At 40.2% G+C, this 274,927-nt stretch overlaps 3 protein-coding genes across 9 annotated transcripts; 1 reads left to right on the forward strand and 2 right to left on the reverse strand.

Annotated features, from left to right (window-relative positions):
* Positions 1–8,001: 8,001 nt before the first annotated feature.
* CCDC190 (coiled-coil domain containing 190) lies at positions 8,002–18,213 on the forward strand. Its single transcript, XM_055364734.2, has 4 exons — positions 8,002–8,169; positions 9,520–9,718; positions 13,422–13,545; positions 13,818–18,213. The coding sequence occupies exons 1-4, from the start codon at positions 8,146–8,148 to the stop codon at positions 14,410–14,412; spliced, it is 942 nt and encodes a 313-aa protein (XP_055220709.1). The 5' UTR covers positions 8,002–8,145; the 3' UTR covers positions 14,413–18,213.
* Positions 18,214–56,299: 38,086 nt separating this feature from the next.
* HSD17B7 (hydroxysteroid 17-beta dehydrogenase 7) lies at positions 56,300–79,926 on the reverse strand. 2 transcript variants are annotated; one of them, XM_004027796.4, is made up of 9 exons: positions 78,343–79,926; positions 76,316–76,519; positions 72,495–72,587; positions 71,242–71,356; positions 69,224–69,418; positions 65,593–65,697; positions 64,807–64,863; positions 63,637–63,735; positions 56,300–56,820 (listed from the first exon to the last, which is right to left on the reverse strand). In XM_004027796.4, the coding sequence occupies exons 1-9, from the start codon at positions 78,375–78,377 to the stop codon at positions 56,698–56,700; spliced, it is 1,026 nt and encodes a 341-aa protein (XP_004027845.3). In that variant the 5' UTR covers positions 78,378–79,926; the 3' UTR covers positions 56,300–56,697. The 2 variants fall into 2 exon arrangements, with proteins under 2 accessions (XP_004027845.3, XP_018881542.3); XM_019025997.3 differs by lacking the exons at positions 56,300–56,820; positions 63,637–63,735; positions 64,807–64,863; positions 65,593–65,697; positions 69,224–69,418 and having other exon boundaries at positions 71,242–71,330; positions 78,343–78,477.
* Positions 79,927–82,599: 2,673 nt separating this feature from the next.
* On the reverse strand, positions 82,600–237,600 carry DDR2 (discoidin domain receptor tyrosine kinase 2). Of its 6 annotated transcripts, XM_055364697.2 has the most exons (19): positions 237,129–237,332; positions 214,463–214,626; positions 161,440–161,519; positions 147,390–147,498; positions 115,896–115,998; positions 114,239–114,470; positions 113,792–113,939; positions 113,327–113,432; positions 109,116–109,299; positions 107,657–107,900; positions 103,123–103,185; positions 101,825–101,955; positions 98,659–98,869; positions 96,935–97,158; positions 95,575–95,702; positions 93,325–93,516; positions 92,798–93,032; positions 90,438–90,587; positions 82,600–89,056 (listed from the first exon to the last, which is right to left on the reverse strand). In XM_055364697.2, the coding sequence occupies exons 4-19, from the start codon at positions 147,469–147,471 to the stop codon at positions 88,922–88,924; spliced, it is 2,568 nt and encodes an 855-aa protein (XP_055220672.1). In that variant the 5' UTR covers positions 147,472–147,498; positions 161,440–161,519; positions 214,463–214,626; positions 237,129–237,332; the 3' UTR covers positions 82,600–88,921. The 6 variants fall into 6 exon arrangements, with proteins under 6 accessions (XP_055220672.1, XP_004027843.1, XP_063549410.1 ...); XM_004027794.5 differs by lacking the exon at positions 161,440–161,519 and having other exon boundaries at positions 237,129–237,600; XM_063693340.1 differs by lacking the exons at positions 147,390–147,498; positions 161,440–161,519 and having other exon boundaries at positions 237,129–237,293.
* Between the last annotated feature and the right edge of the window lie 37,327 nt (positions 237,601–274,927).

Consider the following 274,927-nt stretch of genomic DNA (forward strand, 5'->3'; position numbering starts at 1 on the left):
AATAGAGTTGTGTACCCAGGATTATGGCTGCCTCTGCTGAGTCACGCAGGTTGTCAGGGAAGTGGGGGAAACCCAGCAGCCACAGGCCTCACCCAGCTCCCACACAAAATGAAGGGCTGGTCTCCCTCCCACCATGCCCCTCCGCAACAACCTCAAGTCTGTTTCCAGGTGGAGGCTGTAACAGGGTTGAAAACTTGCCCCAGGCTACCGGCTGCTAAAGAAAAGGGCTTGGTTCGTCCCCCACCTGTGGAGTCTGCACACCAGATTTGCGCCCTCCCCTGAGTTCTGACCAGGAGGCGTCTCGCCCCATCCAAATTGTTAAAAAGCTCAGCTGGACATTTCCCTCTCCCCATGGAGTTCTACCCCCTGCTCCTCTGGTCACCCTCCTGATGGATCCCCATGGTGCCAGGCAGGAATGGCCTGCTAGGAGATGCAGTGAGCCCCCAGGACCTCTCCACTGCCTCCTCCACCCCTGTATTTCACTTGGCTCTCCAAATTGACTCAACTCCAGGTAACTTCTCCCACAAAGAGGCCTTCAGTTTTTCCAGTGGGGGTGTGCGTTTGGGAGAGGAGGGTCTCCCTTTCCCACTTCCACAGTTGGGACACACAGCATTTGGGGTGTTCTCCCGAGTCCTGCAGGAGCAGTCCACTTCCTCCAGAGGGTCTGTGGGTCCTTTTGGGATTGTTGATTTGTTCTTGCAGTTGATCTGGAGCTAAAATTCACAATTGACAACATGAATCTTAATCTATGAAAGTATAATGTTAATGTCTTTACCTTTCTCAGGGCAAAAAAAGAACCTCAGAACAATTAACTGTTCTTTTTTGAAAGCTCTGTGCTGTGTTACTTTGAATTATCATTTTCCAAGTCCCAGTTTTATACATTCAATCTTCATTTAGATGTACCCACATGTTTACCACTTTCTTTGCCCTTCATTCCTTCTTGTATCTTAGTCCTACATCTAGAAACATTTCTTTCTGCTTCAAATACATCCTGCAGAATTTTATTTAGTGGAGACAAACTCTATTTTTTGTTTACTTGTCTGAAAATTACTTTCTTTTACTATGAAATTAAGTTTTTTTAAAAATCAACTTTACTGAGATAAAATTTATATCCACTAAAATTCACAGTTTAAGTCCTTAGGTTGTTGGCTTCGACAAATGTATGCAGCAAGTAATTATCACCTCTGTCTCCCAGGAAAGTTCCTTCATTCCTTTTTGTAATCAGTCTTTATCTATACCTCTCAACCCAGGCAACCACTGATCTGATCTCTGTCATCATAGATTAATTGTGCATGTTATAATATTTCAAATATATGGAATCCACTTCTCTTTTCTATCCAGCCTCTTTTTACCAGCATGTTATCTGTAAGATTCATTCATGCTTTTGCCTATATTAATGTATTGTGATTTTTATTGCTGAGTGGTATTCCATTGTATGGATGAACCACAATTTGTTTATCAGTTCACTTGTTGATGGTCATTTGGGTTGTTTCCAGTTTGAGACTATTATGAATAAGGCTGCTATACAATATTTCTATACAAATCTTTTTATGAGCACATGCTTTCATTTCTCTTGGTTAAGTATCCAGCAGTGGAAGTGCTGGGTCACATGTAAGTATATGTTGAATTTTGTAAGAAATTCCCAAACTGTTTTCCAAAATGGTCGTACCATTTTATGTTCACAAAACCAATGAATAAAATCCAGTTGCTCCATATTCTCACCAATACTTGCTTTTACCACTTTTTTTAAATTTAAATTGTGCTAACGAGTAAAAAGGGTTACCTCGTTGTTGTTTTAAACTTCTAATGACTAATTAAATTAAACGTATATTCATTTGTTTATTGGCCATTTTTATATTCTTTTGGATTGTCTATTCAAGTATTTTTTGCATTTTTAAATAGAGTTATTTGTGTCCTTAATGTTAAGTTGTTGGTGTTATTTAGATATAGATAGAGTTTTTTGGTTAGGTTTTTTCGCATTGTCAATATATTCCAACAGCTTCTTGCTTGCCTTTTGTTTTCCCTCATAGTGTTTTTTTAAGAACAGAAGGTTTTAATTTTTATTAAGTCAATTTTATCAAATTTTTTCTTTTATAGTTTGGTCTTTTTGTCTGCTATATAAGAAATCTTTGCCAAACTCAAGTTTACAAAAATTTTCTTTTCTTATTTTTCTTCTAGAAGTTTTGTAGTTTTTGCCGGCATGTTAAGGTATATAATCAATTTTAAAATAATTTTTGTGTAGGGGGTAACATAAAAATTGAAATTTGATTTCTTTTCCACATAGATACCCAATTGTTCCAATACTACTTGTAAAAAGAATATTCTTTCCCCCCCCATTAAATTATATTGGTGTTTCTTTCTAAAATAAACTGACTAAATGTGTGGGTTTACTTCTAAAGTCTCTTCTCTGTGGTAGTGATCCTACATGTTCACCTTTATACCAACACTACACAATCTTATTGACTATAGCATTAGAATAAGTCTTGAAATCAGATAATATTAAGTCCTATATAATTTGTTCATTCTTTTCAAAATTATTTTGACTACTGTAAGTCATTTGTATTACCACTTGAATTTTAGAGTCACCTTTATTTGCCAGAAAAGAAAAAGTCTGCTGGGTTTTGATCATGATTAAATCTACAGATAATTTTTAGAAGAATTGGCAGTCTAAAATACTTAGGATTCTAGCCCATAAACATGATATATCTCCTCATTTATTTAGGGTTTTTTGTTTTTTGTTTTTTGAGACGGAGTCTCACTCTTGTCGCCTAGGCTGGAGTGCAGTGGCACCGTCTTGGCTCACTGCAACCTCTGCCTCCCAGGTTCAAGCGATTCTTCTGCCTTGCCCACCACATCCAGCTAATTTTTGTATTTTTAGTAGAGACTGGGTTTCACCATGTTGGCCAGGCTGGTCTCAAACTCTTAACCTCAGGTGATCCACCTGCCTCAGCTTCCCAAAGTGGTGGGATTACAGGCGTGAGCCACCATGCCTGGCCTATTTAGGTCTTCTTTAATCTCCCTGTAAAACATTTTGTAGTTCTATATTTTATTAAATGTATTTCTAAATGTTTTGTGATTCATTATGGTATTTTTAATTTACAATATTTTTATGTTAATATATCTAAACATATTTTGTATATTGATATATTATCATGTAATCTTGCTAAAATCACACAAGATATAAGTGCCTTACTATTTTCTCCACAGAAAATTATGTCATCTGTGAATAAAGACAGTTGTGCTTTCCTTTCCAGTCTGTATATCTTTTTCTTGCCTCACTGAAGTAGCTAAGTCCTCTAGTACAATAGTAGAAGTGGTAAGAGCAAATATCTATGCCTTGTTCTAACTCTTTGGGGGTATTTTCCCATTAAGTATAATGTTTACTATGGGTTTATTATAGATGCTAATTATCAGGTTGAAGATATTTCCTTCTATTCCTAGTTTGATGAAATTGATATTGGATCTGGTGAAATGATTTTTAATTCAAATGATTTTATGGTTCTTGCCTATATTGTGTTAATATGGTTAAATCATGTTGGTTTTTAAACATCAAATCAACCCTGTGTTACGAGAAAATACATTTCTGTTCTTATAAATTACTTAGCCTTAGGGATTTCATTATAGCAACATGAAACAGAATACAATGTTATTTTAATTTTTCACATGTATTAAAACTTGTTCCATGGCCCACCTGTGGTCTATCTTGATAAATGTTCCTTGTGCACTGGAAAAGAATGGGTATTTGTGGTTGGGTATAATTAGCATTCTATAAATGTTAATTAGGTCAAGTTGGTTGATAGTGTTGTTTCAATTTCCTTTAGCAGTACTAATTTGCTCTACACTTTTTCAATAACTTATTGAGAAAAGGATGTTGGAGCCACTGACAATAGCTGTGGGTTTGTTCATTCCTCCGTGTAATTCTATTCGTTTTTGCTTCCCATATTAGGTGCAAAATATTGTGGATTTTATTATGGATGAATTAATCCCTTTATTATTAAGAAATTACCCTCTTTATTCCTATTAATATTATTGGCTCTGAATACTATTTTATTTGGGATAAATATAGCTTTCTCTAATTTCTTTTATTTAGTGTTAGCATGGTATATCTTTTTCTATTCATTTACTCTTAAACTATTCATTTGTTCATACTTCACAAAAGTGTTTTTGGTTTATTTCTTTGTCAGCATGATACAGTGTGGCCTTGTTACTTTATTTGATCTGAAAATCTCTGCCTTTTAATGGGGTACTGAGACCATTTACATTTATTATGGTTCTTAATATATTTGGGTTTAAAATCTATCATCTTGCCATTTATTTCTTGTTTATCCAAATTGTTCTTTTATTTCCTCTTTCCTATTTTTCTGCTTTATTTCAAATTTAGTATTTTTTATAATTCAATTTTATCTTACTTGTTGATTTCTTATAATTCTTTGTTATATTATTTTAGTGGTTGCTTTAGAGTGTAAAGTATACAGCTTTAACTCATTACATTCTACCTTCAAGTCATATTATAATGCTGCAAATATATTATAAGAACCTTATAACAGTAAACTTCCATTTATTCTCACTCGAATTTTGTATTACTGTTCCCATGCTGTTTACATGTTTACATGCTGTAAATCTCACACTAGATTTTTCTGTTTTGCTTTGAACAGTTAATTACATTTTAAAGAGATTTATATAACAAGAAAAATAGTCTTTATACTTGCTCATGTAGTTACTATTTCTGGTGCTCTTTCTTTCTTTTTGTAGCTTTGGATTTCCATCTGGTATAATTTTCTTTTGCTTGAAGAATTACCTTTAATGTTTCTTGAACTGTAGGTCTGTTGTTGAAGGATTATTTAAGCTTCTGTGTGACTGAAACATTATTCAATTTTCCTTAGCTCTTGAAGATATTTTTGTTGAGTATAGAATTCTAGGTTGATTTTTTTCTTTCAGAACTTTAAAAGTTTTGCTCCACTATCTTCTGGTTTTCATCATTTTTGGTAGGAAGTCTGTGTAATTCTTATTGTGTTCCTCTGTATGTAATGTATCTTTTTAAATTTGGCTGTTTTTAAGATTATCTCTTTATTACTTTTTTAAATAATTTTATTTTGTATACCTGGGAGAAGTTTAATTCATATATCTTTTGCTTGAGATTCATTGATTTTTTTTTTTTTTTTTTTGAGATGGAGTCTCATTCTGTCCCCCAGGAGTGCAATGGCATGATCTCAACTCACTGCAACCTCCACCTCCCGGGTTCAAATGATTCTCCTGCCTCAGCCTCCCGAGTAGCTGGGATTACAGGTGCCCACCACCACACCCAGCTAATTTTTGTATTTTTAGTAGAGAAGGGGTTTCACCATGTTGGCCAGGCTGGTCTCGAACTCCTGACCTTGTGATCTGCCTGTCTTGGCCTCCCAAAGTGCTGGGATTACAGGCATGAGCCACTGCGCCCGGCCTCATTGAGTTTCTTAGATCTGCTACTGTACCCTGCTAATTCTGGATACCTTGGTCTTTCTGAACTTACACCTTTGTCTCCTCAAGTCAGGAACCCCTGCCTCGTTGCTCAATTGTGCTGTAGTCTGGAAACCCTTTCCAGTCAGTAAGCTGTAGCAATAATAATGATTCCCTGGTTTGTTTCCACTCTCTCAGGGATCACCATCCTATCTGACTGATGTCCAGTTTTTTTTAAGTTCATGAATTTTTTCTGCTTTTTTAAATTGTTTCGTGTAGAAAAGTAAATCTAGTTCCTATTACTCCATCTTTGCTGAAAATCAGGAGCTAACTTTTATTGGACATCTACTATACACGAATTACTTTAAATTCATCATTTCATTCAATTCTATCAGAAAACCTATGATAAAGATACTTTTAACCTATTTTACAAATAAGGACACCAAGGGATAGGACAGTCACATAGTCTATAAATGACAGATTCTTTGATTCCAGATGTGTTTTGACTACAAAAGGGTGTGACTCCATGTAAAACAGAGAGAATTATAGAAAACTACACGGATGTGCATTAAAAATCTATTCTGTAAAATTGTATTTTAATCAAAACCACTTTACTGAACAGTTTGAACTATTTCTTTCTCTGGTGGTGGAAGCAAGAACATAATCTGAGAATGATAGCTTTATACTTTCAATCACTATCTTCGCTGATTTTCTTTCTTGTTCCTTAATGATATCCTGGGCAAATTCTACACATTTCTTGCCATTTTGTTTATTAAAAAAAAAAAAAAGGTCCATTCCACTTTGAAGCTCCAGTTTCACATATAATTTAAACTCCTCACTGGACTCCAGGAGGTTTGGAGATGGGAAAGGAGGATTATCTGCTCTATCATTCTTCCTTCTCCAACCCTTGGAGTGGAAAAGGCGTGATCTTTTTATATACCTCCTCTCCCTTGTCTTTTCAACACTAACCATTTTAAGGTCATGGGCTAGGAGAGAATAGAGGAGGCAGAGATCTTCCTATATAACTGCCACAATTGTGATGCTAAGGCATGACTGGTATTTTCCTATCTATTCTTGTGTTCCTATGTTCCCATAGATAGATATTCCTGTCTATTCTTTGTGTTCTCATGTCCTCTGCTTTCGAGATGTGTGGTTTTATGAGGGAGTTCATCTGCACTCACATCCCTTCTGTCTCTGCCTCCTTCTGGCCCTGCCTGTGATTCTATTTCCCCTCCAGATGAAGCACTGTCTTCCAAGAAGAGCAATGTGATGACTATGCCATGGTTTCCGCCACCTCATATAACCCCTCTGCTCCCTCCCATGGAGACAGGTCCTCTCTGGCATTCTCAGAGGGCTGAGAGTAACTAGTATGGCTTTGGCCACCATTCTTTTCCTAGGCACTCCACACTAAGGCTCCTTCTTGCCCTTTAGCCATAGATTATTTCTGCAAGCTTTTCCTCTTCAGTTCCCTCTCAAAATGCCATGCAGGAACCAAGCTTTTCTAAGAAATTCCTCACTATCATCAGCTATAGTGGCAACAAAGGGATGGAATGGGGGCTGCTCTATTGTTCTGCAGTCAACAAACCTCTAGCTGGGGGTACAATCCCGATCCCAGTCTCTCCTTGTGTGGCATCTCATTCTCCCAGATAATTTTCTTGGAATCCCACCTCATTCATTTAAATTCTGGAGGTGAGGGAATTACCTCATGAGAAAGGATGGGAAAGGAACTACCTCCCACTGAGAAAATAGTATGCTCTTCCTCCCTGCCACCCCTCGTAATCTCTTTAAAATTATTTATTTGCTGGGCAATGATTGTGGTTAGTAGGGCCTGTTTAGCTGCCTGCCTCTCAGTAAACTCTGGGGGGATTATCAGGCCCCAGTGTTGGCAGCTCTATTTAGACTGTGGCATATCAGTGCATCTTATTTTCAGATGAAGCTCCAAGGCAACAGTAAAAATCCCACTCAGTATCTTGTTATATAAACAATAGCTCTGCTCAACCTTCTACTGTAGCTGTTCAAAATATGGGCAAAAAAGTTGATTTTAATTTTACTTTGCTTAGTGCTGTTTTCACCACTTTGAAAATCTTGATGAGCACCGAAGTGCTCTGAGCATGTGGAAAGGCCTGGGGAAGGTCAGTACGGTGTGCAATAACACATAATAAACAAATTAACTTCTCTCCTGCACGAAGTGTGAACAGTCATGACAGAAAAAAACGGTGCTTTCTTTTGAGGCTGACCTGGTTTTCAAGAAGTAGGAATGAAGGTTAGGGAAGGGAGGTATGACAAAGAGAGAAAAAAAAAAATGGAGAGAAAGGAGGAAAGGGTGGGAGAGAGAGAGATTGAGAACACAGTTACACACTCCTTGCTTTCATTCCTGGCTCCCATGGACACAGCCGAGAAGGAGCACTGTGGGCCCCTCTAGGGACAGGCTAGAAGCTGGCAGGCTTCTTTCACCCACAGAGCTATTTAGAGCTCTGGCCTCTCCAGCAGGGATTGGTGCCATGGCCCAAGGAGCTAGCATTCCTGACCAGGGGAGGTAGGGAGGGATGAAGAGAGCTTTCAAGTGTATTTAACATTCTCCTCGCAGCCCTCTCCAACGGTCTCCCTCTATCCTTTCTCCAAACACCAGACTCCTAAGTTTACTGAAGAAAAATAAGCTCATTAATCAAGACTCAGTCTGACATAGCAAAAGAAACAAGACATAGTCTCATGGTGAAAACTCTGGATTTGGAGGTAAGTTCTACTGGCCCTGTTCTTTAATAAAAGTTTAGTTATACTTTAGACTCTAAAACAAGTGCCTTAAAATGTATTTCTTTCCCATGTCCTGACCTTATCTTCCTTTTTAATGTTAAGCTTTTTTTCTGTATTATAATCACCAAACCTCGGCCGAGTGCGGTGGCTCATGCCTGTAATCCCAGCACTTTGGGAGGCTGAGGCGGGCAGATCACAAGGTCAGGAGTTTGAGACTAGCCTGGCCAATATGGGGAAACCCCACCTCAACTAAAAATATAAAAAGTTAGCCAGGCGTGGTGGTGCAGGCCTGTAGTTCCAGCTACAAGGGAGGTTGAGGCAGGAGAATCGGTTGAACCCAGGAGGTAGAGGTTGCAGTGAGCTGAGATCGCGCCACTGCACTCCAGCCTGGGCAACAGAGTGAGACTCTGTCTCAAAAAAAAAAAAAATCACCAAACCTTTTATTGACAGCAATCTGTTTATATCCTGAGCACATGTTGTGCTCTTAGCTCTGAGAAAAGTATTATAGAGACTCAAAGGAGAGAAAAATGTGTCCCTACTTAATGCTATTTAGAGGAGAAAGAAGTAGGTGTGGGCTTAGACATCAGGGTACATGGAGGGAGGAGAGCATCTAAAGTCTGAGAAGATGGGTGAGGACGAGAAGAGGAGCTTTCGCCCAATCTAAGCAGCTTCCCCGGTGTTGCCCAGACTACTCATCGTGGATGCTGTTCTACTTTATAATCAGGATACCCCAATCTTCCACTTTTCGAGAAAGCCCCTTGAGAGTAGGAACTGGGCCTCATTCACCATTACTCTTAGCTTTTAGCATAGCACCTGGCATACAGTAGGATTACAGGCTGAATGAACCTACGCATATGTGAATTAACGAACTGGCAGGGTGTGGGAAGGAATGGCCGTGTCCTAAGTTCCTAAATCCTCTCCAGACCTCTGAGCAGTCTCTTTGGGAGCCTTTAAGAAACAGTAAAAGAGGCTTTTCTTATTGGGTGAATAATGCCTTATATATGTAGACTGCCTTTTTTTTTTTTTTCCAAAGAGTTGTTCTTACACTTCGCACTTGATCTTCATGGAAATCTGACTGGGATCTGTGTTGGGGGAGCCTATTGTATTGTATCACTATTTTATTGACAGGGAGGCTGAGGCTCAGAGGAATGACTACCCTCAATCCTTCTGTGTTACTCTGGAAACTCATTTAACAACAGTGTGATTTCATCTGACTAGGCACCTGTGGTTTCAGAAATACACAGGTTCAACCACCGATCTCTGATTAAAAGCCGGGGTCAGTATCCCAGTCTTCCATTTATCAGGTTATTTGTGATACCTTATTGTCTCTAGACCATAAAGAAGATGGAGAGGCACATGGTCAGGGGACAATTGTATAAGCATTTTGATTTGGAGAGGAAGAATGCCAAGCAGGCTGAAGCCAGACTGGACCGAAGGCTGCAGAGACTAAAGGATATTTGCCTCTACCATGTGAAATTGCTGACCTGGGAGCAGAGGCAGCTCCAAAAAGAACTGCAGAGGTTGCAGCAAGGTAAGACTTTCAGGACTGGGGAGGAGGATGCCCCAGAGGCACAGCAGGGCAGCAGGCCCATCACTCCGCTGTGGCCCTTTCAGAGCTCTGAGTGCCAAGACAGCAAGAGCTTTTGATCACAGCCAGAACTTTAGGCTGCCTAACCTTCCTTGTCCCTCCCCTGTCAATTACATAGCTCCCCGCAGCAGCCTACTTATAAGCCTTCTTGAGCTAACATTTCTCAGGCTTCCAGTCACTACCATCTTTCAAGTTAGCTCTTTCTTGCTTAAATCCTTCGTTTTCTACTTTTAAATTTTATTTTTCCTTTTGCTTTTCTTTCATTATCTGGGCTGATTTGGTTTCACCCCTTTTTAAATATCTGATCTTTCTCTTTTGGATCTAACAACAATTTATTGAGCAGTTACTCATGTGCAAGCCACTGTCCTGGTCCACTTTATGAAAGTTAAAAAAGAAAAAGAAAAGAAAGAAAAAATTTCTCTGGAATTAGTACCTCAGCTTCCTCCAATGTAAAATAAAAGTATTTCCTATCTTATGAAGTTATTTGAGGATTCAGTGAGCACTTGGAATAGTACCAAAACATAAAGTAAGTGCTATATAAGTGCCCACTCTTATCAATTAAAAATTGTTACACAATTGAAACCCTTCTACTGTCTTTGTTGAAAATTGTCACAGTTGTACAGTCTGTAGAAACTAGTTCTCCTTTGTTCATCATTAAAATAATTAGATTTTAATATTACTTAAAAATTCAGCACAGGAAAGAAATATTTCGGCTCTTGAAGACTACATCCTTTCTTACTGAAGGCGAGTGCCAGAACTCAGGAGTCTGAAATGGACAGAGCATGTTCAAGAGGAAGGCCAGGTGCTGTAAATGAACGTAAAATATTTCAGGTCAACACAGCTTATACATGACATAAAGGCCAAGAGTAACAGCCAAATGTCTAGGCTGGGAATTCTTTCTAACCTCCAGCTTTGGGTTTGAAAGATACTCTGAGTAACTAACTGAAGTCCTCTGCTTTCAATTTCCCTGTCTGCAATAAATGGTTAAACCAACCTAGAATGAGAGCTCACATACTGGAAAAGGGTCTTAGAAGCCATTTAGTTGATTCCCACTCTTATTCAAAAAGGACACTGAAGATCAGATGCCTACTCTCAGGAGGGTGTACAAAAGGCCAGGCCCTAGTAAGTGGCTGTCCTGGCTGAGTAAAGAGTTGGGTTGGAAAGAGTATGAATCAGGAGGCAGAAAACTTTGATTCAGGTGCTTCTGCCTCCATGTCCTTTGGGAAGTCATATTCTCTCTAAGCCTCAGACTTCTTGACAGTAAAATCAGGGATACAGGAAGGAAGCAATATGTATTAAGTCTCAATATTTCTTAGGCACCGTGCTAGGCAATAGTTTTCCATGATTCATTTAAATGGAATTGTTATTGAGATTCAATGATATGCCAGTGAGTGGATTATTTAAGATGCATGTTGCCAGTCCTTTGAGTCAGCAGGTTAGAAATTAGGCTTAAAAATCCACATTTTTAACTGAGATGATACTAAGGTAGATTATTCTGGGACAGCTGTATTTCAGACCAGACTTTGCAAAACAGCTACTTGGGTAGAGTCTGGAATGCAAATATGAAACACCATGGTCTCTGCCCTCAAGGTGCTCATATTTAAATTGGACAGTAGTTCCGCTTATAAAAAATGATGATCAAAACTGCTAATTGAGTTCTTCACAAAGTAGGGCAGGAACATAAAAAGGTTCCTGTGTCTATCAAAGGAATTTAGCTAAGATTTCCCAAAAGACACAGTATGTGAGCAGAATCTTAGAGGAGGAGGAAAATGGGGGAAAGGGTGGGAAGTTTGTCAGGAGGATGTATGGAATGGGGCCACTCCCAGCAGAAGGAATAGTATGTATAAAGGCGCATACATGAGCACTACTTGCCTCAGATAGCTCAATACTGCAGGCATGTGACATGGAAGTGGGGAAGAGGAGGTGTAGGTGCAGTTTTCAGAGACAACACAAAATAGCCAATGTCTCCAATCCAATCCAATCATGAATGGCTTCACAGGTCTTGCAAAAGAGTTGAGAGTTCACCCTGTAGGGTTTGAGACTGGTAAAAATTACTTGCTCAAATGTTAAAAAGATCATTCTGGATGCAAAGTTTAAGGTAAAATAGACCTCAGGCTATAGTCAGAGTAGACCTGATAGAATTACAAAATTCAGGCCATGGTTTCAAGGCCTAAACTAGGGCATTGGTCAGGTGAAGAAAATGAAAAGACGAGCATCTCAAGATATTTAGAAAGTAGAATTGTCGGAGCTTTAAGACTAATATATATCCAAGGGTAAAGAAAACCAGAATCAAAAGTATATTACCTGGCACAAAGTAGGCACTCAAATGAGCTTGTCAAATCTGGTAACTGGGTGGGCAGAAGTACCATACCTTCACAGAGAGAACACTGGAGAAACATCAAGTTTCAGAGAAAAGATATGTTCATTTTTGAACCTATTGGCCCCATAGGTCTAAACTTCAGAAAACAGACCTTGCTGGGAGAAGTAGCTCAAAATCCCTCAATTTATATGGAATAGGTGAAGTTCTTACATGGAAGAAACCCCCACAAAAGACCCCAAGGAGACAACAAAGGAAGAAAGGCTCACAAAGAACACTTCCTTGGTCTGATCACTTCACAAAGAAGTGATCATATGAAAGAGTATTAGGAGTCAATGTGAATTCTGGGTTCCCTATCTGGTCATATTCCCTCTGCTTAGTGTCTACTAACTGAACTGTAGATTTAAAGAGTTCTCTCCCATTGGAGCAAAACTAGTCCAAGACTTTCAACTCTAAATGACCAATTCATGAGATGTCGTAAAAACTAATTGAGTTCTCCATAGCAGCTATGACTGCAAGATGCTAAAACATCAACTCAACAATTGAAAAGTCCACTTAGTCACGGCTGGCAGTTGCAAACTCACAGGTGGGTAGGAAGTCACATAATTGTGGTGAAGGAGACAATCCACTCACACCCAGTCATTTTGTTTTTGAAAACATTGTGCTTGCCAAGTAAAATGTTCAAAGGAAACCTCCAGGGGCTTAGCTGCTTTAAACCTCTGATCTTAGTGTTTCTAAATCCTCTTTAACATATACTACGCAAACACTGGAAAACTGCTTTAAATTTTCCATTTCCATCTATCACACCAGATCAACCTAATGTGTAATATACACCAAGGTTTATACACATTGGGTCTCTGAAAGCCCAGTTTGCAGAATTATTTTTCTTCTTCTTATATTAGTTTTCTAGGGCTGCCATAACAAAGAACTATAAACCAGGTGCCTTAAACAACAAAAATTTATTGCCTTACAATTCTAGAGTCTAGAAGTTCAAAATCAATATGTCAGACATGTTGGTTCCTTCTGAAAATTGTGAGGGCAGGCTCTGTTTCAGGCCTCTCTCCTTGGCTTACAGATGGCTGTCTTCTCCCTGCGTCTCTTAGTGCTCTCCCTGTGTGTGTCTGTGTGTTCTAAGTTCCTTTCCTTATAAGGACACCGGTAATATAGGATTAGTACCCACCCTAATGACCTTATTTTAATTTGATTTTCTCTGTAAAGACCTTATCTCCAAATAAGGTCCCACCCTAAGGTACTGGGGGTTAGGACTTGAACATAAAAAATTTGAGGACACAATCCAACTCATAACACTTCTTAATTAACTCAAAGCAGAAACCATGAAGAAAAAGTTCTCCTCTTATTTGGGGAATGGATTTCAGAAGAGACCAGAAGATGTTCTCATGTTCTCACCACAGGGAAGGCAGAAGCACAGAGCCCCACAGGCTAAGAAAATGAGGTAAGAAATGGATTACTAAACCCATGGGTATGACATTAAGTCCCTCTTCCCAACTGACCTCTTTAAACTGTTTTCCTGAAGAAATGCTCCGTTCCACTTCTTAAGTGAGACATTTTCCCTGCATTGTTACCACTCAGTTTCACCCTCCACCCCATTCCCACCTATATTACCTTGGCTGATACTGAAGGGGGCCACATTCTAATAAGTGGAAAGGTCTAAAGAAGAGCCTTTTTATTGGTTTTCAGAGATCTTTCTTTTATCTCCTTTCTCAGAGCATTGGCAACCCGTATGGCCCAAGACACATGCAAAAGCAAGTCCCAGGTGCCTCCTTCACATGATGCTGGCCTCAAAGACCCCATGAAGGGCAAAAAGCAGCCACTCTCTCAAAATAACAGGACTGCCTGCTTCATAAAAGAGCAACCACAAGCCCAAGAGAAAGATTCTGTGAATCCATCTAAGGACGTAGACTCCAGCAAGGGCATCTCTGTTCCATGCCAAAATCAAGAGGTTTCCACCAACACCATAGAACAAGGTCCTAGTTCCAGCCCAGCTAGTGATAGTGGAATGGCACGTGCTGATGAGACCAGATCAAAAGATGTTGCTCTAAAGCCAGATGGGAACACTGGAAAACAAATTCCCCCAAAACACATGGAATGTGCAGGAAGCTTTGAAGGCGAGTTCACAAAGCCAACCTTCTTAGAGTTGCTTTCAAAGGCCAGAAATGCCCATTATCTCCGGCACAGGGTCCCCCCTGAGTCTGAGAGGTTGCTTAGCATTGGAGAGATATTTGGGCATGGGGAATCCTCATCATCCAGGGCACGAAAGGAGTGTGAAAACAGGGTGCCTTCTAAGTTTCTTCCTCTCTAACCGTTTAACATAGCCTGACAATAACATATGCCGTTATTGCTAAGGAAATGTGTTCCTCAAATGACTATATTAAGCAATACAGAGAAAAACAAACAAACATAATTGAATTACTATTTTATTTTAAACTCCCTATTATTTTCCGGGAATATAATATTTCTTGAATGAACAATGCTAATATATGAAAAAGGAGAGGAGGAATGAATCTTCTGAAAATATTTTAAGTGATATGTTTATGACGTCATCAAAAATATGAATATATATTGATGACTGGACTTGGGAAAACAGTAAGAGTCTTGCTTTCAGGGACTTCCTGTTTCCTCTAGGAGATTCTCATGGTGCCACCTGCTGGCAAAACGGCATAGCTAGTCTCTCTGTTTTAGTTTGATATATAGTAGTGGTAGGAATAGGAATGTGATTGTAAATATGTACTGTAACATGGTCTATAAAGAAAATCTGCTCTTTAACCACACCCACGTGCTCTCTTTGGAAGCCCTTTCCTTCTTTCCTTTATTTACAGATAGCTCCATTTTAGTTTTCACCTTCCCACTTTCAACCTGCTCATATCAAATTTTTTGAATCCTATTGAAAGAATAATGGACAATCTTTTCCCTCTCGTATCTTCTAGAATCAAAGGATTTAAAAAACTTTTAATCATCTCCCAACATGCTGTCAAATGCATAGCAGACTCTATCAAAATGATTTCACTGTAAAATGAGAGGTACTAACATTGTTAACAAGCCCTTGTTTCAAGTAGGCCTCTATGCCTTGGGCTACACTGTAAAAGAATCGATTAGATTTTGTTTCCCATCCAACAGATCCAAATATCACTCTAAAAATAAGTAGTATCATAAGTCATTAGAAAATAATAGCTTTTTGTTAATGCATTTTAAACTTACTGTCTACCTAATAAAGTGTAGAATAAAATCATCACCACTTTTTATCTATACTGACTCTATCAGGAAAACCATCTTGCCCCGTAGGTCTCAAAGAAGTCATGCCTCTATGGTGGGTAAATTCAAATCTTCAGCCCAATAACAAACTTTAATTCCAGAAGAATAAACTTGAGGGCCTATTTCATATCTGGCATCAATAGTTGATGTAACCCAGCCTGGGATATTTTGATGAAACAAGATTATTTAGCTCAGAAATGATAAAGGACCCCAACCTACTAATATTACAAAGGGCCTGAAATGAAGATTAATTCATATTTAATTTAGAGTTCATTAAATATAAATTTGAAGTATATTTAATTTGAAAACATTTCATTTAATTCAGATTTAGAATTCCTTGTGTTTAAAAATAGTAATTCCTAATAGCTCCTATTTTTCAGTACCTCCCCCTATCCTGACACATTCCACACAGCATGCCAACTAATCCTCAAAACAATGCTGCAAAATAGTTTTCTTTGCAAAATAGTTTTCTTAATCCCCATTTTACAGATAAGGAAATTGAGGGAAGAGTGGTGGCAACTTGCTAATAGATGGCAGACTAGCATTTGATCTCTCTTCTACACAATTTCCTTGCTCATGCTCTTTCATTACACCACACTACCACCTATCTGAAGACAAAAACTTAGATCACACATGTGAGAGTCAGTTTCATCAGCCCAGCCTCTGGCCTTCAATGGGGAGACAATACTTTATAGTGAAAGGAACACAAGAAATCTGCTTCCTCCAACATTTTCTTCCATGAAGCAAAGCAACAGAGGAAGGCAGGCCAGAGGTGACAGAACTGATTGATTCACGAAAACTTAATTTATTTGCACCAGCCATGCCTGGGCCAACAGGAATAGGCATACAACAATTAGAGAACCCCTTTGTAAACTGCGCAAGCTCTTTCCTAAAAGTTCTTTCTTCTTGTCTTCTACGCAAGGCTTGCCTATCGTCATCACAATTCTCCCTCAAGGCTGAGTCCTGAGTGAATGGTTTGTCACTGCTAAGTGGGTCTTTTCACTGTACTAGCTCTCACAGCGGGAAGGGGCCATCACAAGGCAGGAGGGAGCCAACTTCAGCCCAGGCCTCTGTTCCAGGTCCACCTCAATCCTGCCATCTACAGAAGTGAACATTCTGCATGTTCCTCCTTGCTGTCTTGCTTGTGTCTTCATATACATCTGACAGACCCAGATCTGTCTGCACTTCTAAAATCAATATTTTAGTACATCCTGTTTTAAATAGTATTCCATGCATCGCCAAAAAATTATACATTTAAAAATCTTCTAACCACCTAGATTTTATCTTCTTATCATTTAGTCTAATACATTTGCCTTCTTCGATACAATGGATGTAATACTCTGATTAGTACAACTTAACTCAATCAAAGAGAACGCTGCTGCATGGAATCTTTCTTGTGTAACTCATCAAATTCTAAAGAACAGTTTAAATCCTTAATCCTCACGTGGCACACGGTGCTCTAGGATGGCTTGCTCTCGACCAGTCCATGGCCACTTTACTTATACCAGTGGTTCTCAGCTAGGAGCAAATGTGCCCCCTGCCCCCAGAAAACATCTAGCACTGTCCAGAGATATTTCTGGTTGTCATAATTGAGGTGAGGGGGCTGCCACTGGAGTCTAGTAGGTAGGGACCATAAATTCTATAATACATGGCGCAGCCCTCTAAAACAAAGAATTAACAAGCCCGAAACATCAATAGCGCCAAGATTGGAAACTCCACCCTGTGCCATTACATTAAATATTCACAGAACCTTCTGAGACAGAAAATCAGGGAGATACTTGCTGCCATTTTACAGATAAAGAAATTGAGGCTCATGATAAGTAAAATAGCTTTCTGCATACCAGAATGTGGATGAGGAACAAAGACCAGGATACTCTTTTCCCATACTCTCCTCTCAAAGAAGATGGGGAATGGCATGTGTCCGATGGCTCCTGCCCTCGTTTTCAGTTAAGAAATGCTTTCAACCCTACAAATACAAATCTTTAACATTCAAATTAGTAACACATGGTTAAAACGGATAATTAATACTTCAATTTTGAGGAAATATTTTTTATTACATTCATTCATTCATTCACTCATTCATTCATTCATTCAGAGATGTACTGGGGACAGATGATCCCTTCCCCATTTCCTCCCCCATGAGGAAGAAGGGGCTTTTGACTTGTTGCCTTAACTCATTCAATGGGAAAAGATTCCATTTCTCACCTAGAGGCAGAGGCAGCTGGAAACTCCCAGAAGTAGAGGCTCAGTCTCTCACCCAGGGTCCCCAGGTTCTGGAGGCTACTGAAGAGCACCCTGAAGGGTGTCACAATCCTCAGTGCTGGGGGAAAGTTGGGTAAGTTTTTACCAGGAACACTGGAGGGACCAGCTCCTCTCAGGGTGAAATGAGCCTTGAAGGAAGGACAGAGGGAATCACTCTTGGGCAAGTGTTTTGCCCTCACACCAAGAGTACCAGGGAAGCAGAGGGTACCAGTCTAAACAGATGTCAGCAGCTCTACCTCACCAATGACAGCCAGAATAGCAAGCAACCACTGCAAAAAAAAAAAAAAAAAAAAAAAAAAAAAAAAAAAAAAAAAAAAATGGAGAGGAGCCAGAGGTGTGTGGACCATTGCGTGAACCAACTCATTCCCTCACCTCCATCCACACCTACTGGGTCAGGCATTCAGGCACTGAAGACAGAATAAGGGAGAGCGGGCAGCCAGGTCCTCCTTTTCTGCCTGAGGCCACTGCAGTAGAACAGAAGTTCCACGGGTGGAGAAGAAAGACTTTAAACTGGACGAGAACCATAAATAATAATAACCTAAATGCAGTTAAATGAATATCTACCAGAAATAAAACTTTTAAAACAGAAGTGCATGGAAGTTATCAGATCAGACTGAAATAATATTAAGCAAAGTTGGTTATAGTTACTAGGGGTAAGAAAAGATAACCATTCCATGTTTACACCTCACCAAACTGAGATTTCTCAACCTAACCTATATAAAGATGCATTGCACTGAATTACACTGACTATAAGAAATACAGGTCTTTGGCCGGGCGCGGTGGCTCACGCCTGTAATCCCAGCACTTTGGGAGGCCGAGGCGGGCGGATCATGAGGTCAGGAGATCCAGACCACGGTGAAACCCCGTCTCTACTAAAAATACAAAAAATTAGCCAGGCGCGGTGGCGGGCACCTGTAGTCCCAGCTACTCGGGAGGCTGAGGCAGGAGAATGCCGTGAACCCGGGAGGCTTAGCTTGCAGTGAGCCGAGATTGCGCCACTGCACTCCAGCCTGGGTAACAGAGGGAGATATCATCTCAAAAAAAAAAAAAAAAAAAAAAACAGGTCTTTATTATATGGTCCTCATCTCAAATGTGGCTTGGGGCATGTGTGGCCCCCTTAAGATTTATAGGAAAAAAAATGTTTTACATAATTAGGCATAACGCAAACTATACCCTAACTTTTCCACCTTCCCACCACTATTTTGAATATGTTGCTGCTATATGTCCTAAGAGTAGGCATCATTAAAAATTGTAAATGAAATTTAATGTAATTAGTTAAATTATTTTGAACTACTCAAGTTTAATCCCATTGAACTGGTTGCATGAAACTGGGCAATGAGGAAACCTTCCTGGTAAAAGGAAAACACATATAAATACACATACAAAGACCCCAAATACACATAGCACATTTTGGTTAGAATCAAACTGAATACTCGCATGGACCCTCTCAACTCAAAATTATTAATAAAAATAAATCTTAGTTTAAAAATGAGTGATAAAATGTACACATGCTGTATATAAAGATGTTTATGCAATTCACTACTGGAAAAATTTTTGAACACTTTTGCTGAGGACTATTTGTTCATAGTGAGGTGGAAGAAATGAGACAAACAGCATAGACCAAGTGTTCAAAACTAAAGGACAAGAGCTAGGACTGCCAAACCAAGTGACCGATCCAGCTGTGGAGAGAGAAACAGAAAGTGAGCAAGCATCTGCCTGCATCACTGAGACCTCAGCCTACTTCCCTCCTGGCTTCCCCTGGAGCTCCAGCAAGTAGGATAGTATGAGCAGAATAATAGTGATGCTAGTAATTATTTTGATATTATTAAATGAAAGAGCAGATATAATTTTACAGAAGAGGTATAAGAATTCATATTTGAATGATATTTTTTCTTAGAGGATTTTCCCCTCATTTTCCTTAGGGAGTACACACTCACACAGACACTCAGACCCACACACTCTTTTTAAAAATGGCCATAAAAAGAAGGTGCCCCCCGAGGACTCAGATGGTAGTTCACTACAAGCGCTCATACCCGCAGTATGCTAGCTATCAGTATGCCGGTGGGAGGTGATCATGTTTCAGGGAACTAAGGGTGAATGGCAGCCCTAATACACTTTTTTAAGTCGCAGCAAATTTTGCTAAAAACATTTGGCAGTGTCTTTATCCAGGTCCATCTGAAAAATACAAGCAAAATGAAGTAGAAGTTGGTGTGATGGTTAATATTAAGCATCAACTTGACTGGATTAAAGGATTCGAAGTATCAATCCTGGGTGTGTCTGGGAGGGTGTTGCCAAAGGAGATTAACATTTGAGTCAGTGGGCTGGGAAGGCAGACCAACCCTTCATCGGGGTGGGCACCATCTATTCAGCTGCCAGCACAGCTAGAGTATAAAGCAGTCAGAAAAATGTGAAAAGACATAGCACATTTTGGTTAGAATCAAACTGAATAGACTGGCCCAGCCTCCCAGCCTACATCTTTCTCCCGTGCTGGAGGCTTCCAGTCCTCAAACATCCGACTCCAAGTTGTTCAGGTTTGGGACTCAGACTGGCTCTCCTTGCTCCTCAGCTTGCAGATGACCTATTGTGGGATTTTGTGATCGTGTAAGTTAATACTTAATAAACTCCCCTATATACATATATTATGGGGATATATACATATACACATAAACACATATATGTATATCCTATTAGTTCTGTCCCTCTAGATAATCCTGACTAATACAGTTGGGTCCCAAAATAAAGAAAAATAAAATTAATTAAGTTTGGACTAAAAATGACATTTGGCATAGTCTATAGGAAGAGAATTAAAAATCTAGACAGAAAGAGATCAGCAAGATAAGGCAATTCTAGGAATCACAGTGAACTTAAGAACATGTTATCACGTGGTTCTAACTCCATCCCTTACCAAACCAAGTGGGACTTCTCTTAAACAGAAAAGCTGGCAGGTCTGAGCTTTGCTGTCCCCGAATATCTTTGTTTCTGTAGCAGAAGCACTAACAGCTGGTGTCATGACCAAATAGAAAAAAAAAAAGTCCCTAATACAGGTTTTAATACCAAGCCTTGACAGGGACCTCAATTCTAAAATCAAGACTTTTCCTTAATTGTCCCAGCAGCAATAAGGTGAGAAGATTTTTCTCATAACAACTGATTCCCAAGGGTCCTTCTTTCATTATTGAAAACCTATACAGACTTTCCTTTTGCTTCATAGCTAACTCTCCAGGGATGGAAAATAATTCACACTCAGGAGAATGTACTTTGGCTAAGGGTAATCAGAATCCCTAGGTGGAAAGTTCTACAGCTTACCCATACTTTGCCATTTAATCCTAAATATCACTAAAAAAATTAACAAAACTTTACTTAGTAACAGAAATAACTATCTTATTTATACTAGTCGTTTTGGGGTTTTTCCATAGGATATTGGAACTGGTGGAATTTTGGGGGTTAACCAGCTTAACCCCAGTTCAAAGCTATGAAGTGACTTCTTCAAAATAAACCAAAATGAACACACTTTCCCACCAAAGAATATTAGAATATTAGTTTAGAATTGAACGTTTGTTCACCCTGTGTAAACCAATGCTGCCCCCTAGTGGCGAAGGTGGCAAGTTCAAGCAAGTCACCTTGAGGGCCAGGAAATTAGTAATTAGGCTAATATAATTTCCCAAAGAGTATTGCAAAAGATCTTGTTAGGTGCTGTGAGAAAAAAAGGACTCTGGGTTAAAATAAATTTGGAGAAACCTGGGTTAAACAATGAAAACAAATTTCCTTATGAGACTTCTCTAAGCCTTTAATATGCTAATGTCACTGTGACTGTCAAGGGGGAAATCACACCACACTGAATTTCCCCAAATAATATGACCATGAAAACTTTGTCCATAAATCATCTCCAGGGACTATTACAATCCACAAAGCACACGTTAGAAACACTTTCCTGGAATGAAAAATAGGTTAAGAGAGGCTTTTTATCTTTTACAGGTCAAATAGTCAGCAAAGACCTCATAAATTCCAGAGGGCAATAGCAGGAATGACATTTTCCTTAGAAGATATTTTCCTCCATTTTTCTTACAGGTATTCCCACATATACATGACATACACCTGTTCACAAGTGCACACATACACACACAAACATTGCCACACCCTCACTCAAAAATATTGTTAGAATTAAATGGAAATGTTAAGAAACTGGAGAAATATCTGTGGCTGTTTTGGCTGGTTCATCTGTGTTACATGTGTTCTCGGGGGTAGTCTTTGCTTCATTTTACAGGTAAGAAATCTGAAGCTTAAAGATTTTGAACTTCAGAAGTCCAGCAAGATCCTAAACAGGCAGCAAGTACTGAGCTGGGGACCAAGCCTATTTCTATCTAGCTCCAAGGACCCTGTTCTCCCCACTACATTATACCACCTAGCTTGCATCCATCCAAAAGTTCAACAATGGCAACAAAAGTGCCCGCTGATGCACGCACTGTGCTTGGGGCTAAGGGTGAACACATATCCCACACAGTGATCTTGTTTGCCATCTAGTGGAATCAACAGGCCCCAAAGCAAATTAAACAAAAATTGGTGTTACAGTCACGGTCGTTACCTATTTCCTCACGTCTACCGCAAATGATAAACATCGGTCATGGTTATTCTTTCTTTCTTGCCAGAGGCTTGTTTGGAAAAGAGCAAATGACTCAATCCTTCTCAGTTAGACATGAAGGGAAGTCTCCTGAAGACTTCTGGGAAAGACATTCCCATTCCTAAGAAATAGACACAGAGAAAACAGTTGTTTCCATCCTTTAGACCTATCTGGATGTGACTTCCTAGATGTTGCGTCTGGAACATCTGCTACAGCCATCCTGCTCCAGGGGGAGGAGGAAGCCCAGGGAGAGATGAGCAGGAGATAAGCTCCTGAGTGGACGTGCTGAAGAGCTGGAAAAGTGGGAGATTCAGATAATGAAAAACTTGATATTGAGGGGACTACAAAACTGACCGTCTAAACCAGAACACTTCCAAGAGTGAAAAGGGATGCTACTAATAAATAAACTGAGGCCGGGCATGGTGGCTCACAGCTGTAATCCTAGCACTTTCGGAGGCCAAGGCAGGCAGATTGCCTGAGCTCAGGAGTTCAAGACCAGCCTGGGCAACACGGTGAAACCCTGTCTCTACTAAAATACAAAAAATTAGCCGGGCATGGCTGCGTGCGCCTGTAATCCCAGCTACTTAGGAGGCTGAGACAGGACCCCAGCGGCGGAGGCTGCAGTGAGCAGAGATCGGGCCACTGCACTCCAGCCTGGGTGGCAGAGCAAGACCCCATCTTCAAAAAAAATAAATAAATAAAATAAATAAATAAACTGGGACAAGAGGCATACAGTGGAATAACCTACTTACATACCATGCTGATCAGTCTGGACTTTGTCTGGGCCTGGCTACTTCAGAACTTTTAAAAGGTTAGAGCCACTTCTGGATTTTATATATATCTTTCTGGCTGCTATAGAGAGAAGGGCTTCCAGGGTAGGCCAAGAATCAGGGGATAAAACTGTAGGTCTGGCTAACATGAGAGAGGTTGAGGGACCCAATCAGGTCAGAGTGGTGTAGATCAAGAAGAGGGGAAGATTAGAAAAATGTTCAAAAGGAAGAACGTGGTGGCTGCCTAGGTCTGAAGAAGGAAGGTGAGGTGGGATTCCGGTCCCTGGCTTGGGCATCTTCATGAAAGATGAAGCCATTTCCAAGAACTTGGAAAACCCAAGGAGTAATGGCCCTCCCCTCTTGCTGGGAAGACCCTGGCAACCAAACTTGGAAGGCTGCGGGATGCTAAGCTCACTGGACCTGCTGCATGGACTTGTACATAAGATGCTATCTTGATGTAGAAAGTAACTTGGGGGTTGGGAGAGCTGTGTTAGCACTCTCAATCCTTCTGAAAGAGATCAACGATTAGAAAAAAAATTTGAAGAAAGAGAATTAGACAGTGGCTAGGAGTCCAGTAGAAACTGTCAACAAGAGGAGATACAGGGCAATATATTGCAATGTGTCTGAGGCACAGGACACATCAGGGAGACAAAATGTTGCCCTTGGCAGGAGCTACTTCATGCCTGGATTTCTAGGCATTCCTATGTTTTGGCTATAGTCAAATCATTCTCTTTCTTCCAAGAATCAATCTCTCTCTCTCCCTTTTTTCTCTCCTTGTTATTTCATCAGTTTTAATACAACTAGGGGGAAGGCTGAATTTTATTAAGCATTCCGGTACACAATTAAGATAATATATGCAACATGTTGGTTGCTGGCCAGGGGCTAAAACACCCACTGCTGTATTGCTTGAGAATCATTCATTCAACAAATATCTGTATTGAACACCATTCTGTGATTGGTGCTGTTCTTTCATTACAGAAAATAGAACACAAGGTATGATTGTTGCAACCATGGCCAACTTCCAGGCTGTTTGTTCATGCTTGTGAAGCTAATTTAATAACGATGTCTGATAGATGGATATTTGGCAAACACACACACACACACACACACACACACACACCCCACTCTGTTTCCTCCCAACCTCCAAGTAAATCACCACATCATATTTCTCTACAAGAGCCAAAAGTGCTCTTGGGGATATTCAACTGAAAGAAACCTTGAATGTGATCAAGATAAAAGACAGTTTTTGTAAATTAATAATAAATTTTCTCTTTTCTTATTGTAGAACTTTTTTTTGCAAAAGACTGGTCTGAATCTAAGAAGACTTTTTCTGTACTTCATCTTCAGTGCTTTCAAAACAGCATTTCTTATATCAAACTACTATAGCTGCTAATGGTCAAAGTGACAGTGGTCTTTAGGATGAATTAAGAAGTAGAGAATCTCTTAAGGGAATACTCCTTTCGGTTAATACCATGCTCTCCTTTATTTGGCAGTTCATGCAATGCGTATTTCTTGTCTGCTCTGTATAAAGGCCCTGTTCCAGGGGTGGAGACACAGAAAACCCTCCTCCTGGAGCATCTACTCTGGCAGGAGAGCCAAACAATAAGAAAGTAAAATTCAAGTAATTATTTAATTACAATTATGATGAGTGAAAAGTATATGTGCAAAGAAAACCAAAAACAGAGGCCTGAATTAGTCTGGAGAGACAAGAAAGGCTTCAATGAGGGCCTGAAATTTCAGCTGAGATTTGAGGGGTAAGGAGAAACTGGCAAGTTAAAAGGGAAGGAGGGAGGAGCCGAGAGTTTCCAGAGGGAAGGTGAACCTGAGCAAAGGCCCTTAGGGAGCAGAAGCAGGATTGGAGAGGGGGAAGCAAGGGGGTGGGCGTGGTCCTGAGAGAAAAGCCCTGTGGCTGGAGCTTAGGGAGTTAGGAAGAGGAGGAGCGTGGCAGGGAATGGGCAGCAAGGATTTGCAGAGAAGGTGGGGTCTCCCTACTAAAAGTCTTCATTTAAACAATGTTAAAATAACTTATATTGGGGTATTGATACAATTGTTCCCAAGGCCTGATAGCACTCTGTTATTTGGTCAGTGGATTGAGAGACTAAAGGCTGTTATTGAACCAGCCATAACTAGGAAGGAGGTGGGAATGTCAGTGATTCACACCTACCTGAGCTAAGGGAGGCTCTGGTGCTGTCCACCTAGTACCTTACACTGAACAAAACTTACAAATTCCATGTTCTTCATTTGTGATTCTTTTCAGTGATTTATACTCTCAAAAGTAAGCCATAGGAAGGTAGTGGGACAAACTGATTAACAATGTCCTTGCAAATTATGTAAAGGGAGAAAATCCCATTACAATTGTTTCCTTCCCTAAAGCTCTATAATTTTGCACAGGCTATGTCACAGTAACATATGAATCCCTGATCTCCCAGGACCTTGAAAATGGAATGGTAACACATGGATCTAAATAGACCCCTCAGCCAAAACTAATGCAACACATTATATAGACATCATTTGGCATAAAATTATGGTGAGTCCACTTTTCCAAATGGAACTGGAGAGCAAGTACATCCAAACCCAGGTCTGACCGGCAACAAAGGGCTAAGCCTGATGGCTTCTATGGCAGCCCATTTTATTCAAATGACTGAATGGAACAGCAAACTGCATTTGTAATACAAGCTCACACATTGATGTGAGTATAGAGATACATACAAACAAGTATACTTATACATATGTAAATAGACATAAATATTTAATACTGTATTTCATCTGATCCTGGATGCCAATTTTATGAGATGCACCCTTGTTTTATGTACTAGTAAGAAAGAAAAAGAATGCTGCCAATTAAACTATGGCATGCTCTTGATTGTAAAATGTATCACAATTTCAAAGAAGTTAAAATATGAAAATGTAAATCTCACAATTAACGAAACAAAGACTATCTGTGTGTGTATATTGTGTGTGAGACACATACATACGCATACTTTTTTAATGCCCTTCACCTATGAAAAACTAAGCATTATGTTAGAACTAAAATGAAGCCTTGGATGATAGTCTCCTAGTGCCCACATTATAAGATATCCAAACAGGATCACCATCAACTAAAAATTAGATTATGTTGAAAATTCTTTATGTTTCAGGGCTCAGCACAAGTGCTACTTAATGCATGATTTCGCAGGGGAATCTCTCCCTTCCTGTCTGCTGGAGCAGCAGCAATTCAAAACTTGAGTTCAGAAGGTCTTGGGTTTTTTTTTATTTTATTTTTCCATAAGTTATTGGGGTACAGTTGGTATTTGGTTACATGAGTAAGTTCTTTAGTGGAGTTCTGTGAGAACCTGGTGCACCCATCACCTGAGCAGTATACACTGCACCATATTTGCTGTCTTTTATCCTTCACCCCCCCTCCCACCCTTCCTCCCAAGTCCCCAAAATCCATTGTACCATTCTTATGCCTCATAGCTTAGCTCCCACATATCAGTGAGAACATGGAATGTTTGGTTTTTCCATTCCCAAGTTACTTCACTTAGAGTAATAGTCTCTAATCTCATCCAGGTCATTGCAAATGCTGTTAATTCATTCCTTTTTATGGCTGAGTAGTATTCCATTGTGTGTGTGTGTGTGTGTGTGTGTATCATATATATCTGATATATCTGATATATCAGATATATATTAGATATATCTAATATATATATTCTCTATATATATTCTATGTATATATATAGATATGTATATATATATGTATGTATGTGTATGTGTGTGTGTACATATATATATACATATATATATATCAGAGTTTCTGTATCAACTCTTTGATTGATGGGCATTTGGGTTGGTTCCACAATTTTGCTAATCAAACTAAAGAGGTTTTGCACGGCAAAAAGAGCAGTCAGCAGAGTGAACAGACAACCTGAGTGGGAGAAAATCTTCACAATCTATATATCTGATGAAGGACTAATATCCAGAATCTACAACGAACTCAAATGAATCAATAAGAAGAAAACAATCAATTCTCATCAAAAAGTGGGCTAAGGACATGAACAGACAATTCTCAAAAGAAGATATACAAATGGTCCAGGTGCGGTGGCTCACGCCTGTAATCCCAGCACTTTGGGAGGCCAAGGTGGGCAGATCATGAGGTCAGAAGATTGAGACCATCCTGGCTAACACAGTGAAACCGTGTCTCTATTAAAAATACAAAAAAATTAGCTGGGCGTGGTGGCGGGTGCCTGTAGTCCCAGCTACTCGGGAGGCTGAGGCAGGAGAATGGCGTGAACCCGGGAGGCAGAGCTTGCGGTGAGTCGAGATCGCGCCACTGCACTCCAGCCTGGGCGACAGAGCGAGACTCCATCTCAAAATATATATATATATATACACAAATGGGCAATAAACATAAGAAAAAATGCTCAGCATCACTAATGATCAGGGAAATGCAAATCAAAACCACAATGCGATACCACCTTATTCCTGTAAGAATGGCCATAATCAAAGAATCAAAAAACTGTAGACGTTGGCATGGATGTGGTGATCAGGGAACACTTCTAGACTGCTGGTGGGAATGTAAACTAGTACAGCCACTATGAAAAACAGTGTGGAGATTCCTTAAATAAGTAAAAGTAGAACTACCACTTGATCCAGCAATTCCACTACTGGGTATCTACCCAGAGGAAAAGAAGTCATTATTCGAAAAAGATACTTGCACACGCATGTTTATAGCAGCACATTTAGGAGGTCTTGTTTTTGACTTCTGTTTGTCTCTGTACTTAAATTTTGTATCCTCATCAAGATTTAAGTTCCCTGCATTGTGCATGTGAGGGGGGACAGATTACCAGTGACTGTTTTTTCTCTGTCCCTTGGGCTCTTAGCAGAAGCCTGAGAATAAATACCCATGCCCTTGACTTATATCCCAATGCTGTAAATGTATAGATGTATTGAAAGTAAGAGCCCTCAATAGGTTGCTTATTAATGTTCCTGGTGGTTTTCAAAAGGAGAGAAAACTTTATAAGAAAATCAGTTGAAGATTTCTCACTCTGAACACAAATTCCTTTTACCGAATCTTTTACTTAATTTTAATCAGCTAACATTTATGAAGCACCTACTAGGAGTAGGCACTTCCGGGCTAGCCACTACTGGGCTAGGCACTGTAGAATCACAGAGAAGGGCTGCTGCTCACTGAGCACTCATTCCCATGCTGGGTGAGGGTCTGGAGCTGCTCACAGAGAGGCCGTGGGAGACAGGCACACCAGCATGCAAGTACAGGGCACTGGGATCTCTCTCACTAGATACAAGGAAGGTTTGGCAAATAAGTTTGTTTCTCATGGGCCATGATTGTTAGCAGCTACTCTTGGATCACTGTGTTAAGAAGGATTCTGATGTCCTAGCACTTACTAACACTTCTGCTCCATTGTAAGGTGTTGCTGTGAAAGAATTCACCAGGAAAAGTACAGCTGAGCAAAGGAAGAAAGATAAGTTACCCATTAAGAACTAGCAATATTTTTGCTAGTGTAACCAGGGTCATAAAAACATAATTTTTATTTAATTATTTTAGGATGTAATAAGCAATGCATGTTAATTGTAGATATTTGGAAAGTACAAAAAATGTTACAGGAACCTAAAAATGTATACAAGGTCCCAGCATTAGGAGGCAATGCTATTGACTTGTCAGCATATTCCTTTCTAATCTTTTGTCTAAGCTTTGTTGAAAAGAAGGAATATTACAACAACAGTAAAGATATACAGAAGCCTAAATTTACCTTTTAGGAACAGTTCCCCCAGTGTTTTCATAGAGCATTCTTGCCACAAGATGTCCTCAAAAAAGGAGTCTGTGTTTGAATGCGTTTGGGATATACTGTATCTTCTATCCCCATCTTAGGGATTCACACATGGTAACATGATACTAGCATAGTAAAGATCTTGGCAAGTTCCACAGTTAAAGAAAAATTCCTATGGAAATTTTCCTCCTTTCCTGCTTGCCTGCCTGCCTGCCTGCCTTCTTTCCTTTCTTCCTTCCTTCCTTCCTTCCTTCCCTCCCTCCCCCCTTCCTTCCTTCTTTCCTTCCTTTTTTTTTTTTTTTTTTTTTTTTTTTGAGACAGAGTCTCCCTCTGTCACCCAGGCTGGAGTGCAGTGGTGCGATCTCCACTCACTGCAAGCTCCGCCTCCCAGGTTCACGCCATTCTCCTGCCTCAGCCTCCCAAGTAGCTGGGACTACAGGTGCCCGCCACCACGCCCAGCTAATTTTTTGTATTTTTAGTAGAGACAGGGTTTCACCATGTTAGCCAGGATGGTCTCGATCTCCTGACCTCGTGATCCGCCCGCCTCGGCCTCCCAAAGTGCTGGGATTACAGGCGTGAGTCACCGCGCCCGGCCCCTTCCTTCTTTCTTTCTTTTTCTTTCTTTCTTCTTTCTTTTCTTTCTTTCTCTGTTTCTCTTTCTTTCTCTTTCTCTCTCTCTCTCTTTTTTCTTTCTTTCCTTGCTCCCCTTTCTACTTCTCCACTATGCCTATTTCTTTCCCTTCCCCTTCCTTCGTCTTTCTTTCTTTATTCCCTGCTTGCTTGCTTTTTTTATTACCTACTAACATCTTGCAGAATAACTACTTTCCTGAAGAACCCATGTTGGAAAATAATTTCTAAAAGAAAGGCAGTTCCTGATGTTCCCAAGGTCTCACATTTCTGTGTTTCTCAAAGTTAGGCAGCCAACATGAGGGAAGCAAGTCTAGCTGATGGAAGACAGTAAGTGCAAAGATAATTGCATTACACCTGGTGGCACCTGCTGAGGTATATTGCCTCAGAGAACACTGTGTGGTACAAACAAGAGTGCAAAATAAATTCCCACATGCTGTACCCTCTGGATTGGTAGGATAAAGTAAAGATAAAGAATTAATGAACTTGAAAACTGCTAAAACTTGTAATTTACATAAACATCTGCTTTCTTTGCTCCCCAAACCTAAAATTAATCTTATATGTACCCAAAGTAAATGCATTTTTATAGTGAAGTCATATTTCTTACTCATCAATAATATGATGGGCACCAGAAGCATCCAGATTAAAGGAGGCAGAATTTCGTATGTAAGGTTGGCCACCATGTGCCTGAGCACCCTGTAATCATCCAACTGGGTTCATCTTGCCTGCTGCCCAGAAGTGCCAAACACTGAGAACAGCAGGATTTGCAGTAGAGAAAGAGTTTAATAATCACAGTGCCAGCCAAGCTGAAGGGTGGGAGATGTTTTGCAAATCTACCTCTCTGAGAATTCAGAGGCTAAGGTTTTTCAAGGATAGTTTGGTGGGCAGGTGGCTAGGGAATAAGGGATGCTGACTGGTTGGGTCAGAGATAAAATTATAGGCGGTTGAAGTTCTCTTGTCATGTTGAGTTGGTTCTTGGGTAGGAGTCACAAGACCAGTTGAGCCAATTTATTGGTATGGCTACCAGTCCAGGTAGCACCATGGTCCATCAAAATGCAAGGTCTGAAAAACACCTCAAACACCAGTTTTAGTTTTTACAATAGTGATGCTATCTATAGGAGCAATTGAGGAGGTTAATTCTTGTTACCTCTGGCTACATAACTCCTGAAGCATAATTCTAACCTTGTGGAGTTCTACAAAGGCAGTTTAAGTCCCTGAGCAAGGAGGAGGTTAGTTTCAGGTAACGACTTTGTTTTAAAGTTAAACTGTAAACTAAATTCCTCCCATAGCCTACACCCAGGAATAAGCAAGAATAGTTTGTGAGATTACAAGTCAGATGGAATTAGTTATGTTAGATTTCTCTCACTGTCACAGTTTTTGCAAAGGTGGTTTCAACTGTGCACTGGAATACAGGCCCTGGGGACACAGAGAGGGGCACTATGAGGTTCTTGATTCATCAGATAATTACCATGTCATCTTCATATGCAAGATATTGGCCTAAGCACACTCTGTCAATTTTCCTTGAAATAGAAGATCTCTTCAGTTCAACAACTATTATGTGTCTATCATGTAAAAAGAACCTGGGATATAAAAGAAAGCCTCTATTCCTAGAAACTTGTAGTATAAAAAATTAGACAGCTATACCACACCTTTACCTAAGAACTGATTGGGGAAGAAGAAGTGGTCCCAGAGATACAATATCCTTTGCCTCTAGCTTGAGGTAGATGCTCTAGTCATTAGAAAAAGACTGGAGCTGGAAAGCTCAAAATGAGATGTTTAGCCCAGGGTCACATCCCTCTAGTAAGTTCTGCCAGAATGAAAATCTCAGTCTACACAAAACTTCTGTTGGTGGCTTGTAGCTATTTTATTCCATTTAAAAGCACTGCTTAATCTTTAGTGATTTGTTAACCACAGCAGAATTGCTTTAGTATTTTATAATGGCTTAATTTTCAACTATTTATTTTAATTATTGATAATTTATCCTAAGAACACATTTATTATTTGTCATCTTAATTTTAGTTTATTTTAAATAATAATTATTATAAGCATAATCATAATATATGTCATATATAATCATATATACATTATACTTAATTATATATGAATTAGTACTTTTATACCAATTCATTTTAATCTTAATCTTTATTTTATTTTAATTCTCATTTTATTCATTTAAGTGAAGACTAGAAAATACCAGTGTAAATGAGACAGCCCCTGTTTTGCCTGTGCCCCAAATAAAAGAAGCCTATTGCTTTCTTCCTCCAGGCAGCAGTAGGGAAGTCTGTTGGCCCTTAAAGCAGATCTCCTCTCATGCTACTTATGTAGTTAAATAAGAAGTTCATAACATCCCCAGAAAAGGTCAGGTGAATAGCCTTAGGCTCAATATCACAGCTCTTGGCAACTCATTGTTTATTTATTTTTATTTTAATAAACAAATATAGCTATAGCTACTATATAGCAGATACTGTGGTAAGCATTTCATAAATATCCATCCAGGCTCCCCTCTCAAAGAGGGGAATGTGTCTTATCTCAAGGAGTGCTCAGAAAAGCTGAGAAGCTGCATTTCTGTCTTATTTTAGCACCACTCAGTTTCCAGCTGAGAAAATCTATGAGCTAAAACTCAGTCTCCAACACATATAATCAATATTCGACAAAAAACTAACTAGGTAGGAAGTCAGCCCAGTGGGCCCTTCATTGTAATCACACCATGAGTTTAATTCAAGGAAAAATGCAGGTAATCCTGAAACTCTCTATAAGAGGTATGTGAACTATTTAAATCTATTGTTCTACTTCTATGAAACCGGACCACCACCAGTAACATAAACTTTCTAGAGGAATAGTCCTGTTTAGTTCTTTCCCAGGTCCTTTCTCATCAAGAAAGCCAATAGACCCTTCAGAAAGAAATATTCTATCATTACCCTATTCCCCATTTATAGAGAAAGAGCTCAAACCTCTCATGACAATTGTGGCTTAAGTAATATCCCAGATGCCCTCAAGAATGGGTAATGCACTCCAACCTTGCCTAGCTCCAGCTCAGTGTTTACAGGATAAGCAAGAGTGACCAGATTCCAACAATCTGAACGGAAGCAGAAAGGCAAACTGAAATGACTCCTCCCTACCCTTCAAGCTACAGAGAGATGATTACACACACATTTACAACTACTCCTTAAAGACTGCAGAACAGCTGTGCTAGATGATTATATAAGATGGAACCAGATGTGAAAGGAACTCAGCATGTAAAAATTAAAGCATTGGCCGGGCATGGTGGCTCATGACTGTAATTCAAGCACTTTGGGAGGCCGAGGCGGGTGGATTACTTGAGGTCAGGCATTCAGGACCAGCCTGACCAATATGGTGAAACCTTGTCTCTGCTAAAAAAAAAATTTAAAAATACAAAATACAAAATTAGCCAGGCATGGTGGCACACACCTGTAATCCCAGCTACTTGGGAGGCTGAGACAGGAGAATCACTTGAACCCAGGAGGCGGAGGTTGCAGTGAGCTGAGATTGCACCCCTGCACTCCAGCCTGGGCAACAAGAGTAAAACTCCATCTCAAAAAAAAAAAAAAAATTAAAGCATTAAATAGGAAAGTGTTAAGGTGACAGTAACTGGAAGTGGGAAAGTTACTGCAGCACATATCTTGAAGGAACATGCTTAGGAAAGTACCAGGAGGATGAAACAGACTAAAGAAAAGGCATGGAAGCCAAAAGACTGGTCCAGGACTTGACACTACTAGCACAAATTATTTAAAGCTTCTAACATGCAAACATACAGAAAGGGTAAAGTTGGGGAAGCACATAGCACTACAAGTATTGGTCTTCACTGGGTCCCTTGCAGCCAGACTCTGGAATTACTAACAGCAGTTTCAGTTCAGGTATATGCTGAAGATGATTCTCTAGCTGATGTAAATCTGTGACAAGGGAGAGACTGTCCCTAAAATCAAGTTTTTATAGGCCTAAAGAAATTTCAGAGCAGGGGGACAATGGCAAAGGCCATAGCCACATCAAGTTCAAAAATGTCTTGAACTTTGTTGGAATGAAGAAATCCAAAGGAAGAGTAAGAGATCAGGACTTGGAGAAGGAGAGGCTACAAGGTGAGTCCTTGGGGCATCAGCCACAAATGTGTCACTAGACAGTCCAGTGTAGCAGTGAGATTCTGGGGACACAAGGCTTAAGAGGAAAAAGAAGTGAAAGGTTTTAAATAGGCATAAAAGGGAAAAGGGGAATTTCAAGCAAAGACATAGTGGCTGGCCACTACATAAACTTTTTAAATTTGCTAGAAGAAATGTCTCATATGCTATTCTCTGACAGAAAATATGCTTAGGTGCATTTTCTTGCAAATATGGCAAAGTGCCTTAGTAAACCTCATGATGGGTGATTTCTTCCATATGTTAAACTCTAGATAGCTGCACAGGAAGCCAAGCATACAAGTGAAACTGAAAAACCACACAATGTTCTCTTTTCTCTTGTTTTTCACACTCTACCACAAAGTCTCTGCTATGGTCTTTGGCAAATAATAGCAATGTGGGTTCTGAAGTTTGCTTAGGATGACTGCTATAGGGGCTCAAGATTTGTTTGTAGTTTCTAGGAGCCTGGGGTGTGAGGCTAATGCTAGGAAAATCTTATGTGTCCTATTCATACTATAGATTCTTTAAGGAGAGGGTGATGAGAGAATGGGCTTTGATTAATCCGGTCACAGAGTTCTAAGGGAATAATGGCTATTCCAGTAATAGGCAGCTCAGGTTACTCAGGTTACAGATGCTGGAGACAGCCCTATTCACCCTAAACATCTGAGCATGATGGCTATAGTGGACAAAGCAATGAAGAAGGACGATTTGAGGACATAATGAAACATTAACTTACATGGGAGAGGGATTTTCATCTTCAGACATTAATTTTTCCCAGAAAATTTTAAAATGAGATCATACCCATGGTGTTCAAATGGAGGGATTTTGTATATTGCTGGTGTATGGCAGATGCACTTGATAGCAATAACTCAAGCATACCCTGAGAATACCCTGGGTCTAAGAAGCATATATGTTCAGGGTTCCAAGTTAAAGAATCTGGAAGTACCAACCAAGAGATGTACTCTTTATCTATGAAGAACATCGAATTCCCTGACCCATCCTTTGGGACACAGCCTATACAGGGGATTGAGGCCCTTTGTTTTGGGCTAAATGCAGGTTACTAGGTGGAGGCTGCTAAGTGGAAATGCTATACAACTGTATGCTTTTTGTGAACCGTAGCATTTTTCTAGTCCAGCCTGCCACTCCTGGACCTCCCTGTATGTGAGTCCTCAATAAACTCTTTGTCTCATTCACTGGCTCCAGACCTTTTCTTTGGCCTCCTGGACACAGTGGCCACCACTACTGGAGTCAATAGGGGTCTAGCACAATAACTGGTACTGGGTACCAGTTGTCATTGAAGCTCACTGCTTCATCTCTGGAGAGCTATATCGAACAACAGAGCACACAATTGAGAATTCGAAGAGAGAACTGAGAGCAAATTTGAATTCTGGGTAGAATGTGACCTTAGAGTTCATTTCATTCATGAACTGTTCTAACCCAATCCAGAACATTCTGGGAGCAAAAGTTCACCCAGTGAGCCCGGAGAAAACATGAAGGAACAATAGTTGGTATCAGAACATCCGTCCTTAAACTGATCAGGGGGCCTATCAGGTCAAAACTACTTTCATAATTACACTGTACTGCTTTTTTCACTCTTCTGTCTCACATGTATATAGCTGGAGTCTCCACAGGCTCCATAACATGTGGCTCCATGACATTGCTCAGATGCTCCCACACCCCCTGCCACCTCCTGCTTACCCTCTCTATGAAAGTGATTTATCTTATAGGCGAGATTAAGCAAAGGGGATGAGCCTGTGTGGTTCAGCTCTTCCAGAGCTGGCTTGCCCACAAGCAGCTCATGTTCTTCTTCTCTTCCCTGCCTTCTCCATTCAGTGAGGTAGGCTCCACCACCGGTGGGAAGGTAGTCATCATCTAGCCTGTAGCTGAAGGGCAATGTTAATTCATAGGAAATGGACTAAAAAAAATCCAATTTTAACATCAGGTCCAGCTTTGCCAGAAACAAAACAATCTGGTAATCCTTATATGTATGTGTGAACCCAGAAAATCTGAGACAGGTCTGAGTTTATTTATTTAATTTAGAAAGTTTATTTTTGCCAAGGTTGAGGACGTGAGACAGCCTCAGGAAGTCCTGACGACATGCGCCCAATGTGGTCGGGGCACAGCTTGGTTTTATACATTTTAGGAAGACATGAGACATCAATCAATATATGTAAGAAGTACATTGGTTGGGTCTGGAAAGGTGGGACATCTTGAAGCAAAGGCAGGAAGACTCAGAGCAAAGCGGGAGGGAGCTTCCAGGTCACAGGTAGGTTAGAGACAAACGGTTGCATTCTTTGAGTTTTCAATTAGCCTTTCCAAAGGAGACAATCAGATATGCATCTATCTCAGTGAGCAGAGGGGATAATGCTGAATAGAATGGGAGGCAGGTTTGTCTTATCAGTTTCCACCTTGAGTTTTCCTTAGTGATTTTGGGGTCCCAAGATACTTTCTTTTCACATATGTTACTCAAATAGTGCATACGCTGAAAAGGAAAGTGTTGTAATTAATTTATACCTCAGATCCCAACCTGTGATCTTAGGTGAGTATTGTCCTTCCTGTACCTTAGTTTTCTCCACTGGAAGATAGAAGATGGAGATATTACAGCTACCTCAGAAGCTTATAATACACATAAAGAGCCCAGGACAGTTCCATAGCAGGTAGCCATGGCTTTATTATCATTCGTTAGATAAATCAGATGTCCCAGAGAGTTTCAGAATGCAAGAGAATGGGCTACATATAAGTAGAGAGCCATAAGGACATATTCACTACTCTAAAATGTTCTTTTATACCAACTAGCAACACTTGTGTCCTATCTTATCCTCACAGCAATCCAGCTCAAGTGACTACACTGAACTTTCTGAAACGATGGCAATTCTTCTGGTAGTCAGCCTCATAATCAGGAATTCAACAGTAACAAAGAAGCTCCTGCTCTGCTATTTCCATATCACTGAGACAGGCCTCACTTGCTGGTTGAAGTTTCTGTTCAAAGCCACACTCAGGGCAGTGGTGATCTGGGAGAGCTGTCTGGCTCCTGGCCTTTGCTGTGCTGGATGTTTTCAAGCCTGATAATAACAATGGGATTTCCAGGCACTGTAAGTTGTATCCAAGATAATCAAGATGACAGAGGAGAGGTTGTAGTTCTTGAAGCTGAGGTCAAGCAACAACAACAAAAAACTGCATCTTAAAATGTGATGTGGGAGTTTGCAGAAATATTTGACGTCTGCATAAATAAATGAGCAAACGCAACCAAGCCCACAAACACTAGAATAAAGACAACCAAAACAATTCCTCAGCTATAATAATAAAAATAATCTTCATATGGCATTATAACTTACTGAGGACCTCCTAGGTTCCAGGAACAGTGCTGGATACTTTAAAGGCATTATCTTTGATCCTTAGAAACAAGCTGCCAGGTTGTGTTATCAGCCTCATTCCACATGTAGTAACAACAGCTAACTATTCACCAAACCTATGTTCATTTCTTCTTGTGTACTCAGCTAGAATCTATTCTCCAATTTCCCTTCCAGTTAGGTATGTCATATAAATTACTTTTGCTGATAGAATGTGAACTGAAATCATATGTACGTTTTGAGATCAGGCTCATATAAACCTCCCACATGTAATGTTCTCTCTTCCCTAAATGCTAAATGGATATTGACAGAGTAATCTCAAAATCCATGGACAAAAAGAGGCAGAGCCTCAATCTGTCTGGATCCTTGAATGACTATATGAAGCAGAGCAACGACTCCTACTGTTACAGGAAAGGGGTCCCAATCCAGACCCCAAGAGAGGCTTCTTGGATCTCGCACAAGAAAGAATTCAGGGCGAGTCCATAGAGGAAAGTGAAAGCAAGTTGATTAGGAAAGTACAGGAATAAAAGAATGGCTACTCCATAGACAGAGCAGCCCCAAGGGCTACTGGTTGCACATTTTTATGGTTATTTCTTGATGATACGTTAAACAAGGGGTGGATTATTCATGCCTCCCCTTTTTATACCATATAGGGTAACTTTCTGTCGTTGCCATGGCATTTGTAAACTGTCATGGCACTGGTGGAAGTGTAGCAGTGAGGACCACCAGAGGTCACTCTCATGGCCATCTTGGTTTTGGTGGGTTAGAGCTGGCTTCTTTACTGCATCCTGTTTTAACAGCAAGGACTTTATGACCCGTATCTTTTCCCATCCTCCTATCTCATCCTGTGACTTAGAATGCCTTAACCATCTGGGAATGCAGCCCAGTAGGTCTCAGCCTCATTTTACCCAGTTCCTATTCAAGATGGTGTTGTTCTCATTCACATATCTCTAACACTACCCGTCTAACCACTAAATAGACTTTATGTAAGTAAGAACCAAGTATTGCATTAAATCCATTGAGATTTGGGGGTTATATCAATTCACTTTACCTTAAATAATTCATTGAATATTAGAAACTGGGGAAGAGCCATCTTAGAAAACTGAAGATGTCTCAGCTTATAAAAACATACACATTAACTTTATAGCAAGATTTGTTTCCAAAGTGCTGTAAGATTCCAAATCTCTATTCACACATCCACCATATTCATAAAGAAAATCCACACCATGTAGGAGCAAAAATAAAAACTTGTAGCCCCATTCTGCCTCTGTTTTTATTCCATTCATCCAAATAAGGAAATTTATATTGTTTAATTAAAAGCATTCTATGAGAAACTTAATATATGCATATGCAATTGTATGTGTGTATATATATATATATTCATTCATTTAATATTCAATACTTCTATGAGGTAATGACTATTAACTCTTATTTTACAAATGAGGAAACTTAAACTTAATCCAGAAAGATCAGTAACTTGTTGAAAGTCCTTCAGCTAATAAGTGATGGAGCTGAAATGTGAAAGCAGACAGTTTGGCTTTGGAACTTGGACATGGAACCTCTACACTGTAGAGGGACGAAAAGAAATAGACTGAGTTAAAGAGCTAAATCATAAAATGTTTAGCAATAGAATTATGATTCAAATATTTATCCAGTACAACTGTATTGGTTTTTAAGTTCTGGACTACTTTCACACCAGTGGGTAAATATAATAACAAAGCCTGAGCCTGCTGGTGCCGCTTCCCTCTCCTCTTCCCCTGCCCTACACCAAACCTCATTGACTAAAGAGTTGGTTTCCTCTTCCTCTAGGAAGCTCCAAGATTCTGTTCTAATTCTATGGCTTACATTTCTTCTGACTACTTGACTCCCATATGCCATCTGATTGTTGCCTATCTTGAATATTGCCCCTGGGTATAATGAGATGCAAATTCTGTGACATGCAATTCTAGATGCAAAAGTACTTTATCCAACATCAACAAATTATATCTGACCCCTACCAGAGTCAGGAATTACTTGATTCAGATATTAAAGTAGTACTATGTATGACATACGTGACTCAGGAAAGAGCACAGAAGAAAATTTCACTGAAGCCAGAAAATCTCTACATTTGGAAAGAGATAAAACTAATTTTTTTGAACACTGGTCTAACCTGTGTTTAATGTTCTTCATCAGTACCTGACACTGACATTGGACAAATTTGACTAATCTAAGACAGTTGTTAGTACATGACACATCTAACAAATGGGCATGAAAAAGTGCCTTCCATTTAACTTGCCTGCTGTCCTCTTCTAAATGGAGATATGCTTAGCAGAAAACAACGTTCTTTATGGGACCAGTCTACATGTCTCAGAGCATTCTATATGCAATTTCTCTTTGGTTTGCACTTTCTCCCTCAAAATTTACCCTTTAGATTTGAAGTAAAAGAAGAAATAGGGGCCAGGCGCGGTGGCTCACACCTGTAATCCTAACACTTTGGGAGGCCGAGGTGGGCAGATCACCTGAGGTCAGGAGTTCGAGACCAGCCTGGCCAACATGGTGAAACCCCATCTCTACTAAAAATATAAAAATTAGACAGGCGTGGTGGCATGCACCTGTAATCCCAGCTACCCAGGAGGCTGAGGTGGGAGAATCGCTGAAACCCGGGAGGCGGAGGCTGCAGTGAGCCAAGATCATGCCACTGCACTCCAGCCAGCCTCGGTGAGAGAGTGAGACTCTTTCAAAAAAAAAAAGAAGAAGAAAGAAGGAAGAAGAGAAGGAAGAAGAAGAAAGAAAGAAAGAAGAAAGAGGGAAGAAAGAGGAAAGAAAGAAAGAAGAAGGAAGAAGGAAGGAAAGAAGGAAGAAAGAAAGAAGGAAGAAAGAAGGAAGAAAGAAAGAAGGAAGGAAGAAGGAAAGGAAGGAAGAAAGAAAGGAAGGAAGGAAGGAGGGAAGGAAGGAAGGAAGGAAGAAGAAATAGGCCTATGGATAGAGTATTAGCCAAAAACTATTAGTTTAATAGAACAGCACTGCCGTTAGAATTGTAACACTGAGTAGATGAGTCTATAAAGCTCAAAGCCCTTTTACCAGGATAAAGTGGTCAAAGACGTTGGTTTCAAACACCTTCTAGAGCCCATCAGTAGTAATCTTGCCATTCTGGGTCAGCGGTTCTTCAGCTATGGAGAATACATGAATCACCTTTCTGAAACAGACGATTTTTTAAAAGAAGAAAATAAAAGAAAAAGAAATTTTACTCAATGTGCTATTTAGTTAAAAATCAAAAAGTTGTTCCTTTCTGAGAGAATAGCTGTCTTTGTCTGTTTTCTGTTGCTTATAGTAAAATACTTGAATCTGGGTAATTTACAAAGAAATGTATTTCTTACGATTATGGAGGCTGAGAAGTCCAACATCCAAGGGCACATCTGTGAGGGTATTCTTGCAGGTAGAGACTCTCAAGAGTCCCGGGTGGTGCAGGACATCACATAGTGATGGGGCTGAGCATGCGAATGTGCTAGCTTAGGTCTCTTTTCTTCTTCTCACAAAGGCACCGTTCCTACTTTCATAATAACCCATTAATCCATTAGCCCATTAATCTATTCATCCATGAATGGGTTGGCTATTCATCTATTGATAAACAGATGAATAGCTACTATTAGGTAGCCTCCAATCATTGTACCTGCCTCCTTGTGCACAAGTAGGAAAGTTTCTCTAGGAAGGACACCCAAAAAATCATCAGTGCTGGTTCATAAGTTACACTTAAAGTTTCATTAGACTTTACATTCCAAAGGTGACTATCACAATTTATGTACACTAGCCACACAATTTTATGCTTGTTTATTATTACCAATCTGATGGGTGTGAAATGTCTTGCCTTATAATTTTAACTTACATGTGTCTGAGAAATAATGAGGTTGAGCATTTTTCTTCATTGCCATTGAGTCTCCTCTTCTGAGAATTGCCAATTTTTATACTATGCCCATTTGTCTATAGAGTTGTCATTTTCTTAATGGTTTGTAGTATAATTTTATTTTCTAGATTTTAATATTTTATTTATTATATATGTTGTGAATATTCTTCTTCCAGCTTCACCCTTGTTTTTTAACTTTATTTCTAGTATCTCTTATTAAACAGTAATTTGGTCTTTTATAGTCAATTTCACCCATTTTTTTCATGGTTTTTGATTTGGGGGTATTGTTTAAAAATCCTGTCTTAATTCCAAATTCATGATCACATTCTTCTGTTTTCTAATATGTTTATGGATTTTTATTCATTCATTTGTTCATCTATTTATTTGCATTTAGCCTTTAACTGATGTAGCATTTAATTTTGTGACTTTGATGAGGAAGATAACTAACTTTATCTTTCCACATGATATAGTCAATTGTCCCACTACTTGTCCCTGAATTTTAATGACATCCATTTATAGAACTAGTGCTGGATTTTGTTTTCTTCAATTTATTATTTTCTGCATCAGTTCCACACTACTGTAACTGCTATAGCTTTACAATATAGTTTAATATATATAGAATATATTCCCTACTTATTTTTCTATTTAAAAATTGCGTGGGGCCAGGTGTGGTGGCTCACACCTGTAATCCTAGCACTTTGGGAGGCTGAGGCAGGCAGATAACTTGAGGCCAGGAGTTTGAGACCAGCCTGGTCAACATAGCGAAACCCCATTTATTTTCTTTTTTCTTTTTTGAGATGGAGTCTTGCTCTGTCACCCAGGCTGGGGTGCAGTGGCGTGATCTCAGCTCACTGCTACCTCTGCATCCCTTTCATTAGACCTTACCTTCTAAAGGTGACTATCCCGAGTAGCTGGGGTTACTAACATGTGCCACTATGCCTGGCTAATTTTTGTATTTTTAGTAGAGATGGGGTTTTACCATGTGGCCCAGGCTGGTCTTGAACTCCTGACCTCAAGTGATCCACCCACCTCTGCCTCCCAAAATGTTGGGATTACAGGTGTGAACCACCACACCTGGCTGGCAAAACCCCATCTCCATTAAAAAATACATAAATTACCCAGGTGTGGTGGCATGCGCCTGTGATCCCAGCTACTAGGGAGGCTAAGGCATGAGAATCAATCATTTGAACCTGGCAGAGGATAGTGCCACTGCACTCCAGCCTGGGCGACAGAGTGAGACTGTCTAAAAAAAAATTGTTTAGCTAGTCTCACATCTTTATACATCCATATTACTCTTATAAACTGTTTGTCAAGTTTCTAAATACTCCCATTGGTAACAGCCAAAGAAACCTTGAAAAAGAACAAAGTTGGAGATCTCATTTCACATTTCCTGATTTCAAAATTTACTACAAAGCTATTGTAATTAAAACAGTGTGGTGTGCTACATAAAGACAGATAGACCAAAAGAATAGAATATAGACAGCATAGAAGTAAATCCTTGCACATTTGGTCGAACGATTTGACAAATGTGCCAAGACCATTTAGTGGGAAAAAAGGACAGTCTTTTCAACAAATGGCATTGAGAAAACTGGATATCCACAAGCTAAAGAAAGAAGTTGACCTTTATCTTATACCATAGGCAAAAAAGTAACTGAAATTAGTCAAAAGCCTAAACATAAATGCTGGATTTGGCAATGATTTCTTGGATATGACACCAAAAGCACAGGCAGCAAAAGAAAAAATAGTTAAGTTGGACTCTATCAAAATTAAAAACTTTTGTGCATCAAAGGACACTATTAATACAGTGAAAAGGCAACCCACCAACTGGTAAAAATTTTTGCAAATCACTTACCAGATAAGGGGTTAATATCCAGAATACATAAAGAACTACTACATCTCTACAACAAAGAAACAAGCAACCCATTCCAAAAATGGGCAAACAACTTGAATAGACATTTCTTCAGAGAAGGTATACAGATGACCAATCAGTACAGGAAAGGATGCTCAATGTCACTAGTCATTAGAGAAATACAAATTAAAACCACAATGAGATACCACTTCATACCCACTAGAAGGTATTATCAAAAAACAAACAAACAAAAAATAAAAAGTATTGATGAGGATGTGGAGAAATGGGAACACTTTTACATTGCTGATGTGAATGTAAAATGGTGCAGCCACTATGGAAAACTGTATGGCAACTCTTCAATATATTAAACAGAATTACTATAAGATCCAGCAACTCCACTTCGGGATACATATCCAAAAGATGCAAAAGCAAGGATTCAAAGAGATATTTGTATACTCGGTCTCATAGCTGCATTATTCACAATAGCCAACAGGTAGAAGCAACTCAAGTGTCTATAGAGAGATGACTGGATAAACAAAATATGCTATATACATATAATAGAATATTATTCAGCCCTTAAGAAGAAATATTTTTAACCATGGCAAAATACATCTAACATAAAACATATCATCTAGCTCGACCAACATGGAGAAACCCCGTCTCTACTAAAAATACAAAAATTAGCCAGGCAAGGTGGCGGGCACCTATAATCCCTGCTGCTTAGGAGACTGAGGCAGAAGAATTGCTTGAACCCGGGAGACGGAGGTTGCAGTGAGCCAAGATCACACCATTGCACTCCAGCCTGGGCGGCAAGAGCGAGACTCCATCTCAAAAAAAAAAAAATTTTAAGGGTATAGTCTGTGATATTAAGTACATTTGCACTGTTGTGCAACCATCACCACCATCCATCCACAGAACATATTTCATTGTGAAAAACTGAAACTCTGCACCCATTAAACAATCATCTCCCCATTCCTCTCTCCCTCCACCCTCTGGCAACGACCTTTCTACTTTCTGTGTCTATGAATTTGACTATCTTAGGTACCTCACATAAGAAGAATCATACAGCATTTGTCCTTTTGTGGCTGGTCTATTTCACTCAACGTAACATCCTCAAGGTTCAGTCGTATGTCAGAAAGGAGCAGTAAATATGAGAGTTTGGATTGGAGAGAGAGAAAAGTATCTTTGAATCACAGGAAAAATAAGGAGCATACACAGCCAGAAGATTAAAGGATCAAGAACTTGAAATCTGCTCTAAGAAAGGACAAGGGGATGTTTACAGGGGCCTACCTACCTACCTGCTATTTCCATTGTATCCCAACCAATCACCATTTTTTATTTCCTTTGTTCTCTTCTAGTTCCTAGAATCTTCTACCTCCACAGCGGATCCCCTGATGCCACTCCAAACTTCTGTAATTGCACTCACATATGTGTATTCCAGATTTGATGTGGAAGGAAAAGGCAGTTACTGAGTGCTCAGTCTGCCATCTTGAAATAGAAATCAGAGATACCATTTCATGAGGACTGTCCGGGCATACTTTTGCTTGAGTTCCTTAGAGGCCTGGAGCACTGACTGCAGGTTGCCATCCACCTGCATCGTGGTGACCTTGACCGTATGGTGAGAGGCCAGCAGAGTTGCATGGACAGCTTCTGTATTGCTCATGTTCCTGCATGGCAAACACAGGTGAAGCTCATCATCTTCCACCAGCAGCTGCTGCAGAATCGGTCAATGCCACCGGGAGGGCAGTTCAGACACAGAATGTGCATTATCTGGATGGCATCAGGTAGAGGCATTTCTCTCTGGTTCAGAAAACTGATTTTGACTGTTTTGGTTCCAAGCAGGAGCCCAAGGAAAGATTTTTTAAAGACTTAAAAATCTTTTAAGGAAAGAGGGAACTCACACTCTAATAGCCGCTTACTTAGTATACTGTCAACAATGAGAGCTGTACTTTTCCATTGCTCGTTGCTCTATTGAGATTATTCTGAGGCACGTTATCATCCTGAATTTACTGTGCAACTGATATCTAAGGGTGATTACAAACCATCCATAGCAAGTGTTAAAGACAGCATCTTTATCAACCATTTTAATACAATTTTTATTTTCTCAAGCAGTTTGCAAGTTCCTCAGGGGCATATACAATGCCATGAGTAAGTTTAATCATCACAGCTAGGGGCAAACAGCAAACGTTTTCTGCATGAATAAATGAATGAATTCATTGTTCATTAGCCAGTCAGTCTGAGAACGTAACTAATGTAAAAAGGAGCATTCAGTGTAATTAAGTGTTTACTTGGCTTTGCGATTTTTTTTCCTTGAACAAATTAGGATTTTTAGAAAGAAGAATGGAGGACATACAAATAGGGGCCAGGAAGGAGAAAGTAGGAAACGTAGGATGCCTGAGGATACAGGAGTTCAGAGGAAGACAGGTCTTCAGAGGAAAGCCTTCAAAGGAAGCAAACAGGACTGTGTATTAAAAAGATGATAACCATGACCTGCCACTGAATATATCCTCTCTGTCTCCCTGTAATTGTCACAAGGTGACAAATGGCTCAAGAATGCTCTAAAGCTCACTCTGAAACATGTCCTTAAGCAGCTGTGCCTGTAAGCACAGAGCCAAACACCTTCACTGTGTATCTTCCTTCACTGAGAAAAAATAAGCCTTACCTTATTTTTATGTACATTCAGAGAGAGAGAGAGAGAGAATGCCCATGTTGTGAACTGTACAATTTGGTAGTTATGAGTACAGAAGCTAGAGCTAGACTGGGTACATTTGAATCCTGACTCTATCGCTCACTAGCTCTGTACCTTGGGCAAGATACCTAATCCCTTTATCTTATCTGTAAAATGAGGATAATAATGGTGCCTAGCCCACAGCATGAAAATTACATGAAAAAAATATATAATGCACTTAGAACAGTGCCTGGAAATTGGTTAGTACTATTTAGTTGTTTAACATAGTTTTATAACAAGAATCTATCTCGATCGTGTGCACTGTTTCGGCACTGGTGGGTGGAAGACAGTCTAGGGGTTGTTTAGGAGGGTGAGAAGGGAAGTGGTGATTCACTGGATGTGGCAGAGGTGTCCTCAAGCACCTAAACATCAATTTTGATTAACAGGAAATGTAAGTAAATATGCTAAACACTGAGTCATTTTAATTGAGACTTTTAATCTAGTACTAGCATCTACCATAAATTCAGATTTCAAAAGCAGCAAAATGGATTGGTTAATGTCTATAGCCACTTTTTTTTTATGCCCTGCACTGGCAATGCAAATAAGTAAAACAGCCAGAAGCAGAAAGGGCCTACAAGATGAGCCACTGAAGGGTCTGTATGTTCTTTCCATATTCAACAGGTAAATGATTCTTCCCTCCAATGCTTAGTCATTGGAGGGAAGCTGTAAGGGGTGCAACATCCACTGAAGCTCTGCCAGTCCTTGTTCTACTTGTTAATTAAACCTAATTGAGAGAAGCTCTACAGCAGGAAACAACTGGAAACCAATACATGACCACGTGAGTTAGGACCCCAGGCTCTGAGCCGAGTTGGGGATGGTCGGCTGCTCTCTCCCGCCGCACCTGGAGGATTACTAGGATCCATCTGAAGGCAGAGCTCAGGTCCCCGGAGCCACGCCTGATTCAACTGCAAATTCCCTGAGCTCCCCGAGCTGGGCGCTGTTGGGAGGTGGCTGGTGGCGAGCCAAATGCGTCTCTGCCCAGCTAGGGGATGCAGTCACGGGGCGTCAGAGCTGTGAGTTCCCCACCCAGTCCGGTGGGGTCCACGGGGAGGCGTTCACCTGCTCACTCCGTAACCAAAACCACCTTCCTCATCATCAGCGTGATAAGCACGAAAACCGAGCACGCAAGCGACAGAGACCACAGCAGTTTCCTAGTTTATGTCTATCCGAGACTGACCCAGCGGCTCCACCCACGGCTCAGCCGTCGCCCCCTAGTCCCGCACCAGAGCACCCGGGGATGCCAGCCTCCCGGGCCCAGCCCAGCGCCGCCCGCGCCAGTCCCGCCCGGCGGCCGCAGTGAGGGGGTCTCTGCTGGCCGCGAGGTGCGTGGGGACAGAGCCCACCACCTGTCGTCCTAGACTCCACACCGGTCCACAGCGTTCCCCCATCCCTTTGGCACATCTTCCACCACAGGCTGGAGCTGCTCCACAGTGTTTTGCTAGAGGCTAAAATTTTCTATAATTATTCCATTTGTTCTTTCGCCTCATTTTAAATGCAAAAATCGAGGCACTGGCGACAAGAGCAAGGCTCCGTTTCAAAAAAAAAAAAAAAAAAAGAATCGAGGCACTGTGTCATTTTTTATGTTCACATTCCAGTCATTCATCTCCTTTTCTTTCCTTCCCTTGCCATTACATTCCTAATTGCAGTCACCTATTAAAAGCAAAACAAAAAATTCTTCATGTCTTAGTTTCTTTGTTTACAGGCTGAAGCAGAAAATAACCTGGATTTTGATAAGGAATTGTATGTACTATCACAATACGTATTTTTATGGTGTAGAAAAGGTCATCCACTTCAACTGCCTCTACTTAAAACCGAACCCTCTATAAAAGATTTCAGTCGATTTCTCTCTCCCTTTTTTTCTACTTCTCAGAACCATCTTTCCAAACACCCCCCATGGAGGAGGTGGCAGCTTCCAAGGAGGAGGCCTGGAGACAGAACTAAATCTAAATCAACCACTTACTACCTAGAGACTTTTTTTTCTTTCTGAATAATAATTGAAAATAAAATATGTAAACTAAAAATTCAGTACAAGAAAAATGCAGTGAAAAGCCCATGTAGTATTCCTCTTGGCTACTTTGTCTTCACAGCGCAACTGTCACTGTCACAAAGCCCAAGTCTCTGATAGGGTCTTTCAGAGATTCTATGTGTATGTATGTATATGTGTTGTGTGTATGTGTGTATAATACAAATGAAAACAAAAATCTATAAAGTTTACAGCATCTTGTTTTTATGCACTTAATCCACAATCCATATATACCACTTCATTTTTAAAACTTCACTCTTTTTAGTAATTGTATTTCTTTTAATATTTTTTATTACATTTTATGAATGACATAATTCTTTATCCAGTACCCCAGAGGCTAGAGGAAGATGTTTCAGTTCTTTCTACTCTTTTGCTGTTACAGGAAAAAAAAAATACTGCAATGAATTGTTCTTGTACAGATCTAAAATCCTTTACCCACAATTCTAAAGTCAGCTAAGAAAATTTAGTCTTTTCAAATTTTTGGCACACTCATTTGGCAGCTGAACTATAGCTGTACTGATGTGAGGCTATTTATCATCTTTACTTCTACTACTTAATGTGAATTCATGTCTCTTTTTTGCTAACATATAGCTAGGTTTGATTGCAGGTTGTTATCCCAGGTCCCAGTAGAATTATTGCAAAACATACTGTATTGTATGCACCAACTTACCTTTCTAAACTCCAAGCAATTTTAAATTCTAAAGCACGGTTAGTACACATTTTGCATAAGTGATGGCAGTCCTGTATAAATATCATTAGGTATATTAATGAGTTGTATCTTTAGGATAAATTTCAAAATGTAGAATTATTGAAGGTATGTGCATTTAAAATTTTGGTATTGTCAAATTGCTTTTCAAAGGAATTAACAATTTACATCACAAACAATATGAAATGTAAGTGCCTGTTCTTTCGCACCCTGAACAAAACTTTTTGGTGTTTGATAATATGATAAGCAAAAAGGTGATAACTCATGTGCTTTTAATTTGATTTCATTTTACTATGGGTGAGATTAAAATTTACTATTGATTTGTGCACATTATTTAAATAGTGGGTTAATTATCCAATTGGCTTCTATGTTACAAATATTTTCCCAGCTTATTTGAATTTTGATTTTTATTTGTGATAATTTATTGTACAGGAAATTTTAATTATTTTGTAATCATATTTATTCATCATTGATACATATGGAATTTATTTGGGTGTAAGGAATTGTATTAGTCTTCTATTGCTGCTGTAACAAATTGTCACAAATTTAGCAGCTTAAAACAATACACATTTATTATCTGAGTTCTGTAGGTCAGAAGCCTGGCATAGCCTGACTGATTTCTGTGCTCAGGGTCCCACTAGGCTAAATAAAAGCCAGGCAGGCTCTGGGTCGAATCGGCTTCCAAGTTCACTTAGGCCCTTTGCAGAAACCAGTTTCTTGCTTGGTAGATCCACAGTCCCACTTTCTTGCAGTTTATAAACTTTGCGGGGATGGAAGACAGAGGGGGGGGATCCTCAGCTTTTAGAGGTCACCCACTATCCCGTCAGGTAGCCCTTTCTGCAGAAGGTAGTTTGCTCTTTCAGGGTCCACAGGAGAGCACTACTATAGCTGCAGATCTGACTTAACTTCTGCTCCTTCTCTACAGCTTTTAAGGGCTCATGTGGCCCACCTGAATAATCCAGGATAATCTCCCTATTTTAATAACAACTGTGCCACATAACAATGCAATCATGAGAGAAACTGGGCAAAGGTCATGGGGGACATTTTAAATTCTGCCTACTACAGCAGTGATAGAAGGCTCCAACTTTTTTTTTCCCCGGTTACTAGCCACTTGTCCCAAAATTATTTGGAATAAATCACTGATACTACCAATTTGTTTGGTTGTTTGACATTCAGATTTCTGGATAATTCAGAAGTGTTCATGATTTGAGAGGAACTCAGCCCCTACCCTTCTCCCACTCCAACTCCTTCCAAGACAAGAGATCAGTATTTGACAACTCTAACTCTGAAAATAAGAATAGTCTTATTCCAGGGCCAGACCCAAAGGCTCAATGTGAAAGTTCCTGGACTCAGAGGTGTCACGTAAGGAAAGAAAGTGAGGGTAAACTTGGGTGTGTGGCTGTCCCATGAAGAGCTCACCCTCTGGAAAACAGAAAAGGGTCCTAATCTTGGAGGTTTGACACTCATCATAATGTGGGAATGACAGCTAGAAAAAAACTGTGAACTCCAGGAAGGCTTGAAGGCATTGGAGCAAGGCCAGCAGCCTCTCCCTCCCACCATCACTTCCATCAGAACCACGTAAGAAAGACCTAGTTTCTTGTTATCTCTAGAGACCTGGCACCTTTCACTAAAGAATTTGCATTCAAGCTGCTGCAAACTTTGAACAATTGTCTGACCTACTAAAAGTAACAGAGAAAGACAGAACTCTAGATGACTGAAGAAATCATGTATTTAAGTTATTAAAATGTATTATGTATAGGACAGTTATCATGATACTATCATTTTGTTGATGTCTCTTTGTGTACTTTTGATACCAGCCAGGTTCACTCTACGTGCACAACAAATAAATTACTGGGACAATGGGTTTTTGCAAAAGAAAAGATTAATTAGGCATCCCAGCAAGGAGGTGGACAACAGCTCTCAAATCTGCCTCCCCAGAGATAGGAAATGTTTATGGATTAGAGAAGCAGGTAGTCTAAGGCATGGGGAAAGGTGATTGGCAGTGGGTTAAAATGAGGTAATCAGTGATCTATGCCAGCATTATCAGGGTTAATGGCATTTCACAGGATATATGTCTCAGATCAGCATTAGCATGATCTGAGAATGGAGTTTTTGCCTCTGACATCAAAAGTTTCCCTCTCAGGTATCTGCACATGCCTAGTTGAAGGGTATGTGGTCTCAACTGGTTTGAACTGGACAGGAGCTGCCCTAAGTTCCTAAAAAACAACTGAAGTGACCACTACCATGTGACTTATGTTATCTGTAAAGTAGCCAGTGAAGGTTAAGTTACAGCATTCAGTGGTGCAGACTTCAGCTACCATGCCTTCAGCTTCAGGGAAAAACAAAAACAAAAGCAACAAGCAAACAACCCAAAGCAAGCAGGGCAGGATAAGTTTGGTGGATCTAATCAAATTAAGCCCTTGGTTTTACTTCCAATAACTCCTACATTTTCTTCTTGATTTTTGTCATGTTGATGTAGATATTTTAGTTTCTGGACATGGAGAAGCATCTCCTGGTCATGATAACCCTATTCCTGGACAACCATTCATCCATTCTCTCAATAAGAATCTGGCAGCTCTATCTGTGGCTGATTATTTGCTATTTTTTTCATCCACTTCTACCCTGAACTTTAAAATCTAGCTCTAATTCCTATCATGTGCCAGAACTAAGTCCTTGATGGCCAAGAATAAAATGATTTTTAGCCCCTTATAACAGAGAGCTTGTACTTCTCTGTAGATCTCTCTGGAATGAAGTTGCCTCCAGTTTCAAGCAGGGGGAAAGTACTGCCTTAACTCAAACACTCTCCCTTCATTTCCTTTCCCTCCTATCATCCATATCTCTTCTTTTCAAATTCCCATACCTCCAGCCTGGCTCATAACTAATGTGTGGGATAGGATTTTTTACATTGTTATAAATGATAAGTAATTAATTCTTACTCATATGGCATATATAATAAATCATTTTTTCCTGGGTGCTTGTGAATATATTTCTTTCAAATGTAGAATATAAATGATAGTTATAAATAGAGATCACTTTGCAATCAAAGATATAGAGAATATAGAATCATTTTGACTCTTAAATACAGCAGGGTGGGATAGTTACTTCCTAGCCTAAGAAAGAAAATAAATCCATGCATAGCCTATATCTAAAGCATCATCTATGTCATCTACCCACATTTAAACCTATTTATGAGTCATTAACAAAAAATGTGTTTCTTGAACATCCAGAGTCTCTGAAATTTCTCTTTTCCACTATAAACTGCTATAAAACCTCCCATAATTCCCTTCTTTGAAACAGGAGTCAAATGAGACAGTAAGGAATAACCTCCAGCAATGGTGAGATGAGCTCACTTTAACCCAGTGGATTACTATCCACTTTCAACAGTCCTTTATGTATATTGTCATAGTTATTAAAAATAATAAGTAAATGAGACTTGTTGGATAATGAAATTTGTTCACATTTTCAGGTGGCAGACAAGAAACATGGATTATTGCGTGGAGTTCCATTAGTAGGAATAAGACTCATTCTACATTCTTGTTGTTCTTAGTGTTTTTTGTTTTTCATGAGAAGGAATTGTATCAGCACAAGGCAATATTCTAACATGACAATGACAGCAGACAGAACCTCAATAAACTCTGACTTGGTACTGCAAACACCATTTCATGATACCTTAATTCGAATAAACCTTTGTTTAATCAATTGTTCATATATTTATTTATACAACAAGCAGTAATCGAGTGCCTACTATGTGCCTTGCATTAATAGAGGCGAAACAATTTTTTTAAAAGTCCCAATCATCTTGGAGCTTATACTTCGGTAGGTTGAAAGGCAATAGACAAGATACGTAAAATACATATGTTAGATAGTAATAAGCAGCAAAAAGGAAAAAAAAAGGTAGATAAGAAAGATTAGAAGACATGAGGGGCATGATGAAATTTTAGACTGGGTGACCAGAAGACTTTGCTGAGAAGTGAAGCAAACAAAATGAGGGAAAAAAAATGTTTGAGCTGACAACCACAATAACCACCATCTCCCATGCCCAAGAAAACAACTACAAGGGAGAAGAAAATACTAACCCAATGAAACAGAATTAAATATCCTTATACAAGCATTTGGAGATATTAAAAAATACTATGGATCAAAAATTTTAAAAACAGAAATGGACAAAGGACAGGAAGAAATAAAACAAAAACTGATTATACTCAGGAAAGAAACAGAAGAAAGTAAAATCATACAGAAATAAAGATGGAACTAAAAAGTGCGGAGAAGTCTTGCTTTTAATTATAGCAATGTACCCCACCTACAGACCATCCTTCCTGAAGAACAACTATTAACTGTGGAAAAAAGGCAAAAAAAAAAAACAAAAAAAAACAATTACCTTAGAATTCCGAAGAAGAAACAACAGCAGGCACAGTGTGGAGGACAGCCCATGAGACATTCACCAAAGCAGGCCTTATCCTAGGCCATATAACAAACCTCAACAAATTTAACGGTATAGAAATCAGAGAATGTGTTCTCTGACTGTAATAGAATAAAACTGGAAATCAATAACAAAAAAAGTCAGAAATCAATAACAACTTTTTAAAAATCTCTAAAAATATGTACATTAAACAATATTTCTAAATAATTCATGAGTAAAGAGAAAGTATCAAAGGAAGTTAATAAAAATATATACAACTTAATAAAAAAGAATGTGTCAAAAAATCTGGCATGCAGCTAGAATAGTGCTAAGAAGAAAATTTATAGTACTAAATGCTTATGATAAAAAAGAGGAAAAATTTCAAGTTAATAATTAAGTTTTTACAGCAAGAAAGTAGAGAAAGAAGAGCAAAATAAATCCAAAGCAAGCAGAAGGAAGGAAATAGAAAAGATCTGAGCCGAAATCAGTGAAATTGGTAATAGGAAAACAATTGGGAAAATTTACCAAACAAAAAGTTGGTTCTTAGGAAAATACCATTAAAATTGAGAAACTCCTAGCAAGACTGACAAAAACTAAAAAAGAGAAGACATTAACATCAAGAACGAAATACAGAACATCATTACAGATCTCGTAGCCATTAAAAAGAAAATAATAATACAAGCAACTTTTATGCTAATAAATTTGAAAACTTAGAAATAATTGACCAATTCCTTAAAAAGTACAAATGACAAAAACACAACATAAAACAGAAAATCTGGATACTTTTATCATCATTAACAATTACATGCATAATTTTAAAGATTCATAAAATAAATCTCCAGGCCCAGATGGTTTCACTGGTGAATTCTACCAAATATTTAAAGAAGAATTAACACCAATGTTATATAATATCTTCCAGAATATAGAAGGTGACAGAACACTTCAACTCATTTTATGAGGTTGCTATTGCCAAATAACCAAACCAGTCAAAACCAAAAAAAAGTACAGGCCAATATCTTTCATGAACTTAGACACATAAATTCTCCATAAAATATTAGCAAAGCAAATCCAACAATGTTAAAAAGAAATGATTTATTTTTGGTAAAGACAGCATCTCGTTATGTTGCCCAGGCTGGTCTCTAACTCCTGGCCTTAAGCGATCCTTCCAGTTTGGCCTCCCAAAGTGCTGAGATTACAGGCATTAGCTAATCCACCCAGTGATTTTTGTCAATAATCTATTGTCTCCAATTGTTTTTGCAAGTTAGTTTCTTTGGTTCTCTGCAGTTTCACTATGTCTAGGTTTTTCTTTATCTGTGTCTATCTTGTGTGGAACTTGCCATTTTTCTTGAATCTGATGATCATGGCTTCCATCAATTCTAAAAAAAAAAGAAAAAAAAAACTCAGCCTTCATCTCCTCAGAGTTGCCTCTTTCCCATGTTCTCAATTCTTTTTAGAATGCCTAGAAGCATTTGAGATGTCTCACTCTATCATTCATATGTTAACTTCTATATCCTCAAAACCCAACAGTGCCTGGCATGTGGTCGGTGCTCAACTGTGGAACGAATGAATTATACTGAACCCATTGGAAATCAAAATAAATGTACCAGATCAAGGCAGAAAGCAGGCATCTGCTGAAATCCAACTTCCTAGCAGTTGAATCTTTAACTTACTAATCCAGTCAGATACAAAAACAGTGAAACCTAGGATTGTTTAATGAAAGGAACCAATTGTACAGGTACATCATTTGGGAGCCCGGGAAGGGAGTGTTCCCTATTTTGAGGAAATTGGATAAAATGGCTCAGAAGATACGTACAGCACCAACCTAGTGACACATCATCAATGACGTGAAATCAAGATTGGTTCGTGTTTAAAGCTTCCTTTTGGGTACTTAACGTAGAACAGAATTCAGTACCAATTTGCATTGACTGTGCACCTACTAGGATATTATCACAATTCTGCAAGGTAGGCACTGGCGTCAATACTTTATGTAATTAAACTGAGGTACAAATTGAAGTAACTTGCCCAAAGTTATACAATTGGTCTCGAACTCCATACAGATAGTTAACTGGCTAAATCCAAATCTGATCCAAGGTCTGCCCAGCCCTAAAGCCCATACTCCTCCCACCACGCCCTCCCACTTGATCAGATGCTGCCTTCCGGGTCAAACTTGGAAAATTAACCAACTCTACCAGATAGGAAGTGATCACGCAGTGCCTTACACCATAGCATTTGAACCATGATATTCTGGCATATTCAATCTCCAGTAAAAATTATTACAATGTGCCAAAAAAAGCTCTTTATTCATTCACATATATTATTGCATTAAAGCTTCACTCCATACCCATGAATAGAAGCAGCAAAAAGATAACCACTCCACTTTACATATGAGGAACCTGAGATTCACAATAGATAATGTGCTTCTTCCAAATTTACAATGTGAGTGAATGGAAGAGTGAAAAACAGCTCTGATTTCAGGTCAACTTCACCCTTCTCTCCCAAAGACGGTGGACACAGTGGTGTGCAGCTCTCATTTTCACTTATAGAATGTTTATAGAAAAACTTTAACAACAAAATTAGAGAAACTAGAACCAAAAGCTTCATACTTTAAACTGTGAGGAAATTATATATCATTTTTTACTTTTGTCAAGTCATTCAAAATTTTACTGACTTTAGATTTCAGGCATTACATTGGTTATATTTAAAGTAAAAATATATGGCATTTTATCATTTTTCTTCATATCAAATGAGGCCTGGGGTGTGGTTCTTTGAAAATTTATAAAGTTTGCATAATTATCTGATACATGTAAACTAAATCCTCACTATAGTGTACCTTACACCAGCAGTTACCCAGTTAGAAAATTTTATTGAAACTTAATGTGAGTGAATAATTTCTTGCTGCAAGTTTACAACTATTAAGATACGATCATGAAAATGGGTTGGTCACTAATAAATTTGAAAATAGTGTTAAGGGTCAGGCCCAATATTAGCATGAACTCCCTCAGAATCAATAAAAGATATTTTTTAAACAAGAAATAATTCAAGTGACCCAAACATCTATCTATTTGGTTTTTGTTATTAACCACATGGGCACCCACATGAGGATTGTTAGGATTCTAACAATCTCAAGATTGTCAGAAGCAACATATGGAGGAAGAAATAAGGCAAAAGAGCTAAAAAAATTGCTCATAAAGCAACGAAGTTCCGACTGCCACTCAGATAGTGGGCAGTACTTCCTTTTGCTGGGGGCAGGCCAAAGAAAGGAGCACTGTGTGCCTGTGTCACAATTATTCAAGTCCACTTCTTGTCCCATGGAGCACAGCTTAGGCCCCAGTTGGCAGAATAATATAAACAGATACTCTGTTGGGTGACTCGAATAATTTTTATTTTTACATAAAATCTTCCAGAAAAGAACTCTAATAATTTTGATGTGATACCACTCTAGAGAATAACTAATTAATATTTTTACTTAATCAATTTTTTATTTTTGAGATGGAGTCTTGCTCTGTCACCCAGGCTGCAGTGCAGTGCCGCGATCTCGGCCTACTGCAACCTCTGCTTCCTGAGTTCAAGTGATTCTCCTGTCTCAGCCTCCCAAGTAGCTGAGATTACAGGTGCATGCCACCACACCTGGCTAAGTTTTGTATTTTTAGTAGAGATGGGTTTTTGCCATGTTGGCCAGGCTGGTCTCAAACTCCTGACCTCATGATCCGCCCACCTCAGGCTCCCAAAGTGCTGGGATTACAGGCTTGAGCCACCGTGCCCGGCCCAATCTTTTTCTCATATGCATACACATACACAGTCTTGGAGATAATTCCAAAAGGAAGGAAAAGAGACAGTCATAGTTCATAGTTTATTACAAATGCATATTATCCAACTCAGTAGAAATCCATGTACCCCAGAATGTACAGAAGGTATGCAATGTTCCAGAGTGTCATTGTCAGCTCTGGTTTTATATATATATTAAATATATACATATTTTGAGACAGGGTCTCGCTGTCACCCAGGCTGGAGTGCAGTGGCACAATCTCAGCTCACTGCAACCTCTGCCTCCCAGCCTCAAGAGATCCTCCCACCTCATCCTCCTGAGTAGTTGGGACTACATGCGCATGCCACCACACCCAGCTATTATTTTTATTTCTTTTTGTAGAGAAAAGGGCTCACTATGTTTCTCAGGCTGGTCTCGAACTCCTGGTCTCAAGTGATCCTTCTGCCTTGGCCTCCCAAAGTGCTGGAATTATAGGCATGAGCCACTGAGCCTGGCCTGATTATCTGTTCTTTGAATAGTGACCCTAATGTGCTTTTCCAGTTCCAGTAACTTTTGATAAAATTTTTCAGCAGTGTCTTCATCTAGGTCCATCTGGAAAAGAAGCAAAAATAGAGATGTCTAGAAAGGAAAAATAAGATGAATAGTATTTGTATAAAAAAAAAGGCATTCAATATATGAAATAAAAAGAAAGGAGGCAGCAGGAAAGGGCCATGGTGGCAGACACGTGGAAGAAGCTGAGAGCCTGAAGACATACTAAATCTCAGTCTCAGTTCCAAAACTCACCAAACCCACTGATGCTTCCCTTAAACAGCAGGACTGAAAGATCTGAGTTTTCCTATCTCCCCCAACTTTTATATGCCCAGTAACAGAAGACACCAACCAACTGTGTTATCAAAGGACAAAACAGAAAAATCAAGAGTTTTGTGAATTTTTAACGGCTACTCACTTCCTAATATCAATCTGGCTTAGTAAAAGAGCCCTGGTTTTAGCTGGGCTCACTGCCCTCTGGATATAAGACGATACTTCAGCCTCCATTGAAACAATGGGTGCCAGAGCCATGAGACTATGTTCTGGCTACTGAGATGTAAATAATACCTGGAGTCTCTTCAAGAGAAATAAAGCATCCCTTTTTTCTTCCCTTCTTCCATACCACTCTCCAGCCACAAGCCTGAGGGCCACGCCCTAAAGATGGCCAGGTGGTGATTGCAAGGAACTTGAGTACCTGACAATTTGTGGACTTGCCATGGCAGCCTGAGACTGCCTCTCTCCTAAATGCTTTTACATGCAAGAAATCTAAGATTCTATCTAGTTTAATCTATAGTTATTTTACATTCTTGTGTTTCATGCAGAAAATCTCAACAGTATGTACAGGCTAACTTTCAGCCCTTTTAAAATAGTGATATCCTTTTATCAAGCCAACACAGAGCCTAAACTTCAAGAACAGCCTCTTTGTTCACAAAATTGAAAGGCTAAAAATTAAATAAACTTTTGAACATTTTGAAAATAACATTTTTAAGGGCAGCCAGAGAGAAAGGTCAGGTTACCCACAAAGGGAAGCCCATCAGACTAACAGCGGATCTCTTGGCAGAAACTTTACAAGCCAGAAGAGAGTGGGGGCCGATATTCAACATTCTTAAAGAAAAGAATTTTCAATCCAGAATTTCATATCCAGCCAAACTTAGCTTCATAAGTGAAGGAGAAATAAAATCCTTTACAGACAAGCAAATGCTGAGAGATTTTGTCACCACCAGGCCTGCCCTACAAGAACTCCTGAAGGAAGCACTAAACATGGAAAGGAACAACCGGTACCAGCCACTGCAAAAACATGCCAAATTGTAAAGACCAGCGATGCTAGGAAGAAACTGCATCAACTAACAAACAAAATAACCAGCTACCATCATAATGACAGGATCAAATTCACACATAACAATATTAACCTTAAATGTAAATGGGCTAAATGATCCAACTAAAAGACACAGACTGGCAAATTGGATAAAGAGTCAAGACCCATCAGTGTGCTGTATTCAGGAGACCCATTTCATGTGCAGACACACACATAGGCTCAAAATAAAGGGATGGAGGGAGATCTACCAAGCAAATGGAAAACAAAAAAAGGCAGGGGTTGCAATCCTAGCCTCTGATAAAACAGACTTTAAACCAACAAAGATCAAAAGAGACAAAGAAGGCCATTACATAATGGTAAAGGGATCAATTCAACAAGAAGAACTAACTATCCTAAATATATATGCACCCACTACAGGAGCACCCAGATTCATAAAGCAAGTCCTTAGAGACCTACAAAGAGGCTTAGACTCCCATACAATAATAATGGGAGACTTTAACACCCCACTGTCAACATTAGACAGATCAACGAGACAGAAAGTTAACAAGGATATCCAGGAATTGAACTCAGCTCTGCACCAAGCAGACCTAATAGACATCTACAGAACTCTCCACCCCAAATCAACAGAATATACATTCTTCTCAGCACCACGCAGCACTTATTCCAAAATTGACCACATAGTTGGAAGTAAAGCATTCCTCAGCAAATGTGGAAGAACAGAAATTATAACAAACTGTCTCTCAGACCACAGTGCAATCAAACTAGAACTCAGGATTAAGAAACTCACTCGAAACCACTCAACTACATGGAAACTGAACAACCTGCTCCTGAATGACTACTGGGTACAAACGAAATGAAGGCAGACATAAAGATGTTCTTTGAAACCAATAAGAACAAAGACACAACACACCAGAATCTCTGGGACACATTTAAAGCAGTGTGTAGAGGGAAATTTACAGCACTAAAAGCCCACAAGAGAAAGCAGGAAAGATCTAAAATTGACACTCTAACATCACAATTAAAAGAACTAGAGAAGCAAAAGCAAACACATTCAAAAGCTAGCAGAAGGCAAGAAATAACTAAGATCAGAGCAGAACTGAAGGAGATAGAGACACAAAAAAACCCTTCAAAAAATCATTGAATCCAGGAGCTGGTTTTTTGAAAAGATCAACAAAATTGATAGACTTACTAGCAAGACTAATAAAGAAGAAGAGAGAGAAGAATCAAATAGACGCAATAAAAAATGATAAAAGGGATATCACCACCGATCCCATCTGAGAATACTATAAACACCTCTACGCAAATAAACTAGAAAATCTAGAAGAAATGGATAAATTCCTGGACACTTACACCCTCCCAAGACTAAACCAGGAAGGGGTCAAATCCCTGAATAGACCAATAACAGGATCTGAAATTGAGGCAATAATTAATAGCCTACCAACGAAAAAAAGCCCAGGACCAGACGGATTCACAGCCGAATTCTACCAGAGGTACAAGGAGGAGCTGTTACCATTCCTTCTGAAACTATTCCAATCAATAGAAAAAGAGGGAATCCTCCCTAACTCATTTTATGAGGCCAGCATCATCCTGATACCAAAGCCTGACAGAGACACAACAAAAAAAGAGAATTTTAGACCAATATCCCTGATGAACACTGATGCAAAAATCCTCAATAAAATACTGGCAAACCGAATCCAGCAGCACATCAAAAAGCTTATCCACCATGATCAAGTGAGCTTCATCCCTGGGATGCAAGGCTGATTCAACATACGCAAATCAATAAACGTAATCCAGCATATAAACAGAAACAAAGACAAAAACCAAATGATTATCTCAATAGATGCAGAAAAGGCCTTTGATAAAATTCAACAGCACTTCGTGCTAGAAACTCTCAATAAATTAGGTATTGATCGGACATATCTCAAAATAATAAGAGCTATTTATGACAAACTCACAGCCAATATCATATTGAATGGGCAAAAACTAGAAGCATTCCCTTTGAAAAGTGGCACAAGACAGGGATGCCCTCTCTCTCCACTTCTATTCAACATAGTGTTGGAAGTTCTGGCCAGGGCAATCAGGCAGGAGAAAGAAATAAAGGGTATTCAATTAGGAAAAGGGGAGGTCAAATTGTCCCTGTTTGCAAATTACATGATTGTATATTTAGAAAACCCCACTGTCTCAGCCCAAAATCTCCTTAAGCTGATAAGCAACTTCAGCAAAGTCTCAGGATACAAAATCAATGTGCAAAAATCACAAGCATTCTTATACACCAATAAGAGACAAACAGAGAGCCAAATCATGAGTGAACTCCCATTCACAATTGCTTCAAAGAGAATAAAATATCTAGGAATTCAACTTACAAGAGATGTGAAGGACCTCTTCAAGGAGAACTACAAACCACTGCTCAATGAAATAAAAGAGGACACAAACAAATGGAAGAACATTCCATGCTCATGGATAGGAAGAATCAATATCATGAAAATGGCCATACTGGCCAAGGTAATTTATAGATTCAATGCCATCCCCATCAAGCTACCAATGACTTTCTTCACAGAATTGGAAAAAACTACTTTCAAGTTCATATGGAACCAAATAAGGGCCTGCATTGCCAAGACAATCCTAAGCCAAAAGAACAAAGCTGGAGGCATCATACTACTTGACTTCAAACTATACTACAAGGCTACAGTAACCAAAACAGCATGGTACTGGTACCAAAACAGAGATATAGACCAATGGAACAGAACACAGCCCTCAGAAATAATGCCGCATATCTACAACCATCTGATCTTTGACAAACCTGATAAAAACAAGAAATGGGGAAAGGATTCCCTATTTAATAAATGGTGCTGGGAAAACTGGCTAGCCATATGTAGAAAGCTGAAACTCGATCCCTTTCTTACACCTTATACAAAAATTAATTTGAGATGGATTAAAGACTTAAATGTTAGACCTAAAACCATAAAAACCCTAGAAGAAAACCTAGGCAATACCATTCAGGACATAGGCATGGACAAGGACTTCATGTCTAAAACACCAAAAGCAATGGCAACAAAAGCAAAAATTGACAAATGGGATCTAATTAAACTAAAGAGCTTCTGCAAAGCAAAAGAAACTACCATCAGAGGAAGGCAACCTACAGAATGGGAGGAAATTTTTGCAATCTACCCATCTGACAAAGGGCTAATATCCAGAATCTACAATGAACTCAAATTTACAAGAAAAAAACAAACAACCCCATCAACAAGTGGGCAAAGGATATGAGCAGACACTTCTCAAAAGAAGACATTTATGCAAGCAAAAGACACATGAAAAAATGCTCATCATCACTGGCCATCAGAGAAATGCAAATCAAAACCACAATGAGATACCATCTCACACCAGTTAGAATGGCGATCATTAAAAAGTCAGGAAACAACAGGTGCTGGAGAGGATGTGGAGAAATAGGAACACTTTTACACTGCTGGTGGGACTGTAAACTAGTTCAACCATTGTGGAAGACAGTGTGGCGATTCCTCAAGGATCTAGAACTAGAAATACCATTTGACCCAGCCATCCCATTACTGGGTATATACCCAAAGGATTATAAATCATGCTGCTATAAAGACAGATGCACATGTATGTTTACTGTGGCACTATTCACAATAGCAAAGACTTGGAATCAACCCAAATGTCCATCAATGATAGACTGGATTAAGAAAATGTGGCACATATACAGCATAGAATACTATGCAGCCATAAAAAAGGATGAGTTCATATCCTTTGTAGGGACATGGATGAAGCTGGAAACCATCATTCTCAGCAAACTATCACAAGGACAAAAAACCAAACACCGCACGTTCTCACTCATAGGTGGGAACTGAACAACGATAACACTTGGACACAGGAAGGGGAACCTCACACACTGGGGCCTGTTGTAGGGTGGGGGGAGGGGGGAGGGATAGCATTAGGAGATATACCTAATGTAAATAATGAGTTAATGGATGCAGCACACCAACATGGCACATATATACATATATAACAAACCTGCACGTGTGCACATGTACTCTAGAACTTAAAGTATAATAATAATTTTAAAAAAAAGAAAGAAAATAACATTTATCTTCAATCAAGTTAGAGTTTTTCCATAATGGAACTGGAAGAAGCATTACAGAACTCTTCTAGTTCAACCCCATCTTTTAACAGAAGAGAAAGCTGACTTCCCCAAATTAATCAAAGGTTAAAATACTTTCTTCAATGCATTTCCATAAAATGCTAATGAGTATGTCAGTTTGTAGAACTAAACATTTTCCCCTTGATAAACAAACCATTCCTTCTAAGTTAATAGATAGTAAGTTCAAATACAACCTGCTAGCCTAAAGTAAGCTATTAGTTTACAACAGAATTCCCCAAAGGGATGTATGTTACAGGTTATGTAAAATTTGCTTTAAAAAAAAATTCATGGTGAAGTACTGAAAACAGCAGGATAAAATATTTCACACACATTTCTTAACTGTTTCAACTTCTCTCAGCCTTTACTTTGCTGATGTATGCTGTACAAGTCTCTGAAAGAGGGGAATGTAATATGAAGCATGGTTCAATTTTACTTGCTAGAGGAACTGATTCTTGCAAATCTTCTCAGGAAACTAGTATCCCACAGGACATATTTTGAAAAACCTGGAAGGTTCACTTTTAGTGAACAGATAGCACAGGAAGCCAAGTGCATGGCTCCCCTTTTAACTCATGCTACTAACAGAGGCCAAGATCAATGCCAGTTACTTGACTTACCTGCAATAACCGTCACCTCAATCTCATTTTATCTTATGCTAATGCCTCCTCACAACAGGCTGGACAGTGGAAAATCGGGGGCTGAAATAAACCTTACGCATGACAAAAGTACAACAAAGTAGTTCTCTTAGTTTAAAATAAATTTTCTTATTCCCCAGTATGTAACTCTATGTTTGATTTCATTTTAGATTATACCAAGTCTAAAAAACACAGTACTGACTTTTTTTTCTGCACATTATTCTGTTCCTCTTCAAAACACCAATCTATTAAAGCTGACAATTGTCACAAGCAGAATTGAATACTCAAAGGGAAGTTAACTTCACACAGAAAAACACTTCATATTTCATTCAACTTGCAACGTATTTACTGAGCGTCTACCATGTGTAAGGCAGCCTGCTAGGAAATGGGGTATGACCCTCCTCCTCACAAAGCTTACATTCTGACAGGGGAACCCGAAGGTGAACAAGCATGATCTGCAACAGGTACGAGATGTCAAGAAAGCCTATTACAGAGGCACCCAGGCCCGGTCTACAGGGTCACTAAAGGCTATGGGATAAACTGATCTGAAGGATGAGCACAAATCAATCATCGAGAGGCTGAGAGCAGCTCAAGTCAGGGGAATAAGATGTGCGAGAAGCAGGAGAGAGCAGGATGAAATAAAATCAGGCCAGTGTGATGCTGGTGAACAGTGAGTACCCAGAGAAGCGAAGCTGGGGGGCTGAGGGGCTGGTCAGGAACACAGGCTTAATTCATCAACCCAACAGCAAACATCAGTGCAACAATGTAAGCACATTTACCTTCTGGGTCATAATGTAATTTCTTCCAAAGCCAGTGGTGGCACTCAGATATTTGATCAGAGGATTGAGAGATTCAGGCTTTTGGTGGAAAAGCCATACCTGGAAAGGAAGGATGTGTCAATGATTTGTTTCTTCTGCCCAAGTGAGTGAGGCTGGTGGAGATTCACAATCTGCACTTTATATAGAGCTCCCCAGACAAATTATAAACATCCTCTCAAATATCATCAGTGAATGGTTTGGCAAATATATTGAGAACCAATTAAAATATAGTTTAAAAGCACTTGCTTCTACAACCAATTTGTATTCCTACAATAAATGCATTTATTTCTGTAACACTTACCAAAACAAGAGCATCAAAGCCAATTCCATTTATGTTTTCCTTAGCTAATCTCAATTAAGTCAAGATTTAAGAATCTACTAAGTACTACAATGCTAGGTCCTCAGGTTTCCAAAGTGAATAGCAAAAATCCTGAAGGAGTTCAATGGAATGAGGGAGACAAATGTAAAGAACTGACTCAGATACAATGGGCTTTTTATGTAGGACAATTCTGAACCATTAGTAGAGGCTGCCTCTGGAGCTCTGGGTTGAAGAATATTCAGAGACATCACGTGTGTGTAGCAGAAAGGAGTATTATAGCCCATCAGTAATGTCTGCCATTGATGAGGAAACACATGCAACCCATTTGCCACGTGTGATTTAACTCCACTGGCTTCCTAATAAAATAACAACTTGATCTTCTAAGAGAGGGAAGAAAATCTTCATAGAGGGGAATGGTGTTGAACCTTGTTGTCCTGGCTCTTGACCCACAAAATGCTCTTTCTCCACGGGAAATCACAGACTGATTGTGCAGTCACCGTCCTGCTCTGCCTGTCCCTCCAGCTTCCCATTGCTCTGTCTCTCCTCTAGCTGCTGGTGTATCTTGCCTCTAAAGAAGTGCTTTCCCTACAGTCATGGTGCCCAGTGCCATGGTACATGTTAAACTTGCAAACTTCACTCCTAATGTTCTGTGCTTAGCCTTATAGTCCGCTTCAGTTCCAAACGGGACCTCAATTATTCACAGAGCTTATTCTCTTATTATCTTTTCTGTTGAAATTATTTCTACTACGAGTGAACCTATAATTCACATCTGCTAAGTCATCATACAAGTTATAAAAACTTCAGTAACATACCAGAGCTTCTGTTCCATTATATGGTGTCAAAGTGAATGCATTTGCAAAAAAGCGAAGCTGCAGAAAAGAAAACAACAGTTATTTTTTGGTGGTTTAGAATAGAGTCATGAAAGAATTATTCATTTAAATATTTTTAAAAACCCTGCCTTTCTGATTATAGAACACTTTTTAAGTAACAAAAAATAAAGAAGTCAAAAAAGAAACATCACTTAATCTCCATTATTCCAAATCCACTACTTTTAACATGAAGGCCTATTTACTTCTGATCTTTACTTTATGCCTGCCCTAAGGAAGAGACACTTCTTCCTGAGCCCTAAAGAGAGAATCATTTCCTAAAAGTAGCATTTTTCAAGATGTGCCACAGAAACAATGGTCCTGCAAGACGTTCAAATCACAAAACAAAAATATGGTTGTATAGTTACATAGTACACAATTATCCCCTTCTTGGGAACTTTTGATGCACAGGATCAGTTTGAAAACTTAGAGAAGTCCAGTTTAACAATGTTCAACATGGGTTTTCTAAAATTATATGATTACAGAGCTCTTGGGATCTGTGGTGCATGAGCAATGAAACATTCCTTTAAAGAGAAGTGGACACTCAAATGGTGGTGTGGCAGTAACACTTAGAAATATTAAGCAGAGGTTTCACATTAAGTAAGTTCAAAAACCTCAAGTTAAATGGCATTCAGGTTCAATTCCTTAAATCATTTCCCAACCCTTCAACATATCTTCTAGGTCCCAAAAAGAGACTTTTATGAGTTAAGAAAAGAAGTATTCATCACTTACCAGCAATATTGCCGGCATCAACAGTGTCCATATAAACGGAGGCAGAATTCCATATGTCAAATTGGTCAATGCTGTACCTGGACAGGCCACATTGGAATAGAGACCCTAGGAACAGAGAGGTGTAGCAATGAGACTTTAACTCAGTGTATATTGACTCAGTCCAGCTACATGCTAGTTAATAAAAGAGGTATGTACATGAGCCAGAAGTCAGGTAATAAAGAGTTTATGTTCTGAGTTGTCTCTGAAGTTGGGTAAAACGTTTATGTTGAAGAATCATGTATTAAGAGAACCCACTGTGAGAGGCACCCAGGATGCAAAAATTAGTGGGACAAAGTGTCTATTCTCATGAACCTTGCAGTATAAAAAATAACCAATCTTAAAGCTGGGGGAGAAAAGCAGGGCCTGGTTATCTGAGTTTTCCCTATTATTGGCTTAACTGAAGATCAGCTTTTTAATCATAATGAGCATTTAAGATTAAAAGATGTACGGAGTACAGTCCTTGCCTTCAAGAAGTTTCTGGCCTAATAAATAGACAGCTAAACCTAAAGTATGTGTCTGTTTCCCTGCAAGTACATAAGACCCATACCTCTAGCTTGAGGTGGGTGCTCCCGGCATTAGGCTGTATGTGCTATCACAAAACTTTCTCCAACTGAAGATCTCTAAATCAGGTCCTTAGCCTAGAACTCATTTTAGAAAGTTCCACCCTACAAAGAGAGCCCCAATTAACACAGAGCTTATGTTAATACAAAGGGTCCTATGTGATCTATAGTTAAGTCCTGGAGCCCTGGGATCATGCCTCTTATTGGGATTTGTTTTACTATTTTATTTAGTTTAATTTATACTATACGTTTTACTTTATTTTGATATTGACTATTTTAACTCATTTTTATCATTTTTAAACTCATTTTTTCTTTTAAATAAAAAAATAGGAAGTGCCAGTTTAACAGACAGTTCAATGGACAGACAGCATCCTAAACAACAGAACCTGGAGGCTTTTCATCCTTTATTTGGTACTGCAGAGGCTTGGCACTGCCTGACATGGATCAACCATCCCTGAGAATCCCCTTGATTTACCAACAATCCTCTAGAAAAGAGTCAAGAGCTAAGACCTATCCTCATGATAGTCCAAAAGTTTTTCCTAAGAAAACAATGTACTCTGCCCCTAAAACAGCTAAGGAAAAGTTCTTATTCTAGGAGCTTCCTAGGATCACTTGGGGACTATTCTGTCCTAAACGAAGAAATCTTCAAACTAAAATCCAGCATTTCCAACATATACAATTTTCTGATGTTGAGAGATAAACAAAAAAGAAAGAAGAAAACAATCTTAACCAAGACTGTATCCTTCCATTTGTTTAATTATACGGATTAAATTGTGATGATCCTGAGTATTTCTATACAGCTTGAGTGGGGGAGCATGCATGGATAATTAAAGTCTATCAGGCAGTCTATATAGAACCTGACAACATTTCCAGTGACACAGGGCTTCAAAAGGAATCCTGTAATGTTATTCTTTCTCAGCTGCTTCTTTCCTCATAAAGGCCAAGAAGAAAAAGTCATTGGCTGAGAACCAATCTCAACAGATTTTACAAGCAATAGCTAAATCTCCCTCCTTCATAAAAGATAAAATCCTAAAGCTTACTTGATAATTGAGACTTAAATAGAATCCCAGACCTTTTTATGAAAGGAAAAGCTAATCCCTCTAAAAGGGAGTTCTCAGAGTATCAGGAAGCAGTTGTGACAAGTTTTTAAACATCTCAAGAAACTTCAGAAGGAGGTGCACAATTGGGCCAACATGCTGAGTCCAACCTGCAATATTAACAGCCAATACAAGAACATGTACACGCATGTGCAGACCACATGCACTGACACCTACACACATGCACACACCCAAAAAATACATTCACAAACACATGTGCACACACCCACAAAACCCGTACATGTACATATGAACCCGCTACACATGGGTAGGCACACAAATACATACCCACACTCATGCATATCCACATGTACATATTTGTACAGACACATGCACACACAAACTCACATTCTGAATACAAAACACTGCTGTGAGTGCTTCATACAGATCCCCCTCAGTCAATCTTCCCAACAAATCTGTGAGGCAGGCACTATTACTATCCCTATTTTTCAGATGAGGAAACTGAGGCATAGGGAGATTAAATAATATGCCTAGGGTTACAAAGAGTCAGGATTCAAATTCAGTTCCAGAAAGTATGCTCTTAGCTTCAACTTTATAAGAGGCATGATTCAGGCTGGGCGCAAGCGCTGTAATCCCAGCATTTTGGGAGGCTGAGGCAGGCGGACACCTGAGGTCAGGAGTTCGAGACCAGCTTGGCCAACATAGTAAAACCCTGTCTCTACTAAAAACACAAAAATTGGGTGTGGTGGCACATCCCTGTAATCCCAGCTACTCGAGAAGCTGAGGCACAAGAATCACTTGAATTCAGAAGATAGAGGTTTCAGTGAGCCAAGATTGTGCCACCACACTCCAGCCTGGGCAACAGAATGAGACTCTGTCTCAAAAAAAAAGGGGGGCATCATTCTAAGAGCCAGAACACAGAATACCACCTGATCAAGGTAGCAATTCCAGAATAAGCCAGGTCTAGACCATCACATAAGAGTTATATTTCTATGTCTAATTCATGATCCAAGAAACTCCGTTGAGGTAAAACATAATTCTTGATCATCTTCTTATTTCACTTTCCTCCTCAACCCTAAACCTGGCCCAGTGCCCTAAACATGATAGGTCTTTTGTAAATGTTAGTGAAATTAAACTTCTCCATAGCCCCATACTCATACAACACTGTTAATCAAAGCAAAAAAAAGAAAATGTCCAAGGGGAAGACTGGAGATTTTCAGGTAAGAATTTAGACCTGGGCAACAGAGACATACAAAAAAGCAGTAAGCTGCAGACCACAGTGGCAACAAGGACTCAGTATGACCAACAAGTCTCACCATCCCCTGAAAAACATCCCATAAACTGAGATCCTCATAGAGACAGAGCTCTGGAGTCTTACCTAAAACCACCACTATCCAGAAGGTTTTATAACTACTTGACTGTCCTATAAACGTCTGCTATGACAAACACTAGGAGGCAGCATGGTACAGTGGGAAAAGTCCAAGCTATAAAGTCAGACAGCCTCGGGCTCAATTCTGAGCTCTACCGTTTACAAGTTGTGTGACCATCAGGTAAATGACTTAAGTTCTCCGAGATTTAGTGTCCTCATCTGAAAATGGTAATACTGAGACCCACCTCCATGTAATGAGGCAGGTATTTAATGACATACACAGACGAATACAGCACCTGAAACACAGCAAGTACCAAAACAGTAGCTATGATCACTTTTAGTAGTGTTAACGTAAGTTATCACATAAGTGTTATCACTCTGTTAACATAAGTTAGAATTCCTGAAGAACCACAGAATGATGAATGAACTACCTATAACTATAATGTCAGGAGCCAATTATCTCTGCCCTAACACTTTCATATATACCAAATATCAATCTAAACTACAAGAGTTAGTGGAAAGCCAGCTACCTTATTAGGAAATCAACAGCAGGTAATTAAGAGAACCCTCCTCCGCCATTTCCGTATCACTGAGACAGGCCTTACCTGCTGGTTGAAGTTCCTGTTCAAAGCCACACTCAAAAGGTCAGTGGCATATTTGGAAGAGCTGTAGGGTTCCTTGCCTTTGCTGTGCTGGAAGTCCTCGAGGCTGAAATTAGATTTCCTTGCATTGCGAGATGATGTCCAGATGAGCTGAGATGGATTGTCACTGTGACAGAGGAGAGGCTCCAGTTCCCGAATCTGGGTGAAAGAAAAAAAAAGAGTATTAAAATATACTGACAGAATACAGATAAAAATTTTGAAACCGCTGTACTGTATGGTAAGAGATTAGGGTCAGAGACATCAGTATTAACTAGTTATCTAAAAGAGACATGAATTAGTTACACAGAAAAATATTTATAGATATGTATACACACATGAGTTAGTATGTACATATATATCTCTTAGTGTATCAGCAGAGAGGGTTTAGAAGACACTGATATCTCAGTAGCAATAAGCACCCAGATCTTGGTTTCTAATAACCATTCTCTGATAAAAGAAAACATATGTCTTTAGAAAAGTAGCTGATTCTAGGACTGAACAAGGAAATACACAAGATGAGTCTGAAGGATCTTGTAGTGCCAGATAGTAAGAAACTGCTCAAAATGAAAGCTAAAACAAAAAGAGAAAACCATAACAATGGGGGTGTGCCAAAGAGATACAGGAGCCAACTGAAAGCATTCCCAGTGGCCAAAACTGAAAAAATTTGAGCAGGAAAATAAAATAGTATTTATAATTTCAAAGCAGAAAATACATAAACATGAGTCCATATGGATATAATAAACGATTGAATAAAGACATAAATAAAGGAGAACTGACAATCTCCCTTGTGGAAAAAATCCAAATAATTTCTGTAGATAACCCACTCTCTTAAGGAGGTAGAGCACTAGCCAGTATGCATTGGCTGCACATAGTAACTTTCTTTCTTTTTCTCTTGTTTTTTTTTGAGACGGAGTTTCACTGTTGTTGCCCAGGCTAGAGTCCAATGGCATGACCTCGGCTCACCACAACTTCCGCCTCCCAGGTTCAAGCGATTCTTCTGCCTCAGCCTCCCAAGCAGCTGGGATTACAGGCATGCGTCACCACACCCGGCTAATTTTGTTTTTTGATAGAGATGGGGTTTCTCCGTGTTGGTCAGGCTGATCTCAAACTCCCGACCTCAGGTAATCTGCCCGCCTTGGCCTCCCAAAGTACTGGGATTACAGGCAGGAGCCACCGTGCCCGGCCCAACTTTCTTTCAAAAAGTAGAGTATGAAAAGGGAGAAAGAAAAAGTAACTTAACAATGGAGAAACCTGACAAACATGACCTCAAGCCAGGTGATCAAGGTTAATATCAACACTGAGAAGTCATACTGATAGAATACACCCTTGATATGATGTCATGAGAATGTCACTTTACCTCTGTGGCCTTCCTCCCAAAAACCACATTCTTCAGTCTCACCATGAGAAAAACATCAGACAAATCCCAACTGAGAGAGTCTACAAAACACCTAAGCAGTACTCCTCAAAACTGTCAAGGTCATCAAAAGCAAGGAAAGTCTGAGAAGCTGTCACAACCAAGAAGAGCCTAAGGAGACATGACTGCTAAATGTAATGTAGTATCTTGAATGGGATCCTAGAACTGAAAAAAGACATTAGGCAAAAACAGAACCTGAATAAAGTGTGTACTTTAGTTAATAATAATGTAGCAGAATTGATTCATCTATTTTGACAAATGCATCATACCAATGCGAAATGTTAATAATGGGGAAACTGGGTGTAGGGCATACAGAAAGTCTCTGTACTATCTTTGCAGTAATTCTGTAAATCAAAAACTATTAGTACATTTATTAAAGAAAAATCTACTAGGAAAGCTTCCAGAAGTATTCCATGCTCACAATAAACAAGACAAATGCAATCAAGAAAACTCAAACATGAGATTAAATCAGTTAACTGGCTGCTCAACTATAATAATGCCCTGTGCCCAGAGCTTTACAGAAACTATCACACCAAATATTAGCTTATTAAGCCCACAGCTTCTTTACCAGGATAAAATGGCCAAAGACATTGGTCTCAAACACCTCCTGAAGTCCATCAGCAGTGATCTTATCACCCTGGGTCAGCAGGCCTTCAGCTGTGGAGAACATATGAATCACTTTTCTGAAACAGCAGAAGATAATTGCATGACTTTTTAAAGCTTCTTTAACTGGAAATACTGAAAACACTTTCCAACCCATCCCCCCGACCCATAAACTACACCTCCCTTGATTCTGTAATGACAGGAATAAAAATACCTATTTCTCAGACTGGGTTATTGTATTAAATGAAATGCCAAAGACCCTCCTTCCCCCCACTAATTCACAGAAATACTTACATACTTATAGCTCACGCTACCAATAGGAACTTGAGTCTCTCAAAAACCTGCTGCTAAAATTCTCTTCACCTCTTTCCCAATCAGGTTACAGGTAAACTGTTCTAAAGGAATAATAAGCTATGCCAAAGGGAAAAAAGTTTTCCTGTGCACGAAGTATGTTTAACTGTCAAAAAAAAGAGTTAAACAGATTGTTTTTTTAACTGGGAATTCTTCAAACATATTAATATAGTGTTCTGCTGGGAGGTCAATTAGTAGGTCAAGATCAATGCGGGGAGAGAGAGGGAGAGAGAGACAGAGAGAGTGTGAGAGTGTGAGTGTGTGTGTGTGTCTGTCTTTTAATGGAAAAGAAGTAAAGCAAAAGCATTGGTATAGTAAGCAGCACATAGTAAGAATGCCTATTTATGAATAAGTGTATTGGGTCACAAAGTAAGATTTATTCCTATAAATAAGAATTCTCCTGGTTGTGTTTCAACATTTTTGAAAGCCACTACACTAATGAGTAACGAGAATCTCCCAGGAAGCATTAGTTGTCTGCATTTCCCCAACCTACTGGTCAGAGCACCTGACATACAGCTGGGAAATAGTTCAAAGTAACTTTCCTGGAAATTGGAGTCTCTCTGAGAACTCTGCCTAATTTCAAAATGTTCTTCCTAATAGGCATATCCAGGCAGACCAAAAAATGACCTTCTAAACCATTTAGAATGTCCTGGAGACTTAGAATACCATGAAAAACGGGACTTTCGGCACTCCCCACAAAAGAGGATTGCTTTTCTTAAATGATATGGTTGCAACATCTCCTTTTTCTGTCTTCAACCTTTTCAACAACCCCTTACCTTTCCTCCCCCCAACTTAACACGCCATCAAAACTAGGCAGAAAAATGAACACATTCCTTCCAAACAGTTCATCCATAAAACGAAAATTACCTTGAAAAGAGGCCAAAGAAAAGTGCTTTGATATTTAGTTGTGGATTAGGCATGATCCCAGCATTTAGATATATACAGTCTAATCTCTGAAACCTGCAAGTAAACCACCAAACAAGATTGTGAGTTGCAAGTAAAAACATCAGGACAAGATTGTGTATTCTATCTCTAGAGGGACTAGAATCAAGGAGGCCTAAGAAAGACAAAAAATACTTTTTAAATTAGTAAATTAGCCACAGCAAGCTCAGAAGAATTTATAGCACATTAGAGTTACAGCATTTCTTTCTCAACAGTTTTTCTTTAGCTACAGTAAACATTTGAGAATTCTTTCTTTGGTAGTGGCTTCAAACAGAATCTGTGGAGTCATTGTGGACTTTAAGTAAAACCTCTGATCAATAATTCCTTCCAGCTCGGTCCTCTCAATAAAGAATTGCAGCAACCCTCTACCTCTTAAACCCACTCTCCTCATCTTACAAAGTGTCTTGCTTTTAAAAGAAAAAAATCCACATCTCCTCTGGTTGACAAGTAAAATTTATATACTATTGACATTCACCTGACCTGATCTATTAATGCTGAAATCTGAATGCCAAAATATATAATAAAACAGAAGATCCATGTGGAAACCTTTCAGTGTTCATGGACAAGTCCTATGTATCCTAAAATGATGAAAGTTCATAAGAATACAATGAGATTATAAAAGATGAATGGGGGTAAGGTAATCTTGTTGGGCTCCCCCCTGAATATTTGTCATGGAAGGGATATGAAATGCTGAGTTGAAAAAGCATTTTCAGTTTTAAACCTATGTAAGTCTTCATCTAAGACTCTTCATCTAAGACTTACATAGGTGTAAATGTACTCATTTTGAACTAGGTTCAAGGCAGGTAAAGCCTGCTCTCATGATACTCACAGACACCATAAATATTCAGAATATCTCCTAGAGTTCTATGTACCAAACTGTCTCTGAATAACCCAAGATATTAAGAGTCATAGCTTCTAAAGTTAGGACCCTGAAATACATACATGGTCTTCGACACAGATCACATACAACCATTTCTTGATCATCCTATAAATAATTGACAAATGACTCAAATTATTAAATTGACCATTTAAAATGCTGATATTATTACCATCAGTTCATCATGTAAGTGCCACAAAGACAGTGTGAGTTCATCCATTGTTGCTTGTTCTATTACCTTATTTGCCGACTTATATCTACGAATATTAACATACTTGGCTAGGAACGGAGAGGAAATGTTTAGTAAAGACATCAAATTAAGCTCTGGCTTCAGTACAACGACATACCACTCATCAATAAAATAATTGATACATTGCTCTAATATGGATAAAACAGCATCACTATTTCTTACTAGTTTTCATCTGCACTATCTAATAGAAGAGAATGCTACAGATGGAAAGACCAGGTGTCAGGGATGGTGCTACTTGAGCCATTAGAAGGGACTCTCGAGCTCCCTTTAGCTCTAGTTTATTTCAGACTTAGAACTGAAGAGATCCATTTGAGCCACTGGATGCAGTTTCTTGACATAAGTAAGAATCTATCTGGACACTTTCATATATTCCAAACTTGTGAATATCACTACAACCATCATTTCCTAAACTTGAATAACACCAACCATCTCAAAAAAAAGGCTGTTTTGTGGACTAAATAAATACCTCAAAACTTCACTAAAACGCTGATGACAGGTACCTGGGACAACTCACTTATTACCTGAAGTGCTCCCTTCTGCCCCACAGCCTCACTGCCTTGAATCTGTGCTAAGTTGCTAAATACCTCACGAAATACTAAATTACTAAACTTGCGATAAAGCACCGAATATCTTGAACCTTTGAAGGCATTTGGGAATAGTCAGTGCTATAAATGTTAAAACTTTGGGTCTCAAAAGTAAACTGCATCGGAATGGGATATTATTAACTGGGAAATGAAGGTTCTTTTCTTCCAAATAAGAAAATATAACAAAATCTAAACAAAGCAGGTAAGAAGCCAGCTGGCTAAGAAAGTTTGGGAAAAAAATGCCTGTAAACATGATTTAAAACTCTTAACTTCTCTCAACTTCATGGTTTTTATCTCCATAAGGACATTCAGTATACAGTTTCACAGCCCTGGAGATGCTTAAGTTATGGAGGAGTAGGGGATATGGAATATATCAAAGTTTATGTGAAAACAGAACCTAGAAAATCTCCTCAGGTTTTTTTTTTTTTTTTCTTTAAGATGCGGTAGAAAACTCTAATAGCTCAGCAGTACTGGAGAGAGAAACCACATTTACAAAGGACTAAGGCCACACTGAGAAGAGCTGGAGTGAAGAAAGCTAGCTTTCACTTTGTAACTTGTGCATTTGGAACAGGCAAATGCAAATGATTATCAATTCACATAAAATGCGAAGTATTTTTATTCAGCAAACGTCTTCATCAAGAAGACCTTCCTTGTTTCTACCCATTTCATTTTACTGTCCAAGGAAACAAGGTAGTTCTTTGTCTCTTAAGTGCCTCAATATTTGAAATAATTATTCCAGATAGCCCTAGGGCAGCATAGACTAGTGCAGGGTTCTTCAACTTTTTTCATCATAAATTCCTCTTACAATTTAAAAACAAATAAATAAATAAAAAGCCCTCTCTGCCCAGAAAATGCATTGTGCACCTACATGCAATTTTGTGTTCACTTTCAGGGGAGTTATACATCTGAGGACTCTATTCCTTCATATACCAACTATTGGTCAAATGTCTATTACATGCCAATTACCGTGAAGGTGTGAACAAATCTTTACTGGCCTAGGGAAAAAAAATACCCCTTAGGAAGCAGGGAGAAGCCCTGGGGTCTTGGACCCACCCAGCTAATATAAGATTGGATGACCTTCCCAGGCATATTACCCTTATTTCTGTGTCTCAGTTTCTTCACTTGTTAAATGTCACTCACTACTTGCCTTATCTACTTAATGAATTCATTATGTGAAGAAAGATGTAAAAAATGAATTCAAATGTCAAAGGAGTTACCTTAACGTAAGGCAGTGCAACTGATCACACATCAGGATGTACTTACAAATTAGTCTCCATGAAATAATTATGATCATGATTGAGATTGAAAATGTGGTACTGGCCAAGTGCAATGGCTCACACCTGTAATCCCAGCACCAACTGATCGATCACACATCAGGATGTACTCATAACTTAGTCTCCATGAAATAATTATGATCATGATTGAGACTGAAAATGTGGTACTGGCTGGGCGCAACGGCTCACGCCTGTAATCCCAGCACCAACTGATCACACATCAGGATGTACTCATAAATTAGTCTCCATGAAATAATTATGATCATGATTGAGATTGAAAATGTGGTACTGGCCAGGCGCAATGGCTCACGCCTGTAATCCCAGCACTTTGGGAGGCCAAGGCGGGTGGATCACGAGGTCAGGGGTTCGAAACCAGCCTGACCAACATGGTAAAACCCCGTCTCTACTAAAAATACAAAAATTAACCAGGCATGGTGGCGCATGTCTGTAATCCCAGCTACTCAGGAGGTGGAGGCAGGAGAATCACTTGAACCCAGGAGGCGGAGGTTGAAGTGAGCCGAGATCACGCCATTGCACCCCAGCCTGGTCAACAGAGCAAGACTCTATCTCTTTAAAAAAAAAAAAAAAGAAAGAAAGAAAACGTGGTACTGAGACACAATGGGTCACCCTATACAGACTTCCTCAACATAACTGCTTACACCGCACCTGTTTCTTTTTAGGTTTTTCTTTCCTTTCTTATTTTATTAAGTGTTATGCTGCACAATCACATGAGAAAAAAAATCCATCAGCAAGAGATATACCTTTGCTTAAGTTCCTTGGAGGCCTGGAAGACCGACTGCAGGTTGCTGACATCCACCTGGACAATGGTGACCTCGGCAGTGGGGTGAGAGGCCAGCAGAGCAGCACAGACAGCTTCTGCCTTGCTCATGTTCCTGCACGCCAAACACAGATGAAGCTCATCATCTTCCGCCAGCAGCCGCTTGCAGAGGGCCAGGCCAATGCCACTGGGAGGACAATTCAGACATAAGATGTGGGTTATCTGGGATGGCATCAGGTAGAGGCATCTCTCTCTGGTTCAGAAAACTGTGTCAACTTGACCTCCAATGAGAAGCCCAGATAGAAAGAAAAGACTCAACAATTATTTAAGAAGGGAGGAATCCTACACTCCAATAGTCGCTTGCTTGAGACACAGCCTAGTTTGTGTTTTTCTCATTTTGAAAAACTTCAATGACAAAATAACTGGACTGAAAACAAGAATTGTTCTTTAGTTTTTCTACTACTGGGCTTTATCCTGCCAGTGGTTTTCATTTTGTACCTATTATGCCACTCATGAAAATGACTTAATATATCACCAGTAAGGGCTCAAAAGAGCATCTTATTAGCTGTTTCCTATGTGCATTTTGACTTTGCTGTCTAGGCTCCTCAGGGGCAAGGGCTCTACCACCTATTGGTATCGTAAACACCATAAGGAGCACCAGAAATCTCTGATAAAGGAACAGATGAATCTTTCAGGATGAGGCATCAGTAACACGGCAGGATGTACAAATCCCTCTCAACAGCTATGATTAAATAATAGAAAAAGAAAGAACTCAACATGATTAAGTAGAAGGTAGGAATACACTAAATATTAGATGAGTACACCACTTGGAAACAAAGAACTTCAAAACCAGCATTGTAAAACTGCATAGGAGTGGTGACAGCAGTCAGACCAGCCTGGCTGATAGCAATGAAAAGCTGGGTAATAAGTTCTCTTTCAAGACTTAAGCTGATTCCAGGCAAATATGTTAATAGTTAAAACCCAAAAAGAGCCTGGAACCATCAGTAATCTATTAGCACCAACAACAAAGCATCAAAAATATTTATTTGTCCTCACATGAGAACAGTAGGCATTTAATATACAATTGCACATATCACAATATATGTAAAAGAAACAGACAAAATCAATTCTGACTTACTCAGTACCTTCCACATAAGAAGCACCAATCAACGGTTAAAGTCACTTGAGAGGGTATGCTAAAAAGTTGCCAAATGCAGACACCTACCAAGCTGGCTTAGTTAATATGCATGTGGTTAAATAATTGAAAGTGGATCAATCTTAAATGTTTAACATGTCCTCTGTCTTAATCATTTAAAAATGCAAAATGCAACTAGTAGAAAAATGGTTTGATTGGCTTCATCCTCCACACATTTTTCACAGAAGTGCAAATGACAGGTAAAACAAGCAACAGAAGAGGCTGAGAGACTAAACGAGCAACCCTGGAATTATTATGAGCTGGTTATTCTGCACCCCAACCATGCCTTCATAGGAAAAGATTAATTTTCTCTGGGTTTCTGAAGAGTATGTTAGCTCTCTAGCACGGAGCTAAATGAAACGGGATTGTTTTCTCTCCACCGTCCTAATGTTCATGGGTGTTCAAATTTGTAGGCAAAAGGCTTGTACAGACAAAACACCTGGAGTATAAGACATGATCACGTGGTCAGGAGCAAAATATTGGGCACTGACGATAAATACGAACAGTAGGCAAAGATGGAAAAGGGGCGGAGCCCGCCTGAGTACCCCATTGCCTTGATAACCTCAGGATCATCACTGCGACACTTATCACTTACTGATGCTCTAGTTTTCCTTTTCACTGTCATGTTTAATACAAAGCACCAGTTACTGAGCACCTCAAGAGGCCGACATGCCCCACACCTGCTGCAGACTCCGGGGAACCTAGGCAAAGCCAGGGGCGGGTGCTTCCGGGGTCCGTTCGTGGAGGGTCGCAGACCCCTGCTCTCTCGGACCCCTGATCCGCTGCCGCCTCTGCCAACCCAAAGGAGGCCTCACCTGCTAGCCCCGGTGATCAAAACCACCTTTCGCATCTTCGCGCACTCACACTTCCAGGCAGTGAAGCAAACGCCGCCGCTGCTTTCGGAAGTCCTACGATTTCGGGCCGCCTCACCCGTCACCAATCAGAGTACGGCCACGCCCCGCCTCCCGTGGCGTCATCGAGTCTGAGCTGATCCCTCCAATCTGAGTCCGCCAACCGTTCCCTGCCCTCGGAGACGGCGTCGGGTGAGATAGGCCGAGAGGCGGAGCTGCGTGACGCAAAGCCCGGAGCCATTCCAGGCTTTTCTCGCTCCGCCTCGGCGCAGGTGTCTGTCACTGATTCCTAGGGCTCAGCGGGCGCCTGATCTTTAATCCTGGTGGGGGCGTCACCCGGCCTGGCACTCAGGACAGGATCTGTGACACGCACTGGGTCTGTGCCCTGGCGCCTGAGATTGGCACTTCATTGCAGGAAGGCCTCACGGTATTTGCACCAGTGCCCATTTTAGAGAAAAGGTTTGGGTCTAGGAGCCAAAGTTGGGCGATTATTATCTAATTTTCCACTCCTTTTTGGATGTACAGATCCAGGCATTGTGCCACTTCACAGCCCAACTTTTGATCCCAGACCTCCTCTTCTAAAGAAACTTATCTGAGAAAATGAGCACTGGTTTTATTAAGAACTTTATGTAGAATCAGACGTAACTTACCAGTATGCAAAACTTGGAATGTGGCGTGGAATCAGAATCTCAGAACTTCATTTCCCGAAGTACTGAGAATGTGCTGTAACCTTCTGTATCAGTGCATCTCAAACTGTGCTAAAGGACCTGTTTTTGTCTCCAAGCCATCCCAGATGGGTGCTTTTAGAAAATACAAAAAAAAATAAAGTGCTAGAAAAAGAAAAGCAAAAGGCATACAAAACACAAGCCCCGATATTTTATTATTAGATCCAAGACATATAAAAGTACTCTGCCAAAATGAGGCAGAGTAGGGTTTGGAGGCAGGGTACTTAAGGCCACTTCGCGCTGACTTCCTAAAGCTCAATCAAGGAAAAACAGCAAGGGCTGGAAGTAGGGAATCTGAGACCAACTGGTGCTGGCTTCCCAAAGCTGGATCAAAAGGAAAACACCTGGGTCTGGGGGCCGAGAGCCTAGGGCCAATTAACACCAACTTCCTAAAGCTAAACCAGAAGGAAAAACCCCATCTCCCCACTCCCCAGTAGCAAAGGATCAAAGGCTACTCTCCCTACAACCGTCTGTTCCCAGACCAAACTGAGGGTTGGGCTGCTATTTTTCAAGGCCCAATAACGAGATGCAGATGAGCTGGGGAGGAAGAGAGTTTTTATTTCTGTAACCGGTTGCAGGGAGAAGGCCTGGAAATTATCGCCAGACCAACTCAAAATTACAGTTTTTCAGAGCTTATCTACCTTCTAAGCGAACTGTCTACGTGTAAGTGTGCATTTATCTAAAGACATAAGTGATTAACTTCTTTTAATCTGTAACTAAGGTCTGAGTCCTGAAAACCTTCCTCTGGAGCCTCAGTAAATCTACTTAACCTAAATGGGTCCAGGTGCTGGGGTGATTGCCCTTGTATTCTCTCCTGCTAAGTGGTGGAGGTTTGAGGAGTTCTCTTAGACCCCCCAATAAACTTGTTTGTGGAGGCCTGAGGAGTTTCTTCAGACCACAGTAAAACTTGTTTAATCCTAAAGGGGTCCTGTTAAGAATTCTTTCTTTATTTTGTATGCTTTAAGAGGCCCAGGAAAGGCCTAGGCAAAATTCTTGATGGGCTTTTGTTACATCCCAGCCTTTGTATAAGGGCACTGGCTTTTAATATTTAACCACTTAGTCAGTACTGAAACAGTTGTTAGTGAGACCTGGCCTGCCACACTTCCACCATGTCTCAGATGGAAAGGGAAAGTGCCTTGGATTGGCTGTGGGCCAAGCACTAAGCATGGGCCATGCCATCATCTGCATAGGGCACAAATCCACCTCAGCCTTTACTTAGCCATAAACCAAATCCTTCATCCAGATAAGGGGTAGCCCATAGGGACCTCAAAAGAACTACTTAAAACCCAGAAAACTTTGTAACTGGGCCCTTGAGCCGCTTGCTCAGGCCCACTCCCACCCTGTGGAGTGCTTTCTCAGTTTAATAAATCCTGCTTTTGCTTTCGCAGCTTCATTCCTTTGTTACTTTGTGCATTTTGTCCAACTTTTCGTTCCAAATGGCCAAAAACCTGGACGACTCACACTCAAGGCCCTCCTTCCAGTGACAATACTGCTATAAAGGTTTCTAATGCTTACTCTAGGTTTCTGTATTTGTAGTAGACTGGTAATGGGACCATCACTAGCCCCAGCTCATGCAGAATAAAACTGTGTATCATACATCAAACGCTACTGAACATACTTTATTTAATGGCCTCTTTCAGTGTTTTAATTATTTATGAACAGCAATGATCCGTAAAACACTGAGATAATTTATATTGGCTTTTGATTCTAGAGGTTTTGATTAATGATACCAACTTACTTAGTAATCATTTATCCTATATCAAGAAAATTAGATTGAAAGAACAAATCTGGTTATTAGAACATTAGATTCCTAAATAAAACTTTTTTTTTTTTTTTTTTTTTTTTTAGACAGAGTCTCACTCTGTCAGCAGGCTGCAGTGCAGTGGCGCAATCTCGGCTCACTGTAATCTCCGCCTCCCGGGTTCAAGCAATTCTCCTGCCTCAGCCTCCCGAGTAGCTGGGACTACAGGCACACACCACCACACTCAGCTAATTTTTGTGTGTGTATATATGTATATATATATATATATATATATTTTTTTTTAGTAGAGGTGGGGTTTCATTGTGTTGGCCAGGCTGGTCTTGAACTCCTGACCTCAAGTGATCTGCCTGCCTCGGCCTCCCAAAGTGTTGGGATTACAGGCGTGAGCCACCGCGCCCGGTCAATAAAATTTCTTTATCATGGGGGTGGAACTCAGCTCCTACGCTTATTCCACTTTCAACTGTTCTAAAGAGACCACAATTTAACAACATTTTCTGAAAGTCATGGAGTAAAATTAAGCCTAATTGTGAGAGTCTAGACCCAAAGACTCATTTTAAAATGTCCTAGAGCTCAGAGGTGATGAGGAATAAGAAGAAGACCAGGTTGTGTGGCTGTCCCATAAAAAAATCATTTCTATAAAGAAGGGAGAAGGCCTGGGCTGTGGAGGCTCAGCATTACCGCAGTCTCGGGATGACTGCCAGCCTAAGACAGACTGAATTAAGTGTGAAGTCCAGACAGCTTCAGACCAAGACCGTCTGTCTCTCCTTTCCCCAAGATTTTCATTCAAGCCACGTGATGAAACTGCTCTCTTCTTCCTTTTTCTCCACTAAAGTTGCTGCTTTCAAGGTGTTGTGACTTTTGAAAGATGGGCTGAACTGCTAGAGGTGCTCGGAGAGTCTAGAATAGAGTTCACAATAGATGCCATTTAATTTTATATTTTACAAATATTTTATCACTCATAGGACACAGCTTGATAACCATCATAATATGTTTTTATTGATGAGTGAACGGATAGGTGTGTTTTTTTTAATCATCATAAGTTTATGTTTTGCATGGGCTCATTCTGTTCTCCTGGAAATCAGAAGAACAATAGGGTACACAATGATCCCACCTATCCCTGCCAAACCTTGGCCCTGTGATTTATCTACCATGCCCCATGCTGAAAAATGTGCTCAGAAAACTCACATATTCTGAGAAATATTCTCAGAAAACTAAAGGTATAAACTTATTCTCAGAGACCAGGTAAGAAATGGGTTGTTTGGGGTCGTTTCATTCTAATCTCTAGTATAATGACTGAGTCTAAATTCTGGTTTTCATAGTTTTTTTTTGGTTTGTGCATGTGCGGGTAGTCTGAGACAGACTATATTTGGATTTAAAAAGGATTTCTGTGTATTAAATAAGTCTGTAACCATAACGATAAGGGATCACCAGTTAATTCTAGACTGGATTCCCCAGAACTGGACTAATTAATGTGAGGACGTAAAATCCCAGTGTCTCGTATGTTTGGATATGTCAGAGACCAAGATGCTTTCTTCCCAATAAACAGTCAACTCATATGTTAGAGGTCTATTTAAATAATCCTTTGTTGGAAAGCCCCACAAACAGGTGTCCACACCACATACACCCCAGCTCTGGGCCCATGCCCCATCACTTCCCCAGGAATGAGGTAAGACTATAAAGAGCAAAGGTTACAAAGCCCAGAACTGGCACTGTTTATACAGAAAGGGAGATCCATCAGTAGCATGTCTCTTTAATCATTGTTATTTACAATTTATCATCTGACAGACTTACAGAGAATAAATAAAGAAAAGAAAATATACAATTGGTATCACGTTTCTTTTTCTAATACAGAGAAATTTTACATATTCTATTTGGAACGTCTATGATAGTTTTAAGCAGAAATTAAATCCATTTGCCCTTTACCCCTTGACAAGACACATCATCTTCCAAAGCCTGCAGAAGGGGGCCCAGATGTTTCCTAATCACAGGAAGAGTGCACCACATCGCTGCAGAAACTCAGTCCTCAGAAAAAGTTACCAGGCAACAAGGTAGAAGAATAGGATATCATGAATAATAAAGGACATATAATGGATAGGCTAGATTACAGACTCTTGGTGTGTTTGCAGGAAGCCAGCTTTCAATTGTGTCCAAGCCTGTTTTCAAGAAAACAGTTTTTCACTGAAAGTGATTACCTTATCCCATTGTGCTTCCCTTGAGTCTCTGCAAATTCTTCCTTGACATGTTCATTGTGATTGTGGGTGAGCACAGGCTAGCTTGGGACTCAGATTATTTTCCTGCAAGGCACCTGACACTGTTGCATGTTGTTGACAAGGTGTCTGCAGGAGAAACTAGATAGCTTGTTTCAAATAGGCTGGGTATGAGGCCAGAGTCTGGTCTCTCCTTTTGATTCGGTGTCCTGTGGAGAACTACCTTTCATTGCTGTCTAAATGCCTCAAAAAATTAAGCAGCTCTATAGATCAATTTCTCCATCAAAAAGTATACAAACAGAGAATGCACTTCACCAGGAACAAGTCTGAGTAATTTTTTTCTCTTTCCTCATTTGAAAATAAACTCTCCATGTTACAGCAAAACAATTCTCCCTATATTCACTCTAGTTAACTGGATGAGAAGTTTTTGTTTCTATCTTATGTTCATTCAAAAAAAACAACATTCAGCAAATATTTATCAAGTGCTCACAATGACCTAGAAACTTAATAAGACACACATTGTTATAATCTTGACCCCTTAAATAGGGGACTTAAAAATGTCAATCATAAAACTCAAAACTGTAATCCACAAAACTGGAGTTTCAACTTCTCCCCAGGTTGCCGCTGTGTTTGCAATTAATTTGGTCTAATGTGGTTGTTATTCCATTTAATAACAGCTATTTAGGCAAATAAAACCTCTCTACCACTCTGAAAATAGTATTTTATCAAACATTAGGAGTCTATACCATTGTATTCTATTCTCTCCACAAGCTATTTCCAGTGCCATTAACTAAGTGCCAACTAACTCTTGACTGAAATACTGGTTTACTCTAAACTCCTTATTTTGTCCCCAGTGCTAATCCTACTCACGTAGAAGCAGCAGGAAGCATCTAGAATATCCTGCTACCTGGTTTTCTAGGCAACAAGCTATGAACAGGTCTTACTGTCTTTTGTGTTGCCTAATCTTTCTAAGTTTGTCTTGGATTGTTTCAGATGCCAAACAGCCAAACAAATCAGAAAATTTAGAAGCAGTGTAGGCAGGGTATTGCTCATGACAAAGGAACACATTAATGTGTTAATAGCCTCTCTAAAACTGTAGAACTTTATCCAGATAGTATCTTTCCTGTTGTATCCAAGCAAGGCCAGATTACAAATCAGCAAGAATTAAAAGTATCCAGCAACTAAATGAATATGTGTGGAAAAACTGGCGAAATTGAAGAAAGGTCTGTAGTTTAGTTAATAGCATTATGCCAATGTTAATTTTCTGGTTCCGAAAATGGGCTAAGTGAAATGTTATAAATGGGGAAAACTGGATCTAGGGTAAGGCCACTCTACTATTTTTCTAACATCTTGTGAGCCTTAAGTTCTTTCAAAATAACAAGTTTTTTGTTCTTTTTTTTAAAGGATACAGCAACTCAACAATTCCCCACTGATCTTTGGCACCAAGTAATGCAGCTAATTGTAGCAGAAAACTCAAAATGCCAGAAATCAAATCACCATTAACCACTCCAGTCTCTTTCCTTCTCAATTCAGCTCTTGAAAACATTTACTAAGTGAAAAACACATTCATCTGTTTTTATAAAAATGTTACATTTCTATTTAGAAGGATTTCCCAGCAAAAATAAGGATCTGCATCTTCCTGGAAATGCAGAAACATTAGAGACCTACCATATGCACAGCCAGAGGACAGAAGTCTTACTAAAAAGGAAAGACTAGGATGGCAAATTCCAGGTCTGTGAATTCGACTTACGATCAAAGACTTAGTAGCCATGTATTGCAATTTTCTTTTTTTCTTTTATTTTTGTAGTTTTGGGCAAAACATTCACTGTTCTGTTTCAGCATACTTCCTTGGAACATCTTCATCTCTTTCCATTTTGTGGACACTCCCCTTCTTCTATTCTCCTTTACTCAAAACATATGGTTTAGACCCACATCATGGCTTTCTTGTGGGAAGCCTGGATGGGACTAGAAAAACACATGTTTCCAACATGGTGCATATCTGTTTGTGCAGATATCAGACAAGATTTAATCTTGTCTAACTTATGCGTATTGTTTTGATGTTTGCCTGTGGTTATTCTGGGCACAGCAATGGTGGGCATTATTGAAAATGAACTTTATTGGCAGATGAAAGATAATAGAACATGAAGATTTATGAACTACCATAAGCTCTGCATCTCTGGGTCTTCATTTCCAAAGCAGCACTTGGAAAACCAAGCCCAGTTCAGGCAAAGAGTTCCTTTCTTCTCACCAGCACTTGAAATGGTCCAGAAAATACCTGATGCTCACACCACCTTCTTCACCCACTTCTTCTGAAATGAAAAGGTCATTCCCTGATGGTTGCTTTATCTTTTCCAAGAGGAACTTCCCCTTTCTTAAAATTCTGAAAAATTCCTTTCCATTTCATACACTGAACCTGACTTCATTTCTTAATAAATATTTTTATCATCTCTATCATCCAGAATTTCTTCTTTCTCCATCCATATTTATCTTTTACTTCAAGACACTTACTTTCCTATTCCCTTTCAAAACTCCTTCTTGTTTCAAAATGGATTCCCAATGGCTCTAGCTACTCCTGTTTCTACCTTGCTCGACTTGACCTTCCCCTGTGTCTTTCCTGTGCACTCTCCATTGCCTCTTTTTATGTAGCCTCCTTTCTAGCCCTGACCTTCCTCCCTATTCAGTCATATGCACATTCGCGTATCCTTTTTTTTCACCCCACTTGCATACAGTCCTCTTCTTTATACAGTCTTATATACTTGCAAGTGATCTTTCCACAACATTAAAACCACATTTTGCTCCTCAGGCACCTCTTTGCACTCTAGATCTTTTCTGATCATATGTGTCTGGATAGCACATCAAGTTTCAGACCTGGCTATCAGCACATTAGCCAGCAAGAATATAAGTTTAGATCTGACAATCCCAAAACACAATCTGCACATAAAATAATTCACATATATCATGAAGAAGATAACTTACTGCAAAGGTAATAAGGCCCCACAGTTTCTGATCATTTTTTTTCTATCTCCTTTTCCAAATAAGTCCTAGCTTCATTCTTCTAATTCAAATTTGAACTACTTTCAAATTCTACATACTAGGCCCCCACCATGTATTCTGTTGGGTTGCATGGATTTGTGCTACTAAACTCTAAAGGCATGACTAAGCTAGAAACTAAACCTGTGTCTGTAATACAAAGTTCTCAGTGCCAGAAGTTGAAGTCTTCCTCATCCCAGAAAAGGATACAGATATGTATCACATGATAATACATATTGGGCAGCCATCTGAAACATATTACTTCTGTGACTCAAGGCTGGGAAAATTCAGACATTGTAAGTTCATTTTAAATATGATTTTTTAAAAAAAATATGGAATCATAGAATAACCCAGTGAACTGGTGCAGAATCATAAAAAAGAATAAGTGGAGAGATTTTAGGCAAAGGAAGATAAAATAATATTATTTTCTCTTGCTCTATAAGAAGTCATGGTGTGGTCTGGATGTAGCCCTACCAGAGGCATGTGGATAAAGAAGAATAGGCTGCAGGTCCTGAGTTCAAGTCCCTTTAATTCTAATGAAGCTAATACATAACTTGAAAGTGGAGTGTGGCAGGTCCCAAGGTATCTAGTCCTGCACATATCAAATATGCTAATGTATTTGGAAACACCTGGTAAACCTAAGGCACAATACAAATGGCATGTGTTACGATTACTACCATTACAGTGATTTCTTCCATGATCTCTTTTGCTGACTACAATTTTCAGAGCAAGAAATGACCAGATTACTAAATCCATCAGTTATAGATCCAATTTTCCAGTGGGTACTGGACATATCAGAACCAGAAAGGACCTCAAAACCATTTAATCTAATTTCCTTATCCTATAAATAAGAAAACAAAATGCAGAAAGACCAAGTGATTTAGCCAAGATGACACACTTAGTGTGAAGCAGAAAGAGGATTAAAGCTCCCAAACCAATGCTCTCTTGACTCTCAAACCAATGATTTCTCCACAGTTAGTCCTGGGATAGACTAAAGCCCAAAGGCATAGGACAGCTATGGGGAAAGGACATTTGCTAGGATCAGAAGATGACCTGCAAAATGGAGCCTGTGGACTTGGGATCTATGCTTATGCTGGGGCGTGGAGCAATGCTGAAAGCTGAATGGGGAAATACACATGTTCCTGAGAAACTGTTGTAGAAGGTAAACTGGTGAGGGCAACAGAGGCAGACCCAAGGGGTCAAGGCTATTCCTTCTCAGCTTGGGAAACTGATTTGTAATGTTTTCTTGTTTCTCCTCAATTGGAATTAAGAGTTCCTTTTTCCAGCTTCCCACTAAATCTGAGGATTTGTGGAGTGTGAAAACTCAGAATCTGCTCTGAGCAGATTCCTTCTTGACAGTGGCTCTGTTTCCATGAATTCTGAAGCCACAGCCCTGAGCTTTCTTTTCTGCTGGTCACGCCATCTCAGAGGCAAGAGTGTGTATACTCAGCAGTAGCAACAGATGTTCATCCTGTGCCTCTCCAGAATCAAGGACTCTCGGAGTTAGAAGGACATTAAACATTGTCTCATACCACCATCCACTTTGTGTTTGAAAACCTCCATTTTCCTTGCATTGTTCTTGAGCCTCTATCTTAACCTCTCCAGTGACAAGAGACTCCTCACCTCTGGTGGCAGCCCATTTGTCCTTGTATGTTCTGAGTGCTTCGTTTTCCCCAATAAGGAATGGAAATCAGTCTCCCTGTAATTTCTCCACATCAGTTCCTAGGACAACTTTTTGGGGACACTCAGAACAGATCTATTCCCTCTTAGACAAGGCCATTAGGTATTTATGCCTGAGAAATTCAGCCCCAAGCCCAAAGATCCCACAGAGGCTTCATCCTTGAAAATGCTAGAAGATTTGGACAAGATGAACTCAAGAGTCTACCATCAAGACATCAAAACATCAGACTTTACTGATTAAAAACTCAGATTCTCACTAAAACACACACATGAAAATATCTGAACAAGACAAAGAGAACCCTCTTACAAAATCACAAATAAATGGGGATAGCATGTCTGTTATGTGTCCTCCATTGACCTCCTTTCCTATGTCCATTATCTATTCATGAATCCTTCCATCCATGAGGTACTTTTTTTTTTTTGTAAATGACAATCCCCCTTCATACACTCTTGCAGCAGACATTCTTTCCTATCTACATCCCCAGTTGTTTCATATATGAACTTCAATCCTGACCCCTGCCCATGAATGAACAGAACACCCATTTCAAGAAATTGGGGGTTTTCAAGAATATATCATTCACTTTGACAGGAGAGAGAAATACAAACAGTGAGACATGTCCAGAGGCCAAATTAGAAAACCACCTGTGATTAGTTGCTGAATTCTGAGTCCTCAGATTCTCCACATCTATCAAGTGTTTTCCCTAAACTTAATCTCATGTTTCCCAAGACATTAGTATTCTTCAAGTTTTTCTTTCTGAAGATTCTTTTAGAATGACATGGAAAAATATTGTAGAATCTGCACATTTATAAGCACAAGCATAGTTAACCTTTATAAGTTATCTGAATTTTCTAGCCTTTGTTATCCAACACTTTGGTATATCAAAGATTTTCTTTTACTAGATTGTATCTGCCTTAGGCTTTTTTTTTTCCTTTTTTAGTTCTTTAATGTAAAAAAAAAAAAAAAAGTATATATGAGTCAGGGGTAGGGAGTGGGGGTGACCAGGAAAAGAGAGCAAAGCAAACAAGCCTCTGTCTCTCAGGTTCATTAAATGTCCAGATGGAGTGGCATAGGCATGGGTGAGTGGTAGGTCTTGTAGGGAGGACCTGAGCCGTAGGAACATGGCCAGGCACTGACAGCATCACTCGTCGCCTTGTTGAAGGAGCAGAAGGTGGATTTCTTGGAATGAGGGACGGTTCTTCGTATCTCTTCTCCAGCAGCTGAGCATCAGCTTATACACAGAGTCAGGGCAAATAGCTGGTTGAGGGAGGTAAGTCTTTGGGAACAAAAATAAAGGAAAACAAAAGAGAGAGAGAGAGAATATTACAAAGATGGGGAAAGGGAAGTATCTTTGCTTCATGGTTTGATTTGCCCCCTGCCCACTTTCTGGAACTTGATAACTGAAATGGGTGTGGTGTCCATTTTTCCTACTCGTGAAAGTTCTGAATCATATCAGCCCCTTTCTAAGCTGTTGTTCCATTTGTCTTCTGCAGTTCTCTGCAGCAGAATTTTTTGATGGGCCATTATGTGGTCCCTACCTTCATGCAAAAGATGAAACAACCAAAAAGAGACCAAATCTTCCATTTATGGGCAACCCATATTGAAGTTCATCTTGGCTGAGCCAATCATGGCAGAGGCAGAAAACAACATTTTTCTTTGGCCCACTCACTTATCTCATGTACTCGGGAGTAAATTTTCCTTTGACTATAGTAAGAAGGCAAATTGCCTCGTAACCAAGATAGCTGATTTGGACTCCCTGCTGCCAAAATATTTACAGAGTATCAAGATGCAATTAAATTCTGAGACCCCTCTCTTATTTTTAATATGCATAATGTATTATCTCTTGTCAATCCCTTATCTATATTTGGCTTGCTTGGATCTGTTCAAGCCACAGAAGATCCACTTTTTATTGTCTGCAAGATCCTTCCCCAGCTATTATCCTTTTCCTGGTAAAGATACCATAATCCAAGGGTATGCTGTTGCCAGGCCCCTTTGGGGAAGTGCGGTGCTGTAGTTACTGGCAAGCTTTAAATTCCAGATCTCACAGGAATTTTAAATCTAAGCCACCCAAAAAAAAGCTTGGAGTATCTTGGCTAGGAATTGAGACTCCTGGGGAGCTTGGGAACTCATCTTTCCCTGAGTCCTGAGATGTCACAATACTGGGCCCAGAGATGCCTTCCAAGAGCAACAAGTTTAGGATATATCTGCCCATTTTCAGACATCCAAGTCTAGAAACATTGCTAGATAGTCAAAACCAACCCCATTTCTTATACTAAGCTATATTTTTAATGAATGCTAATACATCCCTTTTACACTTTTATTTTTTGACCCAGAAGAAAAACCACATGGTCTAGATCAAGAAATAGATAAATCATGAGAGATAGGACTTTGTTTCCTGCTACCTTTGAGTTGGGGAGAAACCTGACATGACCCTTTATGCTCTCCAAGAGTCAATGAGTTGACACATAGATAAAGCAAAGTGTATGGATGCCTGGGGAGGATACTGGTCTTTCACATCATCTGGATAGTTAGTGACAAAGACTAACATCTGGATAGTCTGTCTTCCATCTCGGCCCACTCCCGCTAAGTCAGGACTTGCCATTCTCCATCCTTCAAGGTACACAGGTCCACATCCATTCATCCCCAACAGTTCTTACCTGCCTCCCTTGGTCTCGAAAGAACTCTCCAGTATTCTCAATAACCTGTTCATCTGACAGCTGGGAATAGGGCTGTTCTTGACAAAAGGTGAAAGTCTCCCACAAAGTAACCCCAAAGGCCCACACATCACTTGCTGTAGTGAACTTGCCCTATTTAAGTAGAGAAAAGAATGGGAAATCAGAATAACCTGTGCACAACAACACCCTGTTAAATTTCATAATCTGCAGCTATACCCCTTCCCCCACCACAGGCAAGGAATTCTGAAAATGCCAAGATGTGCATGGAGTATTTAGAAACAGCCCATTCTTTCATTCTCATGATCTCAGCTTGATTCTGTTTCTATGGGGATGAGATCCAAGAGCTGAAAAAAATGGAACCATAAGCTATTTGACTCTGCAACTGAGTGTTAGGTCAACCTTTCAACTCTAGGGTAGCCTTGGGAAAATGCTCCTGAGAAAGGCAAAATCTGAATGGGAAGTCAATGGTTTTTATGTTAGAGATAGAGGAATCTAGTTTAAGTGCCTGCAGTGAATCCAGGACTCTCATTTACCAGTTCAGTGATAATCCCAGTGTTGAAAGATAGACTTTAACAAGTGACAGCAATGAGATTCGGGTGTAAATAGCATGCATTGACTACTCACATTTTCTACTCAATACAGACAACCACACTGTGAAGTGGATGATATTATTTATTATTAAATATTTTTTCCTTTGAGAAATGGGGTCTTATTATGTTGCCCAGCCTGCAGTGCAATGGCCAGTCACACGTTTGATCTCATTACTGATCAACACGGGAGTTTTGACCTCCTCTGTTTCTGACCTGGGCTGGCTCATCCCTCTTTAGGCAACCTGGTGGTCCACTGCTCCTAGGGGTGACCATATTAATGCCAAACTTAGTGAGGACACCCAATAGTCATAGCGCAGCACAGCCCAGATTTTCATCCTCCTGCCTCAGCCTCCTGAGTAGCTGGGACTACAGGTACATACCACCATGCCAGTTATCCTTATTTTTTAGATCAGTAAAATGAAACAGGAGAGGTTTCCCAGATTCTTCTGGTTAATAAGACCATTAGTAGTGGAAAAACTGGATTTGAACCAAGGTCCTCTGAATGTCAGTCTAATATATTGTTTTGAACACCATATAATACCTTTAGGGAGAGTAATGCCTAACTATCCCATTAGAAATGGGTAAAATATAGCAATTCACATATATAGGTGAAAAGATCTTTATAAGGATTTATGTAAACTGGTGTACATCACAGCATCATTCATAATAGCAGGAAATTGGAAAGTACTTAAATATCAAATTATAGAGGCATTATTAAGTTATAGTATATATCTACACATGGAATATTATGCAGATAATAAAATGTTAAGTTAAAAATAGAGATAGAGAATTGTATGGCATAGTGTCATCCCAATTATGTAATATAAATTACATATATGTACATATGTATATAAATGCATGCACAGAAAAAAAATTGCATGCATAGAAAAAATATATGTATAGAAAAAAATCCTCAAAGAAAATATACCAAAGTATTGATAGTGGTTATCTTGGTGAGTGGAAGGGAATAACTATACATTTTTTATTTCAAAATTAATTTACAAATCCTATAAGAATATTAGCAGGAAATAAGCAGATTAATCATAAATGAACAAAACCAAATTGGTCTCAGACTTTTCTCTGCAATGTCACACAAGAAAAAAGATAAAATAACATGTACATGGCATTGTAGGAAGTAAAAGTGTATAGTCTAATGAGTCTATAAATCAGCTGTGTGGTTATAAAATCAACAATAAAAAGTCTCAGGTATGCATGGACAGAAAATATACCTCTAAGAGAGATATTTGGAAAAAATTACTCACTTATGGTATGGAATATCAAGAATCAAATAAAAATTATAAAGCAAAGAATGATGAACTTAAAAAGAACATGTTGAAAAGTATTGAAATACAATTATAGGAATTAGTCTATATAATTATGAGAAACATGCTTATGAAACTAATGGAGAAGAAAATATTTTGTATAGGTAACATTTCTTTAAATGATAAGGTTTTTAATATCTTAAATTAAGAACAATCACTAGGTAGAAATGATAAAGAGAAACAAAGATAATAAATCTCTTATACTTTTTAACTTGTCTCCCTAAATTTTTATAAGTGTGTTAATTTTTTAGCAGAAATAGGCAAGCATTAAATAATAAGAATTAGTACACAAAGAAAATAATTTCAAACCAGAGAAAATACTACAGTCTATTGAGTTTGCCTCCTGCTGTCTCAGGTTTGTCTCCACGTGTCATGCATGCGAGCCCACAAGCCAGTTGTTAGACAGGGCTTTAAAATGCTGAGCACTTACCAGCAAGATACTCTCCCAAGACATCCAGCGGATAGGGAGCACTGCCCGGCCCTGGATCCGGTAATAGTCACCACTGTACAGGTTCCTGCTCATTCCAAAGTCAGCTATCTTGATTGTGTAGTTCTTACCCACTAAACAGTTTCGTGTGGCCAGATCTCGGTGAACAAAATTAAGAGAGGAAAGGTACTTCATGCCAGAGGCAATTTGGGTAGCCATAAACTTCAGATTGGTGTAACTGAGGAAATAGACAAGAAGACAGAAGGTAGCCTATGGAAACAGGAAGATGTGAAAGGTACACATTCTAAAATGGTATCAACAAACTAGGGTTGAAAGCTCAACATTCTTTCTCTACTCTTGATGAATCCCTTGCGTTTCCCCAAAGGGCAGCTGCTCCATTATTCCCTGCACACTGACTTCCCCCACCATCCCAGAACAGTGATGCTCTTTAAGGCTCACTGCTCCCTATTTTCAGATCCCAGGTTACTCTCATGACCACAGGGAGGAGAAGGAAGACCTGGCTTGTTTACCTGACAGTGCGTACATCGCTGGAGGAAGAATTAGGGGGCTCGTGGCGGGAAAGAAACTGATTGAGATCTCCATTCTCCATGTATTCAGTGATCATACAGAGAGGGTCATCAGTGATACACACAGCTAATAGATGGATGATGTTTGGGTCCTTGAGCCGAGACATGATCTTTATCTCCTTAAGAAAATCATTCCTTGGGAGGATACAGACATAGATAAACTCAGAAGTTGCCAGAGTCAGAATCAAGAGAGAGAAGAATGCACACCAAGGCCTATTCCTGGACATTATGCCAAATCTTGTTTCCCTTTGGATAACTTTTGAGAGGACAGAGAAATTGACACCTGGATCTGTCTCATTCTATTCCTCCTGAAATATCATGGGCCCTTATTCAATTGTAACGTTTTTGAGAACAAGATCCATGACTTATTCACATTTCTATCCCTCACATCTAACAAAATCCCTGCCACACAGAAAGTGATTAATATTTGCTGAATCAAAAATAGGCTGCTAAAAACCACTCTACAGAGTAAAATGTTTCACTGAAAATCATATCTTAAGTGCACGAGGATATTTACCTTTTTTTTTTTTTAAAGCCATGGAGTCACTCTATTACTAGTGAAGAAACTTTGTATGATGCGAACAACCATCTTTGGCTTATCTGATTACTCTTTATTTTCTCATACTGACTTTTCTTAATGCAGTACGAACCATCAGTCAGTTGCAACATGTATTTAGTAGCCTGTCCAAAACAGAGCTCTTTAAAGGCTGTGGTGGTAATCATGTCAAAAGAAGTACTCATTTGACCAAGACTAATAATTGTTTGAGTACATGGTGACAGACACCCTTGGGTCATAAAGTAGCAAGATTTTGTTAGTGAGGCCTCTAGCCCACATTCCCAAAACTGTTGGAGCAGATGAGTTATAAGCCCTCCAAGAGTTTGCTAGGAATCCTGGACTGGAAGTCATACTACGTCAATATAAACCACTGGAATCAATGCCGTCCTGATGCAACACCTCCCCTCTTTCATTCCCCCTTCCGTCTCAAACCAGGGGTTTCCATGGCTTGGGAGGGTTCGCAGTCATGGCCATCCATCATTGCTAAGGACACAGGTGGAGGAATGGCAAACTTCACCGATCGGAACAACGGAGAAAGGCTTTGTCATATCCTATGTCCTGTGGTTTGGTTTGGTTTTGTTTCCCCTCATGCCACTTTCTCCAATCATGTGCTAAGATTAATATAAGAAATAATTCATCTCTCTATAAGACCCAGAGAATGTCACTTTTAATTCTTACCAGTATCTTAAAGATTGAAATTATCAGTTAAATTTCTAAAGCCTCCAGTTTCATTTCCTCACCTTTCTCTCTTCTTTATCTTACATCTTGTCCATTGCAAGACTTTTAATGAAGTCTATCACCATTCTTGGAATTTATGATAATTTGGAAAATAAGAATAATAAACTTTTTTTCACTATGAATATCAGTGAGACAAATCAAGACAACACAAATGGGAAAATGCATATGTTATCCAGGTGTGGAGATTTCTCTGGGACACATACAGCCAGCTTTCAACCAGCTTGTCTCTCTGGGTGAGGATTAACTCACCATTATTGTAATGGAAAGGCTGTCAGACAATGAAGTGTGGCTGGAAACTGCAATTTATGTAGAAAAAGATCCAAGAGATTATTAGCCAGTTTGGAAAACTGCTAGAGAGCTGTGGATCCTTTTGCTTTGAGGTTCATAGATAATTTTCCAAATAGAGGTAGCTTCTCATTTTATGGGTTGCTGGAGATAGAAGAAAAGGAGCATAAAAGAGAAAAAAGGGATGAGAAAATAAATAGAAATGTGAAAAAAGGAGACTGGAAGAGACTTAGCAAGAAAGTCATGTGTGATTCTGAAGACTTTGTCAAGAGGAGGTAATGACATGCAGGAGTATGTCTGTGTATAAAGACCAAAGAAGTACACATCTAGACAGTTGTATATGTTGGGAACAAGTACAGTGCTTGTGCACAGGGGGTTAGGAAGTAAATATGTGGCAAGTACAATGGAAAATGTACCTTTGTGTTTGAGAGAGGTGGAGAAAAAGATGAGGACTGCCGACCCCATCGGAATAAGAAAAAGGATAACAGTGGAAATGGGAGGCAGCTCACTGACCTTCCCATCTCAAAAGAAAAAATTGCTCAGAAGTATCCAGGAGTATTCCTGGTCCTAAAGATGAAATACATAAAGGAAAATTCAAAATGTAGACCACAGACCTGGCATTCTTGTTGGCATCTGCTCGGAGCATTTTCACAGCCACCAGGACAGGCTGGTTGGCACTGACATCTAGGGCAAAATCTTTGTCTTTGAATTTTTCCATTCCCTCCACTTCACAGAGATGAACCTAGACAAAAGTCATCTAGTCTCAGCATCATCATTTCTCCTGAAGATGTCTCAGTACTCTTGCTGGGCATTTCCTGGAGATAAACTAACTCTTACAACTCAGGCAAAATGATCAAAAGACCAATAAGAAGATATGTGTAACATATCTATGATTCAAATAATTGATAAGATTTAAAACAATGGTAAAGTACCCAGCTAATGTGCTACTCTCCTGCCTTAGAAATACACATTGCTTGGAACACTAAGTGAATGAATGAATCAATAACAATATTATATTACAGCATAGCCCAATATAAAATGTCTTTTATTACAAATGCTTGAACTTCGATTCATTAGTCACTGGATCATGTAAAACGTAAGGCAATTTCCTAAAATAATCCCTTAGTATAGGGTTTAGCATTATAAGAAACTCCTGTGTATTAGTAACAGTATAACAGATGTGGGTTTTCAACCCAGGGGACAGAATGAGTACATGTCACACCATGAACAGATAACATGGGTCCCTCCACCTCTTGCAACACCAGACCTATCTAAGGAGAGAACATGAGATCCACACTGAAAACCAATAACATGTCTTAGGAAACCAAATGTTTTGTTTGGAGTTTAGACGGCAGTGGTGAAGAGTTCCTATTAGAATTCAAAACATTGCTTTGAGCTCCCAGAAGGTTCATGTGACTGATGCAAGAATGAAAAGTTTAATAATGCATGCATCACTCTGAGGGCAAATGAAAAGAGTACTCCTCCTTATCTTAGTTGGTGATTCATTCCCTAGTGGCTGATTCTGGGACCAAAGGCAGGGGCGAGGTTGTTTTTGACCATTTTACATATAACTCCCATTAAAGGGGAAAAAAACAAAGTGGCTATTGAGTAGCAGAATGTTCCTGGACAGTTCATAAAAGATGATCACATCTTCTGGATCCCACCCTCCATAATCTATTGTAAACATTTTTGAAAATATTGAATGTTTTTCAAGATATCTGAAGTCTAGTGACTTGCCTGCCTTAAAAACTCCTGTATAGAAATCAGAAGTCCCAGGAACTCCACAGCTATTTGACAAAGATAAGGTTGACCCAATACTGGAATCCAGAGGACAATGCAAGGAGAGACAAATGGAAGAGACATTCTGTTGTGAATCCACCTCTGGAAGGGACTCTTTGTTCTACTGATCATTTTTATCCAACCACCTCCTTCGAGCTATAAGGGACTGGAGGCCCAATCAAAGAATCAACTCACCTCCCCAAACTGTCCTTCTCCCAGCTTCTCTTTGAAAGTTAGGAGTTTCCTGGGGAACTCCTCCACAGCCACATCTTTTCCTGAGAGCAGGTCCATGGTGACGGCAGGCACTGAGTATGTGTTGCCTCCTGTCACTCCTTGGAGGTTCACTATGTCAGCCTCTGCATAGTGGGGCACCCCCTCAGGGCCACTGGGCTGGACTGGCTTGACAACACCGCTGCAGCCTGGGAAGACAAGGGCAACAAGCCTCATTCCGTGGAGTGTCTTTGGAGATCTCTTCAGGAAGGAACTCTGAGAGGAGGGCTAAAACATGCCCCTGTGAAAGCCTAACCTGCTTCATGACATTCTTACTTGGAAAATGGTTTTGCTTCCTCTAGAGATTTTCTTGTGGCCTTCAGAATGTAGAACATCATTTTATTTCTCATTCTTTTCCTCATAATACATGATCATTAACAAATTCTGTGGCTAAACTTGTGGAATTGTGTGGTGAAGCTATAGGAAGGCTCATGGTATATCAGGGTGGGAATATTAAAGGTTGAAGGTTTAATAACTTATTTCCTTAATTTTAAGACACTTAAAAACTGATTTTAGGTATAAAAATCTTTCAGATTAAAGACATATGATCTAGCTTAAGACATATTCTAACTTAAAAAAACCTTAAAATATGAAGTGGGGGATGTTTTAGACTTAGGAAATAGGTAAATTACTTCCATTCACCCCAAGAAATAAATTAGTTTATATCCTTTATTCTTGCTGTCTCTGTGAAATTACTTGAATTTAGCATGCTCTTTCATGTCTTCTATCCATTGAATAATAAAATAGATGCAAGTTTCCTTTTATCCTTTGAAAGGACCCCTTCAGGCTCCTTCCTATAAAATCCTATGCTCTTGAATTTAGTCCTGTCTGCTTCTACATCCAGCTCAGGCCTAGCTCCTCTCTCCTGAACACTACAAGTTCTTTTCTACTGACTCGGGTCCCTCAGGTTGATGATCTTATAGAAAAGTTGCTCTGAGCTAAAGAGGTGACTCCAGCTTCCCTTCTGATATGACTCTGCATCATTTTTTGAAAGACATCGAAATTTGAATCAACTGACACTACTTACTGTTTTACCTGTTTTATTGTTTTATTTCAATGCTTTTATTGAGAAAAGGTGAGAAATGTTTTACTCTCATAATAAAATCTCATATTACTCTAATAAATGTTTACCAAAGAGAAATTAACAAAAAATAGATAACTCAAGTAGTTATTTATTTTAGTTATTTAAATGGCTACACCACTGGGAATTTCGGAATGTCTTTAGCTTCATTTATTTATTTATTTCTCCAGGTGAAAATCTAGTCCTGCCTTTACCCACTCATGAAATTTGGTGTTGGGTGAGTACTCTATCTGGACTTTCTCACTTTCCCGACATGTAAAATGAGGTTAGACTGGTTGGACTGTTTAGGTTCTTCTGGTGTTAACACCTAATTCACATGTTTTATTATTTTTTTCTTTCTTTTCTGGTATGTGGGTCCCTCCACACAACTTATATTCAGTAGCAAAGGAGAGTTGCTCAAATTAGGCCAGGAGCGGCGGCAGACCAAATCTAGAAAGAGAATGTGGACTTCTCAGGAGGTTAGCAGAGACTAAAAATAGATGCAATGAACTGGGAGCAGGCGTGTCATACCTACCTGATGCTTGCTGAGGTTTCTCCCTTGACGCCCTGCCCACCACATCATCCTCACCTGACTCCTCCTCCCCTGGAGCAAATTCTGGGAGTTTTCGTATCAGCCTGGATGGCTCCTGGTAGTCAGGGCGAAGGGGAAAGATGCGATCGTAAGTCGAGTTGGACTCTTGTTCACTAGGTGATGAGGAGCGGTTATTGTTGAACATGCTAGAATCACTTGGCAGGGAAAGGCTGACTGTCATTTCATCATCCAGCATCCTCCGAGAAGCCTGGAAGAGAAGAGCAAGGAGAAAGGCACGTTGGCACAAAAGAGATAGTCAATTCCTCCTCTTCTTAAACTCAGCTCTTCCACTCAAATGAAATAACTCTTTACTACTGTCTAACCCCAGCAACACTGCACGTGCTAGGAATGCAGTCTGATTCCACAAATGCCTGTGTTGTAGGAACTTAGAATAATCCTTCATTTCTTCAAGGTAGAATTTGATCTTCTAATTTCTATGATGTGCTTTCTGAAACACTTAAAAAAAAAAAGATTATCTCCCTGTTGCTATAAGAACCTATCAGTAGCCAAAGATCTCAATCTTATAGAGTTTTCTATGTTTTATTAAATGATGGGTTTTCCTGGCTTACCCTTTAACTACTTGGTTTTGGAATAGACATAAATTGTTTATTAACTTAATACATGTGCTATAACATGATGAATCAATAGTTCTACTTGATCATTCTGACACCCTAGATTAGGATAATACCTACCACTGACCCATATTTTCACTAACCAAAAATAAAATGGCTACAACATGGGACAGGAAAGCCCTGGGTGTCCAGAGATAACAATGTGACTTACACCTAATAAGAGAGGGAGAACAACAAAGCAACTACTTCTGTGGTATCTTATCTAATATAACCTGCCTGCTCCATCAAAAGGCAAACGCCAGCATTTGCATGTATGTGACTATTTGGGTTTAAACATGTAAAATGCTCCACTCCAACAAACACAGCTTTGGTGCTCAATGGCAAAACTTAGATGTGCACTTTTCCACTAGACTAAAGGTCTTTTGTTGCAGTAATATCCCCAGTACTAAGCATGAAGCTCAGAACAAAGTAGGTACTCAATATATGTGGGTTAAATCTCTCCAAGAAGGAATGTTGAGGACACCACCAAAATTATCCTACAAATAATGCTACATACAGTCTACAGCTATGTTAAGTAATGTTCTTAGAATGTATGTGTGTACTTAATGATTTTCCATATAAAATTTTGTTCCCAGGAAGAAATACTGGGTGTCATTCCAGAGCACCTTCAGTCATCTTCCTCAGGATGTACAGGGGTAGAATTTCTTGGAGGACCAAGTTAAATATTCAAGGGCAAAATGTTTGCTCTACCTTTTACCTGGAGATTCCAATATTTCTCTCTTAGCCCATGAAGATATTCCAACAGGCCTCAGAATAAAGACTCAGAGAAGTATGGTAAATTGTGTCTCAAATAAAGAGAAAAAGAGCTCATATAGCAGAGAACACAGACCTTCCCCCCTTGGCTAAAATGTGGTGCTAAAGACTATTTAAGAAGGTCACATATCCTCTTCAAGCAGTTCAATGAACCTTCAGTTCACCACCACCCTCATTCTGGAATACCTCATTAAACACTAGTGTTTTCCAGCATTCTAAAGGAGGAAAAATTTTGATATTTGCCTCATTCATGCCTTGAGACATACTCATGACAGCGAGTGAGTCTCTGTGGATTCTGTATTTCAGTCTTCTGTTGCTATTTGTGAATTGAAAGCTTTAAGTGTTTTCAGACTGGTAGACATACTTGTGGGAAGCAAGGAGACCTTCTCTTCCATGAAATATTCCTTCCTAAAAACCTTAAAACAAACATCAACCATCTCAGGAACCTGAGGGTGGCACAGATCAGAAGGAATTGCAGGCTACTCATCAGGATTGCTCCTCCTTACCCCTGATTTGAGCTATTTTTCTCCCATCCTGCATCTAGAAAGCTCTAGAGACTCAAGCCCATTCTCATGGTGCCCTTTCCTCTCCTCTGGAATAGAGGTTCCACACAGGCATTGGTCTCCTCTGAGTCCCCACCCCCAAACACAGAAATCAATCAGGATTTCTCCTCCTTCCTATTCCCTGCCCTCAGGAGGCAGTTCAAAGCCCCACAGCTCAGAGTTCCTGTGGCCTCTACTAGTCCATGTCTATTGAGAGGAACTAATTGACCAGGAGAGGTGATCATGGCCAAAGGCAGAAACACTTAGTCGTCAGCAGGCCCCAAAAGAATCAGACACTAAGCAGCAGTGAGTTGCTATTTGGTCCAAGGGAGTTGCTATTTGGTCCAAGAAACCAAGACAAGTCATAGATATTCCATCTTTGATGAAATGAATATAGTTTTGAAGAAAGAAATCAATGCATTTCAATATTAACAATTGGAAAAAGCATAGAAGACTGGACATCGGTTGTATGACCTTAAGCACATCACATTTTCTCATCAGAAAAATAGTTAAACATAACAATGCCTATGAGTTATTACTCAAGGAGGTGTATATAAAATTATGCATGAGGAAAAAGTCTGCTTCCTGTGAAGTGTTAGACAATGTAAAAAGTTATTCAGATCATTTGGCATAGACAGAGTCTGAAGAGGGACTCAGAGGGATACATAATCACAACCTTCAAGTACACAAAAGTAGAAATAGAATAGTGAGAAACTTGGCTTGAATATTAATGAAGCTGGATGTTTTTCTACACACACACACACACACACACACACAAACACACACACCAAACAGACAAGCAAAGTGAAAAAGATGAGAAGGAGCTTCAACAGCATTATCAGAAATTTCAGCTTGGCATTAGGAGAGTAATTCTTAACCTCGAATGTGCATCAGAAGCACTTGTTAAATTTTTTTTTAAATATGGATGCCTGGACTCTACCCAAAATCCAGTGAATCAGAATCTTCAAGGAAAATGCCTGAATGGAGACTCAATGTATTAAGAAGAGTTTTCTGCATTTCCGAGGAAGTTTAGGAAGGTTCCAACATCTCCACTCTAAAAATGAGAAAATAGACTTAGCTAATTCTATTCTGGCTTCATTCCTATGTTTCTTGGTAGCCTCAGTTAACTCCAACCATTAATAAATGTTTGCAATTTGCCTTTTACTCCTGGGACAACAGTGGCTTAAGAAAGAAAGGAGCAGTTTCTTGTATCATGACCATTCTGCACCTCCTCACCTTCTCCAGCATTTTCTGCCAGAACTGCCTCCAGAGGATAATGACAATGATGGCCAGGAGGATAAAGATGATGGCCACCAAGCAGCCAATCAGGATCCGAGTGTTGCTGTCATCAACTTTAAGCATTGGATCTGTGACCAGGGAGAGAAGGCAGAGAATACAATCATCTCACAGGTCAAGTAAAAGTATGAGGGACTGAACTGGAAACATGGAGGTAGACCCTGTTCCTTGAGGATAATTATGGAAGATGCCACTTTAATACTTCTGCTTATTCTTGTTCTTGCTACTGTTTTTTTTTTCTGGCTACTGTTTTATTACTTTTTCTTTTTTCCTGAGATAGAGTCTTGTTCTGTCCCTCAGGATGGAGTGCAATGGCATGATCTCGGCTCACTGAAACCTCCCCCTCCCAGGTTCAAGCAATTCTGCCTCAGCCTCCTGAGTAGCTGGGATTACAGGCATGCGCCACTACGCCCGGCTAATTTTTGTATCTTTAGTAGAGATGGGGTTTCTCCATGTTGGCCAGGCTGGTCTCGAACTCCTGACCTCATGATCTGCCTGCCTCTGCCTCCCAAAGTGCTGGGATTACAGGTGTGAGCCACCACGCCCAACCTGTTTATTACTTTGTTCCCCTATCCTATTTCCCTCTTCCATAAGACAGTAGTCTCCCCCTCTCCATGTGTCAGACAGAATAATGGTGAGTTTTTCTATTCTTCTGAAAATTTTGTCTGTGTATTATTATGGCCTGAGTCTGTAGTCCCTTAATCACACCTCATGAAAAACAGGTGAGGAACCAGTTTCACTCTCTGCATTCTTTGAGACATGCCAAGGTAGCTGAAAGTCCTCTTTGGACACATTCAATCCCACATGTTTCCCACATCACTGGCTAGTGTCACCAACGACTGCCTAAAGCAATGCATACATGGCATATTTATCTCCAATTGGAGAGATCAGCATTTTGTTTCTTTGATTTCCACCCCTCCTTAGAAATACCCACTATGGGTCTGACCCAGGAATGTCCCTTTCCCTGTTTCTGACCCCAAATTCCCAAACTTTCATGGAAAAATTGGGACAACTCCAGACTCTGCCTCAGCTGAAGAAGCACATGAATCCATAGTGAAGAGAGTATATTTGGATCCATAACTTGGAGGTAGACAGTCCTACCTTTCCAGGGCTACTCTTCATCCAAAGCCAACTGGTGTAAAGCCTCCCACACAGCCAGGGCTTTGCAACTCTCCACCCTTCTTCATCCCCCAGTAAGTCCCTTCAAATTAATTTGTGTAATTAGGAATCACATATACCATAGGTTGTGGGTGCCATAGGAGAGGTGGGCAGGGCTTCAGAGTTGTTGTACATTGCAGCATCTGTTATAAAACAAGGGTGAGTCAGAGCCAAGGAGAAGACAGATAGCTAGTGTTTTCTCTGAAGGCATATTGTGACCTAGCACGTTACAAAATCAATTTAGTGAGTTGTCATCAGTCTTTTAAAAAGATAAAATCATAAATACGTTGAATAAAAAATCACCATTTATCTAAATAGTAAAAGCAAGTTTTCCTTTGTAAAATTTTTGTTTCACATATTACATACTAGATGCTATGGTACAAAAAAGTTTAAGAAACAGCGATTCAAAGGGCTGTACCACACATTATCATAAAGCATAAGAAGCAGGACCCAAATTCAGCAAAAATATAGAGACAATATAGCGGGTAAATGGGCAAGGGACAGACATAGTGTTAAGATGCTTTTTCCTTCAAGGATATTAGATTGTTTATAAAAGAGTCTCCACTATGCCTCATTGGCCTAGCCCTTCAATTTATGAATTAAGGCTTAATCTTTATAGACATTTACTGACATTGGAGTGTCTTTTTCTGTGATTTTACAGCTTTTGAGACTAAACCACAAAAGCGTATTTGCCAGATTGATGTTGGCAGCTTTGCCAGAGTTTTTCCCTCTGATTTGTCTAATCAAGGGGGTCAAGAATTAGAATATGTATTTCCTTTCTAAGAGACATTTCTTCCAGGTATCCTAATTTTTCTTCTTCTTAATATTATTATATAAATAAGGAGGTATCTGGCCTCTGCATGTGCTTTCTGAGTTCGGCTGTCAGGCTCCAGTGAAAACTAATATTATTATGCATTGGATTTAAAGCTCAAGAGACCCTAGGAGTCAAAAACCATGGTTCATAGCTATAATTAGCTATAATAAGTGTACCAATTACTATGCCAGGAGAATCCCTGAGGATGGGTGGGAATCTATTTGTCCCCCAGTTAACACTTACAGGGTCAGTGGCACTGACTTTGAGCATCTTGATTTCTACTCTCAGTATTCAGATGAAACAATCAATCAACTTACTGTTAGATTAAATCATTAGCACAGAAGGCATTTAAACACCAAACCTGTTTTCCTAAAAATATGCTCTATTTTCTTATCAGTACATCTTAATAAGCAAACCGTCTTGAAATTTTTTTCCCTTAAAAATCAAATCTGAAAGGATGGGTTCTTCTGATTTATTTTTCTTTTCTTTCTTTTTTTTTTTTTTTTAAACAGGGTCTCACTCTGTCACCCAGGCTGGAGTGCAGTGGTGCAGTCTCGACCCACTGCAAGCTCTGCCTCCAGGGCTCAGGTGATCCTCCCACCTCAGCCTCCCAAGTAGCTGGGACTGCAAGCACGTGCCACCACACCCAGCTAATTTTTGTGTTTTTTATAGAGACAGGATTTCGCCATGTTGCCTAGGCTAGTCTCAAAGTCTTGAATACAAGCAATCCTCCTGCCTTGGCCTCCCAAAGTGTGGTTTATCTTTAAATTAGTCTCTTCCTCTCTTTTATGTTATTTTACACCTGGACTTTTCTTCCAGGCCCAGTACAAGTCTCATTCCTTTGATGCTGTCTATGACAAACCCACGCTAGTGCCTCTCTCCTTCTGACCATTTATTGTTCATATTGCTTAGGACATTTCTTTTTTTTTTTTTTTAAAAAAAGCATTCTGTATCTTTCATCTCCCCATTTAAGTTTAATGGTATGAACAATGTTCTAAACACCTTTTAACTTTTCAAGATTTGGCACAGTTTCTGGCTCTAGTAAGTTAAATCACTATTTGCTGCTGTTACTGTTCAATCAAAAGTAGTGTTTAAAGTTTAAAATGAATCCCTAAAGGTTGAAACAAATGGAATACAATGAACCTAACTGTATATCACATTGGTGACATAACTACATACAGAAAAGAATTATCCCACTGACCCACTGTTACCCAACTGACCTTAGAACATAGTGCTTTGACTGCGCATTCTTAGTAGGATATATTCTCAGGACAAAGACAAGAGAATTGCTAAGAAATCTTAATGCTCAATAGTTATGTTGCTAGTAATAATATTGGTATTGCTTTTTGAATAATAGGATGAAGAAAATGCTGTTAACATTGTTAGGAAACATGATATTTAGCATAAATAATAGAGATGAGCGTATAAAATCAAATTTAAATAAAAACCTTATCTTTAATTTGAATTGGAAGTAACAATGTAAACTCATAATCTTTCTTTTTAAATATACATATTTCATTGCTTTCTTCCACCGAAAAATCCAAGAAACAATGACAACCTATTAGTAATGAGCATCCCTACTACCCAGTTTGTGTTTTCTAAATACCATTTCCTACTAAAAGGAATCAAGATTTCTTGAAATGGTTGATTCCATGTCAGGTGCTGTACATGTTCAAAATGAGCTTGAAATACCTTGTTCTTTCGGAAAACAAGAAAGTTATCAAAGGCTTCTAGGGTCAGATCAAAAGAGCAAAGGGCCCCCTTAAAAATGCAAACTCTAGGCCGGGTGCAGTGGCTCACACCTGTAATCCCAGCACTTCGGGAGGCCTAGGTGGCTGGATCGCCTGAGGTTGGGAGTTCGAGACCAGCCTGGCCAGCATGGTGAAACCCCGTCTTTACTAAAAATGCAAAAAAAAAAAAAAAAAAGCAGGGCATGGTAGCAGGCACCTGTAATCCCAGCTATTTGGGAAGCTGAGGCAGGAGAATCACTTGAACCTGGGAGGTGGAGGTTGCAATGACTCAAGATAGTACTCCAGCCTGGGCAACAGAGCAAGATACCTTCTCAAAAAAAAAAAAAAAATGCAAACTCTAGTCAAAGACAGCACAACTTGAGTATTAAAAAGAATAATGGCCGGACACAGTGGCTCACGCCTGTCATCCCAGCACTTTGGGAGGCCAAGGCAGGCAGATCACTTGAGGTCAGGAGTTCGAGACCAGCCTGGCCAACATGGCAAAACCCTATCTCTACTAAACATAGAAAAACTAGCCAGGCGCAGTGGCAGGCACCTGTAATTCCAGCTACTTGGGAGGCTGAGGCAGAAGAATCACTCGATCCCGGGAGGCGGGGATTGCAGTGAGCCGAGATCACACCACTGCATTCCAGCCTGGGTGACAGAGCGAGACTCTGTCTAAGAATACTAATACTACTACTACTACTAATAATAATAACTGCAATCGATTAAGCATTAAATTGATAAAAAGCAATGAGTTTATAATGATACCAAAAAAAAAGGGTAAAAACCAAAATTAATTAGACATTATTGAGGGTTGCTACGGTATCGAGTCATTACTCTGAAAATTAACAATTAAAGGGGAAAATAAGTCACGTATCCTGCTCTTTCAATGTGATTTCTGAGTAAACTGGTGCATGATGAAGAATAGTTACTCTATTCGGAAGAAATTCAGCTAAGAAATGCAGAAAAAATAAAAGAATTAGAAAATCATCATTTAGCAACCCCTAGTGAAATAAATAATTCAGACAGTGGTTATTGATGGAGGATAAAACTTAAGGAAAAAGTTCATGAGGAACCAGAAATCAATCTTAGTATCACAAAAAGTGAGAGGATCTAGCATTACATCCTCATGATGAAGTTCAGCATAAAATATACAACACTATCCATAAAGAATTCTTGACAAAAATAAATATTGAACTGGAATCAAATTAACCTGTAGATGTAAGCACCAGTCATTAGGAATGACAGAGAACAGAAGCTCAAGTAAAATGACACCACAGAAAGCCGTCAGCCAAGCCAGAATCCATTTAAAAAGAAATAAAAATGGAAGGAATTTTTTAGATTAAAAGAGACACAGAGCAAATAGAATAAAGAAACACACCAACAGATCCTTATTTTGATCCTTATTTGATAAAGTCAACTGAATTAAGACATTGTTGGACAGTTAGTCATATTTGAATATGGACAGGATATTGGGTGGTATTAAGAAATTATTTAATAATAAAGGTTGTTAGATGTTATCATGGCATTATACCTGTGAAAATGATGCTATTTTCTTAGATGCAGTCCAATTATTTGCTAATGAAATCAAATAGTATCTCACATTTGCTTTAAAATGCTACAGCCAAAAGGAAGGAATAGGTGAAACAAATATGGCAAAATATCAATGATTAGTAAAGCTGAGTGATGGGTGGTTTATTGTTCTCTTTACTTTTGTGTATATTTAGAAATTTTCATTTAAATATCTCAGTAATGCTTAGGTGTGCTTTTCCTTAACAGCGCACTTGTTAACTACCTTAAATTATATAAAAATTTTAACACACTATACTCTCATTTAAAAACATTCTTTCTAAGAAGAGTTACGTGCATATTTTGTTCACTTCCATTCTCATCCCATCCCCTCCACAATTAAAACTAGTCACACAAAGGATTCACCGTATCCGTCAATGAGAAGCTGCCTGTACAATCCCACTCCTCTCAGAGACCAGCTAATGAGAAGTTCTGGGCATGTGCATTCCTCCTTCATCACCTTGCTCCCACTTCCCAAAGAGGACCTGAGCTCCCTACCTGATTGGAAGGTGATCTCACTGAACATCATCCAGGTATCTGCAAAATGGTATTGACACTTGATGGCACTGGCCATTCGGTGGTGGAGAGGCACCGTGACAAACCGAGCACTGGGGTTGACGTCATCCAGGACAAGGGGGAAGGAAATGGCATTAGGTTCCCACTCACTGGCTTCAGAGCGGAAGTAGCACTGTACCTCCTTAAAGATCTTCACACCTTTAGCAAACATGTTGTTGCAGTGGACCTGGTAGAGAAAGAGGCATGTGAGTGATAGGTTGGCCCTGCTAAGGTGCATGGAGACACAGTGCCAGCCAACTCAGTAGTTGCTGTCTACCCTGATTCAAGCTATTCTGAACTGAGGTAAGAGGAAGACTGCCATCCTGCTTCCTCCTAGGTACATTTCAGAGCCAGTCTTCTTTTCACAGGGCTAGGTGAGAAACCTGAAATAATGTACAATCTAAAACAATTTCATTTTTCTTTTAGAAATCTCATTTCTAAATGAGAATACACATATTCTCACATATGTGTGTATGTATCTATGTGTATAGATACACACACGAATCAGGGTAGACGGCAACTGCGGCTGAGAGGATTATAGACTCGAGAGAGTTCAAGGCAAGGAAGGGCTGAGAAGATGCTGGTGCAGTCCTCATTTAACAGATGAGAAAACTGCAGTCCAGCAACATGAAGTGAGGTGGCCAAGGGCAGACAGTGCATACAGGTGACCAGGGTTGCAGCCCAGGTTTTATAAGGCCTGACCAACTATCACTGCCACTGTGAGGTTCCTAGAAGGAAAAATTCAGAAGACTGCAGAACACCAACTACATATATATATATATAGTTGTATATGTATATATATATATAGTTGTATATGTATATATAGTTGTATATGTATATATATAGTTGTATATGTATATATAGTTGTATATATATAGTTGTATATATAGTTGTATATATATAGTTGTGTATATATAGTTGTATATATATAGTTGTATATGTATATATATAGTTGTATATATATATAGTTGTGTGTATATATATATATAGTTGTGTGTGTATATATATACACACACACACACAACTGTGCTGGTAAAAAGATAATCTTTGACCCTAAAAATTTATTTTTTTCACCTGATATTAAAAGAAATTAAAGCGTTTTTATGGGTCTTAAAAATCTGTGGACCCTGGACAGTGTGTTATTGGCTTAATGGCTATGTCACCTTTAGTGTCAAAACAACAAAAAAAAGAGAGCTCACTGACCTATTCTAACTCCCTTACACACAAATGGAGAATCACGCCCTTAGAGATGAAGTGACTTGTGAAATGCATTTAGCTAGTTAGTAACAGAATATGTCATTGAACTGGCATCAGCCTAGACTTTTTTCTAGCGTGCCTTTTCTCTACCACACTATGATTTGTGCCTCCTTAAAGAAGTTCCACCACACCCGACCCCACTGACCTTCATGGTAGTGAAATTCCTGATGCGGTCAAATTCAAACATGATCTCAATGTAGCCATTGGTGGCACTCTCGTTCCGCCAGCCCACATAGTCATAGCCGGGCCACACGTGGTATTCATGGGTCTGGGTGAAATCGTCCAGGCCAGACACACCATCGGTCAATTGGCCTAGCCCTTCTGTCATGCTGCTCAGGCCAGGAGAAGAGGAGGAAAAGGAGAGAGAAATCTGAGTTAATCACACATTCAAGGAAGAGCTTTTGCCCGGCATCTTTACTCCAGATTTTGTATGAGCTTATTTTCTTGGAATTGAAGGATTGTAAATAATCAGATTTGTATTATAGTATTGACTCGTTTATCTTGCATCAATGGAGAACTAAGAATTTCATATTAGTAATTTTTATAAAATATTTGATGCTTACTCCTTTAGTAGTAAAACTTTTAAACAATATCTTATTTAATATGAAAAGCTTTCTATAATTTATTGCACCTTGCCTATTCTTATATACTGAATATGTCTTCACATAATGACTTAATATTATCAAATGCATTTGATGAATTAATTCATAGAGTAAATGATGAAATGGATAAATGCACAGAATGAATGCTACCATACATAGTAGCACTTGCCCCATTATCATATAAATGTTTCCAGAGCTTGGTGCTGACTCTCCTTTAACTACATATTGTCATTGTTCAGTGAATCAATTTCAGAGAATCCAGTCACACTCTCTTCTATTCCACATATCCAACAACCCAGTTTGATATTAAACTAAGGGGGAAAAATATAAGCTCTAAATTTAAATAATAATTTCTATTCAATTTTAATTAAATTTGTAGGATACTAGACCCAGGAAGTAAGATGCAAGGATTTCATGAGAATCCCAGGTATTGGATTTAGTTTTGTGTTCTAGCTTAGCAGGCTTTTTTGACTTCTGAGTAAGAGGCTCTGTTTTAAAGGCTGAGTTTTCCAGAAGCCTGACTGCTGGATGGAATATAACTGCATTTATGCTTATTTGACTACTTAGAGAACACGAAGAGGCTCCTTCCTTCTTTTTATGGAGCGACAGAGCAAAAACCATCATGTGGAACTTCTCTTTCCTCAAGCTCTGCATCTCAAGCTCTGGCAGATATGACACAAATCTCCCAAATGACGAGATTGGGATACTCACCCTCAAGCAGTAATCGGTGTGACCCTTGAGGTTTATAGCTAGATCAATAATATGTAAAATTTGTGAATCGCAAAAAATAGAAAAATACTAAGGGTGATTATGCCAGCCTTTTAAAATATATTTAATCATTGAAAATGTTTGGTAAATTATAAAATTTGACTGGCCTTATCCACAGTGACCAGAGCCTGGATCTCCCTTCCAAGGTTTTGCCATCTTTTTCTTCTCTCTACAGATCAGAAAGCTAGGAGAACATAAGTTTACTTGCAATAAATATATTTCCCATTATCCTCAGAAAAATAAATCCCAGGAAAGTTTTATGAAAAGCAACAGAAATTAAAAGGAATGCCTGTTCAGTTCCCCCTTGGTCAAAATTAAATCAAGTGAAGAAGGGATAAGAAAATAAATGTTCAATATTTATATACTTTAGAGTTATTAAAATCACGAGTAAGCATATATTATTCTTGAAATTGTTTTAAATTTAAAAAGTAACTTTTGCTAATATGACTATTTCTTGAGACTCTGATGTCGTCTCTCAGTGGCTGAGAGGATCTCTTCACTCAGCCACCTCCACCAGATATTTCATTACTTCAATTATTAAATGAAAGCCAGTGATGTCTACATTTTTGTAATTTTTTTTATCTTTCCCCTGGAGTTCAGAGCCATAATTCCAGCTACCTTCCTTATTTCTCTACTGAATGTCTTCTCAATCTCATAGACCTACACTCCAAACTAAATCCATCATCATCCCCTACTGAACTAAGTCTTTCTCCTTGGTTTCCCTTTTCCATAAATTATACTTCTCTTCATAGTAACGGAAAATGCCTGGTGCAAGGTAAGCACTCAAAATATATTTGTCGAATAAATAAATGTCATCCCCATTGTTTCAGTCACTTAGACTGTCAAACTTCATCTGACCCTTTTTCTTACCCTACTGTCTTGCCCCATACATCCAATCAGATTTCAAACATCCTAAATGAATATCTTTTCCTCATTCCCCACAGTCACGGTTATGGCCTTGGTCATTAATTCTTTTTACTTGGCAGAACTAAGAGTTTTAAAATGTTCCTCATAGCCTCCTCATTCCATTCCAATCTAACCTTTGCATGCTGCTTGATTAATCTGTCTAAAGCACAGCTCCAATCATGTCCTTCCTCAGCTTTAAAAATCTTCAGTGACTCATTACATTAATGATAATGTTTATGAAGAACAACAACAGCAATTTCTCCTCTTCCTCCTCCTCCACTTCTTGCTCCTTTTGGCTTTGACTTCAGGTTCCTTCAAAATATGGCATAATCTGCTTTGTTTTGCTTCTCCTGCACTACTTTGCCACGTAAATATGGCCCGTGGTTAAATAAACTGTTGATTTCTCCCAGACAGTCCCCTAAACTTTATAACCATGATTCTTTTTTCCTCATGCTATTATTCCCTCTGCCTAAAATTCCATTTCAAGATTCTGCACCTGTGAAAATACTACCCATTCTTTGGGACCCAGTTCAGATTTCATCTATTCTACCATATCTTTAGTGGTCCTTCAGTCAGAAAAATGATAATCAGATAACAACTTATATGTGCATAGCAATTTATCTTACGAAATGCTTTTCACACACATTTTAATCCCTTAAGCCTTGTAGCAAACAGAAGTAACTTTTATTATATAAAATCCAGATGTTTTCATCCCCATTTTTGTGCTTTCCTACTAGAGTTTACTTTTTCCTTTGAACCCCAGAGCAATCATAGGCTATCTCTTGCTCATATACTCGAATCATAGTAACTTATATTCTGTTTTAGCCCCTACTCCAAATTGTGAGCACTTTAAAGGCAGGATCAATGACTCCATTACCTTTGAATACCTAACATGCCTGGCCAAATTCCTTGTATACAGTAACAGTTGATTAACAAAGGCTTATTAAATTAAACTGAATTCGGTTGATCTCTGATTTCCTCTGTGCCTTGAATACATGCCTGTTGGGGTGTGACTGAGCGAAATTATGCCAAGACAGTTTAAGCAAAAAGGAAAGAACAGTGACTAAGAAGATGGAAAGGAAGTGACTAGGAGTAGAAGAGTGGATGAATCAGGTCTTCACCCAGGGGATGGCAGCTAGAGGGCAATAGTTCATTCTCCACACCTAAGCCAGTGGAAGGCTGTAATTCCACACTCCCTTCCTGAGACTCACTAGTATCTCCTTCTCTCGAGCCCTGTCAACCTCCATCATCTGGTCTGGTCTTCACTATGGACTGAATTCTCTCCCAGGCTCACTTTGCAGATGCAGACCAAGCTTAGAGAGAAAAGTGTTAGTGTGGGCTAGAAGAATGGCAAGGCTTAAAGGCTTGAAGTGAAATGGTATAGGTGGGAGCATCCTGTACCCAACCCTAAGTTCCTGCTATACCTGGTCACACTTCTTTGCCATGGCACTCCTTTGATCCACTTCAGGCTTATCCATTGTTCCATTCTGTTCTTCTCAACTCCAGCTTCTACTATAGCCAGGTCAGTCTTGCCTTCAGCCCTGCTTCCTTTCTTCTGCTACCTTCTACCTACCTTCCTCTGCTACAATTCTCATCTTAACCTAGAACTTTCCTTGTCTATTGTAAGTCTTACTAGTCCCCTTTTTACAAATTTCAAAGCATTTATATGTATAAGGTCTATTCTTTCTGACTTATTGACTTGCCCAGAGTATTATACTTATTACTTCAATTCTCTGGCCCTTTGTTTCCATAAGTAGGCCAATATTTGTGTCAGACTACATGTCCTGTTTGGAGGGTCAAAAATATGGCTATTATACTTAGAGCCATATCACAAACTTTAGCCCTTACTTTGTGTAATTGATTGTTTTCTGGGTAATTAACTTGTCTTCCCAAACCAGGCTTTAAGTTCCCTGGAAATAAAGGTCATGTGTATTCTTTCATCTAAATTATTTCCAAATGCCTTGTACAAGAACTAAATAAATACTGATAGGTTGATTGATTATTGATCCCAAGACATGATAAAATATTATTCTTTCCTAGTGGCCAATTTCCCATTCTAATAAAGTTTCCCAGGATTTACCTGTATCCAACAGCTCCATCATAGACAGAATCATTCAGATAAATGATGGAACCTCCAGGGAGTACAAACTGTTGCCCAGCTGGAGCATTGTAAGACACCAAGCCATCTGCAAAGGAAACACAGCCAAGTGAGTGCCTACTGCTCAGGCCCATTACCTCAGGGAACTCTGTGAGTTTCAAGGGTATAAGCTTGCACAGCGTGTCCAGCAGGACTCCATCTGGACACTGAGGGAAGACTTTGGAGGAGTGCCCCTCCATGGCAGTCAACGTAATGACTCTGAATGCATGACTCAGTGTGGGGCCCTAAGCCCTGGTTAATGAGCAATGCTTCTGTCTCTATTCTTCCCAAGAGGGAATCACCATTCCAGCAGTAACTGATCCCATCCCTTTCTGATTTGATTGCCTTCATTTCCCAGAAGTTGGAGTTTTTAATAAAGCCTATAGGCTTCCTGGGCTAGTGACCTACCTAGCCAGACACAGCCGTAAAGCTCCACCCTCATACACACATTCATGGAGTGGTCGGTGACTGGAATGAACCGGACAAATCTGGCCACAATGGGCGGCTCCAAGTCCTTTAGGAAAATGTCATAGGGGTTACTATTTCCATCCAGCACCTGAGGAGAGAGAAGAGAATGAGTGAAGAGGTGGTATTAAATCATGCTCACTTTCTTCACCCCACCACGTTTTTGATGGACTCTCTCTTCTTAATTCGAGGAGCAGAATGCATCTACTCTGCTTTCCCCACAGCCTTGATATTCCTTCCCTGCCTCCCTCACCCTGGGTCACACATTTACAAGGGCATGCCTGGTCTGTGGACACACATATCCACACAGAAAACCTGTACCCTTCTTCTCCTGGCCTAAGTCAAAATATGGTCTTGGACATCCAGGATCTGGATGTCTCTTCTTCCTACCTGTTTCCCATGACGGTTCCGCCAAGAGATCCAGCGAGTGCCATCCCGACTGTAATTGATCTTGTACTTGGGGGCAAACTCGATGCCATGACCTCCTGCATGGCGCCCCTGGGTCCCCACCAGAGTGATAAAATGGAGGGTGTGCAAGTCAATCTGCAGAAACTCCTTCAGGTCATCAGGTTCCACTGGAATCTCAGGGCACCAGGCTCCATCCCCTTCTTCTGAGTCCAGCCTTGAGAGGTGAGGGTTGGGGAGAGAGGGAGCAACCATGAAACCACAGAGCTGTTTACTGGTTCACAGGCAAGCAGCTGCCCTGTACTGAGGGGAGAGAGCAGGCTGTCCTTATAAACATTTTGGGTTCTTGCCACAGTTTTCACTGCCACCACAGTACCCATTTGTGGTCAGATCCCTTTCCCTGGAGTACCATGAGACCCTGAAAGACAGTGAGCTGAGGCCTTCAGATCACACATAGCCTTCACTTCCCATCCTGATTTAGAAGCCTAAAGAGAAATAAAACTCTTCCTACTCTCTGTTCCCGCATGAGTCTTTTCATATTTCCCTTCCCTCTTTCAAACTCAGCCTAACAAAGCTAGCCACCCTTTGCTTGGACATCAAGTTATGGCAATAGGGAGGAGGGATAGTAGGGTCTCCAGTGTGGGTTATGCAATGCAGCAGGATGGGCATTGCAGACCAGCAAGGAGCCATAGAAACACATGGGGAGGATGAGGGGGAAGAGCATATCAAGGAAGTAGTAAATAATCTGGTTTCATTTTATTACCTTCAGGCTGAGCTACCACTGAGCAAAATTGTGAAATTATTATAAAGTTTACTTTGAGAACTTCCTACCACTTTTCCTCTCCCTTGGATTGCTCCCTTTTCTCACAGATATTACCCATTCATTTGTTGCTCCCTTCCAATTCCACCAACCATCACTCTAGTCTTTCATACACTAAGAAATTAAGGGGAAAGGTTCATCACGATTCCTTTTCTTATGGGTAATTCCATTTTAATAAAATCAATACTTCACAAAATAATAAGATTCCAGGTAGAGTATTGGGTCCAACCAGTAGAGCAGTAGGGAGTTTATTGATGTACAAGACCCCTGAAATCAATCACCCCAGGAAACTGCCACACTCTGTCTGTGGGCAAGGATGGCCCTTCTATGTAAGAGATCCTTGAGAGAGGGGGAGAACTTGTTGGAGGCCTCAGTGTCTTGATGCTTCGCAGTGAGTGATGCTTTGCAGTGAGTGATGTTTCATAGACCCACTGAGAAGAGGAGTGGATGCTAACTCCCAGTGTCCTACATAATCTGCACCTTCCCATAGCTGACACTGTTGCCTGCCTCCTGCAGCAGCTCACAATGAGAAAGTCAGGGAAAGCAAATCCACTTCCTATCAATGAACCCATTCACTGTGGGTAATGTGGCCCTGGGGCCCCAGTGGTTGAGATGGGGCTGCCAGACCAGTACATGTGGCTAAGTCCTGAATTCTCTCCCTGAAAACATACAGAGCAGGACAGGCCCACTTGTTGTCTGTCCTTCATTCTCAACAGTTCCTGCCAATAACACCACCTTCCTCAGCCCCTAGGGTCAGGAATCTGTGCCCAGGAAATCTGCCCAACCCCAGAACATGGGCTTTCTTGATGTAACCATCCTCACCTTCCATATTTGGCAGCTGTGGACTCTGACCACTGACTGGAAGCTGTGATGTCCTCATCTGGAATCTGGCCTCCTGACATGCCCAGAGGATAGCGGCATATAGCTAGACCAAGAGAAACCAAAGAGAAAAGAGAGGACATGCTTTTATTTTTATTTCCAGAGCCCCCTAGGAAGAATATCACTGAATATTGAACAAGGAATAAGAGAATTTACATCTTCCTAAATTCCTCTATGGCCCCAGTTTGATCACCCTGACTCTATCAGACTTGTCTTCCTGGCCCTGACTCCAAATACAATTTGGGCCTCCGAGATTTGACCCCCAGCCAATCTATATTTTGGTTCAAATTCTGACAATCAATGTAATACAATGCAATGTGCCAATTTATGCTTTGTACTTGGTAATAATCCCAGTGGCCCATCCCATTCTCTTATTAGAAGATGTTTACTTCTAATCAATTTCCTAACAGTAGTGAGGAACCCTCATAATCATCAGGTGCCTTTATGACCCAAAGAATTATTTTTTTAAGTAGTTAATTGCATGAAAACTATAAAGAAACTACACACTCACCTACGAAGGGATCGAACACACATTTTTGGCCCTGGTTAGAACCATGTTCTGGCTCCTGGCTATAAACAATAACTTCTGGATACAGACTTCCACTTTCAACCAAAGACTGAGTAACAGAGACCAGATTTGCTCTCCAGTGTGAAACAACCAAAAAGGACAAAATATATGAAAAATTATGTTTTAAGATAACGAGCATCTGACAACGAAGGACAACAATCTGAGAGTCAGGAAACAAAAAAGTTGCCCCCTACAGTGGCATCAGCTTACTGGCATGAGAGTGTGTCCAGGATACAACACAATGAGTGGGAACTCAGGCAGAGCCTGGAGAATTTCCTGAGTTGAGGAGACAAAAATGGGAGTCCAGAGAAGTAAAGGAAGCTAGAGTCTCAGGACACCGGGTTGCCAGATAAAATACAGTATACCTAGTTAAATTTAAATTTCAGATAAGCAACAAAAGTTTTTTTTCTTTTCTCTTTTTTTTTTTATTATACTTTAAGTTGTAGGGTACATGTGCACAATGTGCAGGTTTGTCACATATATACATGTGCTATGTTGGTGTGCTGCACCCATTAACTCGTCATTTACAATAGGTATTTCTCTTAATGCCATTCCTCCCCCGTCCCCTCACCCCACGACAGGCCCCAGTGTGTGATGTTCTCCGCCCTGTGTCCAGGTGTTCTCACTGTTCAATTCCCACTCATGAGTGAGAACATGCGGTGCTTGGCCTTCGGTCCTTGCGATAGTTTGCTCAAATGATGGTTTCTATCTTTATCCATGTCCCTACATAGGACAAGAACTCATCCTTTTTTATGGCTGCATAGTACTCCATGGTGTATATGTGCCACATTTTCTTAATCCAGTCTATCATTGATGGACATTTGTGTTGATTCCAAGTCTTTGCTATTGTGAATAGTGCCACAATAAACATACATGTGCATGTGTCTTTATAGTAGCATGATTTATAATCCTTTGGGTATATACCCAGTAATGGGATTGCTGGGTCAAATGGTATTTCTAGTTCTAGATCTTTGAGGAATCGCCACACTGTCTTCCACAATGGTTTAACTAGTTTACACTCCCACCAACAGCGTAAAAGCATTCCTATTTCTCCACATCCTCTCCAGCACCTGTTGTTTCCTGACTTTTTAATGATTGCCATTCTGACTGGTGTGAGATGGTATCTCATTGTGGTTTTGATTTGCATTTCTCTGATGACCAGTGGTGATGAGCATTTTTTCATGTATCTGTTGGCTGCATAAATGTCTTCTTTTGAGAAGTGTCTGTTCATATTCTTTGCCCGCTTTTTGATGGGGTTGTTTGATTTTTTTTTTCTTATAAATGTTTAAGTTCTTTGTAGACTCTGGATAATAGCCCTTTGTCAGATGGGTACATTGCAAAAATTTTCTCCTATTCTGTAGGTTGCCTGTTCACTGTGATGGTAGTTTCTTTTGCTGTGCAGAAGCTCTTTATTTTAATTAGATCCCATTTGTCAATTTTGAATTTTGTTGCCATTGTTTTTGGTGTTTTAGTCATGAAGTCCTTGCCCATGCCTATGTCCTGAATGGTATTGCCTAGGTTTTCTTCTATGGTTTTTATGGTTTTGGGTCTAACATTTAAGTCTTTGATCCATCTTGAATTAATTTTTGTATAAGGTGTAAGGAAGGGATCGAATTTCAGCTTTCTACATATGGCTAGCCAGTTTTCCCAGCACCATTTATTAAATAGGGAATCCTTTCCCCATTTCTTGTTTTTGTCAGGTTTGTCAAAGATCAGATGGTTGTAGATGTGTGGTATTATTTCTGAGGGCTCTGTTCTGTTCCATTGGTCTATATCTCTGTTTTGGTACCAGTACCATGCTGTTTTGGTTACTGTAGCCTTGTAGTATAGTTTGAAGTCAAGTAGTGTGATGCCTCCAGCTTTGTTCTTTTGGCTTAGGATTGTCTTGGCAATGTGGGCCCTTTTTTGGTTCCATATGAACTTGAAAGTAGTTTTTTCCAATTCTGTGAAGAAAGTCATTGGTAGCTTGATGGGGATGGCATTGAATCTATAAATTACCTTGGCCAGTATGGCCATTTCCACGATATTGATTCTTCCTACCCATGAGCATGGAATGTTCTTCCATTTGTTTGTGTCCTCTTTTACTTTGTTGAGCAGTGGTTTGTAGTTCTCCTTGAAGAGGTCCTTTACATCCCTTGTAAGTTGGATTCCTAGGTATTTTATTCTCTTTGAAGCAATTGTGAATGGGAGTTCACTCATGATTTGGCTCTCTGTTTGTCTCTTATTGGTGTATAGGAAGGCTTGTGATTTTTGCACATTGATTTTGTATCCTGAGACTTTGCTGAAGTTGCTTATCAGCTTAAGGAGATTTGGGGCTGAGATGATGGGGTTTTCTAAATATACAATCATGTCATCTGCAAACAGGGACAATTTGACTTCCTTTTTTCCTAACTGAATACCCTTTCTTTCTTTCTCCTGCCTGATTGCCCTGGCCAGAACGTCCAACACTATGTTGAATAGGAGTGGTGAGAGAGGGCATCCCTGTCTTGTGCCAGTTTTCAAAGGGAATGCTTCCAGTTTTTGCCCATTCAGTATGATATTGGCTGTGGGTTTGTCATAAATAGCTCTTACCATCAATACCTAATTTATTGAGAGTTTTTAGCATGAAGGGCTGTTGAATTTTGTTGAAGGCCTTTTCTGCATCTATTGAGATAATCATGTGGTTTTTGTCTTTGGTTCTGTTTATATGACGGATTAGGTTTATTGATTTGCATATGTTGAACCAGCCTTGCATCCCAGGGATGAAGCCAACTTGATTGTGGTGGATAAGCTTTTTGTTGTCTGCTGGATTCGGTTTGCCAGTATTTTATTGAGGATTTTTGCATCAATGTTCATCAGGGATATTGGTCTAAAATTATCTTTTTTTTGTTGTGTCTGCCAGTCTTTGGTTTCAGGATGATGCTGGCCTTATAAAATGAGTTAGGGAGGATTCCCTGTATTTCTATTGATTGGAATAGTTTCAGAAGGAATGGTACCAGTTCCTCCTTGTACCTCTGGTAGAATTCAGCTGTGCATCCATCTGGTCCTGGACTTTTTTTGGTTGGTAGGCTATTAATTATTGCCTCAATTTCAGAGCCTGTTATTGGTCTATTCAGGGATTTGACTTCTTCCTGGTTTAGTCTTGGGAGGGTGTATATGTCCAGGAATTTATCCATTTCTTCTAGATTTTCTAGTTTATTTGCATAGAGGTGTTTATAGTATTCTCTGATGATAGTTTGTAATTCTGTGGGATCAGTGGTGATAACTCCTTTATCACTTTTTATTGTGTCTATTTGATTCTTCTCTCCTTTCTTCTTTATTAGTCTTGCTAGCAGTCTATCAATTTTGTTGATCTTTTCAAAAAACCAGCTCCTGGATTCATTGATTTTTTGAAGGGTTTTTTGTGTCTCTGTCTCCTTCAGTTCTGCTCTGATCTTAGTTATTTCTTGCCTTCTGCTAGCTTTTGAATGTGTTTGCTCTTGCTTCTCTAGTTCTTTTAATTGTGATGTTAGAGTGTCAATTTTAGATCTTTTCTGCTTTCTCTTGTGGGCATTTAGTGCTATAAATTTCCCTCTACACACTGCTTTAAATGTGTCTCAGAGATTCTGGTATGTTGTGTCTTTGTTCTCATTGGTTTCAAAGAACATCTTTATTTCTGCCCTCAATTCGTTATGTACCCAGTAGTCATTCAGGAGCAGGTTGTTCAGTTTCCATGTAGTTGAGCAGTTTTGAGTGAGTTTCTTAATCCTGAGTTCTAATTTGATTGCACTGTGGTCTGAGTTTGTTATAGTTTCTGTTCTTTTACATTTGCTGAGGAGTGCTTTACTTCCAACTATGTGGTCAATTTTGGAATAAGTATGATGTGGTGCTGAGAAGAATGTATATGCTGCTGATTCGTGGTGGACAGTTCTGTAGATGTCTATTAGGTCCACTTGGTGCAGAGCTGAGTTCAAGTCCTGGATATCCTTGTTAACTTTCTGTCTTGTTGATCTGTCTAATGTTGACAGTGGGGTGTTAAAATCTCCCGTTATGATTGTGTGGGAGTCTAAGTCTCTTTGTTTCTAGGTCTTTAAGGACTTGCTTTATGAATTTGGGTGCTCCTGTATTGGGTGCATATATATTTAGGATAGTTAGCTCTTCTTGTTGAATTGATCCCTTTACCATTATGTAATGGCCTCCTTTGTCTCTTTTGATCCTTGCTGGTTTAAAGTCTGTTTTATCAGAGACTAGAATTGCAACCCTGCCTTTTTTTGTTTTCCATTTGCTTGGTGGATCTTCCTCCATCCCATTATTTTGAGCCTATGTGTGTCTCTGCACATGAGATGGGTCTCCTGAATACAGCACACTGATGGGTCTTGACTCTTTATCCAATTTGCCAGTCTGTGTCTTTTAATTGGAACATTTAGCCCATTTACATTTAAGGTTAATATTGTTACGTGTGAATTTGATCCTGTCATTATGATGTTAGCTGGTTATTTTGCTCATTAGTTGATGCAGTTTCTTCCTAGCATCGATGGCGTTTACAATTTGGCATGTTTTTGCAGTGGCTGATACTGGTTGTTCCTTTCCATGTTTAGTGCTTCCTTCAGGAGCTCTTGTAGGGCAGGCCTGGTGGTGACAAAATCTCTCAACATTTGCTTGTCTGTAAAGTATTTTATTTCTCCTTCACTTATGAAGCTTAGTTTGGCTGGATATGAAATTCTGGGTTAAAAATTCTTTTCTTTAAGAATGTTGAATATTGGCCTTTACTCTCTTCTAGCTTGTAAAGTTTCTGCTGAGAGATCCGCTATTAGGCTGATGGGCTTCCCTTTGTGGGTAACCTGACCTTTCTCTCTGGCTACCCTTAACATTTTTTCCTTTATTTCAACCTCGGTGAATCTGACAATTATGTGTCTTGGGGTTGCTCTTCTCAAGGAATATCTTTGTGGCATTCTCTGTATTTCTTGAATTTGAATGTTGGCCTGCCTTGCTGGGTTGGGGAAGTTCTCCTGGATAATACCCTGAAGAGTGTTTTCCAACTTGGTTCCATTCTCCCCGTCACTTTCAGGTACATCAATCAGATGTAGATTTGATCTTTTCACATAGTCTCATATTTCTTGGAGGCTTTGTTCATTTTTTTTTACTCTTTTTTCTCTAAACTTCTCTTCTCGCTTCATTTCATTCACTTGATCTTCCACTTGATCAAATTGGCTACTGAAGCTTATGCATGCATCACATAGTTCTCGTGCCATGGTTTTCAGCTCCACCGGGTCATTTAAGGTCTTCTCTACACCGTTTATTCTAGTTAGCCATTCGTCTAATCTTTTTTCAAGGTTTTTAGCTTCTTTGCGATGGGTTCGAACATCCTCCAAACTTCCTTGGAGAAGTTTGTTATTACTGATATTTTTAAGTCTACTTCTGTCGTCTTGTCAAAGTCATTCTCCGTCCATCTTTGTTCTATTGCTGTTGAGGAGCTGTGTTCCTTTGGAGGAGAAGAGGTGCTCTGATTTTTAGAATTTTCAGCTTTTCTGCTCTGGTTTCTCCCCATCTTTGTGGTTTTATCTACCTTTAGTCTTTGATGATGGTGACCTACCGATGGGGCTTTGGTGTGGATGTCCTTTTGGTTGATGTTGATGCTATTCCTTTCTCTTTGTTAGTTTTCCTTCTAACAGTCAGGACCCTCAGCTGCAGGTCTGTTGGAGTTTGCTGGAGGTCCACTCCACACCCTGTTTGCCTGGGTATCACCAATACAGGCTGCAGAACAGCAAATATTGCAAAACAGCAAATGTTGCTGCCTGATTCTTCCTCTGGAAGCTTCATCTCAGAGGGGCACCCGGCTGTATGAGGTGTCTGTAGGCCCCTACTGGGAGATGTCTCCCAGTTAGGCTACTTGGGGGTCAGGGACCCACTTGAGGAGGCAGGCTGTCCATTCTCAGATCTCAAACTCCATGCTGGGAGAACCACCACTCTCTTCAAAGCTGTCAGACAGGGACGTTTAAGTCTGCAGAAGTTTCTGCTGCCTTTTGTTCAGCTATGCCCTGCCCACAGAGGTGGCGTCTACAGAGGCAGGCAGGCCAGGTTGAGCTGTGATGGGCACCACCCAGTTTGACCTTCCTGGCTGCTTTGTTTACCTACTCAAGCCTCAGCAATGGCAGATGCCCCTCCCCCAGCCTCACTGCTGCCTTGTAGTTCGATCTCGGACTGGTGTGCTAGCAGTGAGCAAGGTTCCGTGGGCGTGGGACCCTCCAAGCCGGGCGTGGGACCCTCCAAGCCATGCGCGGGATATAATCTCCTGGTGTGCCGTTTGCTAAGACCATTGGAAAAGCACAGTATTAGGCTGGGAGTGTCCCGATTTTCCAGGTACTGTCTGTCACAGCTTCCCTTGGCTAGGAAAGGGAATTCCCCAACCACTTGCACTTTCCGGGTGAGGCGATGCCCCACCCTGCTTCGGCTCACACTCCATGGGCTGCACCCACTTTCCAACAAGTCCCAGTGAGATGAACCCAGTACCTCAGTTGGAAATGCAGAAATCACCTATCTTCTGCGTTGCTCACGCTGGGAGCTGTAGACTGGAGCTGTTCCTATTCAGCCATCTAACAAAAAGTTTTAAGGTGTAAGTATGTCCCATACTATAAAAAATTATCAGGCATTTGACAAAGCAGAAAAATAGAAACCATTGTAAGAAAAAAAAGAACAATTGAAACGGATTCACAACTGATTGCATTTCAAAATCTCAGTGACATTTGTTACAGAAATTATTTTGAAATAATTTTAAAACCTAAACTTTATATGGAATCACAAAAAGTTTCAAAATATCCAAAGCAATCTTGAAAAAGAAGAAATCAGTCAGAAGTATCACATGTCCTAATTTCAAAATATTTTAGAAAGTTACTTAAAACAGTATGGTACCTAAAAAAAACAGACATATAGACCAATAGAACAGAATAGAGAGCCTGGAAGTCACCCACACAGGTCAACTGATCTTCAACAAGAGTGTCAAAAATAAACAATGGGCAAAAAAAAAATCTCATCAATAAATGGTGTTGGGAAAACTGGATATCCACATGCAAGATAATAAAATTAAACTATTATCATACATTGTACCCAAAAATCAACTCAAAATGGATTAAAGATTTAAACATGATATCTAAAAGTATAAAACTCCTGGAAGAAGATACATGAAAAAAACTTAACAACACTGGTCTAAGCAATGATTTCTTGGATATGATGTGTGTATGTGATACCAAACACATAAGCAACAAAAGCAAAAACAGGCAGAACTACAATTGAACAACAACAACAAAAACTTCTGCACAGCAAAAGAAACAATGAACAAAGTGAAAAGACCTTTGGAATGAGAGAAAATATTTGCAAATTATATATTTGAAGGTTAATATCCAAGATATATAGGGAACTCATACAACTTGATAGGAAACAAAAAATATGATTTTAAAGTGGTCAAAGAAGTTGAATAGACATTTCTTCAAAGAAGACATACAAATGGCCAAGTTACATGAAAAGGTGTTCAACATCACTAATCATTAGGGAAATGCAAATTAAAACCATAATGAGATATCACCTTATACATGTCAGGATGACTATCATCAACAAAATCAAAAGATAACAAATGTTGGCAAGCATGTAGAGAAATTGGAACCCTTATAAACTGTTAGTGGGAGTGTAAAATGATGCAGTCAGTATGGAGCCTCCTCAAAAAATTAAAAATAGGACTACCATATGCTCCAGCAGTCCCACTTCTGGTATATACCCAAGAGGATCTAAATCAGCATCTTGAAGAGATATCTGCCCTTCCATGTTCATTGCAGCACCATTCACAAAAGCCAAGACGTGGAAACAACACAAATGACTATCAGCAGATAAGTAGATATAGAAAATGTGGGATACACCTACAATGGAATCTTATTCAGCTTTAAAAAAGAAAGAAATTGGGTGAGGGGCTAGGGGAGGGATAGTATTAGGAGAAATACCTAATGTAGATGATGGTTTGATGGGTGCAGCAAACCACCATGGCACGTGTATACCTACACAATAAACCTGCACGTTACGCACATGTATCCCAGAACTTAAAGTATAATGATAATAAAAAATAATAATTAAAAGAACGAAAAAGAAGAAAGAAAGATATCCTAACATTTGTGACTACATGGTTGAACCCGGTAGACATAATTCTAAGTGAAATAACCCAGCCATAGAAGGGTAAATATTGCATGATTCCACATACGTAACATATCAAAAATAGCCTAAATCATAGAAACAAAGTAGAATGATGGTTGCAAGGAATTGGGAGGAAAGGGAAATGGGGAATTCCTATTCGAGGGATATAAAGTTCGGTTATACAAGATTAATACGTTCTAGAGATCCACTGTACAACACTGTGCCTATACTTAACGATACTGTATATTACACTTACAAACTTGTTAAGAGAGCAGGTCTCATTAAATGTTTTTACAGTCATCATCATTATGATTATCATCATAAGGAACTGACTGCATTTTAACCCTAGGCACTTCACTTGTCCCACCCTAGATCATGCCTTGCTATTCAGCAATAAAATGAACTATTGATGCATGCTACAACAACATGGATAAATTTCAAAACAATTATGCTTAGTAAAAAAAGTCAGACCAAAAAAGCACATACTGTATGCTTCCATTTATATGTAACTTTAGAAAACAAAAACAAGTTAATCTATAGTGACAGAAAGAGATCAGTTGTTTCCTGGGGGAAGGAGGAGTGGCCAGAGGAATCATAAAGGGACACAAGCAACTTTTGGTAGTGATGGATGTGGTCATTATCTTGATTATGGTGATGATTTCACGGGTTTATATGTAAGTCAAAACTGGCCAACTTGCGCATTTTTAATGTGTGCAGTCTGTTGTATGTCAATTGTACTTCAATAAAACTGTTTTTGAAATAATCTCTGGAGCAAGATAATTTTGAAGATTTTTGTGTATTATCACTTCCATTTTCAAAGCCTGTGGCCAGGCCTTTATGTTCATTCACCCTAGGGGACATTTATGTTTACAGGGAAGAAAAAATAAACTACATGAAGACAAAGAACTTCCTAGAAAGCCTGCCCTCAGAAAGGGACTGCAGGGTGGAGTAGAGGTGGCAGGGAGAAAGGCGAGACTTCTCTCAGCTTGGAGGGGTCAGAGAGAGGCAACTTTATAGTCCTAATAGGTACCAAGCCCCAATCCCAGGAATTGCCCTGGAGAAGTAGCAAAAATCAAGGGAAAAAGGTTTCATGTGAGCATAATGCCCAGGCTTGGCACAGAAACAGCAGAACTACGTTCCCTAAGGAACATCATGGGCTTGAAGAATGAGGATATCCACTACAACCATGAAGAACTGAAGGCAAGAGGGCCCTTCTGCCTGTATCATACCAAGGAGAACTCCTAGAGTCTTATCTCACCCTAAAAAAGGGAAAGATAGCTTTAGGCCAAGGATTAGCTGATACTTCCAGAAACCGCAATTAACCAAAATCATATGCAGGAAGTTTAGGCAAGAAACATGGCCATATACCCACAGGAACACTTCTATGTTCACCATCTGATATGGTTTCGCTGTGTCCCCACCAAGTCTCAACTTGAATTGTATCTCCCAGAGTTCCCACATGTTGTGGGAGGGACCTAGGGGGAGGTAACTGAATTATGGGGGCCCGCCCGTCTTTCCCGTGCTATTCTTGTAACAGTGAATAAGTCTCACGAGATCTGATGGGTTTATCAGCGGTTTCTGCTTTTGCTTCTTCTTCATTTTCTCTTGCTGCTGCCATGTAAGAAGTGCCTTTCGCCTCGTGCCATGATTCTGAGGCCTCCCCAGCTATGTGGAACTGTAAATCCAATTAAACCTCTTTTTCTTGCCAGTCTTGGGTATGTCTTTATCAGCAGCATGAAAATGGATTAATACACCATCAGATATAGTTTGGATATTTGTGCCCACCCAAATCTCACACTGAAAAGTAATCCCCAATGCTGGAGGTGGGGGCTGGTGGGTGGGAGAGGAGGTAGGGTGTTTGGATCATGGGGGAGGATCTGTCATGAATGGCTTGGGGCATGCCCTTGGTGATAAGTGAGCTCTCGCTCTAAGTTCACAGGGGATCTGGTCATTTAAGAGTATGCAGTCTGTTCCCCGCCACCCCACTCTCTCTGGTTCCTGCTTTCACCATGTGACATGCCTGCTCCCACTTCACCGTCCACGATGATTATAAGCTCCCTGAGGCCTCCTCAGAAGCCAAACAGATGCCAATGCCATGCTTGTGCAGCCTGCAGAATTATGAGCCAATTAAGCCTCTTTTCTTATAAATTGACCAGTCTTGGGTATGTATTTATAACAATGCAAGAACAGCCTAACACACCATCCACTATGATTTCCAAGTCAGTTTTGAATCAAGAGATGAACATATGAATGTAATATTACTTTGCCTATTCTTATCAAAAGTATAATTTCTCCAGTAGAGGTAATGTGTGCCACAGGTAATCATTATGCTTGAATCTTAAGGGCAAATCTGAACTGTTTGGGGATGAAGCAACAAATTCTCAAATTCCACTTTCTGAGAAGTGAAGTTGAAGGGAAGAGTAAGGATGAGGAAATACTAACACAGGATGCTACTGGGGCCAAAATTTCCAATGGATGAGATCAATGTACTTTTTGAAAATCACACACAGAAAATGGCCCTCTCAGGGGCCTGCTCTAATCCCTCCTCAACACTGATCTTACATGTCGCTGAGTGGGCTAAGTGTTTTAGTCCTTGTCATCAGTGACTTAATGAATAAAGAGAGGCTTCTGGAGGCCTTTAACCTGGGCTACATGCCCAGGTCAGTTTATCAGAACGCTCACATTGGCATTTAGGACCCAAGCCCAGCTACTAATAATGTAGAACTTCACTTACCCTTTGTGACTGTCACCTGTGTGTATGTCTCCCTCAGGCACCTCCTGGGGAGAAGATCTAGCTGTCCAAGGCAGGCATTCCTGGATCTTTTGACTTTAGTCCATGTCATAGTGTCCCTGATTGCCATCTTGACCCTGATAATAGAATTCTTAACAGTTTGCAAAGTGCTGTCCCATGGCTTATCTTTGCTTTACCCTTGCAATAACCCTATGTAGTAGGCAGAGTACACACTATTACTCTCAAAATATATACAGGTTGAGTATCTCAATTCCAAAAATCTAAAATCCAGAATCTGATACTTTTTGAACACCAGCATGACGTTCAAAGGAAATGCTCATTAGAGCATTTTGGATTTTGGATTTGTGGATTTGGGATGCTCACCTGGGTAAATTTATATTATATTATATTATATTCCAAAGTCCAAGAATTCTGAAATCTGAAACACTTCTGGTCCCAAGCATTTTAGATAAGGGATACTCATCCTGTATGAGGAAACTGGCAGAAGGCCCACAGCTATTAAGTAGTAGGGATTGACTTAGATCACATTCTGTATCTCTATCCAAAGTTTGTCCCAATACACCAGATTTTAACCTTTGCTTTAAGCAAAAGAGTGGCCTGATGCAAGCTGTGTGTCCCAAGATTCCAGGCTGCCACAGAGGCATGTAGCTTAGTCAGAGAGCTGTTCTCTAGCGTCTTCTCTCTCTTCTGAAACCAACGCTGTGTTCAGAGTCCAGTCCTATCTCCAACCCCATTTGCTTATTGCTTTCCAAACCCATGGTTTATTTTAATTCCTATATTTATTAAATAATTCGTTAAGCAATTCATTGGCCTTGCGGGAATACAGTGGTAAACAAAACAAAGTGCCTTTTGTCACTGAGTTTACATTCTCATGTGGGGAAACAGCCAATAAAGCAAATAAATATATAATGTGAGAGAAGATGGCAAGTGCTGTGAAGAAAAATAAAGTATGCAAAAGGAATAGGCATTCTTTTATATAAAGAAATCAAGGTAGGCTTCTTAGATAAGGTGACTCGGAGCAGAGACCTGAGTGAAGGAAGACAGCAACCAGGTGACTCTTGCAGGGATGATGGTTTATGCAAGGGGAACAGCAAATGCAAAGGTAAACTTGAGGAAAAAGCATGCTTGTTGTGGAGGTGGTTTGAGGTACAGCAAAGAGGCAGTTTACCCAAAGTGAAAAAACTAGTTAAAGTTATTATGCTAGCATTCTCCTTTTCCAATGTAATGAAATTGTACTCAACAAAAGCAAGCATTTTGAGGGGAGGATAGGGCCAATTACAATGAATGCCTCCTTTCTCTGATTTCTCACATTTTAAATATCTTTCTTATACTATTAGATACATACTGCTTTGTAATGTGCCATGTGTGAGTCCTATCTCCCCTGCAGGTGGCAAAATTTTGAGGGGAATAAAGCACTGTATCTCAGTGCATATTGGGGAGAAAATAGGTATTCAAAAATATTTATTTAAAAAAAGAGGTAAACTTTAGAGATAGATGTAAATAAGGAATAAAGATAACATTGAGTAAAATACAGACTCCCTCCAAAGCTCATCCTCCAGTCTTTTTTTTTTTTTTTCAGGCTCCATTCTTTCAACGACTCAAGCCAAAAATCTTGAGGCCATTCTTGACTCCTTCAATACCCTGTATTCAGTCCATCCACTGAGAGAAGATTCTACTGGCTACCCTAAAAATATTCCCATATCCCACCTACTCCTTCTCACATATTTTACTACCATAATAAGCTAATTCACTGTCTTCCATTGCCAGGAATAGTGCAATAATTTCCTAACTGGTCTCCCTTTGTCCACCTTTTCCCATGTATCTTTTAGAATGTAAATCAAATCATGAAACTCTTCTGCTCACACTATTCACAATAGCAAAGATATTAAATCAGCCTAGGTTCCCATCAATAGTGGATTGGATAAAGAAAATGTGGGCCAGGCATGGTGGCTCACGCCTGTAATCCCAGCACTTTGGGCAGCCCAGGTGGGCGGATCACTTGAGGTCAGGAGTTTGAGACCAGACTGGCCAACATGGTAAAACCCTGTCTCCATCAAAAATACAAAAATTAGCCAGGCATGGTGGTGTGCCCATGTAATCCCAGTGACTCAGGAGGCTGAAGCAGGAAAATTGCTTGAATCTGGGAGGCGGAGGTGCAGTGATCACACCACTGCACTCCAGCCTGGGCGACAGAGAGAGACTCCATCTCAAAAAAAAAAAAAGAAAAGAAAAGAAAGAAAAAAAAAAGCAAAGGAGAAAAGAAGAGAAAAGAAAATGTGGTACATATACAGCATGGAATACTATGTAGTCATAAAAGAAATGTAAGTCAGATCATGAAACTCTTCTGCTCACACTATTCACAATAGCGAAGACATGGAATCAGACATCCCCTGGCTGTCTTGGACCTTGTCCTTACCCCACTTTCCCCATCAGCCACACTGGCCTCCTTGTTGTTCCTCAAACACACTAAGTATACTTCTCCTTCAGGAATTTTCATGTACTGTTAAGTATCTAATTCAGTAAAGTAAGAATCTTCATAGAGTTGAGAAAAGAGAAGTGAAATACCACACTGCCCATTCTTTCACGTACTGACATCTCTGAAATCTGGATGCACTTCGCAAGCAAATAGTGTCATAGTTTAACTGGCAGTAGTTTTTCTTTCTTTCTTAGAGGCACATAAAGTAATGATGCATCTTAGAGTCGTGAGTTGCTTAAATTCAGTAAAATGCAGTAATGATGACATCCATTTAGAAGCATTTACCAAGTGTCAGGCAATATGATAAGCATTTTCCACCCAATATTTCATGTTTCCCACTAATCACACATTCTACAGGTAAGTTTCAACTGCAAAGGCCATTCCTTGAGTAAATACTAACTCATCTTAGAACTTGGCTCTAAAGCCTGTAATTCCACTGAGCACACAACCCTTGAAAATCAAGACTTCGCATCCACTACCGGTTCTACCACTTATACCATGTGGGATCTGAGCAAGCTCCTGGCTCTCTTTGGGTCTGTTTCTTCATGTGGAAAGCAAGAGAGTTCTATTAGGCTTTCTGTAAGGCAGTGGTTCCCAAAGCCAGTCCATGGACCAATAGCGTTAGAAAAGCCTGGAGAGGTTTTAGAATACATGTTTGTGAGCCTCCTCTTAGAGATTTTGCTTTGGTATACCTGAAGCTGAGCCCAGTAACCTGCATATTTTTACAGTCCACCAGGTGACTGTGTTGCGTAGTCAGGCTCTGGAGCCACTGCTCCCAGGTCCCTTCAGCCTGGATGTGTAATGATTCTCTAGGACCATGCTGGGCACCAGAGAAAGCCACACTGACCATCCCACTGGGCTTTCATCCCTGGCTTTCATGCATCTCTAAACACTAGGCCATGAATGCAATGAGAGCCTCTGCTTCTTGGAATATCTAAAGTAAAGCAGAAATAGGGAATGTGGGTCACATGAGGTGAATCATGATATTGTTGCAAATAACTTTCCTTCTAACGTACTGCTCATTCTGAGAATGGCAACTAAGGAGTTTTATCAGAGCTACTGCTGCTGCAGCTGCTTTTATGACACATTTCAGTTAAATTATATTTCCTAGGCATAGAAACCCTTTATATTTTGTGTTCTAACTGAACCCATTCAGGAATTTTCCTATATAACAGATGTGGAGGTAGATCCACATAGGATACTCTGCTATGTGGTGTCAAAGGAGTGCCAGTTTCCTTCCTGAAAACTCTTTGATCTATGTACTGTGATTGCATTTCAGTTACCATTTAGAGCTGTGATCCTCAAAATATGCTTCCAGGACCAGCAGCATCAGCATCACCTGGAAACTCATTAGCAATGCTAATTATCAGTCTCCATTTGACGTATTGAATCAGAAACTCTGGCGGGGTTGCTGGGAGGGGGTAGCAAACAGTGTTTTAACCACTACTCTAGATGACCCTAATGCAGACTCAAGCTTGAGAACTAGAGGAAGTAGGGGAGGACATGAGGCTTCATTTCATGTAAATAACTTGTTACACATGTCAGCGCTCCCCCCTTCCTCGACTCGTCCAGCTCTTCCAGCATACAGAGGGTTTAGGTCAACTGTGTGGTGGACAGCAGAGTGGCAATGACATTGATGAAAACTGGAAAGGCTCTCCCTGAGTCGACCTCTGCCTGGAGACCAACATAGAATTCTTGGAGAGGAAGAGTCCAGGAATGATAGGTAACATGTTACTCTCAACAGGAGGCAGTCAAGGAATGAGAAGTAAACTTGGCCTTTGAGAATCATCCAGTCCATTAGCAAGTTCTACAAATCCTACCTCCTGCAGTTGAGTCCAGCTGTTTCTCTCCTCTATTCTTCCCATGCAGTGCGCAACCTCCATGACCTCCCATCTGAGCCACTATAATGCCTTCTAGCTCTTCTTCGTTGTTCCTCTATCATCCCTTCTCCACACAATAGCCCAAATTAGCTTCCTAAAACTTTATTTTGTCATGAACCTTCTAACAGGTTTTCATTCTTCTTAAGAAAATGTGACCCTTGAGGTCCACACGATTGGGTCTCAGCCTACTCTCTGGCCTCATCTCTGGCTATTCCCTGTTCTTTGCTCTCTACCAAGCACGCTGACCTTATTTCAGTTCCTGAATGCACAAAGTATCTTCCAGCCTCAAGGTCTCTGTGCATGATGCTCCCTTTACCTGGGATGTGCATCCTCCCTCCTTCACTCACTAGCTCCTGCTCATCCTTCAGCTGTCAGCCAGTCACTCCCCCAAGGAATTCCCCCAAGTCCCCAGCTAAGTTAGGAATTTCTATTATATGCTCTTATAACAAACTGGTTTTCGTTCATAACAGTTTTTAGACTTGTAATGTAAATAATTGTTTAATTTTGGTCTGCCCACTAAACAGTATGTGTTATGAGGGCAAGGATCATATCTATCTTCCTCTGTTGTATCTCCAATTTCTAGTAGGATGTCTGGCATTAACCAAGTGCTCAATAAATGTCTATTTAAAAGTGATAAAGGAAGTGTTTTCTGTTGTTCATCACTTTACAAGGCTTAAAAACAAAGTCCTGGGAGTTTGGTCAAGGGTAGCCTTGGCTAATGGTGTTTTAGCAGACAGGAGATACAGGAAACTTCCTTGTAAGTCTGAGTCATGACATATTTTATTGCAACCTATCTTTACCTGCATGTATTGAGTTCACAAATGTATTTCTTTTACAAATGTGTATGTATTTATTTAATAAATAAGTTTTTGCTGTGTATCGGGTGTTCTTCTGAAGATACAGTAGTAAGCAAGACAGATAAAATAATTTGTCTCATGGATCTTACATTTCGGTAGGGGAGACAGAAAAAAGACAATAGATTTTTCATAATCAAATAGGCACAATTTGATTATGTATTTGACAGTAGCTATTACTGGCTCTTTCTATTCAGACAATGTGACGAAGCTATGGAAAATACTAAAACGTGGTATGGGATTAAAGTGATGATGGTGTGTAAGGGGGCTCTATTAAGTAACAAACTCCAACGGAGATTTTCTGTTACTCTTGTGCCTGTTTACCTCCTTGTTGAAATTGTGAGCAATTTTGAGAATAGTAATCATGTCATATTCTTCCTTTTCCCCCTCAGTACCTGCCAACACACAGCACCCATGAGATGCTTAACACACATTTGGCAAATAAATAAGTAGATGAAAAGGCAGAGAGGGCTACAAGTATTGCACACAATCTCCAGACAACGAAAGTTAGGATGGAGGTCTAGAAATTGTGACAAAGTAATATAAGGATGAGGATAGACAATTCAGAGATAAGAACTTAGTAAATTAGCAATAGTCACATTAAGAAAATAGGCAAAGTTTCTCAGTGATTCAGTATGCCCAAGGGCCTTAGAGAAAAGGCACAGGAAAATGGACAAGATGATCTTGGATGACCTTTCTCATCCTACTGAATCTTTGGAACCAGGAAAAGCCCAGGGCAACCAACGTGGCACTTCTCAGCTGTACCAGTGTGGTTTTCCCATTGAATGTGCCTATTTTGGGTAAACTCCTTCTGTGGAAGGGATCTCAGCCAATAGTCAAGACTCAGAACTGCCAAGTTGGCCCAAGCCCTAAATGTCAGGTCTCCTTGCTTTCCCCCAAGTCCACTTCCTCGTTCATCAAATCCCACCAGTCTGTCTTTGTTCTGTTATGAACTGTAAAGAAGCATGAAAAAGCTGGGAATGGCAAGGGAAGCAAGAGACCCTGCAGCAAAGAAGTGTCTCCTGGTTTTTCCTGCTGAGTTGTCTTAGTGGTTTTCTGATGCTTCCGCTACCCACCAATCTCCCAGACAGAGAAGCCAATTCACTTTTCCAGTTTCCCAGAGTGGAAAACTACCAGCACAGGCTGTGGCAGGCCCAGCAGGGAGCTCCAGCCCTCCAAGCTCTGGTAGGGCCTGGCAGGCAGGCTGAAGAGAAGCAGCTGCCACCAGTCCCCAGCTTCCCAAGAATTATTTTTCATACTATCCTGCCAAGGCTGAGAGCCTGAAAGGGCTGCTTGTTCCATAATGTTTACCATCTCACTACTAGCTCCAGACCACAGGCTCCCCGTCAATGAGTGTCCTATATGCAGCTTCCAGGAAAACACACACATGGCCCACATGAGGCCTGAGGTGCAGAGACCTGATACCTGGGCCTCTCTGGGCCCAGACAAGACTGACTGGGGGGCATTATTGGGGTCAGCGGTCTCAAGCCAGTCTACAATCTAAAGGGACATTTGCAATCATAAATCGTTGGAGCCCAGAAGCAAATTTAAGAAGCCAATCCCTCTAATGTCTCCGTGTTAAATACCAGAACCTCTGAGGCCCAGAAAGGTGAACTGACTTACTCAAGTTCACACAGAAGGCTAGGGTAACCAGGACTGAAGTTCAGGTCTCCTGATCCCTGGCTCTTCCTCCTCCAATCCTAGGCTACAATGGTCTAGTTCTTCCAATTTCTGAAAGGACAAGGTAGTCCAATTAAAGAAACTGTCACTGAGGCCCTGCTTCCCACAAGCTTCACAGAGCAGGCTGTTTCAGATTGGTCCTTTGTGCAGATAAATATTGACACAATGGGATTCCACAGGGGGGCCAAGAAAGATTATTTGGGTTTCTTTCTTCAGCCTACAGGGCTATTCTTTGGGTATAATGGTCACCCAGACCTCTTGCACAAGTTGAAATTCCCCTTAGAAATAGACCTTTAGGATTGCAGTTTTCCTGGAAGCCCAAAATACTTTCCAGAAACAATTCTTGCAGAGCCCCAGGAGAGCAGTCCCCAAGCTGTAGTGGGTTTCAGGATACTAACATAGGGATCAGATAATGAATTCTTCTTCCTGGTTAACAAAGACAGTGAAACTTTCATAGTAAATAGTAATTCCTTTCCCCAACAAGAAGGTAAGCTGAAGAGAAAACTGGGTAGCTATGCAGATCAGGAGTGAAGAAGAAAACTGAGGCCACGGTTTGGAATCATGGAAAGTTTATATTAAGACTTGGCTCTGCCACTTCTGAATTATGGGACCCCCCTACCAGTTACCAAACCTCTACGAACTTCAGTTTCTTCATCTTTAATAATCCTGCCAAGCCAAGGTTAACATAATGTATACAAAGAAGTTAGCATACTTTATAGAATGTAATGGGGCTCAATAAATGATATCTAAGAGGAGAAGAGAGAACTATCTGTTTAAAATAGTACATTCACTCTTCCTTAAACAATTAAAAGGTTTTATGACCTTAGAAAGGTTACTTAAGCTTTCAGCCTCTCCATTTCATGGTAGTAATTGCACTTGTTTATAGGAATGCCATAAGGAATATATGAGTTAATTATGTCAAGCACTTAGAGCACTAATATTCAATAAAGTTAGGTATTATTTATTTTTAATTATTTTTACTTTGACTCATTCAGTAAAGTTTGGAGTCGGCTTCCAAAGTTGCATAAGATAAAAATAAATAAATAAATAAGTGAAGAAATTTGGATAAAGGAAAAAGAAAATAGGAACAATTAGATAAGCCAGAGCTAAGGTTAATACAGAAAGTGTATTACACTTGGTTCTATACCACTGGCTGATGATGGGTTTCAACTTTGGCTCTGAGCTTCCTAGAAGTCAAGTCAAAAAGTAAAACATGATTAGTTAACATGAATCACAGTGGCAACAAAGTATAAATTCACTTTTTATTAATATCTCTGTTTCTAGGTGGGATGGAGTAGTGTGCAGTAATTAGTGCTCCCTCTAAAAGTAACTGGAAGAGCTAAACAAAATTCATAAATCATCTACTTGAAGGAATCTGATTGTTTCTGAGGCAATGAGAATGCAGAGACCAAGACTTCAGAGAAGGGAGAATCTCAGAGAGGTGAGGGAACTTCTGTAGCCACTTTCAGCCATTTGCCCATTTGGAGCAGGGGCAGGAGGCCGACTCCGGGTTTGGCACTAGCAGAGGGTCGCTACGGGACAAAATTAGCAGAGTTTTTGAGGGAGACCTGGTACCCCTAGAGCATGCAGTGTATCTCACTCAGCACATGTGCCAAATGCTGGGGCTGTGTGGAGGGGGGATGTAAGGAGAAGTCCTCTGAAGAGCTGACCTGATTTTTTGAGAGTCGGACAGGACACAGATTAGAGTTCAGGACCTGGTGGGGAAAGAGAACACGTGGGAGTTTTTAAGAAGCACTGGAAGACCAAGAATTCAGGCTTATATCCTACCAGCTACCCAGAATGAAGACACTCTGCTCTGCTTTCGAGGTGGATTTGTCCTATGGGCAAGCCCAGGGCTCCTCCCATGCCAATACATTTCTCAAGTTAGCAATACCTGTACATAGACACTACACATCATTGCATACTTCCTATCTTTAATATAGGTTACAGTAGCCAAAAGATTGAATCTGACTTCCTCCCTTGAAATGCCAATCATAAGATATTTACATATATTTGAATTAAATTTAACCACATTTTCCTTTATGTATAACAATCAAAATGCTCCGCTTGTAGCCTAAATGAAGACCTTAGGCATTTAGGAACAAGCATGAAGGCCTCACCCTCCCCTGCAGCCCCGGGCTGCTCTACCTCTGCAAGGAGATGGGCTCTCCCAGTTCTCTAACACTAGAAGGCTGGACCCGGTGCTGCACTTTGGTAGCTTCAGCTGAAATGGCCTCGTTTCGTTATCTTCCTTCTAATTTACTCACACCATACTCAGCATCTCATCATTTAAAGGGATGATATTCCTATGGGTTCCTTCTCAGCTTCCCAACATCTTTCTGAGATCAAGTCTCACATGGCATCATTTAGATATTTTTTTGTTTTGTTTTTTGCAAAAAAAAAAAAAAAAAAAAAAAAAAAAAGCCGGGCGTGGTGGCTTACGCCGTAATCCCAGCACTTTGGGAGGCCAAGGTGGGTGGATCACCTGAGGTCGGGAGTTCGAGACCAGCCTGACCAACATGGAGAAACCTCGTCCCTACTAAAAAATACAAAATTAGCCAGGCGTGGTGGTGCATGCCTGTAATCCCAGCTACTCGAGAGGCTGAGGCAGGAAAATCTCTAGAACCTGGGAGGTGGAGGTTGCAGTGAGCCGAGATCGCGCCATTGCACTCCAGCCTGGGTAATAAGAGTGAAACTCCGTTTTAAAAATAAATAAATAAATAAAAATAAAAATAAAAAATAAATAAATAAATAAATACAGAGAAGCCTGGGAGTTTCCTTGACTTCCTTTTCCCCCCTCCCTCTTCTTATTCATCAAACATTTGTTGATTGCCTATATAAGCCAAGCACTGTAATAGGTGCTGGTCATGAAGACACAACAGATTATCACTACACCAGAGACGAAGACCAAAGTCATAAAAACCTCTGAAGCACGAAGAAAAAAAAAGTTGCATACATTTTTTTAACAACTCATCACCTCCCACTTAGGCTCATAAAAAAACCTCACTGATTTTAGTGTCTTAACTTCTACTTTACTGTGTATGTGTCCAAACCACTGAAAAATTCTGTGAGGGCTATCTTGCCACATCCATACTCTTCAGAGACCCACAGGCCAGGACCAACAGCTAAGTCAACAATCACACTATTATCCCAAGGGGGGAAAAAAAAAAATATATATATATATAGTAATGGATATGCTTGGCTTGAGCACAGGGTCCTGCATCCCTTTAGAGTTAGGGTGGCCAGAGTTCAGGACTGTTAGAAGCCCCATTCCCCAAAAGCAACTTGAGTCTGTCTTGGGGACCACAAGGGACCTTAATGGTCACTAATGGAGATTTTTTCTCTTTCTTCCTCCTGCATCATCTGCTTGATGGAAACTGTTGTTTCATAGTGTTTATTTTCATTTTCTTCTCTTCCAAAAGTAACAAATCACAGTCTTTGATATTTGCATGTAACTTTCCAAAGCCCATTTATTTCCATTATCTCTTTCAATCCCCTGCAGTAACCCTATGAAGTTCAGAGAGCAAAGTTTATGGACCCCATGTTATAAATGAGCAAAGTGAGGTGCAGAGATTTACCTAAAGTCACAAAGCTAGATAGTGACAGAGCTGGAACTAGAATCTAGATCTCTTGATCTCCATTGTCACAGTCTGTCTAGTAACCATATCACGTGGTCATCACACCCTGCTACCAGCACACACACCCTGTTTATCATGTGATCACTAGGGTCAAGAATCACCAAGTTGGGGAAGAATCTGGACAGAGAGCCCAGGGAGGATTATTGCTTGTCTAATTTTTAGAACGCGCTGGTCCCAGGATTTGTTGAAATGTGATAGCAAAAGGAACCTGCACTCTGGGAAAGACAGCATGGCATAGCATTATGTTAACACCAGGTGAAGACAAGGCCTTTGATCATAAAACATTTGTCATATACTGAAGATCCCAAGATTATATGGTTCCTACTTTTGGGGCCATCCTAACCCCACCTTTGCCCTCATGACCCCTCAAATAATCACTATCCTCACTCTTGTTTTTCTATTTGTGCCTCTGTGCCTTTTCTTCGGCTCAAAAGCTTTCCCTTCCTCTTTTTACCTGGCCTGGCAAATTCTTTCAGCTCCAGCTAACTCTCATACCTTCAGTATCTCAACTAGCATGACACTGGAGATTTGACCTGATTGGGTAAAATGTGAACATATTTATGTACATATTTATGGACTATGTATGTATATATATAAAGATCTATCTATCTATATATATATAAAGAGCTATCTATCTATATATTTATATAGATATATCTATATATAGATATATATAGTGTGATTATATCTATATATATAGATATATATAGTGTGATTATATCTATATATATAGATATATATAGTGTGATTATATCTATATATATATAGATATATATAGTGTGATTGTTGACTTAGCTGTTGGTCCTGGCCTGTGGGTCTCTGAAGAGTATGGATGTGGCAAGATAGCCCTCACAGAATTTTTCAGTGGTTTGGACACATACACAGTAAAGTAGAAGTTAAGACACTAAAATCAGTGAGGTTTTTTTATGAGCCTAAGTGGGAGGTGATGAGTTGTTAAAAAAATGTATGCAACTTTTTTTTTCTTCCTGCTTCAGAGGTTTTTATGACTTTGGTCTTTGTCTCTGGTGTAGTGATAATCTGTTGTGTCTTCATGACCAGCACCTATTACAGTGCTTGGCTTATATAGGCAATCAACAAATGTTTGATGAATAAGAAGAGGGAGGGGGGAAAAGGAAGTCAAGGAAACTCCCAGGCTTCTCTGTATTTATTTATTTTTTTATTTTTATTTTTATTTATTTATTTATTTTTAACTCTATATATAGATAGATATATCTATATAACATGTAACATGTGAACATATAGATATATCTAAATATACATAAATACATACATAAATATACTTACATACATAAATATACACACATAAATATAGATATATCTATATATACATAAATACATACATAAATATACTCACATATGTAAATATATATGTGTGTATAATATTTATTATAATATTTATTGTTTATTTTTATACATATTTTATATATATTTATATTTATATTTACAAAATATAAGTATATATTTATATTTAAATATATATTAATAATATTAAATATCATAATATTTATATTTATTATAATATTTATAATTTTTATCCTATATATTATATTTGTTTCATATCCTTTTCCTATTTTATATCTGTATCAATCTATGTTTCTTACATACTTATATCGTTATATTGTATGTCTTGATCTTATGGGCTTGAAGCCCCTAGAGTTCTTGTCAGCTTTCAGAACAAAACATTAATAAGCAAATATGTGAAGCAGCAGTGATGCACGGACCTAATGGCCCCAGTGCGCCCAGTTTCCATGGTAAGCAGGGTCCCTGTCTCCTTGTCTGCTCCTGCCAACACTGTTGTTCTTCTGTAGACTCTTAGTCTTTCCACATGAGAGCCCTGAGCAAAACTGAGCTCTGCAGGTGGTTGTGAAAACTGAGAGGTCCAGAAAAGGGACTTTGTGTGAAGCTCTTCCTGGAGTCCCATGATCATGCTCCTGGCCCCAAAGTTTAGACTCAAGGAGATTAGGTCTCCCTGGGCCTCTATCCCTACTGACAACAGAAAGAAAGTGGAGCTTTGTTTTTTCTTGCATTACTTTTAGCTCCTCTGACTGCCTTTCACAACTAGGAATCTAGGCCTCAGAATGCAAAACAACAGGGTGAAGGCAAAGTTTTAGGGTATGAACCGGGAATTCACCTGGCTACTTTGGATGGAAAGGTGATGATGCAGTAGATGTATTTGGAACCCTTTTATCCCAAGATACAAAGCCCAGGAATTAGGTGAAGTCTGCCCTCAAAGAAAATGAAATATTTTTACAGTATAGTAATTAAGTTAAATAATTAATTAATTAAATGATTAAACTAAAATATAAAGGACAGTATAGAATAATGGAAAGACTAATGAAGTCTGCCATTATCACAGCACAATATACAAAATTGAGTAAGAGGACAGAAGTTCCAGCATTTATTAATCACATTCTGTGTGTTTGACACTATGCTAGGTACTTTACATATATTCTCTTACTCTTCCTAACAGCCCTTAAGGCAGCGATCAGTGATAGGTGAGAAGACTGCAGTTCAGAGAACCCAAAACTCTGACCATGCTCGTCCAGCTAGTAGGTAAAGCCTGGTTAGGTCTGCTAATAGTCTTTTCAAACATGTTTCCTACCATCACTTTATCTCCCTAAACCTCAGTTTCCTCATTTGTACAAGATTAGATTAAATCCACCATTCTTAGTCTTTTCTGGAACTGGTCACAGAGTCTTTTGAGCATCTGATAATAGAAAACATTTTTCATTTTGCAAATGTACTTTTGTCTTCACACATTAAGTTTGGGGTGCAATTTCAGGGGATTCATGGGTCTCTGTAGCCCATTCATGGCTGGTCCACGAATCTGGGTTTCCTCTGCCCTGACATTCCTTGAGTCTCACACTCCAAAGGCAGTAGAGCACAGAGGTCAAGAGCATGCTTGTGGCCGGGTGTGGTGGCTCATGCCTGTAATCCCAGCACTTTAGGAGGGCGAGGTCAGGAGTTCAAGAACAGTCTGGCCAACATGGCAAAACCCCTTCTCTACAAAAAATACCCAAACTAGTTGGGTGTGGTGGCGCATGCCTGTAGTCCCAGCTACTTGGGGAGCTGAGGCAGGAGGATGGCTTGAGCCCAGGAGGTCGAGGCTGCAGTGAGTCATGTTCATGCCACTGCACTCCAGCCTGGGTGATAGAGCAACATGCCCTCTCCAAAAACAAACAAAAAAACAAGCGAAAAACTCTTAACTGATACATTGTTGGAAATTTGAAAAACGGGATAAAGAAAAAAGAAGTAGAAGAAAAGAGCATGCTTGCTGGAGCAGAGTCGAATCCCGGTTCTGCCACTTAGCTTTCTCTGTAACCTGCTATGAGTTACCTAATGTTTCTTGGCCTCACTTTCTCCTCTGTAAAACTGGAATAATAATACTCCTATTATACAATAATACTAATACTAATAAGATTATTGTGAAGATTAAATTTGTTGACACCATTTAAAATGGTACCCAGAACATATTAAGTGTTCATTGAATATTCTTTGAGTTTTGCATTCTCTTTTTCCCTATTTGGCACAACCAAGAGGGCTCAAGGGGCAGATGAGTTTCTGTTTTACCCAGAGAAAGACTCTTTTACTGGCAGGAAGGATGCCAAAGGCCACTCTCAGGTGTCAGCCTAGACTTAAAAAACAAACACACAAGCAAGAAAGAGCCAATCTGGGCAGCTTCTAGCATTGCCCACTTAAGATAAATTCAACCAGAGAGGTCTTTTGCCAGCCTTTTATCTTTTTCTCAGGGCCTGTTCAGGCTGTCTAACACACACTATCTCCCCCCGCCCCCCACCTACACACACACATACACACACATCACAACACTAGTACCTCAGGCCTGGTTTCACAAACCTGAAACTAGCATCACCTTCTCATTAACAGATGAGGCCACATAAACCTTCTCAGCACATCTCTGGGAACACAAATGACAAGAAGCCAGGGAAACAAAAATGAATTTCCAATTTGGAAATATGTGTAGGTGAATTAACACATAGCAGCCTTGGTGGAAGACAAGGGAGTGGTGATAAAGGCACAACCTGGTGCAGAAGGGAACCAAAGCATCCCTGGTGCTTCAGTTTCTGGGTAGGGGTAAGTTGGCCCGCAGGGCTTCTAGCTCCAGCCTTCCTCATTTAGCATAATGAGACTAGGTGTGAGCACTGTATATCCTATTCTTCTGACTCCATTCTTTGGCCTCAGGCTGTCCCTCAAACCTCAATTACATCTCATCCCCATAAATGTACATTGGAAATTGGTTGCAGAAAGGAAAGCATGAGGCTTCACGGATATATGTGATTTTTAGATAAAGGTCACTTCAGCACATTGCTCCCTGAGGGCCCAGGTAGAAGTCACCTGGGATTGGGAGACAGGTAGCCCTGGGTCCCTGTCCTAGCTTTACTATTAGCTAAATGTGGAGCATGGGCAAATCACTCACCTGCTTTGACTCCCAGTTTCCTCATCTGTAAAGTGAGAAAGAATGACTTAGATATGTCTAAGGTCCATTCCAACATGAATAGTCTAGAATTCTAGTTGCCTGACCCTAAGAACTCACTGACATGTGGGATTGATGCTGGAAAGAACAAAAACCACAGTGGTGAAACTAAAATAAATTTGGGGCCAGGAGGAGAAAAGCTCGTCCTCTCCTAATCCCAAACCCTGAATGGCTTTGCCACTCTTTTTCAAAGTGGAAGCCTTCTGGATACCAAAGGGGGACTCCCACCCCAGAACTCTGAACTGGTAGTAAGTTGCCTGCTTCCTATGAGGGGAAAGTGTGATATGAAAATGGGAAGTTCCAGCACTGCCCTGCCCCAGCTTTATACCAGGGATCCTAAAGGCCTGGTTTGCCTGTTGAGAAGAAGAGATGTTTCTCCCTTTCCTGAGCACAAACAGTTGTCACAGGCCAAGTCAGGGGAATAAGAACAAGCACCCCTGTGTTTTTTATACACAACAGTCCTCTAATTGGCTGGGTGTGTCCCAGGGCTTCAGACCACTGGGCTAGAATTTCAGGATCATCAGGATAGTTCTATTCATCCTCCTACCTGGAAAAACATAAGGTGCCAGTTCCCCACTAACCACTGAAACGGTGGTTTTATATCCCCTAGGGGAGCCTGACACTGATGTCCACTCAAACAACTACTGCAGCCCAGTATTTTTGTGCATGATTGTGGGGTCTCTTTCCCATGGAGATGCCCTTAGTTCTCCTATCAAGTTTGGCAGTCCCAGCTCAAGCTGGAAATAAGGGAAAACTTGACTCAAGGATCCCACAGGGGAATGGATCTCCTACATAGCCCCGCTGGCTCTCTCACTCATTACCCTCCACCAGGAGCCCCAAATGTTCCTCACCCTCCTCTCAGCCATTGCATACGCTATATCTTCAGCCTGAAATGCTACCTCTTGGCCCCACCTCTAGAGCAAAAGATGCTCTGGAGCAGGGTAGCTTGTAGCACTATGACTCTCCTGCAGGTTAGGCTGGGACAGGGTTTCTGCATTCACCTGCCACTAAGCAGAGTTTTAGGGTTTAAAATTTTTAAGTATTTATCAGTCACTTCCTGTGTGCTTAGCCCCAAAGGCAAGATTCTCCTGAAATTCAGACTTCACATCCCTGAGCCTGGGAAGTGGTAGGGAGTTGGAAACAAGTAGTCTTTCTTGCAAAAAACAGCCATGCAACTTCAGGGGCTATACTTCCAAGCCCAAAGCCCAACAAATCTTCCAGTATGGGCTATAAAGTTCTCACACCATAAAAATCACAGTAATTTTGTAGCAGAAAGGGTCCCATAGATTATCTAATCCAACTTAATCTTACTACAAGTGAAAATATTAAGGAAGTATAAAGAGACACGTAACAACTCCCTCACTGTCACACAATTAATTTATGACCAAGTCAGGATTATAATTAGGGTTGTTACTCAAAAGTAAGCTAAATACTTTTTTCTAAGTTAACTCCAAATCATTCATCAGAACTAATAACATTCCAATCATCTGTTGATTTGTATAAATGATTTTCAGAAATTATTGGGATGATTATTTGTTTGATTTGGATGTCACTAGCTAAATGGTATTTCTGAGCCATGATTTCGACATAAGAAACTGCCTCTAATTCTTCCAATAACTTCTCCCACTGGATTAATGATGATTAGGTTCCAGTTCCTGGTGCACTGTTGCAGCTGGAAGATAGCTGAGAACACTGCCCACAATTCAGGACTATGTATATACACCTTCATGTCAGCATTTCCCACAAAGACTTGCATAGCCTACGCTCCAGGCCCCATTGACAATGCCGCCTTTAACACTGCCATTACTGGAAATGCCACTAACACCATCTGCCTGACTGCCTGCTTTGCCAAAACTCAGATACTTTAGAACAGTGAGCCAAGAACTCTGCTGCCTTCGTGCTTCAGCCAACTATCTCTGTCATACCACCACTACTCTGCAGCCTCCATGGATGACACCTGTGAGACATTTATGATTTCAAATACTAGAGAGTTTTTTTAAATATAAACAAGATTATTTATCCTCTCTTGGTATCTGCTGAGACACCAAGATTGATATTTCATATCATATCATGTTCAATGTTTGTTATCAACTAAATCATGCTAATACTGAAGGCTTATTGACCAATAGTCATTGTAAGATCTTCAACAATGAGCTTCAACTAATTATTATTTTATTTTTATTTTATTGAGTTTAATGCTTAGCTCAGTTACTATTAACCAACCAATATGTTATAGCTAATAACCAACTAAAATGTTTCAGTAATTTAATAATTGGTTGCATATTGGATTTGCTTATAACTCAGGTCTCCTGGCTTAAGTTCTATTTGTTATATCATGTGGCCATTCTGTGGGAAAAACCTAACTGGCCAAGAATTCACTCAGTCTTTCAGTGCCTTCAGTTACCTTTCAATACTTTCAGTTATAGTCAGTCTTTCAGTTGACACCAGTAAGGACTCCTGAAGAGTCATCCTTAAATCAACATGCATTTATCATATGCTGACTTTATGCTCAGCAGTGTGCAAGCTATAACATTCTATGAGCCTCAGGATTCATGATAGACTCTTTATCACTGATAATGAATGAAAATTTCTCATCTGCCTCAAACACTCATCTCTGGTTTGACTTGGTAAAATAGAAAGAAATGGCAGAGAGAAGGATTAGTCCTTCAACATGTCCTGTTTTCCTATAAAGGTCTTTGCAAAGCAAGAAGTCTATTTCTCTTTCCCTGTCAGAAAGAGCCAACAAAAATACCTGACACCAGAAATAGAAAAAAAAATTAAGATGACTATTTGCTGTCTCCAAACAGCCCATTTCCTGCTCCGGGGCCACAGTGTGGACTCTAACACAGAAGATTAGCTCTCCTGGTTAGTCATTTAAATGTCCTCGTGGCATGCCAGTCTCCATGACTATGATTACCACCAAAACATCCCACCATTCCATGCACTCACAGCACTCTTCCTTAGAACTCAGAGCATGAAGAATGTAGTAGGAGGCAACCAAACATCAACAATTGATTGAGAGGAATACAGAGCAGAAAAAGGAAAAAATGGTACCCAAGTTAGGATCTGAGATGCAACAGCTGAGCTTATTACGAGAAAGTAACAAGGCACTGGGCTCCTTCAGCCAATAATTCTTTGATTTTAAGGATGTTTGATCATATTTCCTATTGAAGGTATAAAGAAAAACCCATGCACATGGAACTTTTATGAAGGGAGGAGAGCAAGCATTTTCACAAATGTACCCTTATGCTATGAAGAGGACAAAATTAAAGCACCCTCAAGAATCAAAATATAGCATGGAACAACTGGAACTTGCATATACTGCTATGGGATGGTAAAATGGTAAAGTACTTCAAAAAATTTTTGGTATTATGCAGAATAGTATATCATATGCTACACATATGAAGTTCCACTTCTAAGTGTATACTCAAAGGAACTGAGTACTTATCTCTACCAAAAGTTTTATATAAGAATAATTATAGGAGTTTTGTTCATAATGGGCCCAAACTAGAAATTATTCAAATTCCCATCTACAGTAGATTGGCTAAATAAAATATTCAAACAAAGTAATATACAACAATGAAAATGAATAGTTGACAACTGCATGCAACAGTAGGATGAATTTCATAAACAAAATGTTGAGTGAAAGAAGCCAGACACAAAGAGTATTTATGCATCATCTAATTCCATTTATATAAAGTACAAAAATGGGCAAAACTAATCTATGTTGCTAGAAAGCAGGATAATGGCTACCTTTGGGGGGTGATGAGAAAAGTTACTGGAAGGGAGCATGAAGAGAGCTTCTGAAGTGCTGGTATAGTTCTGTTTCTTAATCCAGGTACTGTTTAGATGTGTTCAGTTTATGAAATTCATAAAATTGAACATTTAAGCTGTATACTTTTCCATGTTCATATCTGTGGCAAAATGAAAAAAAAAAAAAGGCTCCAATTCTTCTCCAATACCTGCATCCCAGACCTTTACCATCTAATTTTTTGTGCTCTCCCACTCTGACTCTGGGCTTGGCCACATGGATTGCTTTGGCCAATGAGACTTAGTAAACATGATTTTAGCAGTGGCTTGAAAAATGTTTGAGTATTCTGGCTTCTGGTCTTGTTCCTGTGCAATTTCCAGGAAAACATATCCAAGTTAGTCTGCAGGAGGATGAAACAGAACACAGCAAAGTTGCCCCATTCATCAGTGCCACAGCCATCCTAGATGAGCCAGTAGCCAGCTGACTTCCAGTTATGCTTGAGTAAATCAACACAGAACAGAGAACAGTCCAAACAAGTCCAGCTAGGAGCCAAATAAATGCTCGTTTAAAGACATTGAGCTTTGGATAGGTTGTTAAGCAGCATTATTGTGTAATAAATAATACAATTATTTACTTCCATTTAAACTTTAAAAATGCATGTAATACAAAATAATCCCACAAATTTGGGCTCAAAAGATTCTCCTAACCTATCTATTTTGAGCATGGCCACATCCTAGAGGAAAGAGAACCTGCCTGAGATCCCACAGGACCAGGATCCCAAAAGCATCACAGGACATCCAAGTAAAATCAAAGTCTAAGACAGCCCAAAACAACTGGTAAACCAACCTGAAGAAGTTCTCTAAGACATCTAAAAATTCTGTCCTGTTTTTCTCAGAAGATGCAGAAGCAAATGGTTGCTTCTGCCACCTCCCATTTTTTTAAATGCCCTCTTACTGCACCCTACTCTATATAAGAAAATATTTTACAATATTCAACAGGTTGTAAGTATTAAAATACATATATATAAAGTATATTCATTTTTCTTCCTATTTTAGTCATATTTCACCATGGAGATTTAAAAAGAAAGAGCTTTGTAGTCCCTCTTGGCAGCTTTTAGACCCACCATTGAACATTGATGGGTTTAAACATTCTGCTGGTCTTCTAGCATATAGCTGAGTAATAGCCATGTTACCTGGATTAACCTGAGCTTTTGCAGAACTCAAGATAGGCAGCAGCAGGAACAGCACCAAGAGCATTCTGGGAATCAGGATCATCTCAGAAGATGGTGTTGGAACTGGAGTCTGCCACCAACCAATAATGCAAGAAAACAGAAAGAGAAGGAGAGGAAATGAGTGAGGCAGATACTGCCAACATGAATGAGTACAATTCTCACAGTTAATTTTGTGTTCCTGCAGTGTTTATTTTTATATATGGGACTTCGAATCATAGACTTTGGGAGTTGAATGGCACATCCAATAATCACCTAATATAATAATTTTCAAACTCTATCAGATTGCACACTCATGAAATTTAAATTAGCAAAAGTATAGTCAGACACACAAAGTTTTCCTAAGATAAATACTTACCCAAATGGTGAATAATGGTAAAGTAAAACTTATATTTATCATGTAAACTGATGTTTTCATAATCTTGATATTGATTCCAATATTCAACCAAGAGAAGAATTTACTTTTAATGTTTGCCTTTCAAGACATATAAGTTCAATATTTATCCCGATTCATTATCTTTGGAGTGATACCTGGGATTCTGTATTTTCAGGTTTCCCCAAAATGATTCATAATATCTAATCTATGATAATAGATTAGATTTGGAGACATCAGTATGAACTTATGTTTAGCTTAATAAGGATACAAATAGTTACATATGGAAATATTTATAGATATGTGTATATGCCTGGGTTAGTATACACACATATGTTCCATCCGCTGAAAAGGCATAGAGGCAATGACATCCCAGTAGCAATGAGCAAACCTAGTGCTCAGATCTTGATTTCTAATAGCACTCTTCAATAAAAGGAGACAGGATTCCTCAGAAAAATGGCTGATTCTGGGAATGGAGCAGAATATAAACAAGATGGACTTGGAGTATCTTTTAGTGCCAGAAATTGAGAAAATGTACACACAAAAAGATGATGGGGTATGACAAAGGGACACAGTAGCCAACTTAATGAGTTCCTCCCCCCGAAAAAAGCAGTATTTAATTATAAACCAAAGAATAAAATAAATATCCATGAGTTCATGCTGCTATAAATTAATGATTGAATAAACAAATGGGGGAGAATATGCACATTTCCAATGCAAAAGAATTCCAAATAATTTATGTAGATAATCTGCTCTTAAGAAAATGAAGCATTACTATCTCCCTTCCCCAGCTCCTTAAGAGTAAGTTGCACGTAGTTACTTTGTCCCAAGAAGTACAGTGTAAAAACGGAGAAAGAAAAAGGGTCACTTTTCAGTGGAGAAATCTGACAAACACTTCCTCAAGACAGGTAATCAAGGTTAACATCAACATTGATAAGTCATATTGATAGTATGTGTCCTTGATATGATGTGATGAAAATGACACTTTACCTCTGTGGGCTTCCTCCCAAAAACCTATTACCTCAGTCTACTTATAAAAAAATCACCAGAAAAGTCTCAATTGAGGGAAATTCTATAAAGTTCCTGATGAGTAATCCTCAAAACTGTCAAGGTCATTAAAAACAAGAAAGTCTGAGAAACTATTGCAGCTCAGGGAGCCTAAGGAGACATGATAACTAAGTGTAATGTTATATCCAGACAAAGGACATTAGGGGAAACTGAGGAAATCAGAATAAAGAATGGACTTTAGCTAATAATAATGTATCTACATCAGTTCATACATTTTGACAAATGTACTATGTTAATATAAGATGATAATAATAGGGGAAACTGGATGTGGGATATACAAGGATTCCCTGTACTAGCTTCACAATGATTATGTAAATATAAAACTGTTCTAGAAAGCCAGGCACAGTGGCTCACGCCTGTAATCCCAGAACTTTGGAAGACCGAGGCGGGTGGATCACCTGAGATCAGGAGTTCGAGACCAGCCTGGCCATCATGGTGAAACCCCGTCTCTGTTAGAAATACAAAAATTAGCCAGGCGTGGTGGTGGGTGCCTGTAATCCCAGCTACTTGGGAGGCTAAGGCATGAGAATCACTTGAACCCAGGAGGTGGAGGTTGCAGTGAGCCGAGATTGTGCCACTGCACTCCAGCCTGGGCGACAGAGCGAGACAAAAAAAAAAAACTGTTCTAGAATACAAAGTGATTTTTTAAAAATTCCCTCTGAGTAACACTAATAATCAAGCAAGCATTGGATGCACTATTAGAAATAGTATGTGACACAATATTATAAAGAGAGAAGAAATTCCCTTAAGCTGGAGTGATTAAGGAAGGCTTCATGGAGAAATAAATATCTGATCAGGTTCTTGAAGGATGGACAAGACTTTAATAGGCAATAACAGGGATGGAGTAAATCAGAGGATGACATGAGTAAGGCGTTTTCTTTTTCAGGAAACAGAAGCTTTCTAAGACAATTTCTAAGCAGTATAATACTGACAAACCCAGAGGGGTTAAAAAAAAAAAAAAGCAATGTAGTCAGATGGTTTTGACTGAAGAGGATGGATCCAAAGCAAATAAAACACGGAAGATTTAAATGGCCCCATAGTGAGGGGCTGAGGGGTATGTGATCTACAACTACAAAGGGTGATGAGCATAGTTTCATAGCAATTGATTTGGATAAGATAAAATACATGTCTCAGTGTTCCTAGCCACTTCCAGCAACGGGAACACTATTTCCATAAATAAGTCCCTAAATAAACATGCCCAGAGAAAGAAACACACAGGTGAATCCTGGAGACATTGGTCTTGGCTATAGTTGAGCACTAACTCATGACCATAATCCAGGATGTCCTTCCAGAGAGACCCGAGCTCTTTGTAAGCAGCCATTCAGTAAGTGCTGAGGCCCAGGACTGACTTGGCTCGCCGCCCTCTCCTAGCAGTCTTTTGCAGGAGAGTCCTAGAATTCTCTCTCTCTCCTGTGGCACCTCTCTCATGGGTTACTGGCCGCAACTTCCTCCCCTCCATAACCTTCCCCAATAATTCCTTCTGCAAAGAATGTCTCCCACACCTCATTTCCTTTCTTTCCTTCACCAAAACACATGCTCAATTTAACTCTATTGGATCCTTCACAACATTGTTATAAAATTATCCATTTAATCATTAACTTCAAAATGGTTCATTCTTATATTGCCAAAGTATTACTTTACATCGTGCACAAAGTATGTGCTCAAAAATGGTTTTTAACTGAACTAAGCCAAACCTACTAACTGTTCAAAAAATGTTGACTAATTTACTTTTTGAAACTGTTGCCGGGCTTCAAGCTGCGAATCTCCAAAAGCAGTAATTATTTTTCTGTTTTGCTTAAAATTAGATGACTGTCAGCTAACAAACAGAGCACTGTAAAGCACCTAGAAGTATTATACCTATACCATGTACTTCTACTGCGAATCAGAGACCATCTCTTACAATATTCATAGTAACTCAATGAGGTTTGTTTTCAACAACAAGGAAGCTAAGGAGAAAGAGGTTAAAGCTAATCAGGTTACACACCTGATAGGTGACCAAACTCATATGTGAACCTAAGGCTTGTGTTACTTCAAAATCCACATGGGTTTTTGTTGTTTTTGTTGTTCCTTCTTTTGTTTTTGCTCATCATCACACTATATCATCCTTTGATCTGGGCTCCACCTACCTCGCCAGAGCTGCCCTTCTCCTCATCCTTTCCACCTCAGTCACACTGGAGCTTCTTTTCTTTTTCTTCCATTTTCTTTTGCCTAAGGACCTCCGCCAAGAAGTTTCTCTCCTCTCTTTGCCTAGTTCAAATCGCTACTAAATGGTCACTTTCTCAGCAAAATATTCTCTCATCCCCTTGATTGTTACATGCTCTAAAAACATAATGTTTCTATATAGAAATGATCATAGTTTCTCATTATATATTCATTTCTGTGATTGTTTAATTTGTATTCCCCCCCAAGACACACAAGCTCCATGTTCATTTTATTCGTTATTGCAGTCTCAACACTGCCAGAGTGCCTGATAAGTATTTGCAGAATGAATTAATGATTGCCTTGAGCCATATATTCAGTGACTACATCTGGTGATTCTAAATTCCATACCCTAAAAGGAAGTATCTCTAAAGCTTATTGTGAGCAGAATCACCCTTTTCTGCACCTTCAAATGAGTCTTTCCAAGGGTTCAATATTTAAACAATGTGACATGTGAACAGAACTCAAAAGTATACATGGAAGCACATCAAGGAGCTGCTAGGAAAGCCCTTCTCTACCCACTTCTTTAGTTAGTAGTACAAACCCCTTTGACAATTTACTTAAACCTTAAGAAATAAAATTCAAAATGCAAACACCCCTGGTCAAGCCATTGGCCTTCATTCATTCATTCAGCAACTATTTTGTAAATATCTATTAGGTGCTATTACAGGTGATAAGCACATCAGTAAAAAAGGCAAAGAAGGTTCCTGCCAACATGGAACTTATAGTACATAAGAAAACAAGTAAATGAAGAAGAATTTTAAAGAAACATATGTACAGGGAAGAAAATAAAATAGAGTAATGTAACAGAAAGGGAATGAGAGCTGTTCTAGGTAAAGTGGCCAGCAAAGGCCTCTCTGAGTATGCAATTGGTATAGAAATAGATAAGCAGAACACTGAAGAGAATAAACAACCCAGAAAAGACTCATGAATAAATGGAAATGTACTACATGAGGAGGAGGGTATTTCAACTTGGTGAAGAAGTTTCAGATGCTTTAGTAGCCTTTTCAAAAGCAAATGAAGGTATATCTACACCTCACAAAAATGAAGAGCCCAAAATGTAAAGATGGAACCATAAGAATATTTCAAGGAAAATCTAGAAAAATTTGCTATGAGCTAAAGATGAGGAAGGCCTGCACAAATGAGACATGGAAAGCAAAATCCAGAAATGAAAAGAATAATAAAAATTTCCATCAAAATTCAAAACTTCTTTAAGACCAAAAGACATCATAAACATAACATGTAAACAACTGGCTAAGGTAAATATTTGAAATTGTATAATGAAATAACTTCTAGTATTAATAATCTCTATAAATCATTTTTTAAAAGCCACTAGAAAAATGGGCCAAGTAAATAAAAAGCATTCAACAGGGGAGACAATATAATGCTGTAAACATCTAGAAGTATTCAACCTCTCAAGTAGTCACAAAGACAAACATTAAAGCAGTAGTTGAATGCCAATTTTACCTATCAGACTGGCAAAACTTTAAAGTGTGATAATATAAAATTTGGCAATAATATGGCAAATGCATACTCTCATACTCTGCTGCTGGATATATAAATTAGAAGATAATTTCAATAAAAATACATATACCATAGTTTCTATATCCCATTTATTCTTATTTACCCTAAAGAAAGACTTGTGTGTGTACACAATGAGGCATGCACAAAAAAGTGCTTTGCGATATATTTTTTAACAACAAAAACTTAGAAAAATGTCTACCGGTAGGATAATGTTATTAACTATAGAATATTCCTACTCTGAAATGCTATGCAATAGTAACAATGAATGCATTAGAGCTACTCACACAGTTACAAGGGTTGAAGTCTATGACATGTTTTTAGGTGAACAAGAAGGTTGCAAAGTTTATGTAAAGCACACTATATATTTTTATGATAGATACACACTCATGTACATTTATATATATATAAGATCTGGAAGATTAAACACCATGCTGACAGCAGTGGTTCCCTCCGAGACAGAGTTAGGAGATGGACTGCTGTATTTGTCAGAGGAGATTGTGAATGGTGATCAAAGGGAGACTTTAGCCTTATTTGTAATGTTTTGATTTTCAACAAGGAAAATGTGTTCCTTGTTAATGTCATTTATATTAGCTTTTCTGACAAAACCAAACAAAACATTTTTCCTGGAAGCAGGCTATCAGAATCTCAAGGATGCTTTCTGTGCATTTCCGAGAGTTGGAGGTGTGGGGAGGAACACGTCCTATACTTCAAGAATCACTTGTTGTATTGGGAAATGTCTTAGCACATCTTGCACATGAATAGAGTGGAAGAAGAAAACAGTTGAGAATTACTGCCTGTTTCTATTTGAGAATTCCTGAACTTTATCAGTTACTTATAGATGCATTGTATCATTGAGCCTTACCACAATCCTGTGGAGAGAAATTATCATCTCCTTTTGACGATAGAAAAGTACAGCCCTAAGTCACTTCACCCTCAATTGAGGCTGTTTTACCTGGTCTGGCTGGTGCTTCCCATTCATTGTGCCGAATTAGAGTCGGCTTCTTTACCTGACTTTCTCTCAAGCCTGACCATGAGTCATTGAATGTCAAGGATCTTGCATATCTCTATCTCGAAATTAGATTAATTTTGACTTGCTTGGGTCACTAAGTTAGAAGACCACAGAGTAAGAACTGGATCCCAGTTCGCCTGACTCCAAGGTCAGTGTTTCTAGGCCCACAGCCCAATGTTTACCAAAGAACATCAAGGAGCATGTGGCTCAGAGAGAATACGTCCTTTGTAGTAAAGAACCCACTTCTCTCTTCACAGTCAAAATCCTCTTCCCTAGCCAAGCTGGATGGACATTCCAAATTGATTTCAAAGGAAGTCATGGCTCAGGACTTCCCAGATCTGACAAAAGACCACCAGCTCTCCATCTCAGGACTGCCCCCACTGGGATCTGGACAGGCCATGTGTCAAAGCCACCAGGAAACCAGGAAGTAAAATGGAAGATCAGGCAGACAGGAGTGTGGCAGCCACAACCAGAAATTAGCAGCTCTCCAGGAAAGAAAAAAGCAAGAGTCTCAGAGGTTAAATGTCTCACAAATTATCTCTGTACTTGGGTGAGCTTCTAAAAGCCTTTTTCTGAGACACATTCGGGCCAAATCATGGTGAAAGGGTAAGTTATCTGAACATTCTGCCTGACACAGTTCCAGTCCATGTAGGGTTCTTATAGGCAGGGTTTGCTCCTACCTATAAGAACTTCAATGAATATTTGGCTCATGGATGAGCCAGGAATATGTGGGCATCCTAGATCAGCTCTTGGTTGCACACACATGACACCATATTTCTCTTTTCCAACTGTCTTAGCAATCAGATCATTTCCCAAAACAAGCTTCACACTAGTGCTCAGATAGGATGGTATGGGGACACAGCTAGGAACCTTGGGAGATAAGTGCTGAAATGATTTTTGACCTGCCAAGTGAGAAAGAGTGAGCAGGAAGTTAAGTTCTCCCTCTTGCCTGGTTTATACCCCTGGTGATCTCAGAGCAAGCCCCAGCACTCTGGACTGGTGGAAACAGCAGCCCTTCAGTGGTTCAAAACACAAGCCCTACTGCAATGTCTGTTTCTTGCTTTAGATCTAAATACACATGATAGATTATATATGTATATACGTACATATGTGCATGTGTGTGTGTGTATATATATGTGCGTGTGTATATACATACGTGCATGTGTGTGTATATATGTATGTGTGCATATATATAAATATATATTCAAATGATATAGATATGAAGAGAAACACCTTTGAAATGTAGCTATAATAGTGAACTACATTTCTTTGGAAAAATACCTCCATCATTTCCACCCCAGTGATAATATGGAAAGTAAGAAGAGCAGGCAACTCCTGGATCTTTTGCTCCAACAAAATGGAAAGTTTGAGTACCTCCGTTCTTCCTAAGCCCCTCAGGAGTGACCATAATTCAAATATGGTAGAACTCTTTTTTCTCCAAGTCTGATCATTGCAAAAAACGACTTTTTCTCTGAAGCACAACTAGGGGTATATCCCACTTTAAGAAATGCCTAAAGTTACCAAACTCATAAATCATGAAATGTTTATCTACACTACAGAATAGTTCTTCGCAAAAGGATTCAATGCCGGGTAACTTTGAATAACAAATCCCACACAGTACATTTAAAATAACATTCAGTATATAAAAATATTCCATCTACTTACCAAACTCATCAATCACTAGATGAGTAGCCATTACAAAGTAATTCATCCCTTGACAAAAGAATCCAGTGCTGGGTTCCTTTGAATAGCAAATCTTTTCAGTACATTCAAAATTGATGCAACATACCAAGATCCAGTTTATACCCAACTTTTCAGGAATACAGCTTGTGTAAAAAGCAAGACATGTCTGATTTGGTAGACGGCCATTCTCTCCACGGAGTCCATTTTTCCAGATCCAAAAGCTAGGGACTATCTGAGGTGGCCTCGACTTTGCTGAAGAATGAAAATTCAGATTTCCCCCAGGGATCTTGACACTGAGCCTGTGATCTGGACTGGAGAGGAAGTGCTGGCCCTCCAGGAAAATCATCTGTGGCCTGTAGCCCAGGCCAGGCCTCTCCACCTAAGCTCAAATGCACCTCCCCTGCAGGAAAGGTAGGACCCTGGAAAGGCTGGAGTATGAAGGGGAAAAGAGATAAAGGGACTGAGGACAAGTTGGGGCAGGCAAATACAATGTGTGTGTGTGTGTGTGTGTGTGTGTGTGTGTATGCATGACTGTGTGTGGCACTTGCATTTGTGTGTGTTGAAGTTTAAGATTTGGTGGGGAGAAGAACACCCCCATGATTTAGGGCTATGTATTTTAATTCAGGGGACATTCAGGGCATTTAAATCTTGTTTTTCCTCTCTGCTGAGTCATTTTCATTTCAGATTAAACAAATATGAAGAGCAGTTTTGGAGTATTCATATTAAGCAAACAAATATGCAGAAATGAGCTTGGTTTTGGCAAGAGATGGGCCCTCAAACACATACACAGAAACAAACAGCAGAGCTGTCCCAAACATTCTCATCTCATGTTCTGTTTCTATTCCTGAGGATTTGTTGAAGTTTTCCTAACTCTCAACTTTCCTCTGGGAGTCCCAACCTCACGCTTCTCAAAATGCAGCCCCTCGGTGTGGAGCCAAAGGCCCAGAATGACCCCTTCCGTAAGTATCTGGGCACATAGGATGTGCCCCAGGTGACCTGAGGTGACCCACACTGGATGAAATAGCAAGCTCCACTTCTGCCTTTGTTATAAGACTACTTTGCTCCCCTCCATCTCAGTCTTTTCTTCTGTAAAATGAGATGCTAGAGTTTGTAGGAGAGGTGAGGGGGAAAGTGCTAGATGGCTATCTTATTCTCTCACTCCTTTCTAAGAAGACAAGAAGATGTTGAGTCACATGACTTTTATAGAAAACATCCCTCTTCCAGGGGCAGAATGGAGTCACAGAACATTGACTGCATTACTTCATTCACCTAGTTTCCTGTCTGTACTGTACACACTGGAAATGTCAAATCTAACGTCTTCATTTGATTACTGGGAGGAAGAAGGAGAGAAAATGCTAACTGAAGGCAGAGCATTTTCCAGATACAAAACAGTATTTTAGAAGTGTTATCATCCAGCATCCCTCAGTCTGCTAAGACCCTGGACAAGTTATTCAACCTTGGTGAGCCCTAGCAATCTCTGGCTTTTCATTTGGATCTTTTACTCTCACCTCTGACTTGCTGGAAACTTTTCTGCACGTGAGTATCTTTCCCAACCAGCTCCTCTCATTTTCTTTCCCACGGTACCTTCTGTCCCAGGCTCCGCAGCCCTTGGAAGCATGTGCTGGTGAGCAGAAGGTTATCTTTCCACATTATTGGGCACAAGAGGGTCAGCCTGAGGGACTGTGGTCAGAGGCTTTTGGAAGCAACCAAGGAAACATGCCAGCCCTCAAAATCATAGAACCATACGGTAAAAACCTGAAGGGACCTGAAAGCTCATCTTTCTCAATTCTCTCCAATTGGAGGTGATAAAAATAAGGCAGCCCAAAAAGCAGAGTGGCCTCCCCAGGGGCAGCAGCTGCTCACAGGCAAGGCCAGGCCCCTGGTATTCCAGCCTAGCACTTGTTCTCTTATCACGCTATCCCTATTAGCCCAACTTCCTGTTTTTCCTTCCTAAAACTCTGAGCCACCCGTACCTTCTTTAGGCCTTGTCTGTCTCTGATAACTGGTTTCTTTAAACCAGATTGAAGTTACTTCCCTCCACCCTCTGAGCCCCTGCACTCAATGTTCTGCCTCCTACCTCCCTTGCTGCTCCTTATGAGTCACCTTGTCTGAGACCAGGCTTGCTGGGTTTGAGTCCTGTCTCCCACCTCTCACCAGTGCCATGCACCTGGGCACACACTTGAACCTTGGCACCTCTGTCTTCTCACCTGTAAAAATGGGAGTAATAATGGCACCTGCCCATAGGAATGTTGTAAGGATGAAATGAGTTAACATGCAAGAAGTGCCTAGAACCTAGTGCCTGTCTCATAAATGTTACCATTTATTTGTATTTCTCTTTTGTTTTCACTGTGCCTGGCATCATGTTCTCAATAAATTTGCAAGTTAGGGGCAAAAAGCATGCCACCCCTAGCCATACCCTTATTTCTGTATCCCTTAACACCTATATAGTAAGTACTCAGTAAGTACTCAGAGAATATCTGTAGGTTGGTTGGCAGGTATTTACATGATAGTAAAATAGGCAAGAACAACAATACAAACTTCCTGCCTTTGACCAGGACATTTCACTTGGTCCATCCTGTGAGTGATGCTGTCTCTGGGGAAAGTGCCTTGGGCTTCAGCAGTCATGAAAGACCCAAGCAGTTTCCTATGAACCAGCAGAGCAGAAATCAGCCTGGGCTGAGGAGAACTGAGTGGCAGCCACTTCTGTGGGGACAGTGATGTGATTACGCTGCTCGATCAATACTGTGAGTGAGAGTGCTCACACCCCAGAACCTTCCAGTTCAGCCACTCAAAGTCATAAGGCCCACGAGCTTGTTTTGATTGTGCCATTTCCATCAGGACCATCCTACTCTTGCGGTTATGGCTGTGCTGCCTCTTGAGAGCACATGGCTCCGAAGGGCTGCTTACTTTTAGTGCAGGCCTAATCAACATGGCCTGAAGCATCACTGAGACATCAATCAATTCTATCTCATCTAGCTATAGGAACCCCTCCTGAACCCAGAAGAGATCATGTGTGATGCCAATAGACCCTCCTTCCTGATCCCTGCAGGAGACCCTCCTTGGAGAGAAACTTGGGCTCAACTTCCCAGACACCAGGCAGGGTCTGTCTGCCCTTTTGACAGAGCAGTCTTAGTGTCTTTCCCGTAACATACCAAGACTCAGGAGATCAAGGCCTACTCTGGTGTTTTTACCACAAAGAGACAGAGACCTCTCACCTTCTCTGAAACCATCCGAGACAGAAAGGATTTCTCCTCCCAGGCCTTTGCAACCATATCCTGTAATGATAACTTCAGAAATGTTATGAGTGAGGAACTTCTAAAACAGCCAGGTACTAACTAGTCTGTGGGTTTAGGGACACTTTTCTATCAGTGTAGAAAGTATGAGCTGGTTAAAAGTAGAAAATGGTACCACTATTAAAATTAAATGGAATAATGCATATAAAGAACTTACAGTACAATTCCTGAGATATAGTAAGTGCTTATAAATATCAATTTTTGAATAGCGGTATGAATAGAATGGTGTATAGGAAGAAAAAGATCAGCAGTCGAGGTGGCAATCGTATGTTTAGCATCTATTGTGAGCCCAGGACTGGCTGAATCACCTGGGGCAACACAACAACAACAAAAAGTCAGTCTTTTTTTCTTGCCAGGAGGAGATTTACATGACTAGCGCCTGTGAGCATTTGGAAAAACCAACAAGACAATGAGCAAGCAAGCTTCATGCCAGGCCATGGCTGCAGGGTTGGTGCAATAGATTAGAAGATGTATAAGTGGACCTGGATGAATAACAGACTTTAGGAAAGACCATGAAGAAAAAATACAAAACAAGCAATCATGAAAAATTGCAGTCTCAACATCCAGGCTGTTGAAAGAGGCAAAGGCTCAGGAAGACCTTCAATTGTGAGAGGGAGAAAGAAAGCGAGAGTTGAATTCAGAATAGACCAGTTTGTTCTCCATCCTCACCAATCCCTGACAGCTGTAGACCTCATAGGGACTTAGAAGGCCTTCTAAGGCTCAATTGCCTTAGGAAAAAGAAGCAGGATGGAGACACAGAGCAGTGGCTCTAAACTTAATCTACCCCTTTTTTTCTGATGTTAGGCATGGTAGAACAAAGCAGATTGGCCCAGGGACATACAGACACTAAGAGTGAAGGCTCTCTAGTCCCATACCTAGGAAGAATATGGCCCAGGAGTTCCTGCCTGAATCCCAGAGCCTGAAAGCTTCATTCAGCAGTTGGATTAGGACCAAGTGTCTGGGATTCTTTTCCTGGTCCCTACCCCTTCCTCCAAACAAGTCAGTCCCTCAGCACCTACAGTTTCTGCAATCCTTGCCAAGATAATAAAGTCATTGATCAAGAGAAGTTCAGCTTCTAACCCTTTCCATTTCATGCTTCCTTCACATTGCTGGCCGGACATTCTCTTCTGTGTTACTTTAACTTGCAGCCTCTGAACCAAGCAGTGCAGAAAATATGTTTGTTCAAGGCGATTAAACATCTATAGGCTCCATCTCCACTCAGGAAGCTTCCCCTTGAGTCACCAGCATCTGGTACCTACTCTTGATAAGTAAAGAGCCCTCCTCTCTATCCTACCAGGCCCGCTCCTCTCCACTTTCTGGCCCAGGTTAAAAATACCACATTGCCAGGGCCAAGTGTGACACCAAGGGCTTGCCCCATGCTGGCCTCAGAGGCTTCTCAATCTCATTCTCAGAATGCCCTTGCTTGGGTCTAACCTCCCAGCAACTCCACCTCTCCTGCAGAAGACTCACATTTACCAGCCCCTTTGCACAAGAGCTTATGGCTTGTGAGTTGCCCCTTTTCACCAGGTAAATGTATGCTTTCCTTCAAACTCTTGCTCCTATCTGACTTGCCTACCCACCTGTGGGCTCAGACGATGCTTTGAGGATATGAATATACATGAATGTAGAATTTTTCAGTGGTAGTATCTTTATGCATGTCTGTCTCCCTGGCTAGGCTTGAGGAAAGGGTCTTGTCATGGTCTTCTTTGTATTCTTATGCAGAGCACAGAGTTGGGAGATAATCAGTGAATGTGCTGGGTAGATGAGTGGATGGCCTGAGGGCTCTGCAGTGTCCAGGAATGACTGCTGACCTGTTCATCTCACTGCCAGGAGGTGAAAAGATGTTATACACAGATGTCATACACATTATGCTCTTATCTTCACCATGGCACTTCTTCTAGGCCATAATAATCTGTCTCCTCTCTTGCGTGATCCACTGCACCTATTCCCCAAAACTTAGCAGATAACCATTTAGTGACTTAAATTGCTCCTTAATTGTGTTAGTGTGTATGTGTGAAATTTTTGTCTCCTCCTCAAGACTGTAAGTCCCTGAAGGGCAAGAATATTTTGCATGTCTCAGGGCTTATGAGAATACTGATAAACGTTTATGGAGCACTTGTTATGTATCAGGCAGTGTGCTAAGATTTACATGAATTTTCCTCATTTGGTTCAGGGCCTCAGAAGGATCTTGAACAAGTGAAGAGAACAGAAGCAGAAACTTAGCCAGATGACAGTAAGCTGGCCTCTGGGCCTGGGTTCTAGTCCCAGATCTGCCACTCATCACCCCAGGGCCTAAGCAGTCGTCCCATACCCAGAATGGGCTCAGCTCCCTCTTCATTCCAACAAGGAGGCTGGAATGAGTGAAAATGGAGGAGTTCCAAGGCCCCTGTCAGCCCTGGCACTGTAAATTCTACCAGCCGTGGTTCTAAACACTCCAGCGGGTGCACCACAACAGAATAGAGTTGCCCCCTGATCCAGAAGGAATGCTGCTCCCCCTTTAGCCCAGGCACATACTGTATTACAGTAATGAGAGCTTTGGCTGCTTTAAATATCACAAAACAAAAACAACGGGCCGCCCGAGTTCATCATCCCCATCCAGACCACAGAGGAGCACACCGCCAGGCCGAGGCCAGAGCGACATGGTGAGAGAAGCCCACACAGTCGCTTTCAGGGATCCATTGGCTCGTAGCTGGAATGAAAATCACCAATGGCAGGGGCTGTTAAGAGGCAGTCAGGGGGACAGCCCGCAAGGTCACACTGGGACAAAGAGGCCCTGGCTGTAGTGAGATTGGATATCTGGAATCCTGGATCCACCAGAGATGAGCTGGTGCCAAGCCTGAGGCTACAGGAACCACGGTCTCTCACCTCTGGGAGAGCCAGGAGAGTCCAGCCAAAGGTCTCCACAGAAATGAGGCTACAGTCTCCCTCTGGGTCCTGGGAGGCATCTGCAAAGCAGAACAGCAAACACTAATCAGAAGGGCCGGAGTGGGTGAGCATGCGAAAAGCACAGGAGCCAGGTCCTTTTTCTCTCAATGATTCCCCCAAAAGCAAAAGGGCAAATCTTCAGGGGATTCTGGCAGGCCCTGCCTGGAAAACCCCTTGAAGCAAGAGCTATGCTGTTGAGAGTCCTTAGTAAACCCCCATCAGGTAAAATGGCCCAGGACTATTCAGAAGCCTTATCAGATAGTGCTATAGACTGGATGTGTGTTCCCCCAAAATTCCTATATTGAAATTCTAACCCTCAATGTGATAGTATTAGGAAGTAGGGCCTTTGAGAAGTGATTAGGTCATGAGGGTGGCACCCTCTTTCAGGGTCCTTTTAAAAGAGACCCCGCAGAGGTGCCTCACTGCTTCCACCATGTGAGGACACAGTGAGAACGTGCCATCCCCATAAACCAGGCAGTGGGCCCTAACCAGACCCTGAATCTGCCAGCACCTTGATCTTGGATGTCCTAGCCTCCAGGACAATGAGAAATAAATTTCTGTTGTTTATAAGGTAACTGGACTATCTTTTTTTTATTATAGTATCCAAATGGGGTAAAGTAGATAGTTATTTGATGTTGGTATGTGTCAAATCAGGGTGAAAAGCATGAACATGAAGCAACTCCCCACATGGACAATGAATAAGGTTCATGCACACTCTCTTCCTGCAGAAGTGGCTTTGCTGCCCCTTTACAACTCTCAGGCTGTTAGACTCCATTGCTCCAAGGCATTTTCTGGTGATTGGGGAATGGAACAGACATTTATCTCAGCAAGGCAGGGATTAGGGGCAGGGAGATGATTTATCTATATCCCATCTACCCCATAATAAATGGTACCTCTGCCAGAATAGAAAATCGATAAAAGATTTGCCAATATTTTTTGTTTGATAGCAAAGACACATGGGCAACTGTTTCCTAAGCTGTAGGTTCCTTGCAGGATAAGGCTTCTCAATAACTGTGTGAGCCAGGGCTTTAAAAGGGAGGCTGAAGGTCTAAAGTCAAATGAAGGATGCCACCACCTCTGCCAAGATTCTACTCAGCATTAACTGCAGGAATGTGCAGATCTGTCTCCTCTCTTGTGTGCAATAGGAGCCAATGGCGTATGATGTCATCAATCCCATGGGGATCCCGGCATGCGCACAAAGTATCGAACTCATTTTGGGAAGACAGACACACTCTGGAAAGGCTGGGGTTGGGTGGAGGGGGAGAAGCTATGGGGAAAAATCCATTAGACGTGAAAACCAGGAACTGGAATAACTACATAAGGGGAGCTTATGTGACTTCAGCACCTCCTTTTGTGAGGTTCCTAGCACACTGCTTGGCCTGCCCTTGAAGGTGAAGATAGTATCTGTCTTTATCTCTAACACTTAACACAGTGCCTTCCACAGACAGGTGATCAAGAAATATTCATGAATTCACCTATAGTAGGTGCTCAATAAATTTTGTTCCCTTTTTAACATTCTTAATCTCTTCTACCTCAGGAACTTAAGCCAATTGGAGGTTCGTGTCCTATTTGCCACACAGGGCTGGCACTAAATGGACAACAGTGCTCTGGCACACACCCTCTTCTCGTCTTCCATCTGTCCTCTCTTCCTCCCTCACACTCACCCCTCTTCTGATGAGAACAATAGCATAATAGCAGGCTCTTCATTACCTTCCCTTCTATGAACTCCTCATTGATGTTGATAACATTCTCTTGAACTGGAAACTAATTTTTTCCATATGATTCAGTTTTATCTCTATTTTTATCTCATTTTCACAGTGCCAAATATAATACGTTTATCTCATTATAAACTCACTGATATCAGGAACTAGGCTATACGTTCTGTATAGGCATCGTGGCACATAGCACAATGCCTTATATACTTCTGAACAAACTGCATATACTTTCTATCCCAAGCTATGACTTTCCTAGTTATATTTTATGCTTTATCACTCAATCTAGTCTTCTTCCTTTACACACGTTCCCAACTTCCAAAAGGAAAGGATGGCTTGAAATATTCATTAACCAGCATTTATTGAGAACTTATTACATGTCAGAAAATATGCTAGGTGATAAAGAAGAAAAAATGTATATACACACACACAAAGAGAGAAAGAGAGAGAGTATAAAAGACCAGAAATGCCACAGTTTAAGTCACTTTCTCTATTGAAGCCAAGGGAGTTAGCTAGCTGAGTGGCTTATCGGAAACAGCATCTGACCAGCTGCTGAACTAATGGTGTAATCTTGGATGAGCCAAATATTCTCCCTGAGCCTCTGTTTCTTAATCCTTCATAATGTGAGGAAGACATGTCCTCTCTAACATTATGATCCTTCTGGACAACGAGCAGTACCAAAGCTTATGTAATTAGATCCTATGGTAGACAATAAATATACTGTAGCTATTGGCATAAAGATTGAGAATCATGAGGTTGAAATAGGGTAACATTTAAACTGCATGTAACACCAATTACATTTAGGTTCACATCAACAGACTACATACTCAAAGACTCTAGCAGTAACAGACATTCGATGAATGACCTATACTCAGAGTCACACACATGAATCTAGTTGGGTAGGGAATATCTATTCAAAACCAAGAGCCAACAATAGGAGATGATACATTGTTGGTATTGTTGGTTTTTCTGAAGTCCCTGCTTGCATGGGACCTAAGTATAAGCTGCTTGCATAGTCAGTATAAGATGGAGGAGAAGGTAAAAGATATCTTTTCTCCAGCTGATGGGAGAATTCAAAAATTTTCTAAGGAGAATGAAAGAAATAATCCAAGAAGGAAGACAGAGTGACAATAATTGCAACGAACAAAGATGAAAAATATGATTCAGAACTTTATGCACAATAATGCCACGTGATGAGGAAGCTGGGAAGAAAAATAAGACACAGAGGAGAAAAAGGAGAATCCCAAACTGTACAACTAAAACTAATAAAAAGAACTAGACTCCTCAGAGAAGGTAAATTGGGCTTTGTGACTAGAAAGCTGTATCTCCAGGATGCAAAGGTTCAAGGAGCTTAATACAGCTCCAGTGGGAAGAGAAAAGTGGTGATGAGTGACTCCCTACCAAGAAAACAAGGGGATTTACTGAAAGACCTTCGAATGTTTCATGCAGAAAAAAGAGAACTACACTGGACTTAATGTTGGTCTTCAAATATGTGATGCCCTATTCTGAAATAAAAGGATTCAGCTCATACAACAGAACTCCAGTCATGACCAAGGAAGTTGCAGAGAGGCAGATTTTTATCAAAAATAAGAGGGAACACCCTAAAAATTAGAGCCATCCAAAAACGGGCTGTGCTTCTTTGTGAGGTTATGAGCTCCCCACTACTGGAAATATTCAAGTAGAGGCTGACTAATCATCTTACTTGTGAGGCTGTAGGGAGGATCCTTCTTCATGTAGGATATTGTTTAGATAACTTTTTAGATCACTTTCAGTTTTAATAATCTATGTGTCTGTTCACCAGAGTGCAAAAGCAGGTTAACTTGACATCAGCCTGACACAAAGCAAATGGATACTCATGAGCTGAAAGAGCTACTTTATTCATACTGATACAGAGTCAAAGCCTTACCTAGCAATAGTTTATGGCCAAGAGCCATATGGCTTGTAAGCCTATGAACACTCCCACATGACCATATCACCTACACACGTAAATACCAGAGCTGATCATTGTTACCTTCCATTTACTGCAAATGCCATCCGGCCCAGATACTGTGGCAAAACTAGTATAACAGGCTATCCTCTACTACAGCTGAACTGTTTAAACCAACTTTGAGCTTCAGAAGTAAGGTCTGGAAGACAAAATTAATCACTTTTCCAAGGGAGTTGGGTCAACCTATTTAATACCACTTAATAGTTGTAAAGAATGATTCTATCTACTACGGTCAGCTATAAAAAGTGTTTTAACCTACAAACATACATTAGTAAATTACCTCTGCTTTTTTTTTTTTCAGTTCTTCTTCCCATACCCAGATCTCCCCAAGTCCTAAATTATTTATCAGGGTCTTGCATGCCATTGAAATATATACCAACACTGCTCAGTGTTTCTCCTGAGCACTGCTGAATGTGGTAAAGTTTCATTTCACCACAACACATGTAGAAGACAGAATGCAAAAAAGAAAACACCGGTTTAATCACACAGCACATAGTTTCCTTTTCTGTCTCAACCAGTAGCTATAAGTGGTTTTAAGACATGAACTATGCCATTCTCGTAGTGCCCTGTAAGTAATTAATGACTTTGAGTAACACCTCATAGAGGCATCTTCTCAGTAATACCTCCTCCAAAGTCTTGCTGTGACCCCAAACCCCAATAGTAGAGTAAGAGATTCTCATTGCTTCCAAAATTTTGGTTACAATGTATGCTTTAACATGTGTAGTAAAAGGATGACCCAGCCCCAGCATGCTCATGTTTCTATGCAAATACCTCCTCTTGTGTAGAGGTCTGCAAGTACATCAGATTTCCAAGGCTGAAATCATGTGCTAAAAATGCTGAAGGCTCAGCACTCTCCATACTGTGCTAGAGTTTCAAGGTCTTAGCTGCCTGAGAATAAAATATTCCCCCAAGTGTGAATCTTCAATATGGCATGCAAATGAGTTGCATGATGTCCTTGACCTAGCTCCCTGAAAAGGGATGTGGCATACAAAACTGAGTGTCTGGGTCACAGTTATGGGGTCCACAATAGCCCAATAGACATTGCACTCACAAGGCCCTGAGCCTGGGTAGGATCCAGGGCTGATAAGGAGCACATTTACCCAAATAGCAAAAGATGGTGTTGCCAGTAGAAGCCAGGATAGTCGCCAAACATCAGGTGAAGGGTGGGAAAGTCATATGGTTAGAATCCTGCAATATTGAAAAGAAGAAATGGTGAGAGATAGGATCAGGGCAAAGTCATGGTCACTGTAAATGTGCTAGACATCCACCTCTGTGTGGTCCATTGCAGTTTAAAGAAGCTCTTTCATGAGTAACTACCTTTGTTTGAAAACAGAGTTGCAGATGCTTATGATTATAGTTAGGGCATGTGTGGGAAATCCATTTCCTAACAAATTGAGCTACATATCAACTTAGGAAGAGGTGACAATAGAAGCTAATTAGGAGGAAAAGATCTTTCTGAGTGTTATCTAAACTATTTATTTGTGAATCCAAAAATCTCAGTGTTTATGTCTAAGAATTTTACTGTAGAACTTTGCATCTTATTTTTATATCTGTGTGTTTTAAAACTAAAACTGAATTTTCACTTGGATAAAATTGATGGCATATTCGGAAATAATGACTAAGTCTTACAGAAAGGAGATAAAAGTGAGATTAAGAGAAGTTGAATTCATCGAAGATATTCTATATTTTGCTTTTATTTTTTCATGCTTTGAAGACAACAAACAAGAAGCATAGAATGGCATAACTGTATCCAACCACCTGCTGGACAGTGTGTAGAAACCATATTGCACAACCACATTTAGCCTCGAGCTGTCCTCCAACAACACTCCATACTCTTCAAAACCAATGTTCATGACACTCAGCAATCTCAAACTGGAACAACTGCTACAGTCCGTTTTTCACAGAAATTTGGGTTCACAGTACAAGACAAGGTAAGTGCTATTCCTTAAACAGGTGATATTTGGAAGTAGAAGTGTCCAGAGACTACGCAGAATTGGAAAAAGGAGATGTAAATCAATGCAAGCAGATGAACATAGATCCTTTAGAGGATATTATTAAGTCATTGTGGCCTAGCAAGGAAAGTGTTTAGATTTATAATGCTACCAAGGTAAGTTTCAATTCAACTCTGCACACAGGTTTTCAGAAGGCATTGAGAAATTCAAATGTCTCTTATCTGTTCTCAAAATCTCCTTGCCCTCTCCCCACATTCACAGGCATCAGGGAGCACTGGTGTAAGTTAGAAGCCTATTCAGCCTTCTCCTGAATCTCCCGTCATGGGAGCTTCCCATTGCAGACAACCTTGGTTAAATAAGCGTAAGTCCCAGAGAATATCCTTATAGTATAGACAATCCCAATTTTGGATTACAGATTATAAAGCTCCACACTATATGAGTCAAACAGGGTAATTTCAGACTAGGGAAGGCATGCTGATCTGCCTTCCTTTTCTTCAAAAATCCCAAGGACTGGGCTTTAGGAATAAAGCACATTACTATGAGGCTACGAATTGTGGGAGAAGGCCTCCAAAGCTAGCAATGGGAATGACTGGGAAGAATCCTCTGAACAGCCCCTCAGACTGCTGCATAGTTCAAGAAGAGAATGGTAAATTACAAGGTGCCTACAAGCCTCCCACTGGCCAGCTTCTGTTGGTAGAAACATTCCTGATGCAACCTTCTCCCAGCCCTGAGGATGCTTGAGCCATGCCCACCTATACACAGCAGGAGTTAGGGGAGAGGCAGGCAGAGGTTAGCACAACCCTAATCACAGTGCTAGGTTTCAACCCAGCTTGAAATGGAAACTATTTCCCCCATTCGCCTGAAAAATATTCACCATGGCACATCCAGAAGTAAAAAATAAAGGAGAAGGGAGAGTGTAGTAAATATATTGCCTGTAACGTGCAGGCCTGGAAGTGGCAGCGAGATAAAACACCTGGAGTGAACACAGATCATGCCTCCCTGGTGCTTTGGATGCCTGGAATGAGCACAGACCATGCCTCCCTCGTGCTTTGAGCAGCCTCAAATGTGCATACAGCAAGAGGCTAACGGACTCTGGTAAGGAGGGCGTCTACCTGAACAGCTTCTGAGAACCGAATCCCTTGACTGTTCTGCTTGGACGCAGTATCCCACAGAGCATTGCCATTTGTCTGATCTTACTCCCTTCTCAACTATCCCACCTTCTCTGTTTTCCCTTCAGTCAGCTTTCCATGTTCAATTTCATTCAGCAAAGTGTTCTAAGACAGTTTTGCTGCAGATAGACAAGCAGATAAACTGCATACATTAGTGACCAACAGATTAGCAGATTCTCTTCTCAGTCTCATTGAGGATGTATTTAATTGGCAGTTGCTGTCTTCAGTGTTAATAGCTACAGATTTTTAGGGTTAGAAATGAAGAACTCAGCCCATCTACTTCTACTATCACTCCACCAACAACCCTAACAAGCAGTATAGCTCAGTGGTTGAGCCACAAGCTCTAGAATGAGGGTGCCTGGCTTTAAATCTAAAAGCTGACCTTTACTAACTGTGTGAGTTTAAGCAAGTTCCTTAACATTCAAGCCTCAGTTTTCTCATAGAAAAATAGGATCCTTTCCAAGAGGACCATCGTGAGGAGTAATCATGAGGACTCAATAAGTTAATACCTAGAAACAGTGCTTGGCATCAAGTCTTAGCTCTTATTATTACAACTGGAGCTGTTTAAACAACTGGAGCTGGTCTCATTTCGTAGTAAATGTATTTTGACTCTCCCTAGTACACAACTAGGCCTCATACATATTAAATAATATGACATTACAACACTTTGGCAGCAAAAACAAATACACCCAAAGCAAACAAAAAGCCCATCCCCTTTGCTCTAATAAGAAACAGTCCAGGTTAGCATGCAAAATTGTCAGGTTCGATCTCATGTTGGAATGTGTTTCTCTAAGTAGGTCTAACCCCACATTTGTTGGGACACTTCAGTTTTCAGCAAATGACTATGTGAGACTTTGCAGTTTCAAGTTTTCTTTGCCATGAGGTTCTTATGACTCAGATTTTATGACCTACCCAAGAGATCACCTGGGCTCCAATAGTCGAGGTGCTCTGTGCACTCCTGCAGTGGCAAGCCTTATTTTTTTTAAGTGTCTCTAACTCCATCTCGTCTAAGAAACACGCACTCTAACCAATAGTCTTTATCCATTAATTCTATGAAGTTCAATAAAAAGATTAACAGAGAAAAAGTTGTTCAAATGAATATGTTATTACTTTCCTACTGAGCTCTCCCCAGTAAGATCATGATTAGACTCAAGGTGCATGTACCCCCACCAACTCCCACCCCCTACCCAGAATGAGAATGGGGAATTCAGCAAAAAGAGGCATGGAGGCCCACGGAGAGGGTTCTGGTTGAATCTCTTGTATAATAGAAATCTCAGCAGAGAAGTGGACTCTGGGCAACTAAGCACAGGAACCCAGGCCCAACAATTGGGAAGTACATTCTGGAACCTCAAACAGAGGATTAGCACAGTCAGACAAGTGGGGGCTTTCCAGCCCAGGGGAAGCTGGTGGCTGGGCAGACAGCGGGGGCAGGGAAGAAGGCTGGGAGGCACAAGCTGCCTCTGATTTCAGCAGGAAGAGTTGGGCAAACAGCAAGGGTATGGGTGGAGAGGAGGGAGGAAAGGGGCCTCTGGTTTAGGCTCCAGCCGGGAGGGTGTAGCTGTCAGTTGCACTTGGGGCTGGGGATTGGTGAGGTGCTGGTCCAGCAATCGCCTCCACTAAATGTGCATCCAATCAGTGTCATTTTTCAAGCCCTCACTCAGCTTTGGCCAAGGAGGCAGCGACGAAAGCCAGAGGCTCAAGCTGAAACAGGCAGGAGCCTGGAGCTCATGAAATATGACACCGAGAGGGAAACTGAAGGGAAAGAGTCACAGCCAAACAAACACACCCTCAGCCAGAGCTGGAGCCCAGAGGCCTGAGAGGGAGGCCCTGGCCTTTCAGGGGGAGATGGCCAGCTGTTCCTGCTCTCCTCCTTTCCAGGGTCACAATTCCCCCAGAAAGGGGAGGCTCTTTTTGCTCAGAGCATGCACACTCGCCACACTCACAATTTAGAGACGATCCTTTTATGAACCCTTGTTTGGTGAAACTTTTAGTGTTATTTGTTTTTGTTTTTTTTTAAAAAAAAAAAAAGGAAAAGAAACATTTAAAACATTTCCATGTCTTCTGTTGGTCAGAAGATATGCCGAACCCATGAAATTTACTATCACTTCTCTCCTACCTTTTAACCAATACTGGAATATAATGAGTGGGTTATGTCAGGGATAATCCACAGTAATAGACAACATTTAGCTCCAGAATGAGTTCATTGATTTACTTTTCAATACATAAGCCAGTAGGACCTAGTCATTAGTAGCCTTGCACATTTTGAGTCAGAGGAACTGTGTTCATAGTTCAGCATTACCTTTGACCTGCTATATGACCTAGGGCAAACCACTCAACCTCTCTGAGCCTTAATTTTCTCATCTGTTAAATGGGAATGATGGTAACAATCCCATATGATTGTTATTACAATTAAATAAGATTGTCTATTTAAAGCAGTTTTTATAGTGCCTGGCATATAGCGAGTACTCAGTAAATGGTAGCTATGAGTGTATCTGAGGCTCAAACATTTATAATTCTCCAAATAATCCTGTTAAAATAATTTTTAAAAGCCCATTTGAAAGACATTGGCACAGTGCTCCACATCCCCATTTTAAGTCCCTGCTCAACTTTCTTCTAATGCTCATGCCCAGCAGGGATCAATAGCATCACTCCTCACACTGATGGTACAAAGCATCAGCTTAAAAATCACGGCTTTCTGCGCTCAACTACATGGAAACTGAACAACCTGCTCCTGAATGACTACTGGGTACATAACGAAATGAAGGCAGAAATAAAGATGTTCTTTGAAACCAACGAGAACAAAGACACAACATACAAGAATCTCTGGGACGCATTCAAAGCAGTGTGTAGAGGGAAATTTATAGCACTAAATGCCCACAAGAGAAAGCAGGAAAGATCCCAAATTTGACACCCTAACATCACAATTAAAAGAACTAGAAAAGCAAGAGCAAACACATTCAAAAGCTAGCAGAAGGCAAGAAATAACTAAAATCAGAGCAGAACTGAAGGAAATAGAGACACAAAAAACCCTTCAAAAAATCAATGAATCCAGGAGCTGGTTTTTTGAAAGGATCAACAAAATTGATAGACTGCTAGCAAGACTAATAAAGAAAAAAAGAGAGAAGAATCAAATAGACACAATAAAAAATGATAAAGGGGATATCACCACCGATCCCACAGAAATACAAACTACCATCACAGAATACTACAAACACCTCTACACAAATAAACTAGAAAATCTAGAAGAAATGGATAAATTCCTCGACACATACACTCTCCCAAGACTAAACCAGGAAGAAGTTGAATCTCTGAATAGACCAATAACAGGAGCTGAAATTGTGGCAATAATCAATAGTTTACCAACCAAAAAGAGTCCAGGACCAGATGGATTCACAGCCGAATTCTACCAGAGGTACAAGGAGGAACTGGTACCATTCCTTCTGAAACTATTCCAATCAATAGAAAAAGAGGGAATCCTCCCTAACTCATTTTATGAGGCCAGCATCATTCTGATACCAAAGCCGGGCAGAGACACAACCAAAAAAGAGAATTTTAGACCAATATCCTTGATGAACATTGATGCAAAAATCCTCAATAAAATACTGGCAAACCGAATCCAGCAGCACATCAAAAAGCTTATCCACCATGATCAAGTGGGCTTCATCCCTGGGATGCAAGGCTGGTTCAATATACGCAAATCAATAAATGTAATCCAGCATATAAACAGAGCCAAAGACAAAAACCACATGATTATCTCAATAGATGCAGAAAAAGCCTTTGACAAAATTCAACAACCCTTCATGCTAAAAACTCTCAATAAATTAGGTATTGATGGGACATATTTCAAAATAATAAGAGCTATCTATGACAAACCCACAGCCATTATCATACTGAATGGGCAAAAACTGGACGCATTCCCTTTGAAAACTGGCACAAGACAGGGATGCCCCCTCTCACCACTCCTATTCAACATAGTGTTGGAAGTTCTGGCCAGGGCAATTAGGCAGGAGAAGGAAATAAAGGGTATTCAATTAGGAAAAGAGGAAGTCAAATTGACCCTGTTTGCAGACGACATGATTGTATATCTAGAAAACCCCATCGTCTCAGCCCAAAATCTCCTTAAGCTGATAAGCCACTTCAGCAAAGTCTCAGGATACAAAATCAATGTACAAAAATCACAAGCATTCTTATACACCAACAACAGACAATCAGAGAGCCAAATCATGAGTGAACTCCCATTCACAATGGCTTCAAAGAGAATAAAATACCTAGGAATCCAACTTACAAGGGATGTAAAGGACCTCTTCAAGGAGAACTACAAACCACTGCTCAAGGAAATAAAAGAGGATACAAACAAATGGAAGAACATTCCATGCTCATGGGTAGGAAGAATCAATATCGTGAAAATGGCCATACTGCCCAAGGTAATTTACAGATTCAATGCTATCCCCATCAAGCTACCAATGACTTTCTTCACAGAATTGGAAAAAACTGCTTTAAAGTTTATATGGAACCAAAAAAGAGCCCGCATCGCCAAGTCAATCCTAAGGCAAAAGAACAAAGCTGGAGGCATCACACTACCTGACTTCAAACTATACTACAAGGCTACAGTAACCAAAACAGCATGGTACTGGTACCAAAACAGAGATATAGATCAATGGAACAGAACAGAGCCCTCAGAAATAACGCCGCATACCTACAACTATCTGATCTTTGACAAACCTGAGAAAAACAAGCAATGGGGAAAGGATTCCCTATTTAATAAATGGTGCTGGGAAAACTGGCTAGCCATATGTAGAAAGCTGAAACTGGATCCCTTTCTTACACCTTATACAAAAATCAATTCAAGATGGATTAAAGATTTAAACGTTAGACCTAAAACCATAAAAACCCTAGAAGAAAACCTAGGCATTACCATTCAGGACATAGGCATGGGCAAGGACTTCATGTCCAAAACACCAAAAGCAATGGCAACAAAAGACAAAATTGACAAATGGGATCTAATTAAACTAAAGAGCTTCTGCACAGCAAAAGAAATTACCATCAGAGTGAACAGGCAACCTACACAATGGGAGAAAATTTTCGCAACCTACTCATCTGACAAAGGGCTAATATCCAGAATCTACAATGAACTCAAACAAATTTACAAGAAAAAAAGAAAGAACCCCATCAAAACGTGGGCGAAGGACATGAACAGACACTTCTCAAAAGAAGACATTTATGCAGCCAAAAAACACATGAAAAAATGCTCATCATCACTAGCCATCAGAGAAATGCAAATCAAAACCACTATGAGATATCATCTCACACCAGTTAGAATGGCAATCATTAAAAAGTCAGGAAACAACAGGTGCTGGAGAGGATGTGGAGAAATAGGAACACTTTGACACTGTTGGTGGGACTGTAAACTAGTTCAACCATTGTGGAAGTCAGTGTGGCGATTCCTCAGGGATCTAGAACTAGAAATAACATTTGACCCAGCCATCCCATTACTGGGTATATACCCAAATGACTATAAATCATGCTGCTATAAAGACACATGCACACATATGTTTACTGCGGCATTATTCACAATAGCAAAGACTTGGAACCAACCCAAATGTCCAACAATGATAGATTGGATTAAGAAAATGTGGCACATATACACCATGGAATACTATGCAGCCATAAAAAATGATGAGTTCATGTCCTTTGTAGGGACATGGATGAAATTGGAAATCATCATTCTCAGTAAACTATCGCAAGAACAAAAAACCAAACACCGCATATTCTCACTCATAGGTGGGAATTGAACAATGAGATCACATGGACACAGGAAGGGGAATATCACACTCTGGGGACTGTGGTGGGGTGGGGGGAGGGGGGAGGGATAGCATTGGGAGATATACTTAATGCTAGATGACGAGTTAGTGGGTGCAGCGAACCAGCATGGCACATGTATACATATGTAACTAACCTGCACAATGTGCACATGTACCCTAAAACTTAAAGTGTAATAAAAAAAAAAATGATTAAAAAAAAAAAATCACGGCTTTCTGGCTGGGGACGGCGGCTCATGCCTGTAATCCCAGCACTTTGGGAGGCCGAGGCAGGTGGATAACTTGAGCTCAGAAGTTTGAGACCAGCCTGGCCAACATGGTGAAACCCCATCTCTACTAAAAATACAAAAATTAGCCGGCATGGTGGCTACTGCCTGTAATCCCAGCTACTTCAGTGCCTGAGACACAAGAATTGCTTGAACCTGGGAGGTGGAGGCTACAGTGAGCAAAGATCGCATCACTGCACTCTAGCCTGGGCAACAGAACTAGTCTCTGTCTCAACAAAAAAAAAAAAGAAAAAAGAGCTGCTTTATTTTCTGACTTGTCTCACCAGCTTTCCCATCGTGTTAAAAGCTTTTGTGTCTATATGAAGGGACTGTAATAAATTGGAAAGAATGTCCACCTAGCACATCAAAAACTTGACAAAATTAATAAAGTTGAATTCAAAATTTTTTTTTTAGCAATTAAGTCTAAATTCTAGAACTAAGTCACAGTAATGATATTGCTCCACAGCCAAAGCAAGACATTTGGATTTCGACATTTGAATATTTTTCACGGATACATTCAAAATTCTCTGAACAAAAATTTTACATGTGATTGAGTCAAATAAAGTGGTATTAAAATTTGAAAGATAATGTTTCTGTGTCTGAGAAATTATGGAACACAAAATTACCATGAAAAACAAAAACAAAACTCAAACACAAAGCTAGTCTGCTTTTTTGTGAGTTGATGAATAATGTTTTGACTGAAAGATATTTCTATCAGTTACTAATAAAAATACTTCTAGATTTTTGACATATCACAGAAATGTAGCTCAACATGCATTCTTTTTTTAATATTTATTGAGAAATTTCTAAACATCAGGAACTTTGCTAAGCACTATGAATAAGTAACACAGTTACTTCCCACATGTGTCTTAGAGTTTCATGGGAGGCTGGAAAAAAGAAAAATCAATGACAAAATGATATGATGGAGCAATGATAGGAGAACACAGGGACTTGGCCAAGGTTTAAGGGGCAGGAACAGCTTCCCAGACTAAACAACATCTAAGCTGAGATCTAAGGGATGTGCAAAACATAAAATGAGGAGGTAGGGGAAAGAACTCCACAGGTAGATGCACCCTCATAAAGAAAGACCCAGAGACTAAAGGGCCTTTCCTCAGAGGGAATGTGGGAAACATGGAATCGCCTTGGTGTGGCTCAAGCACGGAGTGTATGGCAAAGCAGAAAGATATGAGACCAGTGAGGAAAACCAAAACCTTGTAGGGCATTTACTCTGAGAGCAAAGCAGAGCCACCGGAGGGCTTTTAGGCAGAGGAGTGGCATATCCAGTCAGTGACTTAAAATCAGAAGAGAAAAAAATGGAAACGGGAAGGCAGAGTTAAGAAACTATTACCCAAATAGGCAACAATGGAGGGGATGGAGACAAACCAGGAGTTCGAGACCACCCTGGCCAACATGGTGAAACCCCATCTCTACTAAAAATACAAAAATTAGCTGGGTGTGGTGGCATGTTCCTGTAATCCCAGCTACTCGAGAGGCTGAGGCAGAAGAAGCGCTTGAGCCTGGGAGGCAGAGGTTGCAAACTATGAGAGATTTAGCTATGAAATCAAATGGATCATGATTTGATTCAAATATGAAGGTGAAGAAGAGAGAGAGAAGCCAAGAATCATGCTGAGTTTCTTGCTTCGGAGGCCAAGGATCCCAATGCAGGGCCTTTGCGCTTACTGCCCTCTCTGCCTGGAACGCTCTTCACATACCTGTCAGCCTCCCTTACTCACTTCATCCAGGCTCTGGCTCCAAGGCTGCCTGGTCAGAGGTCCTCTTCGACCACCCCATATAAAACAACACCTAGTCAGTGCCCAAACCCTCAGCCCAGCTCCATTATTCTTTATCTTCTTATCCCCTAATACCACTTCAGAGTATTTCTTATCCCCTGATTTGTTATACATTTGTCTGTTCAAGGACCTTGCTGTCCCCTTGAGAATGTAAGCTCCATGAAAGCAGCAGTTGTTTCTATTTTGTTTCACTCTCAGTATCTAAAATAGTTCCCGGCACATTGTCACTCTCAATATGTCTTTGTTTGATGAATAAACTCATAAAGATAGAAAACGTCAAAAGAAAAAACACAAAGGCGGTTCAGAAACACTCCCTCACTTTCCAGCACTAGTTCTAATACTTTCATGCAGAAGCTCCTTTGCTTTTTAGTTAATAAAAATGTAAGATATACAGAAAAGTACACAAATTGCACACGTAAAGCTCAATGACAAAGTGAACATACCTGTGTTATCACCACTCAGGGCCAGAAATATAACAACCTCAGCAACTCAGAAGCCCCCAACACAGCCCTCCCAGTCACTAACCTCTTGCTCTTCCCCAAAGGTATCAGGTAAACTGATGTTTAACCTCATATAGTTTTGTCTGTTTTTGAACTTTATATAAATATAATAACTCCATTTGTCTTCTTTTTTGTTTGGCCCCTTTCGCTCAAAATTAGGTTTGTGAGGTTCATCCATGTAGTTCTATGGAGGAGTATGTCATGCTTTTTCATAGTTTAATAAGATTCCACTTTACAAATAGCCTATAATTTATTTTTTTACTATTGATGAATGTCTGGGTATTTCCAATTTGGAGCCGTAACTAATGATGCTGTATAGACATTCCAGTACATACTTTTAGGTAAACATATGGATATACATTTTCATTGGATTATAGCTAGGTCATATTATATGCTGGGTCATAGAGTATGGTCAGATTATATGCTGGGTCACAGAGTATGCAAATGTTCCATTTTAATAAATATTGCCAAACTGTTTTTCAAATAGGTTATACCACGTCTGATTCTTATCAGCAGTATACGTTATTTCCCACTCTTTCAAGTCTTCAACAATGCTTGGTAATACAAGTCTATTTGGTTTCAGCCACTTTGGTGGGTATGTAGTGGCATCACGTTTCCCTAGTGACTGAGGTAAAGGTGGAGTGAAGGCAAGCTTCTTTTCATGTCATTTGGATATCCATTCTTGTGAAGTTCCTGTTCTGGTCTCTTTTCCCTTTTCTTGTCTTTTTCTTATTGATTTGTGAGAGGTCCTTACATGTCCTGAATACAAATCCTCGATTGGTCATAAGTGTTCCAAACAGTTCCTCTGACTCCATTGTTTGCCTTTTCCTTTCTTAACAGTGACTTTTGATAAACATAAATTCTTCACTTTAATGGAATTCACGTGATCAGTCTTTCCCTTTCTGTTAGTGCATTCTGTGGCTTGGAGCTGTTGTAGGAAGCATTCATAAAGAAGGATGAGTAGAGCAGGGAAGTGGAGGTGGAGGGAAGGCACTTTCTAAACGGTGGCGGGAGGAGGTGGGTGTCAGCCAAGGCAGGGATGTGCTCTCAAGACTGAAAACACTGGGCTGGACTCACTAGAGCAGAAGGTTTGTGTCAGTAAATGTGGGAGAATGTTCAGCCAGGTAAGGTGAGGCTAGACTGCACGGGACCTTAAGGCAGGCCAAGGCATTTCCCCATGACCTGAAGGCACTGAGGATGCTCTGAAGGTCTCTGTCTCCACCCACCTACAGGCCTTGCCTGTCTTTGTTTGCAGCCTACCATGTGGATATGCCCACCACAGAATTGAACCAGTGTCCCTTGTGATACCTTTCTACCTTCTACATACTTCTATTTCTGTCTTTATCAGACTGCATGGCAATTTATGTATATTCCAATCTAAACTGACAACTTCAAAAGTAGATATTGGTAGCAGAATGCAAGATCAGTTTGTACAGGCTCATAAGAGCTGATTATTAAATTTTCAGGGCTTCTGTGAGCCAATTGGCATCATGTTGGTAGCTTGAAATCAAACATGGCAAGAGTATTTACTCAATGGAAATCAGCAAAAGCTACAAATCAGGGTACCGCCTCCCCACAGAGCCAGTTGTACTTGCCAGCACGTCACTAGACACTGGTCTTATTCATCTCTATATTGCTGTCACCAAGCACAGCGTTTGCATCAATGTTTGTTGAATTAAATCGCATTTTTTCACACCTATCACTCCTTTTAGGACTCCACATAAATAAATTCTTTGAACAATCATTATGATAATCCTGCTCTCTGCTCCTTCAGTACAGCCAGACAGTAGGTTGCATTCCTTTGTCATGCACAGTGAGGCCATCCCTGAGAGTTTTCAAGGGCATTTGTGAGGCAATTAAAGAACATCAGGCAATGCGCAATTAAGGGCAAGGCAGGGTGTTGGAGTGGCCAACCCTTCCAGAGCCCAGTCCTCAAGAGATCTTTACAACCTGGCTGGTGCTCCTAAGAGGTCTGTGAATCCCATGAGATTCACAGAGTAATAGCAGCCCAGGCACTTCCTAGAGCCAAAAGCTCATCGAACTCACAAGGCCACTAAAGGAGCAGCCTGTGGGCCCGCTGTGTCAGGCACCAGGCATGTCCCTTGTTGTTCCCTCCAAAAACAGGATGGGGAAATGTCAGTTGGTGAGAGAGCTCGTGACTCACGACCATACCCTGGGGGGGAAAGAGGTTTTCAGTAAAAGGAATGAGTAAAGTTTTATCTGCCATACAAACCCAAGAGCCAAAACTTGGTGAAAGAATGAATACAAATTAAATAGACACAACTCCAGCATTTCAAAGCAATTAAAAAATGTAACTGTAGGTCCGTTTTTAGAGCAAGAATGCTATTCCAATGATTCTTAACCGAAAGAATGCCCAGGGCTCAGGGGGCCAGCACAGGAGAATCTCCTCAGGAACAGGCATGAGGGCTTGTGTGATTCAAACAAAAATTACTCACTATTATAATTGCTTTAATTTATTTTTAGTCATGGTTATTTACTCAGAAATTTCAAATAACATTAGGGAAGGCATAACTTTTTATGTTTACAAAAAGATGTGTGGGTTTTGTAAAGGATGAGAAACATTCATATATTTTAATTCTCATCTTTTACAGACGAGGAAACTGAAAATCCATCTGTAAACTCTACAAAAGCATCGAGGAAATCTATCTTATCGCCCGTTATGTATCCAGTACTAACAATGCCTAGCACATGGTAGGTATGCTGGAAAGAGCTGCTGAATGAATCAGTAAATAAATGAATGAGAACCCAAGAGGAGAAATGACTTGGCCAGTGTCACACATGTTGACATTTTGGCAGAGCTGGCATGAGTGTCCTAACTCCAAAACCAGTGAGCTTTCCACCCTAGAGGAGTGGTTAATTAAGAACATGGACTCTGGAGCCAGACTGCCTGGGTTTCTACGCCAGCCCCACCACCTGCTAGCTTTGTGACTATGAGCAGATTATGTAATATTCGTGAACCTCATTTCCTTCTTCCATAAAATGGGAATAATCACAGTCCTGCTTCCAGAAAGCAGTTACAAGCATAAAGTGAGGAAACACATGTAAATTATTTAGAAAGTGCCCAGCTCTCAGGATGTGCTCAATACACAAAGGCCACAAATGATAAGACAGGACTAAATGAAGTAGTTCCTAATGGCTCAGCATTCTGTCTTTTTTTTTTTTTTTTTTTTGACATTGTCTTGCCTTGTCACCCAGGCTATAGTGCAGTGTCGTGATCTCAGCTTACTGCAATCTCTGCCTCCCGGGTTCAAGCGATCCTCCCAACTCAGCCTCCCAAGTAGCTAGGATTACAGGCATGCACCACCACACCTGGCTATTTTTTTTTTTTTTTTTTTTTTTGTATTTTTAGTAGAGATGGGGTTTCATCATGTTGGCCAGGCTGGTCTCAAACTCCTGGCCTCAAGTGATCTGCCTGCCTTGGCCTCCCAAAGTGCTGGGATTACAGGCGTGAGCCACGGCACCCAGCCGGCATTCTGTCTTCTGTGTTCTTGGTAAGCCCTTTGAAAAATTAACCTAAGACAAACCTTGATGCCTTCTTTTTAAATGACAATTTACATTTTTTCCAGCAGCCCATCAATTTAAAGTAAACCCAAAGACTAACAAAAGAAAAATAAGTGAGACCAATAAGACAGTCTTTGAGGAAAGTTCTACTTTACTCTGTACTTTATCCCCTAAAAAGCCTGACAGGGGACCGGTGAGATAGCTTGGTGGTCACGAGCACAGACTTTAGGCCTTAACTGCCTAGGTTGAAACCTTAATTTCTCCATTGGTTTTCATGTATGACCTTGGGCAAGTTATCTTCTCTGTTGGTGCTAATGCTTCTTCAGTTATAAAATAAGCTTAATAACTGCCCTTACCACATATAGGGTTGTGGTGAGGACTAGCCAGTACCTGGCACTTTCTTGGAAACACAGGTATTAACCATCACCTCACACAATAGACATTCATGTGACATCACGTGTTTCCATAACTTCAGCTGCATGACAGAGTGCTGTTGTCTCGCCATTGGCTATCCTTGAAGACTATGTTGCAACTGGCACCCGAGCCACAGTCCAGATCCACAGTGCAGCGTGACACTAGCCTGCAGAGATGCGCAAATCATATCTAAAGCCAGCACTGATCACTGGAACCAAGCTCCATGTCAACCAGCCTGAGTTAAAGAACCTAAGTCACACAACAGAAGTGTGCACAATTTTCCCACAGAACATCATGAGGGGACCAAGGGCTCTGAGGCTTCATCATCAGTGAAAACAGAGCACCAGGGTATGAGCCCCCTGACAAGGGTCTCGGGAAGGCCGGCCCCACAGCCAGAACCAACCAAGCTGTGACTGGCAGGTGCCAAGGGACACACTGGGAGCTGAGCACTCTCAGGTACTTCTTTACTTCTTGGTACTTTCCTGGACCTTCTCCAGCCAGTTTCCTGGCAGAATCATAGCTAAGTTCATCCCAGGACAGTTTGTGGATTATCACGTCTCCTGAAGCTCCACAGACACCCCTCCTCCGTGCGTCATGGCAGTCTTCTTTATGGGTGAATTCATAACCCACACACAAGTGAATTTTTAATAGAGACGTGTATAAATGTTCTTCAACTAGCAGAGCTTAAAACCAATAAACATGTATTTTATAGGTTCAGTGAAGTGCTGTGGTTAAGAGCTTAGGCTTCAAGGTAGGTGCTGCTTGAGTTCAAATCCTGATTGAACCACTTATTTACCTGGGCTGGAACACTTAACATCTCTGTGCCCCAGTTGCCATATTGGTAAAATATAACCATTATTTCGACAACAAGTAGTTTCCATGAGAGGAAGTAGAGTTAACCTGTGTAAAACACATGGGAATTACCCAGAAAATAACAGGCATGCAGCACAGGCTAGCTACGATTAGTATACCACTTATACTGGGTGGTACAGATATCTGTGCAAATGAAGAGAAAGGAGCCATAGAGAAGTCTCACATTGAACCAAACATGAAGTTGTGTCCTTGTACGTGCTGTGCTTATACTGGAGACATGTCAGTCTCACTTGCTTCATTCTTAATGCACGCTCACGTATTCCCATTGGTAGAAGCCACTTAGAACATGTCCAGAGTAGCGGCCCTTTCAACTGCTCTCATCCTTTTACTTGCATAACACTGAAGTTGCTGAACCAATCTCATTCAAAGTTTCCAAAACAGTCACCTTTGGACTGAGTCAGCCTGGAAACTTTTAGTACACTGGGTTGCAGCTTCAGATAGCTGTGAAAACACCAGATGCTCACCTACATGGTGTCCTGCTTCTCTGATTGCAGTGGCATATAAAAGGGCACCCAAAAGAACGATCCACCTCGTGACCCCATTAATGCTTGGCATATGTGCCCTAAATACTCATTATTTGTTGCAGGACCAGGTATGTAACTGCACTAGGGTCAGTATTGATGATGTCAATGTCTTGGAATTTAGCCTCTTCTCTCCGTCCCCAACCTGGCTCAGGCAGCATCCCCCTGGTTCTGTACATCAGACACCTCCTCCATCCCCACTGGAAATCTCAGTCATAAAAGAACACAGGTCAGAGTGTCATTACAGTATTATAGTCAGTTATAATCAAAACTGGGATAAGAACACGCAGGGCTACTGGCTCCAACATTAGAGCTCTTTTCCTAAGACAGTTGGGAAAGCAGCCCTTGATGTTATGTTCATCCAACAATGTGTAAAATTTAAAAAGAAAAAAACCCACCTCAAAATAAACATATATTCCTAATCTGCCATGGTCACTTCTGGAAATGATAAGCAAGCTCTCAACGTTGCTATGGGGAGTCCACATAATGAGCATGGAACTCACAGAGGCCAGGGAAAGCAAGCCCAGCAGTGGGGCCGTTTTATGGCCATGGTGACTACATTTATTCCTAGGCTTAAGACCAGGCCACTGGGCATATAAGAAAGAGCAAACCATGCGTCAGTATTTCAGGTGCAGGTAATGCCTTGCCTCCTCTTCCTTCTACCACATCCAGGCCACCTTTAGGGGAAATCAGAGAGGTACAACTCCACCTTTATAGAAACACAGCAAGGCTGGACATGAAGACAGTGGCAGGCAGCAGAGAGGCCAGAGCAGCCCAAAGCCCGGCAGCCTCATTGTCTTCTCCTTGCTCTGGATCTTCCCACTTTCTCCCCAGTCAGGAGCCCTCCTGAGCCCCAACCAAAACCTTCACCTTGTGCGGGTAACATTAACAAAAGAAAATGAAATGTAACGCAGCCAACTCTGCAACACTTAGCAACCCAGAAGGCTGAAAGCAATTTAATCCAACAACTTTTTGTCATCAACAAAAACGAATGATAGGCCAGGCATGGTGGCTCATGCCTGTAATCCCAGTACTTTGGGAGGCCAAGGCGGGCAGATAACCTGAGGTTAGGAGTTCAAGACCAGCCTGGCCAATATGGCAAAACCCCATTTCTACTAAAAATACAAAAAATTCCCATTACTGGGTATATACCGAAAGGATTATAAATCATTCTACTATAAAGACACATGCACACATATGTTTACTGCAGCACTATTTACAATAGCAAAAACTTGGAATCAACCCAAATGTCCATCAATGATAGACTGGATAAAGAAAATGTGGCACATATACACCATGGAATACTATGCAGCCATAAAAAACAATGAGTTCATTTCCTTTGCAGGGGCATGGATGAAGCTGGAAGCCATCATTCTCAGCAAACTAACACAGGAACAGAAGGCCAAACACCGCATATTCTCACTCATAAGTGGGAGTCAAACAATGAGGACACATGGACACAGGGAGTGGGATATCACACACCAGGGCCTGTCACGGGGTGGGGGGCAAGGGGAGGGAGAGCATTAGGACAAATACCTAATGCACGCAGGGCTTAAAACCTAGATGGCGGGTTGATAAGTGCAGCAAACCGCTATGGCACATGTATGCCTGTGCAACAAACCTGCACGTTCTGCACATGTATCCCAGAACTTAAAATAAAATTTAAAAAAAAATACAAAAATTAGCTGGGCATGGTGCTGGGCACCTGTAATCCCAGCTACTCCAGAGGATGAAGTAGGAGAATCGCTTGAACCCAAGAGGCAGAGGTTGTAGTGAGCCAAGATCAACCCACTGCAAGAATGATAAATATCTATTCAGAACCTATAAAAAGCTCCAGGCACTCTTACAGATCTGTGGGGAAAACAAAGTGAATAGAACACAGTCCCTCTTCTTAGGTTATTCTTTGCCTAGCACTGTCTGATGCTGAATAGAATGCCTGGTGTGCGTACCTCACCTTACTGGATTATGAATCTCAGCTCTGCCACTTAATAGCCATATGGCCTTTGGGCAAATCACTTAGCCTCTGTCTGCTTCAGTTTCCTTATCTGTAAAATGGGGATAATGATAAATCCTTCTTCATAGGATTGCTACAAGGGTTAAATAGGTCAAAGGGCTTAGAAAAGTGGCTGCTACAGAAAAACTACTTAATAAAGACTTGCATTAGTAAGCTTCCACAGTATGTACGTCGATAAAACAGTTTCCTTGCCTAGGGAGCATCCAGTCTCTTAGGATATTACAGCCAGAAAGGACCTCCGAGATCACCCAGTTCAGCCTGCTCAATGTGCAGGTAAGAATGAGGTTCAGGGACACCAGTTGACTTGTCCACAATTATATACCTTGTTAAAAAAGTAGAGCCCTGAGATTAGACCCAGGACCCCAACCTGGATCTCCAGTGTGCCTCCCAGTCTAAAAAGCTAGTTTGTAAATCACTCTGCTGACTCTTCTCAGAACATATTTGTATTTCAGTGACTCAAATAAAGAAATACATAATGTTAGGAGTATTGTTGCAATAGCACCATGACAAAATATATGGCACAGTATTTTAAGGCAGTGACCACCCACTGTCCCATTTCATTCATACATTCTATGAAAGAACACAGATACTTCTGCTTCACTCTGTTCTAAATATATTTCATGCATAAAAGCTTAGTATAAATGATTTCTTTAAATCCTCACAGCAATACTGTGAGATAGATATTGTATATTTTATATATAATTATTCCAATCATACTGAAGAGCAAACCAAGGCACCCAATAGTTAAAAAAACATGCCCCAAATCACAGTTAATGAAAGGTAAAATTGTGATTTAAACCCAGAAAATTTATCTCCAGAATTCACCCTTGTAGACACTAGGCCGTACTATCTCACTAGCCTGAGAGGGAAAAGTTCTTGTGTCCCAATTCAAGTTTGAGTGTTATCCACATCTGTAGATTTCAAACTTTCCTGCTTTTTAAAGTGCAGATTTTCATGGTAGGAATCACATAAGGTAGCAATGGTGCTAAGGGTGCTATTCATGTATGTGTGTGTATGTGTGTGTTGGTGTGTGTGTTTGTGTGTTTCTGTGCTCTGTGTATGTGGTTTTCAAAGCTCCCAGGACCCACACAATATGAATTTACATATAATCCTCTTTGGGTGGTTGGTTTGAATCATTTTAAGAATTTTCTGCCCACACAAGCACAAGTATTCTACTGGGAGACAGAGCATCTATCTTTGAACCACTGTTAAATTGCTGTAAAATCTCTTATTCACAGACTTCTCAGAAGTTCACATGGCCAAACTCTGAGCTTTGAGCAGTAGCAAATTCTAAAAACAGTTCTGCAAGAATGAGTCCCATTCTTCATGCTCCTTAAGGAGTCCAAATAAAGAATTAGTGGTGTTAGTTGGGAAGAAAAAATAAATTAATAAATTTCATGAAAGTTCTTGGCATTTGACTTCAGGTTTGCGGAGTCAGGGCCTCATGGTGTTGAGATGTGTTATTCACATCAACCAGTGTAATAATTCTTTTGGTTTGTAGAATTCCTTATGCTTAAAAAAGAAAGATATTTTATCATCCTTGTCAAATAGAGGCTTGGAAGGAAGAAGGAAGGATGTTCCCTTAAACAGAAAAGAAAACTGAGACAGAAAAGTTTAAGTGATTTAGACCCAGAAAATCAAAGTTTTATAACTGGAAGAACTCACTTGTGCAAGGCCAAGGACCTAAACCTGGGCTTCCTGACTCTGAGTCTAGAGCTTTTCTGAAAAATAAGGCAACACAGAGGTGTATTTGTGTGGGTCTATTTCTGAATTCTTTATTGCATTCCTTTGATCTATGTCTGTACTTCTGTCAATACCACACAGCCTTGATTACTACAGCTATATAATAAGTCTTCAAATAGAGTAGACTGATTCCTCCCACTTAGTTTGTTTTAAAAATTGTTCTAGCTATTATGGTTCCTCAGCCTTTAGTCAAAATTTTAGAATAATCCTCTTTCTATCTATTTTAAAAAAACAACATTGCTGAGATTTGGGTAGGAATTATATTAAATGTATATATTGATTTGGGGAGAATTGGCATCTTTAGTATACTGTGTCTTTACTATGTCAAGTACTTCCATGAACATAGTATGTCTCTCCGTTTATTTAGATCTTTTTATTTCTTTCATCAGTCTTTGCAGCCTTCAACATACAAGTCCTATGTATGTTTTATTATATTTAAACTTACATAATATACATTACAAATATAATATATTTAAATGTACTCACACATTATTTTTGAGTGATTAAAATTAGCACTATATTTCTTATTCTGGTGTCAGCATGTTCATTATAGGTATGTAGACGTACAATTGATTTTTGTATCCTGTGAGCTTGTTGAGCCTGTATCCTGTGGTCTCTTATTAGCTCTAGGAGAATTTATTAGTTCTAGGAGAGTTTTCTGTAAATGTGTTGGTATTTTTTTCTGTAGGCAATCATGTCATCTTCAAATATAGTTTTATTTCCTCCTTTCCAATCTGTATGCCTTTAACTGCTTTTCTGTAATGGCTAGAATTTCCAGTGCTATGTTGAATAGGAGTGGCAGGAGCAGATATTCTTGCCTTGATCCCTGTCTTAGGGAGAAAACATTAAGTCCTTCTTCACAAAATATGATGTTAGCTGTAAACTTTTTAATTGAGGTAATTATTCTATTCCTAACTTGCCAAGAGTTTTTTTTTAAGTCATGAATGAGTATTGAATTTTGTCAAATAATTTTCTGCATCAATTAATATAATCACATGATTTTAAAATATTGAACCAGTCTTGCATACTTAGAATAAATCTAATTTGATATGATGTGTAATTCTTTTTGTACATGGTTGTATTCAATTTGCTAATAACTTGTAGAGGATTTTCACATGTATTAATATAGTTACTCCTGCTTTCATTCAATTAATGTTTATATAATATAGCTTTCTTCATCCTTTTTCTTTGAACATGGCTATATCATTATATTCAAAGGGGCTTCTTATAGACAGCATATAGTTGGGTCATGTTTTTAAAGCACTCTGCTAAACATTGTCATTTTTATAAGTCCAAAAAAGTTAAACATCAGTAATTACATGTGTTAAACATAAGTAATTACATTGTTTTAAGCCTCAAAATGATATCCTCAAAATCCTTAAAATATGAAAATTTCACAAGTGAAGAAACTGAGACACAGAGAAATAAAAGTACTTGCCTAAGTCAGTATACCTAGGAAGCAATAGAATTGGAATTTGAACCCAATCTGGCTCTGGTATTCTTGCTTGCACCCATTATTCTTTGCCAGCCTGGGCTAGCCAGCAAGCAGAGCTGCTTCATTCTCACCCCTAGAATTAACTTTAGCACAGGCTATACATATTTTAATAAGGCCACCTACTCAGTGAACTCTAATCCCACTTGGGAGAGAAGTAAAGTTCCAGTTCACTGGTCAGGCCCCTGGCCTGACAGTACTTGCAGCCATGAATGCTGGTCATGACTAGCTGCTGTTGCTACTAGGTTTGGGCAGGCAGTGGGTAATAGTGCTCTCCTTATCATCCTAGAAGTTTTAGGCAGAAAAGTCCCAAATCAATGGCAGGCCAAGTGACTAGGGGAAAGTCCCTGGCCAGTTAAAAAAAGAGATGCATACTTAAGCCTGGGCAAACAGAGCAGCAGTGTCCAGCTCCAGTGAGGCCCACCAAGATAAACATGTACCCCCATCCTCCACTCTCACTGTGGGTTTCTCCAGGAAAGAGGTGGGAGGAGCCCGGGCAGGACACAGGACAGGCCCTTGGGTCTGGTCCAAAGCAAACACACAGACATGACCAGGGACTTCATGAGGTTATAACTCAAAGCTATCCTGTATTTGGTGGGAGTCACCTAAATGTTCCAAGAGGGACCCAAAATTTACCTGCTTCCTTTGAATGAAGCAGATTATACAATGAATCAGAGCACAGACATGAAAGTCTATACACAATTAATGGCTCCCTTCTGCTGTGAACCTTCCTGTGCTGTGAACATATACTCTCTGCTATAAACTGAATGTTTGTGTCCCCTTAAAATTCCTATGTTTAAATCTGACCCCCAAAGTCATGGCATTTGGAGTTGAAGCCTTTGTGGGGTGATTAGATCATGAGGACAGAGCCCTTGTGGATAAGACTAGTACCCTTATACAAAGGACCCCAGAGAGTTCTCTTCCCCCTTCTGCCATGTGACAACACAGCAGGAAGACAGTTATCTGTGAACCAGCAAGCAGGCCTAACCAGACACCAAATCTGCTGGCACTTTGATCTAGGATTTCCCGGCCTCCAGAATTGTGAAAAATAAATTTCTCTTATTTATAAGTCACCCTGCATATGGTAGTTTGTGACAGCAGGTCCAACATACTACAACCCTATCTTACCACCTTCATCATCCATAAATGGTCTCTTGGGATTCGGGTAGGCCTGAGTGGCCTAATTAATGAAAAGAGGACACAATGCCCTGGTAAATTACCACTGTCACCAGAGAGGAGAGGACCTGGGTAACTAGCATAAAGAAAAACATATTTCAAAAGACTCTCGATCAATCTACAATTGTAGATTGTGTAACCCAACCAACCAAACTGCAGTCAAAGGTCATATAGATGAAATCTTCACCCTGTCCCTGAAAACCTTTCTCCCGTGTGTCAAGGCTGAGTACAGTGCACGTTAACAAGCTGATATACCAGTGATCTATTTTATAAAAGCTAAAAAACAGATCCAGGAAGGTTAAGACACTGTCTCAAGGTCATCCAGCAAAAGGGGAAGCAGAGCCCAGCCTTAAAGTCTGGTTTCAATCTGGATCTTTTGGCTCCAGACAGCGTTCTCTTCATTCTACCATGCTTCCTCACAAAAACAAGCAGACGTCGATGTTCACGTCTCTAAGGACACAACACTCCTCCCAGAAAAGAAGCCAGATTGACTTACCCAAAGATAATCAGCAAGTCCCTAACTGAAATTAAGTCTTCTTAGAAATGTCTTAGCTCCATAATTTCAACTTTATAAAAAATTGTGTTTTTATAGAAGAAGACTGGAATGTGTTCAGCTGATAGGATTATGAATAAAGTCCTCTCCCTCTCCCCTCAAAACAATAGTCTTTAAGGTTGGGTTATATTATTTTCTTTTTCACCTTTTTGGTACAGGAGTCCATTTTCCTAAATGCCATTCTAAAGATGACTAAGGTCATTGAACTGAAGTCTTCAACAAGAAAGAAATGAGCTGAACAAACCAGGAGGTACCATGTTACTCGACTTAACTTCAAAGTATACTACAGGGCTGTAGTAACCAAAACAGCATGGTGCTGATACAGAAACAGACATATAGACCAATGTAATCGAATAGAGAGCCCAGAAATAATGCTGCATACTTACAACCATCTGATCTTCAACAAAATCAACAAAACCAAGCACTAGGAAAAGTACTCTCCATTCAATAAATGATATTGAGATAGCTGGCTAGCCATATGTGGAAGATTGAAACTGGACCCCTATCTTATATACCACATACAAAAATCAACTCAAGATGGATTAAAGACTTAAATGTAAAACCTAAAACCATAGAAACTTTGGAAGATAACCTAGGAAATACCATTCTGGACATAGGACTTGGCAAAGATTTCGTGATGAAGACACCAAAAGCAATTGCAACAAAAACAGAAAGTTACCAATGAGAACTAATTAAAAAGATTTTGCACAGCAAAAGATACTATTAACAGTAAATAACCTACAGAATGGGAGAAAATATTTGCAAACTAGGAGGGGAACAACAGACAAAGACTTAATGTCCAGAATCTATAAGGAACTTGAACAAATTTACACGCAAAAACCAAACAACCCCATTAAAAAGTGGGCAAAGAACATGAACAGACATTTTCAAAAAAAGACATACATGCGGCCAACAGGCATACAAAAAAAATACTTGACATCACTAATCATTAGAGCACTGCAAATCAAAACCATAATAAGTTACCATCTCATACTCATCAGAATAGCTATTATTAAAAAAAAAAAAAACAGATGTTGGCAAGGTTGAAAAAAAACAACTCATAATCTGCTGGTGGGAGTGCAAATTAGTTCAGCTATTGTGGAAGGCAGTGTGGTGATTCCTCAAAGAACTAAAAGGAGAATTACCATTCGACCCAGCAATCTTATTATTGGGTATATACCCAAAGGGCTATAAATTGTTCTACCATAAAGACACATGTTCATTGCAGCACTATCCACAATAGCAAAGACATGCAATCAAACTAAATGCCCATTAATGGTAGACTGAATAAAGAAAACATAGTACATACACACCATGGAATACTATGCAGCCATAAAAAAGAATGAGATCATGTCCTTTGCAGCAACATGGATGGAGCTGGAGGCTCCATACTGTCAAAAATATAACTGAGTTCTTGACTTAAAAATATGATGGTCATCTGTGTCTCTGAAAATTTGTGTGTTTCTCTTTCCATGTCAGAGAACATGATCTCATTATCCTAAGCAAATTAACACAGGAACAGAAAACCAAATATCGCATGTTCTCACTTACAAGTAGGAGCTAAACAAGGAAAACACACGGATACTAGGAGTGGAACAACAGACTCTGGGGCCTACTTGAGGATGGTCAGTGGGAGGAGGGAGAGAATCAGAAAAAAAAAACCTATTGGGTACTGTGCTTATTACCCAGGTGACAAAATTACCTGTACACCAAATCCCCATTACTATATGACAAACCTGCACAGATACCACTGAAACTAAAATGAAAGTTAAAAAAAAAAAAAGAGCTAGTGAGTGTCACTCTTGTAAGAACATGCCTTAGTACTGTAGACACCACACTGTCAAAAATATAACTGAGTTCTTGGCTTAAAAATATGATGCTTATCTGTGTCTCTGAAAATTTGTATGTTTCTCTTTCCATGTCAAATTATTTCAAGACCTCTTCAGGACCCTCTCCCTGATGTGCAGGTCTCCAGGACTCTGACTCCACTGAGTGCCACTCACCAAGTCCAGCCTGGAGTTCAGTGGCTGGGCAGTTTCTCCGCCTCACTGGTCTCTGAACACAACCAACTTTGTTGCCCGAGGGAGCCTTAGAAATTGTGCCACTTTGTGAGGACAGACAGTTTTACGCGAAGATACGAGGTTACCTGGGGAAGGCTAGTCTATCTGCCCTCCAGGACAAGCATGGCCAGATTTGTGGGAAGGAATGCATTCCGGGCAACAGACCAGAGGGATTACTCAGTGACTTACTCCGTGACCTTGGGCCAGTGATTCCTCATTTACAAAAGAGGACTTTGGATTAGATGATCTTGAGGGTTCCTCCCTGCTCTAACTTTCTGCAAGACTATGTTTCTAGTGCTAAATCCCAGAGGATGTATTTGAAAGAGATAGACACATCAGGTAGGACAGACCTTTAGCAACCAAATATTACTAACAGCTCATTTTAACGTGTTTACTCTGCGTCATGCACTGTTTTAACCCTCCACATACATTGCCTCACTTAATCTTCACGGTAACTTTATGAGACAGGAATTATTATTATCACTAATTTATGTATCAGTAAACTAAGTTCAAAGAAGTTACTTAACCTGCCCAAGGTCACACTAGTAGGTAACAGAGGTAGGTAACTAGTAGATAACTAGTAGGTAACTACCAATAGGTAACTAGTAGGTAACAAAGTCAACTCTTTAGCTCAGCCAGTTTGACTCCAGAGCCATGTTCTTCACTGCTGCTTCACATTGAAAGATCTGTCTGCAGAGCTCAGCATCTCCCATGTGACCTTTACTGACTTTCGGTTTCACCAAATTCACTCTCCCTCTTCCCTACAAGTTGCCCAAATTCTTTATGGCTTCCCTTGTACAAAGTTTAAAAAATAAAAAATAAATAAAAAATAAAAAAACCTTTGCTCAAGTCCCAGCACATAGGTATAAATAATATAAAATGGGAGAGGCAGTATAGAATTGTATATAAAGTAGCTGTGAAAGCGGAAAGCTGAGGGAGTTACATTCATATCCAGCAGGTGGGGAAGTGGTTTAGAAAGTAGAATAACTTCCTGGATCCCTGAAATCACTGACTGCCCAAAAATTCATAAACACCTCCTCCACATTTTCACTTGTTTCTGCCTGGTTCCCAGGTGAGGGTTGCTTGGGAGGTGCTGTTCAGTTCCAAGATGCTAAATTAAAAGATGGAGACGAGTCACTCAACCAGGGGAATGTAGAAAAGTCAGGAGAAGAAAAGCTAGAAGTCCTCCCTTGCATCCCCCCACCTATTCATGTAAGAGAGGTTCCTCTGTGCCTCCTCTTTTTCCTGGGGTTATCCACGACAATGAAAAATCCACTGGGAAAAGGCATAAGAAGCCTGAGAAGATCAACTGATTTATCCATGAGTAGAGCTTTGCAAACTGTAATCAGCTATTAAATCCATTGACAAATAAAATATTAATTGAATGCCAATATGTGCAAAGCAATCTGGAGATATAGGGTACTTGCCCTCTTGACTAAGTCTTCCACAGTAAACCCTCAATAAATTTGAAGTTTTCCACCAAGTGACAGAGCAGCATTTGGAAGTGGCCCCCTGGGGTAGGAAGCATCCTGCCCGGACCCTTAGGGAGGAAAAGAAAAATGCAATAGTTTGAGGAAAGCAAAACCTCTATCCTCAACCCACCATGGGCTTGGATCTCAAGTATGCTATTATCGTTTTTCCTCGTGTGCTCCTGGGATCCAGCTCACAGCATCCAAAGCTGGAATCAACCCAAACTGGCCACATCTCGCATAATATTGTTTTTGGTTCACCCTCTGTGATTGGCCAAAACCCCGTGAGCACAGAGGAACCACTGTTTCCTTTTGACCACTTTAAACCCTTTTATTTCTCATAGGAAGGGCATTGACTTTTCCACTATAAAGAAAATAGAAAACTGAGCATGGGGCATCACAGGGAAGGGAAGTCTGCAGGGCGTGCTTGTTCAGAGCCCAGGCTTTGAGTTCCTGTTTCAGCTCTCTACTTTCTAACTGTGCAACTTGGCAGGTTACTTATCCTTAGTGAGCCTCGCTTCCGTCATCTGTGGAAGGGGTGGATAATATTTACCTCCTAGGAAGTTTTTAACTCCAGGGACTTTTAAAAACATTGCACATAAAATCACTGGCTCCCCCGAAGTACTTGGCACTGTGCCTTGCACACAGTAGGTTCTCAAGAAATGGTAACTATTATTGCTGTTGTTTCCAAAATGTGCAAGAGGCAATGATGAGATTTTGCTTTGGAGTCTATGTTTGAGCTTAATAAGCTATAAAAGTGTGCCTATTCTTTTAGTTCGTTCAACAGACATTAGCTGAGAACTTAGCATGTGCCTGAATGAGCTAGACTCTGGAGATAAATGATACATAACACATTTTCTCCTCCTTCAGGATTTCACAGCCTGGCAGGGGGTAAAGTATTACATAAACTAATAACAACAGTGGTGTAACAATTGTTGTAGAGGAAAGTGCTGTGTGGGCATAAGGAGAGAGAAATTAATTCACTTGGTTGGAAACAGCTTAGTGTGAGTCAGGCTGGAATTACAAGGCTGAGCTGTTCTGCCCATTTCTGCTTGTGACTTGGAGCATGTGACCAGGAGTAAGGCAGAAGTCTTATGAGCCTTTAGACCAAATAGGTAACTGTTAGGCACCATTCTTGACTGTCCACTTGCACTCATGTAAACACACACATGTTCCAATGCACTACCACACACTGCATTCACACACACACACACACACACACACTTCAAATCACCTGCATATATGCACATGTACATTCCAACTTAAGCACACACACAGTTTTCAACTCACTTGCCTATAAACACACACACATTTCAATCAGTTACTAGAATGTGACATTCCACTACTTGTCTGTCTTTGGCTGTCTACACTGCTAGGCCAGGCTGAGGACTTCTCTCTGAACTCCAACAATCTCTGAACACCCTTCCTGTCTACACTTTCAGCTCTCTCAAAATGTTCAGTTACCCTTCCTGTCTGTGCTCATGACTTCAGTCTCATTCCCACCAAACCATCCTCTTTTCTGCAGCCACAGGGATTTTTCTAAAACTCAACCCAATAGGGTCTCTTTTCTGCTTAAATAAAACTTCATTGACCACTTCTCTACTTCCCATTACTGATCCTAGCATGATACACAAGGCCTTCCATGATCTCACCTGTCCCAGCAACTCAGCTGTCTTTCTGCCACTTATATTCACTTATCCATTTATTAAACAGATATTAGCTAAGTGCCTACAATGTGCAAGTCTTCGAGCTGGGTACATTCTCTTTGAAACACATGCTTTAGCAGGTCCAACAAAGTGTGGTTCCTTGAAAGCCCCAAGCCACCTCCAGGCTACAGACCCTTGCTCACCTGTTCCTTTTGACTGGTAGACTTGCCATCAACAACGACATGATCAGGACCCTTCCATTTCCCGCCATCGTCCCCTCACAGAATTGAGCACATGTCCTCTGCAGTTGCTTTCATCCTGTGGTTGCTGCTGTGCCACCGCCAGAACCCCTTTCTTCTATTCATTGGCTTACAAGTGCATCCCCATCCCCGCTACCCTGTAATCTCTACATTATTCTACATCTCCACCATCCAGCATCATCCCTGGACCATGGGAATCTCTTAGGAAGCACTTTCTGAATGAAGCAATGTTTCTCCTCTACTTTTTTTTTTTTTTTTTTTTTTTGAGATGGAGTTTCACTCTTGTTGTCCAGGCTGGAATGCAATAGCGCGATCTTGACTCACTGCAACCTCCACCTCCCGAGTCCAAGCATCCTCCTGCCTCAGCCTCCCTAGTAGTTGAAATTACAGGTGCCCGCCACCATGCCCAGCTGGTTTTTTTTTTTTGTACTTTTAGTAGAGATAGGGTTTCACTATGTTGGCCAGGCTAGTCTCAAATTCCTGACCTCAGGTGATCCACCCACCTCAGCCCCTCAAAGTGCTGGGATTACAGGCATGAGCCACCATGCCCACCCAATGTTTCTCTTCTTATCCAAATCATGAAAATTTAGTTGTGCCATTTTTATCCCTCCCAGTTAAAGAGGTCCTAGAGAGGAAACTCTATATCCAACATTGTAGCAAACAATAAATAATCTCTGTATAGTGCTCTGCACCAGTTGATCTTTATACTAGTAGGTGGCAGAAGTAAGACTCAGGTGCAAATTTCTGACTAAATTGTGTGTCAAAAGGAACAGGTAAAAATAAAACAGAGATTGCTGGTGAAACAGTAAAGCAAAAGGGATGAGCTGCTCTCACCAAAAGATAAATGTCACACTTTACCAGGTTCACTGATTACCTATGAAAGCAGGTTAATCCTGCTCTGTATTATTAAGTCCTAGGAGGTAGAGTTTCTGTTATTCATTCATTAATTCATTTACTTACTCATTCATTCTTCAGTGTATGTTACTGAGTACCAAATATATCTGGATCTGTGTTAAGTGCTAGGTAATCCATCCGTGAATTAAGAGCACGCGAATTGCTTTTGGTGAGAGCAGACCACCCCTTTTTCTTTACTGAACACTCTGCATTGGGATTACAGCCTGAATTGAGGGAGAGGGAAACAGACAGATTGAACATAGGTTCTGGAGGGTGAAACAAGCCTTGCTGATGGCTCATATGTCGAAAGAATAATCAAGGATGACTCAGCTTGAGTACTTGAATGGATGGTTTTGCCATTTATTGAGTTTGGGAAGAACAGAAAAGCAATACATTTGGAGGAAAGTAAACCCAGCTTTGAACACAGCAAGCTTAAATTATCTGTAAATCATCCAAGTAGAAATAAGCATTCTGATTGTTATCTAATCTGGAGCTCAGAGATGAGGCCTGAGCTAGAGATATAAATTGGAGGGACAAAAGCATACAAACGGCCTTTAAGGACGAGACTAGAGAGATTACCTAGAGAGAGACTATGTGTAAAAAGGGAAGAAAAAGGGGCCAGGACCCTTACTAAGGCTCTTTCTACTCTACCACACTGCCTTTTCTTGCTTGGATTTGTAAGTGGAGGCAGATAGATACACATGTAAAATGTGTCGGCTGAAATGGACATAGCATGGTCCATGGGGGGAAATGCTGGAACTCGTCGGTTTTTTTGTTTTGTTTTGTTTTGTTTTGTTTTGTTTTGTTTTAACTAAAGTGCTGTAGGTGAAGGGAAAAAATGGAGATCTGAATAATTGAAAGTTCTTAAAAAACAGATTCTGGCTCTCTCTTGCTGTCTCTCTCTCTCTCTCTCTCTCTCTCTCTCTCTCTCACAAACACACACACACACACACATAATGACAGATGATAATCAGCTACCCATGCACAAATGAAAAATACAAACCCCATGAGCCTAAAATGCTTCATTTTCTCATTTTTTAATAGGACACAAGAGAAATAAAAAGCCAGAGTTGCCCTAACATTAGTTCATTCCTCCCCCATGACTCATTAAGCATTGATGTCACCTTAAAATTTTACGATTAAGAGAAATTGGCCCTATGTGAATTAATGGAGCTCTTCCCTGCCCTGGACCCAGCAGGGTCTATCTGACATGAAGCAACACAGTTTATGGGGAATATAAGAGGGTGATGTTCCCATACCCTTCCTGAACTGGGGCCCCACCTTTGAGAACACCAACTGGCTCCCAAAAGCTGCCCTCTAAGAGGCTCTTCTGTGCACAAACTTTTTAATGATGTATTAATTTTTCTTGAAAGGTAGGGGAAAGAATTTGGAAGTACATTTGAGCTGATTGTTATACCTACAAAATTAATGTCTTTATGTCTAATTACAGAACTAAAATGGGCAATTAGAGCCCATAATTAAAGAACGTACATAATGATGAAATTACAGTGTGCAATGATTCAGGAAAAATCTTAATTATACTCTGTGAACCTGAAGTTCCTGGCACTATCTCACATTGCTATTTTCATCCCAGAAATCATTTGTATGAGCTCATCTAACAGGTTTTCCATGTCTCTGAGTGGGGATGCTTCATGGGGACAGAGAGGCCCCGAGAACATGCCCACTGGTAACTTTCACTGAGACCAGTCAGCACAGTCCATCCTCATGAGAATGGCCGCCAGAACATCGAAAAAAACAAAACCATATCTCATGATTAATGTGATAGAAAGCTGTTCTCTGGGCAGTTTTCAAAAGTTAATCTTTTACCACAACACTATGGGTGGAGATTTGCCTAAGTACTACTTATTCAGACGCACCATCAAAACATTTGGTCAATTAATTAAGAAACAATGAAGTATACATGAATCTATATGTATATATGTGTATACATATATATACTTAGTTTAGTATAAATATGCATATGTGTTTAAATATATAACATATAGTCTTTAAAAGAATATGAAGAAAGACAAGAGCATCATGTATGATGTAGTTTGTGTAGATCCAGGCACTAATTTGCGCACTACTTTGCAAAAAACTATTCAGAAATATAACAGGGAGAAGTTAGAAAAGCAAAAAGTCAAGGCGCAAGAGGGAAAATGTGGAGGACCAGGAGCCAGAGGATCTACCTGGACGGAATGCTAAAATTATGTCAGACACTTTTTTATAAGCACTACTTATATGTTGACTCATTTAATCCCCATCACAACTCTATGAGACAGACACAATTGTTTTATAGATGAAATAATAGAAGCACAGAATGGTTAATAATTTGCCAGTTACCAAGCTGGTAAGTGACAGAGCCAGGTTTAGAACACAAGCACCTGGCTGCAGAGCCCAGCAGTGGTCCACTGAAGGCTTTTGAGCAACAGAGTGACGCAAGAAGATGTATCAAGAGTATGTGCTCCGGTAGCTCTAAAGAGGATGAACTAAAGTTGAGGGAAAACTGCAAGCATTAAACTATAGCAATTGCCCAGAAAAGTGACCAAGACAGTCTGACCATTGAGAGTGACAAACAAATGGAGGGAGAGATGAGAGACATCTTGGGAATAGACAGGGTAGGGCTGAGTGACTGGTAGGTATGATAGGGAAGGTAGGTCAAAGATGACTATGTTTTTGACCTAAATGACAAAACGAATTGTGATAACATTATCAGAGACAGGAAAGGGAAGGAAGAATACAATGGAAGAGTTGAGTTCTTCACAGATGTTGTGTCTTTGAGATACTGAGGGCTTTCACGAGGAGGTGTCCATCAGGCAGCTAGAGATTCCAGACAAGAGCTTAATTTATCGGGCTAGAAAGGCTAATTAGAAAGGAGACTAGGAAGAGAGAACCAAAGCCAGGGGCAGCCTGACAAGGCCAAGGGAGAGAACACAGAGGAGAAGGAAAGGGGAGTCACAGAAAGGACATGACTCCAAAGTAAAAAAGGCAGTAGTTATTAGTCACTGCCTCCCAGAAGCTTCTCGGCCTTCACCTAGAATAACCCCATCTTCCTCTATCATAACTCACACATTTGGGACATGGTAACCCTCGTGAAATGCTAATGATATGATCATTGCTATTTATTAAAATTGCTCAACAGTCAGCTCCAAAAGGGCAAGGGTAGCATCTGTCTTGTTCACTGCTGAATCCTGGAAGCCTTGGGCTTAGCCTGGCATTAAATAAATGTCCTGGGCAACGAAGGAGTGAGTAGAGGACTGTAGGAACTGAGCTGATGAGAAGTTGGCAGTAGGAACTCATTCCCAGTCCAGTGCCATTTCTACTGTGCCCCACGACCTTCTCCTCTCCCGACCACTGCCCCCAGCTCCTCAGGGGCAGCCCTCACAGCTCAGTAATGAGTTCCCACGTGATAGGTTCACATGTTACAGACCATGCGTGTATGTGTGCTGACAGGGTACAAAGAGGCCAAGCCACAGCCACATTTCCCTTCACAGACCACACCCCTCATTTACTGTGAACCTCCTGGCACATGAAGAAAAGGTTAAATACAGCATTTCAACCACCATAACAAGCATAAAATGTTTACCAGGGCCAAAGGAAAAAGCAGCATCCCACCCTCGGGCCTCCCACCACTTGTACCAGAGTCAAATCACTGAAATTAGTGTTCTGGATCCTCAGCTAACATAACCACTTGCTTCTGGCAAATCAGAGAGAAGCCACTTACCCTTCCAGATCACATGAGCCTCTGGGTATCAACACACAACAGAAGCACTAGGGGTTTGCGTTTGGTTAAAGCAACTGAAATCAGAGGCATCAGCAAAGCTGAATTCAGTCAATCGTATCCAAAGTATTTGGGTTTATATTAGCTAAATTATTAATGCCCAGGAGGAAACTAGAGGGCAACAGTTTCTTTTATCATTGTTGTCATGGCTCTTCTGATCTGTCAGCTTGGCTAGGCTGTAGACCCCAGTTACTGAAACACTGATCTGGGTGTTGCTGTGAAGATGTTCTGTAGATTGATTAAAATCCATCATGGATTGACTTTACGTGAGGAAGATCATCCTAGGTAGCCTGAACAAGCCTGATTCAATCAATTGCAAAGCCTTAAAATGGAGAGATGTGCCAGGCACAATGGCTCACGCCTGTAATCTCAGTACCTTGGGAGGCCAAGGCGGGCAGATCACGAGGTCAGGAGTTCCAGACCAGCCTCGTCAACATGGTGAAGCGTCTCTACTAAAAATACAAAAATTAGCCAGGCATGGTGGTGCATGCCTGTAATCCCAGCTACTGGGGAGGCTGAGACAGGAGAATTGCTTGAACCCAGGAGGCAGAGGTCGCAGTGAGCTGAGATCGTGCCACTGCACTCCAGCCTGGGCGACAGAGCAAGACTCTGTCTCAAAAACAAACAAACAAACAAAACAAATGTTTACAAAGCAAATCATCTATATAAACAAAATTACAGGGAGAACTTAAACCTTTTTAACCTTTAGAAAGCAAACTCTTTTCAGGAATTTTAAAAACGTGTTATTAGTTGATAATGTATATAGCAGCAATGATAAAGTTCCCAATTTCTCTGTTCATCACAGCAGGGCCCTTCACTTTGTGCTAGCAGCGCTTGCTGGCCATGCTTCTCTGTTAACATTAATGCACTCATAGAGAAAATAGCCCAGTTACAGAAAGATACAGCTGTCTGTCTTTAAATGGGCTGGTGACTCCTGACCAAAAGCAGGAAAAATAATATGTAGAACATTTCAAGCCCAAATAAACAGAATACCAATTCTAAGGAAGAATTACTGTATTCATAAATTAAATAATTCACATAAAGGGATCAATTCTTCTGTCTAGCACATAAGCACTTCATAAATATTAGCCATTATTATTGAATTATTAATTGAGTATACATTTATTGATTAGTAATTAGGATTGGTGATACAATAATTAAAATAACTAATGTTATTGTTGCTGATACAATTAAGTATACCTACACACGCATGTTTATAACAAAAGTGTTCACTAAAAAGCCATGTAACATTCAAATTTTTGGACTCGACTGTGATGTGTTTGGAAAATGGGAGAAAATAGATTTGATTCCCATTTACATTTCAACTTACTTAAAATTCTAATGGTATTCGGTCATCTCCATTGTTTCATAGCCTTTGAACAGGCTTCAGAAGCATAACAGCCATATTTCATAAATTAAAAATCAGAATACTGCATTTTACAAACAACATTTTTCCCCGGTTGGTGAATTTTTGTGAAAAATATCTAAAAGTTGTTATATTCGGTTATAGTTACAATTTAATAAGTTGCTTATATTGAGAAGAATAAAATAATAATAAAAGGAATATAAAATTTAGTAAAAATATTTCCAGTCACTATTGTTTGCATGTTTGAAATCAGAACTACCCTTAAAAATCCTGCATGTATTTGTCACCATGTGACATGAGCAAAGGTTATAATACTTGTGCCCCAAAGGAACTAAAGTACTTTTCCTTAAATATTTTCTTAGGTATTTAAATCATGTCAGGAGTCTGCCCCTGACTCCGCTGCCAGATTTCTGTGAATGGATAATGTTTCTGCTGCACCTAAGTCAAATCTCTCCCCATCCCTACCTATTTAATAGCATGGTGGGTTGAATTGTGTCCAAGAAAGATATCTTTAACAGTGTGGTAGGTTGAATCGTGTCCAAGAAAGACCCTATTTCCAAATAAGGAACCAAAGAGTTAAGGTTATATTCATAGGTAACCTTAGGAATGTAATCTTATTTGAAACTAGGGTCTTTGCAGATGTTATCAAGTTAAAATGAGGTTATCTGGATTGGGATGTCACCCAATGACTAGGATCTAAGGGAAAGGAGAAAAAGATGTGGACACAAAGACAGAAAGACATACACAAGGAAGAGTATGTAAACATCAAGGCAGAGATTGGAGTGATTGCCAGAGCCATCAAAAATTAGATGTCAAAGAAAAATGCTTCTCTAGAACCTTCAGAGGGAATATGGCCCTGCTGACACCTTGATCTTGGACTTCTAGCCTCCAGAACTGTGAGACAATCAATGTCTGTTGTCCTAAGCCACACAGTTTGTGATCACTTGTTACAGTAACCCCAGGAAACCAATAAAAGCAGTCAGATCCATTATTCCTTTTCTTCAGAAATATTTTTCCCATCAATCACAAGCTAAGGTCTAATGTTTCTAACATTCACAAGCCTAACCAGGGTTTTCACATCAAAGAATTAGCCTGGATCTCCCCTGCCACGGTACCTTTATACTTCCAGTGGCTTTCCAATAAAATTGTATTTACAAACAGGCTGCTGGCCCACAGGCTGTCATTTGCCAACTTGATTTTTTTTCAATATTGAATTAAAATTTTATTTATCTTGATAGCTGAGTTTTTGGCATCCCCTTAAAGTTTGTACTCCAGGGGAGTGCTTCACTGCCTCACCCTACTACTGGCCTTATCCCTCTAAATTCTTCCCCCACTCCCCCTACCTCACTTTATCCATTAGTTTGCATTTTTCCAGGCTGAATTGTTCTTTTTCTTTCCAGCCTCTCTCCAATGCTCTGAGTAATAATTCTTGGTCTCCAGTGACTCTGACAATTGACTGCATCTGCAAATTTTAATAACAGCTAATATTTCCTGCAGATAATTGAGGAAGATGACAATTAAGGCCAAGCCTAACCAGATGCCGACTGGCCTTCCCTAGACACTTCCCTTGAGGGAGAGGGGTAGTGTCATTGTTGGGGTTCTGGGGGTGTCCTTTGTCATTCTCCTGCCTCATTTATGCAATCTAAGCCATCCTAATCATTTGGATATCATATTGAGAACATTGCATAAAACATGGTAACTAGTTAAAGGACATCTCTTCTTATGCTGGTCCCTCACTCACCACCAGTGCATTTCTTCCAAATAATATCCTTTAAATGTGTTTGGCCTCGAGCTTCTTGTTTGTGTGTGTGTGTTTGTTCTTTTCTACAATTTAGTGTGACTGCCTGCTCCCTGATCCAAGCTTCTCTGCCTGGTTGTAAAGGTTTCCTGTTGACTTGTGCTTTATTGCAGTGTGACAAAAAGAGCTCTGGACAAAAATTCAAGCCACTGGGAAACACGGGGTCTGCCATAGTCTATCTGTGTGGGTCTCTGGCCAAGCCAGTTACCCCCTTTAGCTCTCCTTTTTCTTCATCTGTAACACAGAATAACAATTTCTGTCCTTTCTTCTTGTGGTGGTTATGAGTAAAGAGAATAATAAGTGTTCAAGTGCCTTATTACTAAAGTAAGTACTGTACAAAAGCTTACAGATATAGATGTACAAGGAAGACCCTTGCATTATTGTTTGTAATCACAAAACACTGGAACTGGGGGACTGGCAGCAAAATATGGTATATTCAAACAACAAATGATTCTGCCATCATTCAAAAATAATTGACTTGGAGATAGATAGATGATTGATAGATAGATAGATAGATAGACATATATGAATAGTTCCATTTTGAAAATGATATGTGTGTATATATATCTCCATCCAAAGTTGCATGGAGATATATATATATATATATTTATGAGTTTGCATATATATATTCATGAGTTTACATATATATTAAATAATTATAAAAATATATATATATGAAACTTTAGAAAAATGTCAAGAAGGATAAACATCAAACTTAAATGTTAAGAAAAGTAGTTATCTCTAGGGAATTAGAAAAGTTGGCTGGGAAGAGAAATTTTACTTCTTATTTTATATAATTCTTAAGTGGTGAGATTTGAGGTTAGTACAACTTAACAATTTTCAGGTTTTTAATTTTTAAAAAATGCAGAAAAAATGAAGTGCTACATAAATGACAGCTATTCAGCTGCAACCATGTGCCAGATGATTTTACATACATGCTCCTTATGGTACACATTTTTAATCACTAACCCTCCCCCTTTCCCCCACACACATTTTTTCAACAGCTGGGGAAATTAATCCCACAGTGATAAAGGGGTTTACTCAAGATTACATAACTAGTAAGTCAGAGCAATGATCCATCATCCACTTTGACTATAACTCTGCATACTCTTTCCGGAGTTCACACTGACCCATTGCCATCGAAGCCACACCTGTCCTTCATTTGCTCATTCATTCATTCCACAAATACTTACTGAATGTCTACCCTGTGTTTAGCACCATACTTGGTCCCAGCAAGAGCTGCATAGATGAACAAGTCAAGCTTTCTGCCCTTAAGCACTTCAAAATCTTTTGTGCTGCTAATAAAAAACAGAAGGAAAAAGAATGCGAGAGAGAGAGGAGAGTAAACAGTTGGGAACTGTTCATCTAACCTGGCTCCTCTTGTGAGGTTGAGTCAGAAGATGACTCTGATCACCTCCTTCTAACAGTGCCCTTTGTGCTGGAACATGGCAAAGATGCTCTTGGCGTTTTGGTGCACAGTTTCTCAACCTCCTTCCTTCATGGTTTTTGTCCAACATGGACATATGGGTGGTGAAAAGAAAAAAGGGGAGCAATGCATTTGTGGAAATTTGAAGGAAGAAAAGGGCTCCGGTCATGTTAGGAGTTATTCAAGAGATGAAGTTTAAACCAATTTATACTGGCTAAAAATGGAAAAAAGAAATCCTCTGACTCAAAATAAAGAAACATAGACTTACTGTGGGCCTGTGTGTGATTTTTCTTAGGATTTTCAGAAATATCATAAATAGTCTACATATCCTTCTCCTCTTATGTATCTGGGGATCACAGATTGGACTTTATTGATTAACAGACCATAAACAAAGGATTTAGAGAAGTGTTCACCTTTATCTCTAAAGCTCACTTAAGTAGGTTTTTTCCTCCCCATGGAGTTGACTTTTTATTCAAATGATATTATCTGTTGTATCTTTGACATGTGCCATAGTTTTGATAAAATGCAGCATGTATGAGTGGCAAAAAAAAAAAAAAATCATACATGCAAGTCCCTGTTAATCAGAATCACTGAGGACAGCATTATAAAAGAAATGGTACATGAGCTAGGAAGGGTCGAATTTGACAGTGGGGTGGGCAGGGGCCACTTAAGATGCAGTGGGAACCTGAGACAAGGTGCAGGCAGATGAATGAGCACACCTAGGGCCATGAGGGAACAAGGTTCACTCAGCTGTAGCACTGCAAGGAATGTTGGCAACCATCTACAACATAGTCCCTTGTTTTACAGGTGTTCCATCTGAGATCTAGAGGGTGAACTAACTGCCTTGTCAAAATCACACAGCCTTATGTTAAAAGAGGCTCCCGGTCCACTTTATGATGTTTAACGCATGCTCTGTGAACATTCTGTCCCCAGGAACAAGTAGAGTTTCAGAAAGGAGAGGTTATGGACATGTACAAGAAATAGGAAGTCTGAAAAGGTTTTTGATTTGTGTAGAAAATATACGTAGGGAACTAAGGGAAGTGAAATTGGGAAGATCAACTGGGATTTGACTCTGAAAGACCTTGAATGTCAAACCAATTCTGTATATGTAAGAGAGAACTACTCCATATGTTCGAGCAGAGCTCAAATAGCAAACTTACCATTTTTTATCCCCAGGAACAAGACTAACATATGAAAATGACTAAGAGCAAGGAAAGATATTCCCAAGAGTAAAAAAATTCTCACAATCCCAGGGAAATAAGGAAATTACCTAGGTTTTTTAATGCATTCTGTCAACAAATATTCCTTTACAATATCTTCCCTTTAAAAAAATATGTAACTCATTTCTTTTTCTGATGAAAAAGTGATGCATGCTCATTTATGACTTTTCAACTGCATAAGGAGACAAAAATGGTCCCATAATTCCGTAACCTAAAAGTCATCATAGTTAACAATTTGGCATATTTTCATTAGAGTTTTCTTCTATGCACTTTTACATCATTGATTGTATATCTTTATATTGCATTGTGACTTTTATCTTGATTTAATATAATATCATAAATACCTTCTTGTGTTATCTAAAACTCTCAAAACCCAAAGGCTTATAACTTATATATTTAACCATATACTCAAGGCTGGCCATTTAGGGTTTTTTAGTACATAATTCTATAATAAATTTGTGTATAATCTTTGTGTATAGATTTTGTCCTTTTCAGGGTATTCCTTAGAGTACGTTCATAAAACTAAAGTTCCTAAGTCAAATATTATGGAAAATTTTTAAGGATATTCACATATCTTGTCTAATTTGTTTCTATTTCTGATTATTTAATAGGTAAAAAATATACATACCATTCTGGAGTTAGGAAGAATTACTAGAGTTTTTATTGAATGAAAGCAGTTTTTCCTGTTTTAATATCTTTAATTAATAAATATTTAATATTTGGGCAAAAAAAAGTCTTCATAAAATTAGTTTGTAGCAAAATAAAAGTCCAGATTAAACTGAATGTCTACTCAGCCCTTCCCCGCATTTTGCACTGTTGCTTTCTCCTATCTTCTGATCAGTACTCCAGCGCCCTTCCTTTTCTCACTCCTGTCCTCCCCCAGCCTCTCAGACTCTTGGATATTTTCAGTTCTGTGATTTATTAGGGGGTTTCCATTTTGCATTTCCGAGTACTGGGCTCAAGTCCACGTGCTGAGGCTTCTGCACCCTTCCCCAGGACTTTGAAAAGTAAAGTTTTGCAACAAAAAGATTAATGGTGCTTTCCTGATTTTCACGGCCTGTGTGTTTCTCATTATCTTCCCTTGGATGCAATCACTGGCTTTTGTTCCGAAGCCACATGAGGCTAGACACCGGTCTTCCCAGAGCAGGGAGACTTCTCTAGGACTAATACTAGGCAGAAAGCTGAGTCACCAGCCTCTTGTGTAGTCAAGTCCCCTCCACTCCATTCTGCTTGGCATGGTTCTGCCGCAGCCTCCTTCACCGCCCACCTGCTCTTATCCTGGCCCTCCTAACAAGACTCTCCACCCTCAACTTCTTTCCCTTCTAGTCTTTTTCATACATTGCAGCAAGATCAAGTTTTCTCACAGCAAAATTCATATCATTTTACAACTCTGCTCAAATATCTGCAGCAGTTCTTTGTTACTTACATGGAAAAGAAAATCCAGTATTTTGCAACAAATCCATACATATTTATTTATTGAGTTGACATGAGATAGGGGACCCCCTCCAGCAAGCTCTATAGGTTTTTTAAGGGGTAGCCAGAGCATTAAGCACTATGGAATCTGTACAATGAGCTCTATGTCTAGTTTGTGAGCTAAAACAGACACATGAAAAGTGAAATGACTCAGCCCTGCATATTTGACTGCCAGATGTCACACTCAACATTTTTCAAATTCAACTCACTCTCTTCTCCCCAATCTATGTTTTCAATCTAATGGTTCCATTATTCAGGTTCTCAAGAAAAGACACATACAGGCCAGGGATACTGGGAGATTTGTGGGGCAGGAGACTTTGGCCTTGCAATGCCCATTGAAATCCAATTATTACATATTCACTTTCTTAGTTATGCTTAGGGTGAATAAAGGGGCAATGAAATTAATAAAACATATCCCCACTGTTATGAGTATATAATCTAATGGCAGAGACATCGAGCTTGCTGGAAAGGGTCCTCTGTCCCGTGTCAACCCCACACACTCAAACTGTGCCTCAGAAGCTGAAGTCTCCAGATCCCCCTCGTTCAGTTATTCAGTTTAGAAAAAGTGGACTAGGACACCTCCACATACTTTCTTGATTCTCTTCTACTTGTTTTCTACTGAATCCCAATCAATCCAGATATTAGAACAACTATTAGTATTTGCAAGCACTTCATGTTTATAAAACACTCATTCAAACATTATCTGATTTGATCTTCACAAAAAACTCACAAGGCATGTTTTTATCACCTTCATTTTACAGATGAGAAACACATGCTTTAGGGAAATTAAGCCACACAATTAGGTTCTTTTCAGGGCAATAAACATATGTCTAATTTCTAATATATGTCAGGCACTAAGGGTAAAAAAGTATGTGAAATGAAGCTCTTTTCTATCAATGACTTTACAATCTGGAGAGAGAGACAGACTGCAAATGGATAATTTCCACATAATGTGGTATGAGAACAGACGGTGTAGAAGTTGCTGCAAAAGCAGAGAAGTAAATGTCCAACCTAACGTGCAGATTCAGGGAAGGAAGCTGGGGTGGTTATGTCACCTGGATGGAAACCTGAATGAGGTGTTAGTTAGCTCACAGATCAAGAAACTAGAATTTGAACTCAGATGTGTCTGACTCTCCAGTTCAGGTTTTTCCTGCATCCTGCTACACAATAGGTTTTCAATGGATATTCACTGAGTGAATGAATGAATGAGTGAGTGAATGAATGAATGAATGAATACATTGTACTTCTTCCAATGAAGAGAATGTCTAAAATATCAGCCCAAATAGTAACTTTGGCTTTAAAACCTTCACATTCTGACCAGCTAAGCTAATCAGCTCTGCATCTTAGGGAATTCCAGGAGGGCTTCCAAGAAACAAGGTTTAACATAAGGGGCTCTAATTCACTCCTACAATCTTTAATTGGTTGAATTCAAGATAGACTCTAGAATTAAGGAGAAGACTCCCCACTTATGTCTACCCGGACTCTTCACAAACCCTTTTAGTGTCCTGGACTATGCAGACAAAGGGAAAAGGAACTAAGTAAGAATAAAGCTTCTGGAGCTACAGCAAAGATTCCCACAGAATCTCACCCTAAACCTCTTTGGCCCCAGATAACTCTGGATGAGGAAAAAGAATCTCAATTCTCCTACACCCACCTCCTCTGAAATTTGGTTCTGGAAAGAAAACCAAGATCTCCAAGACTTGCAGAGCAGAGCAGAGTGCCCACATCCTCCAGTGATTACACGGGTCCCACCTCCCTCCTCCTACAACCTCCGGCTTCACTGTGTTTGTGGAGCAGATGCCTCCATGCCAGCTTCTCTTCTGTATTTCCTGATCCTTGGCCTAAGTCTCTGCCTTCTGTCTCTGTATGCTTGGCGTACACACGCAGCTATTCTTGGAGCTTGTGTGTGCCATCATTTCACAATTCAAAAACCCAAATAAGAGACAGGTGGTGGGATTCTCCAAGGGAATTAAAAGAAGGACTCCAAGCCCATACAGTCTGCCCAGTGAATAGGCCAGAGCGGGGCCAAAACCAACGCTACCTTTTCAGGAGTAAAATGTGTATTATAACCAACTTGTACAAGTCTTTTTATTTCCTTGGTCCCAGATATACTTTTACTCAGAATTTCCTTTTGATTCCAATTCTTGGGGAAAGTCAAACTTATGTTGAACAATTAATGAAATCAATTTGTGGAGGAGGGAGTCAGCTCAATAAAATTATATAAAAGTATAACCATTTCTTTGAGGAGGGACATATTAAATGGATTTTGGAAAGTCACAGGCTCTGTGGTACCATTATCCAGACCAATTTTAGGCTCAAGACCCTTTGTTGGTTGCTTGGGAATGACGGTTTATGGTTCAGCTTCTCTATGAATAGCCATGGATTCAGATGAGCTTGCGAAGTTTGCCACTGGGGCAAGAGAGTATAGCTATTTGATTCTTTAAGGAAATATTTAGAGTCACTCACATAAGCTAGGGTCAGCAAACTGTTTTCTATAAAGTCCCAGATAGTAAATACTTTTGGCTTTGTGTGTCATGCAGTCTCTTTTACAACTATTCAACTCAGTCAATACAGCACAAAAGAAGCCACAGAGAATATGTAAATACATGAGCATCACTGTGATCTAATAAAACTTTATTTGCAAAAGGAGGTGGCAGGCTGGATGCCACCAGCAGGCCACAGTTTTCCAACTCCTGTCATAAACCATCTGTTCTGTGCAGAAGTGTCACTCTCAGGAGGGAAGGTGTCCGGTGACAACTCTAGAAAGGAAGTTGCTGCTTTGATGTTAGAAAACTTCAAGATCTGGTTGTTTTATCATTACCTAAGTAATTGAGTGTCAGAACCTGCATTTAACATGATCCCTAGGTGATGTGTATGCATTACATCTGGAGACCAGCAAGTCTCAAAGGCCAATCAAATTACAGATTCTGATTTAGTCTGAGGTCCTAGATCCTGCATTTTTAACAAGCTCTTTGATGATGCCAATGCTCTCACTCAGTGATATTTCAGATAGTAAAGATCTATTTTAGACCATTTTCTACAAGACTTAATACTGGAGCAGAACATAAGTACGGGGGGTCCCAACTGCCCACCGCCACCTACCTCCTCTACCCCCAAACAAAATAATGCCTGATAAATACTGTGCTAAATGTTACACAAAAGCGAAAATGTTTGACAGAGACTCAGACCTTACCTAGAGGGGATCATGGATTTTTGAGTGTGAAAAAAAATTTAATGTCTCTTATAAGACAATTAGATATCAGTGAGAAATCCTGAAACATGCTATGAAAGTCTAGAAGACAGACTCCAAACCCCTCTCATCCATCATAAATGGAGAAACCAGGAGTTCTGTGCCCAAAAAACAGGAAGTTTGAGCAAGTTCAGGCTCAGGAAGCAATTCAGTGAACACTGCCAGCAAGAAATACTTAACAACATTGTTCCTGCAGCCCACAATTTGGGGCTAAAATATGTAGTATAATACAAAAAATTACAAAGAAATGAGAATTGAAACAGTGAACATAAGATTCTACCTAGCAGCCCAAATCTGCTCTGACAGTAATAGAGTTTGTGGCTAACCCTTAAATCTACTCTTATAAGCTATAACGATCAAAGCAAAAACAAGAAATTGAGACCTTAGAAAATCCTTGCTCCAAGTGTCTCATGCATATATATTTTTACGTTTTCCAAATGGTTTATAGTTATGACACCTTTAATCTTATTCAGGACTGCACTCACATTCAGTGAGAGGGACATCAGAAATGAGCATCTCTAACAGTAAAGTCATCCTTCCCTGCTAGAGCACGTAAAACACACGTGCTGAATCCCTAAAATGGTGTCCAGACTGTCCAGATGTCTTAGCCCAGCCAACAGTCAGGGCTTTCCACAGTCTGGCAAGTGTCCTCCTTTCCAGTGTTATCTTCCACCACTCCTCAACCCAATCCTCTGCCCCAAGTAGACAGCCGTTTCCTACCTCCCCTCCACTCCACATGCCCAGCACAGTCCGTGTTCGCCAGATCACTCTGGGTCCTCATTGCCTAGGTCAGCTCCAAGGATAATGACCCACATCTTTCCTTCTGCATATCAAATTCCTTCCTAGCCCCCAAGGCTTAGCTCAAGCTCCACACCCTCCATATTCAAAGCATGTGTTCCTTGAACATCCCAGCTACAAGTGTCCTTTCCTTCCTTCAACCATTTGTCATGGCCCTGACTCATGCTTACCTCCCTTGAGTGTAATTCTCTTTTTCATTCCTTTCCTTTCCTATTAGCCCATGAGACACCAAGGCTGGAGTTATCTCTTATTTATATTTGTATCCCTTCAAAATACTTCCAGAGTCCCTTACACATCACAGGTGCTCAATAAACTTTGTTACCTTTTTGGTAAATAAAAATATTGTCCACAGTTTATGTTTCCCATGAACAAATAAGAGCATGTTATTCTCTAGACCGCTCCCCTCCTCCCCAGTTCTTTCTTCATGTTACTGAAGTCTGCTCTCAGCTTATGCTTTTCAGAATGTTTCTGGAGCCCTGTTTACCTAGAATTGTCCATGTCAGCCCTTGGTTCCTCCCCTCCATTCCTCTTTGAAGAACTTTTATTTATTTATTTATTTTTTTTTTGAAACAGGGTCTCATTCTGTCACCCAGGCTGGAGTGCAATGATGTGAACAGGGCTTACCATGCCTCAACCTCCCAGGCTCAAACCATTCTTCAGCCTCAGCCTCCCCAGTAGCTGGAACGACAGGCAGGCCCCATCATACCTGGCATTTTTTTTTTTTTTTTTGTACAGACAAGGTCTTGCCACGTTGCCCAAGCTGCTCTCCAACCTGGCTCAAGTGATCCTTCCTCCTTGGCCTCCCAAAGTGCTGGGACTACGGACATGAGCCATTGAGCGGCCTGAAGAGCTTCTCTCCTCAGTTTCTGCTAGGCTCTCTCTCTCTCTGGTGGAGGGACATCCACAGCAGCTGTAGATTCTCTGGTTAGTTGAACACTGATCCTGAGCTTGCCTTTCTAAAATAATCCTGGCACAGCCATCGTCCCAAATTTCAGACATCGAGGTTTATGCAGCAACATGATCACAGAGTTTTGTTTACTTCAGCTGCAATCCATTCTGTGACAAGCAGACATTTCCAGGTATGTTCCTGTCACAGCCAGACCACCATCCTCACTGCCACCCCCACCTCCAATGCCCCAGCCTGCCCTGTCTTCATGCCCTGGAAAGCGTGCACAGCAGAATACATAAAACCAGAACCTCCGACCAGAGACTCGCGAGAAACACACCATTCCTAGGCCACTTGCTATGGAAAAAAGACAGTTTCTAACTAATGAAGACTAAGTCATAATTGGAAATGCAGGCTTTTCCCTTTCAAGGAGAAATTAATGTTGGCAGAGTTGCTCTTTTGAGCTGCCCTCCAGTGATTTTGGAAGAGCCATTTTAGAAGAGAGAAGGAAAGGAAGACACTGTGAATGGCAAAGGGAGAGAGGAAAATGGAGAAAGAGAAGGCGATGGAAAGAGAAAACAAAACAAGAGGGAGCCGAAGTGGGGGTGGTGGAAGGGAGAGGGAGAGAATAAGGATCAAAAAGAGAAGGGAGCAGACTGGGGAGTGGGGAGGGGAAGGGAAGAAGGGGAGGAGAAGGGAAAAGAGGAAGGAGAGGGTGGAGGAAGACTGACTAGGGGTACCACCACTGGATCTCATAAGCACGGGGCCGTCGGTGCTGCAGTGGTCTTGACTTCTCCCTCTGGGAACTCTAACATCCACTAGGGGACAGGCCCCCCACAGCTTGTTAGAAATACTCAGTGCTACAAAATCTGTGTCAGAGTTCCCTAGCCCCAGACAACTGAACAGAATTCAGGAGTTCAATCTCCAAAGGCTGTTGTTACCCTTCTGCTCTCAGTACCCATTAAAGAGGCAAGATCTTTGAAAAGCAGGTGGCTACCCATCCAGAGTATGCCTTATGTTCCAGATTACCTATTAATAACTTCTCCTGTCCTCACTAGTTCTCCAGATTGGATGCTGAATTATTTGGTCTCCCTATTAATAAGAAACACAAGAAACTAAAACTTAGTAAATCTCTAAACAGATTGAAATACTCAGTCTGATCGTTCCCAGAAAGAGAATGAGCCTGAATTGGTGACCAGAAGGACTCTTCCTGGAGGAGCCAAGGTGTTTGAGATAGTTCCAGGGATAATATGACAGTGGGGGTGGAGGAGTGCACCAAAATCAGGCTTCACAGGACAAGGCTATATATAGCATATGCCTTGAATATTCTAATAGTAATTTATGCAAATCATTGTTTAAGATTGGTGCCCAGGCATGGTGGCTCATGCCTGTAATCCCAGCACTTTAGGAGGCCACGGTGGTAGGATTGCTTGAGCTCAGGAGTTCAAGACCAGCCTGGGCAACATAGTGAGACCCTCATCTCCACAAAAAATACAAAGTGGTGGCGTGTGCCTATATTTCCAGCTACTTGGGAGGCTGAGGTGGGAGGATAATTTGAGCCTGGAGGCAGAGGTTGCAGTGAGCCAAGATTGCACAAGATTACACTGCTACTCTCCAGCCTGGGTGACAGAGCAAAACCCTGTTAAAAAAAAAAAAAAAAAGAAAAAAAAACAACTCCAGTGGCAGGGGAAGAAAAGACCACAGTGATAGTTTCTGAAAGGTAAAGCGGAACAAATCATAGATAAATAATGTTTGAAAAATCTCATGTAATAGAGAAACCCTGTAATAATTTATGGTTGGTGGTGAAGCATAGCAATGAATTATTCATTCTAAAATATACACTGTGAAGGCTCAAGTTAAGACCTCTTAACTCTCCCATACCAACAGTCTATCATAAGGAAGGAAAAGAGGAAGGAAAGGAGGGAGGAAGGAAGAAAGGGAGGGAGGAAGAAAAGGCAAATTTCAAGGCAATCTGTGGGAAGAAGGAAACCTAAGACATTAAACTATGAAGTGAATTATTACCACCAGGAAGCTAAAGAGCAGCGAGGCATTCCCTAGATAATAAACAGAAAGGAGGAGATAATCCAAAAAGCATCTTGACAGGGAGAAGAAATCTTCTGGGGAATGTAAGAAAATACCACTTTAGCCCCACCCTTATCCCAATAATCATTCACATTATTTACTCACTCATTCATTCATTCAGCACACATTCCAGAAGCTGTGCAGAATACAGTAAAGCCTAAGTTGAATCTGAGGGCTCTCGCTGAGCATCCTCCATGTGTCAGACCCTGTGCTAGATGCTAGAGGCACAGGCATGAAGGAGATATGGAGCTCCAGGCTGGGAAGGTCTCAGACACAATCTAGAAATTGCTACAGTTCTAGATCCTCAGTGGGATTTTAGCCTGCCAAAGGATGAACTGAGAAGTCCCATTCAGACCAAAATTCACCTGCAGCAGACCACCTTGATATGTGGAAATGGTTTCCTAATAAAAGTTCTGCAATATAGCATGCTTCTCTTTTTGCCTTGAGTCCCAGCTAAGCGCTGTACGAATCTGCAATCAGTATCCCTGGGCTAGGTTTTCTTACATTTAATTCCCCCAAAATATAATTACAGGACTCTTGTACTATTATCCTGGTTGTAGTGCTTCTATTAAGTATTGTTTTACTCTAAATCACCTCAGATTATTCCCAGAAGAAAACAACTTATAAAATAATTGTTAAAAATAAAAAATAAAAACAAATTGTAATATTAGAAAACACAGATTGACGCTGGAACCCTACAGATTCCAGTGGGTCCTGTAAGGGCAGAGAAGTCCCAGAAAGAGGCCAGATACCCTGGCTCACTCAAAACTGAGGAAGACATTCTAGGCCAGGACACTCTAAAACTGCCCTCTAATCTAGGGCTGGTCACAACCAAATCAACGGAACTGAAAATGAGTTAATTGACAGTCCACATCAGATTTCCTATATAGTCAAATACATTGTCTCCTCATCTGATAGCAGCTCTAGGCACAGAAACCAAGCGTTCAACTTTCCCTGTGACACCAGGCAGGATAAGTGGGGGGATTCAATGTGAGCCACACCACTCCCAATCTCATGTGGTAACAGAGCCTCAGCGACTGGACCTACTTACATCAACGGGTGCAGAGCATTCTCTGTGGAGCAGGATCCTCAAAAACGGCTGGCCTCTGCTTCTCTTCAATTATTTCAGCTTCTTTAGAATAATTCAAGCCACAAACCTTGGAACTTTCTAGAGCACTGAACCCCAGGCAACTTGTAGGTCTCCCTTGATGGAGGCTGGGAAAAAGAGAAAGCAATATTTTGTTATAGACTTTGGTTCCATTCACATTTCTTTCCTCTTTGGCACTCCTGTCCAGCGCTGTGCAACAGAAACCTTCCAAGCACACCAGGCACTAAAGGAATTGGATGTATCCCAGAGGATCTCGGAGGGATGTTGTTTATACCTAAACTGATACTTGCCCAGTTAAGAAATTAAAACTGAGAATTTGAAATTTATTGTGTATTAACTCATTAAATAATAGTAATTTTGTTGAATAATAATTGTTATAAAAATAACTTTATCTTCAAAATTGTTATAAAAATAACTTTATCTTCAACATGAGAAGAATGACATCATTTTACATTTTTTAAAATCTCTTAAATATTTGGCTTGACCAGACCCAGTTGGATTATCATATCTGCTTCTGGATTCAATGTGTTGCAATGGCACATGTCACTGAGCCTCTGGAAAACTCCACCGTACACTCGTGAGAGAATGAGAATAAAAACAACTTAGTATTATTATTAAAATAATTTTGATCTATGGATCTCCTGAAAGGGTCTCAAGGACTCCCCAGAATCCCAGAACACACTGGGAATCACTGCTCCACACGATGAAAAGTGAGTCTCGTTTCCACCGCACCATCACCCTTCTTCAGATATAACTAATTATCAGTTACTTGAGTAATTTTCTAGAAATAGTTTACACATATATAAAAACTATGGATTTATAGTGTTTGAGAGTTTTTGGTTTTTTGTTTGTTTGTTTGCTGTTGTATTCTTTAGACAGGGTGTTGCTTTGTTGCCCAGGCTGGAGTGCAGTGGAGTGATCATAGCTCACTACAGCCTTGAACCCCTGGGCTCAAGTGACCCTTTTGCCTCAGCCTCTTAAGTAGCTAGGACTGCAGGCACACACCACCATGCCCAGCTAATTTTTGTATTTTTTGTAGAGACCAGGTCTTGCTATGTTGCCCAAGCTGGTCTCGAACTCCTTGCTTCAGGCAATCAAGCGATCCTCCCACCTCCGCCTCACAAAGTGCTGGGATTATAGATGTGAGCCACCATGCCTTGAGATGCATAGTTTTTTAAATTTAAAAAGTTGAATATTAGTATGCTATACATTTCACCTTGACTTGTCTATTATACATGTTGGGGACAGTTCCACGTCTGCATACATAGTTACCTCTTTCCTTTCCTCTGATCTGTTGTGTCCCTCTGAATGGATATAACTCTCTATAATGATATACAGTGCCACAGTGTTCAGGCGGGCTGCTGAATGGCCCATTTCTTTAGTGAAGGATACAGTACTTAATGGGAATAAAATGGCCACACAAAGCAAGAACAAATGCTACACATCTCAGCACAACTTTCCTCCGGCTTCTAGTTTCCTAACAAGGTATGCAGCTGAAGTCTTACAAAGTTGACAAAACAACCAAATTTTACTATACTTCTGCCCTTTTCTACTTGGGGCTTACCTCACTGCTCCAGAAAAACTTACATTAACAATCTCTGAGCCAATGTTTATAGGAATGTTTACAACAACCAGCCTCTCCTGGTTCTTGAAACACTCACTATCATCAGCATCACATCAGCGTCAGGGAAGAAAACAGGACCCAAATGTCCCCAAACAGTATTTTTTTTTTTTTTTTTTTGAGACAGAGTCTCATTCTATCATCCAGGCTGGAGTGCAGTGGCATGATCCATGATCTCAGCCACTGCAACCTCCGCCTCTCGGGTTCAAGCGATTCTCATGCCTCAGCTTCCCAAGTACCTGGGGTTACAGGCACTCCCCACCATGCCTGGCTAGTTTTTATATTTTTAGTAGAGACAGGGTTTCGACATGTTGCCCAGGCTGGTCTCGAACTCCTGACCTCAGGTAATCCACTCACCTTGGCCTCCCAAAGTGCTGGGATTACAGGCATGAGCCACCATGCCCAGCCCCCAAACAATTTTCTGAAAGCTAGTTCCCTGCAGTACTAAGATGGCAAAAGGTTAATCCTGTTGGTTCACAATTTCGCTGACATAGAAGCTAAAGGAAACCCCACCTCACAAAGCTAATTTGCTTTGATCACACTCAAGGTCTCAAATGCTAAAAGTTTCTCTGTTTGTTTGTTTGCTTGTTTGTTTTTTAAGACAGGGCCTTGTTCTGTCACACAGGCTGGAGTGCAGTGGCGTGATCATGGCTCACTGCAACCTCCACCTCTTGGTTCAAGTGATCCTCCTACCTCAGCCTCCCAAGTAGCTGGGACTGCAGGTGTGTGCCACCACGCCCAGCTAATTTTTGTATTTTTTGTACAGACAAGGTTTTGCCATGTAGCCCAGGCTGATCTCTAACTCCTGAGTTCAAGCAATCCTCCCGCCTCGGCCTCCCAAAGTGCTGGGATTAGAGGTGTAAGCCACCATGCCTGGCCACAAATGCTAAAAGTTTTGTAGACCATCTGAGTTCACTTCCTCACTCAGATTTACTAGCTGTACAATCTTGGGAGGTTGCTTAGTGTCTACTTGTAAAATAGAGACGATACTTATGTGATAAAGTTATGAGGATGCATAATTGTAATTATGTACAAAATGTTCCTACCACATAGTGGGTACTCAGCACTCAGTAATTGTTAAGTCCTCTCTCCTTACTGTCTGTGAACCAAAATGAGCTGTGGGGCTGATCGTATGTGCTGGACTTAGCTGGCTTTTCAGGGAACCCCAGTGGTCTACTCTTTTAGGAAGTCTGGGAATGTAGGAAACTGGGGTAAGAGAAGATGGCAGAGCATTTTTCTTTTCCAAACGAAAGGAATTTCCTGGAGTGTCTGTCGTCTGTCTGATTCAAGATGAGAAGCACGAGTCTGCTTTCCTACATTCCTCCCCACCAGGCCAGGAAGATGGGCACCAACAGTCCCTGCATTTCTGTTTCAGCTTTCCAATCTGCCCCCGAAATTACATAGTCAGTGTGGTTTGCATTTGTAGGTCCATAAGGCATACAGAAAACCCCGCCCAGGTTTGGAGGAGCCCCTCAGGTAAGCATGACAATTTTTGAATCCTTCCAAGAGTAGAACCAGCACCTGCAATTACATCCTCCATTTACAAATGAGGAAACTAATATTTAGAGATGCTAACTAAATTCCCCAAGCAGCCCCAACAAGGGCAGAGTCAGAATTCCAAACCAAGTCTGTCTCATGCCAAAGTGCATGTTTTCAACCACATCATCATATGACGCTCCAACTAGGAAAGATAACACCCTTCCCACGATGTAGCGAAGCCAGTCGGTTTCATGGAGATAGTGAGATTTCACAGGTGAGACAAATATCCTTAACCGTAGGCTGATGGTCTTACTAACGCAAAGTTATAACTAAAATCAAAATCAAAATTCTTCAGAAAATTATTTCTAAACTTGACACGAAAGTAGAATGACAAAACACCAAAGAGTAAACCAAGATTCAACTCATTTTTGGATTATTGTAGATTATTTATTTGACTTAAATTTAATTAGTATTTTGTTAGGAGATTAAGATTATTACATTATTTCAATAGACTACTGTTTTAATAGCTTAATAATAGTAATTTGTTCAACCACGTTTCTGAGTTCCTAGTATGTAATATGTACTATAGTTGATAGAAAGATGAAGGAAACATGTTCCTTGGCCTCAAAAAAGATATAATGGATATTACAAGATATAGTAGATATATATGTCTGGGTTGGTAAGGTAGTAAGAAAGGAAAGAACAAGGTGCTGAAAGAAGGAGAAATCAAGCCATTTGAGTGTTCCCTAAAGATTTGTTGGAGTGAGGAGGCATTATCTGAGCTGACTCTTGAAATATCACTAGGATTTTGTCGGATAGAAAGAATGCAGACAAAAGTCTAAGAAAAGGGAACAATTTGAATAGGCAAGTTATGGGATAAGAAGATTAATAAATAGTTGGCGGGAGGACAGGAACACACAGGTAATCGAAGACAAAGCTGGAAGCTGGAAGATGATTGAGGTGGGAAAACGCAGGGCTCCGAATGCCAGCAAGGGGTGAGCACAAGAGAGCCGGGAAAGGCTTTGGAGAGTGGCATGGCAGGCTCAGAGAAGCTCTGTAAGGCTGAACTTGGCATGTGGGTTGCTTTGGAGGAGAGACCTGGGGCCGGATGACCAATGAAAGCCTGACGTACAATAATGACATCAGGAAAGGGAAATAAATAATGTGGACATATAATAATGTGGAGAGGGGCTGGGTGCGGTGGCTCACGCCTGTAATCCCAGCACTTTGGGAGGCCAAGGCAGGTGGATCACTTGAGGCCAGGAGTTCAAGACCACCCTGGCCAACATGATGAAAACACGTCTCTACTAAAAATACAAAAATTAGCTGGGCATGGTGGCACACACCCACCGTAATCTCAGCTACTTGGGAGGCTGAGACATGAGAATTACTTGAACCTGGAAAGCTGAGACTGCAGTGAGCTGAGATCGAGCCACTGCACTACAGCCAGGGTAACAGAGCAAGACTCTGTCTCAAAAAATAATAATAATAATGTGAAGAGGATTGAGAATTGACCAATGACTAGCACAGGAGGGAAGAAGGAGGGAGTCGAAAAGCCTGGGAGTCTGGGCTGCATGTGACCAGGCAGTGGTGCAGTCTTAGTTCACTGCAACCTCTGCCTCCCAGGTTCAAGCGATTCTCCTGCCTCAGCCTCCCGAGTAGCTGAGATTACAGGTGCGCACCACCCCACCCTGCTAATTTTTGTACTTTTAGTAGAGATGGGCTTTCACCATGTTGGCCAGGCTGTTCTCGAACTCCTGACCTCAAGTGATCTGCCTTCCTCAGCCTCCCAAAATGTTGGGATTACAGGTGTGAGCCACCACACCTGGCCTGTTATTATTATTATTTTTTTTAACGTGGAGGAGAAATTGGTTTGTAAGGGGAGATTGTGAGTTTGGTTTGAAACATAAGTAGTTTGGTTCCTTAGAATGAAAACAGGTAGACACATCTTGACTTTGGCATTCAAGAGAAGGGTTGGTCTTAGAGATCCACATTTGAACTTCAACTACATAAATGCAATAATTAAAGTCTGAGACAGATTAAGTGATCCAGGAGGAAGGAAGAGAAGAAAAGCGAAGACAGAATGTTGGGGCTCATCTGCATGGGGTGGGTGAGAGGAGAATAGCTGTGTTTCCTTTACCTTCTGCCAGGTAAGACTCGGGTCAACTTAAAAATGGATCCAGACCTAACCCAACTTCCTTATTTTATGGATGAAGAAAACCCAAACCCAAAGGGTTAACTGATTTATCCAAGGCCTCACAGCTTCTTAGTAGCAGAACTGAGACTAGATGGATTAAGTGACCATTGGGAATTAGTGCTGCTTAGCAACTGAACTAGTTGCTGTATATCACATGATGTGGTTGGAGTCAGAGAAGCTTGAGAACACACTACAAACTTCATTTATCTTTGCTACGTCAGCCCAGCACTGTAACTGCGCCCAACAGTCTAATCAGCACAGGGGTTCAGACCGTATCTTATTCATCTTCTTGTCACTGTCCGCTCTACTCTCTCTTTTCCTACCACTGCCTCCACCACCAGAGTTATTGCAGAGTAGAGAAATTGCAGATTATTTTCCTTTTTGAATATGAAGACAGGCTTTTGAAAGGAGCTGAAGAGTTCATTTAGAATGAACATAACCCTTGGGGAAACTGAGGCTCAGAGACATTCAATGACTTACCCCAGATCACCAGTTAGTGGCAAAGCCTGGACCCAAATCCCAACTCTTGTTTCTTTGCATGACACTACCAACCTCTAGTGCGAAAGACAAACTTTCTAGTCCCTGATTTCTTTAAATATATGCTGTGCCATCCTCTTCGCTCAAGGTGCTTCTTTTAAAAAGAGCTCCATGATCCAAAAAGTTTGTGGAGTGCTCTAAGCTCGCCATCTCTTGGATAGTCAAAATGTTGATTACCATATTAAAGACTGTGGGACATCCTGCAGTAAAGAAACTTGCTTAATTCTCTAACAATATTTTTTGAACTAATTTGACCATGGAACTGTGGCCCTGTAATCTACTTAAAACCCACAGATTTCCAAGAATTGCACTTTGGGAAACAGTGCCTAAGTCTCATTAGCAAGACTTGCTTTGTAGGTCTCAAGCAGAAATGTGACTAATGAGTGGTCCTCACTATGGGATAAGGTTGGGGAGTGGTGAGAGATGGGAAAGAGAAGCAACAAGTAGTCCTAGCCTCTTCCAGAGCCATCTGCTCTGCCAGTAACAAAGGGTGAAACAGCTACTGAGCAATTTCAATTTGGAATCCTCACTGTAAGCTTAAGGCACTTTCTCCTAGTAAGGGTTCTGGTGGGAAAATGAGTGTTTTCGTTCTCATACATTCCACATCAGCTGATGTGCTTGTTCCACGCTGCCTCTGCCACCATTCGTGGTCATGCCATCTTGTCCTTCCACATCCCTCTGGCTTTTCTTTCTGCACTCCACCACCCTGGTCTAAACCCTGTCCCTTCACATCTGGACTACCGAAAGCAACCTTCTTTTTTTGTTTTTCTTTGTTTGTTTTTTAATTTTTTCCTCAGTGCTCCTTGTTCTGAGAAAGCAGCCCTCTAATGAGTCTCCCTGACTTGATTTCTTATCCCCTGCAATTTACTTACATACTGTTGTCACATCTTAAGACAACACTTCACCGGCTTTCAGATAAAGGAAATGTTCAAAATTCCACAACATCCAAAGCTCTATTTAATGTCAGAAAACCCATCTATGCAATGCTATTTCTCCATGCTCCCCAAGGCAAATATCCCACCACCCTAGGCTCGTGTCCTCACTGTTAACTGAACCAGCCAGCCATAAGCAATCTGACTGCCAAGTGTCTATTCCACTGCTCTTTGCTTCCTGGCTATCCAATTTATTCCAATTCTTATTCAATTTGCAGCATCCAGCACCAGTCCCCTGGCTATACAAACCCTTCCACACAATCTTACATTTGCAGATTCTGAGCAACTAGCCCCCCATTTACTTGCATTGCTCTTTTACTGCTCCCTGAATTTTCTAACTGAAAATAAACTCAGAAACGGAAAGGACTATGTCTTATTAAATAGAAGCCTCTTAGTAAGTACTCAAAAAAAAAAAAAAAGGAAAAAACCTCTTGCTAAATACAGGAATGAATCTGTCAGAGGCATTTGAACCAGAGCAACTCCATCTTGAATAGGGACTGGGTAAAATGAGACTGAGACCTGCTGGGTTGCATTCCCAGGAGGTTAAGGCATTCTTAGTCCCAGGATGAGACAGGACGTTGGCACAAGACACATACAGGTCACAAAGACCCTGCTGATAAAGCAGGATGCAGTAAAGAAACCTACCAAATCCCACCAAAACCAAGATGGTGATGAAAGTGACCTGTGGTCATCCTCACTGCTCATTAGACGCTAATTATAATGCATTAACATGCTAAAAGACATTCCCACCAGCACTATAACAGTTTACAAATGCCATGGCAACATCTGGAAGTTACCTCATATAGTCTAAAAAGGGTAGGGATCCTCAGTTCCAAGGGAAAGCCCTGCCCCTTTTCCAGAAAACTCATGAATTATCCACTCCTTATTTAGCATATAATCAAGACATAACTATAAGTATACCCAGTTGAGCAGCTCATGCCACTGCTCTGCCTATGGAGTAGCCATTCTTTTGTTTCTTTCCTTCTCTAATAAACTTGCTTTCACTTTATAGACTTGCCCAGAACTCTTTCTCGCGTGAGGTCTAAGAACCCTCTCTTGGGGTGTAGATTGGGACCCCTTGCCGGTAACAAATCCATATTGACCTTAGAGCTATGATTTAAGTAGAAAATGTCAAGTCCACAAAACATTAAGGAAACGAATCTCTTTCTGGGCCTCAAGTGCATTTAAATATTTCTAGTTCAATTAACTTTAGTTTTAGAAACACAGGGGAAGATTTATTCTATCTCATCCTGGATGGTCAGGAGCATTTTCATTCTTTTTTTTTATAGATAGATTTGTACTTTCTACCACCCTCTCATCGGCTCTTTGCCATGCTTGGCCTCCAGGAAGGAGAGTCTAGACTGAGTATATTAAGTGATATTTAAACATGCATCTCTAAATTTTCCAAGGGTCTGGCCAAAAGCGTATTCTTCTCAAGAACACATCTTTCTTGACAATTGCCCCTTCATTCATTCTTTTACTTATTTGACAAGCATTTAGTGAGTGAGTCCTTGAGGTACAAGGATGGATTTTTTAAAAAGTCATGGTTCTTGAGGCATCCACAGTCTAATGCAGTTTTACACAAAATGTGATCAGACAGACATCTGCAACAGAATCACCTGAGGGAGGTTGTCTTAAAAGATTCAGGCCCCCTGGACATTTGCACAGACAATTTCTTATTCAGTAAATTCGGAGTGGCATCTGGGACCTGCATTTTTCAAAAAGCACTCCAGGTGATTCTGATGCATATTAAAGATTGAGACCCACTGGCCCAATGGAAAAGACAGGAATGTAAGAGGATAATTGTAGAGCACTTGTTCCTAGTTGCAGTTAAACAGATTTTCACAATGTGAAATGGAGACATAAGAAGAGGCTTTAGTGGGTAAGGCTTGGGTGTTGCAATGAGAAAGATATAGGTTCAAATTCTGCTGCTGCCACTTACTTGTCATGTGATTGACCTTTTCTTGGTGTCATGTGTCCTCACATGTAAAATAGCCAAAGTACTCACCTCACCCAATTACAAGGTTTTCATGAGATTACATATGTAAAGTGCTTAACTTAAATTTCAGAGCATAATAAACACTCATTACTCAGAAGTCCTCACAATTGTCATTTTTAATTATTAATGGAACTTAAAGGAAAGACCGCAAATGAGAAAAGTTTTCCTGAGAACGGTTGAGCCCAAATTTAATTTTAAAGCAGTGTGTCTCAAAGGATAAATATCTTGCAGTCCACAAGAGTTCTAGGATTTAAAAAATTTTCTGTCTTTGATTATAATTTAACATTTTAATACAAGCAGTAACCATCATGCAATTTCACTGCCTGGCTTTTCATTGGTGTTTACAATTGCACAAATGCCCAATGAAAGCCAGATGAAGTCAAGGATCAATCTGGACATAGAGGAAATGTTGGGAAAACTGAGTCGTTGCATGGCATGAGGCAGTTCAATCTACTCAGCCATAGGATTCGATGCCATCTTCACGCTGTGAGCAGATGTACCATGGGGACTTTGGCTTTTTACATACGAACACATACCAGCTTATAAGCAGAAACTTGAGGCATAAACACACAAAGAAGAATGGTTCTGTCCCTGATTCTGTTAGTAAATGGATTAGATATCCATTTAGTACCAATTTTAATATCAACACAATGCTAACCCTATCTTCAAGTGAGTAAACAATTTAAAAAATTATCAAATGACACCTCATAGAAACTGACATTCGATGATTGCTTACTACAGAGTTTGGGTTGAGATCTTATTTTCCTGAACTTATGAACCCTCAAAGCTATTAATAACAATTTGTTCAACATACTTACACTAACAGGCATGCTTTGCATGAAATTAATACATTTAAATAACAGATTTAAACATAGACCAGACACTGAGGATACATGGTTCTACTGTGTCTATCTTTAAGTTCCACACTAGTGATTAGTTTCAACAAAACCACATTATCTATGACATTAAAATAATTTAAATTTTATTGGGTTTCATAGTTATATTTGATTTCTTTTTTTCTCTCTCTCTCAAATCCTGAGGTCTGCTCAGATATAGTTGATTTCATTTATTAATTTGTTTTGGTTCTATAGTTGCGTAAGAACTATAAGCATAAGAAGTGTATACCTAGTTTTAAAATTATACATATTTTAATAAGATCCTAATAATAGATCACCCAAAAAGCTGAAAAAAAATTCCCTATAAAACACGTCCATGTATTATTCAGGTTTGAGTAATACCAAAAGGGACAATCCTGAGGAAAGGTTTGTTCAGGGCTCTCTACTCTTCTATCTTCACCTGTCTGTCTTGAAGAAGGGAGTCCCCGCCTGTTCACCAGGCATGAGTGACAGAGAATCTGCTTCATCAGCAACTTATGACCACGCCACCCCTGCAGTATGCCTGTTCCATAAGGCCCTTGGCCATGGCTTCACAAACTTCCCGACCCACCTTACATTGCCAATAGCAAAGCCATTATTTGGGGTTGGGGAAAGGAGAGGACCAAGAGATCCTCTTCTTTGCAAGTGAAACACCATTTACTCTACACTTAAAGCTATGTATTTATCTAGCCTTAAGAAGTGTGGTTGGCTGGGCGTGGTGACTCATGCCTGTAATCCCAGCACTTTGGGAGGCTGAGGTGGGCAGATAACCTGAGGTCAGGAGTTCAAGACCAGCCTGGCCAACAGAGTGAAACCCCCTGTCTGCTAAAAATACAAAATTAGCCAGGTGTGGTAGTGCATGCCTGTAATCCCAGCTATTCAGGAGGCTGAGGCAGGAGAATCACTTGAACCCAGGAGGCAGAGGTTGCAATAAGCCAAGTGTGTCATTGCAATCCAGCCTGGGCAACAGAGCGAGACTCTGTCTCAAAAAAAAAAAAAAGGTAAATGATGTGGATCTAGATATCTCAATCCTTTGTCACCACTTTCATCTAACCCTCATGTATTCAGAAGAAAGTGTCATACACCATGATCATCAGGCTATCTGGTGGATATGTTTTCCTAATGCCTACTGCTGAATCATGCATTTGTAACTATAATAACTTCATCATCATAAGGATGGATTTGAAAGTATTTTTAAATAGCATCATAGTACTTCCCTCAATAGCTCTGAGAAACTGTAGCTGAGTAAATTTAGGAACAAGTTGTAGATGACAATTATGGCTTATGTTCCTATGGAGGGCTGGATTAAGACCTTATGGAGGCTTCAGATACAGAAATATTATAGTCTCTTCTCCACTCCCACCCCAACATGCACTTCATTATTTTTTAAAATGCTAAAAAGTAGCATTTTTAAGAATGTAAGAACATTCAATAAAATTTCTATTTTCTATTTTTCTCATTAAGACTACTTCAATACATTTTTGGAAACCAAATATTAGCTTATTTCCAAAAGGAACTGGAGGTGTCCCTACTAGAGTCCTAAACACTTGGGGAAAAAGCAAGTTGCAAGTGTATCCAGGGTTTTCACAGGCATCATATCTCTTAAAAGCCAGGTCTCATTTCTTATGTACAGTCTGCAGGTAACAAATATGGAGTCATTCTGAATGTGCCAGACTCTGTTTTTCCAATTTAACTACCCAAGAACTCCTTCCCAGGCTTCTCCTTGCCCTAACCCTACCCAACCCCAATGAGGGCTTAGTTCTAAAAATATGAAATTCCTTTCAATATTCAAGTACATTGTAAGTTAGAAAATTAGATCTTCTGGCCGGGTGCAGTGGCTCACACCTGTAATCCCAGCACTTTGGGAGGCCGAGGCGGGTGGATCACCTGAGGTCAGGAGTTCGAGATCAGACTGGCCAACAGGGCAAAGCTTCGTCTCTACTAAAAATACAAAAATTAGCTGGGCATGGTGGTGGGTGCCTGTAATCCCAGCTACTCGGAAGGCTGAGGCAGGAGAATCACCTGAGCCGGGGAGGCGGAAGTTACAGTGAGCCAAGACCGAGCCTCTGCACTCCAGCCTGGGTGACAGAGCGAGACTCCATCTCAAGAAAGAAAAAGAAAATTAGATCTTCTGCCCTATTTCAATGCTCTTCTTTCCTATATTACTTCTGCAAAAGGCATGAGGTCAGCAGTGAAAGGGAAATGCAGAGTCATTGAAGTTTACCTGTATAGATAGGTCAACACCAGACATTCTGAGCATCTTTGTTAGAATATATTTTGTAGATGTTGGCAACTCAATCCATTGAAAAATGATGATGAGAAGCACCTGGAAACCTAGAGATAGAACTTTCTACAGCTCAGGGAAAGGCACAGTGTAGCTCAATTTTTCTGGAGCGTGGGGGGCACTGGTGGATCTAGGAGAGGGGCAGAAGAAGCTGGTACCTTAAGTCATGAAAATGAAACAGGCAAGTGAACTTCAGAAAGTTGTGAAGGAAAGACAATAGGAAGACCATCAATCCTCTTTAAACTGTGAAAACAAAGCTTGCCACCAAAATATAGCAAAAGGATTAGAAAGCAACTTTTCAGCCACCCTTGAAGGAATTGTATAGGTCTAGAATTTACATCCTAGCTTGACATCCAAGCTTGATACCCGTTTGGTAATAAATGGCTAAGCAAAAGGCTTAGAAAATTTTTCACCTCCAAACATGATATTAAGCAGCAGTTGATTTGTTTTTTACATAACACTGAATGTTCAAATAAGAATTTCTTAAAAGCTTTAACAAATGAAAAGTATTTCAGAAAAGAGAGAACACTCAGTGAGAGAGGGAAAGGTTAAATAAAGGTAAGCACTTCTATTATCAGAGGACTGAACACACCCATGAGGAAAGGAGTATGATCAAGAGAAAGACACCAGCACTGCCTGTAGGCAAACCAGGAGAAACCAAATCTGGGGTAGTATTCTGAAACCCTCCTGGAATAACCACCTTCTATTTGTTGTTAAAATAAAATAAAACAGGCCAGGCGCGGTGGCTCACGCCTGTAATCCCAGCACTTTGGGAGGCCGAGGCGGGTAGATCACCTGAGGTCGAGAGTTCAAGACCAGCCTAATCAACATGGAGAAACCCTGTCTCTACTGAAAAAAAAAAAAAAAACACAGAAAATTAGCCGGGCATGGTGACGCATGCCTGTAATCCCAGCTACTCGGGAGGCTGAGGCAGGACAATCGCTTGAACCTGGGAGGTGGAGGTTGCGGTGAGCCAGGATGGCGCCATTGCACTCCAGCCTGGGAAACAAGAGCGAAATTCCACCTCAAAAAATAGATAGATAGATAAATAAATAAATAAAATAGGCCAGGCGTGGTGGCTTACGCCTGTAATCCCAACACTTTGGGAAGCCATGGCGGGTGGATCACCTGAGGTCAGGAGTTCAAGACCAGCCTGGCCAACATGGTGAAACCCTGTCTCTACTAAAAATACAAAAATTAGCTGGGCGTGGTGTGGGTGCCTGTAATCCCAGCTACTTCGGAGGCTGAGGCAGGAGGATGGAGAATGGCTTGAACCCAGGAGGCAGAGGTTGCAGTGAGCCGAGATCCCGCCACTGCACTCTAGCCTGGGAGACAGGGAGAGACTCTGTCTCAAAAATAAACAAATAAATAAATATAAATAAAATAAAATTGCCCTGTATATAATATAGACCCAATACAAACCGAGTTTTCACATAAGCTTATCTGTTCCTCCTTATCTGTACTCACAAAGACATTAGTATCTTTCTACAATGTTCACAAATCATAAGAATTAAAATTTAAGTCCAGTACTTCTGATAGTAAGTCCAGTACTTAGGCCATTTTTTCCATGACCTAGCTCTCTTTAGATGCTGATCTTAACGGCATAACCAATTAATAGAAACTTACTGAGCTCTTTTCCATCCTCAAAGACTATAGTATATGCCATTTCAATTATTGCCCTCTAAAAATTTTTCCAACAACAAATACGAACTGTGCCAGGCATATAAAATAAGCCCTTAATCTAATATACAGTGAGAGTTCAGTAAGTACTCACTTATGGGTTAATGCTATAGGGTGAGTTAGAGCAATCACCTGAGACATGGTCTTTGCTAAACTAAGTGATACTGACCAAAAGAACTAGGGATTCCAAGAAGATCTGGGATGGATGGAGGATCTGAAACTTAAGCTGGCCTTCAAAGAAGAGTGGTATTTGGCTAAAATGAGAGGAGAGAGGAGCATATTCAGAGAGTATGGGGACAGGGTGATAACTAGGGTGAAGATCATAGCGACTCAAGTCTTATCTGTGAAAGTGAATATGGCGATGTGGGTGCTGACAGGACAGCGATTAGCATAACTGAACTGGAGAATAGAGAAATTGTATATTGCCCTTTACAGATGAGAAAAATTTAAATGCAGAAAGATTTAAAACATTGTTGCACAAAGTCCCACTGCTTGTAGGTGGCAAAGTTAAAATTAGAATCTCACCCTATTAACCCTTGGCCCATCACTCTTTCTACCATACCAAGTTGTAGTTAAAACAGCTCAATGAGGGTGGGTCCAGTGGCTCATGTTTGTAATACTAGCATTTTGAGAAGCCAAGGTGGGAGGATTGCTTGAGCCCAGGAGTTTGAGACCAGCCTGAACAACATAGTGAAACCTCATCTCTACAAAAAACAACAGTTAGCCAGGTGTGGTAGTGCGCACATATAGTCCCAGCTAGTCGAGGGGCTGAGGTGGAAGGATCACAAACGAACAAAAATGACTATTCTTTAAGTGACAGTTACTATAATTTGAAGAGTATGACACAAAAATACCTACTTATCTGCTATTAACCTATTGAATTAGTCTTTTTCAAGAATTTGAAACATCTCTGCCTCAGGTAGCTTTAATAAATAAAATAATATCATTTTAGTTTAGGGTACTTATCTGAAAAACAAAATTAAGCATTTTAAAATACAGATGCTCATGATTATAACTACATTACAATGACTGCCTTCAAATAAGAAAGAAGTAGCCAAGATGGAATCAAACTATTAGAATTTGGAGATTGGGCAGATTTTTTTAATTAAACTTTAATTCTTTTTAAAGCAGTTGTAGGTTCACAGCAAAATTAAGCAGAAAGTACAGATTGTTCCCATATACACCCTTGTCCTCTGCTACAAAACCTCCCTCACTATTGACATCCTCACGACATTGGCACATTTATTACAATCAATAAGCCTATCAATAAACCTAATGGTCTGTGATATCAACACATCATTTTCAGCTGGGCGTGGTGGCTCACACTTGCAATCCCAGCATGTTGGGAGGCTGAGTGGGGCAGATCATGAGGTCAGGAGTTCGAAACCAGCCTGGCCAACATGGTGAAACGCTGTCTGTACTAAAAATACAAAAATTAGTTGGGCGTGATAGCACGCACCTGTAATCCCAGCTACTCAGGAGGCTGAGGCAGGAAAATCGCTTGAACCCAGGAGGCAGAGGTTGCAGTGAGCCGAGATCACGCCACTGCACTCCAGCCTGGGCGACAGAGCGAGACTTCATCTCAAAAAAAAAAAAAAAATCATTTCACCCAAAGTACATTGTTTGTCTTAGGGTTCACTCTCAGTGTTGTACATTCTATGGGTTTTGACAAAGGTATAATGACATACATCCACCATTGTACTAACCACAGAACAGTTTCACTACCCTAAAAATCCTCTGTGTTCAATTTATCCCTCCCTCACCCCTAATTCCTGGCAACTACGAATAGTTTTTACTGTTTCCATAGTTTTGTCCAATGAAATTCAGAATTCGAAGTACTATTTCTACTGAATGAGTATCACTTTTGCACTGTCGTAAAGTTGAAAAATCGTAAGTTGAACCGTTTTAAGTCAGCACCATCTGTATTTTTCTCAACCTGTGGTTTGTATTCTCATTCTCTTGACATTGTCTTTCACAGAGTGGAAGTTTACAATTTTAATGAAGTCCAGCTAATCAGGGATTTCTTTCACAGATAGTGCCTTTGGTGCTGTATCTAAAAAGTCATCACAATATCCAAGATTACTGAGATTTTTTCCCATGTTATTTTCTATGAGTTTCATTGTTTTGCATTTACATTTTGGTCTATGATCCACTTTGAGTTGCTTTTGTGAAGGATGTAAGGTTTATACCTAAGATTCATTATTTTTGCATGTGGATGTCCAGTTGTTCCAGCACCATTTGTTGAAAATACTACCTTTTCTCCATCAGATTGCCTTTGCTCCTTTGTCAAAGAACAGTTGGCTACATTATATGGGTCTATCTGGGCTCTCTATTCTGTTTTGTTGATCTGTTTGTTTATTTTTTCACCAGTACCACAATGTATTGATTACCAGAGCTTTACAGTAAGCCTTGAAGTCAGGTACTGTCAGTCCTTTGACTTTGTTCTCATTCAATATTGCAGTGGCTAATCTGGTCTTTTAACTGTCTATATAAACTTTAGAATCAGCTGGTTGAGGCCAGTCATGGTGGTGCATGTCTGTAATCCCAGCTACTCAGGAGGCTGAGACATGAGAATCACTTGGACCCGGGAGGTGGAGGTTGCAGTGAGCCGAGATTGCGCCACTGCACTCCAGTCTGGGCAACAGAGCAAGACTCCGTTTCAAAGATAGAAAAAGAAAAAAGAAAAAAAAAAAGAATCAGTTTGTTGATATCCACAAAACAACTTGCTAGAATTTTGGTTGGGATTAGGACTTATTTTTAATTTCCATTGATACTATTTTAGCATTATTATGTCCATTTTAAACTCTCTGTTATGTATACATTCTAAAATTACAACTGCATCTGTCTGAGGAACAGATTGCTATTCTTGAGTGAATTTAGCTCCCACTACTCTCTTATTGAGATCAATTTGCTCCCCTGCATCTCAAGAGGGTTCATCCTGAAGGACAAGTGCCAGTAGCTTTTGAAAACTTCACCAATCCTCTAATTTTACATGCCTCTGAGAAGTTACAGTACTGCAAGGCATTTTGGTATGGCTCCCACAAGGACTTCCAAAGTGCAATTTTCTTTTACAAAGCCCAAGTAGTCACTCATTTTACTTCCAGCAAGAAATGGAAGTGGCATATATTGGTGTGACTGTACTTTAAAATTGCCAAAAACACACATAGACACACTTGCACGCACTTCTCCAACCTTACCATGGGGATATGGGAGTTTGTCCTTTAATGCTTGGATTTGGACATAGAACGATAGCCATAATTATGATGATAATAATGAAGACCATGGCAACAGAGACAATGGTGATGATAAGAAGTACAGTCCCAGGCCGGGCGCAGTGGCTCATGCCTGTAATCCCAACACTTTGGGAGGCCGAGGCAGGTGGATCACCTGAGGTCAGGAGTTTGAGACCAGCCTGGCCAAACTGGTGAAACCCCATCTCTACTAAAAATACAAAAATTTGCTGGGCGTGGTGGCGGGTGTCTGTAATCCCAGCTACTCAGGAGGCTGAGGCAGGAGAATCACTTGAACCCAGGAGGCAGAGGGTGCAGTGAGCCAAGATCGCACCATTGCACTCCAGCCTGGGGGACAGAGTGAGACTCCATCTCAAAAAAATAAAAAAAATTTAAAAAAAGTACAGTCCCAAAAAGGAGGAAAAAGACGATGGGGCTCTTGGTAATGGCTTTATGCCTCACTTGCCTATACCAATGTCTCCTTTATCAGAGATTTAATCATATTTTATGAGTTTCTGAAATTTTCTCCAGTCACTGCTATGTGTGTCTGTTGTTTCCTAAGTTCCTAAGGACAAGAATTACGTCTTTTACTTCTGGATCCTTCATTTCATTTGTTTGTATATTCAGCAGATATTTTATTAAATGTCTACTATGTCCAGATATTGTGTTAAGCCCTAGCACTGAATAAGGCATGCACTAAGTGCACAGAAAAAAAATTTTTCTAATAAATGAGAAACCTCAAACTGTAGCTACATAACATTATAAACAGCTTGAGAGGCAGCAATATGATTTATTCTTTTCATAATAACAAATAGGGCATAAATAATAAATTTATTTATTATTTTGTTATGTTTAATAAATACATATTGAGTAACTGATAGCAAATAAAACATAATACTAATACAAGGTTGTAATAATAGAGAAATTGTGCAAAGGGTAGAAGGAATTCATGAGAACTCTGCATTTTGTTCTCAGTTTTTCTATAAAGCTAAAGTTGCTCTATAATTTTTAAAAATTATAAAAAATATAAAATTTGGGGTCCTATTTATGGCATAACACCTGGCTCCACTGAAAATCACCATTTAATAACTATTTCTGTATTATTTTTAAATTACAGTTCAGTAAACTTTAAAAGCTAAAATTTTATTAACCCAATGTGGATACCAATTTTCTAAATCAAGTTTCGTACAGTCAAATTCATATTATACTCCCTAGAACCTAAAGCAATGAATGCTTATAAATGCTTGTAACTTCATGGGGTTTGTTCATCATAAAACATAGAACAGTGTCCAGCAGAGACTAGGCATCCAATAACTACTTACTGAGGAGTAAATAAATAAATACAGCAAAACAAAATTATGACAGAGTTTACCAGGATGCTATGATACTTTTAATAGATAAAAAATATACCTGCGATTTTTTTTAAATCACCACTATTCAAGAGAAAAATAAAATCAGCGGAAAACTATCTTAGACATGAGAGTTCACTGAGATTTGTATTGTTTCATGTTTTTTTGGATTCATAAGAGCATTCAAATTTCAAAAGGAAAAAATGCAAAAATGCTAGATTATTTGCCCTCATTTTTAATCCATCTCCCATCTCAATTATTTTGGCTACCTAAGCTATTAAGGCCCTAAGGATTATCTTGCATTACCTACCATCTTCACAGGTACAGTGCTTTCCAGTTTCCTATACATTATCTTATCTAAACTCAAATGAAGGGGATAAAAACTCATGGGGAAATTGAGGACCAATGAAGTTAAAAAATTCCTCTGAGGTCGAAACCCTAGAAAATGATGGTGGTGGGACTAGAGCCTCACTACATGTTCTTTTCACTATATCACACATCTGAAGTTCTATTTATCACATGCCCTCTCCCTCTCACTCACACTGCAGAGCACCAGCCAACACTAACCTCGGAGCTATAGATCCAAAGGGCCCCTCACAGATTTTTGTGGGGTTCTTTTAGGCACAAATCACAAGCCACAGACGACTTAATGAGTGGATCCATTACAGACAATATCCAATTTCCAGAAGAAGCCCAGCTAAACTCAGGAGCTCTGTAGTGAGTCCAAACCCATGTTTAGAATTCCTCTACCTTTGCATTGCCCTTCCAGGCCTTAGCAACTCTTGGGCTGGCTCAAAACTGACCTTCTTCAGCATTTCAAAGCCAAAGTAAGATTCCAGCTAATAAGTACATAATTTGCCAAATGCTGGGGTTTATAAAATTAGGAAACATCAAATATTTCTATGCAAAACAATTAGAAAATAAGAGAACATTTTTAGCCAAATCGTACGTGAATAATGCAGGCTTAATAATAGCATATTTAAATGAATACAAATATAATTAAAAGAAAAATTTACAGAGATCATCACTTTAGACACGAGGTGATTGATGTTCCAATAAATATCCTTGACAGGTATCTGGACATCTCAGCTTCTTTACTAAACTATGTTATTAGCACAGTGTTAATAAATCTTTGATGAATAGAATTAAATCAAATGGAATAAAACTGAATTGCCAAACACAACACAGTTGGAGATTTATCAGCAGAGGTACTTAATTCTGTTTCACATCAGAATCACCTGGGGAGCAGTTCAAAGTACTGATTCCCAATCTCCAACCTCAGATATTCTGATTTGATTGGTCTGAAAATCTTTTAAGGTCTACCTGGGGTTTCTAATTTCCTGGTGAACAGTCCTCATTATGGATGGTTGCTGCATTCAGAGAAGCCCTGGGATGCCTGGGGATGCTGGACACATTTCTGGACTGACTAGTCATTGTTGGGACAGAGTCGATCAATTCATATGTTGCACAGCTTCAAACAGGGCAAGAGGTATAAAGAGTCCAGTGTGTCTGTGTTGCGGACAGGTCACCATTTATGTGAGCTGGCACAAGAATGTTAGCATGTCTGTGGAGGTCCACTTTTAGACATGTGTTTGCTTTCTGGATGCCTGCAAGACATGTGTTTGGATTGTGTGTTTGAGGTGAGGGTGATGTGAAGTGCCTGAAAGCAGATCTTGTAAAGGAGCTTGGGAAGGATATCTGAGAGCTCATGCGAATTGAAAATGGTGTGACACGAATGTATGGGGGGTGGCCGCTCCAATTTTTTCATGTGCCTATTAAAAATGCAAATACATGGAAAGGTTTGAAGTCAATTCACTGCGTGTGATAGAGAATTCATATGACTTCAAGACTGGGGAGCAATTATACAAGAAGGAAAGAAAAGTGCGAGTTCACAGAGTGGCTAGGGGAGAATAAGCAGGTGATAAGGTTCTGTGCTTGGACATGGAGACTCTGTTGAGGAATCTAAGTGAAAGGCATTCCGGAAACACCTTACCCACTTCCCTTACATTTAAGGTTTCTAAAGCAAATGGATCTTACCCAGAAACAGAGGCTGAGGCCTCCCCACTGCAGGCTGGCTCTCCACCCCCACCCCAGGAGCAGCAGCCTCCCTTCTGACTGCAGGCACAGAATAGGGAATGCCAGGGAAAGGATGAAGGGAGATGTGCCTGCCAGTGACAAGAAGGTCCTGGGTCAAGCATCTGCCCTCAGCTAGATACAAAGCTCCTCAAATGTCAGTCTTGTCTGAGGAGCAATCAGGGACTGGTCCTGAGTAAACGCTTCCTTTTCAGAGACAGGGGATGCTTCACCAAGCACAGTGTCCTTCAGCCTGCGCTGCTTTGGGCAAGGAATCACATCAAACCAGGCCAGCGGAGGAGAATTTAAGAGACAGAATTTAAGACAGAGCCCTCAGGAATATTCCCCCGGGAGGGAGGAAGGCCTGCTTCCATTCAAAGGAGATGGGCACTAAGACTGAGGCCATCCATTTCAGAGTTTCACACACATCCAAATCCATCTGCCCTCCCGCCAGCATCAGCACCAACGGCCAGACCCAGCACCACAGGGGCTGCCTCATATGACGTTCTGTGTTTACTGATCCTAATCGAAAGAGCTGATATGGGTAAGCCCTTGATAGCCTTCAGCATGCATGCACGTCCAATACCTCTTGCAGCAATCACACTGAAAGGTACTGCCATTGTTCCCATATAATAAATACAGAAGTCAAGGTGCAGAAAGGCAAAGCAACTTTGCTAAGAAGTAAAAGGTAGAGCCAGAATTTATCCTGAATCTTCTGACTCTAAGTCCCAGGCTCTTTGCATAACAAAGGTAAGTATATACCAAAGACCCAGAAATCAACCCCACATCTGATATCCAGACAAATGTTCAGCCAAGTGCAGAAGTGGCCTCTGAGAGAGAATCCATACTGCTCCCATAGCCTGACACCTTCACCTCCTGATCAGCCAGTGAAATATGGAATTTGACCCCAAAAGTAACCAAATGCAAGGGAGATGAGGGGAGTATCATTGAATAGTGATTCCAAGCATAGGTTTTAGAGTCAGATATACATGAGTTTCAAATGTATTAGCTACATTTCCTTGAGCAACTCATTTCACTTCTCTAAGCGTTAATGTCCTTACATGTAAGATAGAAATAATGCCTTACATAGCTGTGAGAATTCAATCAAATTATGTATGAAAAGCTCTGAGCATGAATTATGTATTATTTTGAGCCTGGTGCATAGAAAATACTCAGAATTTAGCTTCTTTTTATTTTACACACACACACAAATATAACCATAGACATCATTAGCTGATGAGCCGCCATTGGCGTCCTATTACTGATAATTAACGTCCTTGGGGTGACTTGCTCATCATACTGCCTCTATTGTCTCAGCCAGAATAAGCCTTAAAAAGGAAATGAAAGCAGAGGTATGGAGTGGAAAGAACACTGGACTAGCAGTAGAGAGAATCTCAATTTCATTTTCGGCTCCACTACAGATGTGCTGTGGGACTTGAACAGGTCGGTCCCCTTCCTATCATTTTTTACATCTGTGGAGCGAGGGGGTTAGATGAGAGGCCTAAGGCCCTTTTCAGGACTCTTAACTCTGTGTTGTAGGAAGCCAATGATCGGCAAAATGGTGCTGAACCCCCTACTGGCTTGAACAGTACGAACTCTTGTCTCAAATGGCTGGTCTGAGAGTTTCAGCCACTGAGAACAGTTCTCTTTCCCTTTGGATGGGACTCTTGAACCTAGGCCAGGACTCAGAGGTCCCAAATGAAAACAGCCCCAAGTCATTCCATAACAAAGGGAAAGGCACCCAGAGCCAGCGAGGAGATGAGTCTGGAAAGCTGTATTTCACTGTCACAACTGAAAAATCTTCCATGCACCCAGCCTCCCCCTAGCCACCCCAAGTCTCAGGGGGAAGCCACCCCTCATCCAAAGTTACCCTTCTCACAAGTAAATCAGCAACTCCCCTGAAAAACAAAAAGTGCTTGGTCTACACTATCTCCAAAACTCAGGACCTTCTAACACCACTACTAAATGTCTAAAAACTTAGCTCTCCTGCTCTGCCTTCTTCATCCTGAAACTAACTCTGCAATCGGCCTGTCTTGCCTGCCAACAATTTCAACTCTGCTAACACTGTTTATTGTATCTTGCAGCTGCTATGGATTCATTTATTTTGCTTCAGGCTTCTTTGGTTATTACTGCTCTTTATTCTTCCCTTCATAGCATAAATCCAGACCCCCAAAAACATGGGATCTGATTTCTCGAGTCTGTGGTGCCTCATTCCGTTCCCTTCCTTGTCTGACTTAAAACGCCCTTCTGTTTCCTTTTTAAAACTTTTCCTGAAACACCAAAAGAAGTATATGCGGAGCTTTCATTTTCAAAAAAGAAAAAATAATAAAGAAAAAAGACCCACATAACTTACTTTCATCCAGGGGTGCACAGTTTTGGAAAGAAGAAAACAGAGCTATAATCCACTGCGTTTCCCCAACCCAAAAAGAAGAATTTGTTGTGAAACGCTTCTTTTTCCACTTTGCTGGTGAAGGAGCCCGGTGGTAGGCATACATCCACAGGCTGATGCAAGATGCCTTTGAGAGAAACCTCACATTCTGAGGATTCCTGGAAAAGCGCCAGGGATCCCAGCATCCAATATATTGCACATTTGGTTTCAATTAGGAAGGGGGTTGGGGAGGGAAGAAGGAAAGTCACCAATCAGAGCTGTTTTCTGTTTGGAGACTATTTCTTTTGACCCAAGGGACTATGGGCAAAGCTATAATTTACAGCAAAACCCATTCATAGAAGAAAAAATATGTATAACCATAGGACAGACTTAAAGACACCGCTCCCTTCTGCCTTATTCCCACCCATATCCATCTCCACTTCCTTCCCCTCCATCTAAGACTTGATCCCCTTCCTGTGATCCCCACCCCCCGCCGCCTACCCCACACCTCATTTTTCTTACTTGAGTTGAAGCTATAAGCAAAACTTAAAGTTTGGAGTTTTCCAATTGAAGCTTCCAGGACAGTCGGGGCACACACGCGGAGCTGACCTTTAGTATTTTGACCATGAAAGCCTAGAGCTGAGCTCTCCCCCGAAAGATTTGATTTAATCCCTTCCCACCACGGCTCCCCCCACCAAAAAAACAACTGGAAACTGCCAGAATCCAGGATTCCTATTTTTTTCCACTCAATTCCCAGTTGGCTGCTGCCTCTGAGGGTCTGTTGCTGTCCTGGATTCATGCTGCTAAATGAAAACACAAGCATTTGTAAGGACTTTCTAAATTATTTTGTGAACTTTTTTTCCCCTCCTTTATCTTCTCCCGGCTTCCACAGCTATAGTCAGAGATCATGTGAAAGGGGCGGGTAGGCAACAGGGGAGGAGCCTTCACTCCACTCTCCAAACGATAACTAATAACCCTCTCCATCCATCCAGGCTCCAGCCTTAACCCTTCAGAGCCTGGATCATTCCTGACCAAGCCCACACTGGGCTGTTCTGGAGGTCCTGATTCTCTGTGAGTATGGAGAATGCAGGGCAAGCAGGGACCGAGGGGCAGAAAATCCAAAGAGAGAGGTAGATGGCAAAAGGCAGGTCAAGAAGACCGAGCTTACCTTTGAGAGCCAGACTTCTTGTAAAGAGACCTCCTTTCTCTGAGCTCTGGAGCTATCACCAGCTCTTCTCTGTTTGTAGTTAATCTAGGATTGCACAGTCTCCAAGATGAGCAAGAAAAGAAGTGAGCAAACAGGAAAGGGAGGATGGAAAGAGATCATGGAGGAACGTTCCCATAGTAAGTTAGGGGCAGGAGATGTTTCATAAGGGGAATGGAAAGGCGCACACACACACACACACACACACACACACACACACACACACACACAAACAATGAGGGTGGCCATGAAACAGAGCCAGTGTTGAGTCAGTGTTAAGTCCCTAAAAGTCTCATAAGCTCAGCACCAGTCTGAGGGTCAGAAAGCAGCCGTTAATATCTGTGCCTCACAGCTGTTACAGAAAAGGACACGGAGAACATGGGAATGGTTCAGAGGGCAGCCATGGAAATGATTAAAGGCAGCAAGCAAGACCTTAGAGAAAAAACTAGAACTAGGGTTAGTTTATGAAGAGAAAAGACACTGCAGAGATCAACTTATTAAGAAGACTCTTCAAATAACTTACAGCATCTGAAGTCAGGCCTGAGGGTGACTCAGGCCAGACATGCAGTTCAACTCAATAAATATGTGTTGGGCTCTTATCAGGCACTTTACTGGGTGCTTGCCAGAGACAACTAGAAATCCTCCTCAAATGTCCATGCCTGTAGTAGTTCACCTCTTTGGCATTACTATAAAGAATGTACCAAAAATACAATCTGTGATTTCACAGATTTGGTGATACTATAGGTCAAATGTGGAAAACAGTAACAACTTCATAAAACCAGACTGAGCCTGATAAAGGACAGGGCCTGTACATATAGGTATGTGTTTTCCTTTTTCATTTTAAGGTGGTTCTACTCCATAGGTGAGATTGTTTTTTCTCTGTGTATGTATAATTAGAACTCAAGTTGCAGTCTTAATTGAGCCAGGACTGAGCCAGTGATGTAGACTGCAAAACCCAGACACACCTGGGTTTGTCTGAGGCGGACTAGGCAGTCAAGAGTCTATTTGTATATAGACCAGGACACTTCTGGGGAAGAACTCACTGAACACAGAAAGGACCAAGGGATAAAAGTCCCAAGAACAACTGAACTACGTCAACAGTAAGGAGTAGCTCAAAGGAAAATAGCATGTCTATCAATCACTCAAAACACCATCTCCATCACTCAGGCTATTCTCAGCCAAAGCTGGGGTCTAATCTTGAACTCTAGGAAGAAGGTTCTACAAAGAAAAGAGCAAGGAAAAGCTGAAAGTGATATTTTACTAAAGTACTTCAGGGATATTTAAAGCATGAGGAGGATTCATTAGATTGAAGCCTCAGTTTTCAGAGACAACTCTGATTGAGTGACAACCAGTGTTCAGCCTTGACACCAGCCACTGCTGTAGGAAGCCAGAGCTGGAAAGTAAGAAAATGGCAAATGCTAACTTCAAAGCTGATGGGACTAACCCATGGAACACACAGAAGAAATGTCCTGGGAACTCTCAGAGCTATTTGGTAGAGTTTTGAGTAAGACTGGAATTCCTAATATTGTGGGAACAGATGTGGAGAAATACCCTTTTATTACTCTTCTGTGAACAGATTTTACCCCCTCGTTGGTCTGGCTTGGGAAATGTGAGTCATTGCATTCAGAATTATTTCTGTTCCATAGGAAGTAATGTATTTTTGTTATGAGGACTGTTTTACACTGAAAACAAATGACTGAAAAACAATATAGAATTCCATTACTGGGATTTTACTAAAAATAGGACAGATCTATCCGGAATGGTCAAGATGCAGTGTTAATTAGAAGTAAGATGTGCAAGATGACTTTTCAAGACCTTTTCTAGTCTACAAACCAAGGTTCAAGTAAATACAAAAGTTGAGCATTGAAATAACTATAATATTTCTGTCTCTAAATAGCTATGAGCTGGATGCTTTTGTGATGCCTCAGGACATAAAATGAAGGATGAAAGTAAAATGAATTAACTTAACTTAGTTTGAGAAACACACACATACCTTAAAAGGATACATGGATATTCACACAAACCAAACCCATGTGGTACATTTAACTTCACAAGGAATTTAAGCCACAAATTAGCCACCACCAGTAACTTAGTCAACAGGTTTTTCTTCTCTCCTGTCCTGTCCTGTCTTCTCTTCTCCTTTCCTCCTCTCTTCTCTTCTTTCCTCTCCTCTTTTCTTCTCCTCTCATTCTCTTATTTCTTCTCTCTCTCATTCATTTCTTGTCTCTCTCCTCTGCTTACCGCTGCTCATTTTGCTTTAGCCCATTCTCTTTCAGTAAACCAGCCTTTTCTGCTTATTTTCACATAATATTATAGCTGGTTATAGCAGGCGCCTGTAACAGCGCCTTAGTTCTCAAATTTATCTCTCCTTGCTTCAAACGATCATGAGAGAATGACAGATATTATGGGAGGCCAGTTCTAGAATGCTGGGATGGAGAATTTTACTGGTCAAATGTGTTTCTTATGTGCATCCTCTATCTCTAAACTGTAGAGGGCAATGGATCATATGATATGAATATGGCTCCAAGAGCTCATACGCATACATGAATCAATTCTCAGAAAAGGGATGTCATACATTAGAAGACACCCCAAAATTGTCTGTTACACCAATAATTAGACAAGCATGACAATCCCTGGATTTTAAAGAAATTATGCCTTACTAACACAAAAGCAGAGAATATTGTGTACTTTGGAGTTATATTCTGCACACATTTAACTTAAGCACCAATTTTAGAACCTAATTCTTTTTCTTTTTTCTTTTATTTTTATTTATTTATTTATTTTTGAGACAGTTTCGCTCTTGTCGCCCAGGCTGGAGTGCAATGGCACGTTCTTGGCTCACAGCAACCTCTGCCTCCCAGGTTCAAGCGATTCTCCTGCCTCAGCCTCCTGAGTAGCTGGGATTACAGGTGCACACCACCACGCCCAGCAAATTTTTTTTTATTTTTTTTTTATTTTTTATTTTATTTTTTTTTCTTATACTTTAAGTTTTAGGGTACATGTGCACATTGTGCAGGTTAGTTACATATGTATACATGTGCCATGCTGGTGCGCTGCACCCACTAACTCGTCATCTAGCATTAGGTATATCTCCCAATGCTATCCCTCCCCCCTCCCCCCACCCCACAACAGTGCCCAGAGTGTGATATTCCCCTTCCTGTGTCCATGTGATCTCATTGTTCAATTCCCACCTATGAGTGAGAATATGCGGTGTTTGGTTTTTTGTTCTTGCGATAGTTTACTGAGAATGATGGTTTCCAATTTCGTATTTTTAGTAGAGACGGGGTTTCACCATGCTGGCCAGGCTGGTCTCAAACCGCTGACCTCAAGTGATCCACCCGCCTCGGCCTCCCACAGTGCTAGGATTACAGGCATGGGCCACCGCGCCCGGCCTCCAATTTTAGAACCCAATTCTTAAGACTCCCTGTTCCTGGTTGTTCTACCCATAATAGACAAATCCATTGACATATATTAAGGCATAAAGGCTTAATAGTCTTTAAAATTCAGTATGGAGGAACTCTTGTAGACAATAGAAACACTTTAGTTTTCTAAAAAGCAAAATAGTCTGAATGTTCAGAAAGCTGCATATAGACTTGCTTTTAGTGTCTTCCTGAATTTACCCCACGATTCTCGAATTTTAGTGTCCTTAAGAATTATCCTATGAAGTCATATCCACAGAAGTATGTATACTATAAGTGATTTAAAGGTCTTTCAAAGATAATTTTAACTCTAAGAGAGTGTTCACTTTATCTTCTGGGTCCTAACCCTGCACACTACTAGGTGCTGTTCTTCTGTTGGACACTTTCATGGAAAATGATCCAATTACAAACCCCTAGGGGGCAGAGTCACCTTGAACAAGTCATTCACGTTTCTAATTGTAAAATGGGGGACAATATGAACTGAAAATTCACAGGGTTGTGAAGATCAAATAAGATTCAGAAAGAATAATTTATTGAGTACACTTAGCAGGAGGGGAGATTCAGGATATATAAAGCAGAACTTTTGACATATAAAACTTCTGACACTGTATACCAGACACTGTTACAAGAATTCCACATTTATTATTTCATTTAACACTCACAAGAATTTTATGGGATGGGTACTATTATTTTCCCAATGGCCATATGAGAAAACCAATGCACAGAGAAATTAATTTGCCCAAGATCATACCTTCCAGAACTAGAACACGTGTGTGTATGTGTGACAACAAAATGTGTGTCTGTGTGACAATAATATGCTGCGTGTTTCTGTAGTGTACAGGAAAAATTTCAGAGCAGTTAGGAAATAGTTAATCCTTAGTTTTTCAGAGTTTGAAGTCTTGTTATCCATATGGAAAATCATCTATGTCCTTTTTTTTCCCATCCTTTGCCCTCCTGAAGCCCATCAATGACTATGTTCCTACCCCTTAGCACGTCCACCAGAGAGAGAGATGAGAAATCAAAAAAGGAAAATTCAAATCAGTCCATCTGGTGACTCTCCCACGGATGAACGGAAAAGTTAAGAGAAAGTTAAGGTTAATGGCCAAAATAAGATTCTTATTTGTCTGTTTCTAACAATGCCACATACAATATTTCACAGTTCAAGGAGTGCTTTCACAGACATGACTTCATCTGATCCTCAGACAGCCCCAATATGTACTCAGTGCAGATATTAATATCCTCACTTCACAGAAAGGAAAATGAAGCTCAGGGACTTGGTAACTTAGTTGAGGTTTTTTGCTGTTAAGTAACAGAATCTGAGTTTGAATCCAGTTCTTGTGATTCTCAGTGGTCCTCCTGCCCATTTGGCATCAATAACAAACCTCAGAGCCTCTAGACTCTTAATTTACACTCAATTCTGGAGCACGAGGTTATCTGGTCTCCCTGCCTGCTTTGCTGTTCTTTCATTTTCTTTTTCATTGTAGAGAAAGAATAGCAATTCCTTGCCTCGGCAGAAATTCTAAGATGAGAGGTGAAGAAATAGACACAGAAATCTCAGAATTGTAACTCAGCTTTAGCTTCCTTGAAGAGAGTGAGGCTACAAAAAGTTTTTTAAATGACTTATTTTATATAATGATCAAGGATATAAACCCTTCTCCAGGCTATAGTCTGGCACCCTAAACCATCCCCGTCAGATAAGATAGCAACCTTCTTTTAAGCATCTCCAGAAAACAGGATCTCTCGACAGTCCTCAGTGTTTATCAACACTCAGTGTCAAAAGTTCTGCTTTATGTATCCTGAATCTCCCCACTGCCATTTGAACCCTATCCTTGTCTGTACTCTGTGGAAACAACCCTCAGCTAGCTGAACCATCTCCCAGCTCCTCTTGCACCCCTGTGTCCAAGCAGAGTGAACTTGGAGAAGCAGTATTACTTTTCCATGCTCAGGCCCAGTTTTCAGGAATCATCTTATACTTAATAATAACCCTTCTTATGAAACTTAAAGACTCTCAGCTGCCTCGCTTCCAGGCTGGAGTTTTTCCAGCATCCATGAGAGAATCAACATAGTCCCCACTGACTGTACTGATCCAAGAAGTTTGGAGGATAAAGCACTTTTAGTTATTGAGCTTTATTTTTAGTGATTCATTCCTCTTTTCCCATCGATCTCCGGAGGACACTGGAAGTCTGGGAGGTTAATATCTGTGAGTACTTATTGGTAGGGAGTATCTAAATAATTCTTAAAAATTATTTTACCCACTAAAACATCTCTCTTTAGGGACTCTGTTTGCATAATGTCCTATCATCCCACTCTTAATGCATAACTCTATCCCAGTGTTCTGAGTTACACCATAAACATTACCTCTCTGTTTCTAACACACAACATATTTCAAAGCAGAAAGGAATTTATAGCACCAATGTTATTTTTCCGTGTACAATTCCAGTTTGCAATGTCCAGCAGCACTCAAATTGCCTTTCAAGATAAAGACCAGATTCTGATTCTCTGTAATCCTTGTCTGTTTCTGGGAAGGCTCAGATGTTTATCTTACGGATGGAATCTGTGTTCTTTAAGGTCCTCCATGTCCCAGAGAAGAACACAGGTGCATAAACTGTTTTCATTTTAAACATTTAAGAGATTTGAGGTGAACAAAACAGATAGAAAAAATAAATAGGCAAAGCACCCCAAAACCAATCAGGGGTCAGGGGAGTGGTTTGAGGGGGATGGAATCTAGACAAGATCACCCTATGGGATGTCAGTAATCTCTGAGAACACAGATCAAGCCCTGAAATCTTTCATTCTTTGCTTAGCCCGTCGGGAGCCCCAGTTTCTTCAATAGAATGAAGATTGGAGGTAGAATTTTTTTCTTTTTCACGAGAAATCTGGAATACACTTGAGAGACCTGGCAGAAGTGAATGGAGAGATGGGTCCTGAGTCTGCATCTCTCCCACTTCCTGCAACCGATACCCCTGGATCCTCATCTGCAGACTCAGTCTCATCCCTCCCCACCTCCTTAGAATCAATCTAAGCCTGAGATAGGGGGATCTGTTCAGTAGCAGCTAGTCCATTTGGGATTAAAGACCTACATCTCATCTGGGCCCCAATTCCAAGTTTCATTGGCATTACTGAGGCCCAGGAGAGTAGGTGTTTGTAGGTCTTCTCAGTCTACAGTGACCTTGGTACTGCTCCCTCCCCTATAGACCTGGCCAGCAGGGAAAAAAGAATGAAGTCAATGTGCAGAAAAAAGCAAAGGCAAGTTAGACTCCTGGCAGTTTTCGAGTTCTCAGCTGCAAGCTCTTCCCAAGGTCGAGATGCTCTTCCTGCTCTTGGATTCCATATGACACTAGCGTCCATATACTGTGTTCCCATTTGCTGCTTAAACTGCATCAAACAGTCTTCTGTGATTTGAAGTCATGCCCTTTTCAGGTCTCTGTACAGGTGCCTTTTCTAGTAAATTAACTAACACTGCTACCAGAATAGAAGATGGGTATTGTTATTCCAATTATGACAGACAAGGAAACCACTCAGAGACGCATGTTGGCATTCCCAGTAACTCTTTGATGTAGGAGTAGAGCCCAGAGCACAGAATCCACAGGGAGGTATTACTCAGAAATCCAGGCAAGTAAGTACTTGGTCAACAGGTAGACAAAGAGTCAAGATCCGGTCAGGAAAGTAGACACCATATTAGGTATTTCAAGAGCATGGATTTAATAAGGAATTGATTGATCACACAGCTGTTGGAGAACTGACTGAGCAGAAATTTAATAACTGCATAAAGCAGAAAGCAATTACCATCCCAAGGTTGGGGGATGAAAAGGGGAGGGTTGGGGCTATCAGAACTTAGGCACTAGAAGAAGTGGGCACCATGAAGCTAGGGCTCTGACCTTTGAGATGGTTCATAATGTTGAACGGTGCTGGTACCATTGAGGAAGGAAGTTGAGGCTGGTTCTGGGAATGCGGAAAGAAGCTGGAAGCCATAATAAACTGCCACAGTGATATGAAATGCCACTGCTGGGGCAAAGTGCCACTTCTGGAGCAATGACATTGATATCAAGAAATAGAAAATTACTCTCTTCTCTCCTCCTCCTGACTTTCAGTCTTCATCTTCTGCCTCCTCTTGACAGAACCTAAGAGGAAGCCTATTGGTAAAGGAATCTCTGACTGCAGTTTGCAGAGCCTCAGCTCTGACATCACAGAGCACAGCATAGAATATTTAGAGCCGACAATAGGCAAATTCCCACCACTCTTGCTATCCACTCATTAAATACATTCTCTCCACCCATTACTGACCTCTGGCACAGATTGCCACCTATATGTGTCCTCTCTCCTTAGATTCCAGGCTTTGCAATGCCAACTAAATCTTCTTTCAGTTGCCGTACCTGGTACAGTATACCAGCACCACTTCCTCTCTACAGGGTATTTCTAAACTATAGCCCTATTCAGGCAGCTCCAACCTGCTCCTACTAATCAGATTATGCCAATACACCTCCTCAGATCGGACAACCAACCCCAGGGCCTTGGCACTTGCTACCCCCTCTACATGGGCTACTCTTCCCCATGTAGCCACCTACATTGTTCCCTTCCTTCCTAAAGGACCTTACCAGCGAAATCTGGTGTCCCTTTCTAGTATTTTATCTCCATTACCATTTTCTATCCCCCTTTCTCATCTTTTGTTTCATGTTAGAGCTTATTAACACACTGCAGGCCAGGCATGGTGGCTCACGCCAATAATCCCAACACTTTGGAAGGCTGAGGTGGGAGGATACCTTGAGGCCAGGAGTTTGAGACCAGCCTGGGCAACACAGACTTTGTCTCTATCAAAAAAAAAAAAAAAGCCACATGGTAGAACATGCTTATAGTCCTAGCTATTCAGGAGGTGAAGGGAGGAGGGTCGCTTTAGCCCAGAAGTTTGAGGCTGCAATGAGCTATGATCACACCACTGCACTCCAGCCTAGGCAGCAGAGCAAGATCCTGTCTCAAAGAAAAAAAAACTATATAGTTTATTTATTTATACCCCCTAGAACGTAAGCACTATTATATTGTTTACTAGCATATCTCCAAGTGTCTACAACTGTTCTTAGCATATAGTAGGGATTTATAAAATATTTGTTAAATGTGGAATGAATGAATGAATACCTGAGATAAAACCTACCTGAGAAAGCTGGAAATGTCAGCATCCTAAACAAAGAAGACAGAAGGAGACTAGAGAGAATATCCCTTGCCTGCCCTGGAAGTCACCTTTAGGAGTCGACTGGGGAAATATGAACACAAAAGCTCGTTGAGTTCTCAGGGCCGTTGTGGGAGGAAGAATAAAAAGAACCAAGTGGGGAAATGCAGTGGACCATGAGTGCCCAGCTCTTTCAGCAGTTCTTACTCCAATAAGCTGAAGGAACTGTAGCTAATGCAGCAGGAGATGTCTAAATCTCATAGTAGAGAAAGATAAATTGCTAAAGGATGAAGTGGAGGCATGTAGGTGTCAGGATGGAAACAGTGGGACATCAGGATGTAGAGGGGATGGGGACTTTGGGTCTTGACAGGCAACACGGCATCCATCCTTCAAAAAATTCCCAGCCCAGACTAAGGGTAGGGTAGCAATGAGCTTTGATCTTTGTCCTCCAAAAAAGTTATTCCTCCATGGGTAGAGAGAATATGATTTTTACATTGAGGAATGGAGAGTTCCAGACATCATTCACCCTGATCTACCTCTGCCACTGGAGGGTGAGACATGATGGCTGGAGGAGAAACATGGTGCTTGTGTGGCCTAAAATTCCAGCAGTGATCAGGGAGGGCCAACCATATGCCAGTAACTGAGACTCCCAGGGATGGAAGAACCCAAACTAAGGGCCAGTCTGGTCCTAATACTTTCCTGAGAGGGCTCAGGGTATCCTGTGTCTCTGGATCCTGCTTGTCTTTCCCTTCTCTGCCTCCCAAAACTCCACCCAGCTGTTCTACCTGCCAATGCATCCTGACCAGGGAGGAATAAAAGCTGGTGGCTGTGTTACACTGGGAAATCTCCTTACTTCACCATCAGCAAGAACTCACAAATTAGGGAAGTGAACAGTATGACAGTAGGATAAGAAGTCAGAATTACAGGCTTGGAGAAGTGATTCATGCCCGTAATCCCAGCATTTGGGAGGCCAAGGTGGGTGGATCACCTGAGGTTAGGAGTTGGAGACCAGCCTGGCCAACATGGTGAAACCCCATCTCTACTAAAAATACAAAAATTAGCTGGATGTGGTGGCAGGCACCTGTAATCCCAGCTACTAGGGAGGCTGAGGCAGGAGAATCACTTGAACCCGGGAGGTGGAGGTTGCAGTGAGCCAAAATCATGCCACTGCACTCCAGCCTGAGCGACAAAGCGAGACTCTCTCAAAAAAAAAAAAAAAGTCAGAATTACAGGACTTTAATCCATGTTCTGCTACTTATTGACCATGAGAATCCGGGCAAGATTTCTCCAACATTCTCACAACCAACAAAATAAGTTTTCTTTCTAGAATCCCATACAACGTAACTAAAAAGGAAGCCCTTTCATCCATGACCTAAATTTTCTGTATTTCAGTTTTCTCATCTGTAAAATAGGGATATTAATAGTATTTAACCTGTGGAAATGTTGAAAGGTATAAATGAGTTAATATACTTGGAGAGTTTAGGATAGTGCTGAAGATAGTAAATCTTCCATTAATATTAGCCTTATTACCATTATAATTAGAATTATTTTTCTTAAATGTATGCTTAGCTAACCTAACTAACTAACCTAACTTTAATGGTCTTCTGCTTACTCCAGACTCCCATCTACAATTTCCTTCAACCCTACCCAGATCTACTTTCATCAGAGTATCTTGATACCCTCTCAATCATTATCTGCTCTCACCCAGAAACTACTAACAGTTACACTCCTAAATGATTACAGCAGGCCTCAAGTGCCTCTGCCAGAAATTTCCCAGAGAAAGAAAATAAAGATCTTCTGTGCAGTTGCAGAGGATGATAACTCCCCAGAACCCATCAGTCTCTCCAGCAAAGCCCCTGAAGAGTCACCTTTGCAGTACACTGCCAGTTGCAGGACCCCTAACTGGCATGGCCCTTTCACCCCTTCTTCCTCCTCTCCCTGTTGAATATTTAAATAAATATCTCTTCCACCAGCCTCAAAACTTCTTGAAAGTTGGAATTATGTCTTCACTTTGTATCCCCAGAATCTACAGCCCATAGTAGTAGTTTCAACCCATGCTAGAATAACTATAATACATGGTACAAAATTAAAAAACAAAAAATTTGATGCCATCAGTGAGATTTAGATCAAGTGTTATGGGATTTTAGAGGAAGAAGAGAGGACTTCTTGTTGGATGGATCACAAAGTGAGATCCATCCATTCATAGAGAAAATCACATTTTGCCAGGTCTTGAAGAACAAATACAACTTGGAATTCCAGGTAAAGAGAACCAAGTCAGCAAAGATGTCAAGGCCAGAAAATGCAGACCATGTTGTAGAAACAAAACAAATGGTGACAAGGTCCCAAACACTGGTAACTGTGTGCAACTGAAGTAAAGAAGAGAGGAAGGCATTTAGTGTTGATAAGTAGAGCAAAAAGGAGAATCAAGTACCTACTTGTAGTCAGAGACTATAACAAAAGGATGTGGAAGAGAGAGATGCTGAATTAGATGCTACGATCCTTGATAATGAGAAAGAGCAGCCAGTTTGTAAGGTGTTGAGAAATTAGCGTGTGAAGGAATGGAGAAACAGTGAGTGAGAAATAATAGTTTATACAATTTTACAGTGAAAGGCAAAGAATAAAAAGCAGCTTGGAGCTACATTAAGATGGAACATAGGATTCTTACACAGAATTATAAGGTATAGTGCAATGATTAAGAACACGATTCTGGTACTGGCTACTTGAGTTTTAATCGTAGTTCAGCTACTTGCTATCAGGGTGATCTTGAGCAAGTTATTTAACCTCTCTGTGCCTCTTTTCCCTGATACATATCCTGGGTGATTATTGTGAGGATTACATAAGTTTATAAATATAAAGCTGTTACCATAGTATCTGCCTAATACTAACCACTCAATAAATGTTAACTAGCTAGAATATAGAAGACAGAATATGTATACATACACATATATGTGTGTATCATATATATTAAACATAGATATACATGTGGAAATATATAGAAAGATGATGACTATCAGGAAATCAGGAAAAGTCAAAAGCACTAGATAAATTAAGGCTTCTATTGAATAACCAGAAATATTTCTGCTTTGAGCCACAGAAAAATAGAAAATAAGAGCCTAAAGAAGTCTTGAAGCTCATTGAGCCCAACGCCTTCCCCCTTCCAACACATACACACTCTCTGCTCCATTCTATAGAGAAAGAAACAGGCTCAAAAATAAATGACTGGCCTCAAGTTACTCTAGTTAATAACTAGGTTGGATGAAAACCCAGGTACCTTATTTCTCAATCCAGTGCAGAGCAACCATTTCATAGAAAATGTTGTAAAGAGAACCCAACAAGTTGCTCAAAATCTGAAGTGATTTATCAAAGGGTTAATAGAATAAAAGGGAGACCCATCCAAGGTAAGGGATGAAGACTGCCCAGGAGCAACTGCATTGAACTGGGCTCCTATCTCAAAATCCCAAATTTTCAGCATTTTTATTTCTACTTTGGAATTAGTTTAAAAGACAGTGTCTCTAGAAAAACCCACAAAGTATTCAATTCTGAAACACAAGATTATATAATCATGAGCATATCCAAAATGTACATTTGGCAATAATGAAGAATTCTGAGCTTCAAAAAAAAATTGGGAGAAGTAGAAAAGGGAACCATTTCTTCTGTGGAATGATAAAAATAAAAGTCAAATTTTGGTTACACTTCTAATTTTCCACTTTCATATGTTATCAAATGATATAATTTTGGTGCATCCGATTTTATACTAAAAGTCCTCCATTGTGTATGGAAAGCTAAATGAGAATGTATTATTCTCAGATATATTAAACAAAACTTGGTTACCCAATAGGTCAGATTATGTTTCTGATTAAACAATTTTGCTGGTTAAATATAGGACTTAAACCAGTAACAGATTACCAGTGGTTTGCTATTGTTCGGTTCTTCACAAAGGAGCAATTATTTGAGAAACCAGGGATGGAGGAAAGAAAGGAAGCTGGTTTTTGGAATAAAATAAAAGGGCTTAATTTGCAGTTTTCTTGAAAAAAAAGAGGAATCAGATGAAAATAAAATTGGTATTCTGGGTTTGGTGACCTAAACAGATCCAATATAAAAAAAGAAAGAAATGGATTATGGAAATGTGAAACTATCATCACAATTTTAGTTGCACATTTGAAAAACATAAGGAAAAATGTCAAAAATAGAACTTTTATTTGGTCTGCCAACTGAAAATTGATATTTTTATTATGCTTTCAGTCAAGGGCTGATTTGTAAATACTAGGTAGAGTTTTTCTTCATAAGTTAGACAGCTTTTTTCTGTAGAGAATATTCTGAAGATCATGGGGAATAAGAAAAGACAGAATATGTTAGGAGATTTTTAAAAGACAGCAAAGACTGGGGCCTCTGGGCCTCATCTCTTGTATTCCTACAAGGGTACAGTAAAGTGCTGGGTCCAACTTCATCACTTATTAAATCCTTTTTGGTTCATTCACCTAAATCAAGTAGGATAAACAAAGGTTAAAAGAATCACAGTTCTCAGATAACCATTGGTTATAATTATTTAATCTGAACCATAAAATTTGATGCTTGGTTTTGTCCACCAATAAAAATAAAACCCTATAATGATAATTCCTGTGTGTGATCAAAAAAAAATTGTCAAGAGAGAAAAATATTTGTATCTTCTAAATGGCATCCTTTGATAAAAGGGCATATGGGTATATGACCATCCACTAACTTTTGTTTTTTCTCAAAATACATCATGAGATGCGTTCTTTTTTAAGCTAACACCCCATGTTCGCAAACCTTGAACCATAACTATAAAATAATTTGCCTGTGTAAGATGTGTTGTAGCTAGTATCTCACAGGAATAAAAGAAATATGAAAATACAGTTTTTAAAAATTAGTCATTTCAAGATATCATATTTACATGCATTTTTACCTCCTTCCACGTGAGATTGCATTTAAATGTCACCAAAAGGAGAAGCACCTCCTGGATGCTGGAGTAAGCACCTCTGAAAATCTATTCCTCCACAAAACAAACAAAAAAAACACTGAAGAAATTATCAAAATAAACTTATTTAGGACTCTGAATGTTAACTAAAGGCTTGCAACAATCTGAGGAGAATTTATTAAAGAAAAACAGCTGAAACTAGGTAAAAACAATGAGCTTTATGAAGTTTTAACTTGGTCTATTCTCATCCCCTTCTGCCGAGCTCTACAGCAGCCTCAAAAACTTGATAGCTTGGGGAAAAAAAAAAAAAACCAGTCACTTAACAGCCATGAGAGGTGGAAGAAGGTTCGGAGCTCCCCTAAAATACTATCCCCAGAAAATTATTACTATTTTACTTGTCTCCCCTCAGGGCTTGTCTCTATTTAACCTGATTCAGATCTCACTTAGTAAAAAGTCTTATCCCCAAGATGTTTGTCAAAAACAATCAGTGGCAATGGTTTAAAACTGCAGTGGCCTAGGGCAGCAATACCAGTTGGGGCAAGCAAGAAGTTGGCCAAAAAACTTAAAAGAAGAAGCTGGATATTTATACAGCCATAGAGGACTTTGAAAAGGTCCTACATATTCTTGGTAATCTAGAAGGCCATAAACATGTACAAGTCCATGAGTCTGTCCAGAAAAGACCTGAAAAGGACCTATGCTCTCACCTCTGTCTGACCTTTAGGCTCTGTGCAAGCAGAAAGTGAAGACTAAAAAACAGTTGTAAATTTCTGTCCGATGCATTGAAGGTGCACCCCAAAACACACAGAGAACCCCTCAGCAAAGAGTGGAGAATTTTTGGTTCAAAATATTTAAGAAAATCTGTCCAGTCATTAGCTGACCACTAAGTTACCATAGCAGAAATTTCAGTGGCTGCACATGCAAAGAGTTCAGACTGCAAAATTAATCAAGAAAAGTCACTAAATCTACAAACAGCAACAACAACAAGCTCTGAGGAGAGGGAAAACCTGATTTTCAGGATTGCCACAATGTATCATTCAAACTGTCCAGTTTAAAAAAAAGAAAAGAAAAGAAACATGCTTACAAGAAGGAAGTATGGCTCCCACAAGAGAAACAAACTGGTAAAAAAAAACTGTCCTTGAGAAAACCCAGATATCGAACTTACTAGTCAAAGACCTTAAATAAGCTATTATAAATGGTGGCCTGTGGGATACCATCAAGCATATCAACATACGTATAATGGGAGTCCTGGAAGAAGAGAGAAAATAGGGCAGGGAGAATACATAAGAAAATAATGCCCAAGAAAATTTGATATTTAATTAAAAATATTATTCTTCACATCCAAGAAGCTCAATGAACTCCAAGTAGAATAAATTTAAAAGATCTAAACCTAGAGCCATTATAGTCAAATTATTAAATGCCCAAAACTAAAAGATAATCTTGAAAGCATCATGAGAAAAATGATCCCAGCTGCTCAGAAGGCTGAGGCAGGAGAATTGCTTGAACCAGGGAGGTGGAGGTTGTAGAGAGCCAAGATTGCCCCATTCCACTCCAGTTTGGGCAACAAGAGCGAAACTCAAAAAAAAAAAAAAAAAAAAAACCATGCATGATAAAATGATAAAGGAGATCCTCAATAACACTAAATACTGACTCCTCATCAGATACCATGGAGGTCAGAAGGCAGTGGTATAACATATTCAAGGTGCTGAAAGAAAAAGAATGTCAATTGAGAATTCCATGTCAGCAAAACTATCCTTCATAATGAAGAAGAAATTAAGATATTACCAGAGTTCTTAAAACTGAAATAATTAATTGCTAATCCCAGCTACTCAGGAGGCTGAGGCAGGAGAATTGCTTGAACCTGGGAGGCAGAGGTTGCGGTGAGCCAAGATCATACCATTGCACTCTAGCCTGGGTGACAGAGGGAGACTCCATCTCAAAAAAAAAAAAAAAAAAAAAAAAAGGTACTGGGTTAGTAAGGACAGCAAATGGTTGAGATGAAACAAGACTGGCAATAAATTGATCATTATAGAGGTTGGGTGAGTGATACATAATGTATGTAGGTTTATTATACTATTTTATCTTCTTTTGCATGTGCTTTAAATTTTCCATAATAAAAACATTTACATTAATTAGTTAATATCAGAAGAATCTATCAGAAAAAGAAGGGGGGCTATCAGAGTACACACTCTCTGTTAGGAATATCATTGTGAAATTTCATGTCTCCCAAGACACAGAAAAGATTCTTAAGCCTTCCAGAGAAGGAAAAAATAGTTTACCTACAAATAGGAATCAGACTAGCATCAGGCTTTTCATGAACAATAATGGATGCTTGAAGCCAATGAAGCAAGACCATTAAACTCCTAAAGAAAAATTCTCCTAAACTTAAAAGTATCTACCCTGTCAAAATATCTATCAAATATGAGAATAAAGTTTCCAAGAACTCAGGAAATTTGGTTTTCATTTTCCCTTTGTGGGACATTGTTTGAGGATGATTGAAGCAAATGAAGAATAAACAAAAAAGAGGCAAATGTGATTTCAAGAAGAAAAAATGTATTAAAGTCCAAGCAGTAAGTAGAACTGGCAGGGAAATGACAGAAAAGATATGTTTCTTCTGTTAACAAGAAAGACATAAACAAAAGTAACTGTGTAAAGCACAAAAAATGTTCATCTTCACAACTAAACAAAAATACATGTTTAAATTCTTATTTAAATCTTTTTGTCTATCAAATTATTACACAAGTGTTTATAATATCTGGTGACGTTAAGATTTGGTGAAATAAAAAATTGTGTATTGTTGGTGGGGTAGGAAGAATAATGGCCCCCAGAGTTATCCATGTCCTAATCCCCAGAACCTGTGAATATGTTACCTTGCATGGCAACAGGGACTCTGCTGATGGGATTAAGCGTAAGGCCCCTAAAATAGGAAGATTATCGTTGGTTATCTGAGCGGTCCTGTCTAATCCCATGAGCCCTTAAAAACGTAGAACCTTTCCCGCTGGGTCAGAGAGATACAACAACCAAAAGCAATAGAATGAGTCTGAAAATGGCAGCATGAGAAGGATTCAATACCCTATTACTTGCTCTGAGATGTAGGCGCCATCTGCAAGGACCAGAGAGCGGCGTGGGGGAGCTACGGACAGCCCCAACTAACAGCCAACAAGGAAACAGGAGCCTCAGTCCCACAACCCCATGGAACTCCATGCTGCCATTTGAATGAGCAAAAAAAAAAAAAAAAAGGATTCTTCCTTCCCTAGAGCCTATGGGAAGAAACTCAGCCCTGACAACAACCTGATTTTAGCCTGGTGGGACCTGTACCAGACTTCTGACCTGCAGAAATATAAGATAATTAAGTTTGTGTAGTTTAAACCACTAAGTTTGTGGTAATTTGTTATGGCAGCAATAAAAAAAACTAAGACAATTGGCAAAAGTATAAATTAGTAAAATTCCCTAGCAATGCAAAAAAAAAATAGTAATCAGAGCTTTAAGAATATTTATATTCTTTGACCAAATAATTCCATGTCTGGGAATCCATACTCAGGAAATACTCATAAATATGGAAAGCCTCTTATTAAAAAATATTTGTCACAGCATTATTTATATTATCAAAAAGCTGGAAGAAAAAAATTAATGTTCAACACTAAGTAAAAGGTTAACAAATCCACCTGAATAAACATGATTCAGCAAATAAAAAGTAGACTTATAAATATTACACAATATGAGGAAATGTTTTTGCTATAGTGTTAACTATTTAAACACCTCTTTTTTTTTTTTTTTTTTTTTGAGACGGAGTTTCGCTCTTGTTGCCCAGGCTGGAGTGCAATGGCGCGATCTCAGCTCACCGCAACCTCCGCCTCCCGGGTTCAAGCGATTCTCCTGCCTCAGCCTCCCGAGTAGCTGGGATTACAGGCATGCGCCACCACCCCGGCTAATTTTGTATTTTTAGTAGAGACAGGGTTTCTCCATGTTGGTCAGGCTGGTCTTGAACTGCCGACCTCAGGTGATCTGCCCGCCTCTGCCTCCCAAAGTGCTGGGATTACAGGCGTGAGCCACCGTGCCCGGCTATTTATGCACTCTTTAAGGTACACAGAAAAGAAATACCTAAGAGAAAAATACACAGAAACAATAGCAGCTGCATTCGAAAAGAGGTCATTTTAAATATGCTATTTCTCTGCATTTCCAAGTTTCTGTTAATGAACCTGGGTGCCCTTCATCTGCTGGTAGGACACAGAGGATCGAGGTATGGATGATGTTAGCATTTCTCAGACGGTCAAGCAGGTGGGCTTTTACTCAACCCTGTGTAACCTGGACCTGGGCTAAACATTCTCCTAAGGCTGAGGCGCTAATACCTGAGCATTTGAAAATACTGCCCTCTACTGCACAGAAATAGCCCTGCGGGAAAAGCTACAAAAAACAGTTAACCATGCCCAGCCGGGACAAGGCCCCCAGGAAGGCAGCCGACTCACAGAAACTAGCCTATAATACACTCAGAAAATAAGTGAAAAATCAAGCTATAAAACCCGGCTTAAGCAAATACATTCTGCTCCATGGCTTCAGATATTAGCTCATCATTACCCTCAAGTTATGCTTATGCAAGCCCCCCTGACAGCAGGGCAGATTAGGGTAGGACAGGCAGTGGGGCTGAGGGCTGCTGCCACATTCCAGAGGATTCCAGACAGCTCCAGAAACAAGACCCTGGAGTATCATTTTTGGAAGGCCAACCAAATTTGGTTACGAGGATAGAAGAGTGAGACAAAAATAGCTTGTTACTAATAAACGTTAACCAAAGAGTACTATGGGCCTTTAATTTGATCACTATTTGGATATTCTTGTCTCTGATTAAGAATACGCCAATAAGCAAAGCAGTTAGTCTTACAACTTTGTTCTGCAGGGGTAGAGCTCTCAACTTCCACCTGCAACCCAAGACAGGAACCGTAGGTTGTGGTTTTCTGCTTCTCACCCCCTGGAAGCAAGTTATCAAAAGCACCATTTCATTGCCCAACAGCTCAGTAAATGGGACTGGATAGAATTTAGTGTCCTCAGGCTCTTTGCTCTACTGAGGCTGTCTGAGCAGTGCCAAATTCAGCCTGCCAAATGCACTGCCCTTCAGTATGTTACGAGAATATAATAAAGGGAAGGGAAAGAATGTGAGAAAAACTTTTCCACTGAAACAATTACACTCACCTAAGTATAGCCCAACTCTACTTTGAAATGTTGATTCATTATTCCCAGAGCTGCTCTTTGCCATCCCCTGCAAACACAACCCCCCATATACAAACACACACATACAAACATACACTTTCCTATAAATAAAGAGGAAATATACCCTAAGTCCAAGAACAATAATTGGCTTTGGGCTGGTGTTGCATAAGCTTATTGTGATTCTTCTTAATTCGCACTAGCTTGAGCATGACCCTGGCGACAGCCATCTGGCCCTGATCACCATCTGGCACTCTCTCTCTTTGTGCTTTTGACCCTTCCTCCTCGGATACCACAGGCTGAGCCGTCTCATACCAGTGGGCCCTTTTCCCAAACTGCTAATTGTGAAATTCACTAAAAATATTTGCTCTCTCTTCATTCATAGTTATTTTCCATTGCTCCTCAATTCTGATAGCTTAAAAATTATAAACCCAACTATTTTATTCCTTTACTCTTTCAAAAGCCATGGTTGGTATGTATAGCATTTTTCAGAATGTTGTTGGGATTAGAAGGTGTGGTGGGTAGCAGCATAGCATAGTATTAATTGCAACAATGGTAGTATTTTGCCATTACTTTCAATGGCAAAAACCACAATTACTTTTGCACCAGCCTAATAATTCAAAGCAGGGATCTCAGAGCCAGACAGACCTGGATTTTAATCCTCACTCACCATCCACTAGTTATGAAGTCTTGAATAAGTTATTTAAACTCTGTCTTTAATCAATTAATTATTTTAAAATATATTTTCAAACTTCAAAATGCATATTTTTTCTTTTTAATTGAGGCATAACATTAAAAACAAATTTTAAGTGTTCAGCCTAATTTTTAGAAATGTATCTGTTGCCACAGATGATAAAAATACAGATATATCCAGCACTCAGGAGGCTCCCTTGTGGTTCTCCCTCAATAGATACCCTTTCCATAGAAATTGACTCTTCTGACCTTTTCCATCATAGATTAGTTTTGCCTATTCTTGATCATCATATATATGGAATAATGAAATGGATACTCTTTTGTGCCTGGCTTTTCTCCCAATATTATTGCTAGGCAAGATGCAAATTTTTTTTTTCAAGACGGAGTCTCACTCTTACCCAGGCTGGAGTGCAGTGCCGCAATCTCTGCTCACTGCAACCTCCACTTCCCAGGTTCAAGTGATTCTCCTGCCTCAGCCTCTCGAGTAGCTGGAATTACAGGCATGCACCACCATGCCTGGCTAATTTTTTTGTATTTTTAGTAGAGATGGGGTTTCACCATGTTGGCCAGACTGGTCTCGAACTCATGACCTCAAGTAATCCACCAGCCTCGGCCTCCCAGAGTGCTGGGATTACAGGCGTGAACCACCGCACCTGGCTGCCAAATTTATATTTAACTTTTAAGGAACTGCCAAACTTCTTTTCAACATGGCTATGCCATTTTATCTTGGCACCAACAATCTGTGAGAGTTCTGTATCCTGGTCAACGCCTTGTATGATCAGTCCTTTTAATTCTACACATTTTAATAGATGTGTCAGGGTACCTCATCATCATGGTTTGCATTTCCATTTCCCTAATGACGTTTAGCATCTTTTTGTGTGCTCATTTGCTATCAGCTTACCTTCTTTATTGAAGTACCTATACAAATCTTCTATTTTTTTTTAATTTATTTATTTGAGACAGAGTCTCAGTCTGTAGCCCAGGCTGGAGTGCAGTGGCACGATCTCAGCTCACTGCAACCTCTGCCTCCCAGGTCCAAGTAATTCTCCTGCCTCAGCCTCCCGAGTAGCTGGGACTACAGGCACGTGCCACCATGTCAGGCTAATTTTTGTATTTTTTTAGTAGAGACAGGGTTTAACCATGTTAGCCAGCATGGTCTTGATCTCCTGACCTCGTGATCCACCCCCCTCGGCCTCCCAAAGTGCTGGGATTACAGGCGTGAGCCACCACGCCCAGCCTCTTCTAGAACTTTTATATAGTTTTAGGTTTTACATTTAGGTCTATGCTTTATTTCAAATTAATTTTTATATTTGGTGCAAGGTATGTATAAGTTTACTTACTTGAAGATGGATATCTAATTGTTTCAGCACCGTTTGTTGAAAATACTATTTTTCTCCATTGAAATGTCTCTGCACCTTAGTTGAAAATGAATTGGGGGGAGGAGCCAAGATGGCCGAATAGGAACAGCTCCGGTCTACAGCTCCCAGCGTGAGCGATGCAGAAGACGGGTGATTTCTGCATTTCCATCTGAGGTACCGGGTTCATCTCACTAGGGAGTGCCAGACAGTGGGCGCAGGCCAGTGGGTGCGTGCACCGTGCGCGAGCCGAAGCAGGGCGAGGCATTGCCTCACCTGGGAAGCGCAAGGGGTCAGGGAGTTCCCTTTCCGAGTCAAAGAAAGGGGTGACGGACACACCTGGAAAATCGGGTCACTCCCACCCGAATATTGCGTTTTTCAGACCGGCTTAAAAAACGGCGCACCACGAGACTATATCCCACACCTGACTCGGAGGGTCCTACACCCACAGAATCTCGCTGATTGCTGGCACAGCAGTCTGAGATCAAACTGCAAGGCGGCAGCGAGGCTGGGGGAGGGGCGCCCGCCATTGCCCAGGCTTGCTTAGGTAAACAAAGCAGCCGGGAAGCTCCAACTGGGTGGAGCCCACCACAGCTCCAGGAGGCCTGCCTGCCTCTGCAGGCTCCACCTCTGAGGGCAGGGCACAGACAAACAAAAAGACAGCAGTAACCTCTGCAGACTTAAATGTCCCTGTCTGACAGCTTTGAAGAGAGCAGTGGTTCTCCCAGCACGCAGCTGGAGATCTGAGAACGGGCAGACTGCCTCCTCAAGTGGGTCCCTGACCCCTGACCCCCGAGCAGCCTAACTGGGAGGCATCCCCCAGCAGGGGCACACTGACACCTCACACGGCCGGGTACTCCAACAGACCTGCAGCTGAGGGTCCTGTCTGTTAGAAGGAAAACTAACAAACAGAAAGGACATCCACACCGAAAACCCATCTGTACATCACCATCATCAAAGACCAAAAGTAGATAAAACCACAAAGATGGGGAAAGAACAGAACAGAAAAACTGGAAACTCTAAAACGCAGAGCACCTCTCCTCCTCCAAAGGAACGCAGTTCCTCACCAGCAATGGAACAAAGCTGGATGGAGAATGATTTTGACGAGCTGAGAGAAGAAGGCTTCAGACGATCAAATTACTCTGAGCTACGGGAGGACATTCAAACCAAAGGCAAAGAAGTTGAAAACTTTGAAAAAAATTTAGAAGAATGTATAACTAGAATAACCAATACAGAGAAGTGCTTAAAGGAGCTGATGGAGCTGAAAACCAAGGCTCGAGAACTACGTGAAGAATGCAGAAGCCTCAGGAGCCGATGCGATCAACTGGAAAAAAGGGTATCAGCAATGGAAGATGAAATGAATGAAATGAAGCAAGAAGGGAAGTTTAGAGAAAAAAGAATAAAAAGAAATGAGCAAAGCCTCCAAGAAATATGGGACTATGTGAAAAGACCAAATCTACGTCTGATTGGTGTACCTGAAAGTGATGTGGAGAATGGAACCAAGTTGGAAAACACTCTGCAGGATATTATCCAGGAGAACTTCCCCAATCTAGCAAGGCAGGCCAACGTTCAGATTCAGGAAATACAGAGAACGCCACAAAGATACTCCTCGAGAAGAGCAACTCCAAGACACATATTGTCAGATTCACCAAAGTTGAAATGAAGGAAAAAATTAAGGGCAGCCAGAGAGAAAGGTCGGGTTACCTTCAAAGGGAAGCCCATCAGACTAACAGCGGATCTCTCGGCAGAAACTCTACAAGCCAGAAGAGAGTGGGGGCCAATATTCAACATTCTTAAAGAAAAGAATTTTCAACCCAGAATTTCATATCCAGCCAAACTAAGCTTCATAAGTGAAGGAGAAATAAAATACTTTACAGACAAGCCAATGCTGAGAGATTTTGTCACCACCAGGCCTGCCCTAAAAGAGCTCCTGAAGGAAGCGCTAAACATGGAAAGGAACAATCAGTACCAGCCGCTGCAAAATCATGCCAAAATGTAAAGACCATCGAAACTAGGAAGAAACTGCATCAACTAATGAGCAAAATCACCAGCTAACATCATAATGACAGGATCAAATTCACACATAACAATATTAACTTTAAATGTAAATGGACTAAATTCTCCAATTAAAAGACACAGACTGGCAAGTTGGATAAAGAGTCAAGACCCTTCGGTGTGCTGTATTCAGGAAACCCATCTCACGTGCAGAGACACACATAGGCTCAAAATAAAAGGATGGAGGAAGATCTACCAAGCCAATGGAAAACAAAAAAAGGCAGGGGTTGCAATCCTAGTCTCTGATAAAACAGACTTTAAACCAACAAAGATCAAAAGAGACAAAGAAGGGCATTACATAATGGTAAAGGGATCAATGCAACAAGAGGAGCTAACTATCCTAAATATATATGCACCCAATACAGGAGCACCCAGATTCATAAAGCAAGTCCTGAGTGACCTACAAAGAGACTTAGACTCACACATTAATAATGGGAGACTTTAACACCCCACTGTCAACATTAGACAGATCCACAAGACAGAAAGTCAACAAGGATACCCAGGAATTGAACTCAGCTCTGCACCAAGCCGACCTAATAGACATCTACAGAACTCTCCACCCCAAATCAACAGAATATACATTTTTTTCAGCACCACACCACACCTATTCCAAAATTGACCACATAGTTGGAAGTAAAGCTCTCCTCAGCAAATGTAAAAGAACAGAAATTATAACAAACTATCTCTCAGACCACAGTGCAATCAAACTAGAACTCAGGATTAAAAATCTCACTCAAAGCCGCTCAACTACATGGAAACTGAACAACCTGCTCCTGAATGACTACTGGGTACATAACGAAATGAAGGCAGAAATAAAGATGTTCTTTGAAACCAACGAGAACAAAGACACAACATGCCAGAATCTCTGGGACACATTCAAAGTAGTGTGTAGAGGGAAATTTATAGCACTAAATGCCCACAAGAGAAAGCAGGAAAGATCCAAAATTGACACCCTAACATCACAATTAAAAGAACTAGAAAAGCAAGAGCAAACACATTCAAAAGCTAGCAGAAGGCAAGAAATAACTAAAATCAGAGCAGAACTGAAGGAAATAGAGACACAAAAAACCCTTCAAAAAATCAATGAATCCAGGAGCTGGTTTTTTGAAAGGATCAACAAAATTGATAGACTGCTAGCAAGACTAATAAAGAAAAAAAGAGAGAAGAATCAAATAGACACAATAAAAAATGATAAAGGGGATATCACCACCGATCCCACAGAAATACAAACTACCATCAGAGAATACTACAAACACCCCTACGCAAATAAACTAGAAAATCTAGAAGAAATGGATAAATTCCTCGACACATACACTCTCCCAAGACTAAACCAGGAAGAAGTTGAATCTCTGAATAGACCAATAACAGGAGCTGAAATTGTGGCAATAATCAATAGTTTACCAACCAAAAAGAGTCCAGGACCAGATGGATTCACAGCCGAATTCTACCAGAGGTACAAGGAGGAACTGGTACCATTCCTTCTGAAACTATTCCAATCAACAGAAAAAGAGGGAATCCTCCCTAACTCATTTTATGAGGCCAGCATCATTCTGATACCAAAGCCGGGCAGAGACACAACCAAAAAAGAGAATTTTAGACCAATATCCTTGATGAACATTGATGCAAAAATCCTCAATAAAATACTGGCAAACCGAATCCAGCAGCACATCAAAAAGCTTATCCACCATGATCAAGTGGGTTTCATCCCTGGGATGCAAGGCTGGTTCAATAAATGCAGATCAATAAATGTAATCCAGCATATAAACAGAGCCAAAGACAAAAACCACATGATTATCTCAATAGATGCAGAAAAAGCCTTTGACAAAATTCAACAACCCTTCATGCTAAAAACTCTCAATAAACTAGGTATTGATGGGACGTATTTCAAAATAATAAGAGCTATCTATGACAAACCCACAGCCAATATCATACTGAATGGGCAAAAACTGGACGCATTCCCTTTGAAAACTGGCACAAGACAGGGATGCCCTCTCTCACCACTCCTATTCAACATAGTGCTGGAAGTTCTGGCCAGGGCAATCAGGCAGGAGAAGGAAATAAAGGGTATTCAATTAGGAAAAGAGGAAGTCAAATTGTCCCTGTTTGCAGACGACATGATTGTTTATCTAGAAAACCCCATTGTCTCAGCCCAAAATCTCCTTAAGCTGATAAGCAACTTCAGCAAAGTCTCAAAGTCTCAGGATAGAAAATCAATGTACAAAAATCACAAGCATTCTTATACACCAACAACAGACAAACAGAGAGCCAAATCATGAGTGAACTCCCATTCACAATTGCTTCAAAGAGAATAAAATACCTAGGAATCCAACTTACAAGGGATGTGAAGGACCTCTTCAAGGAGAACTACAAACCACTGCTCAAGGAAATAAAAGAGGATACAAACAAATGGAAGAACATTCCATGCTCATGGGTAGGAAGAATCAATATCGTGAAAATGGCCATACTGCCCAAGGTAATTTACAGATTCAATGCCATCCCCATCAAGCTACCAATGACTTTCTTCACAGAAGTGGAAAAAACTACTTTAAAGTTCATATGGAACCAAAAAAGAGCCCGCATCGCCAAGTCAATCCTAAGGCAAAAGAACAAAGCTGGAGGCATCACACTACCTGACTTCAAACTATACTACAAGGCTACAGTAACCAAAACAGCATGGTACTGGTACCAAAACAGAGATATAGATCAAGGGAACAGAACAGAGCCCTCAGAAATAATGCCGCATACCTCCAGCTATCTGATCTTTGACAAACCTGAGAAAAACAAGCAATGGGGAAAGGATTCCCTATTTAATAAATGGTGCTGGGAAAACTGGCTAGCCATATGTAGAAAGCTGAAACTGGATCCCTTCCTTACACCTTATACAAAAATCAATTCAAGATGGATTAAAGATTTAAACGTTAGACCTAAAACCATAAAAACCCTAGAAGAAAACCTAGGCATTACCATTCAGGACATAGGCGTGGGCAAGGACTTCATGTCCAAAACACCAAAAGCAATGGCAACAAAAGACAAAATTGACAAATGGGATCTAATTAAACTAAAGAGCTTCTGCACAGCAAAAGAAACTACCATCAGAGTGAACAGGCAACCTACAACATGGGAGAAAAGTTTCGCAACCTACTCATCTGACAAAGGGCTAATATCCAGAATCTACAATGAACTCAAGCAAATTTACAAGAAAAAAACAAACAACCCCATCAAGAAGTAGGAAAAGGATATGAACAGACACTTCTCAAAAGAAGACATTTATGCAGCCAAAAGACACATGAAAAAATGCTCATCATCACTGGCCATCAGAGAAATGCAAATCAAAACCACTATGAGATATCATCTCACACCAGTTAGAATGGCAATCATTAAAAAGTCAGGAAACAACAGGTGCTGGAGAGGATGTGGAGAAATAGGAACACTTTTACACTGTTGGTGGGACTGTAAACTAGTTCAACCATTGTGGAAGTCAGTGTGGCGATTCCTCAGGGATCTAGAACTAGAAACATTTGACCCAGCAATCCCATTACTGGGTATATACCCAAAGGACTATAAATCATGCTGCTATAAAGATACATGCACACATATGTTTATTGCGGCATTATTCACAATAGCAAAGACTTGGAACCAACCCAAATGTCCAACAATGATAGACTGGATTAAGAAAATGTGGCACATATACACCATGGAATACTATGCAGCCATAAAAAATGATGAGTTCATGTCCTTTGTAGGGACATGGATGAAATTGGAAACCATCATTCTCAGTAAACTATCGCAAGAACAAAAAACCAAACACCGCATATTCTCACTCATAGGTGGGAATTGAACAATGAGATCACATGGACACAGGAAGGGGAATATCACACTCTGGGGACAGTGGTGGGGTGGGGGGAGGGGGGAGGGATAGCATTGGGAGATATACCTAATGCTAGATGACGAGTTAGTGGGTGCAGCGCACCAGCATGGCACATGTATACATATGTAACTAACCTGCACAATGTGCACATGTACCCTAAAACTTAAAGTATAATAAAAAAAAAAAGTCAATTAACAGTTCACTATAATGCTAAAAACCTATTTTAAATATAAACAATTGTGATTTAAAAAAAAAAAAAGAAAATGAATTGACAATATACTTATTTCTTCCTTTCCTTCCTTTCCCTCCCTTCCTCCCTCTTTTCCTTCCCTCCTTCTTCCTTTCTTTCCTTTCTTTTCTTTCTTTCCTTTCTTTTTCTTTTCTGAGATGGGGGGATCTCACTATGTTGACCAGGCTGATCTTGAACTCCCGGCTTCAAGTGATCCTCTTACCTCAGCTTCCCAAAATGTTGAGATTACAGGCGTGAGCCACCACGCCCGGCCTCAAATTGACAATATATGTATTGTCTATTTCTAGATTAGTCTATTTATCAATTATCTATTCTGTCTCATTGATATATTTGTCTACCTTGTCATCTATAGATCATTTTGGGGAGAACTGACATCTTAACACCAAATCTTCTGATCTACTTCTGTAATTTTACTCAACAACGTTTCGTACTTTTCAATGTACAGGTCCTTCACATATTAGTCAGATTTACCCATAAGCATTTCATGTTTTAACATTACTATAAATGATGTTGATTTTCTAAATTTTAATGTCTAATTATTTGTTGCTAGAATATAGAAATACAAATGATTTTTGTATGTTGATCTTGTATCCCACAACCTTGTTAAACTTATTAGCTCCGATAACTTGCCTGCAGATCCCACAGGATTTTCAAGGTAGATAATCATGTCATCTTCAAATAGACAGATTTATTTATTCCTTTCCAATGTAGATACCTATATGTTTTTCTTGCCTTATTTTACTGGGTATAACTTCTATACAACATTGAATAGAGGTAGCAAAAAAGAACATACTGCCTTGTTCCTGATTTTGGGGGGGAAATACACAAGTCTTTCACCATTAAGTGTGATAGTAAAATGTAGGTTTTGCAAACATGACCTTTGTTTATCACATCTATTCCTTCTATCCCTAGTGTCATGAGACTAAAATTTTATAAGGAAAGGATGTTGGATTTTGAGAAATGTATTTTCTAAATCTATAATTTGTCTTTTTGTCTGTTAATATATTGAATTCTGCTTATTAATTTTCAAATGTTAAGCCAACCATGCATTCCTGGGCTATACCCCACTTTGTTATATTATCCATTTAATATATTGTTGAATTCTATTTGCTAAAATTGTGTTAAGAATTTTACACCTAAGTTTGTGGAAGCCAGCCTTTAAGATGGGTCCCCATAATCTCTGCCTTCTAGTATTTATACCCTTGAGTAGTCACTTATTGTACAATAGTTGACCAATATGGTATTATAGACATGATGCTATGTCACTTCTGAGGTTAATTATAAAAGACACTGGCTTCTATCTTGCTGCTGTCTCTCTTGCTTGGGTCATTTGTGCTGAGGAAAGCCAGCTTCCTTGTCATGAGGTCCTATGGAGAGGTCCATATGGCACAGGACTGAGGCCTTTTACCAAAGGCCACGTGAGTGAGCTTGGCATCACGGTCTTCAGCCCCAGTGCAGTCTGGATGACTTCTGCCTTGGCTGATGGCTTGACTCCAACCTCATGAGAGAACCAGAGACAGAACTATCCAGCTAAGCCACTCCTGGATTACTAATCTTTAGAAACTAAAAAATAAATATGTGGTGTTATGCAGCAATAAAATAAAATAGACACCATTAAGGTACCTGAATGGGAGAGAACATACTATTCATTGAGAAAACAGAATGGCAAAGATACACAGATAAAAGAGAAACAAGAACAGTAAGTACAAGTTTATACTTCCTAGCATCAGATGATAGAAAACCAGGCCCCTTAGTGATATTGCCCATCTTGTCAAGGATAGGACATGTGGAAGAAAAGAAGCCATTTAAGTTTCTTTGATTAAAATGAAGAGAATGCAGACATCTATTACATTTCACAATAAAGTCTGACTTGCCCTAAATACAGCTAATTCTACTAAGGCCATATTAAATAGTTGGATCAAGGGCCACTATTTCCTCTTTAAATTAGGATTTCTTTATTCCATAGTGACCCTAGGTGATTTTAATATTTTATTAATCTATTTTCAGAGGACTGATTTAAAAATATCTTTATAAGAACACAGAGATACTCTTTATCTTGTTAGGCTGAACAAGAACTGAATTTATGTGCCTCTAATGAGATTAACATGAAGTATGCACACTATCTATGAAGTTTTTTGGGTTTGTTTCTGTTTTGTTTTGTTTTGATTAGACAGAGTCTTGCTCTGTTGCCCAGGCTGGAATGCGGTGGTGCAATTTCGGCTCACTGCAACCTCTGCCTCCTGGGTTCAAGTGATTCTCCTGTTTCAGCCTCCCAAGTAGCTGGGACTACAGGCCTACACCACCACGCCTGGCTAATTGTTATATTTTTAGTAGAGACAGGGTTTTACCATGTTGGCTAGGCTGGTCTCAAACTTCTGACCTCAAGTGATCTGCCCCCCTCGGCCTCCCAAAAGTGCTGGAATTACAAGTGTGAGCCACTGTGCCCAGCCTATGAAATATTTTTAACTTTACAAAATTGATTACAGTGGCTCACGCCTGTAATCCCAGCACTTTGGGAGGCCAAGGCGGGCATATCACGAGGTCAGGAGATCAAGACCATCCTGGCTAACACAGTGAAACCCCGTCTCTACTAAAAAATACAAAAAATTAGCTGGGCATGGTGGTGGGTGCCTATAGTCCCAGCTACTGGGGGGACTGAGGCAGAAGAATGGCATGAACCCAAGAGGCTGAGCTTGCAGTGAGCCAAGATCATGCCACTGCACTCCAGCCTGAGCAACAGTGAGATTCCGCCCCACCAAAAAAAAAAAAAAAAAAAAAAAAAAAAAAATTGACCTTGAATTTCATCAAGCTTCAGCTATAACTATAATTTTCAGGAAATATGGAGGCTAGAGGAGCAGGTTAAAGGACATCATGGAAATGAAACCCAAAATCTGCAAATCTATGTTGAAAAAGTAACCAGTTTTTTCTAACAAATAAATATCAAACAAAAAAAAAAAAAGAAGAGGAAGGAGGACCTGCATATATTTTTAAATATTTAAGGGAATATTTAAAAGACATATTAGTCAAAGGCAATAAATTGACTGTAGAGCCTGATTCAAATAATGCAACATAAAAAATATATATTTATGAGACACTGGGGGCTGGGCACAGAGGCTCACACCTGTAATCCTAGCACCTTGGGAGCCAAGGAAGGGGGATAGCTTGAACTCGGGAGTTCAAGACCAGCCTGGGCTACATGGTGAAACTCCCTCTCTACAAAAAAAACCAAAAATTTAGCCGACATGGTGATGCGCACCTGTAGTCCCAGCAACTTGAGGGGCTGAAGCAGGAGAATCACTTGAGCCCAGGAGGTTGAGGCTGCAGTAAGCCAAGATCTTGCCACTGCACTCCAGCCTGGGCGACAAAGTGAGACCCTGTCTCAGAAAAAAAAAAAAAAAAAAAAGATATTTATGAGACACTTGGGGAAGTTCAAACACTGGCTGGATATTACATGATATTAAGGCATGATTGTTAATTATTAAGGTTTTAAAAATATCATGGGGTGGGCATTGTGGCTCACGCCTGTAATCCCAACACTTTGAGAGGCTGAGGTGGGAGGATCACTTGCGCCCAGGAGTTTGGGAACAGCCTGGGCAACATGGCAAGACCTCGTCTCTACAAAATAAATTACCTGGACCAGTGGCACGTGCCTGTAGCACCAGCTACTTGGGAAGCTGAGGTTGGGGGATCACTTGAGCCCAGGAGTTCGGGGCTGCAGTGAGCCATGTTCATGCCACTGTACTCCAGCCTGGGTGACAGAGTGAGACCTGGTCTAAATACATATATATAGTCATATATATAAACACACACACACACTGGTTATTTTATCACTCCAATATACACTGACACAATGAAGTATTACAACCAAGATGTTGAACTGATTTTAAAGTAATTCAGTGGGTGGGTGGGGTGTAGAGGGAAAGTGAGAAATAAATGAACCAAGACTAACCACAATTAATTGTTAGAAACTGAGTAATAGAGGCTTATTACTCTGTTCTATTGTGTATGTTTGAATTTATTTTAAGTAGACAAAAAGTATGGGCCTCTGGATTTAGACTCTGGGTTCAATTCTCAGCTTTGCTTCTTATGAGGTATATAACCTTAAACAATTTACTTAACCTCTATGCCTCAGTTTCCCTGTGTACTGGACAATAAAAGTTCCCACTTCATAGGAAAGTAATAAGGATTAAATGAGATAATGTATGTAAAGTGCTTAGTGCAATGCCTGACACATGGTTGTTAGAATATGTTAGCCATAGTTATCCTTACTGAATATTTACTTTATATTCGTGTGACAGTTAATCTCTCCTTTATCACATTTCAGACCTTTTAGAAGTCTATAAAATAAGCCAGATGTGGTCACACATGCCTGTATTCCTAGCACTTTGGGAGGCCAAGGTGGAAGGATTTCTTGAGCCCTGGAGTTCGAGACCAGCCTGGGCAACATAGTGAGACCATCTTTACCAAAAATTAAAATAAAAAATTAGCGGGGGGAGGCCGAGACAGGCAGATCACCTGAGGTCAGGAGTTCAAAACCAGCCTGACCAACATGGAGAAACCCCGTCTCTACTAAAAACACAAAATTAGCCAGGCGTGGTGGTGCATGTCTATAATCCCAGGAGGGATTACATACTCAGGAGGCTGAGGCAGGAGAATCGCTTGAACCTGGGAGGCGGAAGTTTCGGTGAGCCGAGATCACGCCATTGTACTCCAGCCTGGGCAACAGGAGTGAAACTCCGTCTCAAAAAAAAAAAAAAAAAAAAAAAATTAGCTGGGCATGGTGCTGCATGCCTATAGTTCTAGCTACTTGGAAAGCTGACGTAGGAAGATCCCTTGAGCCCACAATTTTGAGACTACAGTGAGTTATGATTGAGCCACTGCACCCCAGCCTGGGCAACAGGGTGAGAACCTGTCTCCAATTAAAAAAAAAAAAAAGTGAGGAATTTATTTTTAAAAATAATAAAATAAAATGTATATTTTAAACTTTAAAAGAAAATCAATTATCTCATTTCAATCTTATCCATATTATGTTATATATTTTACTCTATAAAATACAACGAGTTGTACACATGGTTTTGTAAGAAGAAGAAAAAAAACTTTGCCTACCAGAATAAAATCTGAGATTTGTGGGAAGGATCATTTCCTGGGAAGTGGAATCACTGAGAGAGAAATTGAAGAACTGATGTGGAAAAGATGAGTCATGAAGCTACAAGGATAGACTTTTTGTTCTTATGGTGTCCTAACTTTGTTGATAATTTGGAAAACACTGTTCATATAAACATATTGTCACCACTGACTCACTGAGTTTTTTGGCAAGCCTTTTAGACCTTTCAGCTTTAAAGACATAATACTGAATGTATACATTCCATCAGAGGGCTCATATTTAACCTCTTGAAAAAAAGCTTTACCTCAAACTGCATTACCTTAAATTTCTATATATTTCCTTCGTATATTCCTCTGAATCATAAGGCATTATCATATTTCACAAATGAAGACTCTATTAAATGCCCAATGCCAAAGACAACAGCATAATGGAGACTACGCTTTCTTATACTGCAACAATGCACATTCCGCTCTCTGAAAGTATGTTTACATCCTCCACCTCAACTGCACCACAGCCAATTTTACCTCAGATTTCCTTCACAGCTGTACCAAAGTGGCTAATGTGAACACCTTTGGTTAATTTTTCCTTTGAGCCTTTATAAAAGATAAATCTTTTTAATCATAAAATTAAGAATGTATTGTCCAAAAATTTATAGAGAGAAAAAAACCCACCCATAACGTCATCACCTTAACACCTTTTTTTTTTTTTTTTTTTTTTTTTGAGACAGAGCCTCGCTCTGTGGCTCAGGCTGGAGTGCAGCGGTGCAGTCTCAGCTCACTGTACCCCCTGCCTCCCGGGTTCAAATGATTCTCCTGCCTCAGCCTCCCAAGTAGCTGGGATTACAGGCGTGTGCCACCACGCCTGGCTAATATTTGTATTTTTAGTAGAGATGGGGTTTCTCTATGTTACCCAGGCTGGTCGTGAACTCCTGACCTCAGGTGACCCACCTGCCTCAGCCTCCCAAAGTGCTGGGATTACAGGTGTGAGCCATCACGCCTGGCCTTAACACATTATTATACTTTTTACTTCTCATTCAGCCCGAAAGAAGTGCCTGTAATATTTTTAAAACAAACTGTTCACTAACTTTCCTCTTTCTCTTCCCTGCCTATCACCCTGACTCCCATTTCAGAAAATGTTGAGTCAGACAGGGATAAAATTTAGAAAGACCCCTATTTAGGCTGGTTGTTTCTAGCAGTCTGAGATATTTGCAAAGTGGAATTATCCCCAGAATGCCTGTTTCCTGGCCCCATCTATTCATCTTTTGCTTGTACTGTTCTCAAGTGAAATGTTCTTCACTCTTCTCCTCGTCTAAGCTTTCAAAGCCAGAACACATCCAGTCTCTTCCCTCTCATCCTTGGTTGTTGATTTCTAAGCTAAGTCTATGCCTCCAAGTCAGTAATTCTCACTCCTAGCTGCCTTTTGGAATCATCTAATGCTTTTTATAAATTAGATGCTCTGGCCTTCTACCAGACTGAGAATCATAATCTCTAGGATTGAAGTCAAAAACTTGCAAGATTTTTCAAAAATCTCTCCAAGTAATTCAGAGGATCCTAAGGGTTGGAAACCATTGTTCTAGTAATTACAATTCTCCTGGTCATGTCTTGCTAGTTTTTTTGTTGTTGTTGTTGTTTTTTTGAGACGGAGTCGCCCAGGCTGGAGTGCAGTGGCATGATCTCTGCTCACTGCAACCTCCGCCTCCCAGGTTCAAGCAAGTCTCCTGCCTCAGCCTCCTGAGTAGCCGGGATTACAGGCGCACGCCACCACACCCAGCTAATTTTTGTCTTTTTAGTAGAGACAGGGTTTCACCATGTTGGTCAGGCCGGTCTCGAACTCCTGACGTCGTGATCCGCTCCCCTCGGCCTCCCAAAGTGCTGGGATTACAGGCGTGAGTCACCGCACACAGCTCATCTTTCATTCTTTTACCATCATCAGTACCGCCCCCTCGGGTGTTTGAAAGAACAAAGCTCACATAAGATTTATCTATTTGGTTTCTGGCTTAATTTATTATTGCTCTGGAAACACTGGCCTCTCAGTCTCTCTCCCTAATTTATGTTTCCTTTTTAGTACCATCCCTGAACATTTTTTAATAATTTCAACTTTTATTCTTGATTCAGGCAGTACCTGTGCAGGTTTGTTACATGAATATATTGTGTGATGCTGAGGCTTGGGGTACAATTGATTCTGTCACCCAGGTAGTAAGCATAGCTTTTCAACTATTGGTGAAAAACTATTGGTTTTCCAACCCTTTCTTTCCCCTCTCAAGCAGTCCCCAGTGTCTATCGTTGCTATCTTTATGTTCGTGAGTACCCAATGTTTAGCTCCCACTTATAAGTGAAAACGTGGCATTTGGTCCAGCAATCCCATTACTGTGCATATAACTAAAAAAATATATAAATCGTTCACCCAAAAAGACACATGTACTTGTATGTTCATCACAGCACTATTCACAATAGCAAAGACATGGAATCAAGTTAGGTGCCCATCAAAGGTGGACTGGATAAAGAAAATGTGGTACATATACACCATGGAATACTATGCAGCCATAAAAAAGAATGAAATCATGTCCTTTACAGTAACACGGATGCAGCTGGAGGCCATTATCTTAAACAAATCAACACAGGAACATCTCTGAACTTTCAGTCAGCCTCCCCAAATTGTCTTACAGTGACCATTCTCAAGCCTTAGTGTACACCAAAATCATGCAGATGGCTTGTTAAAACACACATTTCTAGGCTGCATCCCCATATGCATAATGTAGTAATTCTGAGAATCTGTATTTCTAAGTTTCCAGGTGATGCTGATGTACCTGGTCAGGTGACCACACTTAGAAATATCAGTTATAGATTTCCTAATTAACCCCATATTTTGGGCATCAATCACCTGGCAACTTGATGTAGTTAAGGGACCCCTTTCCTCCCCAAAATAATTATAAATCTTCCTTTCATGATGCACTTCTAAATCACAATACACATTTGCACTTAGAGGTAATTAAATCTGGCCAGGCACCATGGCTCACGCCTGTAATCTCAACACTTTGGGAAGCCAAGGCAGGCAGATCACCTGAGGTCAGGAGTTCAAAACCAGCCTGGCCAACATGGTGAAACCCCGTCTCTACTAAAAAATTAGCTGGGCATGGTGGCAGGCGCCTGTAATCCCAGCTACTAGGGAGGCTGAGACAGTAGAATTGCTTGAACCCGGGAAGCAGAGATTGCAGGGAGCCAAGATCACGCCATTGCACTCCAGCCTGGGCAACAAGAGTGAAACACCGTCTCAAAAAAATAAATAAATAAAAATAAACATCTAACCCCAATTTGAGAAGGAAATAGCTCTACTCTCAAAATGATGGGTGTGATAGTTAATTTTATGTGTCAACTTGACTGGGTTAAGGCATGCCCAGACAGCTGGTAAAACATTATTCCTAGGTATGTCTTTGAGGGTGTTTCTAGAAGATATTAACATTTGAGTCAGGAGACTGAGTAAAGAAGATTGCCCTCATCAGTGTGGGCAATCCAATACATTGAGGGCCTGAATAAAACGAAAGGGCAGAGGAAGGGTCAACTGGCTCTGCTTGAGCTGGGTCATCCATCTTCTCCTGCCCTTGGACATCTGCACTCCTGGTTCTCCAGCCTGCAGACTCAGACTAGAACTTACACCATTGGCTCCCCTGGTTCTCAGGCCTTCGGGTTTGGACTGGAACCACACCACCAGCTTGCAGAGGGCAGATCATGGGACTTAGCCTCCATAATCACAAGCCAATTCCTCAAAATAAGTCTTTCTATATATCTACATATTTCAGCTGGTACAAAAGTAATTGCAGTTTTTCCCATTACTTTTAATATCCTATCAGTTCTGTTTTTCTGGAGAACCCTAACACAATGAGATCCTTCGAAGAGGACACGATAAACTCCAATTTATGATTACCTTTGTTTAACTCTTACTGAGCTTAATTCCTTACATTTTAGTAATAAATTATCTTTTCATTGTTACATGGGTTAATTTTGTCCCTTTAACCAGAATGTAAGTTTTTTAAGGACAAGTCTCTGTTATACTTTTTATACCCCATCTAATATTGCTGGCCACGTGACAAGCACTCAGTCCTTATTGGCTAACTCATTCATTCATCACTTCCCAATATGTATTTCCTAAACCAGGGCTCAAAACAGGACCATGAATTGCAAAAATGTCCACGTTGGCCAACAGAAAAACAGATTTCCAAACTAACTGAATGATTTGTGTTTTAGTCACTCTTCTAAGAGTATGCATGATTTTTCCTTGCCTCTTTTTACCTGGATAACTGAAATCTGACTGTACTGTGATGAATAAAGAGGAAGTGCTAGCAATAGTAAGCTGGAATTAGAAATAAAATCAAAATTACCAATAAAAGCCAAAACTTCCAGGAATAGAAGAGGTAGAAGTTGAAAACTGAATTTTTCTTTATCTTCCAATAGATGTCACTAAAAATTCCTTTGTGGACATCAAAACTGGATTAAATTAGAGAGGTAAGAGGGAAATTGAACAAAAATCAAATATTCAACGAACATAC

Source organism: Gorilla gorilla, chromosome 1, assembly GCF_029281585.2.
Source record: "Gorilla gorilla gorilla isolate KB3781 chromosome 1, NHGRI_mGorGor1-v2.1_pri, whole genome shotgun sequence".
Classification (NCBI taxonomy): Eukaryota; Metazoa; Chordata; class Mammalia; order Primates; family Hominidae; genus Gorilla; species Gorilla gorilla.

Coding starts and splice junctions, on each gene's coding strand:
- DDR2 (XM_004027794.5), bottom strand. CDS start 147,471: ATGATCCTGATTCCCAGAATGCTCTTGGTGCTGTTCCTGCTGCTGCCT. Junction 98,870..101,824: donor GGCAGAAAATGCTGGAGAAG/GTGAGGAGGTGC, acceptor CTTCTCTTCCAG/GCTTCTCGGAGGATGCTGGA. Junction 95,703..96,934: donor GAGAAGGACAGTTTGGGGAG/GTGAGTTGATTC, acceptor ACTTTTGTCTAG/GTTCATCTCTGTGAAGTGGA.
- HSD17B7 (XM_004027796.4), bottom strand. CDS start 78,377: ATGCGAAAGGTGGTTTTGATCACCGGGGCTAGCAG. Junction 65,698..69,223: donor ACAGGAACTTCAACCAGCAG/GTAAGGCCTGTC, acceptor CTCTGTTCCTAG/GGTCTCTATTCCAATGTGGC. Junction 56,821..63,636: donor ATTACATTATGACCCAGAAG/GTAAATGTGCTT, acceptor CTTCTTTTCCAG/ATGGACCTAGATGAAGACAC.
- CCDC190 (XM_055364734.2), top strand. CDS start 8,146: ATGGTGAAAACTCTGGATTTGGAG. Junction 8,170..9,519: donor TGAAAACTCTGGATTTGGAG/GTAAGTTCTACT, acceptor TATTGTCTCTAG/ACCATAAAGAAGATGGAGAG. Junction 9,719..13,421: donor ACTGCAGAGGTTGCAGCAAG/GTAAGACTTTCA, acceptor AACTCAAAGCAG/AAACCATGAAGAAAAAGTTC.